At 46.6% G+C, this 288,358-nt stretch overlaps 1 protein-coding gene across 1 annotated transcript; it reads left to right on the top strand.

Moving 5' to 3' along the window:
* The first annotated feature begins 92,952 nt into the window (after window positions 1–92,952).
* Window positions 92,953–282,831, top strand: SLC25A10 (solute carrier family 25 member 10). The gene is made up of 11 exons (XM_078653836.1): window positions 92,953–93,179; window positions 224,795–224,914; window positions 229,167–229,281; window positions 230,003–230,051; window positions 235,777–235,818; window positions 236,934–236,977; window positions 249,152–249,222; window positions 249,596–249,688; window positions 266,520–266,597; window positions 279,103–279,159; window positions 281,055–282,831. The coding sequence occupies exons 1-11, from the start codon at window positions 93,090–93,092 to the stop codon at window positions 281,154–281,156; spliced, it is 861 nt and encodes a 286-aa protein (XP_078509962.1). The 5' UTR covers window positions 92,953–93,089; the 3' UTR covers window positions 281,157–282,831.
* Window positions 282,832–288,358: the final 5,527 nt, after the last annotated feature.

The following is a 288,358-nucleotide window of genomic DNA, read 5'->3' as shown; positions in this document are numbered from 1 at the left end:
CTTTCTATTGTTACTTGTCTTTTTCCCTTTGCAATTCTGTGACCAAGATATTTTACTTCTTGTTTGCAAAACTGTAGTTTTGCTGGGGACACTTTATGTCCTTCTTCTGCAAGGCGATTTAACAGAATTATTGTGTCTGTTACACAATTTTCTCTTGTCTTTGCAGCTATTAACAAATCATCAATATACTGCACTAGCGTAGACCTACCAGGTAAGTCTAGGTCTTCTAATGATCTTTTTAACAATTCGTTAAAGATTGAAGGACTTTCTGTATAGCCCTGAGGGATTCTTGACCATCCGAGGGTCTTACCTTGGAATCTGAAAGCAAAGATTTCATAACTGTCTGGATGTAATGGAACAGTAAAGAATGCATTGCAAAGGTCAATGACAGTATACCATTCAGCATCATGTGGAATCTGAAATAGAATTACTGCTGGATTTGGAACCACAGGACAACATGGAACGACAATTTGATTAACCTTTCTCAAATCTTGTACGATTCTAAATGTTCCGTTAGACTTTTTAACTCCCATAATTGGTGAATTACAAGAGCTACTCTCCATTTCTTTTAATACACCTTGCTTGATTAATTTTTCAATTATAGGTGTAATACCTTCAATTGTTTCTGTTTTCATTTTATATTGTGGAGTGTTTGGAAATTCTATTCCCTGTTTCAATGTAATTTTTACTGGATCTACGTTTTTCATTAGACCCATCTCATTTCCAGTAAAATCCCATATTTCAGATTTCACTGTTTCTTTGAGTTCTTCAGGTAAATCTTTTTCTTCAAAGGCAGGAAACAATTTTGTTTCTTCTGCTTCCATCATCATCATTGTCATTCTGTATAAACCATGTTCCTCCATTGTTTGTAACTCAACTCCATCAGGAGAACAATATATTCTACAATTCATTTTACATAGGATGTCTCTGCCCAATAAATTCACTGGACTACTATTACAAACCACAAATCTGTGTTTATCTCTGTAGTTTCCAATTTCAACTGGTACTGGATCAGTTAAGTCAGTTTTAATTTGTTGATTACTTACTCCGACAACTTGGATGGTATCCCCAGAGAGAGGTAGGTTTTCAATTTCCACTGATCTAACAGTAGAACGGGTAGCACCAGTGTCCACTAGAAAAGTGATGTCTACATCATTAACTTTCCCGTTTACAAAAGGACCAGACTGGTCAACCTCAAGAGTGGCTCCAACAACACACTCTTCCTCCTCTCTCGGGCACCGTCAACAATAATCATCAGAATCGCTGTCTTGACTTTCTGCTAATAAAATTTGTTGTGAAGCATTTTGCATTTGAACCCTTTGCTGCTTTTGCTGTTTTTGTGGTTTTATTACCTGTTCACTTCCCTGAAATCCCACGTTTGGATTATATTTTTGAACTCCCCCACAATTCGGAAAAGGTGGTTGTGGCAATTGGTCTTGACGATTATTCACCTGTTGTTGTTGCTGTTGCTGTAACTGTCGTTGAATATTTAATTCGTTTAACCCCTGTTGTATCTGTAGCTGTCGCTGTAGGTCAATACCATTCTGCATCTGTGGATTCAATAAGGGATTCTTTAAGTTTTTAGGAGGATGAGGACACTCGTCTCTCCAATGTCCAATTTCGCCACAATTAAAACAAGGTAATCTTTGCTTCAACTCCTCAATTTTTGGGCTAAATTTCTTTGGGAAATTATTATTTTTAAACTTTCCTTGTATCTGGTTTGTATTTCCAGTTTGAACGAAATTAGTGTTCTTATTACCCATGCTGGCAATCTGTTGCTCAGCCACTTTTACCTGAGCCCACATGGCTTTCTCCTTCAGCTTCTTCTGTTTTACTTCTATTTCATCGCTACAATACTTTGCTTTTCTTAGAATATCATCTACAGATAGTGATTGCCATCCGACAATACTATTTCTGATCATTTCTCCAATTTCAGGTTTTAATCCATAAACAAATCTATAGACAAAATGGCTCATGTCTTTTTCATCTAATTTTTCATAACCACTGTATTGTTTAAAGATTAACAGTAGTCTTTCATAAAAAGAATGAACTGATTCTTTTGTTTCCTGTTCTGTTCTTTCTATTTTAACCCAATCGACTTCTTTGGGTGGAATTTTGTTTTTCATCCAAACAATTACTTTTTCATAAAAATCCATTACAAGTGGATTTGGAGCACCTGTTTCTTTAATTCTCTCAGGTTCTGTTTTTGGCCAACTAATCGATATTTTACATTCTGTCCAAAGATCAGATGGAACGACAATATCAAAAAATCCATCTAAATCAATCCACAGAACTTTTGATACTTTGATAAATCTATCGACTTGCCTGTACCACTCAACTGGTTTCTCCCTCAATTTCGGAAAGTCATTTGTGAATAACAGAATGTCCTGTCTCGACCAAGGGACATGAACATATCCTCCACCTGCAATTTCTCTCATTGGAAATTGTTTTGACAATTTTTCCAATCTTTCATCTTCCTTCTTTTTCGTCCATTTTACTCTCCATTTGTTCAGTTCTCCTAGCTTTTTGATATAGACAATCAAATCTTTAATATGAACTATTCTTCCCATTGAGTTTAAACTCTCGATGTCACTTTCTGAAAAGTCTAATCTGTAATGCTTTGCAAAATTCTTTTGTTTACTCACATCGATTTCAAGTTCTGCTACTAGATCCTCTAGCTGATCATATTTGTTTTTCGTTTTCCACTGAATGCTTTTGCAAATGAACAGTAGTTCATCATCTCGATAGTAATTTAAACTATCTGGACCAATTGTTCCAATTATTAATTCTTCGATATTCGCTTTTAATTTGGCCACATCAAGTTTTGGTGTGGTTACCCTGACTTCAGGACTCCCTATATCTGATATAGCACCCATTGGTGTTTTTGGAGATAAATCCTCATTAAAGGTTAAATCAGGCATTCTCGATTTAGAAGAGTTTATTTCAGATAAGTCTGAATAAAATTTTTCAGCAGCCTTTTGAATTTCTGTATTTAAAGGAATAGTTAATCCAGTTTTGTTTGTTTCCTTTTGATCAAATACGGGCTGAACAGGACCAATTGTTACTGGAACTGTCACAGCTTCCATGCCTTTTGTCATTCTTTTTATTAATTCTTCTTTTGATCTTAAATATTCATTATAATCAACATCTTCAATATTTCTTGCCTCTCTTGTATAATCTTTTGGAGGTTCTCTTGCTCTTGGAGCCATTGTAAAATGTCTACCTTCATTTCGAGCATTCTCGAATTCTGGTCTTCTAGGAGTTTCAATGATTTCACAATTATTTGGATAAAGTTTAGGAGCTTCATTAATTGGAGGTGCACTCGGTGAAGTTTCAGTAGAAACCACCGGAGTAGACCATGATCTAGGAGGTCTCAAAGGCTGATTCTTTCTAGCAGTTGTATATATTTCTTCCATAACTGCATCCTCAGATTCACTTTCCATAGATTTCCCTGTAGGAGTACCCATTACCATTTCATGAATTAAATACAATCCTTCACTCATGTTTCCCTGTCTCCACATTCGCAATCTATCTTCATGAGTTTCTCTTCTCCAAGGTGGATTTTTAGAAGGTCTTTTAATTCCACTAGCTTCTCTTTGTAATTGATACATCTCGTCTTCCCACTCAACTAAAGCTTCAAATTGAGTTGGTCTCGGTTTCGGAACAAGAGCATTCATTTTCTCTCGTAAATTTCTTAAGACTTTTACATTAAATGAACCATCATCAGGCCAAGTTAAAACACCGTCGTTCTTAGTATATCGTTTCCAACTATCGAACCATAAGACAGTATGATATTCATATTCACCTTCCATATACGCTGCAGGTGTTTTATACTTATGAAGTAGTTTACCACCTCGCGTTTCGATTTTCTTGTCAGGTGAAAATAAATTCTTAAACTTCTGAAATAATGTTGGCTTTTTCTCAACATGTTTAAAATGATAACTCATTTTTAAGAGTTAAATCTAATTCACAAAATCGTTCGTAAAATATTTCCGGGATGTTCCGTAAAACAACCAATCCGTGCGCGAAACACACCAACAAGCCAATGACAGTTGAGCTACGTCACTTTTCTGCTCAACCAATAAGATTGGTGTTTTTCTGAAGGACCAATTAGCTCACAGGTCGTCAGAGACTCAAGAGCCAATCAGAATATAGCTTGTGACGTAGGTCACCCAATCCCAGCGCGGCTCTGTGACGTACACAGCAGCTGCGGTTTCTCGTTTCTCACTACTGGCGCTTACCCCTCCTTCACAAAATCTTTTCACAGCGCCATTTTAAGAACACTTATCAGTGTAAATTAATTCTTAACGATGACTATAAGGACAACATCTGTTCGTTTCACTATTTAGGATAGTTTACATACATTCAAGTATCCACACTTCGGAATAGACGGCGCTATTCACACTAAGGATAATATTCAATTGTCAGTAGAGTAACCCTTACCCCACCCTTCTAACACGTATAATTATGAACTCGCTTTGCTCTGAACCCACCGCGAAGTGAAAGTTCTAAGAGTTCCACTTGAACATAAAATACAATTCAAACTCGCACTTTCACACTGAAATTTCCCTAATTTTCAAACACACATGAAATCCGTACAGCACTCTCACCTGTTTATAGAAATCATGCACCGTTAGCAAAATAACGACGTTATCCGTACAGGGCTCTCACCTGTTTATAGATATGAAACATGTACCCGTACAGGACTCTAACCTGTTTATAGATAATCATGCACCGACGCTAATTTACCCTTCACTCAAGCTCGGATATAACTAATACTCTCATCACAGTGAGTTTTATGGAAGGCGCTTTGTCCCTATTCTCATGCTGCTTTAATTTCTTAGAAAACCCTCACTTTACAAGATTCAGACCTAGCCCTAAAACTGTGTTGCTCGGCGACAACACTATGGTACACGGCGATACCTCTTGTGATACTCGGCGATATCACTACAAACAGAACAGATGGCTTGCGTGACTAATTTCTCGCCACACAATCTATACCGGTATAGCTTACAGATAGCACGAAAAACGAACTCAACATGTGTTAAAACATCGATCCTATTTCCATACCATAACACTTTAGTAATCCTTAGCAACCAACATATTACCTTGGTTACCCTTAGCAACCATCAATTTCTGCTACCTGAGAATTGATCCAGCGGCCTATAGAAAATATATCATAAACAACGCTACCCAACTTCATAACCTATAAACAAAATTCTATACTAAATATGGACCCATTTATAAACCTGACATATTTTGGGCCTACTGAATCAGGTGGTCAGATTAAATCTATATACATATTATCTACAAACTATATACATTTTTATACATCTGCGAAAGGAATATTGTCATTAGAATAAAACTTAACCATTTAAATGACCACCATTTGGCGACGTGATCTAACTAATAGTAACCTACACTCCTGAATAACCAAGACCAGCTTGTTTGTCAAAAGTAAGATTTTATTTACTAAATTATGGTATATAAGTTGATAGTTTTATAAATGAATTTTATTAGCAATAAAGTAAGCATGATTGTAAAGAAATGTGAGAAAATACAATTTAAGTAAGTGAATCAAATTTAAAGTAAATATATAAAGTTTAACATTTCTAAAACCTAATTCCCTAACTGAGCTAAATAGATAGAATTTAAAGTAAAGTTCTTTGAGGATTCTTACGTGCTCCACGCAAAGTCCGCCAGCACTTCACCCTCATCGGAAAGTCAGAAAGCAGCAGCCAGCCCATCCCTAGGGGCATGACTTTTTATACCTTTCTACGCTAACTAAACTACGCAAAGGAAAGTTTTCAGAAATCTTCGACGTCCCATTGGCTGAGAGTGACAAGTGACATGTCACCCACTTTTCAAAACTTCCATTAAGTCACATTTCTTAGAGACCATTGTCCCTTCCGAGTGCAACCAGGAGCTTCCTTGTATTGCAACAATTGTATAAAGTCATTCTCGCAGCGTCCATTGACTTCCAATTGATTTCCGCGGATGCCAAGTTAAGGACTGACAAAATGTTCTTTTTCGACCTTGGCCATGTCCGACAGAATGACGATAGCACGTTAGTTTTTGCTTTGTGAACGCAGCTTTTGACGAATAATTTATTTCAGAATGGGCGTCTCAGCACTTTTGCAGAAGTAAAATTCAGCATATTGTAGTTCGGGCAGACAAGGCCCAAAAGCAGACAACTTAAGTTTTCTAATATAAAACAAACACAAGAAAAGTATTAATGTAAGAAATAATGTAGATTCTGTATCCACCCCAGGATTTACTAATTAATTAACCCACCCGATTAATCAAAATGTTACCTAGCCATTGCAAACAAATAAAGCAGCGTTTATATCTACCAGTCTCCGTTATTCCATGAGACTTAAATGCACCTAGAATAGTAGAAATGACATCACACAAACAAGGAAAAGCAAAACAAGCACATGCTTCTTTTAAGTTTGCAGCAGTTAGTTATGACAAAAACGAAAACAATAAATTATTTTACACGAACAAAAAGATGCAACAATTATGCACGTTTATGAGCACACATGTTAGTCCCCCCATGTGTAAAGTTTAATCTAAGTTGTATTAGCATGACAAATCACAAATCATTAATATTATTATTCATGTTATGGAAATGTGACTTCACGAGTTTAAACAAAATTTTGTTTTCTATCTCGCTCCATCACGGGCGGGGGGGGGGGTTGGAAATGGGGTGACACTCGCGACGAGATGAGGGGGGAGGCGGGAGGGGTTTGGACTGGAAACAACACATTACAAGATATATATTTAAAATAAAATAGTAAACTTACAGTCCGGAGACTCGTCCCGATTCCCGCCGTCCTCGTTTTGAAGTCCTGCAGCACGTCATCAGGAAGGCGGCGCGGCAGGCAGCCTCCCTCTCCACGCCGCGTTTTTCATTGGTGTGGCCGGCTGCCCCAGGCTACGTCATTTTCTCTCTGTATGCTGCAGCATACAGAGAGAACAGGGGAGAGTTACTCGAGGGCAGGGGGGAGTGGCTTGGGGGAGTGGCTTTTTCACTGTTGTTAATACTATCTGTTTGGGCGGCCTCAGGCTGTCCAAACAGTCAGTATTAACAACAATGGGCAAGCCACTCCCCCAAGCCACTCCCCCCTGCCCTCGAGTAACACCACCACTGTCTGTAAACCAGGAAGTTCTTCTTTCTCGTCGTGCGAGAAGGCAGAAACAATGGTAGTTAATAACTACCATTTGTTTCTGCCTTCTCGCACGGCGAGAAAGCAGGGGGGCGGCGCCCAAACGCCCCCATGGAGGAATCGCCACTGTTCCGTATCCCCCGGCTCGAGGATTGAGAGCTGTGCGTAAGGTACGCCTCGTACTGGCCTAAAGGCTAAAGACTGTCCCGCTTCCCTCTTCCCGAACCCTCAAAGACTTTGTGATCCCTCGATCGATTGTACATAGCATAGCTCCTTTCCCAGTCCTCGTAGACCATGTGACTACCTGCTAGACTGTCCTCAGCTGCCCAGTCCACTGAGGACCCTGGCAACTGCATTCAGTGCCTAGGCACTTAACTCATTTGCAGCTCAAGTACCTAACTGTTTTGTTTCAAGCAAAATATGAACTTTAAACCCTCCCCACTTGAAAGTGACCTAACCTTTTGCAGTGACCTTTATATCACACAGTACATGCATCATACCTGCCAACTCACACTGTGACACTGTGTGACACACAATATCTGCTCTCTTCACACAATCTCCCATTGAGGAGCCGATATCACATGGTGGCCGGGAAAACGAGCTTAAAACCACTGCTAAAGAGTGGATTTCATCTTGTTCTCCAAGGCTTTGAAGTGCCGACTGCCATTAAGGGGTGTGAAAATACCCCAGGACATCGGCACCAGCCTCAACAAGCTTCTTTTTTGGGAGGAGGGTCTTGGGGATGGGTGGGGTTCAAAGGAGCCTCGTATGTACTTCTCAGTACAAGGCCCTCCCCCTTCAAGGCCCCAACCCCTCCTCACGCGGTGAGATTGTTCTTCAAGTTGACAGGTATGATGCATATATTGTATTTTGAATTTGCAAGGCGCACAGCTACCCCAAGGGGTTTCCCGGCTCTGGCCCGATAGGAGAGCTGAGAAAACTGGCAGAAGAACTAAGAGTTGAACAGCCAAGTCTTCAACCTTTTCCAGAATAAGCCATAAACGGTTTCCTCACGAAGTGAGAACTGTAAAGAGTTCCACCATGTAGGTCTTAAATAAAACAAGCATTTACAATGCAATGGTCTCGGCATTATTAAAGGTAGCGCTATTGGCATTGCTCATGACATTTTTTTTTGTGTTTTTAAAAAAAATCATAAATAAATGGCATTGTCATTTACATCGCCAATAGCGAAATCGTTAAATAAATGGCATTGTCATTTACAATGCCAATAGCTTAATCGCTCGCAAATGCGTGACCTATTGCATTTACACCCACACAGAGCCACACACACAAAGCCACCCAAACACACATACAGAGCCACCCAAACACACATACAGAGCCACCCACACAATCTGCACTCTGCACTAACAATCTGCACTCTGAATCTGCACTCTGCACTCACAATCTGCACTCTGAATCTGCACTCACAATCGGCACTCTGCACTCTGAATCTGCACTCTGCACTCACAATCTGCACTCACAATCTGCACTCTGAATCTGCACTCTGAATCTGCACTCTGCATCTGCACTCTGCACTCTGAATCTGCACTCTGCACTCACAATCTGCACTCTGCACTCACAATCTGCATTCTGCACTCTGAATCTGCACTCTGAATCTGCACTCTGCACTCTGAATCTGCACTCTGAGTCTGTACTGAATCAGGGTGGACATACACATTAAAAAGCAGACGGCTAATCACCGACCCTTGAGGAACCCCATAAGGGGACAGATAGGAGCTGAAGTTAGCTGACGCAGAGAAAACCTGAAAAGTTCAATCAGCTAAAAAAGACGCGATCTACTGCAATGCTACTCCAGCTAAGCCCACCGCCTGCAAAGCTCTTAACAGGATAGAGTGAGACACCGTGTCAAAAGCGGTGCTGAGGTCCAATAATTTAAGGGCCAGGGTTTCACCCTCATCTAACCTGTGTCTTATCATTTCAGTCACTCCAAGAAGAGTACATTTGGTAGAGAAACCTGTTGTATCTTATATCTTCCTGCTGCTCAGCTTGATTGCATGTGATGTGGAATGTTGGATAAATGGAATCTTAGTGTGTTGTGAATGTCAGTTGGGTGAATGGCTGAGCAGCAGGACAGCTGCTCCTGATGGGGTTATCAAAACCCCCTCTAAAACCTGAGTGGGAGGGGTGGAGGGCATTCTGGGATTCCAGAAATGCGGTCAATTCAACATTTATGTGCTTTTCAAAGATTTTGGATGAGGCCGGGAGCAACCAAATGGGGTGGAAGTTAGATGGCATTATCGGCTCAGCATTGGCCTTCGTATATATGTGCACACATTAACATTTGTTACTTTCAGTTTCCACGTTCCAGTTTCCTAGTAATGTAGTTTAGTAGCAGTGCTGGTATGCGTTCTGCATATCACTGCAGCTAACTTGGAGGCTCTAGGTTCAAATCCTAATGTGATATATCAATGGCGCATAAGGTTGTTGTAGATTTCTTTTGTGTAATTTGCAGGTTACATGCTGCGATCCTGAAAAATAGTTCAGCGTTATGCGCTTGTTGCAAACACCAACAGCTTGGCATGAGTTTGAATTCTTGCAGTACTTCATCCTTTAAATGTTGATAAAAAAATAATGATTTATTGGGCTAGTAGGGATTATCCCTGCACTTATATTTAAGTCAGTCCTTCCACCCGCCCATGGTCCCCCTGAGCAGCCTCTCAGAGAAGTTCATTTCTCCTAAAATCCTCATTTGACACCAAGGAGTATTCTTAGTTGAGGGGAAGCACTATTTCTATATTCATTTTTTAAAATGTATTTGTGCAATCTTATAAAGAGTAGCAAACCGCAGAGGCTGTCAGTGAGCTGTTCAAGGAACTAGAAGATAAAACAAGCATTGAAAATGCAATAGGTCTCGCAATAGAAGAGTTTGACATTTTTCGTTTTGCAAATGGATGAGTGGCGTTGCGTGGATGAGTGGCGTTGCGTGGATGAGTGGCGTTGCGTGGATGAGTGGCGTTGCGTGGATGAGTGGCGTGTGTGAGTGGCGTTGCGTGTGTGAGTGGCGTTGCGTGTGTGAGTGGCGTTGCGTGTGTGAGTGGCGTTGCGTGTGTGAGTGGCGTTGCGTGTGTGAGTGGCGTTGCGTGTGTGAGTGGCGTTGCGTGGATGAGTGGGGTTGGAATGCAATAGGTCTCGCATTAGAAAAGTTGTAGTTATTGGTCTTGTAAATGACATATTTTATTTATTTTTCCGTTGTTAAAATTGCTAAATTGATGGCTTTGTCATTTACAATCCCAATAGTTATAACTTTCGCGAATGTGACACCTATAGCATTTGGAATGCAACATGTTTTGTATTTACGTGACTTATATGGCAGCTCTCGTCGTTATGCTACATCTCTAGAGAGCAGGAGAGTGCAGCAGGGGAGAGAAGCACAGCAATGCAATATGTCTCGTATTAGGAAAGTTTGAACTATTGGTATTGTAAAGGACACATTTTTTATGTATGTGCTTGTTTTTAAAATAGCGAAATAATAGCTTTGTTATTTACAATGCCAATAGTTTTATCTTTCGCAAATGTGACACCTATTGTAACACAATATGTGTTGTGAGGGTGAGTGAGGGTGAGGGGTTGAGGGTGAGGGGTTGAGGGTGAGGCGTTGAGGGTGAGTGAGGGTGATGGTGGGTGTGGGTGAGGGTGAGTGAGGGTGAGTGAGGGTGAGTGAGGGTGAGTGAGGGTGAGGGTGAGTGAGGGTGAGTGAGGGTGAGTGAGGGTGAGTGAGTGTGAGTGAGGGTGAGTGAGGGTGAGTGAGGGGTTGAGGGTGAGTGAGGGTGAGGGGTTGAGGGTGAGTGACGGTGGGGGTTTGAGGGTGAGTGAGGGTGAGGGTGAGGGTGAGTGAGGGTGAGGGTGAGGGGTTGAGGGTGAGGGTGATTAAGGGTGAGGGGTTGAGGGTGAGTGAGGGTGAGGGTGAGTGAGGGTGAGGGTGAGTGAGGGTGGGCGAGGGTGAGGGCTTGAGGCTTATTGAGAATGTGTGTGGGTGTGTGAGGATGTGTGAGAGTGTGTGAGGGCGGGTGTGTGTGAGGGTGGGGGTGTGTGAGGGTGGGGGCATGTGAGGGTGTGTGGTTGAGGTCATGAGGGTGAGTGAGGGTGTGTGAGGGTGTGAGGGTGAGTGAGGATGTGTGAGGTTGAGGGTGTGAAGGTGTGTGAGTGAGGGTGGTGGTGGGTGAGGGTGTGTGAGTGTGAGGGTGTGTGAGGGTGTGTGTGTGAGGGTTATTGAGGGTGAGTGTGTTGTAAGGGTGGGGGGCTGAGGGTGGGTGTGAGTGAGGGTGTGTGAGGGTGAGGGTGTGTGAGGGTGTTTGTGTGTTGTGTATTTGTGTGATTGTGGTGTGTGTGCTTGTGTGACTGTCCCATAATTATATTAACGTATTTAAGTTATTGCGTTCTAGTTTTTATTTGGAATCCCGTACTATTTTGATTGACGTCCGTGTCAGCCAATGAGATTTCGAAATCCTCTCACGTTGCGTAACAATTTACTCGCGTCTAATTGGAAATCCCCATATTGTTGAAAGCGGGTCCCGTGTAAGGAGTGTTGGCTTCGTTGTCTGTTCCGTGCATCGTTCGACAGGTAAGTTGTTATTTGTTGTTTGTTTTGTGTGTGTATAGTGTTATGAATTATTCGATTTGTTGTTTCCTATTAGTTTTATTGGCATAGTAGTGTCTTTGTTTTGCAACGAAGGATGTTTATTTTGAATTGTCGGCTCTTTATTTATGTAATGCATTGTATCCTATTGTTCAGATCTAATTGTTAAAATGGTTGCTTTTGGTTAGTAGTTGTGTTAATAATTAGAGCATTTTTTTTGTGTGTGTGTGTAATTGTGTAGTATGTTGTATATCTGCGTGAATAACTTATATTGTTTCATCTCTACGTTCTGTTATTTCAGTTATTATTAAATGTATGTTTGTATAGCTTTTTATTTTGATGTGTATGTAAATTTCGTGCTGTGGTTTGTGATACTTCCTCTTCTTTAATAATTAATGCAATGTCTCCGCTTTGTGTTACGATGTATTTTTAAAGCAATATTGTCTTGTTATATATGCTTTCTCCATGTTGCTATCAGAATTTTGACTTATGTCCACATTACTGTAGAGTAGGGAAATTTTTTTTTTTGTATATTGGATGTAATTTCGTGTGAATAAATGCTCGTGTTATATGCGTACGGCTTTTTGTGTAACTCTTGACAATTGTGTTTAATCCGTCCCATTCCCCGGGTGTATAATGCTTATTTATTCCCCCAATAAAAAGTAGGCTGTTTCACATTTGTGTTTGTACATCCTCGTCCTCGCTTCCTGCCAGATATTTCTTCGTTGTTTTGTTGGTGTTATATTGTCCGAATAATTTTTGTTTTGTGACCTGAAGCCTGATAAACATCATTGCATGCTGTAGCTCACATTTGTTTTGTGAAGCTAAGAGACCTATGTAATGTTTATTGATGCTGTTAGCGCTGAATCCAAGTTGCGTAATATGTTTCTTATATTTGATGTAATTCCGTGTGAATAACTGCTATTGTTATATGCGTACGGCTTTTTGTGTAACTCTTGACCATTGTGTTTAATCCGTCCCATTCCCCGGATGAATAGTGCTTGTTTATTGCCCCAATCAAAAGTTGGCTGTTTCACTTTTGTGTTTGTACATCCTCGTCCTCGCTTCCTGCCACATATTTTTCTTTGTTTTGTTGGTGTAATATTGTACGAATGATTTTTGCTTTTTGGCCTGAAGCCTGATCAACATCCTTGCATGCTGTAGCTCACTTTTGGGAAGTATATTTTGTGTGTAACGTATCTGATGCACTACTCCATAGACCCCCTTTTTTTTCCGTCCTAAAAGTTGTTTATGTCTATGAAAATGGCATAACATTCATCAATTTGCAGAGTGGGTGAATGATGCAGAGTGGGTGAATGATGCAGAGTGGGTGAATGATGCAGAGTGGGTGACTGAAGCAGAGTGGGTGACTGAAGCAGAGTGGGTGACTGAAGCAGAGTGGGTGACTGAAGCAGAGTGGGTGACTGAAGCAGAGTGGGTGACTGAAGCAGAGTGGGTGACTGATGCAGAGGGGGTGAAAGATGCAGAGTGGGTGAAAGATGCAGATTGCGTGAAAGATGCAGAGTGGGTGAAAGATGCAGAGTGGGCGAAAGATGCAGAGTGGGCAAAAGATGCAGAGTGAGTGAAAGATGCAGAGTGGGTGAAAGATGCAGAGTGGTTGACTGAAGCAGAGTGGTTGACTGAAGCAGAGTGGTTGACTGAAGCAGAGTGGGTGACTGAAGCAGAGTGGGTGACTGAAGCAGAGTGGGTGACTGAAGCTGAGTTTGTTCAATTAGCCATTAGAAATGTAAATTACTTTACTGTGTTAAGGTTTTATATTTTAATGGATGCATTTCTTTAACTTATTAACATGTAAATTTGATAAGTAAACACACTTGAGCTTCATATTGTTTCGAAATTTACCCCCATGGATTTTCAAATTCTGAAATAATTATGTCGACACATGGTATTCATCCATCTCCAAGATGCCCTCTGAATTAAATAAATTTCAAGAACAAGAAAATAATTGACACGTCATCAACCCTAAATTAAACACTTGTATAGTTTCACTACCAACTATAAAGCTCTTAATATGTTTAGAACAGATAGGGACACACATTGCTATATTTTTTATTCTTTGGTTTGGGCCTGGCATAATGATGGGTTGTTTGACTTTGGAAAGATAACATGTCGGAGGACGTCTCCACACAAAGAGTATAGTGCAGGCACACAATATAGACCCCATCAGATTTGGAACCACATGGCTTACTGCTTAAATCAAGGTCAATCATTGATCTGCTGTTGGTTGTTGGGTTGTGAGTGAGCCTATTAAAGACCATATTTTGCAGGTGCTTGAAGGAAGAAGAGGTTGTTGTTGGAGGCGGTGAAAGGGTAAACACATGTTGTTTTAGTACGAGTATAATAGTTTGATGAAGCAGAGGGAGCTGAAATCCATCAGCATCCAATCCGAACCTGTCCATACAGCCTTCCACTTATCCTTCCATTCAGCTCTATCTTTCTGAATACCTACCGTACCACCTGCGTGTCTGTCTGTCTGTCTGTCTATCTATCTATCTATCTATCTATCTATCTATCTATCTATCTATCTATCTATCTATCTATCTATCTATCTATCTATCTATCTATCTATCTATCTATCTATCTATCTATCTATCTATCTATCTATCTATCTATCTATCTATCTATCTATCTATATATATGTATATATTTATTTATCTGTCTGTCCATCCTATGTGAAGTGGCTCATTGAATTATAGCTGGCATGTTTACTCTATTGCAACAGATTGAAACCTAACATCTTTAAATGCTGATTTAACACGTCAGCTGCACTTGCTGCTTAATCATCCTTGGCAGCGTTTCATTGCCTCTGAAATACCCATTCAGCAGACATCATTGCTTAATTGCTGTATAAAGACATTATCTGACATCAACGTACTGTTCCGGGACTGGATCTTCGAGTGATGAATTACTAAATTAATAGCTGTGTTCCTACTTCAAGTGAAGCTACAATGCTCAGCGATTATCCACACATGTAGTGTCAATGTTCATCAATATACATGGAGAAAATTATATTAGCAGGGAAATTGACTTTTAGAAAATGCAATAGGTCTCGCAATAGAAGAGTTTGACATTTTTCGTTTTGCAAATGGATGAGTGGCGTTGCGTGGATGAGTGGCGTTGCGTGGATGAGTGGCGTTGCGTGGATGAGTGGCGTTGCGTGGATGAGTGGCGTTGCGTGGATGAGTGACATGTGTGAGTGGCGTTGCGTGTGTGAGTGGTGTTGCGTGTGTGAGTGGCGTTGCGTGTGTGAGTGGCGTTGCGTGTGTGAGTGGCGTTGCGTGTGTGAGTGGCGTTGCGTGTGTGAGTGGCGTTGCGTGTGTGAGTGGCGTTGCGTGGATGAGTGGGGTTGGAATGCAATAGGTCTCGCATTAGAAAAGTTGTAGTTATTGGTTTTGTAAATGACATATTTTATTTATTTTTTCGTTGTTAAAATTGCTAAATTGATGGCTTTGTCATTTACAATGCCAATAGTTATAACTTTCGCGAATGTGACACCTATAGCATTTGGAATGCAACATGTTTTGTATGTACGTGAATTATATGGCAGTTCTGGTCGTTATGCTACATCTCTAGAGAGCAGGAGAGTGCAGCAGGGGAGAGAAGCACAGCAATGCAATATGTCTCGCATTAGGAAAGTTTGAGCTATTGGTATTGTAAAGGACACATTTTTTATGTATGTGCTTGTTTTTAAAATTGCGAATTAATAGCTTTGTTATTTACAATGCCAATAGTTTTATCTTTCGCAAATGTGACACCTATTGTAACACAATATGTGTTGTGAGGGTGAGTGAGGGTGAGGGGTTGAGGGTGAGGGGTTGAGGGTGAGTGAGGGTGAGGGTGAGTGAGGGTGAGGTGTTGAGGGTGAGGGGTTGAGGGTGAGTGAGGGTGAGGGTGAGGTGTTGAGGGTGAGTGAGGGTGAGGTGTTGAGGGTGAGTGAGGGTGAGGGTGAGTGAGGGTGAGGTGTTGAGGGTGAGTGAGGGTGAGGGTGAGGGTGAGTGAGGGTGAGGGGTTGAGGGTGAGTGAGGGTGAGGGTGAGTGAGGGTGAGGCTGAGGGGTTGAGGGTGAGTGAGGGTGAGTGAGGGGTTGAGGGTGAAGGTTTGAGGGTGAGTGAGGGTGAGGGGTTGAGTGTGAGTGAGGGTGAGGGTGAGGGGTTGAGGGTGAGTGAGGGTGAGGCGTTGAGGGTGAGTGAGGGTGAGTGTGGGTGGGGGTGAGTGAGGGTGAGGGTGAGTGAGGGTGAGTGAGGGTGAGTGAGGGTGAGGGTGAGTGAGGGTGAGGGTGAGTGAGGGTGAGTGAGTGTGAGTGAGGGTGAGTGAGGGTGAGGGGTTGAGGGTGAGTGAGGGTGAGGGGTTGAGGGTGAGTGAGGGTGAGTGTGGGTGAGGGTGAGTGAGGGTGAGGGTGAGTGAGGGTGAGTGAGGGTGAGGGTGAGTGAGGGTGAGTGAGGGTGAGGGTGAGGGTGAGTGAGGGTGAGTGAGTGTGAGTGAGTGTGAGTGAGGGTGAGTGAGGGTGAGGCGTTGAGGGTGAGTGAGGGTGAGGGGTTGAGGGTGAGTGAGGGTGAGGGGTTGAGGGTGAGTGAGGGTGAGGGTGAGGGTGAGTGAGGGTGAGGGTGAGGGGTTGAGGGTGAGTGAGGGTGAGGGTGAGGGTGATTGAGGGTGAGGGGTTGAGGGTGAGTGAGGGTGAGGGTGAGTGAGGGTGAGTGAGGGTGGGCGAGGGTGAGGGTGTGAGGCTTATTGAGAATGTGTGTGGTTGTGTGAGGATGTGTGAGAGTGTGTGAGGGCGGGTGTGTGTGAGGGTGGGGGTGTGTGAGGGTGGGGGCATGTGAGTGTGTGTGGTTGAGGTCATGAGGGTGAGTGAGGGTGTGTGAGGGTGTTGGGGTGAGTGAGGATGTGTGATGTTGAGGGTGTGAAGGTGTGTGAGTGAGGGTGGTGGTGGGTGAGGGTGTGTGAGTGTGAGGGTGTGTGAGGGTGTGTGTGTGAGGGTTAGTGAGGGTGAGTGTGTTGTAAGGGTGGGGGGGTGAGGGTGGGTGTGAGTGAGGGTGTGTGAGGGTGAGGGTGTGTGAGGGTGTTTGTGTGTTGTGTATTTGTGTGATTGTGGTGTGTGTGCTTGTGTGACTGTCCCATAATTATATTAACGTATTTAAGTTATTGCGTTCTAGTTTTTATTTGGAATCCCGTACTATTTTGATTGACGTCCGTGTCAGCCAATGAGATTTCAAAATCCTCTCACGTTGCGTAACAATTTACTCGCGTCTAATTGGAAATCCCCATATTGTTGAAAGCGGGTCCCGTGTAAGGAGTGTTGTCTTCGTTGTCTGTTCCGTGCATCGTTCGACAGGTAAGTTGTTATTTGTTGTTTGTTTTGTGTGTGTATAGTGTTATGAATTATTCGATTTGTTGTTTCCTATTAGTTTTATTGGCATAGTAGTGTCTTTGTTTTGCAACGAAGGATGTTTATTTTGAATTGTCGGCTCTTTATGTATGTAATGCATTGTATCCTATTGTTCAGATCTAATTTTTAAAATGTTTGTTTTTTGTTAGTAGTTGTGTTAATAATTAGAGCAGTGTTTTTTTGGTGTAATTGTGTAGTATGTTGTATATCTGCGTGAATAATTTATATTGTTTCATCTCTACGTTCTGTTATTTCAGTTATTATTAAATGTATGTTTGTATAGCTTTTTATTTTGATGTGTATGTAAATTTCGTGCTGTTGTTTGTGATACTTCCTCTTCTTTAATAATCAATGAAATGTCTCCGCTTTGTGTTACGATGTATTTTTAAAGCAATATTGTCTTGTTATATATGCTTTCTCCATGTTGCTATCAGAATTTTGACTTATGTCCACATTACTGTAGAGTAGCGAATTTTTTTTTTTGTATATTTGATGTAATTTCGTGTGAATAAAAGCTCGTGTTATATGCGTACGGCTTTTTGTGTAACTCTTGACAATTGTGTTTAATCTGTCCCATTCCCCGGCTGAATAATGCTTATTTATTCCCCCAATAAAAAGTAGGCTGTTTCACATTTGTGTTTGTACATCCTCGTCCTCGCTTCCTGCCAGATATTTCTTCGTTGTTTTGTTGGTGTTATATTGTCCGAATAATTTTTGTTTTGTGACCTGAAGCCTGATAAACATCATTGCATGCTGTAGCTCACATTTGGGAAGTAGATTTTGTGTGTAACGTATCTGATGCACGACTCCGTTGACCCCCTTTGTTTTTAATTTCGTGCTAAAATTTGTTTATGTCTCAGAAAATGGCATAAAACTTATCTATCTGTTAAATGCACAATCATTTTTTTTAATAGGGTGGAATAGGAGGCTATTTTTTGAGTCTTTACTTATATTGTGTTTTGTTTAGTTTAATTTGATTGTTTATTTGGCTGGTGGATTAGGATGGCGTATTTTTCCTTTGGATTTTATTTTCTAGGATGTATTTCTGTTGCGTATCTTGAGGGTGTATTTGTAGGGTGAATTCGGCTGTTAGTTTATTAGGGTGGATTAGGACTCAGGATTTCTATCTTGGAGTTAGAGTGTGGATTAGGATGGTTTATTGCTATTCTTCCTTTGGATGCTGTATTTGTGTGTGTGTGTGTGTGTGTGTGTGTGTGTGTGAGGATGAGTGAGGGTGTGTGAAGCTGAGGGTGTGTGACGGTGTGTGAGGGTGTGTGAGCGTCAGTGAGTGTGTTTGCTGCATGTCTGATGCTTGTGGATGTCTGTTGCTTGTGGATGTCTGTTGCTTGTGTATGTCTGCAGCTTGTGATGCTTGTGGATGTATGACGCTTGTGGATGCCTGATGCTTGTGGATGTCTGATGCTTGTGATGCTTGTGGATGTCTGATGCTTGTAGATGTCTGATGCTTGTGATGCTTGTGGATGTCTGATGCTTGTGGATGTCTGTTGCTTGTGTATGTCTGATGCTTGTGGATGTCTGCTGCTTGTGATGCTTGTGGATGTCTGATGCTTGTGGATGTCTGCTGCTTGTGGATGTCTGTTGCTTGTGTATGTCTGCAGCTTGTGATGCTTGTGGATGTATGACGCTTGTGGATGCCTGATGCTTGTGGATGTCTGATGCTTGTGATGCTTGTGGATGTCTGATGCTTGTGGATGTCTGTTGCTTGTGTATGTCTGATGCTTGTGGATGTCTGCTGCTTGTGATGCTTGTGGATGTCTGATGCTTGTGGATGTCTGCTGCTTGTGATGCTTGTGGATGTCTGATGCTTGTGGATGTTTGTTGCTTGTGGATGTCTGTTGCTTGTGGATGTCTGTTGCTTGTGGATGTCTGTTGCTTGTGGATGTCTGTTGCTTGTGGATGTCTGCTGCTTGTGATGCTTGTGGATGTCTGACGCTTGTGGATGGGTGAGTGGGTGAAAGGTACAGAGTGGATGAAAGGTACAGAGTGGGTGAAAAGTACAGAGTGGGTGAAAGGTACAGAGTGGGTGAAAGGTACAGAGTGGGCGAAAGGTACAGAGTGGGTGAAAGGTACAGAGTGGGTGAAAGGTACAGAGTGGGTGAAAGGTACAGAGTGGGTGAAAGGAACAGAGTGTGTGAAAGGTACAGAGTGTGTGAAAGGTACAGAGTGGATGAAAGGTTCAGAGTGGGTGAAAGGTACAGAGTGGGTGAAAGGTAGAGAGTGGGTGAAAAGTGCAGAGTGGGTGAAAGGTACAGAGTGGGTGAAAGGTACAGAGTGGGTGAAAGGTACAGAGTGGGTGAAAGGTACAGAGAAGGTGAAAGGTACAGAGTGGGTGAAAGGTACAGAGTGGGTGAAAGGTACAGAGTGGGTGAAAGGTACAGAGTGGGTGAAAGGTACAGAGTGGGTGAAAGGTACAGAGTGGGTGAAAGGTGCAGAGTGGGTGAAAGATTTAGAGTGGGTGAAAGATTTAGAGTGGGTGAAAGATTTAGAGTGGGTGAAAGATTTAGAGTGGGTGAAAGATTTAGAGTGGGTGAAAGATGCAGAGTGGTTGACTGAAGCAGAGTGGTTGACTGAAGCAGAGTGGTTTACTGAAGCAGAGTGGTTTACTGAAGCAGAGTGGGTGACCGAAGCAGAGTGGGTGACTGAAGCAGAGTGGGTGACTGAAGCAGAGTGGGTGACTGAAGCAGAGTGGGCGAATGAAGCAGAGTGGGCGAAGGAAGCAGAGTGGGCGAATGAAGCAGAGTGGGCGAAAGATGCCGAGTGGGTGAAAGATGCCGAGTGGGTGAAAGGTACAGAGTGGGTGAAAGGTACAGAGTGTGCGAAAGGTACAGAGTGTGTGAAAGGTACAGAGTGGGTGAAAGGTACAGAGTGGGTGAAAGGTACAGAGTGGGTGAAAGGTACAGAGTGGGCGAAAGGTACAGAGTGGGCGAAAGGTACAGAGTGGGCGAAAGGTACAGAGTGGGTGAAAGGTACAGAGTGGGTGAAAGGTGCAGAGTGGGTGAAAGGTGCAGAGTGGGTGAAAGGTGCAGAGTGGGTGAAAGATTTAGAGTGGGTGAAAGATTTAGAGTGGGTGAAAGATTTAGAGTGGGTGAAAGGTGCAGAGTGGGTGAAAGATTTAGAGTGGGTGAAAGATTTAGAGTGGGTAAAAGATTTAGAGTGGGTGAAAGATTTAGAGTGGGTGGCTGAAGCAGAGTGGGTGAATGAAGCAGAGTGGGTGAATGAAGCAGAGTGGGTGAATGAAGCAGAGTGGGTGACTGAAGCAGAGTGGGTGACTGAAGCAGAGTGGGTGACTGAAGCAGAGTGGGTGACTGAAGCAGAGTGGGTGACTGAAGCAGAGTGGGTGACTGAAGCAGAGTGGGTGAATGAAGCAGAGTGGGTGAATATATATGTCTGATGCTTGTGGATGTCTGATGCTTGCATGTCTGCTGGGGTGACAGCGTCAGTACAAGTCAAGCTCTAAGTTGGTGTGTGTCAGAACTGGTTGCCTCGGGGAAAAATACAAGTTCTCCCTGTAAATAAAGAAAGAGGAGGTGAGAAAGGAGGGTCCGGCTTGGAGCTGGGAAAGAGGCTGAAAGGGAGGGGAGAATGCATGGAGCGCATTCCAATGAAGTCTGTTGCGAGGCGTGGGGGGCAGCCTTTGATGTGCGAGAGAGCTGCCGTGAAAGAAGTAAACAGCAGGCATGTAATTAGGGGGGAGGAGAAGTCGCGCTGGGGTGAATACCTGAGGCCAAGCTGCCCGCGGGAGGGAGGCTGATGGCTGTGATGTGGACGTGCGTCGTGAACTAGCCTCTTGTTGCCTGTGGGAGGGAAGACGGAGGGAAGGCAGAGAAGGGGAGGGGGGATGAATGCGACACGGCGGGCAGGGGAGGGGCGGAGCGGGGAGAGCGGCATGAGGGTGTGAAAGCAGCAGGGGCCTGGAGTGCGGCTAAGGGAACTGAAGAAATGCGACACGGCAGGCAGGGGAGGGGGCAAAGCGGGGGTGTGGGAGGAGTGCGGCTGAGGGAAAATACATGCAAGCAGGCGGCTGGGGGCATGTGCACGCGCTTTTAAGCTCAATGCACATGCGCATTAAGCTTGAATTTCACGGGCACTGCAAGGAATCGCCACGATTCCTTGCAAGTTGGTTAAAGACTGTTTAAGCCCCCATAGTCTCGCAAGCTCGATGCGCATGCGCATCGACAGGCGAGACCTAAAAACTGAATGTACCCATAACATATATGGCATATGTGTTTAGGAATCAGCCCATTTTCTTGCAATGCTTCAAAAAGTACGAGATTGAAGGACAGAAGACATTAAAGGAAATCTTGATGAATAAACCATCCTTATTTATTAGACGAAAATAAACTTGATTTACATAATGTGTGCCTTTATATCTTAATTAACATTTACATTTACTGTCTATATATTTGAGGAGTAACGAAACCATCCAACATTATGAAGTTTCATTTGCATTAGAAACATATTTGATTTATGTAATGTGCACAATAATGTTTCATATATTGCATTTGAATGTAGTCCTGTAGGCTGAATGTAGTCCTGTAGGCTGAAACATTTTTTGATGTCGCCTTAATAGGTTTTGGGCCCTTGCCTGTCGCGGGTACTTGGGTCTCCCACAGGAGTGCAGCACCATTTTTATAGGGAGACCTGGGGGAACGCTGGGTGATAGGAAATTTGTGTCAGCCAGTTGATGCTACAACTTTCCCACAAAAAAATGTGTGGAAAAGTGATTTTTTCAGCTAAAATTGAGGTTTGCAGGGGATTCTGGTAAGAAAACGCTGGGGGATCCACGCAAGCCATACCTCCCTGGAATCCCCTGGGTGTCTAGCTTTCAGAACTGTGTGGGTTTGATAGGTTTCCCTAGATGGCCGCCAAGCACAAGGCCAAAAACCCCCCTTGCAAAACCAGGTCGTTTTGTGATGGGCAATTTTGATGTTGCCTCAATACGTTTTGGGCCTGTGCCTGTCGCGGGTACTTGGGCCTCCCACACGAGTGAGGCACCATTTTTATCGGGGGACCTGAGGAAAAGCTGGGTGGTAAGAAATTTGTGTCAGCCTGGTGATCCCACAACTTTCCCACAAAAAAATGTTTGGAAAAAGTGATTTTTTCCAGCTATATTTGAGGTTTGCAGGGCGTTCTGGGTAAGAAAACGTTGGGGGATCCATGCAAGCTATACCTGTGGGTTTGGTAGGTTTCCCTAGATGACCGCCGAGGCCGGGGCCAAAAAACTCATGGGACCCTCCTTGAAAACCAGGTTGGTTTGTGATAGGTAATTTTGATGTCGCTTCACTAGGTTTTGGGCCCTTGCCTGTCGCGGGTCCTTGACCCACCCATGCGAGTGAGATACCATTTCTATTGGGATACTTGGAGAAAGGCGGGGAGGAGGAAATGTGTTGTTTCTTTCTGCAGCCTGAAAGGTTTGGAAAATAATGCAAGGAAAATGTGACAGACACATTTTGAGGTTTGCAGGACATTTTGGGTAAGATAACTTGTTGGGATCCACAAGAGAGACATCACCATGTACTCCTATGGGTGTTTAGTTTAAGACAATATCTACAGTTGGTAGGTTATTTTTAGATGGAATGTACACCTTGGCAGAGAGACAAATAAGACAAATATTACTGCACAGCCATCTTTTCCTCAAGCACACACACATACTGGTTGGATTTGGCATGAGGGCGAGCGATGGTTCAGTATATAAAATGTTATTAACAAGAGATTTCACAAAAATGAAATGCACTGTCAATAATTGAAAGGACAAAAAACAGAACCAGTGACTCGCAGCTCGTGAGCTGTAAAGCCACGTCATGGCCCCAACCGCTTTACAGGCCATTCACACACCTTTCATACGTGATACACACAAGAACAATCACACCACCAGGCACGAAACAAAAACATTACAACATTCACAAAAAGGGACAAGGTACACCCTGCTGCAGAAAGACAGAAAATACAAATATTTCTGCACAACCACCTATTCCTCAAGCACACAGACATACTGGTTGGATTTGGCACGAGGGTGAGTGATGGTTCAGTATATACAGTTGTATTAACCAGAAATTTCACAAAAATGAAATGCACTGTTAATAATTGAAAGGACGAGAAACGGAACCATTGACTCACAGCTTGTGAACTGGAAAGCCACGACAAGGCACCAACCTCTTTACAGGCCATTCATACACCTTTCATAAGTGTGCCACATACAAAATCATTCATACCGCCAGCTGCGGGCCCTCACATTACAACACTCACATCAGCAGACAGCGCCATTGAAGGACCCATCACTTTCACACGCCCACATTCCTGAGACAGCAACCACACCAGCTGATGAATTGCTTGGAGTGGCGTTTGGCTAGCAGTGTGTGTAGTGACCATCAGCAAGTCACTACTCACTCACTGCCAGCCAAGGGCCAGTTCACGCACACCACCAGCCAAGCGCCAGTCCACGCACACCGCCAGCCAAGCACCAGTCCACGCACACAGCAAGCCAAGCGCCAGTCAATGCACACTGCCAGCCAAGCACCAGTCCACGCACACCACCAGCGAAGCACCAGTCCACGCACACCGCCAGCCATGTGCCAGTCCGCGCACACCGCCAGCCAAGCGCCAGTCTGCGCACACAGCCAGCCTAGCGCCAGTCAAAGCACCCCCCCAGCCAAGCACCAGTCCACGCACACCGCCAGCCAAGCACCAGTCTACGCACACCGCCAGCCAAGCGCCAGTCCACACACACCGCCAACCAAGCGCCAGTCCACGCACACCGCCAGCCAAGTGCCAGTCCACACACACCGCCATCACATATTTTATGCAACAAAAAAAACATAAACCAATTGGCAATAGATACAAACCTTTAACTACAAGCACAACATCTCTAACTAAATACATCACACTTTTGCCAACCATGAAATCTGAACAAAAATATAAAACTTTACAGACCTGTCACTTTACTTTTATGCTCACGGTTGTAACCAAAAACTCTGTTGTGTGTGGTACAATTTAAAACATGTGGGCACACAGCCCAGGATTGGAAGGGCAATAGGGGCAGTACATATGACTCTCTTTCTGCACACCTCTTTGCGTACACACTCTACATTTTTTAGCGGGAGAGTCTTTTTTAGCCGTGGGAGGAAGGTGATCAGGAAAGTGGCAATCTTTCAATCTAGCCAAATCCTCCACCCCTGCTTCTCTCAGAACTCCTGCCTGTTCTACTAAAACAAGGCTGCCTATCAAAGACTGCTGAAACTGAACAAACGTCATCTTTGACTCTGGAGAGCAAACGTTAAATACAACAAAGGCATTGTAGCTTGCTAAATGGAATAAATGGATAGCCAACTTCTAATACCAAACGTACGCCTTACGAACAGCAGTTTAAGGTTCCAACCTCTGATCTACTCGATCTACACCACTCATGTGCTTATTGTAGTCTAAAATGCACACGGGTTTGTGCACTTCAGCAACCTGACCCCAAACAGTCACAGGTGAAGTACTTTCATCATGGATAATAGTCAGCATATAGACATCTCTCCTGTCAGAAAATTTCAGAGCTAGAAGCTCATCACTACGCAAGGCACTGCACTGTCCCTTCACAAGTTTTTTTACAAACGAACTCTTTTGGGTAACGTTTATGGTTAGAGTGGATTGTGCCACAAGCAACAGTGTCCACTTTGAACAATTCCTTGGACAATGGTACAGCAGCAGTGTAAAAGTTATCTACATATATATGATGAAAAGTCCGCTGCTCAGTTCCCACACAATTTTCTCTGCAACTCCAAAAGCGGATGCAGGGGGGTCAATACTGAAATTCCTACCAGTGTAGACCCTGAAATTATAGACATATCCAGTACTACTCTCAGACAGCATAGACATCTTAATTCCATAGCGTGGCCTCTTGCTAGGAATGTACTGCCTAAAAACCAATCGACCCTTGAAAAGGACCAAAGACTCATCCACAGCTATTTCTTTCCCGGGCACATAGATCTCTGAAAATCGATCAACTAAGTGATCAAGGACAGGCCGAACCTTAAAAAGACGGTCACAATCAGGGTGATCGCGGGGCAATGCAAAAGCATTATCAACAAAATGCAACATCCGAAGAAAAAGCAAATACCGATTACGACTCATGGTTGCAGGAAATATAGCTGTTGCCCTCAAGGGATTAGTAGACCAATATGAAGACAGAGATGGCTTCCTAATCAGGCCCATCAAAAAAGTTAAACCCAAGAACTTCTTCAGCTCATCCAGATTTGTGGGAGTCCACCGGGTAACTCTAGAGTGGAGCCTAAGCCTGGCACAGTTGTCCCTCAAACACTGTTCAGCTTACAAATTAGTCTGCTCAACAATCTCAGCCAAAAATACGTCATCCAAAAACAACTGAAAGAAATTTATAGGCAACATTTTTTCACAATTCACTCTACATCCTGCAACACCATTAAAGACAGACAGCACCAGCTGCACCATGTTTGGGTCAACCCATAGTCCGGCACTTCCAATGGGAAGCTTCGCAGACTCAGGCTGCAATCCAGATGCCTCTTGCTGCACTATCGGCCCATCAATGTCCTCCTCTAAAACAGGCACCTCATCCGCACTGAGAGTAGCTTCATCTGCACTTAGAGTAACTTCATCATCATCAGATGATTCCATGTGGAGAGAAAACTCACAGTCTGAATCTTCCCCTCCCTCCTCTGCCTCAGATGCAGCGTCAGTCTCATAAGCATGGTCAGAAGAAGACTCGAAAAGCATCCAAACAACCTACTGAGCGGTCATCCTGCGGCTAGCCATAATCCTTACTTGACAAATAAGTCAACAGTACCCAAAGTGTATAAAAAAGTAATAAACATAGTGTGGATTCATAAAACTAAAAGAAAAACTACAAGCATATAGCAGTAGCAAGGCAAAGTCTATAAAAAACAAAGCACACAAAGAGCTATATACTGTAAAACAATACCACTCACTTGCCAGAGGCAGCTAGTCTCACCAGCACCTACTCTGCACTGACACAGCAAGCACCAATATCCCACTAAAAAAGAAAACACAAAATAGATTACACAAAAAGCAACACAATACACATGGTGCACAAATACAAGGAAAATGGCGCAGACACTCAAACAAAGGCTAAATAGGCTTCTAATATTAAATTTTTTCCAAAAAAACACATTCATGAAGGTCACATTTGTTGTAAACAATATAAAAAAAATGTTTCCTTACCAAACACTTGCAACTAAACTACCAGCTCTACCAGTGCCGAAACCGCAAACACAATTTAAAACAAAGCTTTGCCCTAAAATGAAAAGGAGAAAACTAAATGTTACAATCACAAATAATGGCACACAGACCATCAGCTGAACACACAAAATTTCCCCGGGGGCACATGGGCTTAAAAATACAAGGCCTATAAGGCCTATGGGGGCATAAACAACCAGAATATTCACCAAAACATTTTGCACCATAAACAATAAAATCCCTGCTGATCTAGCAGCTTTTGCCCCTTTTGGGCCCTTAAAATATATGGCCGATCTGCCCCCAAGGGGGCAGAAAAGGCAAAACAGTCATCCCCAAACGGTGTGACCCTTGCCCAAGGAGCCACTCCTCAAAACATGTGTATATACATATGTATATACTTACATTAAAAAACATTCCTGGTAGTCTAGAGGCTTCTACCCCCCCTTGTGGGCAGATGGGCCTAAATTACCAAAACATTCATCCCCAAAAGGGGAGCAATCCTTGACCTAGGGATCGCTCCCCATAATTACTAAAAATGAATCCCTGGCACCTAGTGGGTTTCAACCCCCCCCCCCGCCCCCTCCCGGGCTAGATCAGCAGGAAAAATGGCTGATCTAGCCCCAGGGGGGCCGAAACAAGGATAAAAAATATCACCCCCATGGGAGCGGCCCTTGCCCAAGGGGTCACTCCCAAAATGTGCAAATTTAAAGGGAGGCTGACTGGCCTAAAATAGGCCAAATCGGCCACCAGAGGGGGCCGAAACATAGATACATATGCTCCCCGGGGAGAGGCCCTTGCCTAAGGGGCGCTCCCCCAACAAACCCCAAAAAATCCCTTTTGGTCCAGTGGATGGATTCCTGCTCCACGATCGCGGGCCTCACCTGCGATCGTGGAGCAGGAATCCATTAGAAAATGGACACAGGGGGAAAGGAAAAACTCTTTCCTTTCCCCCTGTGTCCATTTTCCCCCCAAACCCCCCCCCCCCGAGAGAAGGACTTAAATTTAGGCGTCCTCTCTCTAGACGCGCTGGTAACAAATGGCTTCCAGCATGTCCCCGTCAACCTATGATGACGTTGACGCGCCGTGAGCGCGCCGACGCCATCAGATTGCTGAGGGAGGTGTTGGGGGAGGTAGCCTTCCCCAGTGGGGCATGTAGGGGGTCAGCCCACGGGGAAAGCGCCAGCATTTTCCCCCGTGAGCCAGTGCCAGGACGTAATGGTTACATCCTCGGCACAGCTCCACCGTTGCCGAGGACGTAACCATTACATCCTCGGGACCGAAGGGGTCAACATACACATAAAGTGTTTTCCCTTCTTTGCATTTAACTTATACTGTGAATACAAAAGACTGACTCCACTCTTTCAGTCCTTTTACATCAGACACATTAGAATAGGGGTCTACAACAGGTTGATCGTGAGCTACCAGTTCCTCGCTGCGTCCCTCTCATTCGCTCACAGATCATTGCCTGTGAGCTGGTTTGAAAATATGCAGCTGTCCTTTGCAGAGGCAGCACTTTGAAACCTTGTACACCCTATTCTGCGAGGCCTGAGAATATTCTTTATTTCTCTTTCTTGTCCTACTTCTTTCTTTTTCTCATTTCCTCTCTACTCTCCTTACTCTTTCTTTTCTTTTTAGACTTTTTTCCATCTTCATTCACTTTTTCTCCCCTCTTTCTTGCTTTCTCTCATTTCTTATTCTTTCTCTCTTTCTGCCAATGTCTTTAATTCTTTACTTTTCCTTCTGTCTTGCTTTTCTTTCTTTCTATTGTTTTTTTTCCTACTTTTTTCTTTCCGCCATTTTCCTTCTACATTGTTCATTTTTCTTTATTCCTTATTTCAGTTTCTTTCTACTTTCTTTTTCTTTCACTTTACTTTCTCATTCCTTCTTTCTTTACTTATTCTTCTTTGTTTTCTTTTCTTCTTCCTTGCCTTTCTTTCACTCCATTTTGTTTTTCCTTCTTTTTTAGGTCTTGCCTGCAGGCAGCGTGCATGTGCTGTCGCTTTTGAGGATCTACTGTTTCTAAAAATAAAAAAACTCTTGCAATTTACTTACCATTCAATGGTTTAATTGTCACTCTCATTTCCTTGCTTCTCATTGGTAGGTATGTGTAAACTTCATGTCCACTTCATGTATTCATTCATTCGTTTGAGCATGGACCAAGTCTCAATCAATCAATCAATCAAGAAATTATAAGTGTGCTACTCACCCGTGAGGGTCTCAAGGTGCTGGGGGTGGGGGATACGCAACTCCGTTCAGCCGAAGAGCCAGGTCTTGAGAATTTTCCTGAAGGTGTTCAGGGAAGGGGCGAATTTGATGTCTGCAGGTAGCTCGTTCCAGGTCTTGGCTGCAATGCGAGGGAACGATCTTCCGCCTGCTCTGGCTCTGTGGATGCGTGGGGTTTCCACCAGTGCGAGGTTGGCCGATCGCAGGTTTCTTTTGGGTGCGTGGAAGTTTATTCTGTCGTTGAGGTATTTGGTTCTGTTGTTGTGTAGGCATTTGTAGGCGCGAGTGAGGATCTTGAAGGTGACTCTCTTTTCCACGGGGAGCCAGTGGAGTCGCCAAAGGTGATGGCTGATGTGTTCGCCCCGGGGGATGCCAAGGACTAGTCTGGCCGCGGTGTTCTGTATGGTTTGGAGTTTGCGGAGTAGGGAATTGTTGATGCCGGCGTAGAGAGCATTGCCATAGTCCAGTCTGCTGGTGCATGGGTGACAGTTTTCTTGACTCAAGGGAGATCCATTTGAAGGTCTTGCGGAGGATGCGGAGGGTGTTGAAGCAGCTGGAGGTGACGGTGTTGACCTGACGGTTCATGGCGAGGGATGAATCAAATACGATGCTGAGGTTTTTGGCGTGGTCTGTGGGAGTTGGTGGGCTTACGAGGGCGGTGGGCCACCAGGTGTTGTCCCACGCTGAAGGGCTGGTTCCAAAGACGAGGACTTCTGTCTTCTCGGCGTTGAGTTTGAGGCAGCTGCTGGTCATCCAGACTGCGACTTCTTGCATTCCTCTCTGGAAGTTAAGTTTTGCGGTGGTGGGGTCTTTGGTGAGGGAGAGGATGAGCTGGGTGTCGTCGGTATAGGATATGATGTTAAGGCCATGTTGTCGGACAATGTGTGCGAGGGGGGCCATGTAGATGATGAAGAGGGTTGGGTTCAGAGACGATCCCTGAGGGACTCCGCAGGTGATTTCCGTGGCGGCGGAGAGAAATGGCAGTAATCTGATCCTCTGGGTTCTTCCTGTGAGGAACGAGCGGATCTTGTTCGGGGCAGTTCCTTGTATGCCCGCGTCGTGTAGTCTGGCGATCAGTGTGCGGTTGGAGACGGTGTCGAATGCTGCAGACAGGTCGAGGAGAATGAGGGCTGCAGAGTGGCTTTGGTCGAGGAGAGTGCGTATGTCGTCCGTGGCTGCTAGTAGGGCGGTGTCGGTGCTGTGGTTGGCTTGGAATCCGGATTGGGTTGGGTTGGGTCGAGGACGGCGTGCTCTTCGATGAATCGCGTCAGTTCCCTGTTGACTGTTTTCTCTGCCATTTTAGCTGCGAAGGAGGGAGCGAGGTGGGCCGCTAGTTTTTTAGGTCGGTGGGGTCGGCTGTGGCCTTCTTGAGCAGGCGCCTGACTTCGGCGTGTTTCCTCTCGTCTGGGAAGGCACCTGTTTTGAAGGGGGTGTGTTGAAGTTCGGGTGCAATTGTGTCTGTCGCTCTGTGGTAGATGTGCGGGGTAGGAGTCGGTGGGGGCCCCCGAGGGGATGCCTTTCATGACCTCTGCTGTGTCCTCGGGCGTGATTGGTGTCCAGTTGGAGATGGTGGGCTGGCTGGTGTCTTGAGCAGGCGGTGGGCTGGTTGTGGTTTCGACAAAGTTGTCGTAGAGAGTTAGTTCTGATCTTGGGGTAGAAGTAGGTTCCCAGCTTGTCGCAGAGGTCTTGGGACGGGGTGATGTCTGTGGCTTCGCAGTGTGGGTTGGTGAATTGCTGAATGACACTGAAGAGTTCCTTGGCATTGTGGAGTTGGCGAGGAATTTTTTGTGGATGAAGTTCCTTTTGGTCATTCTGATCAGGTTGTGGTAGTCCGTCATGGCCTTCTTGTAGGGTGAGTAGTTGTCGGTTGTCTTCGAGTGTCTCCAGTTCCTCTCCAGTCGTCTGCAGGTGCGCCTGGCTTCTTGGAGGTCGGTGGTGAGCCAGGTGGCTTTTCTGGGGCGTTGTCTGCTGGGGTTGCGTAGCGGGGCGGGTTTGTCTGCGCAGTTGAAGATCCACATGTGGAGTCCTCTGGCTGCGGTGTTGGCGTCGGATGTCCGGGTGTGATAGCCTCTGGAGAGGTTGGAGTTCAGTTGTTCGTCGGTGACCTTGCTCCAGTTTCTTTGTGGCGGGCGGGGTGCTGGTTTGGGTGTCTTGGGTTTGTCGACGGTGAAGTGGACGCAGTGGTGGTCAGTCCGTAGTGGTTGTGTTGTGTGGCTGAAATGGACACTCTTGCCTGCAGCGAAGATGGGGTTGAGGGTGTGCCCTGCTCTGTGTGTCGGTGTGGTGATGAGTTGGTTGAGTCAGATGTTGGAGAGGTTGTCACAAAGGGTGGTGGAATTGAGGTCGCTGGGGTTATCGAGGTGAAAGTTGAGGTCTCCAATGAGTATGTAGTTCATTGATGTGATGGCGTGGGGTGCGATGAACTTGGTGATGGTCGTGGCGAAGGTTGTCCAGGGTGGTCTGTACAGGAGTGTTCCCTGGAGAGTGGTATTCGGGCTGGTCTGGATCTGGAAATGCAGGTGTTTGGCGGTGTGGAAGGTTTTGCTGGAGGTGGTGAGGTGGAGGGAGCTTTTGTGGGCAATGGCGAGGCCTCTTCCTGGGTGGCTGGGGCGGTCCTTCCTCTGGATCTTGTATTCGTCCGGGATTGTAGAGTTAATGTTATGTTGGTCCAGGTCTCATTGAAGAAGGCAATGTCTGCCGAGAGAGAGGCGAGTAGGTTCCATATTTCTATGGTGTGTTTGTGTACAGAGCGTACATTGAGGAAGATGATCCGAGGGTGTAGTTGGTGCTGGCATCTGTGGCGTTGAGAGTCGTTGTGGTGGTGAAGGTCTGGCGGCAGCAGAGGCAGGAGAACTGGCCGTGGGTCGTGCTAGGGGAGGCCTGTTGGCAGTTTGTGGGCCTTTGGGGTTTGAGTGCGAGAAGGGCGGTGGAATCGTAGCAATGGATGGTCGTTGGACCAGGGTTCCTGGCGCTGGTCGCGATCGGGCGCAGACGGGCTTGCCTCGCAGCTGCCGCCATTATGTAGGGCAGCGGGGAGGGAGGAGCAGCGGGGAGGCGGGAGTGGTTGTGTGCAAGGGGGCGGGGCAGCAGAGGCAGCAGAGGCAGGAGGCAGAAGCGGGAAAGCAGTGCAAAAGGGCACACACGTGAATGACAGTGAACAGTGGACAAAATACAATAAAATACAATACAGTACAGGGAATGAAAAACAATACCAGGAAAAGAAGTCATCCCACACGATAACACCCGATTTTACGAGGTCCCGGGGGCAGTCTCAGTCAGGCGGAGTCAGGCCGGACAGCAGGAAGAGGTACAAGGGGAGCACTGGCAGGCAGGGGTCTCAAACACATCCCAGGAGGCTCGAGGTTCAGGGCAGGTCCTAGGAGCAGAGCTGCTGGGGAGTATGCCTTCGACCACCGAGGACAGAGGTCTTGTACTTATTAATGCCTTTATTGGTGTCCTTTCGCTGCTCGCGCTCAGATGGAGGTACATTTTTTAGGTCTCGCGACCTATCGATGCGCGCATGCGCATCGAGCGGAGCGAGAATTCAAGCGGCGAAAACATCATGAAACCACCAGCTTTTTGCTGGCGTTTTCATGGCGTTTTCCTGCAGTTCATGTGAACCATGTGTTCAAACATGAACGCGCATCAGCCTCCCTCCATTTGCCGCACAGCACATCAAAGGGCTTCGCCCAGCGTGCGCTCTGCGGCTTCTCCTCCCCTAATTAGTCATTTTCGCCGCTCCCCTGCCCGCCGTCTCGCATTTCTCCTCCCCCTCCCCTTCTCTGCCTTCCTTTCACGCTCTGTAGCTTCCATGCCACTCACTGGCCTGATTTGTAGGTTTCTGCCTCTTCATTCAGATATTCAGATACGAATCTTCGTGCTTTCTGAACACTAACGCACACGTTTATTTCCTTACATTACAAACAAGCATGTAATCCCAAGACTTCAGGGCCTGCTTATGGCTTCCCGCCTCCTTCCTTCCATCTATGCTTGCTCCGTCTACAAATCACCCCCGACCCTTTCACTGCTTTAGGTTCAGCTAAATGTGAGGATGCTGATGCCACGCTGTCTCTTGTGTTTTAATTTGTGATCAGTCCACTCCCAGCACCACCCCGCCTCTGCCCTCCCCTCTGGTCGCCTTAGTTTCTTCATTGCTTCAATATGTACGTCTTGTGTGGAAAGGCCTGAATGACTGCCAGTTGCCACGCCGATTGACACTGATGTCCCGCGATTCACAGTCATCAGTGTTTTGAACTACCTGGGCCGTGGGATCCCGTTCAGTGTCTTTGTGCAGACACGTTCAGAGTCGAAGCGGTTTGATGTTTTTCCCGCTCACTCGGCATGTCAAGGCGTAGCTGTGGGAACTATAACGGGCTTCATGTTGAAGATCCTAAAAGTGAATGTTGTTCTACTGCAACAAACACTTACCGTAGTTATTTTATGCTACCAAATACGACAATATCTTATAGTATCAAATCCATTTTAGGTCTTTGGCTGTTGTTATTGCACAGATAGTGGCTTCAAAATACATAAATCATGGGACCTATCTCACTCAGCAGGGAGAGACTACACCAATGCCTTAGTCTGCTCTTTACAAGTATATCACATCACATACCATACAGAGTAAAAAGGACATTACTCCCCTATAAAAAAAAATATTTCAACTAATGTTTTCTGGAAAAAACCACACATTTCATATGTAATTTTTTTCACGTAATTTTTTATTTTAATTGCGAGTGAAGAGCATTTTATGGTCCATTATTGCTGTTTCGGGGTTCTTGTGACATGTACAAGTCACATGTCCTTCTTATGCATGGTTTGTCTTCAGCAGAGGTATGGATCACATTGAACAGTTACCCTGTTGTGTGTCTTTTATGTAAATAAGCACCAAGTAAAATCAAATGCACATGACGTCACAGATCATGTTTTCATAACACTGCGCAGTAGTACGACACTCTTGGGCTGGTATCTAATCTGTTTCACTAATTAAAAAAATACAAATTAAGTAAAACACTTGTATCATTCCCCCCAGGTATGCATTGGTATCATTACGAACAATAGCTCAATGGGTAGTGCGCTTGTTGACCTCTTCGTGTGACCTAACAGTACCATCTAGTATTAAAGCGCAACGAAAATATTCAGTTTGTCGGATTTTTAAACATGACCAAATACATGTTTTAATTATATCTTAAACAAATCTATCAGTTTTGGAACATAGGAGCAAAGCTGAAACAAGCATTGGCTTAGCCAATAGGTCTCGCCTTTGGGACCTTATAAGTGTTTAGTCAAACAGCTGATGTTGTTGCACCAAGGATATTGTGCTGCATAACTAAATGCTTATAAGGTCCCAAAAGCGAGACCTATTGGCTATGCCAATGCTTGTTTGCTTCTCTGTTGCCTTGCTTCCTCCTTCCTTCTTATTGCTTCTTCGCTCCTGCGGCTCGCCCACTTCTTACCCTGTTGTTGCTGCCACCACCACTCTTGCCCCTCCCCCTCCGTTGCTTGTTGCCCCCGTTACTTGATGCCCCCGTTCCTCATCCCGCTCACCACGTTACTTGTTTTAAAGCTCCAAGAGGAGACAGGGACATCTTAAGGATTTTGGGGGCCCTGGGCCAAACATATTTTGGGGGCCCCTGTTCAGAACAGCTTTGAATTTATGATCCAATTTGAGACCCTGTTTTCCACGTAGTTTCCACTTCCTCAGCTGTGTTAGCAATCCAGTTAGCATCATAGGCATTAGCCTATATATTCCTGAGGTAAATTGACGCGTGCAGCTGACAGCTGTAGGATTTAGTGTTTCCTGCCCTGTTACTAGGTTTTAAATACTTTTCAAATTGTATATGTGTGGATGAATTACTCTGTGCTTTTTAACAATTTCTCCTACCTACGCGCACTTGCACATTACTTGATTCTGCTTGCCTATACCTCCTTAGCTGCTTCAATTCACATCTCGCTTTTCCTCCAGTCCTGGTCCGCCGTGGCGGATACACTGATTGGGGCTACTATCGGGCTCCTCACTTCCGGCCATGCAGTTTCCACTTCCTCAGCTGCGCTAGCGATCAAGTTTGCATCCTAGGCATTAGCCTATATATTTCTGATGCAAACGGACGTGCACAGCGGGCGTGCCGATGGCGCACCAAAGGTAAGCCCTTCTGCATAAGGAGGCGTCCTGGAGGCGTCCGGAGCCGGCCATGCTGCCCAGTTCCCCTCCAGTGAGTTTCTTCCACTATATTACAATAGGGTAAAACTGCTTAGCCTTAGGCGGTTACCATTATGCCAGTGTACAGCGGCTGATCCAAGCTTCGAGGTAGATTTTCGATGCAATAAGTGCAACTGGTCTCTCCTCCAGCCCAGGAATCTCGCACTCAAGATTCTCACATGCAACAATAAGTGTAAAAACAATAAGAAAACAGAGGAATTAAAGTCCACCCTTTTAAATTGTCGCTCTATGCAAAAGCATGAACTTCACATTAATGGCCTACCTTTAGATGAACAGCCTGATTTTTTATTTCTCACCGAGACCTGGCTGTCTGAAGCCTCCAACCCTACTATCACCTCGTCCAACCCTACGGGTTGTAAAATCCTTAGGAGGGACCGACCGAGTGGGAAGTGGGGGCGATGTCGCCATAATTTACAATAAAAAACTAGACTGCTCTCACATTCCGATGGAAAACATCAAGGGTGGAGAGTCCTTAGGCTTCCGCTGTACCTTATCCCCCAATCATAGCATAGCTGTTTTTCTGATTTACAGACCTCCCAGTGCAATTCTAAATGTTATTACTATGCTTAATACAGCCACCACCTCCCTGGCCTTAAAAAACAACTGCCTTATTCTGGGAGATTTCAATATACATATGGATAATGAAAAAGACCCTCAAACAATTTCCTTGTTGGAGACGCTGCAGGCCTGCAACATGTTTTAATCTATTTCTTCCGCCACCCATGAGAAGGGCCATACCCTAGACCAAATCTTCCACAACTTTGACATATCAGAACCCTACCCATTATCTGGTCTGACCACCTCCTAATAAAATTAGTCATTCCCAACTCTGCCACAGCCCCTAGGGCTAACGCAGGGCAGAGGGTCCCTAATTTCAGGACATTACATAAATTATTCATCCCGAAGTTAGCAAACACCCTTGGTAAATCCTCTCCGGAGCTGTCTTGCTGCCTCTCGATAGATTCATGTCTTCCAACCAACAGTGACGCAATAGTACTGGTTGTTTCCCGCTTCTCAAAAAGTTTGGCCCCACCAGCGCCTTGGTTTAACGATTCCCTTAGAGCTAGCAAAAGAAATTGTATAAAAATGCAACCAAAATGGTGTAAATCCCATCCACCTGAGGACAAGAAGGTGTATAAAGACAACTTAAAAACTCATTACATTCATGCGAGGCAGCCAAGAAAAACTTCATTCAAACCAAGAAAATGCCCAAAATAAGAGTAAGGAAATCTTTAGCACAGTTAAATCCTTTACCGCCCCAAAAGCTGGCACAAAGGAAGGGACATGCACGGAAGAATGGTCTAAGCAAATAGCTCAATTCTTCTACAAAAAGATCTCTGTGATCCAACCAGCCTTCACTAACATCTCAGAGAAAGAACTGACCGTCTACCTAGGTTCCAATAGCATATTCCACCCCTTGGATCCTCCAGCTTTACTTGATTTCCCTGAGTTTCAGCTTGAAGAGTCACTGACCATTCTCCAAAGCATTAAGTCTGGCTCTCCTACCGACCCATGTCCACTGAATATCCTGAACCTATTAGCTCCCACCACAACACTCACGGTAAACCAGCTCTTTAATGTGTCCCTCTCCTCAGGCAACATGCCGAAATTATGGAAGAATGCTAAGATTCTTCCACTGATAAAAAAGGCAAAGCCAAACCGACGGACCCTGCCAACTACAGGGCAATCTCCCCTCTTCCGACCCTCTCCAAAGTATTACAGCATGTAAACAAGGCCCTCCAAAAACACATTGAAGATGGGAAGCTCCTTCATAAGTTGCAATCCAGTTTTAGGGCTAACTACAGTACGGAGTCCGCTCTGCTCGAAGTGACTGAATTTCTCAAGGGTAAGCTGAACCAGGGAGGCAAGGCTGTTCTGATACTGCTCAATCTGTCGGTGGCCTTCGATACGGTCCCACATGAGAGGCTCCTGGAGAGACTTGCTAACATCGGCCTGGGGGGGGGACTGCCTTAACATGGATGTCATCATTCTTGGCAAATAGATCTCAGGACATCTGGCTTCCCCTTTCTCCTCCCCGGTTCCGGCCATGAATGTTTGTGTCCCTCAGGGCTCCATTCTCAGTCCTACCCTTTTTAATATATATATATATATATATATATATATCGAACACAATTCTGGCTCAATTTCTCGTGGTCCCCTGGCGCTCTCTCCACCGGTGTCGGGCTACTAAGCAGAGCCCCGCTTTCCAAATATTGCCACAAATCCCTCAGAGAGGGAATTAGTCCGCACTCACAACGAGATTCTTCCCAAGTTACCTTTATTTGTCAAGGTTATTCAGCAAATTCGGGTTACAACACACCAACGCGTTTCACAACACACAGTTGCTTGTTCACGGTAAGGTAACCTTTACACCAGCTCCTCCTATATTCTTTACAGGGCGCGCCAAAAACAAACAAATTAATGCTGACCTCACTTCCTGTTACCTATTACAGGAAGTAGGCTGGGAAATGTAGTTTTTGATAACTTTTGCGTTTTCAATAATCACCCATGAAACTTTATAAATTTGTAGCCAACAGCGTTCTTATCAGCCATGATTATGTACATATTTACAAATATATTTAATCATATATTAGTGTTTGTCTGTTTGTCAGTATTCGGTTACTTTTTTTCACGCTAGTTTATATATTTGGTATACACTGGCGACATCATGGTATTTTTAGTAGTGCCCTCCGGTGGGCAATTTCATTAATGCATAAGGTGTCCAGATTACAAAAATCATTTACAAACATCTTTGCCCTTTAGTGGGCTTAATAACCATCTTAATGCATATTGTGTCCCTGTGTATCTGTATAAAAACTTAGTCCATTTCTTATCATTGCTGATTAAGCTACGAATTACACTGACAATATCTCATTGTTTCCTACTCAATATGGCCATATCTCATCATTATTTACTGTTATATTATTCATGAGTCAAAAAAAGGGGTCATTTCTCTTATTACTACATTAAAAAATACATTTTTCTTAAAAAACGATTTTCTCTCTCTGTCGCTCTCATGTCTTTGTTCAAAAGGTTATACTACTCATATCTTCAATTATACCCACCCACCTGGGGGGGAGGAATTCAAAGTTAGGTTTATAAATGTACATAAAGTTCTTCGCTCTGATTCAAACCCCATGGGGTCATTGTTCGAAAGTTCAGTATTTGCCTCGATTCTCTGCATCTCAATTGCTTTTCCTGGTCTCCACCCCTTTCATGTGGCAGGATGCATTCTAGAGCATATGTTTTTAGAAGTTTCCAGTCGCTGTTATGAGCCAACTCCATATGTTTTGCGACGGCATTACCTCTGTCTTTATTCGTGGTCGCCCTGATGTGCTCAAAAATGCATTTTTTGAACTCATTTTTGGTGCTACCAATGTACTTTAGTGAGCACGGGCACTCAATCACATAAATCACATGGGTGCTCGTACAGTCAATTAATTGTCTTATTTGCCACATTTTTTTGTTGGGTAGCATTACTTCTTTTTTGTTTATCGCAATTTGGCACACTTTGCAATGTTGACATTTTATAAATCCTTTCGTATTCAACCATTGAATTCCTTTTTTCTTTTTTGTGTGGTCATAAAAATGGCTTTGTATCAATCTGTCTTTTAGACTCCTGGCTCTGCGGAATGTGACTAAGGGATGATTACCCATTATTCTCCTAGTTGTTTGGTCCAATTGTAATATTCTCCAGTTCTTCCTTATTGTGTTTACAATTTGTTTTGATTCTCTGGTATAGTCAAGAATCAATCTCACCTTTCTTTCATCAGATTGTTGGGTACTACTGTTCTTTTTTGCATCTTGTTTAGTCGTCAATGCCTCTTTCCGATTTTTGTTGTTGTAAAATACCATGATGTCGCCAGTGTATACCAAATATATAAACTAGCGTGAAAAAAAGTAACCGAATACTGACAAACAGACAAACACTAATATATGATTAAATATATTTGTAAATATGTACATAATCATGGCTGATAAGAACGCTGTTGGCTACAAATGTATAAAGTTTCATGGGTGATTATTGAAAACGCAAAAGTTAGCAAAAACTACATTTCCCAACCTACTTCCTGTAATAGGTAACAGGAAGTGAGGTCAGCATTAATTTGTTTGTTTTTGGCGCGCCCTGTAAAGAATATAGGAGGAGCTGGTGTAAAGGTTACCTTACCGTGAACAAGCAACTGTGTGTTGTGAAACGCGTTGGTGTGTTGTAACCCGAATTTGCTGAATAACCTTGACAAATAAAGGTAACTTGGGAAGAATCTCGTTGTGAGTGCGGACTAATTCCCTCTCTGAGGGATTTGTGGCAATATTTGGAAAGCGGGGCTCTGCTTAGTAGCCCGACACCGGTGGAGAGAGCGCCAGGGGACCACGAGAAATTGAGCCAGAATTGTGTTCGATATTAAACTGCGGTCCTGGTGAACGTCAACCCTGGAACAAGCGGCTGATTCAAAAGAGGACGCCGTATTGGATAAACGCCCACGCCCCAGCGGATCAACATCGGAAGATGGAGATAAGCATGGGAGGAGTGGAGCGTGTAACAATAACGGAGGTTCTTTGAAATACTAGCTGGGCGAAGAGAGAAATTAAGGGTTGATTTCATTGCGGAGTTTGAAACGATCGGAAGTACAGAAGTGAAAAAAAACCGCAATTTTGTTGCACTGCACATGGAGCGGTAAAAAGTATCCTTACAGTAACTTCATTGTATCGTTTTTCCGCACAAAGAGACTCCCACGAAAACGAACCTGTTTTTGAAAGTTAGCAGGTTGGCAAATAATAATCCTATGTCCGAAGGTAAAAAATAATTCAGCAAATCAGGAAACAAGTACAAATAGAAGGAAATGGATAAACGTGATGCCGAGAGAACAGAACTGTTAGACTCTCGTTTCTTTGAACAAAAGACTGCTACAAGTGAAAAAAGCAAAAATGGTAATGAGAATTTAAAAACGGATACAAGAAGTAAGCTTAAGTCATGGGAAAAACTGAGTAAGAAAGAGATAAATAAATGGTGGGAGCTGATTACCTTGAAAAAATATGTAGAAGTACAAAGAGTCCCGAGGGGATTGAGGATTTCACTAATGCCAAGCCAACAGGATGTGACCGATGAATTACTGCAAGAATGGGGTGAATTTGTATTGGATTCATCATTAGGTTTAATAAAAATTTTGATAAAACACTTGGATATTGCCCTAGCCAAGATTAAAGATAAACTGGCAGAATTGGAAAGAGAGTTAGCGACTTTGGAATTAAATCCGGAACAAACGAAACTAAAAGAGGACTTGGAAAAATATGTGAGTAAACATGAGGAGGTAGTCAGGAATAGAAAACAGTCCAAATTCCAACGCGACGAGGAGGATTATGCAAATGGTTGCATCTTTACATACGCGAAAAAGTATGACTTCTTCAAAAACCAAGGAAGCAAGGGGGCAACTTATCAAAGTGCATCTAGTGCGACATCATTAACATCCACTGGTACAAGTGAGGAAGGAGCAGAAAATATTAATCAAGCAAGCAGGGATTTTTTAGGGGATATGAGACTGGTTCTTCAACAACGAACGTGGGAGTTCAATCAGAATCAGGGGACAAGAGGAAGAGGCCGAGGACGCAGATGGGTAGCAAAATCAGGAACATCTCAACAACAAAAAAAACAACCCGAAGGGGACAAAGGAAAAAATGGCTCAGAAAAAGTGGGAACCGAAACAAGGGCCATGCGTCAGAGGAAACAGAAATAACGGACACAATGGAGGGAGAATTAGTAGTCCTTAACTTATCTAGTAGAAACATCGATGAAAATGAAATATCTCTATTGAAAAAGGGAATAACTTTCTGCCCAACGGAATCAATGAACATAGCACAAACCAGAATCGATATATATAAATATATCAGGAAAATCAAGTTGGCCAAAACCTTTGAAGATAATGAGAAAATGGCTAATTATGCCAAACAAAGAAAAAAGACACGTATGGATCTTGCAAGTAGGGGAGATGAATTAACAACAGGGGACCTCCCAGCGTTGATAGTATTAACTAATTTGGACACTGACAATGATAATGAAATGATTACTTAATCTGGAGTAATATCACAAAAAGGAGCTGGCCTAAGTGGAATGAAGGTACCATCAAAATTCTATCCACAACTGCCACAGGGTAATAAGATAGACCTATTCCAGGAGGCGGTCATTAAAGATATCTACAAAATCAAAGGCACCAAATATAAGGACAACCTATCGAAAGAAGAAAGAGTTGCATTGAGAAACCTAACAAATGACAAAACAATAACAATAAAGGTCGCCGACAAAGGCGGAAACATTGTTATTTTAAATACAAAAGATTACGTGACTGAGGCACATCTACAACTGAACAACTCCAAATACTATAGAAAGTTGGAAACAAATCCATCAAAAGTGTTCAAAGAAAAACTTGATCAGAAACTGAATATTTGGAGTGAATTAAATCTAATTGACTTGGATGAAAAGAAATTCTTAACTACAGAACATCCAAAAATGGCGACGATATATTTCCTCCCCAAGGTACACAAGAATCCCCTTAGACCACCAGGGAGACCGATCGTGTCCTCAAAAGGATCTCTAATGGAACCGGTGGCCAACTATCTAGATTTCTTTCTAATGCCTTTTGTGACCAACTTAAGCTCATATCTAAGAGATACAACGGACCTCCTCAAACATCTGGAGGACTTACCATGGCAACCTAATTTCCTATTGGTCACAATGGACGTTGTATCTCTATATACAAACATTGATAATCAGATCGGCTTAAATGCATGTGCATTTTTTCTCAAGGAGCGTGATATTCAATTCAATCGTCATAATCAAATGTTGATTGATATGATAGAGCTTTGTTTAACCCAAAATGTTTTCTTATTTGGCGAAGAAATATACCAACAGACCCAGGGGTGTGCCATGGGTTTTTCTTTCAGTCCTGCCTATGCCTGCATCACCATGGGTTGGTGGGAACAACAAATTGCATGGCATACGGACAATGACGTCTATGTGGAAAAAATTGCCAAATGGACAAGATACATAGACGATCTTCTAATAATATGGGAAGGAACAAAAGAGGAATTTGAAGCTTACTTCCAAATCTTGAACTCTTCAACATCAAACATAAGGTTCACTTACCAGATCAGCAAGGAGAGAGCAATTTTCCTGGATACGGAGATCTATATTCGAGATAATAAGGTTCAAACAACCCTCCATAGGAAAAAAACAGCTACTAATTCAACTCTACACTTTTGAAAGTTTTCACAAACCATCGGTGAAAGAAAATATACCTTATGGAGAATTCCTAAGACTGAGACGAATATGTTCAGAAGAGGAGGAATGGATTAAAACAAGCAAATCAATGGCCCATAGATTCAAGAATAGAGGATATAACAACAAAGTCATAATGAAAGGATGGCAAAGAGCCAACAACAAAAATCGGAAAGAGGCGTTGACGACTAAACTAGATGCAAAAAAGAACAGTAGTACCCAACAATCTGATGAAAGAAAGGTGAGATTGATTCTTGACTATACCAGAGAATCAAAACAAATTGTAAACACAATAAGGAAGAACTGGAGAATATTACAATTGGACCAAACAACTAGGAGAATAATGGGTAATCATCCCTTAGTCACATTCCGCAGAGCCAGGAGTCTAAAAGACAGATTGATACAAAGCCATTTTTATGACCACACAAAAAAGAAAAAAGGAATTCAATGGTTGAATACGAAAGGATTTATAAAATGTCAACTTTGCAAAGTGTGCCAAATTGCGATAAACAAAAAAGAAGTAATGCTACCCAACAAAAAAATGTGGCAAATAAGACAATTAATTGACTGTACGAGCACCCATGTGATTTATGTGATTGAGTGCCCGTGCTCACTAAAGTACATTGGTAGCACCAAAAATGAGTTCAAAAAACGTATTCTTGAGCACATCAGGGCGACCACGAATAAAGACAGAGGTAATGCCGTCACAAAACATATGGAGTTGGCTCATAACAGCGACTGGAAACTTCTAAAAACATATGCTCTAGAATGCATCCTGCCACATGAAAGGGGTGGAGACCAGGAAAAGCAATTGAGATGCAGAGAATCGAGGGAAATACTGAACTTTCGAACAATGACCCCATGGGGTTTGAATCAGAGCGAAGAACTTTATGTACATTTATAAACCTAACTTTGAATTCCTCCCCACCAGGTGGGTGGGTATAATTTGAACAAAGACATGAGAGCGACAGAGAGAGAAAATCGGTTTTTAAGAAAAATGTATTTTTGAATGTAGTAATAAGAGAAATGACCCCTTTTTTTTGACTCATGAATAATATAACAGTAAATAATGATGAGATATGGGCATATTGAGTAGGAAACAATGAGATATTGTCAGTGTAATTAGTAGCTTAATCAGCAATGATAAGAAATGGACTACGTTTTTATACAGATACACAGGGACACAATATGCATTAAGATGGTTATTAAGCCCACTAAAGGGCAAAGATGTTTGTAAATGATTTTCGTAATCTGGACACCTTATGCATTAATGAAATTGCCCACCGGAGGGCACTACTAAAAATACCATGATGTCGCCAGTGTATACCAAATATATAAACTAGCGTGAAAAAAAGTAACCGAATACTGACAAACAGACAAACACTAATATATGATTAAATATATTTGTAAATATGTACATAATCATGGCTGATAAGAACGCTGTTGGCTACAAATGTATAAAGTTTCATGGGTGATTATTGAAAACGCAAAAGTTAGCAAAAACTACATTTCCCAGCCTACTTCCTGTAATAGGTAACAGGAAGTGAGGTCAGCATTAATTTGTTTGTTTTTGGCGCGCCCTGTAAAGAATATAGGAGGAGCTGGTGTAAAGGTTACCTTACCGTGAACAAGCAACTGTGTGTTGTGAAACGCGTTGGTGTGTTGTAACCCGAATTTGCTGAATAACCTTGACAAATAAAGGTAACTTGGGAAGAATCTCGTTGTGAGTGCGGACTAATTCCCTCTCTGAGGGATTTGTGTCAATATATATATATATATATATATATATATATATATATATCCCTTGCATTTTGATAGAGGAAGAGGGCGCCAAAATTGTTTCCTATGCTAATAACCCTCAGCTGATTTTTACGTGTGAAAAAGGAAACTATTTTGACGGGGCAATGATTAGGTCTTGCCTCACAAAGGTTTTTAACTGGCTTATGATCAATCAGCTAAAGTGCAATCCTGACAAAACTGAAGTTGTTTTCTTTGGTAATCCAGAAACACCTGACTGGAGCTCTTGGTGGCGGAAAAAGAGAAAGTAAAAAACTTAGGAATTGTCATAGACAAGACACTCTCCATGCGCTTTCAAATCCAAAATATAACAGGCGCTTGCTTTGGCATACTCTGGATGCTAAAAGAATTCCTGCCACTGGTTGTATGTCAATACAACGCGGTGCTTACACCGCACTATCATTACAATGTTACCACGACCTGCGTTGTAGGGTGCTGGACTTAGGAATAGTAAGATTTACTATTCCAACACCAGCCTACGTACAGTAGGGAAGGTGTTGGAATAGTAAATCCACTATTCCTCAGCCTAGAGCGCCCTCCAGCACAAGTCGTGGTAACGACTTGCGTTGTAAAATCATCGTTGTAATGGTAGTGCGGTGTAAACACCGCGTCGTACTGGATGTTCCCCCTCCCACTGTCACCGCTTGAGAGCAGGAAGATCGTGGTGCAGGTTCTGGTGACATCAAAGCTTGACTATGTCAACAGCTTGTACCTCGGTCTTCCTAATTCCCTTATTCAGTGCCTACAAGTGGTACAAAACGCGGCAGCCAGAGCCATCCTGAGACCTAAACCCAGATCTAGTATGACCCCTATTCTTAAGTCTCTACACTAGCTCCGCATAAAAGAACGGATCGACTTCAAAGCGATGGCCATCTTCTTTAAAGCTTTTCCTGGCTTAGGAGCTGGCTACCTAAATAAGCGCATTAATCGCTACAAAACATCTAGACCCCTAAGATCTTCCAAGGTCAACCTGGCCATCGTGCCTAAAATATTCCGTGCCCCCACTGGAGGCAGATCCCTCGGCTTTCAAGGTGCCTGAGTCTCTAAGACTAACCACAGACTTACTCTCTTTCAGGAAAAACTTAAAAACCTGGCTTTTTAACAACTGATTTGTCTTTTACGCATGTTTACCTCCCACTGACACGTGCCAGGACACCATAGTTTGTGTAGCTGCGCGCTCTATTAAATACAATATTTCATTAGGGCCCTGACAGTGCAAAGGAACACTTATTCAAATTTTAAGGGCCCTATTTATGAGGCCTTGCTTCACTTTTATGCCGTTGGTGCGTCACTTTTTGTGACGCACCAGCAGCGTAAAAAATTTGCCATGTTGCATCCTATTTAGAAAGTGACACATCTAGGCAAATGGGTCACTTTGTAAACCCCTGCACCACATTATACCTGCGCCAGGTAAAATATATGTAGGGTTGGTGTTGCCCCACAAAAAGCCTAGAAGAAGTGGCGCATCTATCTATGAGAACTCAGTGCGCCCCTTCTAGGACGCCATTGTGTCGATATCTTACACCTGCCTTACACCTGCCTCACGGCAGGCGTAAGACTGATGTAGGCCCTTTCACATAGGATTTGCCCCATGTGCTGGAGTTGCGTCTATTTTCAAACACACCCCAGGAATGCATAACTTTTGCGCCGACAGACACATAAGAAATACTGACGTATCTGTAACTCCTTGCGACATGATGCGTCATACAGTAAATATGACACATTCATCATGTTACAAGGAGAGTGCACTAAGAAGTGACGCATCCCTGATTTCACACAGCGATGCATCACTTCTCATAAATAAGGCCCTAAATGTGTTTACATCTCATATTCAGGGATAGTTATGTGTGTTTTCAATATTGTGACACAGCGGCAGCTCACCAATATTACTGGAAATAATCTCTGTGATGCCCTCCTATTTCTTATATGTTAGGCCTTGTTTTGATCTAAAAGAATCTTTTTATATGTAAATTGCATGAATCATAAACTCAGCGGGGCAGATTTACAAGCCCCCTGCGCCACCAGCACGTCACTTTTCATGACGTACTAGTGGCCAAGGGGGCTCCTCCATATTTACAAGAACAGGAATAGCCACCATGCATTACTTTTCCTCTCCTTGTAAATACGGCCCTTTCGCACACAGCACTTTGCGTTGAAGGGGCGTTCCATGGGTGTTTCTATGGGTGTTCCCACGCAACACCCATGGAACAAGACACATCTTCAGATATACGAGAAATCGTAAATCTAGAGATGCGTCTGAATGCTACGCTACCCTAGAGATGGCGTAGCGAGGTGAAATGAGGGAACATTTTTTCATTACTCCTCGTTTTTCCCTCTTTTAATGCGTGCTGCATTGTACAGCATGCATTGAAAGAGGAAAAGACTGTAGTGATTGTTTTTGTGAAGGGAGGTGCCCCTTCCTGCACAAAAACAATCTCCCCACGACGCAGGCATCCTTGCACCATGGTGCAAGGGTGCCTGCGCATGGCTGCCGTTTGTGCACCAGCGCAGGGGGAAGCACAGAGATGCAACATATTCTTGTAAATATGTTGCATCCCTGTGCTTCGGAAGTGCCACAGCGTGGCGCAGCCAATGGGCTTGCAGTGCCACGCTGAGGCACTTCCTTGTATATCTGCCCCAAAATTTCTCTGCAAAATGGCTGTACTAGACTCTCACACATCAGATACATCAAAAATAAGTTAAAGGAAAACTGTATTTAAAACGATCTGTTTAAGCAATAGTCAAGGTCATTAGGGCAAAACTCTGGAGAACGGAGCTGACTCTGTCAGGGGGCCCCCTGGAAGGCTGGGGCCCTGGGCCAGAGCCCACTTTGCCCATGCATTAAAACGTCTCTGAGAGGAGACATGAAAACGAGCGCTTTCCGCCCGCTTGTAAAGTGCTGCATTCGTGCTGGTTTACAGTTGGTTATTCTGAAATAACAAAACATCTGAAGCACTCTGCTTTGAGAGTACTCTCAAGCTGCAAAAGTAAAATGCAAGCAAGTCTGAAGCCCTCTGTTGACTCTCAGCCATAGGCAACCTTCATAGCTCTCATTGTACCCAGCAGGATTAAAGCTTATGTACTCTACAAAAAACATAGTTTCAAGTCATTTACATATCAAATTGGTTTATTTCCCTGAAGACAAAGGGGTTGTTGAATACTTATCCAGGAGGGGAGGAACCAGCGTTAGAAGTGGGTGAACAAGGGAGTAGCTATTACCAGTGCAATAGGTGCAGTAACACCGGTATCCAGTGCACGCCAATTATAACTCTTTTATAATATTAAACCATTAAGAGCCATGGCACTTTTGTGAACCAGAGGTGTAGCTTGGCTCCAACAGCCAAATCATGAGCCTAGTCCTCAAAAGAACACCATGTCAATCCAGAAAATAGTTTGTAAAGCACAGAAATAAGTCATTGTACTTTGAGGGTGCCTACCCTGTTGATCATTCACTAAACAATGCACGACTGAAACCAAGTATATTATGCAGCTTCCACTTGGAGATCATGCAGAGTGAGGACGGAGAGTAGACAGGTGATGTAGAAGAAAGTCCTCAAGCAAGGAACGTGCTGATACACCATTTACCTTCATGTGTGATCCTGGACAAAAAACAGCACACTGCAGGAAAACAACTATGTTCCCCAAAGCCTGAACAGTAGCGTGCTACTCGCCGAAAAAGTGTGTTGATGGGGCGTGGCCAAGATGGCGGCGGAGTAGGACGTGTTGTGTGTCCCCTCCGGCGCCTGGCCCTGCTTAGCATTGTGTAGCGGCGGCACCTGGGGTCTCTCTGGCCAGGAAATTGCTCACTGGACTTCCCGGAGTGGGGATCAGCGCTGGACTGACTCTTGGGCACCCCGGTCCCGGGAGACGCGTCCCCGAAGCGGCGGAGCTGCCTGGCCCCCGGCCCTGCACGGCGCCCCGGCCTGGACGTCTCGCTTGAGGCGGGAGACGGCTCGGCGCACTCCGACGGCTGGAGAGAGGGGTGAGAGCCTGCGCTGCCCGGCGGAAACCTTCTGGTCCCTCGAGTCGCAGGCGGACGCCTGTCTGGCGCCCAGTCTGGAGCCTCGGGAGGAGGCGGGACTTGTGGCCGCGGCGGCCTGAGTGAGGGCGGCCGGCGGTCTACTCGAGGCCGGGGATCGAGGCCTGGACCGGAGGCGGTTGGTGCTGGGCCTGGGACCCGGTCTTCGCTCTGAGGCCGATTCACTACTGCGGCTGGGGCGACCTGCCCCCCCCCCCCCGGTGAGAGGCGTGCTGTGGGCGGCTGCGGAGCGGGGGTCAGCCTCACTGTGTATCCGCCGGTGGCGGATCGGAGAAGGGACCACGTGTGTGTGCAGCTACGGGGAGAGTCGCGGTTGGGCTGCCTGCCCGGCGACCGCTGCGTTCTTCGGCCTCCATGGTACTCGTCTGGCGCTGAGCCTCCCTGTCGGCCGGACCCCCGGAGGAGTAGCGGACCCGGTGTGTAGCTTGTGGAGGGCAGCCGGCCCTACGAGCGGTGCGGGGCGCCTTGGGTGACGGACTGCCCGGAGGGGTCGTGGACCTCACGGACCTACATTGCTGGGTACAGGCTCCCCTGGCGCCGCCGCCCACCTCCCTCCTGTGGACGCCTTGGGGCACTGAGCACTGCGACCGCCTCTGGACATTGGGGCATTGCGAGGCGCCTGGTGTCCCTGTGGGTTCCATTGCCTGCCCTCCCTTCCTCTGAGGAGCGCTCTCCCGGCCCCTGGGTGCAGTGATGGCCAACAACTCTCGCAAGGGGAAGGTGGTGAAAGAGGGGGCTGTCAGGAACTCCCAGGCCCCGGCCTCCCCGGGCCAGAGTTCGTCATCGGGGAGGTCGGATGATGAGGCCCCGGCAACTAAGGCCTTCATGAAGGAGCTCTTTTCGTCCATCAAGGAGGATATATCGGAGCTTCGCTCCCAGCTTACGTCGGATCTCCGCGAGGTGCGGCGAGATGTCGACGGCATCGGAGAAAGGGTTGCCACCCTAGAGGATCACGATCTCACCATGGCCAACGATGTGCACTTGCTGCAGCAGGACGTGCTCCGCCTGATGGAACAGAATATTGACCTGCAGGCCCATGCTGAGGACCTGGAGAACCGCTCCCGCCGGAACAACATCCGCATTCGGGCGGTCCCCTGGGACGGTGAGGCGGGGGATCTCCGAGGCTATGTGCAGGCTCTCTTCTTACAGGTTTTGGGCGAGGAAGACGTAACGGAGATTCGAATGGATCGGGTTCATCGGGTGGGCTTGCCCAGGCGGATCGGGGGTCCCCCTCCGGACATCCTGGTGTGTGTCCACGACTTCCAGGTCAAGGAGAGGATTTTGAGGAAGGCGCGTGATATTCCCTCCCTGCAATTCAGGGATCATCGACCTCAGCTTTACCAGGACCTGGCCGCAACGACGCTCCAGAAGAGGCGCGAGTTCCGTCCCGTCACTGCTTACCTCCGAGAGCACAATATCTCCTACTCCTGGGGCCACCCTTTCAGGATTATCTTCCGCTGGCAGAACAGGTTGGCCCAGATTCGCTCCCTCCGAGAAGCGAAAGAATTGTTGGGGATTGGGGATGAGACTCCGCCTCCCGACCGTCGGAGCCCCTCACCGCGGAGACGGCGCCGTTCCTCTTCCTGGCATAGGGTGGGCCCGGAGAATCACAGGAGGCCCGACCGCACTACTAGCCTTCAGGAGCGGGGCAACGCAGTGGCCTCTGTGGCGTCGGCCACGCTCACGCCGTCACAACAGAGCTCTGGGGCGGCCTGATCTTCGAGCCGCTTGCTGTGGTGCCGGAGGGGCACGCCCTTGCAGGTAACGGGGATATGTATGTACTTTCTGAGAAGACACCCCGTCCTCTGGCCCTAGGGGACTCGTTCTTGGGTCTCCAACTATGCCCCTTGGGGAACTCTCTCCGGGTTTTGGCCACTTTGGGCCTTACTGTGTTTGTGTTTTGGGTTGTTGGGGGGTTGGTGGGTAGATGTGGAACAGGTTGGGGAGGGATGGGGGGCTGTTGGGCAGGGGGGGGAGGGGTGGTGGCGACGAATGTTCGTTTGTGTGGGTGTGGATTGATCTGCTGGGCCGCTCCTATCGGCTGTGGTTGGCGCTGGTCCCTTTGGGTCGGCCCTTGTGGGCTGGTTGCTGGTCTGGGAACGTGAGCCGGGTGTGGCGCGGGTGGGGCGGGTGCTGTGAGGGGGGGAGACTCTTCCCGAGCTTGGGAGTTGACTGGGGGGGGGGCTCTGGGGAGGGGCGGTCCTGCTGGGTTTCGCTGCTGGTGAGCTGGGGGGCTTGATCTGCTCCAATGCCTGTTAGCCTGGGTACTTGGAATGTAAAGGGCCTTAACTCCCCGCAGAAGCGCCTGAAATTGTGGAAATACGTTTTGGATCACCACTTAGATGTGGTGGGCCTCCAGGAGACCCACCTGGCCCGTAGGGATGAGCTCCGGCTCCGGCACAGGCAGTTTCCCCTCATATACAGGTCCTCCGCTTCTACCAAGCACAGAGGGGTGGCGCTTTTGTTTAGGTCTTCCGTTCAATTCCAGCCTCTGGGAGTGAACAGTGATAAGGAGGGTAGATGGTTGATGGTTAAAGGAATGCTTCATGGGCGCTTGTGTACGTTTGTGGTAGTGTATGTGCCGAATGCTCAGCAGAATAATTTTCTTCAGGGGCTGTTGGATGCGGTGGGGGCCTTCGTTGAGGGTCACCTGGTGGTCATGGGGGACTTTAACATGGTATGGGATCAGGCTCTGGACAGCTCCCGTTCCCAAAGGACAGACTCTGGTGTCTTCTCCGCTGTCACTAAACAAAGGATGGAGGAGCTGGGCCTCATAGATGGTTGGCGTGCTGTGAACACACACACCAGGGACTATACGTTTTTTTCCCATGTGCACCTCACCTATTCCCGCATAGACTATGTGTTTGTGAGTCAGGCCCTTAGGGGAGATGTCCGGGCTTCTGCGATTTTTCCTCTCTCCGTCTCAGATCATGGCCTCATGACGCTCCAGCTTCAGTGGTCGGTGGGGGGGGATGGGTATCGGAAGTGGTATTTTCCGGCGGCTTTGGTACGTGATGAGGCCTCTTGTAAGGAGCTCAGGAAAGCTATCAGGGAGTTCTTCCTGCTTAACCCGACCTCGGACACCTCGGTGTTTAACACCTGGGATGCATGTAAGGCCTCGCTGAGGGGCACCTGCATTGGGCTCAATGCAGCTCTTAATCGCCTACGTAGGGTTGAACGGGAGTCCTTGGAGGCCGAGCTTGAAAAACTCGAGCGGGCCCACAAGCTGAACCCTTCGCGCATGACACTTCGACCTCTTTCGGCGGTCAGGGGAAAGTTAAAGGCACACTATTCCAACCGCTCTGAACTTACCCTCCTACGTTTGCGTCGGGGGTCGTATGCTCAGGGGAACAAAGTGGGCCGCCATTTGGCCCGCCAGCTCCGAGAAAAGAGGGAGAAGGAATATATAGGGGGGATCCGAGACCCGGGCGGTACAATTCATCATCGGGATGGGGACAAGGCGGATGTTTTTGGACGGTTTTACGAGACTCTTTATAAAAGTGACTCCCTAGATGCGGAGGCGCAAGACACCTTTTTGTCTGGCCTCCCCCTCCCACAGGTCTCTGCCCCTAGCAATGACCAGCTTACTGCCCCCTTTACAAGGGAGGAGGTTCTGATGGCAATCAAGGCCCTGAAACCCAATAAAGCCCCCGGGCCTGATGGGTACACCGCCTATTTTTATCAGTCGTTTGCCTCGGAACTTGTCGATTGCCTGGTCTCCCTTTTCAATAGTATGGCGACGGCCGGAGAAACCACGGGCACTATGGCTGAGGCCCTGATCTCTGTGCTCCCCAAACAGGGGAAGGATCCCTCCAGCTGTACTTCGTACCGCCCTATAGCATTATTAAACGTGGATGCTAAGCTGTATTTCTCTCTCCTCGCCCGCCGGTTGCAAGACTTGATGCCGGCCATCATACACCCAGACCAGTCCGGCTTCATTAAGGGACGTCAGACTCACGACAACTTGCGGAGGGTGATTCACCTGATCGAGAAGGCTTCTAGATTCCGGTTACCTGCTGTACTGGTGGGTCTAGATGCGGAGAAGGCCTTCGACCGAGTCGATTGGGGCTTTTTATTCCGCACCCTGACTGCTTTTGGATTCTCCCACCAATTCCTTACGATGCTTCGGGCAAATTTCCATCAACCAACCTCGAGGGTGGTGGTTAACGGGCATCGGTCAGCAGCGTTCCTCCATTCGCGAGGTACGAGACAGGGGTGCCCTCTCTCCCCTCTTCTCTTTGCTTTGAGCATTGAACCTCTGGCACTGGCGATTCGGGAGAATGACCGCATCAAGGGCATACCCTTCACGGGGGAGCAACATAAAATATCTCTCTTTGCGGACGATGTCCTGCTGTCTTTAGGTGACCCCGCTCATTCCCTACCACCTGTTCACGAGGAGCTCTCTCGGTTCGAGGCAGTGGCAGGCTTCCGAGTTAACTTGGACAAGTCGCAGGTTTTGAACTTGACCCTTTCGTCAGCTGAGGTGGATCGGCTGCGCTTGCTGACGGCCTTGTCCTGGGCTCCCTCATCCTTATTGTACCTGGGGGTACGCCTCACACCATCAGTGGGCTCCCTCTTTGCTGCGAATTTCCCCCCTTTGCTGGCTTCGGTGCGCACTGACCTTGATCGGTGGAAACCGAAATATCTTTCGTGGCTCGGTCGGATTCATGCGCTTAAAATGGTCCTCCTCCCCAAGTTCCTTTACCTTTTTCAGGCCCTACCTATTCCCTTAGACCTGGACTTTTTCCGCCGCCTGAAGACGATGGTGCTGAAGTTTGTTTGGCAGGGTGGCCGGGCTCGGATACCCTTCACGACACTTCGTCGGCCGCGGGGGGAGGGGGGAGTCGGGCTTCCGGACATGTTGTTGTATTACAAGGCCGCACAGTTGCGGGTGATCGTGGAGTGGACGCAATAGCTTTCGGAGAAGCACTGGCTCCATATGGACCGGGCGGTGGCAAGTAGGTCGATCTGGGACCTAGTCTGGAAGCCTAAGATCGACCGGCCAAAGAATGCCTACATCAGCACTCCCACTAGCACGGTCCTGAAGGTCTGGGACACGGTCTCTGGTGACGATCGCTGGACCACCTTCCCGTCTCCCTTCACCCCCATTCACTTTAATCCGGCCTTCCCGCCAGCTGCCCAGGAGGGTCCCTACCGACAGTGGCGAGAGGGGGGATGTCGGGCACTTACGCACTTGTTTCATGGGAGCGTGCCCCTCACCTTTCAAAATTGTATGCGTGATTATGATCTTTTGCCTACTGAGTGCTACCGCCATGCCCAGCTCCTTCATTGGGCAACATCGGAGGGGGTCCGTGAAGCTGCCACTCGTCCACTCTCTCTCTTCGAGGCCTTCTTGCTTCACACTTCGACGATGAGAGGGGTGATTTCTTTTTTGTATAAACTGCTCTTGCGCACGGCAGTTGCCCCTCGCCCTCGATACATGGAGCGGTGGGAGAACATTGTGGGACGGGACATTTCTGACACGGAATGGAAGCATCTCTGGAGGGATGTGGCGGCGCTCAACCATTCCGTTAGCCTTCGGGAGGCTCACCTGAAAACAATGTATGATTGGTACCTGTATCCCTCCAGGCTCCATCGCATCTTCCCTGCGTCGTCGGACCGATGTTGGAGAGGGTGTGGCCTGCTGGGCGACTTCCACCATATTTGGTGGGATTGCCCGATCATTCGCCCCTTCTGGTCGGAGATACTCTCCCACATCAAAGAGATCTTGGGGTACCCGATCTCGGACTCGGTGGCTCATGTTCTACTGGGTCTTCGTGATCCATTGTTGGAACACCAGACTAAAGCTGATAAGCGTATTCAGTGGCTGTGTCTTGGTGCGGCAAAGCTTACCCTGGCAGCGGCGTGGAAACAGCCGCAAGCGCCGGCTATTTCGCTGTGGCACTCGAGGTTATGGGGCCTTCTGAGCATGGAGAGAATGTCGGACATCTTCCTGGGAGACTTTAAGAATTTCCACTTTCGTTGGGGCCCACTGGTCCGATTTTTGTCATCTGGCCTTCCATCGGCGGTATGTCCGCCCACGCTCCGTGCCTTGCACTTATTTCAAGTATGATTGCTGTGTGTGTCCTCCCTCCGGATATGGTGGGAGGGTGGCTGTGTCGTCACCACCGGGGTGGGGTGGGGGGTGGGGAGGGTCCTAGTTGGGGTTTTGTTCTTCTGCACTGTTGCGACTCTGCTTAGCTTGGGGCCTGGGTCTTATGATGGCTTCATACGCCCTTTCTTTATTGCCCCAGGACATTTTTTCTTTACGTGGACACTTGAGAAGGCACGTGTATGGTGTCTGCCCTTATCCGATAAGCGTGTAATACTGTAGATTGCCAACAGCAATTTTATTTGCAGCATGTTATACTCCCCTGTGTGGGATCTGTGGCGGGGATGTCGCCTTTTCTTCTTTGTTTCTCCCACTTCTCCCCTTCCCTTTTTTCCTTTGAACAAACAATAAACATTTATTTTACAAAAAAAAGAAAAAGTGCGTTGATGGCTCGTCAAGGGTAGTAAGCGCTATATAAATGCAATTACATACCATACTTTACAAATATAGGGAGTGATGCCGGACACCCCCAATCCTATAGGGTCATTCGGAAGTTGAGACAATATCTTTACTGACCTCATTTGCCGTTTCTTCTACAGTCAAGAAGCTCATGCTGCTAAGAACAAACGCCAAACAAAAAGCATGCTCTAATTAGAGTGTGCTCTGTTTGCACTCTGCCCAACACTTTCCTAGCAATTTGCTCCTAAGTACTCTTTTCTGCAAAAAGAGTTTTACTCACTTTTTCCCATGACCTATTCCAAGTTTGGCATCCTCAATCTTTTTTTATTTTATTTTTATTGAGCAGAGTATAAAGTGGGAATGCTGATACAAATAGCCAAATTCATACTTATACAATCATTTCCATTTGAAATTATTCTCACAACAGACATTATTGCGTTATCAAAAACTATTACTTAAATAGGAAACTGCAGGTGCTAAAGTGCCAATTTTTCCCAAACTTCCTCTCCACTAAATTGTCCATATATACTTTCCGTTACATTCATCTATAAATTTGATTAATCTTCTATCCAGTACTATTACCAAAGTGCAAATATGCTTACATAGATTGCTGTAAAGTCAGCTGATTGAGTTTACACTTGAAGATCTTTTTCCATCTGATCGAAATATTTTCATATTGAGATACATTTTTTAGTAGCTCCCACCCTTTACGCATAAGCTTCTTCATACTTTTTTACTCGACTAATTTTTTTAAACCATTCTAAAAAAAATCGGTACTTTGGTTGTTTTCCAATTCTGGAGGATCAGCGAACGTGCCCCCAAGGAAGAAATTGATAAAAGCATTTCTCCCCATCTGGTTTGTAACTGGGTGTGACTCTGTTGTAATAAACCAAAAAGTACAAACTCAGGCTCGGGTTCTACCCTACTCGAGAGGGCACGGCTAAGTTCCACACAAATTTTCTCCCAGAACTGACTTAGCCTTGGGCATATAAAAAAAAACATGCAGCCAACAACCCTCTGCCAGCTGTTGACACCGGAAACATTTATTCTCCACCTCAGGATACATCTTGAGGAGTGCCTTAGGGGTGTAATAAGCCATCCAGCGAGATATAAACGCCATTCTTTTAAAATGTGCTGCTCTCAGTGCCTTACTACCGCATTGTGAAATGGTTTGCCACTCCCCATATGAAAATTCACAATGTACTTCTTGTTTTATCTTTTCAAGAAAATTGGTAACCAAAAGGGGCTCACCCTGATTTCGAAACAATCGGTACCAATTCCCTATACCTCGCAGTTTAGTTCTAAACAGAGAGGGTAAAACCAAAAGGGTACCTGCATTGACTAGAAGTAGAACTGTATTTACTAGTAGTCTAATCTGGAGGAAGCTTAAAAAAAACATACTCTGATTTCCACATCTAGCTTGAGCCTCCTCCCAATTAATACATCTACCTCCTATTAAAAAGTGGTCTAATTCCTTAAACCCCTTTGTTTCCCAGAATTTTTACATGACTATTCTGAATATGAAGGCCCAAAATTCTGCATTCTGTAAGCCGAAGATATTCATATCCTGAAGACTGAGCCTTTAAAGAATAAATATTCTGGAGTCTACTAGTAAACACCTGGAGCGTCTTGTATCTCGCTTTTTTGGGAAGTTTTGATGTTTTAATAAAAACAGGAAGCTGTGATCCAGCTTCCTGTATCATCTTGTTCAGGAAAAAGCTATCCAAGAATCCCTTCCTATCAATTAATCGATCAATTATGTCAAAAAATGCTGCTACATAGTAGGTACGAATATAAGGAAGTGAAAGCCCACCCCAGCTAGTATCAAGTTGAAGTATAGATAATTTCACTCTTGACGCTTTTTTATTCCAAATAAATTGACCAAAGATTTTTTCCAGTTGTTTAAAATATATTGTATTGATTTTTTTTTAAATTGTTTTTATTTTTCAGTTTACACAACATATGCAATAACACCCAACTGGCATCTTATCAGTGTATGCAAGCCGATCGACAACCTCATTATCAGCACTTAGGACTACAGGCGACATCATGAAGGGAACGGACTCATGGGGAAGGAACACAATAGCATACAATTAAAGCATCTTGAGGAAGGAACCAGGCGTGGCACCACTGCAGGCGGCGAATATCCCTAGGGTCCACCCCTTCGCTCTCCATCGGGACCCAACCCAACCGGCGTAGTCAGCCCACTGCCCCCACTAACAGACGTGTCATGTGAGGAAAGCTCCTGTTCTGCTAGCCCCGATGCACACATGGCACGCCAGGCCAGCAGATCGTCCTGCAGCTTCTCATCTCTCCGAGTGAATTGCATGTGAGTTTCCTCAGCCAGGGACCACTCCCGTACATCTCTAAGCCAAATGGGCACCTCCGGGGCCCTCTGCCCCATCCAAGTAATCGCCACCCTGCGCCTGGCTAGCACTAACATTAGCTGTAATAATTTATATGAAAGTTTATTTTTCTTAGGTTTCCGGACTAACGCAAGCAGACAATGCAGGCGGTCGAGCACCATCCGAAGGCCTGTAGCTGCGACTATTCGCTCCACCACCCCCACCCAGAATCGCTGGACCAAAGGGCAGTCCCAGGCTAAGTGTAAGAAACCCGCATACTCTGTGTTACATCTAGGACATCCGTCTCCTCTATCCCCAGAGATACGCCTCAGGGCAACCGGGGTTAGGTAGGTGCGGTGTAAAAAATTGAAGTGCGTCATTTTAAACCTTGCGTTGCATGAGACATTGCGCATTAGGGAGCCTATGCGCACCCATTGCCCCTGTTCCAGGGAGGTGCCGAGATCTGCCTCCCAGACCGCCCTAGACAGTGGCACCGGTGGGGTGGAATCTTGTTTCATAGCCTTATATAGGAGAGAAACCAATTTACGCCCCTTGCCGCAGGAGAGAAGGATATGTAAGGTGTGTGTCAACGGTGGAGCATCTGGGTACTGGGGCCAGGTGACCTTCACCACATCTTGGAGTCCCCGGAAGTGTAGATATTGTCCCCGCCCAATGCCAAAGCCCTCCTCCGCTTGCTCATAAGTTAGGAAGGACTCGTTAGGGTAAAGATCGGCCAGAACCTCGCATCCGCCCTCCCTCCAGTAGTGAAAGGACATATACTGTCCGATGTTGATGAATGGGCCAGTATCCAAATCGGGAGCTCCCTGTGAAAGGTGCCCTCCGTAAGATCCTCTCGACATACCGCTGCCATATGTCAGCCGTGTGACGCACAACATAAGGAAGGGACGCATCCGCCCCTCTACCCTGCATCATGGCGACCTGCAGCGTCGGAGTGTCCGCCCTACCAGAGAGGAGACGCGTCTCCCAATTGTCCGCGTCTGTAAACTAACGGGCCGCATATTGTAACTGAGCCGCATAGTAATACAAGTCAAAGCGTGGCGCTTCCAGGCCCCCCTCCTCGTAGCTACGGACAACAGTGTGGAGAGCTACCCTACTGCGTCGTCCCGCCCACAGCAGGGACGTGAGCAGCATATTGAGAGTGCGAAAAACTCGTGGCAGGAGCGGACATAGCAAGTTCTGGAGGACATATAACATCCTAGGAAGCATTACCATCTTGGCGACGGCCAGCCGTCCCATTAACGAGAGTGTCAAAGAATTCCAAAAGGACACCGACTGCTGCAAGGACGTGAGTATACGATCCAATTGTGTTGATTTTAATCGGAACGTTAAAAAAGAGAAAAATTAATAGTGGTAATATCGACATCTTTATGAGTGCGAAACGGCCAATCAAAGTAAGGGGAACTAGTATCCATCTATCCAATAAATCTCTAATTTTTCTCAATATGGTTTCATAATTTAACCTAAATAGATCCACAAATTGATTTAAAACATAAATCCACGGATATCGTATCGGTTCCAGAGAAAGAGCTTGTTGTTTTAGATCATCTGGGAGAAAATTGCTACAGACGTTTAGGGCCAGGACTTCAGTTTTTTAGTGATTCATTTTGTATCCTCCTATTGCCTCAAACTCTGCGAATTCTCTCAAAATAGTTTTGATGTACTGCCTTGCAGGTTTAAGGTGCTGGGGATGCCCAGACGTGGGTCCCAGGCACTCCACACCACTTGGAGTCAAGCTAGCCGGGCTGAAGAGAGGTGTTACCTCGAAACCGGTCCGGTCCTCGGATGCTTGATTCCGGTCTGGGAAAGATATGGCTGTTGTAGTTCGGACTGGACTGTTCCCATGGGGCAACAGGGTCAGAGCTGATTTGCATAAAGCCATTATCTGACCCAGGGTGGTGTGGAGTGCAAAAAAACGATGGATTTGGGCCCAGATCTTTTGACTGGGGGAGTGTGTGACATTGATCCACATTCAGTCCATCACTTGTTCTTTTTTGCAATTGCCGCCCTAAGTGCGCTGGGGATGCCCAGACGTGGGTCCCAGGCACTCCACACCACTTGGAGTCAAGCTAGCCGGGCTGAAGAGAGGTGTTACCTCGAAACCGGTCCGGTCCTCGGATGCTTGATTCCGGTCTGGGAAAGATATGGCTGTTGTAGTTCGGACTGGACTGTTCCCATGGGGCAACAGGGTCAGAGCTGATTTGCATAAAGCCATTATCTGACCCAGGGTGGTGTGGAGTGCAAAAAAACGATGGATTTGGGCCCAGATCTTTTGACTGGGGGAGTGTGTGACATTGATCCACATTCAGTCCATCACTTGTTCTTTTTTGCAATTGCAGGTTTAAGGTGGCATCATCAATCTTAAAGTGGTAATTTAAAAAATAATGGCTGTCTTGCTGTAGGTCATCACACTAAGGTGGTCTTAGTGTCATGACTGGTAGATGTGCATGTATGCACTTACAGCATCACTCTGGGGGCCAGACATTAAACAACAACTGCAAAACCACTAGTAAATCCAAAAGGCCAGACCTACTGGCTTTGCAAATGCTTCTTTTACTTCTTTATTTTCTTTCTCTTTTTTCTGATGCTTTCTTTCTTTTTACTTCTGTATTCTTCCTTTCCTTCAATTCCCATTTTCTTTCTTTAGACTTCTTTTTTCTTTACTTCATTCTATCGTCCTTCCTTTTTCTATTTTTCTGCTTCTTTTTTCAACTTTCTTCATTTCTCTTTCTTCATTCCTATTTCTTTATTTTCTTTTATCTGCTCCTTTCCTTTTCTTTATTTTTTTGTTACTCCTGTCTCCCCTTTTGTGATACGGCTAGTGGGACAATGCTGTAATGCTTACTGGAGCACAAATGGGGAACCTCAAATCACGATTTTTAAGTTCTGTACCCTTTAGTAATCCTTATGTTGGGCAATGTCTCTGGAACATTTTCAATGATCAAAAATAGCTCTCACTATAGAAAAGATTGGAGGTTCCTGCTTGAATTCTTTCCTTCTGCCTTGCTTTTTGTCATTTTCTTCTTCTCTTTCTCTTTCATGGTTATATTTCTTTCTCGATTTTTAGGGCTCGCCTGCTGATGCGCATGCGCATAGCTGGCGAGCTCTATTGTGGCTTAAACAGAGCTTAACCATCTCGGCGATTTGTTGCAGTGCCCGAGAAAAAGCTCGTGCACATCAAAGCCACCAGCACATCAAAGCCCCCCTCCCACAGGCATCTCTGCTTCCCCCAGCCGGCATTTCTCCTCCCCTAATTATTCACTGCACGGCCGGCGGCAACATCAAAGGCTGCTGCTGCCCTGACTCGCATTTCTCCTCCCTCCTCCCCTTTTACTGGCCAGGCCGGCCGTACTTTCACTTTACACGGCACCCAGGCCCTGTCTGCTGTTTATTTTAACATGGCAGCTTTTATGTTTGCGGCATAGGGTTGTGCTAAGACCTGGGTCCTTGCACAGGTTCACTTTTTTCAAACTTTTCCCAAGGCATAGGGTTGTGCTAAGACCTGGGTCCTTGCACAGGTTCACTTTTTTCAAACTTTTCCCAACATGGTGATTCTGAAAGCACAATTATTTTTATTTCATTAAATGCGGCATCATTACGTTTAAAGGGACACTATTTCAGACTTTATCTAGATTTGGTCACCAGGAGACGCTGTTTGACTGATGATGCACGTGAAAGATGCTGCAGGTATTCTTTGTGATCTGATGAAGCTGCTCAACAGTGAGCTTTAAAGCCTGAGTCCGAGCTAGTTAACGCTGTAAAATTGTGCAGACTAATGCTATTTGAATATTTATTTGTGTTGTCCTGTTTTACTCATCCTATTTATTGTAACATATGGCATTGATGCTGTACGCTTAGATACTCTTTCCCTATCTCGATTCCTACTTTGTGGTGTGTTTGCGTGATTAACATTCTTAATAAAAACAAATGCCTAAAACAGCTGATTTCATCTAATGAATAATAGCAGGTCTGCAAACATTATAATAGTTTAGTGAGCTTTTCTCTTCCGTTGTCTGCCTTCCCTTTTGCGTAATTGTTATTTGTTGATTCATGACTTCTTAGGCAGTTGACTGAGTGACTTTAAATAGTGTACTAGTTAAACACCTAATTGGTTCAAAGCGCTTTCTGTCTCACGCGCGAAGGGTAAACAGGCTCCAGCGGTATCACTTCACATGTGCTCTGAAAAGAGCTCTACAGTTTTTTTGCCTTAACTCATTGCACGGAAAGTGGGACAGTTCACAGTTAGCGAATTTGCGCTCTTGAACCTGAACAGCCCCCCCCCCCCATTGCGGACCTTTTTATTAATCAATTTTGAAAAACGTCAACACCGAAATTCTTTTTTTTTTTATGTATTGAAGTTTCTGTTTTTATTTCATATTTCCTTACCCTGCTCAGAGTTTTAATATTGGGATTGTAAAATGTTCTCTGGCTTTATGTATGTTTACATCTTAGTTGAAAATGTTCATATTTTGACCCTTTAAACCTATCATTCGACGTAGCATTTACCATTTCCTTGTCTTTTGGATGCAGCAAATGTTCATTTAGGAAATCCTCCATTGCCTTCAATTTGCGCTTTCTGTTTTATCAAGCGTGATGTTGCTTCTTATCCTGTGAATTGATGTGGTGCGCCCACCCCCATATCGACTCCTGTCCAGTAAGGTCTACATTCCAGAGCGGTGTCAGTCTTGCCTTCCTTCACCCTCTGTCAATTCGGGTTCTCTGCCCACAGTTGGCATGGATCAGACACATTTTTATTTAAAGGATTGTTTGTGCCCCGTCTATCTTTTATCATTTTAACTGCTTTGTCTCCTTGCCTTGTTCTTTCTCCAATCCTCTCTGTCAGTGTTTCACACATTTCCACTCTCTTATCTTTCATTGTCTAGCTGAATCGCCCTCTCACTTTATCTCTGCACTATCTCCAATATTTCCACCTAGCCTTCCTTCCCCGGCTCGTGTCTTCCCCCTGCCCTCTCTTTCATATCTCCCGCTCTGTTTCACTCTCCTCCATTTACCTCACGGTCTCCCGCTCTCTACCTCTCCCTCTCTTGACAGCTCGTTCTGTTACGCTCTTTTTCTTTCTCTTCTTCACTGTCGCTGTCGGCCTTTCCTCCTGTTTACTTTTAATTCAATTGTGCATCTCGGGCCGTTTCATCCTTGCTTCTGTGTCCCGCCACATCCCTCCTCACTCACTTTCTCGTTTTTTTTTCTTTTTTCACCCACCCATTCTCACCTGCCCTCCGCAGCACACAGCATGTTTCCTTTCATCAACTGGGCGCCTGCTGTGTTTTATCTTTTCAAATGGCAGCCGCGCATTTTCTCACAGCTCTCGCCAGTGCAGGAGTGGATTTGTGCCCTTCACCCTCCTAGCTGTGTCTGTTTCGGGAACCCAACTGCCTCGCGGTGCACCGCAGCTCCCCTTCCCACTTGCTTTTTAAAGTTTCTTGTTTGTTGCACGGGCATTAAATATGTAGGCACAAAGAAAATTCAACGCTGCCTATGTGGAGCTTACACCAGGAAGGCTTTGGCAAGGGGCTGGGAAGATGGTAAAACTCACTTTCATGCCGGACAAACATGGGGGCTCCATAACAGGGAAGTTTCCAGCAACTGATAAAAGACGCAATAACATGGCTATCAAGTCAAGCACAAATACCTCATAAATCATATGCTTGTCTCTGGGAAGTGCATACCTTAGCTGCCCTCAAACCAAGAACTGGTTAAAAAGGTGCAAATAAAAAAAAGGTTGAGAGATTTTTTTAAAAGGCTTTTAAAAAGTGAAAAATAACTCTCCCCCCTCTTTTCTCACTCTCCTCAACCTCCCTTCCCCCCTCTCTTCTCACTCACCCCTCATTCTCTCCCCTTTCTCCCCTCGCCTCTCCCCTCTCCTCACTCACCCCTCTCCTCACCCACCCCTCTCCCCATCTCACCTCTCACCACTCACCACTACACTCCCTCTCCAATCCCTCTCTGTCTCCTCACTCACCCCTCTCTCGCCTCTCTCCCCTCTCCTCACTCTCTCCAGGCCTGACTCTCTCCTCCACTCTCACCACTCTCCCCTCTCACCACCACTCTCCCCTCTCACCACCACTCTCCCCTCTCACCACCACTCTCCCCTCTCACCACCACTCTCCCCTCTCACCACCACTCTGCCCTCTCACCACTCTGCCCTCTCACCACTCTGCCCTCTCACCACTCTGCCCTATACAACTATCTTCTCTCATCCCACCTCACCAGTATGCACTCTCACCACTCTCCCCTCTCACCATCACTCTCCCCTCCCTTCTCTTTTTCCCCTCACTCCTCACTCTCCCCTCCCCCTCTATCCCCACTCTACCCTCCCTCTCACCACTCTCCTCCCTCTCACCACTCTCCACCCTCTCACCACTCTCCCCTGTCTCCTTTCTCTCCCCTCCCCACACTCTTCCTTCTCTCTCCTCTACCCTCTCTGCTCTCTCTCCACACTCTCATCCCTTTCTCCCCTCTTTCCTCACTCTCCCTTCCCCTCTCCCATCTCTCCTCAAGGTACACACGATTGTCAATGAGCACTAACACATCATCATTTATACCATTTCGGCATTAGTCAACACCACTAGTTTTTCCCTGTTGTTCTCATCTTCATCTCCCCCATGGTTACTCCTTTCCCAGGTCTATCTCCATTGCTCTGCTTTCCACCTCTCATGCCTCTCTCCCAAACTCATCTTCTCCCTTTCTATACTCTCAGACTCCCTCTCCTGCTTCTCTCTCTTGGGCTCCCTGTCCGTACTTCTCGCCCCTGATACACTCTGTCTCCCTCTCCATGCTTCTGTCCTCTGCTGCACTCTCAGGCTCCCTGTCCGTGCATCTCACCCTTGCTTCACTCTTGGGCTCCCTCCCCGTGCTTCTCCTCCTTGCTGCACTCTCTGCTCCCTCTCTGTGCTTCTCTCCCCTGCTGCACTCTCGTGCTCTCTAGAGATGTGGCCTAACGACCAGAGCTGCCATCTAAGTCACAAAAATACAAAACATGTTGCATTCCAAATGCTATAGGTGTCACATTCGCGAAAGTTATAACTATTGGCATTGTAAATGACAAAGCTATCCATTTAGCTATTTTAAAAACCAACACATAAATAAAATATTAGTCATTTACAAGACCAATAGCTCCAACTTTTCTAATGCGAGACCTATTGCATTTCCAATGCTTGTTTCTTTCTTCCTCTGCTTTTATCATTACTCCGTATTCCTTTTTTGAGTTTCTCTCTACTTACTCTTTATTTTTCCCTGCTCATTCCTTCTTTACTTATTCTTCTTCCTCACCTTTCATTCACTCCATTTAGTTTTTTTCTTCTTTTTTCACTTTCTTTTTTTTGCTGCAGTCAATCTTTTCCAACATAAGAGAAGTGCCACAAGCAAGGAACGTGCCGATCCACCATTTACTTCTATATGGGATTCTGGGCAAAAAAGCAGCACACTCAAGAAACAGCTCTGCTCTCTAAACCCTGAACACTGTCAAATATACTTAGGGTCCTATTGCGAGTTTGATGGTGCGATCACGGGACCGCCCTGGTGCCGCACCGCCAAACCCGTGTGCAGACCACCTGCACTATTATGACTTTTTAAGTAATTGGCGGGCTTTTCCTTTGGTGTTCCCATGGCGATGCCTATAAAATAGACCCCACAATGGGAACGGCAATGGAAGTTCCAGAATGGCAAGGCCTGAAAAGTCCATGCTGTGCTGGAACTTCTATGCATGCATACAGGGGGCACATTTGTGCCCCCTGTGAGCATCCAGAAGGCATGAGTCACAAGAGGGCCGTGCAGGGCCCCCTCTCTTTCCTCACTGCCAGTGTTTTCATGGAGCAAAGACCTACATGAAAACAGTGGTGGTTATGAAAGTCGTAATATGCTTGGCGGGACCGTGGCGGTCCAACAGCTCAAACATACTCATAGATAGAGTGACGGAGCTCTCTGAATTTTAAAGGCCACAGCTCAAACATTACTCATATATAGAGTGAAGGAACTATCTAAGTTTAAAAGCCACAACTCAAGCAATACTGAGATTAAATCAGTAGGTATGAACGCTAAGATTTAGTTTGGGAATACAAAGGTTTGCTGTGGGAGCAACAATTGTATTACAGAAGAAGTGCACCTAGTAACAGTTTCTTCCACGTATCTCCCTCACAGCAATACCATCTCTAATTCCCTTCCCGTCATCTGGCCACACTGAAACTCTGGAATTCTCAATCGCTGAGCCGGTGCTGCCAGAGGTGGGCATTTTGGGGTATTGCTCGCAAGGAATGTGACAAGTCTGACACCTAGGGTATGAATGTCCACTCATATTATAAGGCCAACCCCAGGTCAGCACCAATCCTTGTAGAGTCCCTTCTGAAGGATGGAAACAGGGTGTCTGTGCACAATTACCAGATTGTGCATGACGGTAGTCTCACATGCGCACCCCACACGTGTGGACTTGTGTTCATGTGTAACCAGCTCAGAATCTCTTACTCTAGCTGTGCTGTGGTGTCCTTATCTTAAAAGGCAGACGTTGCTAGTAAACCTGCTCAGTCCAATTTCAGTGAATTTCCAGTCAGTAAGATTCCTTCAAAGTAAAGTTCCAAAAATCGGGTAGTCATAAGCGATAAATCCTGGTGGGCTAAATGGGCGGAAACCATTTGCTACAAAAAGCTAAACATTTCTCAAATGTTAGCTGACAGAATTGAGCTATCTTTTAGTTGACAGATCTCACAAGCTCAGACAGTAGAGGTGTGGCGCTGAGGCCAGAGCAGCTAACTCCGGAGCACTGGGATCACGGTCAGCTCAGTGTCATGTGACTCTGGGTAATAGCTCTCTTAATCTCGCCGATGCCCCTCAGGGCAGTGAAACCTTAAGGGGTGATATGTACGCACTTTACAAATATGGATTATTATTATTCTTATTATTAGTAGCAGTAGAGCTAAAGGGCAGATGACAGAGAACCTTACAGTTTTAGACGGCAGACCGTTCCATAAATTCACTTCAATCTTACAGGCCCTACCATCAGACAGCAGTTGGGATGATTTTATCATAAACATTCTCAATACAGATGATGAAAAGCCTCCCCGTGACTTGTTAACCAGCAGCAAGTGTGCTCTGCCACATAAGAAATATCATCAGCAATATGTTTCTACAACTCGGCTTGAATTATCACGCAAACATAAGCTTTAAATATATTATAGAAGTGCAGTAATCTGTCCTCAAATATCAGCTTGACATTTTCTCAAACTGAACACATTTTGCTCCCAAATGCCATCTTTCCGCTTTACCCCAAAAATAAAAAAATAATATAAATGTTTATGGCTTTATGCCCTTCTGCTACAAAATAGCATTTCATTTTTAGAAAACCCACAAGTCCTTCCCATATTAGTACTGTCATTTCATGATGTATTCCTATGAGCGACTGCCTGTCAAGGACATAACTGCTATATGTCACTATGCTACTCAGTCATGTGTCAGAAATGATCATCGTATGCTTGATGTCCATTGTTGGGGACAGGAATATTTCCTGCAATGTAGATGGAAGTGCACCCCTGCCCTGGGTTACCCAACTGTGAGTCAATTTGGTATCCTGACATTCTTTTGGCACAGCATCCACGAAATCCAGTGAGCGCACTGAGGCCTTGTATTGAATTTGACCATGAGACCCAGAGCCTGGCTCTGAGATCAAGAGGAGAACACCAGTAGCTTACCCTTTAACTGACAAGAGCCTACTGTCTGTGTCGCAGGGACATGTACAGTGTGCTGTGGTGACAACATACTGTTTTTGAAACCATAATGTTTGGATAGGTTTTTTCCCCAGTTCTAAAAAAGAGTGCAATGCCCGCAGGCCTTGGTATAAAGTTCGACTTGTGAGTCATGCCCCGACCCTGTGTTGACATCTCTATGGGTACGTCAGTGGATGCTGGATGTATGCTGGCTGCCTGCTAGTAGTACCCGGTGTTTTAGTCCTTTGTGAGTCCTGCCATGTGTATGATGTTAGGGGAATGGAGGTGACTCAACAGTTACTGTTGTTAGAGGGAGAACAGTTTCTAGATAGCTTCTGGGCCTTTGTCTTTCTTTGAGTGACCCACCCAGCAAGGATGATGACACCCCGATGCAGAGTTTCAAACATACTGTGCTTCGGTTATAGGTCAGCCTCCGATCGGGGAGATGAAATTGCTTCACTGCTGCATGTCATTCTGGAGAACCTGTGGGTGTGCCTGAGATGTGGGAGCATCATGCCACCCGCGTGGGGCAAAGGGAGTGCATTGTCCTACCAGTCTGCCTAAGGAAGAAAAACCAGTGCTTGAGTCTGGGGAGAGTGGCAGCCCAAAAAAAAAAGGTTGGCAATGGAGTGTGTCCAGAGCCTCTGTCTGTGAACCCAATGGTCTTCCAGCCTCACTGCCCGACCAAGAAACAAAGCTCATAAGTGATGATCCACCAAAGTGTCCACTCCAGCAACAGCCACACAGGAACACGGAGGACCTCTGGTGACTTTACCTTGCTCCATCACCATGACCCTGCAGGAGAGGATTCCCCCCCTCGAGGGCTGGAACTGCTTATCCGAAGTGTCTTCGCTGAGCCAATGTATACTTTACTGTTCAACAGGGATAGAAGGACGCAGGGCCACTGAAACAATTTCCGGTGAAAGAGAGCCTGACTGCTTCCCCTCTCTGGGTACCAGCTGCACACCTGTACTTGGAAGTTAAAAGTATGCATAATAATCAGATAAAATAACGCCTGAGAGACAGTGACTTTGATTTGGCTAAACTACTTTTGGTGGAACTATGGAGCTCCATACAAGAACTGCCTAGACAGGGATTACTGACTGACCCACGAGGCACAGGTTAGAAAAAATCTGCTCCACTTTGCCTTAGTGATCCTGCACCCTTCACCTATGTCTGACATTTTCTGATTCTCCAGTAGTGCTACTTCATTATGTATCTTATTACATTTATGTGTGATTAAACTACTTATATTTTCTTAAATGACAAGCCACTGGTCTGGACATCTGTTTACTGTGTCTATTGTTTGGTGGCTAGCGTTCTGGATCTCTATCCCCTACTCCACCTCCCTGAGATGCCTTGGATTAGTTACCCTTGCTACCCTGAGAGTCAGTTGCAGTAGAGGTCCACTTTGCCCAGTTTGTAGTACCAAAGTAGGGTGGATCCCACAATACTCTTGATAAATGGCCCCAGCTACAAAGGTTGAGGCTTAGTGACCCTTGTGTCAGAATGCCTTTCAGAGGGCCACAGTGCAAGCAGGAGTTACTGGGCCCGACCACGGTGGGTGAGGCCTTTACCTCATGATATCCCGGGACCCGGCCTACTACGGCCAGGTCCTGGGATTACTGGGTCAAAAACCTTCAGCACCTCTCAGTGATGGAGCAGGCTGATCAGTCCAATGCTTCTCTGTAAGGAGGTAGGTGTAAGGTGAGCCGAGACTCACAACTCAAAATACACCCAGCAACCTCAATAAATGATTGTCCAGTCAAATACTTGCTTTTATGTAAAAATGTGTATTAATCTACTGACACGGAGTACAATATGACTGTGAGCGTGGAGTGGGAGCGGACCGGAAGAACAGGCGTGGAGGCCGTATGTAGTGGGCTATCCCGTAGCCGGTTTTATTAAAGTACAGAGTTTAAGGGTGGATGTACAAAAGAGAAGATGGTTCTGGGTTGCGGCTGTTCCGGCTCCGTCGTGATGGTTCCTCGCTAGGGGCCGGTCAGGTCATCAGCTGGGTTGGCGGGTCCGCCGAGGTGATATCTGGTCCAGTCGCGGGACGGTGGCTCCTCGGAGGTATGGCAATGAGAGAGAGAAAAGTGGCCGTTAGTTCTTCTGGTCAGAACTATTGTTCAGACTTTTACCATCACCAGGCGTGTGGGGCGAAAGCGAACGTGAGGCGGAGGGGGGGGGGGAGGAAAGGTACGAGAGGGGAAGAGGCAGCACGGGTTAGGAGGAGGGTGACTCTGTGCCGGGAGGTGAGGGGTACTTTGTACAAACGTGAAAGTGACACACTCGGATATTTATACTACTTTACAGTGCTAGGTGGATGGTGAGGGGGGAAGAAAGCAAGCGGCAATATAGATGCAGTATTTACAGGCGGGGTACGATATTTACAATGGGGGGGAACAGGTACTCACTTGGCCCGCCGCAACTCGGTCCTCGAGTCGAGTTGCGGCCGCTCTCCAGCGTCCTCCTCTGGCCTCCACCAGTCCTCCGTCCAGACGTCGTCTCCTGCTTCTAGCTCCTCGCTCTGCTCCCGGGGTTCTTCGCACGCCGTCTCCTGTCACGAGTCTTCCTGCTTGAACGCGTTGTTGTCCGCTGTTCCGGCTTTTCTGTGGTCCGCCTCCGGACAGGGGGATGGACTTCCGGGGTTACGGGGATGCGCTTCCGGTCTCTCCTTCGTCGGGACTGGTTCCTGTAGGGAAGAAGAAAGGGGTGGAGTCCCGTTTGTTATGGACGCCCGTACACCGGAGGATTGCCGCCAGGACCGGGAGGGGAGGCGCGGCATTGGCGAGGTAGGGATCGCGGCCCCATCACAATGACATACTGCAAATAATATATACAGTTTTCCTAAGGCAAGCCTGCTAGCATTACCCGGATCTGCTTTCCAGTCTCACTTCCCCATCTGTGGATGACAGTTATTTTCCATTCACATGTGGGGACATCCAAGTTAGGTTCTGCTGGTGAGTTCCCTTGGGGCTCAACGGCCTGGTGAATAGCTTCTTTTTTTAAATCTTGTTATTGAAAATAAGCATTAAAGAACAAAAGGACAATACAAAGTTAGCAGAGTCTGGTGAATATATCAATCAGTGTTACAGGCCATATTAATCATTCTAAAGAGTAGGAAATCAGCTGCGATGCCCCACCATAGCAAGACAGTGAAACAATAAAAAAGAGGGATAAGATGGGGAGGAGGAAAGAACGAAACAAAAGAAAGCAAAGAGTAGTAGGAAGGGGACTCAGCCAGGACGCACCAAGGAAAATACAACAAAAAGTGAATGTGGACTGTAAGTTAAGGCAACAACGCATGAGGGCAGGACATTGATGAAAATAAAAATGCACAAGATAACCTCGCCAGGAATTGTCGATGTTTCTGCTTCATTTTCACTCAAGTAGAGGGGTCCATATGTCTCGCGGACGGGAACCCGCCGGCATTAACTCCTAATATGCCTGTAATTGCTCCCGGCAGAAAGCTGCATCCCTCAGCCATCAGTAATTAGTTTTACCAACACTCGTTGGGATAGTTGTTCGGAGTCCCCAGGCATCCATTCATGGCCCGGCTTTGAGTAACACTCTGGAATCTGATGGGGCAGACGTACGCAGTTCTCCTCTCATACAGCAGATATGTCTTCTTCGTCTGGGAGTGAGTTTTGTGTGCTCCCAGACTCAGGCTGGTGAAACTTGATTTCAACTCCAACTCTGCAGGTCACAACCTACTAGCCAATTATGACTGCACACTGTCCTAGGTAAATGGCCCTCTTCCTGCACTATGGCTTCATAATGATGTGCAGAGAGTCTTCACAGCGCACACAGGCCCTTAGTCTTCTTTGCAATCCCCCCCTTGCACAACGGGATCGCTAAGCAGCATCAGTAAGGTAACGGCCCTCTTCAGGTCGCAGCACTAATAGGGGTAATGGCACTCCTTTCGTTGCAGCATGGCACCAGAGCAGTGACCTTTTCTCTCAGCAGCTGACCCAACTTGCAATTAGGGGAGTCACACAATGCACACAGGCTTGTGGCCACATCGGTACGACAAACCAGTCTTCTTGTGGCCCCCACCTGGCATATTGGGGGTCTTTCAGCTCACAATGGCAGACAATCTGATGAGCATGCTGTTCTAAATGGACAAGAAACGTATACTCTGCATGCAGGATCCTCTCACTGGACCTCGCTCCCTCCAGGTAATCTCCTTCTCCTCACAGGGCCCACTGCTCTTGGGTCAGGCAGAAGGTGCCACTCCAGGCACCAAGACAAATGTTATTGTTTGTCCTGGGTGATGTCCCCATACCCAGCATGGGAGACTGTCAGACCCGTAGTTCCCAGTCCTGGTCACAACAGGCAGAACTTGTAGTGAGCTTCTCCACGCTGATCTACAGCTTCCGTTTGACAAGTTGGGAGTCTCAAGCTGCCTTTTGTATAATCCATTTCCAGACACATTTGTGACTTAGTGTTTTTGTCTTTCAAGTTTATGTTCTGGGGTTTGCCCTCTTCGAAGGCCCCATTCCTTTGATGCACTCTTCCTCCATAGAGCAGTCGTTCACAGTAGCACAGTCTCCAATCTTGATAGCGCTAAACACAAGCCATGGGAGTGACTACACGTTCATATTTGGATGTAAGCCTCAGTAATATGTGCATCAAAAGGTTACCACATGGCCAAGTCCTCCTCTTTATGATTCCCTTATCAGCCCCATCTCCTTCCTCAGATGCGCTTAGGTCCCTTTGACCATAAACCTCTGGCAGAACCAAGAGTCCCTTTTTTATTTTCAAATCTGTTTATTGAAATTTTGGGAGAAAACAGAGGTCAACACAAACAGCGTAAAACACTGGATAAGCATTATGTCGTTGAAAGGGTTCCTACAATAGCGAAAGGGTTGAGCAGTGAGTAGGAATCATACATTAGCAGGTACATTTTAAATAGGAGGGAGTGCCGTATAATAGCTGTATCACTTTCAAGTGTTTTTTATAATTCTATTACAGGACCGGAGGCTTCAGATTATGCTTCTTATTTCTTTACTGCAATAACACAGCAGCCAATGAAAATGGAAATTTTCATAAATAACAGGGAAACAACTACATTTCCCATGATAACACATGAGTATAGGCACGCCCCCATAGTCCATAAGAACCCCTTGCGTGCTCCGATCATCCTCTTTCTTTGCTGCTCACAGCAAGAGTTAAGTGCACCTATTTCTGCCCCTTCACTTTGCTGTAGCATGGGGTTGTTTGTTGTATCTATTGAGTGATTTCTTATGACTTTATTGTATTGCTTGATTAATGGCCCTGTTGTAATCAGAGTATTTACATCGCTAATCTTGTGAAAGTTTGTGGCTTACGTGCACTTTTTCCACTTATTGGTTGTTGTCGGGCTGCTCGCGCTCTGAAGCGCTCAGGGACTCGGGACCGGCGTCGCCTGCTGTGCACCGGCTTCCGACCAGGGCCGGACTGGGAACTGAAAGCAGCCCTGGCAAATTTTGACAGACCAGCCCCTGTCCGGCGAGTAGCGCGCGAGCGCAGCGAGCGAGCCCGACCACCACTAGGGGGGTTTGGGGGGGTTCTCCCCCCACGAAAATTTTGGAAAAAGACAGTCCAAAATAGTGAATTTTACAGCACGTTTTTCATTACATATTCAATTGTATCACCTTTCAAAGCATAGTAAATAGTATATGATGACCTTAAAGAGCACCAGGTTACCCACCCAGTCATATGTACCCATAGTCATTTTTCAGAGAGCACCAAAAATAGACACAAGTAGTGAATCAGAGAGAATAAAGTAAAAGTGAGACCAGTCCCCACACGGTGTGTAGCGCGCAAGCGCAGTGAGCAACCACTACTAGGGGGAGTTTGGGGGGTTGTCCCCCAAGAAAACTTTAGAGATAGAAAGGCCAAAACAAAGCATTTTTCAACACATTTTTCATTATGTATTAGCTTTTAAAGCATAGTAAATGATTACCTTATGGAGCACCAGGATACCCAGTTATAAGTCACAAACATTCCTACAGAGCCTCCAGGTCACTGAGGCCAGAAACTTTGGAAATAGCACACATACGCACCCAGGCCAGAAAGCATGAACAATTCACACAAAGGCACCCAGGCCAGTGGCACTGGAGCACTTTTCAGAGTGTGGGTGCTGCCATCAATGCTGCCTGTACATGACTGAAGTCGTGGGATTTTGAAAAATTCAAGAATTACACAAATAACAAGGGTAGCAATTCAGCCTTGCCTATTCCTGGACGTATACAACTTAAAAGTATATGCCAAACCATTTAAATACACTGCACGCAGCACTCTGCCTTATGGAAAGGGCTTGCACTAGTGGTGACATCCTGGTGACATATGTAGTAAAAGGGAATATTTTTAGGCCTGGCAAAAGGTTCCGTTAGCCAGGTCAAAATGGCAGTTTTACATCTGCACAGGCAGACTGCAATGACAGGCCCTGGCCTTGACACATGTTTAAATAGGCTACTTACGTGGGTGGCACAATAAGTGTTGCACGCCCACTAGCAGCATTTAATTTACAATCCCTGGGTACATGTAGAGCCACATTTCTAGGGACTTACAAGTAAATTAAATGTTTCCATTGGGTGTTAGCCAATTTTACCATGTTTAAAGGAAAGAGCACAAGCACTTTAGCACTGATTAGCGGTGGTAAAGTTCACGGAGCCCTAAGAGCCAACAAAAATGGCCTCTTTTGATGTAATAAAGCAGATCAAACATGAATTTAATTTCACACACACCAGGCTGCATGGGACTTTACACATCGATTCATCCATGGTAATTGGTAAATCAGTCGTGAAGTGACTTCACAACTGATTTACCAATTACCATGGATTGATGTGTTTTGTCTTGTGTACACCCTGTATGAGTTGCGCTAATTTGATGCCCTATTTAACAGGGGCTCTGACAGGTGACATTGTGCACCACTTACCTGCTCTGAAAATTAGCCGCAATGTCATGGTATAAATTTGAGGCGGGTCCCGCCTCACAGAGGAGCTGCAGCGACAGCCCAGGATTTCCCACAGTCCGTGCGCTCCACCAGTGATGCCCCACAAAGCCTTCAGCACCATGAGCAATGGGCCAGCTCCCTGCGGGCCGGCCGCCACCCACAGACCAGGCCGGCCGCACTGTGGCTGACAGACATCTACCAGCCAGCGGTTAAATCCACGTCAGGGATCACACCCACGGCGAGTGAGAGGGCTCACAAGACCACATGGGGAGGCCATTGTCTGCCCACCAATGTGGCCTAGAGAGGAGGAGATAGACAGAGATGTAGATAAAAGGGTGGGCGCAAAGGTGAAAGGGAGGGATGGGTGTTTGTATTGAGGTAGGGATGGATGGGTGGCTTGATTGATAGATGGATTAGGTAGGTAGTCATGTAGGAAGATAGACAGACAGATGAAGAGACTCCGGCACCACCAATGAAATGTAACTTTAAATGTCGATAGACACTAACGTTTACATTTAAATGTAGATAGACAGACAGAAAGACAGGCTGACTGACTCCGTATAATACATAGCATGGAAATGACCTTTATGCATATATGCATGCAACAGAGTATTTCGAAGAAAGAATGTGTGAAATCAATATTAAGGTAGAATCAAAAAAAGAGTGAGTAAACAAAGTTAAACGGAGTAAAATAAGGTCTCGACAAATCAATGCATAGTAGTGTTACTAGGGAGACAACACAGATCACACGAACAGAGAGGGAGGCACGCAGGATTTCTTATGGAGGTAACTGGGAAAAGATGCGCTCCTAAACAGTCAGACCCCTGCGTTTAAAAACAGACTAACTGGTGTTTACCCTGAGCACATCTTCAAAGCTGTGAGTGTGACTCAAGCAAGACACATCATCACATTTAATTAAGGTCAACAAACATATGCTCTTAAAACTACAACTAGAGTAGTCCTCCTTGTGGCCTGCTTGGCGTGAACGCACGTGCCTTGAGCACCCGCACCACCCCCAGGGTTTTAAAGCGCTATGTTTTGGTAACACGATAAGAAATGGTGTTATTGGCATTTTGCTCCATTTTATCCCTTTTGTTCTCACTTCTCAGGCCCCGTTCAAAGTGCGGATAATGGACTCTGATTCCTTTGCCCTCACGAAACAACTTAAGCTGTATCTGCTGTGCGTGCCACTCACCTGGTGATCATCAGACCCAGGTTCTGAGCAGTGTACAGACATGGATGGGCGCAGACAGCCTTGCCTTTGGCGCCCCTTCAGTACTTCAAAACAGGAAGAAATTGGTGCAAGATAAGAGGCTATCTTCCAACTGACTTCCAATTGCCACTCACTCCAAATTCTCTCCCCATTCTAAATTCCCAAAATCAACCCATATTAATTCTCACTTTTCCCTTTCCAGTTAGGCAACATTCCAGGGCAACTCAACTCAAACCTACAATACTCATCATAAAAATGAAGTGCTTTGGCTCTTGGTTATGCACAAATCTAGATTTAGAGCTCAGGCAGGGATGGACTGGAAAATGTTTAAACCAGCTCCAAACTACAGGGGGTCACAACTGTAATTGGGATATGCGGCTATGTGCAGGCCATAGGAGCCCATCCTACTCTGAAAGCAGCCATCTAGCCTATAGTCTATTTGGAAAATGACAGTGGTTCTGTGTTCAGCTCAGCCCGGTCAGTTCCCTCTAATCTGAGGGTGTGAGTGGTCACCTATACTGTGCTTTTAATCTGCGCAGTGAGCCTGGGGAAGCGCAAACCACACTGGATGCTCTGACTGACAGCCATAAATTACTTCATTAGACCCTATGTAGTGCAGAGCGGTGAAAAAAAATCTGATAGTATCTTTTTTATCAGCTAAGTAGTGCACAAGGCCTACAAAGTTGATTGGGGAAATAGAGAAGTGGCTGCTAGGGACCGTTTGTTTGTAGGGATGTGACCAGAGGGGGAAGCTACGGCATATATGTACTGCAAGGGCAGCTTTAGTTGGTGATTCTACATTTAGACATGCAAATAGGGTGAACGTGAACACCTGGAGTGAAATACAGTCCTGATTCAGCAGGAAAGCATCCCCAAATGCCTTTAATGGAGTCCAAGCTAGATGCCAGTTTTCAATTAGTAATGAATACAGTATGGCAACAATCCAAGCCCAAGCCTCATTAGAATGCGCGAATATGCCGCTGCGTCCTGCTCCAAGTCCGACCTCATACCCTAGAGCCAGGTGGCCAGGCTAGCCAGTGCAGCCACCACTTCCCCGAACAGTCGCCGGTAGCTTTCTATTGGCAGCCTCTAACTCAAGAGGGTAGCTTGCATCTGTGGATGTGCCTGGAGTCCACAAGAGATAAAAAAGAGGCACTCTTTGGTGAAAAGGATGAGGATTTTGGACTGAAATGACTTACTAAAACCCCACAGTAAGGCAGTGTAAGGTGCAGGGCGCTCTGAAACATGTACAACACCTTTTACCATAGATTCCCAATGGGAGTTTAATTCAAAGGTAGCCATAATGTCGTTTATTTGGGAGCAAAAAATGCTAATTTGCCATTGCTTGTGGTTCAATTTGCAGAGTGCCCGTGTTTGTCCAGAGAACGGAGGGTTGGGGGGAGGGATTTAGGAGTCAAGTGGCCCGTCTAATGCTGTCTTAAAGACACAGTCCGACACCCTAAGATCATCTTCACAACCCCGATATGCAGACAGTCCGGTCTCAGTCAGTGGGTCCCACACCCTTCTGCCGTGAACTGTCATCATATTACAGACATAAACATGCTGTAAAACGCGTCCCATCGTTTTACTAGTAAAGTGAGATAGCTCAGTGTGTTGAGCGTCTGAGGCAGGAATCTGTGCCTAACCTGCGGATTTCCGACGAGGCCGGCCTTCATTCCCCCAAAATGAGCCCCTGCACTGAGTTCTCCAAGTTCACCCTGTTGCAAACCTTTATAAAGATCATGTCACTGGCCTCACAGACAGATTAAAAAACAAATGAGAGCATGTTGTTTGAGCATGTGGGGACAGGTTCCCTCGGATTCCGGTTTAGATTACTTTAATTTAAGGTGTTTCAGTAGAGATTAATTTGACCAATTCTAAAGAGTTCAAATGGGCATGGCTCTGTTCAGAAGATGGGTAATAGAAAGCAATGACTGCATGTGAAACAAGACCCTGACCGCGTGAATCTTCAATTTTACCAACTAAGAATAGTTTATATTCTCAAAGCTCTTTGGAGAGCATACCACTGTTTTCCAAGAGGACACTATGCTATCACCAAACTGTGCAATTGGTGATAACAAAACCTGAGGGTTTCTGCCAGAGACGCTAAAGTTACTGGAACAGGTTTTCATTGAGCACAAAGGGTGGGAAAACTATGGCATAGAAACCAGACCAAAATAGACTCTGTACCCTGATACTTATAAAATCTGTTCGCAAACTGGTCGGTAGCAATGCAAGACCATGAATTAAATTGGATCACTGAACCGTGGCAGCAGATTTTCCCTACTCTTAGCAGGGCTCAGTCCCATTATCGGGAATTTATTACAAACATTTATACACCGGCAAGAGCTGAGCCATTTTTCAAGCTAATGTTTACCCCAACAAAAACGCAGAATGGAACACGCGGTTAGAAATCACACTTTTAAAGGGATTCAATATCTTATTAGAGGAGACAGTGCCCTCCAAGCAAACATGTCAAAAACAAAATGGCACAAACTAGATAACTCATTAGTACGATCTGGTATGTGCGTATAAATGTTGGTATCTATTGTTATGTTCAATGCAATACGCACAAGAAAAAATAGAAAAACAAGCATCGAACCGTCCTGCTATGTGGGCAAAGTCAAGAAATATACATACGGGTAGTCAATCATCAAAGAGCATCTCAACAGTACCGATAATGCTCACTGTGTTCCTAAGCACTGGAAAGTGCATGATTTCTCTTTGACTCGACAGAGATTGGCTTGAGCTTGAACCAAAAGAATTTAAAATATTGCATGTCCGGTCATGGAGGTATCACCGAGCCTCCGCCGTCCGCCCTAAGCCTGGTTACCATAGCTGCCAAGGTTTTAGATTGCTATGCGTGACATTTTCATAAATTCAGTGTAACTATGAGTGACATTTCAACGACTAGGAGTGACACTTTCTCGCAAGCTTAAGTCAAGTAATAATGATGATGGAAGCATATAAATATCAGAAATTACACCCATTTCACCAAAGAGAAACTTTAAGAAGATCTTAATATTACTGCAAAGCGCCGGGTATGGAAGGGCACTATCCTAGTCAGTGGTGGCTGTTGACATTTGGAAGTGGTGAGACGATTCGGCAGCAGCAGGGGTCATGGCTAACTCTTACATGCCAATAAACCTGATTCGGGAGGGGCACCCCATTTTTTCAAGCCAAAAATGACTATTTTAGGAACAGAGACAATATCAGATGCTGAGTTTACAGTAGGCCGGCCAATTGTCTTTTGATGGGCCCTGGTAGTTACACCTACAAGCATATATGCATTCTCTGAATATTGTCAGTATTATGAAATGTCAGGTTGTTCCTAAAAGCATCAAACATGGCCCAAATGGTGGTGCATGCGAGACACCACTTTGCATCAGCTGGCAAAAATCATTCCACAATTGCGCCTTCCAACACCATTAAGGAGCAAAATAATTCTGCAAATAGATATACACGTGGAAATATTTCATTCAAAAGCAAACAATTAGCCCCAGTATAATATATAGCAGTAAGAAATTGGTTGAAACAAATAAAGATGTTGGAGTGTGAGGTACATGTCTTACACAGGAGATGATTTATGTTTGTCCAGTCACACGAAGTAAGAAACCTAATTTTCTCTGTTTGTCTGTTGGTGAATATATTTGTGAATCAGTTCAAAACAGAAATGTGAGCACTGGGAGGTTTAGTTATTGTAGAAACAGAAATGCTACTTGCAGTGTTAACCAGGCGCCCAACCTTTTATTTGAGCAGCGCAACAATCATTTTAACTAAATGCTCAGCACATTGGCCCAGCAGCAAATGACAGGCCACATGCAAGAACACAGGATCTACAAAGAATAGTTTTTTTGCTCGGGGAGACTGGGGCTGCATTTAAGCTCTTTTTTTGGCAATAATTGTCACAAATGTGTACCCAAACACGCTTAACTCTAATTTCAATGTACCTTCCCCTCCTATATGCAGGCTACCTCACGTTTTTTCCCCTGTAGCATGCTGCATACACAAGCACCCAAGAGTAGCAAGCGCCAAAGATAGCCACCTTCCACGCAGTAATCCTGCCATGTTTTACATCTTCAGTCGTTTCCATCACCTAGCCAATTCTTCTGTTAATGTAGTAACAGAAACAAAGAAATGTAAACAACTGTCTATTGAATGATCTTTAAAGCCAGCGTGACTGGCACGTCAGCAACTCATTCTGCAAAGAAGCAATCCACCTTAGACTTCGGTTCAGGCTGCCGGCTTTCTCAATGAGTCCTGGCAGGCTGACTCTCAGATGGATTCCGTTACTACTTTTAGGCCCCGGCCCGGTTTCGTGACCGCAGCGCAGTGGATTTATTCAGGATTTATTGTGTTACCACTGCACTGCCCTCACTCAGGAAATCCACTGTGCTGCGGCCGCGCAACCAGGCGGGCGGGGCCTAAGTAACCACCACCAACCAGGCTTTTACTTTTTTTAAATTCCGGTCTGGGTCGCTATGCCCCCAGCCCAGTCCCAGGACCCTGCAGTGCCTCACCTGCCGGCGCCGGGTGGCAGACAGCACACGGGGAAATAATTAAAGGCAAGCCTCCATGCTCCGCTCCAGCCTCTCTTTCTCTGGAGTAGTGGCCGTGGCCCCGTCTCTCTGCCTCGCAGTCACGTGCACCAGACCCCACCCTATGAGTGAATCTTTACTGCGGCGCCTAAATGACATCACTGCGCACTGCTCATCAATCATGGTGCGTGCAGGCAGCCACTCAGCCAGTGGCAGTGCGTGCCGGTAGATTTTTAAAATAATTAATGTAGTTCTCCTCTTGGTAGTGCCTAGAAATAAAATTTGGGTGGCAGAACATGCAGCATCACGGACGGCACCAGCAGCTGCTGCATTTATGTAGATACATGTACTTGTTTGCTCGTCAGTCAGGCCTCCCTCAAGGTCGAAATCGGCCTCGTAAACAAAACCGGCCCCCTGTCATAAAACCAGCCCCCACACCATCCAGCCGACCGGGGGATTGCCCGGTGCCCGGCATTATCAGTCCGGCCCTGCTTCCGACGCCTATTATATCCCACGCGCTTCGAGCGCTTCAATATCGCTGTCTTTGACCGGCAGGGAGCCGGTCGCTTCTAGCAGTAGAGCCCGCTACCGGCAGCGCTTCGCACGCGTTGAGGCTTCCCTGGTACGCCCCTCGCGTACAGGCCGGGTGGCTCACGGCCGACGCGCGCGCCCAAACGCTGACCAAATTGGGCTTCTTTCTAGTTGGATTTGGTCGCGTTTGGGCGGCGCGCCTCGGCGTGATCCCCTAACATACAGAGGACGCATTTTCCACGCGTCCCACACACCGGCAGGCTCCCTGGTAGATCGCCTTTGGCATTGGGCATAAGGTTGTAAAATAAAGGGCCTTAGGAGTGAGCACACGCTCCAGGAAATTGTTGGCCAGGTCTCTGACCTAATTGAGTACAGCATTGCTGAGGGGGTTTGGGCAAAGTTCCGAGTGTGTCTGTGTGCAGTGGGCTGACCCCCCCCATTATCCCTCCTGTGTAGGGCACAGCTAAGTTCTGTCCCTGAAGTTGTATATTACAAGCAAGACCATGGAAGAGTGGGCTCAGGACCCTGAGGAATACTATGGTGGTGAGGAGGAAGTTGGTGAGAATCAGCATGAGGCTGTTTTGGAGGACAACATTGTGGAAGCCCTAGATGCTTCAGCCAGGCTTCGGTGAACAAGGCCATGGAAACCAAAGTTCCTCAAACAGTGCAGCAAGCACTTGCGGTAGCCCTTCCACCCATTAGAAAACAGTTGGAAGGGTTTGCCAAGAGACATGGGTACGATAAACCAAAGAAAAGAAAGGAGCAAGCCCCTTCCACAGCTACTACCTCAAAGCCACAGGATCAGTGGCCGCATTCGCAATCTCTGGCATCTCTGCCACCCTCAGGCGCAGCGGACCACGCTTATTCAGGTGGTAAGGCGAAAGGGAAACGCCCGATTCAGGTAGATACCGACACTACAACCACCGACACGGATACTGATACCGACACTTCGGAGGAACCCCCTCCCCCGAAAAAAGCTAAGGTGGCCCCTAAAGCTACAGAAGACAAGATTAAAACACCGTTCACATTTGATCCCTCAGACATTGTGCATCCCCGGTCCTCGGACTGGATCCCGCCTCCGGCGGTGTCTGAGTATCTGCATGAAAACTTACGAAAGAGCTTCTCTAGAGAAGTCCGTAGTCGATTGAAATCTGAATGTCCCCGTCCGGAAGTGCCAGACAATGTGGCTGAGACTCCGGAAATAGATGCCAGCATGCTGACCTTCCTAAAAAAGTTCTCGAAGGACCCCAAGCGTGGACTCGATCGGGCTTGGCGAGGGTGCCAAGACAAGATGCTGGACGTCGTGGGCCCCTTGGCAAAGATACTCGAAATGGCCCAAAAGGCCAAAGAAAGTGCGACTCCTGTCGACCCGGACATTTTAGCTGGTTGGACTCAACGTGCAATCTGCCTCATAGGGAACGCAAATTGCGCAATTTCTGCTGAGAGACGCAGGTCCTTAATCCTTCGGATGGACAGCAATCTAGCGGAGCTAGCGGAGGCAGAACCAGGCCCCCTGGCGGATGGTCACTTGTTTGGTGACAGATTTGTCAAGGACGTATCCAAATATGTAGGAACTTTCACGGCTTTGGACAAGGCCCAGAGCGGAATCAAGCGAGCCCTTAATCAGGGTGTTTTCAATAGGGCCGGGCGAGGCGGGGTTCGCTCGTCAGGCCGGGGCTACCAGCAAGGCTCCCAGAGAGGCGACTTTGGTCGCGGTAGAGGAGACTGGGACTCCACTCGTGGTGGGACCTTCTACCCGTCCCGCAGAGGCTTCAACAGAGGACGTTTCCAGTCGGGAAACAACAGAGCTAACTTCAAGTCCCAGCAGAAAACAGGTGAGAGTCACAGATTTATCTCAGTTTCCTCTGGGGGGTCGTACACGGCACTACCTCCCGCAGTGGCAGGCTTTGACTCAGGATGCTTGGGTTCTACAGACTGTACAAGGTTTTCACTTGGAATTCTATTCTCATCCGACGCAGGTGTATCCCCCCCTGCTCTCCATTTTTACCGACAAGATCAGAATTTTATAGAGGAAGAGATTGCAAGCTTGCTGCAGAAACACGCGATCACACGATTCCCAAAAGGCCCTCGCGGTTTCTGCAGCAACGTCTTTATTGTTCAGAAGAAAGGAGGTGGCAACAGGTTAGTGCTCAATCTCAACCAGTACCTTACTTACAACCATTTCAAAATGGAAGGTTTTCATCTATTGGCGGATTTGTTGCAGGAAAACGTTTGGATGGTCCGGTTGGACCTCAAGGACGCTTACCTGTCCATCCCCATTTTTCCTCCACACCGCAGGTTCCTGCAGTTCCTATGGAACGGCCAGTGGTACGAATATTCGGCTCTTCCTTTCGGGCTCTCCTCAGCTCCTTGGTGCTTCACCAAAGTGATGAAACCAGTGGTGGCTTATCTCAGGGAGAGAGGCGTCCGGCTGATTATTTATCTGGACGACATACTGATTCTGGCTCAGAATCAGGCCACGCTCCAGCAGCAATTAGACACAACGACGTCGCTGCTTCGGAGCTTGGGGTTTGTTATAAATCAGGGGAAGTCGGTGATGGTACCGACGCAAGTGATAGATTTCTTGGGGTTCACGATAGATTCCCAGATAGCGCAACTGTGCCTTCCGCAAGCAAATTTGAGAGACCTAAAGAAGGAGATTTGGAAACTACTGGACAACCAGACAGTTACACTCAGACCAATTGCCAGAGTAGTGGGAATATTGGCTTCGTCCATCCAAGCAATATTCCCGGGCCCTCTTCATTACAGGGCCCTTCAGCGTCTGAAGATCAGATATCTTCAGAGAGGTCTGTCGTACACGGACTCCATTCCATTGTCGGAGGAGGTCCGAACTGAGTTACAGTGGTGGCTCGGACATGTGGAAGCATGGAACGGCAGGGCGATCTTCGGAGATCAGAGGTAGTAATCGAGTCAGACGCCAGCAGATGGGGCTGGGGCGCGCGCTGCGGAGATATCTCCACAGGAGGCAGATGGTCAACGCAAGAGCTAGAGCTGCACATAAACTGCTTAGAACTGCTAGCAGGTTCGTTTGCGATTCGGACGTTATCCCCGAAGCAGACATCATGCTGTATCCTACTGCAACTGGACAATGTGTCCGCAGTGAGGTACATCAACAAGTTGGGCGGCACGAGATCATCCCTGCTTGTTCAAATGGCCAAGGACTTCTGGCATTACTGCCTCCAGAATCAGATCTCCGTGATTGCGGAGTACATTCCGGGGCAATCCAACCAGGTGGCGGTTTGGAATTCGAGGCATCTCAGGGATTACAGCAACTGGAAGCTGCTTCCCCAGGTCTTTCAATGGTTACAGACGATCTGGGGTCCGTTTCAGACGGACCTCTTCGCCTCCAGGCTGACCTATAAGATTCCCAGGTTTTTCAGCTGGAGGCCGGATCCGATGGCAACTGCGACCGATGCTTTTCTCCAGGATTGGTCGCAGGGGGTTCAGTATGCCTTTCCCCCGTTCTTGCTGATTCCCCGAGCAATGACGCAGGTGATCAGACAGCGGGCGGAAGTGGTCATGGTGACACCGTGGTGGACGTCTCAAGCTTGGTTCCCCAAGCTGTTGCAGTGGAGCTGCGATCATCCATGGTTGTTACCGGACTCAGAGTGGTTGTTGCAGGGTCCTCGTCAGGAGCAGCATCCTCTGCTGCTGGAGGGCAGACTGTCCCTGATGGCATGGAGGCTTTCAGGGAACAGTGGCATACGCCAGGAGTTTCGAGCGAAACTTCCAACTTCATCAAACAGGCATGGGCACCATCTACCAGAAAGCGTTATTCCGCGGCCTGGAAGAACTGGGTGGATTGGTGCGTGGGAAGACAGGTGGATCCCGTGGGGGCAGAGTTACCCCAAGTGTTAAACTTTTTGGCAAATAAGGCGGCTAGTGGCCTAGCCTATCGATCGGTTAACAATTTCCGTTCCGCCATCTCTGCAGGGCATGCCCAGATAGACGGTAAACCGGTGGGCATGCACCCGATGGTGTGTAAACTGTTAAAGGGAATTAGGGTGGCTAACCCCCCAAAACCAAAATACACAGGTTTATGGGACGTTTCACTGGTCCTTTCATTGTTCAATAGTTGGCCAGATAATGCACTTCTGTCTAGGAAACAATTATCCGCAAAACTGGCCATGTTACTTTGCTTATCAGCATGTCGGCGATCATTGGACGTGAGAGCACTCGACGTTACAGGTAGAGTGTTTACCCCGGAAGGGGTTTCTTTTACTATTACTGGTCGAACCAAAACAATGTCAAGACACATTGATTATAATGCATTCCCAGATAATGACAAAGTATGTGTAGTGAAATGTTTGAAAGCTTATGAAGATTGTACGATGGCCTATAGGCCGCAGGGTTGTTCACAGTTACTGATTGCGGTGCAGAAACCGTTTAGACCTGTGGCAGCCGCCACAATTGCCAGATGGCTTCGTTTCATAATGAAGGAAGCAGGTATTGATACGCAGATTTTCGGTGCTCATTCAGTGAGAGGCGCTATGGCGTCGAAGGCCTATGGTTTGGGGTCTAGTATCCAGGATATCATGAGATGTGCAGATTGGTCGTCTGAATCAACGTTTAAGACGTTTTATTACAAGCCGGGTGGAGATATTACTTCTGTGGTTTTCAGTGAGCGTTAAACTAGCATAATCTGAAGCCTCCGGTCCTGTAATAGAATCAAAAATTTGCTAGCATTCGCGCCAAGAATTTTCAATTCTATTAAGGACACGGAGGCGAGGATTATCCCACCTGGCTTAATTTTACAGTATATAAGCTTACCCACCCAGTTATGCAGTGATTACGGTGGTATGTTTCTTTTCTTTCAGGATCAGATAAGAAGTCTGATTGAGCGACGGAGGACGACAGGACGTTTGGCCTGAAACCTGGTTTCTTCCACGTTGGAGGAGTTATTCATTGTTCAAGTTTTTTGTTGGACTTAGTTCGCCTCAAAGAAAGAGGATGATGGGAGCACGCAAGGGGTTCTTATGGACTATGGGGGCGTGCCTATACTCATGTGTTATCATGGGAAATGTAGTTGTTTCACTGTTATTTATGAAAATCTCCATTTTCATTGGCTGCTGTGTTATTGCAGTAAAGAAATGAGAAGCATAATCCTCGCCTCCGTGTCCTTAATAGAATTGAAAATTCTTGGCGCGAATGCTAGCAAATTTTTGATCCCCTCCCGCTAATCACAGGGCTGAAATTTATCCGTGAGGGTTTTTGCTTGGAGGTTTAAATATCTAGTTTTGCTGCCGTTCCTCCTGAGTCTGAAGAACTACCCATAGTGAAGATTGTTTCTCAGAGGTCTAGGATCGAAGCTGTGGAACTTTAGAAGTGTGGTCCTGTCAGTGGGTTTGTGATACGTTTTCATGTGCAGTTTGCCCTCTTTGGCAAAAATAGTTACATCCAGAAGGCTTCTTTTCATGTGTTTGTTACATTCTATAGGGAAGTAAAGCAAGCCTTTACTCTTCTCGCTCTCTTTTTGTTATTGTCTATAGCAAAACATGCACAAACTTGTGCACAATAAAGTGAAACCCAGTTTTATTTCAAAAAGCACACTGCAGGATAGGGACGTCACTCATATTACATATATAGCCACACAATCCCATACTAGGATATGCCCATGGGATTGGGATATATGGTCACTAAAGTGCATGGGTTTTTATTCTTACCTAATTAAGGCTTTTTTTGGGCCCCATCTCCTCTGAGTAGGTACACGCTTCATATAGTCACACTCTTGGGAATAAATATGTAATTAAAAGTTAAATAATCTCCACCAAGTGCCTTTCTATGTTATAGCTGATAATTAACTACAGACATTGAGGTAATCTTATTACATATCGCTGATGGCTGCTTCTATTGTCTCCATAAAAGGGAGGGGGGTGCTATCCACTGTTGGAGAGGCTCAAATACAAATATCATATTGGCCAACTTGAAGAATAATCTTACTGTGTGAGCAGGGGCCTTGAAAGGGGCGGGCCCTTGTGCCGAGAAGTACCTACGAGTCACTGCTGAACCCCATCTGGCCCCCTCCCATCCCCCACCCCCCAAAAAAGCTCTCCGAGGCTGGTACTGATGTCTTGTGGTGTTTTCACCCCCGTAATGGAAGTCGTCAGTTCAAAGCCTTGAAAAATGAGCTTGGAAAAACACTATTTACAGTGGTTTTCAGCTCGTTTTCCCTCCCACCATGCGATATCGGCTCCTCACCAGGAGACCCAGTGTCGTAACATAGGCCTAGCTCTAGGGGGGCCCTTCAGCACAGTACCTTGGCCTGAGAGGTCCTTACTGACTCCAGAGGGCGGGTCCCTCCATGTACTTTACAGGGGGCGCCCTCGAGTTTTGATACGCCACTGGGGAGACAGTGTGATGGGAGCTGATACTGTGTGTCACACTAGGTATGAAATATCCTGGTGTATTGAACATCAAAATGACTCTCCTCCACACTCATGATAGTGATCAATTGCTACTTATTGATTCTGTGGGGCTTTTGAAACGCGTTAAGGGTACCGCGTTGTGTCAATGTGCCAGAATATAATCACATCGTAGGTATTTCGAATCTCAGACACTATGAATTTGTGTCAACACCCAGGTGCAGAAATACACAAGCACTGCCATAATGCAATGTTGTATGTTAATCACATAGAAAGTATTTCAAATCATTATATGTGATGCCCTCATCTCACTGGAGAAAAGACAACAAACAAATACGTGGCATCATCCCTCAAGGTGAAACTGACTAGCTGTATTTGTTTGCTACCATTGGTATGCACACTGAAAAGACACAAGACGAATATATATGCCTTTAGTATCTTTATGTTAAGCCATGAATACTCTTCAGTAAATATACTCTTAAAAAAAAACAACGATAACGCATGCCACCATATATATAGCGGGTGAGATGTTTTTTCTTAATATTTGAACATTCCTGTTGGATTTGGCATTAAATACACAGTTATAATCCTCGTGTTCACTGTTTAGATTCAGATAGAACGTGCAATTGACTCATTTTCCTCCATGAAGTAACCGAAAGGAAAATAGACAGCTGTATAGCTAAGTGATACTTAATTTTGGCATACGTGCCCCCCCCCCCCCATAAAAAACCAATGAATCCCCATGCGTTTACTACGTTAGCACTTGTTGGGTTTTCATGAGAACATAATACTGTATTTTCAAACATCGTATTAATCCAGAGGGCCATTTATTGCAGTACTATACCCCTACTTGTACTTTGTACGCTTGTGTAACCTTTGCTTTTGTAATTTGTTCACTTGTAATTATTTTCTCCTCATGTATCAGTTCTGTTCCTATTGTGAAGCGCTTACCTTCGGGTAAAGTCCGCGCTATATAGAAAACGCATTAAAAAAAAGTAATCAAATAAATAAATAAGGAGACCAGCCTCAGTGTTACATGAAGAAAGGGAAGTCCACAAAGTCACTACCACACTCAGTGAAGTAGGCCAGGACTGGGGCGGTTGTCGGTGCATGGGCTGGCAGTGCCAGTCAGAGCGAGGGGAGGGATGCAGTGTGGGTGGGGTTGCAGGAGTGGAGGTCATTTCAGCGCCGGGCTAACGCTAGGCCTTCCCCCTGTTAGTTCCTATACTTCTCATCTGCACCGCTCTCCTAGGTACACCAGTCTCATACCCTCCTAGCACTCTCTCTCACGTCCCCAACATGGCCACCTCTCGAGTTAAGGATGGAATTAACTGTTACAAAATCATCTATCCTCCTGGCCAAACTAAAGCTTCAGCTAAACGATTGAAGCATGAGACTATTGAACGTTTCCCTGATTCCCTTTTTGTTGACCTTTTTTACAATTGTAGTTCTGGGAGGCGCAAAAATGATTTCATTTTCTTCACTCACGACACCCCTTCTTGGTCCAACAGCTTATCTAATTCCCTTAACGTCACCTCCTCCTCCTCTATCCCTCATGGGAAACAACTAAAGAGTTCCCCTTCTGCGTATTTCAACGGCTTCCTCACCATCTCAATCTATAACAATGGTACTGTCTTGATCCACGGCAAAGACACCTCTCTCTCTCTTAGACCACCTCTTCCCCTCCCTACTCCCCTCCCCTGCGACCAGGTTTTCCCCCGACCCTCCATCCAACTCCACCCTTTACTCCCTTTCTCCTCCCCTGACCCCCCTACACTCCAATAGGCTGCACCCTCGGGAGGCTCAGGGCGGCCCTCTTCCCTCCCCCTCCCTTGTGCCCTCCTCTCCCTTTCCTCCCACTCCACAGTATGCCCCACCCTTCATCACGTCAGCCTTACCACTAGGCAATACGCTCCTCGTCCAGTCGGCACCGTCTCGGTACCCCAATCTCATCTCGTCCCCCCTATTCCTTCCTGCTACTCCCTTTTTTAGTCCACCCCTCCGCCAACCTCCCCACCTAGCTAACTTTCCTTATGCTCCCCTCATCCCTCCCTCTCCCCCTCTTCTCTACCCCCTCCTCTCCTCACCTCTTTCCCCGACTTCTTCACAATCCCATGGCATCTCTTTCTTTCCCCCCACTCCGCTAGCAATGCTGTGCTGCCCCCCCTTTACCCCCCTGGTTCCCCTTTCCACCCCCCCCCCCCTTCAGGCACAGCAGAACCATTTCCTGTCGTCAACTTCCCCTTCTCCCAACCCCCCCCACTCTACCAGATACCGGCTCCCTCACAGCCACCGCTCCTAGCCAACAGGACCTCTCCAACCACCTCCCCTTTTTTCCGCCCAAACCTCCTACACTCCTATGACTCCTCACAGTCCTCCCCTCTCCCTCCTCCCCACAGTCTTGTTCCACACCCATCCCCCCCTAAACATGTCCTTAATTCCTTCCCTTCGTGCAGCGCCATCAAATACAACCCCCCCTTCTCCTCTGATACCCCAACCCCCGCTCTCAACCTCCCCCTTTCCCCACCTATGAACCCTATACCTCAACTCTCCTCCTGTCCTCCTACCTCTCCCTGCCTCCCACCACCTATACCACCCCATACCTCTGCCATCGAGACACCCAACCATCCGTGTTCTGCCCTACTCTCTCTCGAAAATAAGATATGCTCTCTCATCACCTCCATCTCCCAGCTTGTAGCTTCATTTCATTTTTAAGCTCTAAGATTTCAACTTTCCCATTCTCCTCAACTCCTCTGGAAAACTCTCACCTTCCCACGAGATGCACCTCGACCCCTCACACCATTATAGCCAAGCATAACCTGTCGTCTGCAAACATTGCTCACTCACACAAGCCTTTGAACGCCACCCTTCTTCAACCAGCACCTCCGAGTAACCCAATTACCTACTCTATTCCAACCATCTCCTCTGTCAGAACCAAGCATCCACCTAGACACCCCCGTGCACCCCCATATAGGTATAATATCCCTATCACCCTTCTTTGCCCAAGTGCCCCCGTCACCAAAACAGTCTCGACAGAACTGCGCTGTATGCTCCACAACTGCAGATCTGCAATAAAACACAAACTCGAAATCTCTGATACCATCACCCTTCACAATATTGACCTGTTCTTCTTAACAGAGACCTGGTTCAACGATACCTCTCATTCCATGTTTGATCTCCTCCTACACACGGGCTACTCTATTTTCAGGAATGACAGACCTATCAAAGTTGGGGGAGGTGTTGCAGTTATCTTTAGAAACTCCCTTCAACTCAAGGCTTTTCCCATCAGCGCATTCCGCACTTTTTGAATGTCTATCTCTTGAGCTTCAACTACACCACCGCTCACCCCTTAGATTCCATGTCATATACCGCCCACCTGGCAGTGGCCCTTCGTTTATGGAGGAACTCACTGACTTCATCAGCGACCAATACGCACAAGGTGACAATAAGACCTTCGTGGGTGACTTCAATCTCCACTGGGGCTCCCTGCAAGACTCTTCCGCGAACCGGCTGGCCTCCTTCCTCTCTACAAACGATCTTACCCAACACTGCACAGAATCAACACACTCTAAGGGCTCTATCCTGGACCTTGTTATTTCTAAAGCAGGCATGCTTTCTATCGCTACCCCTATTCACGTAGACTGGTCTGACCACCTCCTCATTCCATTCTCTCTTCTCCTAGCACACTCTACCACTCTTGGCCAACCTAAGAGGGCTACCTCCTGGTTCCGTGACGCTAAGAATATTGACACTGTTTCCCTCTGTGAATCAGCTTTGCTGTCACTTCCAAGGCTAGACCCGAACCTAGATGTTGATGATCTCACCTCACAATGCCTCTCAGTCCTTGCAGTCGAAATCAATAGCGTTGCTCCTCTCCAAAGCAAAAAGAAAAGGCCGATTCCCTCAGCACCCTGGTTCAGCAAATCCCTATATGAAGAAAGGAAGCACCTAAGACGCCTGGAGAAACATTGGAGGCAAGCACCATCTACCGATAACTTGGCCACGCTTCGTTCAGCAAGATCCGAGTACCACAAGCACATCTTCCTTGGGAAAGCATCACACTTCAGAACCCTCCTTGACTCAGCCAAAAATAGACCCAAAAAACTATTTGATCTCATCAAGACCTCTAACTACTCTCCCCCAACCTCCAAATTGGAGGATTCTACAAAGAAAGCTGCGGATTTCGCTGTATTCTTTGACGAAAAAGTGAAATCACTTGTGGTTCAGGTCGCTCATCCTACCCCTCCAGAGGAGCGCAAATCACTAGCCATCTGGCAGAACTTCGACCCCATCTCTGAAGATGTCCTCCTCAAGTGCATCCTCGAAACAAAGCCCTCCAACCACTCGCTCGACCCCATCCCCAGTGCCATTGCCATTGACTTCTATACCCTTTCTCTTCCCTATTGGACCTCTCTAGTCAACCTCTCCCTCTGTCAAGGCTCCCTCCCTGTTCCCTTCAAATCTGGGCAGGTCACCCCTCTGCTTAAAAAACCCACTGCGGATGCGAATGACCTCAACAACTTCTGCCCCATCACTAACCTACCCTTTCTTGCGAAGATCACAGAAAGATGTGTTGCGAAACAGCTCTCACGTCATATCAAGGACAATGATCTTCTTGACAATTTTCAGTCCGGCTTCATCCAAAACTGCAGCACTGAAACTGCCCTGCTGCAAGTGATCGATGACGCGCTGAGAATACTAGACTCGGGGGGGGGTCTTGTCTTCTAATTCTCCTTGACCTTTCGGCAGCCTTTGACACTGTCAACCACAACACCCTCCTCAACACCCTTCAACAGAGAATGGGCATGGAGGGCACCGTGCTTAAATGGTTTGCTTCTTTCCTTTCTGATAGATCCCAAATGATCAAAATAGCGGACAGTCTTTCACCTCCTTTGGCGGTGGGTCAAGGTGTTCCCCAAGGCTCTATTCTTGCACCCACATTGTTCAATCTCTATTTGGAACCTCTGGGAAATCTCCTAAGTAAATCTGGGGTCAACTATCACCTCTACGCTGACGACACTCAAATCTACCTCAAGGTTGCCTCCACTCACGATCTCTCTGTCCTAAGCTCTACCCTCGACTCCATTCATAACTGGATGTCAACACATCAACTGATCCTGAACCCCTCCAAAACTGAGTTCCTCCTCCTCTCCTCCTCACTTTCTCCTCCCCCGGTGCAATCATGGATGGACCAGATGAATCTGCTGAACACTAATCCCATCACTGTCGACAGCGCAAAATCCCTTGGTGTCATACTCGACACAAAACTCAATCTACTCTCCCACATTAATTCAATTGCAAAGTCTGCCCGATACCAACTGCGCCTTCTTTGGGGGATTCGTCGCTTCTTCCCGGTGCATGACCTCAAAACCCTGGTCCAATCGCTGGTCCTCTCCAGACTGGACTACTGCAATTCTCTTCTGACTGGCCTCCCCAAATCCCACCTATCCCCCCATTCAGCAGCTCGTTTCATTTATGGGGCCAAAAGAAGCGACCACATCACTCCCATGTTATCCTCCCTCCGCTGGCTCCCCATCGAGGCTAGAGCTATCTACAAGACTGCCTGCATCCCCCATAAAGCCTTGCACTCCTCCTCTCCGCGCTACCTGGCGAATAAACTGAAACTCTCTGGAGGCTCTAGACCATCACGAAATGCGGAAAATCTACTGCTTGAACCTCCCACTTTCAAGAAGGAGAGATCGATGGCCCAATCCTTTTCAGGCAGCGCAGTGAGAATCTGGAACTCACTTCCGCCTCAGCTCCGGACCACCTCCTCCTCCCAAGCCTTCAAATCTGACCTCAAAGTTCTCCTTCTTCAAAGACATTTCCAAATGTAATTCATGCCCTCTCTGCTATCTGAAGGAAGCCCTTCAACTACTGAAAAATCTACTTTACTTGACTATGGAAGTGTCTTCCCAGTGTGTTCCTGTGGTAGTCTGCCTCTTATTGCAGTATTGTCCTTCTTCCTGTGTCTGGGACTCATGGGTGACTTGCACCCGTCACTTTCTCCTGTAACACACTGTTTTCTACCTCCTACATTTGTTTGTTTCGACACCTGCACAAGTGCCACCAGTGCCTACGTAACGTTTGTTCTTGTGCTGGAGTGTCCTCCATATATTGCAGTATTATACTTCTATATTTATTTTGTACGCTTTTTGTAACCTGCACACGTCACTTTTTCCTCCTGCAATGCACCGTTTGCTACCTCTTGTATTTTGTTGACTCACGATTGTCACTTTTGTAATGCACCGTTTGCTACCTCTTATATTTTGTTGGCGCACAATTGTCATTTTGCTTCATTTAATGTAACGTTTGCTTTTGTATTTTGCTCACTTGTAATGTTCTCATGTATCAGTTCTGTTCCTATTGTGAAGCGCTCTGACACCTTCGGGTAAAGTCCGCGCTATACAAAAATGCATAAATAAATAAATAAATAAATAAAGGGAAGTCCACAAAGTCACTACCACACTCAGTGAAGTAGGCCAGGACTGGGGCGGTTGTCGGTGCATGGGCTGGCAGTGCCAGTCAGAGCGAGGGGAGGGATGTTGTGTGGGTGGGGTTGCAGGAGTGGAGGTCATTTCAGCGCCGGGCTAACGGGCCTGGACTGGGGACGGAGGCGCAGGGACGGGTCCGAGAAGAGGGCTTCAGCGGCAATGACGCCCGGTCAAGGCTAACCTTCTGGCCGAGGGCTGCAAGTTCCGTGAGCCCGCCTCCCACGTGGTTACTATCCGCACCCTACAGGCCTATCTCCGGGCCGCAGGGCGTGTCCTGGCTCAGCCCCGCCCACCCCTCTGTCAGCCCCGCCCCCTCGCCCGGGCCTATACCCGCTGCTTCCACCGCCTCACGCTCGATTCCCCGCCCAGGCCAGCTCACAGCACCAGACCGAGCACGGCTGGCTCCCTGCCCCTGCCAGGCTCGCACGCTGACGGCTGCACTATGGCGGAACGCCGGGTCTCTCGCTGGTACTTCGGGGGTATCGCCTCCTGCGGGGCGGCCTGCTGCACCCACCCTCTGGACCTGCTCAAGGTGAGGAGACGCAGGAGGGTGCAGCCTGGGGACCCGGGAGGTGGCAGTGGTGGCACCCATGCGGCCAGGGATAGCTGGGGAGAATTCGTGCACAGGGGGTGGGCAGTTGTTCATGGGGCTGTAAGTCTTTACCCATGGTCATCGCTGGTGCAGCGGGAGGCACAAGGGTCGGTTCCACGAGGTGGGAGATAAGTGACCCGTACCCCAGGAGCTCAGTGACAGCTGTGGAATCTGGAAGGCAGGTGGGCTGGGAATTTTCTCTGAGAGGGTGGTGGATGGGCCATTGCCTATCTGTGGGCTTCAGGTGACTTGTCGAGAAACTTGCTGTGGCACGACTTGTGTGATGACCCAGTTTTGTAGGAGACTGACCTTTATGGTTGGCTGTATTCAGTTCCTCAACTGGCCTACCCAGCGATTTGTGATTTAGACCAGTTATGGAGGCGACTGGTTTGTATCCAACCATTGGTATTTTTGTGGATGGTGCGCAGCACAATTTTGCAAATGGAAGGCTTGCACAAAACTGTCACCGCTGCACATGGCCAGAACTGTTTATGACTGGCCTAGGTACATCTCTGGACATTGTGCAAGTAGTTCTAAAGCTCCCTTACCTTGCAGTGGGTTGTACGCATGCTGCGTTTTGCAAGGAACAGATCTCTGTCCCTGCTGTGGGCTTTGCCAGTTCTACTGCTGTGGGCTTTGCCAGTTCTGCCTGTGCTTAGCTGAGGGGATATCCAGGTTCGTAGGCAACTGATTATAATAAGTGTGGGATGTGCGCACTTTCAGCTTGATGTGTGTTTAGTTTTTACCCACCTATGACTTGAGGAGAAGCACTGTTCTGCAGGTGGCTGGTCTGTACTCAGCCGTAGGGTGTGTGATTGCACACACTGGTCAAGGTAAGATTTTGAAGTGATAATAGTTTCCCCCTTGCTTTTGCAATTCGAGAGTGAATTGATCCCTTAAGGGGGTAACTGTTTAATTCCCATTTCTAACGTGAGTATCTGAAGCCGGTAAAATATTATATATAGTGATTTCAAATCAGATGTATTTGTGTTACAATACAAGCATTCTTTGTAGCTCGAAATTCACCAAATACTGCATTTCCATTGTAAATATCACTCTTTAGATAAAGCAACAACAGTAGTGGAACTTCGTCTTGTGGCATATCAGTACCAGTACTACTCGTATGAACGTATCTCTAGGTGGAAGCCTCGGCTGTGAATCCATCATTGCGTATTTAGTTCCTAAGGTAGTATTTGCCTAATGGCAGATTAAAACAGACCACTAAGTTGCTTATCTTTTTGGGCACCATACACAGTTCGCTTTGTGACCATCCTGTTCCGTTACCTACCAGAATGGCCATCTGTACGTTTAATTTTGTTTGTGACTAGACTGGCAATTAACCCAGCCATAGTTGCAGGCCCTATACTGTTTGGCTGTTTAGTTATGGTTTCTGCGCAAGTCAGTGCTGCTGCTAACTAGTATGTACCCAGTAATTGGTTGGTTACACACTCCGTTATCTAGGTGACTAGGTTGTACACACCTGTGAGGGCTTCCACCTATATTAGTCTTTATGTGACTGCCCTGTATCCAGCTACAGGTTCTGTGGCTGCCAAGCCAAGGTATTTAGGTATGATGCAGGTGAGGAGACCGTGCTTACAGCCTGCGTACACATTTAGGGGCCGATTAGGATGGAGGATTTTCCGCCTCCTCCGGGCCGGCGGAAGCCACCTCCGGCCCGGAGGAGGCGGAAAATCCTCTGCGGAGTCACCAAAGACCCACCGCCGCATTACGATGGCTGGTGGGTCTTGGTTTCTGTCCGCTACTTTTCCGCCGCGGTCGGATTACAACCGCGGCGGAAAAGCTCTCATTTGGCTGGCAGTGTCTATCAGACACCGCCAGCCAAATTAGGAAACATTTGTAAACATGCTTTTCCGCGGCGGTTTTTCCGCCATGGAAAAGCATGTGTACTTTTGATTTTGGGGGCCCGTTGCGGGCCCCCAGGGTGTAGGCGGGTGGGGGGTGCACATGGGGGGGTACCTATGGTACCCCCCAGCATTTACATGCACAAAGCGGCAGGCACCGCTTTTCTGTTTCTTGTCAAAACAAGCAGGCCAGCTGGCTGCTCTTCTGACTCTTGTCCATCACAAATCTTCAAGAACATTCTTTTAACTACCTCTTCTGCTACACCAGTAAGAATCATCATCAATAATGAACAACATGAATCTTTCCAGAAGACTTTAAAAAGGCATACATAATCCCATTACAAAGAAAACAAACTTGGACCCACACAACCCCAACAACTACAGACCAATTACAAATTTGGCTTTCTGAGCAAACTAACAGAAAGAACACTATTCACCCAGATATCACAATTAATTGAAGATAACCATACTTTCCTACTTCCAAACAGGATTCCACCCAGGAAGAGGCACACAATCTGCCCTCATCACTATCTGGACGACCTTAAAAACACAGTAGACCGGAACAGGATTGCAGCACTACTTCTCTAGGCCCTCTCACCTGCCTTCAACCTAGTTGACCATGACACTGTAATCCAAAGATCTATGAAGCCAGCATAGAGGGGCTGCACTCGACTGGATCACATTCTTCCCTCAAAACAGAGCACGTCAGCCATACTCCGCCTATCTCATCCAAAATCTACTTTAAAAAGCAGGGATTCCTCAAGGCTCTATTATCTCACCCCTGCTTTTCAATATCTACATGAGGTCATTACCGGCAACGATCACTTAATTTCAGCTCACATGCTATAACTATGCAGATTACACACAAATACTCCTTAAACTGGAAAGCCACAAAGACATCGAAAACTCAAAAAATCTTCAGTTGCAAAGAGTCTTTGATCAGTGGATGACAGAGCCATCTCATACTGAATGTTTCCAAAACTGAAATACTCGCATGTGGGTGGCACCCCAAGTATTGCTTTAAGTAAACTACACTGGGGTGTTTATGACGGTGGGATGGCCATCCCAGATATAAAGAAATACTATTGAGTGGCGGAATTGCTAGCGTTAAAGAAATACTATTGAGTGGCGGAATTGCTAGCGTTTAAGGACTGGGCCTTTTTGGATAGGCAAGAGCTGGCATATTGAGTTGATCAAGATGCCAGGTCATGGAGGACACAAGGTGATTCTCTGAAGCAAGAAAAGAGAACAGGTCTTGCCAAAGCAAGGGGTCAAAGTGTGACGAGAGGTGCAGAGCAATTTGACCTGGACTGGCAGACTCACCTACCCGACGCCTCTGTGGCATAGTGACATGTTTCATGAGATTGGGGAATTGGGGGGCTTCTCCGGGTGGGCATGGATTGTGATAGAACATATGAGCTAAATTTGGAGGAGCCAGGTCATGATACGATTCGAGACCCTTCGCCAGGAATTCAGGATGGCGGAGTCAGAGTACAATCGATTCCTCTGGCTGGGACACACCCGAAGATTTGGTTAGCGCTGGCGGCAGGGTTGCAAAGCGCAATATAGCAAGGTCATGGGGTCAAAGTATTCCCCCCAGCATTGAAGATTGTGAATCGGGCGTCGACTGAAGTCAGAGAGCAGAATCGATGGTTTATCAAAGTCGGGATACCCTAAAAAGTGAGAAAAGGTGTGGAGTGCTTTCAAGGGTTACTAATCAGAGGGTGTGCTACTGGAAGCAGCAGGGGAGTTTCTCTGTTTTGTGCCTGACAATGATGTCCATTTTCCAAATTGTGCACTGGCCGTGCAAGCACCATCCTGAAGATAACTCAAATGTGATTTAGGCCGGTTGTAATTTTCATTGCTAAAAGGTGACATGTAAAGCTGTATTTACCTCCTGTATAAGCGGTCTACTGAGAAACATTTTCAAGACATTTTTTTTTTAACTCACATGTGGCGACTGGAAAAAAATGTTGGCTGCACCTGGCCTGACAATCTGGGACCACCACCTATCTAAGGCAGTAAGAAACCTTGGAATTACTACGGACTCCAAGTCATCAATGAATGCTTAAAGTGGACAGATTAGGAAGATCGTGATTCATTACTATAAAAACTGCATTGCAACTTTCCCCACCTAGGAATTGAACACAAGGTCCAGGCTACTATCTATTATGTACTGTCTAAAGTTAATTACTCCAGAGGCCTCTATCACGAATCATCATTTATCAACTATTAAAAGACTACAATGGATTCAGAACTTTGCCGCCAGACTTTTCCTACATTTAAAGCCACAAGCCCACACACCCCCGCCTTTAGTGGCTCTACGTTAGTTACCGGTTTCCAGAAGATCCACATTCAAGCTGCTATGTATCTCCCACAAAGCAGTACATGGAACAAAAATGCTTTTCATCAGGAATGAAATCACCAAATGCATTCAACAAAAGAACCTCCGCTCCAGATTGGTGCTTCGCCTCAAAACCCCAACATATAAGAAAAAAAAATGGGTGGTACATCTTTCTCTGTTCAAGCAGCTAAGCTATGGAAATCATTGCCCTCAAACATGGCTCTTTTCTATATAACCACCGTACTTGAACGTACAGCATATTCCTGTGTATTTAAACATGTATAATTTGATTACATGTATTTAGATATGTGCATTTCTTTGTACAAATATATATATTACTTGTGGTTAAACAATATATAGATATTCTTTAGGTCTGCTTAACTAATGTATATATTATGTATAAAATATACAAATGTATTAGTTTATGCTTAAGATGTATATAGATTAACCACACCACATGTGAAAAGTGTTCCCTCAATGATTCTTGCTTAAGATGTATATAGATTAACCACACCACATGTGAAAAGTGTTCCCTCAATGATTCTCAATTCCTCAAAGTAGCCGGTGTGCTGTGTCTTTCAGCAGTGCAGGTGCGTGCATTTATTACACCAATATCTTCTGTAAATTATAACCCGCTAACCCAGATACCATGGATAATAACTGATGTTCTCCATTCATCTTTAAGGATTTTCAACACTGCATTTAATACAAGAATTCAAAGGGTTTCTTGTATTAAAAATAACCTTGTCCTGGTTATTCCGCGACACTAATAACAGCAATACTAGAAATGAAATCTCTCCCTGAATTTTACACACATGACTTCCTGTCTACTGTACAGTCACTTTCTTGTAGCAGACTGCCTACTTGTTGGGGTCTATTACAACTACTGAGCTCGCTGCTTTTCAGCAGGTTTTGGTATTAGAATGCTATCATATCTCAATTATTGGACTGCTTCCAGTTCTACTACATATACAATTGTGTATGCAGGCTTAATCAGTTAAGCTTTGTGGCACTCTTCTAATGTCGGTGCATGAAGAAACACTCTGCCTTTTAAATGTTACAAATCAGTATCAAACGTCAGCCATCGGGATCATCAATGCTCGCTGTAGGACTGAGCCGTGACTAGATACAGATCAATCACCTGCAGAACTGGACGTCTGCACAACCAACTGCACAACCACCGCGGTGCCTGCCGCTTTGTGCATGTAAATGTTAAACATGCACTTTTAACATTGCGGCGGGTGCTGCTTGAAGCAGCACCCGCCGCAATGTTAAATATCCAGGATGTGACCGCCAGGGTGGCGGTCACATCCTAATTTGCACGGAGGGACCGCCGCAGCCCATGCGGATGGTCCCTCCACCTCTGGGATGGCGGACGGACGCAAGTCCGTCCGCCATCCTAATCGGCCCCTTAGTTTGGTTAGACTGACCTGTGGCCAGCAGTTGGTTGTGCAGACGTCCAGTTCTGCAGGTGATTGATCTGTATCTAGTCACGGCTCAGTCCTACAGCGAGCATTGATGATCCCGATGGCTGACGTTTGATACTGATTTGAAACATTTAAAAGGCAGAGTGTTTCTTCATGCACCGACATTAGAAGAGTGCCACAAAGCTTAACTGATTAAGCCTGCATACACAATTGTATATGTAGTAGAACTGGAAGCAGTCCAATAATTGAGATATGATAGCATTCTAATACCAAAACCTGCTGAAAAGCAGCGAGCTCAGTAGTTGTAATAGACCCCAACAAGTAGGCAGTCTGCTACAAGAAAGTGACTGTACAGTAGACAGGAAGTAGTGTGTAAAATTCAGGTAGAGATTTCATTTCTAGTATTGCTGTTATTAGCGTCGCGGAATAACCAGGACAAGGTTATTTTTAATACAAGAAACCCTTTGAATTCTTGTATTAAATGCAGTGTTGAAAATCCTTAAAGATGAATGGAGAACATCAGTTATTATCCATGGTATCTGGGTTAGCGGGTTATAATTTACAGAAGATATTGGTGTAATAAATGCACGCACCTGCACTGCTGAAAGACACAGCACACCGGCTACTTTGAGGAATTGAGAATCATTGAGGGAACACTTTTCACATGTGGTGTGGTTAATCTATATACATCTTAAGCATAAACTAATAAATTTGTATATTTTATACATAATATATACATTAGTTAAGCAGACCTAAAGAATATCTATATATTGTTTAACCACAAGTAATATATATATTTGTACAAAGAAATGCACATATCTAAATACATGTAATCAAATTATACATGTTTAAATACACAGGAATATGCTGTACGTTCAAGTACGGTGGTTATATAGAAAAGAGCCATGTTTGAGGGCAATGATTTCCATAGCTTAGCTGCTTGAACAGAGAAAGATGTACCACCCATTTTTTTTCCTTATATGTTGGGGTTTTGAGGCGAAGCACCAATCTGGGGCGGAGGTTCTTTTGTTGAATGCATTTGGTGATTTCATTCCTGATGAAAAGCATTTTTGTTCCATGTACTGCTTTGTGGGAGATACATAGCAGCTTGAATGTGGATCTTCTGGAAACCGGTAACTAACGTAGAGCCACTAAAGGCGGGGGTGTGTGGGCTTGTGGCTTTAAATGTAGGAAAAGTCTGGCGGCAAAGTTCTGAATCCATTGTAGTCTTTTAATAGTTGATAAATGATGATTCGTGATAGAGGCCTCTGGAGTAATTAACTTTAGACAGTACATAATAGATAGTAGCCTGGACCTTGTGTTCAATTCCTAGGTGGGGAAAGTTGCAATGCAGTTTTTATAGTAATGAATCACGATCTTCCTAATCTGTCCACTTTAAGCATTTATTGATGACTTGGAGTCCGTAGTAATTCCAAGGTTTCTTACTGCCTTAGATAGGTGGTGGTCCCAGATTGTCAGGCCAGGTGCAGCCAACATTTTTTTCCAGTCGCCACATGTGAGTTAAAAAAATGTTTTTCTTGAAAATGTTTCTCAGTAGACCGCTTATACAGGAGGTAAATACAGCTTTACATGTCACCTTTTAGCAATGAAAATTACAACCGGTCTAAATCACATTTGAGTTATCTTCAGGATGGTGCTTGCACGGCCAGTGCACAATTTGGAAAATGGACATCATTGTCAGGCACAAAACAGAGGAACTCCCCTGCTGCTTCCAGTAGCACACCCTCTGATTAGTAACCCTTGAAAGCACTCCACACCTTTTCTCACTTTTTAGGGTATCCCGACTTTGATAAACCATCGATTCTGCTCTCTGACTTCAGTCGACGCCCGATTCACAATCTTCAATGCTGGGGGGAATACTTTGACCCCATGACCTTGCTATATTGCGCTTTGCAACCCTGCCGCCAGCGCTAACCAAATCTTCGGGTGTGTCGACCAGGTTTCCTCACCTGACACCATCCGGAGGAGCCCTTTTGCATCTAGGGGCATAGGTAAAGACAGAACACTGGACATTTCCGGCACAACCTTACGCAAAAGTCTTGTATCAGCGGAAACTCCCATAGGATTTGAAAAAAGGTGCCCTCTTGGTTACATCCCTGGAGGCATAGTAGCGTGTCCGCTCTACCTATTTTGTGCAAGAGGGTTCTTGAAAAGTAAGACCAATGTACAATCCTAAAATGGACCAGTCGGAATCTTGTTCTAATGACTATCTCAAGTGCTCTGGATAGCCTCTACCCATTCTTTGTCATCAATGTCGCCCAAGTCATCTGTCCATGTTTCTCTCAGTGCTCCCAATATGTTGAGAGATTTTAATCAGTTTTTTATAGATAGTGGATATTGCTTTTTCAGTGATGGGCTCCGTGACCAAACGGTCCTCCAGAGCTGATACTTCTGGGAACTGTTCTCCCTTGAGAATGTGGCTCCGCAGGGTGTGTCCCAGCCAGAGGAATCGATTGTACTCTGACTCCGCCATCCTGAATTCCTGGCGAAGGGTCTCGAATCATATCGTGACCTGGCTCCTCCAAATTTAGCTCATATGTTCTATCACAATCCATGCCCACCCGGAGAAGCCCCCCAATTCCCCAATCTCATGAAACATGTCACTATGCCACAGAGGCGTCGGGTAGGTGAGTCTGCCAGTCCAGGCCAAATTGCTCTGCACCTCTCGTGCAGAGCAATTTGGCAGCTAAAACCTGGAACTCACTTCCCACTTACCTTCGCCTTACCCAGAACCACCTAGCATTCAGAAAGCAACTTAAAACGTGGATATTCGACAAGTAATTCCCCACCCCCCCTCAAGCGCCTTGAGACCCTCTGGGTATGTAGTGCGCTATACAAATTCTCTGACTTGACTTGACTTGACTCTCGTCACACTTTGACCCCTTGCTTTGGCAAGACCCGTTCTCTTTTCTTGCTTCAGAGAATCACCTTGTGTCCTCCATACCTGGCATCTTGATCAACTCAATATGCCAGCTCTTGCCTATCCAAAAAGGCCCAGTCCTTAAACGCTAGCAATTCCGCCACTCAATAGTATTTCTTTAACGCTAGCAATTCCGCCACTCAATAGTATTTCTTTATATCTGGGATGGCCATCCCACCGTCATAAACACCCCAGTGTAGTTTACTTAAAGCAATACTTGGGGTGCCACCCACATGCGAGTATTTCAGTTTTGGAAACATTCAGTATGAGATGGCTCTGTCATCCACTGATCAAAGACTCTTTGCAACTGAAGATTTTTTGAGTTTTCAATGTCTTTGTGGCTTTCCAGTTTAAGGAGTATTTGCGTGTAATCTGCATAGTTATAGCATGTGAGCTGAAATTAAGTGATCGTTGCCGGTAATGACCTCATGTAGATATTGAAAAGCAGGGGTGAGATAATAGAGCCTTGAGGAATCCCTGCTTTTTAAAGTAGATTTTGGATGAGATAGGCGGAGTATGGCTGACGTGCTCTGTTTTGAGGGAAGAATGTGATCCAGTCGAGTGCAGCCCCTCTATGCTGGCTTCATAGATCTTTGGATTACAGTGTCATGGTCAACTAGGTTGAAGGCAGGTGAGAGGGCCTAGAGAAGTAGTGCTGCAATCCTGTTCCGGTCTACTGTGTTTTTAAGGTCGTCCAGATAGTGATGAGGGCAGATTGTGTGCCTCTTCCTGGGTGGAATCCTGTTTGGAAGTAGGAAAGTATGGTTATCTTCAATTAATTGTGATATCTGGGTGAATAGTGTTCTTTCTGTTAGTTTGCTCAGAAAGCCAAATTTGTAATTGGTCTGTAGTTGTTGGGGTTGTGTGGGTCCAAGTTTGTTTTCTTTCTAATGGGATTATGTATGCCTTTTTAAAGTCTTCTGGAAAGATTCATGTTGTTCATTATTGATGATGATTCTTACTGGTGTAGCAGAAGAGGTAGTTAAAAGAATGTTCTTGAAGATTTGTGATGGAGAATAGTCAGAAGAGCAGCCAGCTGGCCTGCTTGTTTTGAGAAGAAACAGAAATGTACTTTGTGATAGTTGTTTGAAGGAACACAGAGGTTTGGCTAGCCTGCTCTTGGAGGGGAGGGGCTGGGTTGGTGCTAGTGGTTTTCCTTTGTTTTGAAGTAGAAGTCCAACATGACTGTTTTGGTTCTGTAATGATTTTCCAGTTAGTCAGTAAATTCCTGAGCAATGAGAAGTTCCTTCTGAGCATTTAGATTTGCGAAATTCTGTGAGAATTGTATACGATTCTTTATTTGCATATTTAACATTTTGAATGTTGTCTGAATAAAACCTCTTTAGTTTTTTTGATTGTTGACTTGTATATTCTATTGCGTTTGTGTAGGGGAAGTTTGTCATGATTGCTATTTGTTTTGAGCCAGATGCATTCAGCTTTGCAATTTATTGTTGTATCTCTTTTAATTCTGCATTTCTTCAAGATGCTTGTTTGCTTTTGTCATGTTTATTGTTCTTAGTGGTATTAGGATATCAAAACCTTCCTGGAGCACTTCCTAAAGTTTTTTAACTGAATTTGTGTCTAGATCAGTGTTGAATGTTAGTTGTGTTTCTAAGTACTCAAAATTGAGTTTGGTCAATGGGTGGATGCATGCAAGGTGGCATTGGGTGTGTTGATTTGCGGTGTGCTGTGTTGGAAAATTACAAAATCTGACCATGTGACTTGAGTAATCCTTTCAAAGGTTTTGGATTTGCAAAAATGACATTTAGGATTTGTCTAGAGATTTGTGGACGATCTGATTTAGGTTCAGTGTGTCTTTGCCAGGGATAATAGTTTTTGGATGTGGCATATTGGGTTTGTCTAACCATATATTTTTTTCAATTCCCTGAATTTAACAGGATTACTATTCAATATGGAATGTGCCACTTATTTGAAAAAGGATTGTGAAATCGCAAGCACTCAGTTTTATTGTCTCATTTATTGTGGCGCCCAACGCACTCTCCCTTTCAATTCAGTCTGCTGTTACCACTAAAACAAAAACAGTAATAAACACAAATATTTCAATTATTGTGTCCACACATCAATTTTATTATAGCAGCCGTGGTAAAAAAAAATATTACAAAGTGCCCCCAACCCCCTCAACAAGAAGGCAAGTTTTTCTTTCGTGTGCTGTCGCTTTAAAACCAGATGAAGAGAGGTTTCAGGAAGTAGAGCCTGGGCTTTTGCAGATAAGAAACAAAACTTCCGCGCCCTTGTTGATGTCAATGGACGAAGAAAAGAAGAGAACTGACTGCTACGCTCAGTAAGTTTTTCCGTATTTGAAAGATTGATCACAGAGAGAAACATTGCTGGCATATTGTCACCCCGAGCGGGATGGGTATGCTCAGACGTGAGTCCCATGCTCTCCACACCACTTGAGTCAAGCTATCCAGGCTGATGAAGGCTGATAGCCAGAAACTGGTCCTTGGATGCTTGATTCCGGTCCAGGAAAGACATGGCTTGGCAGTTCGGGCTGGACTGTTCCCATGAAGCATAGGGTCAAGGCTGATGTGCATATGGCCATGTCTGACCTGGGGTGGTGTGGAGTGCAAAAAAACGATGGATTTAGGCCCAGATTTCTGTACTGGGTGAATGTATGACACTGTTCTGCATTCTGTCCATCAAATTTGTTGTTTTTGCACCTGGTTTTAAACAATACACAGTCCACAGGCTGCAGCTTGAGTTTGCTTGTAGGTAATGCGGCTGCACTCCGTGTGACACTAAAACCTGCGTTGCGTGTACATGCATCTTTTCAGGTCTACAACATTGTGCACAGATGAATTAGTCTAAATGTCAACATAAGATTTTTGGGAAATACTCCATGCGGCAGCGGGCGGTGAAGAACTCTGGGCCACTGACAAGATGCTTCATGTGTGTAAACGCAGCATCGACCACCACTTGTAACTCAAAAGTAGCCAATTACGCACCCCATCTCTAAGCAGCAATAGAAAACATGACCGGAGGGGTGAGGAAGAGCAGGAGTAATGTCAACACCGCCTCCCTATGACTGAGGAGTGGAAGAAGATCTGAGGGAGAGTGTGTGATTCTGCTCTTGAACTGTGACCAGGATACTCCTATAAACAAGCATTGGCTGCGCGCCCATGAAAGTAACACGGCCGCGCTACCATAAAAGCGAAAGTGATGGCAGGGACACGCTCTGTGGTGGGGGAGGGGCCGAGCGAGGCTCTTGGAAGAGCAAGGCATAATGAGCCATTAAAGCCACATGGCGGCTGCGCACGTGCTCGTGAACGCAATCGATAGGCCAGCCAAACTTTGTGGTAGCACTATTTAAAGCCCCTACTAAATGTTTCTCAGAGCAGTGCATGCGCTGGCTCAGCGAGACCTAAAAATTACAGGTCCTCTGTTAGCTGTGGTTTGCTGTATTCAGGCATCTAAATAGATGACGATTTTTCCCATTTATGACTCGATTCTGAGTTAGCTGGTTGCATTGTGTACAAAAAACACTCCAGGACTAATCATTTGTGCACAGTATCTGGTGCACTTTCACGCCATGATAACGTTTGCAAAAGTATTGAGAAGAACTGTAGAAAAGTATTTTTTGACAACTTTTGAGCACGATATTACCTGTAACACACACTTATGCTTGAGCAATCTTCTCCAGGTGGGACTTGGAAGATATTACCTCCGCGAAAATATCTGTGCTCATCCTGTAAATTGGCACTCGTTCAAACTTCTCGCAGAAAGTGTTGGGCGTTCCGCAGATTTCAAAAACTTTGAGGACCTGTGTGTAATTCCATGAAGTGGAAATAATCATGCCTCTTTGTCATTAAACGGCCTTGCTTAACTGTTTACACAACTGTTCTAAAAGCAGCAGTTGTTTCGAGAGAGCTCAGATTTCAGAAGAATCTCGAATGTCCTGTAATATGAACACAGGTAAACTTTAGCTCAACTAAAACCACTATTATAATATAAACGGGAATAAATGAGAATGATCTTTTTCCTGCAAAAAGTGTATACAGTAGGCCTTGTTTCTACAGAGTCCAATATTGGATGTGTTCCACTCAAACTAGTCTTGCGTGCTTCCATGCGAAACAAAAGTATTATTTGGTGACTATCCTTAAATAGGGTCTGAATTTATGTAATGTACTTTCTTATGAAATCACTGTACCGTTCAAAGCGCTGGACTTGGTATTTGATGAATGTTAAAATGTCAACATAGATAATGGTGGCCCAGAATGTGGTGATGCATAATTTGCCCCATGCTGCACAGTGTGCCTCACCTTCAAGGCGGCATACTTTTGACCATTTGCAGAATAGTGGTTGCAATTTGCACACTGACGTTTTGTGTTGTGGCCTGCAAGTGATAGCAGACCACCATTCTTGTGATTGCATTCTCTAAAGGGCAAGTTTTTTCATTTTTTTTTTAAAGCGGCCCTAGTTTTTTAACGAACTGGTGCGTCTTTAAAAAAAACAAGTTCCCATTTTGGAAAGCAGGTGGGGGTGGTAGCAGGCGGTGGTCCAAAGTACCACTGCCTACTGCTCCCCCTGATGCTGCAACATGATTCTCATAGTAGGACGAGCGACGAGTCCCAAGAGGCCGCTTTGTGAATCAGTAACCACCTCCTTTGAGGAATCGGTAACTGTTTGCGTCCAGACATGCTGTTGCAGACCATTGACTAATACCATTACAAGTCGCAATTTGTAAGGAATACCCTTGCCAGGCCCCACACAAATTATAATTCTGTATGGATCACAAAACCTATTTTATGAGTACAAGCCTTAAAACTTTACAGACCCGTAAAATGAGTTCGGTACATTGGGAATGGACGTTTTGCCCTCACAAACCCTGTGTGATTTGCCAATCTTAGGCTATGCGATCGCAGAATTTTTAGTACCTCTGGACTTTTTCCTTAATCGCTGTCTAGCTATATATAAATTTAACTACAATACCAAATAAGATAGGTGGACCTGCGAATAAACATAGTGTTTGCATTTACACCTTCCAAGCCATAGTTCTGGTCCACAATCTAATCTACTTTTATGAGCCTTTGTGCGTATCATGTGAGAGGACAGGCCTGGGTGTGTTATTTCAACACTCGGCCCTGTCGCCGCCCACGCCACGGGCGATAACGTCAGCATGTGGTGCAATGCTAAACCAGAGCAAGCGCGGCTTGCAGATGTGTTAATGTGTAACGTGACCACGTACGAGAAGCATCCGAGAGTTGCATTGGCTATACCTTTAATGGGGCAATTGATCTGTCAACTCATGAGTACATTCAGGGCTTTAAATGGGATGAAAAAACGTGGGGGCTCTGCGGCCGAAGTAATTTAGGGCGTGGCTTAAAAACACCAAAACTGAAAACCTGGACTAGGCATAGTTTGCCGCCCGACTGGTATTTTGCAGATTCTGTCATTGCATCCAGATATATGATACAACATGACAGGACTATGGGCTTTGTCAGTGGTTGTTAGTTGCATACAAATAAGCAACAACAATAGCTTCATTGTATATAATATTGAAAACGCTTCCGTTCTGAACTGATGAGACTATGAAAGAACTAAACGAGTCTCTGAGATTGCATCAAAGGCTCCGAGCAGTGGTACTGCTGCAGAGTTAAGATTTTCCCCCACTGTGAGGTTAAGGGCAACAATGGAGAGCTAGATAGGGACCTGTCTCGGCTCCTGCTTTTAAGGACACTGCCCAGTGCCCACTTAAAACCTTCTCAACATGACGATGTCGTAAGAGCGCACAGGAGAGGCAGTGATTACGAAAACAAAGACAACGGATAATAGCATTTCAGCAATGACGCGTGTAACGGAGATCCGGAATTCAGCGATAAGATTATATTCAGACTTTTTTTGACCTAAGCATCAAACGTTGACCTCCCAGAATTGTTGTTAAAATTATAGTTGTGTGCTGTCCTATGGGTAACGCATATTTGTCACATCGAGGTGGACTTGGTTGTGAGCCAGACCGTCTGTGCACGTGCAGGAGGGAATTAAAGCTGGATATATCACATACGTGAGATAGCTCAGAGGCTGACTTTGATACTAGGTGTTGGCTGCTTTTCCGTTCATTTGCTCACACTTGCGACATCTTCCTTTTAGTGCAACCCTCTGGTAACATTAAGTGTCTGTTAGAGCAGCCCCAGGGCTTAATTTGCCCTGGTGGGTGCCACCAACACCATGTTTGGGGACTGGCACTGATTTTGCCTCTTCAACATTTCAGTTCCCAAGGGCAACAGAGGAAAACACTCAGAATAGAGAAAGAAGCAAGAAGAGAAAGACGGAAACCCAGGCACAAAGTAAGAAAGAAGGAAAGCAACAAGGCTGAGATAAAGGGGCAAGTGGTGGATTAAAGAGGGTCTGACACCCCACCTTCGATTCATGTTCGGCGCTTGGACATTTACTAGCACGGGCCTCGGGCTTCTGAGCAGAACTTTGGTTACCAGCATTGCATCTTTTACAAATGAAGCACTGCAGCTCTCTGGAAACATTTCGTCACTCTTTTTGAACTAATTGTTGGAATTTTTTGCTTCCAATGACTATGGGCCCGATTACGATGCCCGTAGGATGAGCGTCCGACCAGCATCGCTGGGGTAAAGGGACTGGCCGAAAGGTAGTCTACAATCCCGACCCCCAAATTAGGCTCCACTCGCTGTAGAGGCGGTCGTAAACATGCCTTTTTGCATTGAGGCTTGTGCTGCGGCCCTTTTCCAGGCCGCCGCACAAGTCCCAATGCTAAAAAGCATGTTTATAAACATCCTTGCACCCTGTGGCAGGCACCATGCAATGCCTGCCACACAATTCAGGGATAGTTAGGGGGTACCACTGCGGAGGGCCACGGGGGACAGGGGCCCTGCTGGGGGCCCCAATACAGCCTTTCCGCCAGTCTTTTCATGTCAGAAGAACCAACATGACTGGTGGAAAGGTGGATCGTAATACCCACGGTGGTGCCTGAGAAGACACTACCTCCATTGTGGAGAATGTGATCCGACAGACGGTTTCAGACAGGCTCAAGGAACACGTCGGGCAGTCGGTCGGTCCCTGGAGCAATGCGGTCCGACTGATTGCATCGTAATATGGCGGTCTGGCCGCAGATATATATGTAGATGGGACCGACACTGATGGCACGTCGGAGTTTGTCTCACCGACATCGTAATAGGCCCCTGTTTGTTTGGATCAAGGTGGTCTTGTAAACACTTGGTTTTGCGAAGTGGATGGGCATCAAGCAGGTCATTACTAACAGGAGAATGCGCATGAGTAGATTGTCTGGTTGCTTTGGTTACCTGTACAGACTCTCAAGTATCTGTTTATCAGCATGACATGAGTCCTTCAAGTGCCTGCTGGTCCTTGAGAAGGAGTCTGTTTGTACCTCAGCCTCAACCTCAGGTGGTTGTTACATAGCTGCTAGTATCCGCCGGCCGTCTGCTGTGACCGGCCGATGAGAGGGAACTTAGGCTACGTTGCCGTATCAGAGAACACAAAGAATTCTATCGGAGGACGGAAGGCACATCAACAACTACCGCCCCATTTCACTGCTCCCCAAGCCCGCAAAAGTGCTGGAGAAAGCGGTACAGGAGCAGCTGTCTGAATACCTAGAAGTTAACCATCTCCTCCATGATACACAGTCGGGATTTAGACCGGATTTTAGCACGGAATCAGCACTGCTGGAGGTGTCAATCTATTCGCGAGTGTATGGATAGGGGCGAGGAGGCCATGTTGGTCCTCCTCGACCTATCCGCAGCATTCAACACCATCTCACATGACACTCTACTGATTCGCCTACAGGAGGTGGGTGTAGGAGGAACTCCCCTGGCTTGGGTGAAATCTTTCTTGTCTGACAGATTTCAACAGGTCTCCCTTGGACCCTTTGTCTCCTCCAAGAAACCACTGAGATGGGGAGTACCACAGGGATCTGCCCTCAGTCCCCTTTTATTTAATGTATACCTGAGGCCATTGGCGGAGTTAGTTGAGGCATGGGGCGTCAGAGTGATCTCCTATGCTGATGATACTCAGCTTGTGTTTTCTTTTAGGGATCACTCTGACAGCGCCATGGCTCACTTCCGCCACTGTCTGGTTAACATCGCCTCATGGATGTCCACCAACAATTTAAAATTGAACACCGACAAAACTGAGGTGCTATTTTTTAATCAAAAATCTCCTATCCCCTCCAACATTTGGTGGCCCTCTCAACTCAATCCTCCCCCTGTACCTGTGCAAGCTGCTCGTAACTTGGGTTTCCAATTTGACACAGCACTGTCCTGTAAAACCCAAATTACTAAGGTTTCATCAGCCTGTTTTGGTAAACTCCGAATGATTAAAAAAATCATTCCTTTCATACCTCTCGAGTCCCGCAGAGCTGTTGTACATGCTCTAATTACATCCCACCTGGATTACTCCAACAGCCTTTATGTTGGCGCCCCTGCATATCTTATTAATCGGCTGCAACTTGTGCAGAATTCAGCAGCCCGGCTGATATGCAACATCCCTTATCGCCACTCGATTTCACCCTACTTAGCCAAACTCCACTGGCTACCTGTGAGATATCGCATTCAGTTTAAGGCTTTAGTTCTTGCCTTTAGAGCTCTTAATGACCGTGGCCCGGCATTTTTAAGGCATAGAATCAGACGATCTCTTGCCACGAGGGACTTAAGATCCAACCATCTTGGACTTATGTTCTGCCCTCGCTTTCGTCTGACCCGTACAGGCGGTAGAGCATTCGTCGTGGCCACTTCTAGATTGTGGAATGCCCTTCCAGTAGAACTCAGACTTCTTTCATCCGAGGCTGCTTTTCGCAGGAAACTCAAAACCTGGTTTTTCTCTCAGATTTAGCCTGCAGGAACTCTCTACTGTACCCTTTGGGACCTCACATGCTGTTAGCGCCGGGACACCCCCGTTGGGGGTAGCTGTATGCGCTTTACAAATGACTAAATAAATAAATAAAGGCACATAAAACTTTCCTCTCGAATGCGGACCGTGATTTACGATACCTTGTTTGCCTTTCATCTCACGATTGACTGAAACCCGAAGCCGCCATCCGTGTGAGACCGACTCTTAATTGTGGAAGTAACATATGTTCGCATCAGATGCGCATCTTTAGACTGACTGGAATCCGAAATCCCTTCCGTGTGAGACCGATCCTTAATTCTGAGAGGAACTGTCGTTCACAGCAGACTCCGAGTGTTTCAAGGCCTATCAGCACGGACTAGTGACCACCTGAACTACATCCTGGTGGATCCATAAACGTCGGCCTAGATTGGTCACTGGTATATATTGCCCATTTGTGTTGTCTTCCCCCCACCTCGGCGTGAGAGCCCTGACGATGGTGCGCCCGTAGATCTGGGCCTTGCACTGAAACGCGCGTCGGCGTTACTTGAACGTGGGATCCTGTGTTATCAATCTGGAATTTCCTGGCTGTGTGCCACGGAGATCCTACAGGGTCCCTTTCTCATATCACTCTGAGGATTGTATTGAGGAATGCATCCAGAACGCCTCCGCCCGACTCATCCTGGACATCCCCCGACGCAGCCACATCTCCGGCCATCTGAGGGACCTGCACTGGCTCCCCGTCAACAAGAGGATCACGTTCAGGCTCCTCACCCACGCACACAAGTCTCTCCACGACCTGGGCCCCAAGTACCTCAACGACCGCCTGACATTCTACACGCCCACCCGCCAGCTACGATCCACCAGCCTCGCCCTCGCCGCCGTACCACGCATCCGAAGAGCTACCGCTGGAGGCAGATCCTTCTCCTACCTGGCGGCCAAGACCTGGAACTCCCTCCCCACCCACCTTCGGCTGACCCAGGACCATCTCGCCTTCAGGAGACAACTCAAGACCTGACTGTTCGAGCAGTAACGGACCCCCCCCCCCAAGCGCCTTGAGACCCTTCCGGGTGAGTAGTGCGCTATACAAGTGTTATGATTGATTGATTGATTGATTGATTGATTGAATGTGTATGAGGTTTGGTATATCTGTGGATGTATGTTTGTGACTGAACGAGCTTTGAGTATGTATCCGAGAGGTTGGTGTGGGGATACGATTTGATGTATATTTATTGATGTTATGTCCTTGTAATTATTTATTTTGTATGATGCTATTTAATGTTTTGAACAAAAAACATATAAACTAAATAAGGAAAAGAAAAAAATGATGGTTGTTATTCTTCTCCCTCTGTGACCCCTCTGTCACCCCTTGGTGAGCTCCTGGTTGTACTTTAAAGTAAGTGGACTCTCCTAGAGCCATTGTCTAATTCATTTGGGTGGACTTTTTTCTTTACAGTAGTGTACCTCAGCCTCAGACAGTTAAATATTTCAGTCGCCTCAGGATTATTTAGTGGTGAAGTGGAATGGGAACCAGACTGTGATGTCCCTGCTCAACTCCCTGTTAGAGCCCGTATAGGGGCTTGTGAAAACTGAATACGCCCCATACGTGCATAAACAACAAACCCACAGAATGCTGTGTTTGCACTAGGAACATTTGAAGACTAGTGCTGATTCAGGAAGAGAGAGAAAGCAATTCAGATGACTGCAAAAAATATTTTACTTTCTAAATTGAGAGAGAATGAGAAGGAATCTTCCATTGCAGGTTCCAATCTCCCTGGCGCCCCCGACCTGACTTGGCATGGGCTATGTATGCCCTTCTCTAGGGGGCCAAAGTAAAGTATCCATTTAATGAGACTGCACTGGTAGGGAGGGCGTCAAGAGAAATTGAGGCCGTGCCTATCACAATCAAACTAAATGGACAAGTTAGGGTGTTGGTTTGTGTGAATCAAACTAAATGGACAAGTTAGGGTGTTGGTTTGTGTGGCTGTAATATGTCATGTGGGGCTGTGCATTTTGATGGCTACTGCCGGACATATGGTGGCTACATCTTGAAAGGTGGGCCAGCCACTGGGCAAATGATAGCTATTTCTTGGTCAATGAAGCCATTACTGGGCATATGGTAAGATTTTTTTTTTGTAAAGAGATGCAATTCTGTCTTCCTTAGATAGCATATGATTGCCTTTTTGTATAACATGGCAATACATCAGTTTAGGAGCCAGTGCCACGTGTATGATGGCTAGGCAATATAATATAGTCACAGTGTGTGACTTTGTCAGTGCTTATTTATGCAGGCTGCACTGTCAGTCTTGTTGTCTGTGGTTTTGGAAGGATTCCCATGATTTAGTTTTTGCCGCTGGACATTTGAGCCTGTCACAGGGCTTGCAGTGAAGTTAACTGAAATATGAGGGGAGTGCCTGTAATGTGATGGCTAAACACAAAGCATACCCAAGCACACCATTGATATTATTTTTAAGCAGGAGGGCGTAAAGGTATTTCTTCAGACTGATATACAATCTCTTTCTCCCGCCCTGTATCCTATGCACATATAGGTATCTTGATGAAGTTCACAATAGAAAACAGATAGTCCAATCAAATCTTCTGTCTTGAGGTCTGTTTAATTTCCACAATTCACAAGAAGAACCATAACAGCCGACGCGCATTTCGCCCTCAGGGCTTTTTCAAGGCTTCGCGTGGTCACTCCAAGACCAATTGGTAGTAGAATCCGCACAGAACTGTATCTCCTGAATGTAACCAGCAATTCGACTGTGTCAAAAAAACGTACTTCTAGTTCAACAATAGCTGTTCATCCCTTTAAATACGGTCATGAAAATATCATCTCTTCACTAGGCGAAATGTTCGAGGTGTAACATAATTTTTCGTTATTAACTTGATAGTAAAGCCTCATCATGTGTGGCATCAAGTTCACGTTGGATTTTGATTGATCCCCACCGTCTTCTTGTCTTAATGACCGTTATCCATAGCTTCACCGCCAAGTCGGCGCTGCAAGTTTTGTTTGTACCTAATGTGATGGCTGTACTGGGCAGTGCAAGGCTGTGCCTCGCACATTAGAATGTACCCAGCATTTGATGGCTATGTCTTGTCATATGAGACTGTACCTTGGCAAATTATGTTTAGGTCATATTGTTACTGTGATTGGGTACATGGGCTGCACCTGGCAAAAAAATAAACTCTAAACGATTGACTTAGTCATTGCTTTTACACATAGCTCCTTTGCCAGAGACTGGCTGCTTTGTATTGCTGTGCTGCAGTAAACCGCAAACTTAATTTCCTTTATTGTGCTGTTTGCGGAAGGGCAGCGTGTATGGATGTTATTCGAGTCGGTGGCCTGCAGTTTTCAAAGTCTTTCCCACAGCAGTTGCATTGATCCCCTTTGCAATTTTATCAGCTGCATAGGCCAGGAAAGTAGCAGAAGGAATGTGCTTTGTCACTTCCTGTTTTTTGTTTTAAGGAAGCATTGGCCATTTATCTGCAGTCATTGGAAGCAAAGTAGTTGCTGATGAGGACAGCAAGAGGATGAAGACTCTTTGATACAGATGTTTGGTTTTTGTATTGTTTTGTATTCATGCCTGTTCTGCTGTTTGAGCAAGCGCACCCCATTTAGGGGTTTATGAGGTTAGACCGGGGGGGGGGGGGGCATGGATCCCTATTCCTTCTATGCTCTTGTGACTCTATGTCTGAAGGCTGTTGTTTGTGGAATCACACAGGTGCCCGGCTGAGTACTTCCTGACCTCTTGATGTGTGCAAGAGTTCACTAGGCGCTGGGGGCAGGGAAGACAGGAAGTTGGTGGCTTGAACTTTGCATCAAGGTTGGCTGACATCGCGGGAAGGAAGGGGTTATTTAGACAGGGATCATCTTGTTCTTTGCATTTTCCTTCCCGATATATCGCAGACCAGAAGGCCTGTCATGACTTACTCCCCACCCTCCCAGTCCCCAGGCATGTGAGTGAATTGCGCAGTGGTGGTTGGGAGTTGCAAGTGTATCTTATTGTGGGATATAGGCCAATAGCAGCAGGCAATTACAAAATAATCCTATCTACAGTGATGGAACGCTCTCAATTCGATTAAGGAAAAGGAGGCTAGGATTATGCTTTAAACTTTCTTCTTAATTAGCGCAGCAACCCAACATATATGATAGAGCAAAACATTAGACACAAGGGACTTCAAATCCTGTGAGTCCAAGCAAAAGTTTGTAAAAGTCAACCAATCTGGTAAGTCGGGCACCAAAGAACAACGTCCCACCCAAGGAACAGCCCTTGATCATTCTTTGTGTGATAAAGTCCGCTATGGGATTTTCTGCAATGAAATTGTTGCTTCTGGCAGTGCCTGTCAAAAATTAAAAAAATAATCAACACTCGTTCCACTACAATTAATCCATTCAATTCAATTTGCCATAATCATCAGAATAAAAGGAACCAAAAGTACAGGCACATCTCTTCTACTCTTCGTAAGTGTACACTTGTACAAAAAAAGATATCTTACCCAACGAATAATTCAACCCTGGTACGTAGGGAAAGGATTAACTGGCAAACGTATTTTAGGTGAAATAATCTTCGCCTATGTGTCCTTAGTAGAATTGGAACTTTCCTTCATGGTAGCAAGGAAATTTGTATTGTATGTCTGGAACGGAGGTTCAGATTATGATTGTTTAAATCTTACTTACCACCACTAAAGGCATTTGCATAACCGGCTTAAAATAGAACTTCTTAAAAGTGGAGTTGTGTGACCAGTCTGCCACCTTCAAAATGTCCTCCAAAGTTCCACCCACAGAAAAGCCCGTAACCCTTTCGGTGCTCATGACAGAATGGTTCCGTCATGAGCACCAGTGCTCCTGTGCTCATGATGGGACAATTCTGCCATGATAACTGGGGCACTAAATCCCTCTGCAGCAGGCAGCGGAGGGATTTCCTTTTTTTTTGTTGGCCTCAGAAGGTTGGGGAAGAGCTTCCACATCCTCCTGAGGCGGTTTTGCATTTCCACTAAAATGACAATTGCGTGCTGATGTCATTGCATTGAAAATTAAACTGAAACTTAGTTTCAGATTCACTGTTTGATTGCTTGTGGGACTGTCTCAGCACCGAAATACTTGGGAGAGATATCATTGGAAAGGGGAGAAGCTCCCCTTTCCATTGGTACCCTCCCCTAGTGGATTCCTGCTTGGGGATCGCCCCTAGAGGGTGATCCCCCGCCCAACAAGCAGGGATCTACCCACTAGCCACCAGGGAGGGGGGAGCAGCCCCTTGGGCAAGGGCCTTTGCTCCCCCTATAAAATTTGCCATGTCCAGTCTTTCTGCCCCCCGGGGGGGCAGTTGGGGCAGAAAGCACCCTAGATGCCAGGGATTCTTTTTTATTGGCATAGGGTGGGGGCTGCCCAGAAAGGGCATCCCAATGCTCTCACCCTACCCCCCCCCCCAAAGTAGGTAAAAGACGTTTTACCCACCACAGGAGACAGATGGGGGCAATAGCCCCTTATCTGGCTTCGGGGGGGGGGTGGGGGGCGCAGAAAGCCCACAAGTCACCAGGGATTTTTTCTCCAAGTTCTGGGTGGGGGCTTCCCAGAATGGGCATGCCAGTGCCCCCTCCCTTTAAAAAAATGCCAGTCTTTCCGCCCCACCACCCCCAGGAGGCAGATAGGGGTTGTAGCCTCCGAACTGCCTCAGTACTTCTGCCCGCCCCCCCGGAGGCAGATGGGGCAATAGCCCCTTATCTGCCCCATCGGGGGGGGGGGCAGAAAGCCCACTAGGCACCTGGGGTACTTATGTTTCAAAATTCAGGGATGGGGTTTGCCCAGAATGGGTATAATGCCCCACCTCCCAAAAACAATGCCACAATCTTTCTGATCCCAGGAGGCAGATGGGGGTAGTGGTCCCTGAACTGGGGGGGGGGGGGGGCAGAGAGCCCACTAGGCGCCATTAATTAAGCTGGCTTTTTTTATACGTAGGGGTGGGGGCTGCTCAGAATGGGCATCCCAATGTCCTCACCCCCATCCCCAAAAAATAGCCACAGTCTTTCTGCCCCCCCCCTCCGGGGGCATATTGGGCCAATAGCCTCCCGATTCCCCTCCCTCCCCAGGGCGATAGAAAGCCCACTAGGTACCAACTTTTTTTCAGAATGTGCCTACCTGTGGATTTCGGGTTCTTGTGCAGCTGGCACTTAAGGAAAGCTAGAAAACCTATGCATTTTTGAAAAGTAGACACCCAGGGGTAACCAGGATGTGGTGACCTGTGTGGCTCTCACTAGGTTCTGTTACCCAGAATCGCTTGCGAACCTCAGACTTGTAAAATATACAATACATTTTTGCCACATTTCTGTGATGGAAAGCCCTGGAATCTGCTTGGATCCACAAAATTCCACCAACCCCACATTCCCCAAAGTCTTTTGATAAAATTAGATACCTCACTTGTGTGGGTAGGTCTAGTGCCTTTGACAGGAAATGGCCCAAAACGCGACATGGACACACCACATTTTTAGATTGAAAACTGACCCTCTTGTTGGGAAAGTGCCTAGCTGTAGATTTTGAAGCCTAGCTCTGCCGGCACCTAGGGAAACCTAGCAAACCTATACATTTTTGAAATCTAGATACACAGGGGAATTCAGGATGGGGTGACATGTGTGGCTCTCACCAGGTTTTGTTATCCAGAATCCCTTGCAAACTTCAACCTTTGTAAAAAAAAAAAAAACACATTTGTGTGATGGAAAGTTCTGGGATCTGCGTTGGTTCGCAAACTTCCACCCACCCCGCATTCTCCAAAGTCTCCCGATAAAAATGGTACCTCACTCGTATGGGTAGGCCAAGTACCCGTGACAGACAATGGCCCAAAATGTATTGTGGAGACATCAAAATTACCTATCACAAAACGACCTGGCTTTGCAAGTGTGGGGGCACATGGGATTTTGGCCCCGGGCTCGGCAGCCATCTTGGGAAACATACCAACCCACACACTTTTGAAAACTAAACAGAACCTGGTGAGAGCCAGACCATCCACCCCATCCTGGATTCCCCTGGGTGTCTGTCTAGTTTTCAAAAATGTATAGGTTTGCTAGGTTTTCCTAGGGTTCAAAATCTACAGCTAGGCACTTAGCATAACAAGCATTTACAATGCAACGGTCTCGCTTTTGCAAAAGTTAGAGCTATTGGCATTGTAAAGGACAATTTTTATTTATGTGTTGGTTTTGAAAACAGCTAAATAAATGTCATTGTTATTTACAATGCCAATAGCTTAATCTTGCAAATGCGAGAATGTATTGTGCACTGAGAGGGACAGTAAGGAGGCATTTGCGCGGAGAGGGGCAGTGAGGAAGTATTGTGCACTGAGGGGGGCAGTGAGGAGGTATTGTGCGTTGAGGGGGTAGTAAGGAGGTATTGTGCACTGAAGGGGGCAGTGAGGAGGTGTGGTGCAAGCACCTTTTAAATCACAAAACTCTAAAGAAAGTTAATATTACTTGTGTTACCCAAAAGGTGCATGACTGCTTGAACTGCTAATGATAACCAGCACTGGAGAGTGAGTAGTAGAGAGTAGTAGAGAGAAGTAGAGCGGGAGTAGTACAGAGTAGAGAGTAGTAGAGAGAGTAGGAGAGAGTGAGTAGTAGAGAGTAGTAGAGAGCAGTAGTGAGTAGAGAGTGAGTAGTGGAGAGTAGTAGAGAGTAAGTAATAGAGTAGTAGAGAGAAGTAGAGCTTGAGTAGTATATAGTCGAGAGTACTGGAGTTAGATTGACCTCTTTGAGCCCTCCTTCACAGTCCTAATATTTTATCAATTGATTATGCATACTGAACATTTGGGTGCTTTAATAAGTAACGTTCACATGCATATGTGTTGTCTTACTTCAATTACCACTGCACGTGGATGAGTAAACCATTCAGACCCCCAGAAAAAAATCAAATCACCGTAGGACATTATTTTTTACAAATTAACTCATACCTCATATTAAACAACGGACTAAAAGGCAGGCAGGCCAGACATATCAGGACAAGGAACCATAGAGATAGGGTCACTGGAACTATGCGACAGGGGAGGACCAAAGTATTCAGCATGGTTGACTAAATTATGTTGGAACAAAATGCAAATTATGTGGCATAAAGTGGCACAGTTTGTGTTTGTATTACTTCATTATCATTATTTTGTCATTTTTACACATGGTAACAACCGAACTTAGGTGTAGTTTAACTCCAGACTTGTAACGCCCGCCCTCTCACACACCGGGCACAGGGGGCGGGGCTTCACATATAGCTGCACCGGCTTCACAAATACTCCCGTTGGTATTTATTCATGTTGCGAATAGCCCCCAGCCAAGTGCCTCCTCGCCTCACAGCTGTCCCTCCCAAGGGCACTCTTCTAAGCGCTTGAGGGACACGTGTTCATTGCCTGGGCTGCAGAACGTGCCATGCTGTGTTTGAGAGACCCGTGCATGCCTGGTGTGTCTGCCCGGCCTGCGTGGCTGTAGCTTTGGTACAACGCAAAGGATGCAGGGTAAGTCGTTCACATCACAATGTGTGTGAAGTCTATTATACCAACAACAACAACAACAAATCGCTGAAGGCAATCCACTGAAGGAGTTTTGTGTTGGGAACACCTCCCACCTACGTTTCCTGCGTGGATATGAATTATTGGGTTAGTGACATGTTCAACACATCTCTGTAGAGCTTTTTTGGCACTAATACTCCTTCTTGAGAGCATGTCATAACTTTAAATGGTGTGTTTTTTATTTAACCAGGTCACTGACACTTCTTACCACCCGCTCTCCAGCGATTAAGCCCGATGACTTCAAAAGCCCAACAGTAAATGCGAAAACTTCTTATTTCACTAACAATATTTTGGGCGCAGAACCTTCTGTCACAACAATAAAACTAAAGTAACATCGAGGACACGCAAAACAGACAACTCCAGCCCTTCTTCTGCGTGAGCCTGTGCACTTGTGTATGGGGTTGTTACACTGGAGGAAAACGCACCAAGAACCGGGATAGCCGAGAAAGGTTAAAAAAGTACACACACACAATTACTCCTAAGGACTCCACAGACAAGACCGCACTATTTATTCTTTCAAGGTTAACAACCACTTTCTCTCGACAGAACTCACATGGAACAAGGTGCAGCAGGGACTGGCTCACTACAGCCGCCCTACCTCCCCCACAGCCTGAGAACTTCGGTGCCCCACCACACACACACACACGATACCTACCCACGTCACCAGGGGGCACTCCAGAAAGGAGCCCATGAGCTCCGAGATGGTTACATCCATGTTGTTGGATTCCGGGTGGTAGTTTAACGGGGCTGGTCTCATTCCAAGCACAAAGGAGAGAGGACCGAGCAGCCCATGCTTCACGGATCGGGAATCCCCTTTCTTGAGAAGTGGTGCTGCCCTCTCTAATGGGTGAGGTGGCCCATCTCTGCTCCTGGAGGGGTGGGCACCTTAGCTGCTGCTGGTTCCTGTAGCTCACACCTCGGCGGGTGGTAGGAGGCCTTCCCTAGGGGGAAAAGTGATGGGGAGGCGGTACAACGCTTCCCAACAAATCCTCTGAAGATAAAAACGCCAGAAAAAAACACCACAGACAAAAAAAGCTTTACAAATCCAAGGAAAGTTGCCGTTCATCCAAACCCAGCAGCAGAACCGACACTTCTTTTATGATAATCCTTGAAAATAAAGTAGCGAGACAAGTCTTGAATTTGGGAACCCCCTTTCAGAGCTCTAAACGTGGAAACGATTCACAAGTCGGTAGTTGCGAGTTGTGTTTGCGAAGTTGTAGCTGTGACCCGCAGAGAGGCGGCGCTGGGTACAGCTCGGAGTAACACATGGAACGCGCTCCCCTGAAGCGCAGCAGACTACCTCGGCAACGTGCACCGCCTCGGGGGATGGACACCGAAACTGCCCAATTGGAGAGGGGGAGGGCTCGGGTCTGCCAATAGGAGCGTGCCTTTACAGGCTTGGTCTGCGCCTCTGTGAACAAAGCCCCCAAGACCAGGAGTGGCGGCGCTAGTGAGTTAGGGTGCGAGAGGCTGCGTCTTGTTGTCCACTAATGGACGAAGAGAGGCTATTGTGTGAGGTGGGAGGAGGCTCGGAGTGAGTCTGTTTTCAGGTCTGTCCCCGGCCTCACGTGCCGCCTACAGGTTGTTCCAAACTCTCCTGCCCGCTGAAAGCCTGACAAACAGAGGGCTCTCTTTCAGTGAGCTGGCTTATTTACCTGTCGATCTCGGGGCCCACTTTCTGCATTCTGTACCGCCCTTGGTATTCCCGCGACCTTCCCCTACAAGCGCTGGCCGTGACGTGTCATTTTCTCTTTTAGCCCCGTCCCACGACGGCCTCTGGTTGACTTGCTGCTGGCGTAAAAGTTTTCTTATCTTTTTTATGGGGCCATCTGGACCCATAAAGAAGATAAGAAAGCTTTTACCACAAACGTAAGGCAAGGAACCCAGTTTGAAAAGGACGGGGTTTAAGAGAAAGAAATAAGTCATAGCGACCTCTTCTCTAATGGCTGGCCACCGTTTAGGATGTCAGCCAATGGAGAAGAGGGGCGGGGCTTAACCCTTGCTAGAGAAACTCACCCTAAAACATAAAATCTCGCGAGCTCGATTGCGCATGGGTGCAGTACGCCACGCGAGACCTAAAAAGGGTCAGTGTTCACTTTAAAAATGTAGTGTGTCCACTTTGCATTTTGTGCCTGTAACAATGTGTAAATTACATTATGATGTCATTAGTGTGTCAACAGCTTGAAGAAGCTGGATTAACTCTAAATGAAAAAAAAGTGAAATAAATAAGAATGAATTAACATTTTTTGGTCACATATTTTCAGAAAAGGGGATGAGACCAGATCCTATCAAAATAATAGCATTGAATGCAATGCACAGACCGAAAGATGTAGCTGAACTGAGATCTTTTCTTGGAATAGCAAGTTACTGCGCAAGATATATAAAACATTTTGCAACCTTAGGTTCACCTTTAAGAGAATTAACAAAGAAAGGAAAAAATGTCAATGGAATATTGACTGTGAACAAGCATTTGAAAAAATAAAGATGGAAATAACAAATGCAGCAAATTTAAAATACTTTGGCCCACATCCATGTACACAATTAATAGTGGATGCCAGTCCTGTAGGCTTAGGTGCAATTTTAGTACAGCATAAACCTGGAAGAGAAACTCCAAGATATATAGTTTCACATGCTAGTAAAAGCCTGTCTGAAATAGAACAAAGATATTCGCAGCCCGAGAAAGAAAGTTTCGCTGTTGTTTGGGCATTTGAACATTTTCATGATTTTATTTATGGAAAATCATTTGTGATTTTCATTGATCATCAGGCACTAGTTCCTATTTTTGGAAATCCTAAAACAAAAATGCCACCAAGAATTGAAAGATGGTGAATGAGACTCATGGGTTATGATTTTAAAATTATCCATAAACCAGGAAAAGAACATAATCCAGCAGATTATTTATCCAGGCATCCATCTAAAGCAGTAGATGAGCAACAGCTAGAGGTGGAAGAATACATACATTTTATAGTAAGATCAGCAGTGCCAGGAATTGTTAAAGAAAGTGAACTAATTGAGGAAACAGAAAAAGACAATACTCTTCAACAGGTAAAGAAAATCTTATATGAAAATAAGTGGAGATTGATAACTAATGGAAGTAAATTTCAAAGGAATGTAAAAAAAAATCATATACTAGTGTTCAAAAACATAAGTTCAGAGCTATCTGTAACTTCATCAGGAATACTACTCGGAGGAACTAAAATAATAATACCAGAGTCTTCAACGTCGTGTGATTGATTTGGCTCACAAAAGTCATCGAGGTGTCTCAGCAACAAAAACATTTCTAAGAGAAAAATTATGGTTTCCAAGGCTGAATAAACAAGTAGGAGAAACTGTTCAATCCTGTTATGTCTGTCAATGCACCGTAAAAGAAAAAGGAGTTGAGTATTTACATATGTCAGATCTACCAGATGCTGTATGGTCCAATGTAGCAGCAGATTTTTATGGGCCATTAGACTCTGGACATTATTTGCTAGCAATATTAGATGAATATTCTCGTTTTCCGATTGTAAAATTTAATATCTTCTACATCCACTTCAAGGGTACTTCCAGTATTGGATGAAATATTCTCGACATGGGGAATATATTGAAGGCAGACAATGGACCACCGTTTAGTGGAGAAGAATTTGGAACATTTATGAACTATTTGCGAATAATGCATGGGAAGGTAACGCCAATGTGGCCTAGAGCAAATGGAATGGTAGAAAGATTGATGACCACAATTAAAAAAGCAGTACAAAGAGCGAAACTTTCACAAATTTCAATAAATCAAGCGGTATGTCAAGTTTTGAGAGATTATAGAAATACTCCACATGTATCAACTGGAAAAGTGCCCTTCAGATTTAATGTTTGGACAATCAAGGCGCATTAGTCTACCACAGTTGCCCTCAATTCCTCCAAAGGCACACAAGGAAGTGCTGGAAAAGGACAAAGAAGCATTCCTGCTTACCAAATGTAAAATCACGTGTATAAAAAAGAAGTCACTTTGAAAAATATCCTATTATTCAAATGCTAGTATAGGTACCCACAATTTCAGGGATGTGCAAATGGCTACTGTTTCTAAACTCTATATCTTGTTCCCATTTCAGAAATGCATAGGTCTCTTTCATTCCTTTTTTTCACTATTTTTATTCTCCCAAATGAATTGCTATATACCCGCTACACAATAAAAAAAAGATTGCAAGACACTGCTCAGTTATTGGCTCTGGGTTTTTCGGGTTCTTGGTGAACCTACAAGTCCTATATATCCCCACAACCAGAAGGGTCCAGCGGATGTAACGGTATATTGCTTTCAAATATCTGTCATACTTGGAAGATGTTACAGGGGAAAACGTTGGCACAAATGGCTGTTTTTTTCAACTCCTTTTCTATTTGTACCTATATTCAGCTGTTCGCTTCTATAAAAAAGATTGAAGAATCTACACAAATGACCCCTAGCTGAATTCAGAATGTTGTCTGCTTTTTTGAAATGTTTAGCTCGCCAGGATCCATTATTGCTTTCATACCCGTTTCTACTATTAACTGGAAGGAGGTTGGAACACAAAAAATAGCAGAAAATAGGCTATGTCCCAGTAAAACGCGAAAACTGTCTAAAAAGTTTGGTTCCCTGAAAGCTGGGAAGATGGTGATTTCAGCACCGCAAACCCTTTGTTGATGCCATTTGCAGTGAAAAGAAATAGAAGCTTTCTTCTGCAGCATTTTTTTCCCATTAAAAAAAACAACAAAATGTAGCTGTATTTTGCCTAATTTCTTGGTCTCCTCCACGGGAATCCACAAACCCTGGGCACCTTTAAAATCTCCATGATGTTGGAAGAAAAGGACACAACTTTGGCGTGGATACCTTATGTGGTCAAAAACTTAGAAGGGCCTAAGCACGAACTACCCCAAATAGCAAAAACGAAAGGCTTAGCACAGGGGGAGAAAAGACCCAGCAGCGAAGGGGTTAAAGGCCATTGTTCCACAGGTTGAAAGTGCACTAAAGATGTAGGGATCGATGCCCGCTTCAGTCATCACCCAACAGGCCCATCTGGCTATCGTGAAGATAGAGGCAGGCTGTAAAGGTTTTTCAGTGCAATCAATAAATGATTCACCCCAGCCTGTCGTAAATCTGTGGTGAGCGCTTCATGAGCCCTAATACACAACACTTCTTACAATTTTGGGAGATCTGGAGCAGCTGGTTAATCCTCTGTTCTTATACTGGTCTTCGTGTTAGGTCCTACTGTCAAGGTGATGACTTCTGAGGTAAAACGTCGCGCAGACACATCTAAGGCCCTTACACAGGACACACATTTGCATGAAACCAAACCTAGAAGCATGGCTAGCTTACCTGCAAGTTCTTTCCTTAAAAGGTATGCATTTACCTGCCAGGAATCAAAAGGCATAGTACCGTATTGACGTCCCATAGTTGAGAATACCTTCATTGATGAGTATTGGGCAGTTTAAATAGTTTTACCATACCATGACTCAAAGCCTGTGCAAATCGATGAATGGACTGCATTGATCCTCCTGTAGGTCAGACTTGCCGAAGCACCTTCAACAAGAAATTCAGGATGTGGACTACATCTGACCCCATGGGATCCAGATCCCATTCCATACACCAACGGGACCATCTGCGTCAAGCTGCACAATACTGCGGAGGGCGAATCTGCCCATTCTCTTCTGATTATATTTGCAGCCTGTCTCAAAAGTCCTGGGATGTCCCAACGTACCCTGAAATCGTCAACGCCATCAGCATAAGTGACCCGTCCACGATCAACAGATGCAAGTTTTCCACAGGTTCCTATAGCATATTCAGACTTTGGGGATGTAGGGTTGGAAAATCTGTAGAAAGTTCTAGAAGAACTGGAAACCACACTTGTGACTCTCAAATCAGAGTTACCAGGAACACAGAGGCTTGTTGACCTCTGACCTGAGCCGTCAGCCTGGTGATCATAGAGAAGGGGGAAAGGTATAACCCTGTATCCGGCTTCAGTCCTGTAAAAATGTGTCTGTCACTACAGCATCTAGTCTCCAAATGAAGAATTGTGGAATCTGATGATCTATATGAGGCACCAACGGGTCTACCTGGCAAGGGCGCCATCTGTCCATGTCCAAAAGGAGACTTTGATCGAGCTTCCACAAGCTGAAATCCAACAGGTGTCACAAGTGCCAACCTGCAATGTGATTAGCTTCCCTGGGATGTGCTCCACCTTGATCAAGATCCTTTTGTCCAGGCAGAAATGCTAAAACTCCTTGGTGTGATCAGCCAGCACCTTTGATCTCGTCCCTCTGAAATAATTGATGTATCGACTGCCGATACGTTGTCCATCTTTTACAGATTAGAACACAACACCCTGTCTTTTGTGAGAGACAGAACCGTGAAGGACCCTGCGAGCAGTTAAAAGCAGTTGACATGCAACTCTTTCCTGCTCATTCCACACACCTCATGTGGTAATGTCTCACAACGAGCTCTCCAGCCTGATCACCACATCTGGGAACGACCTGAAATTTGCACTTCCATTCCAGACCATCATATGGTCCATCCACCATTGCATTTCCAACTTGGCCTCCGAGGACAGTATCGCCAAGGCTGTGTAGGAAAACCCTTTCCCGAGATAAACAGCTTTCAATCTCTGAAGAACACTGTAGTAATGGGAAACTGGGAAAATTGCCTGTATCGATGATTCAAAGAGACCGACAATCCTTGCCAGATAGCACAAAGATATGCAAACCTTCTAAAAGGTGTGTCTCAAACTTTTATTATTAGGGATAACTTCTTGTGGGGAAGTTTCAGTTTGTTGGACCGATTCTGTGATGAAACCTAGCAAAAGCATCCACTGGGAGGGAGTGAATTTCGACTTATGCTTGTTGATAATGAAACCCAAATTTTGCAATAGTGATGGGCTAAGGGTAAGTATTGAAGAAGTGCTGACTGATCCTAATGCAACAATAGACTGTTGTCCCGGTACATAATTAGCTGGACCCATCTGGAGCACAGAGGCAGTATGCGAGTGCAGTGAATAGAGGAGTTGGCCTAACGGCTAGGGCGGTTGACCTCGAATCTGGGGAACTGGGTTCGAGTCTCGGTAATGACGCTGAACAGCCTGTGATTCTGGACAAATCACTTAATCCCCCTGTGCCTAACAAAAATGAATGTGTCCTCATGTAATGCAACTTGTGCTATGTAAGGTGCTCTGATACCTGATTCGGGTCAAGTTCGCAATATAAAATGCTGTTAAAAAATACGTCAACCTAGCTGTTTCACACAAACTGCAAAATTAGCAATGCTGAGGAAAGATTGGGATGGTGAAGTGAGCGTCCCGAAGGTCCAATCTTACCATCCAGTCATTTCGTAAGAGAATATCTCTTAAAAGATGAAGGTCTTCCATCTTGAAGGGGCTATACACCAGCCATTGGCTGAATTCTTTCAGATTGATTGATTACCAGGCGGAAACCCTTGTCTGTCTTCTCTTTGAGAAATAGTTTGCTGTAAAACCCTCTCAAGTGTATGACTGAAAAACAATTGCCCCCTTGTGTAGAAGAGAGTCCGCCTCCCAGAAAATAAGAAACATGTCCTTGAACTGACAAATATATGAGGTTGGGCCTTCTGGTTCGGGATACGGGTGTCGTAGAACTCTGTGAAAAACTGAAATTGTTTGTAAGACCCAAGCGTCCCCTGTGATGTCCCTCCACTTGTGGAGAAAAAGAGCCACTCGACCCCCTATCCTTCGTGGAGTAGAAGGGATATGCCTTACCTGAGGATCCACCTGGGTGTTTGCAGTTCCTCGGAAGCCTTCTGTGCCGCCGCAGACACAGGTCAGAAAAAAACACCTGTTAAAGCGCTGTTGGTCCTTGAATTGTTAGTTGAACTGCAAATTACTCCGCGACCACTGGGAGACCGGGGGGAGTAGAGGTAGCCAAAAGGGCGTCCCCCTGCGGGCCCCTCAAAAGCCCATTTGCGGAAAAGGTTTTTCATGAATTGCTGGGCTTTGTCCAGCAAGGAGATGGTTGTTACGACTTTTTTTCAGTTCCTATATGAACGACTCCCCAAAGATGCCGCCATCTGCAACTGACACCTCCAACTTCATGTCGATAAGTAGGGAACATCTCTCAGTAAAGAGTGCACAGTTAGTGTTCCAGAGGAAACATATTGCTCTCTGTGACCAGTCCAACAGTATTTCCAGGGAGTGTACGTTGCCAGGCTCCTTAGCTTCCTAGGCCATGTCTAAAATTTTTGTTAAGGGTCTGAGAATCTCTAACAACTTGTCCTGGCAGGCCTTCCAGGAACTATCAATGCATTTTTAGGGTCTTTAATAAACTTTGTTATGAAAGTGCCCATTTAGCCATCTATCTCCGGTGTCCGAGCAACTTTCCTGTCAAGGCATGGTGTGGACACTTCGCCCTAAGGTGGCCTCTAACTTCCTTGTCCAAGGGTGTCTGGACTTAGTTACCACATACTGGGCCCCTTAAACCACTGGAGCCCACACAACAGAACACGGGCGCTAGAAAACATCCGTGTGTAGCATGTCTTCTATTTCCATTGCTGCCATCTTACTCACGCAAGGGGACGGCTCCAACCTGGGGAATTCTGAAGTGTCCTCTGGTCTCTAAGGTCTGCAAGGCCCACGTTCATTATCTGAATCCTTCTGGTCAGGGTCACTGTATTCTTTCCCATCATCCTGGTCCCCACATAAAGTATGCTCTTCATTCTCGATGGGTGTCAATCTAGGTCAGAGGGGATCCAAAGGTTCCACTGAGGTCTTGGCTCTGAATTTCATAAACGCCAATCTGAGTTTCTAGATTGGTGACCGAAGGAGAGGAGGAAAACATTTTAGACTGAGCCCTTCTTTGTGGTGTTGTGGCGAGTAGTTGAGGTGCCTCTTGAGGTACAAGTGACGTCTAGGGACTTATAGCTGCCACCAGAGGGAGGGTTCATGCTGTACTCGCAACCACCATCAAAAGTTTTCCCCTCGTGGGCTGTAGTGCTAGTGTCGGGGCTCTCTGAAAGGTTGCATTTACTGCATCTACAAATTCCTCATCCAGAGGGAAGGGAATCTGGAGAGATATGCGAGACAAACTCCCCCCTCTCTGTGTTCCTGCCATTGATTGCTCTGGAACTAATCTATTTATTCAGGCCAAGGTGAGAAAATGATATTAATAGCCTGAACACATCCACGTAGATGTAGTGGGAAAATGAAGGGTATGACTGGGCCCGATAAGACCCCACCAGTATACAATATCTCCTGGGTCGTTCAAACCGAGTTACAGAGAAAGAAGGGCCCAAAGCAAAAGCGTGTAGCCCTATCTAATAAAATGCCTGTGGGTAGGGAAAGAAAAACCTGAATCGTTGTGAGGCCTTGGCAGACATGAGATCGCGCAGCTCGTTTCACTCATACTGGATAGCAATGAGACGCAACTCAAGTGAGTGTCTCCTAGTGAGTAGTGTCCCTAGCTGCCAAAACTGGGCACTGCACCCTGCAGTCTCTACCCACTCTGCCAACTCGCTTGGTAGACACGGCACAGAAAGCGGGAAGCCTTAGTGAGGCTCCGACACCACGCAGACCCCAATGGCAGCCTCTGGCTTGCCACGATGCGTAATAGGCAACCTAATAGAAAGGCCTAGCTAGTATAGGAAAAAACCCCGCATTGGGTATCCCTCTCATTAGACACAGTGCACTTGAATGAGTGCCAGTAAAAGCAAGTGCAATTAAAGCAAACAGGCCATTAACTGGAGAACATACGCACTAACGTTATGAAAACAAACATAATCAAAACTTGTAAATATCCTTAAACGTTTCCAAGAAAGAGCACTTATCTGGCTGTTGAGCAGCGAAGAATGAGTAAGTGCTGCTCATTGGGGAAGTTATGTGGTGCCTGACTTAGCGGATTGATTGATTGGTTGACCTTTGCAAGTGTTTGCTTCTACTCATGAAACCTGAAGTCTCTAGTGTTTGATGCTTTGCTCTGGATGCAGGTGGTTTCACTTGTGCGTGTTTTTTTTTAATTAACTTTGTACCAGAGTGCAGTATTATTCAAACATGCAACCAGCAAGTGTAGATAGGAGAGGGGGAACTGTGAATTAAGATGTGTTGAGTTGTTTTTGTGTTTTGGTGTGTAGTGTGTGGGTTGGCTTTCAGGTGATGTCTTTGTTGGATTTACTGCTACCTGGATTTTACCTGGTGGTTCCCGCTTGGTTTCACTCACTTTCCTCCTGGAGTTTTGATTCTGCCTTCTTGCTTTGGGTTTTGTGCCACCTCCAACCTTTTTATGCTTTAATGTTGGGGGGTGTCGGGGGGGGGGGGGGTCCTTTCCCTCTCCCTTTGCAGCGTCATCAAAGGAATTACCTTTTTTGCTCTAGTCTGCCATCTTCATCTCTGGTTTCCTTGTGCCTTTCTGTTCTCCTGTGGGTATGCCTCTCTTACTCCCTTTTGGATTTAGACCTTGTGGTTATGTGTACCTTTTTGCCGTTTCCCACGCTTCTGCCCAGGTTTTGTTGCTTCCTCACTGCTGTAGAAATTGGAGAAATGTGGCCCGTAGACTTGCTATTTAACTCTTCTGTTGCTGTTGTGATCTCTTGTTTTTCTTTAGTGGTTTTTGCCCTATCCCACTTGTCTGGGGTTTGGGCTATCCTGTGTGCTTCTTGTTAAAACGTGACCTTATCAATGGGTGGGGTGTTTTTGTACTTTTAGTGGTGCTCCCTTCGCTACCTTATGGGGACACTGGTCCTGTGTTCTGTAGGAGTTATTCTCGCTGGAATGTTGGCTTTGCCACACCTTCCTCCCACCTTATGTCCTCAGTAGGGGTTGATAATGCCTAAATGTGTGACCCTGTCTGCCTTAATTAGCATTGCCTGGCTTTCGACTGTGGAGGAAGTGCCTGGTCACACTACTTATCAGGTCTCGCAGACCTGCGTTGCAGTGCGCATGCACTGCTCGCTCTGCGAGGCTTCTTGTAATCGGGATACTTCAGAAGTGACGTTTAAGCCCCGCCCATCTTTTTGATTGGCTGGCTTCATTGTCCATGCTAAACTCTAGCTTCCAATTGAAAAGGAGGCTTATTAGTCCCTCCTTGTTACCGCCCTGTCTCCTTTTGGGACGTCTCATCCGGACTGGATCTTTTACTTGCGGTGTTACACAGTCTCCTTCATTAGTCTGTAAGCACGCACTATTTGGGAAATGGACACTGATGGGCACCACGGCGGCCGCAGCGCTATGCGCTTTAAAGTGTATATTTTGTATTACTTTAATGAGCGTTTGCCCGCTAGGGACACCTCGCTCACTTTATTTATTTATATTTGACATTTATGTTGAGCGTGCCGCCCGCTTCAGGGACACCGCGCTCGTTTATATAGTCAATACTGTGATAATGTTGTTTTCTGTGCTGCATGTGTGAAGAGAAGAAGATAAAGAGGTGGAAGATTAATATAAACATCTTACTACATAAAACCCAACGCTGTTAGCCTTGCCTGTTTTGTTTTCCCTTGCTCCTCTTACGTGAAGTGCATTTTCTCTTGTGTTCTTCCTTTATCGTTCTCTGCTGTAACCTAAACCTGCGCGTCTCCTTAATCTCGGCGCTTATATGCAAAATTGCTTTGGGAGTAAACTCTTTAAAATGAAATAAGTAAACGCGTTCCTCCTGACTGATTGCAGACGGTTGTAGAGAGGAGTGGCGCAACCACAGCTCAGCACCAGTACGAATTGTTTTGTGCAAGAGGTGCAAAACCACCAAGTGTAAAGTTCGAGATGAGAAAATGTCTGTTTTATATTCATTGTGATCATTTTGAGTGTTTCCGTTGGTGATTCTCACTTAGAACCTCTGTCCTCCCAGCGTGTGCTGAAACACATTAATTGCTTTCTCACTTTAGAGCAGTGACCAAATTAATTAGGTATTTTAAGAATTAGTTGATGTCCGCGTTGTATGAACTTAGCAGAACGTCCTCACAATTACAGCCAGCAATGGTATTCGCAGGAAGGCCATTGTTTGGGCTTGGCCCTACTTAACAGAAAAATACAGACTCGTCAGTGGGAGGCCTCCCTGTCCGTCGCCCGACAAATAAAGCAAGCATTTGCAATGCAATAGGTTTCGCATTTATGCAAGTTTAAGCTATTGACATTGTAAATGACAATACCTTTTATTTTTGTTTTAAAAACGAAAACAAAAATTAAATGCATTATTATTTGCATTGTCAATAGCTCAAACTCGCGTAAACGTGAGACTTATTGCATTGCAAATGCTTGTTCTCTTTGGCCCTGCGCCTGGGTTTCCTCATTCTTGGGATTGGGACTCTGTTTTTTGTGTGATTGATCCTTGCACCTATTGTTCCATGCTGGGCTTGGAGTTTTGATTGGCGTTCTCTTTGGACTCACTGTTTTTTTCTCTCTTCTTGCTTACCCGCTCTCCTTCTCCCACTGCTGTTTGCCTTTAGGTGTGTGAGGTTGATTGAGATTGCCGTGGCGAAACATTTTTTCTTTTTGCTTCTGTGACCTCGCACCACCTTTTGTCTTTCGGGTGGGGCATGCAACTACAGCTGTGGGTTTCCACATGCTTGTGCTGTTTGTGTGCCCCCCTTCTTCTGTGTTGTTGACACTGTTTGCAATACTTTCTTGCCCTTCCTACTCTTCTCATCTCTGCTTGCTTGGCCTTTGCTTTAAAGGGTGGCTTCCTCTGCTGTTCCAGTACATTAATCCTCAGGTTTTGGTGATGACTCAAATCGGGCCTCAGATCACTGCAGTGGCTGATCTTGCAGGAGGGTAAGGCTGTTTAGTTGTTTGCTTCTGGTCCTCTTTTATTTGTCTACCTATTCTTGTTTTTTTGGAGGTCCTGCACTTGGCTGGCCTCGTTGTGCTGTGGTGTGGGTAAATGTGCTTTGGTGCATGGCATGCATGTCTGTTTCCATATCAGCTTAATTTCTTCATTATAATGCTGGGACCTGGCCTTTGTGTAAGGCGCGCCTCCCTGTGGTTGTTCTTGTTTTTTTTTCCTGTCACGCTTTGTTCCTCTGGGATGGGTCTTTCCTTTCTGTGTGTTTGACACTGTTCAGCTGCGTTTGGTTGACTGTGGCCCTGCTTCTGACTTAACACTGTGATTGGCTGATGTGCTCTTGTGTCTTGCTTCAGGTGTGTATAGTGTTTGTTTTTGGTCATGCCTCTGTAATTATGGAAGTTGGATTTGTTTTGTGGGGCTCGGTCTCCTGTCCTGCATCTGGGCTTTTGGCTTGGCATTCCTATCCACCCTGTTGGTGGGTTTTGGTGTGTCAATTGGGCTCTGGTTTCTGCTTGTGCTAGGGCATGGTTCCTCTACTGGAGAGTCTTTGTGCTGTTGCATTTTTGCCCTGTCTGTTTCTTTCTAGTGTTGCTAACTGGGTTTGTTGACTGGCCGCTGTGTTTAGTTTCCTTGGCTCTCTTGTTCCCTCTTGTGGATCGCGATTGCGGATATCTCAGCGGCCTGCTCCTCTAGGGGCATTGGTTATGCCTTATACTTTTTAGCTTATAGTGTTTTTTGGCTTGCTTGTGCACCAGCTCCTATCCTATGACCTTATTAGTATTCGGTCCCTCCTCTGGTGATTGTATCTGGTGATTGACCTTACAGATTGGCCATCTTTGTGGGCATTCGTACCTGCTGTGGTTGATCTTTAGGATCTAAAGATTTGGATGAAGAAGTGAGTAGGAGATCGTGCTTTGATTATGTTAACCTAATGTTATGTTAAGTAAATCCTGTTACTCAGATTCTACATCATCATCCCATTCCTTACAACTCTCCCACCTTCTCTACTGTGTGACCAGCTTTGATTGTGGTTTGTTGGGCCTCCTTTTAAGTGAACTCAAGCGTTTTCTGGGATAGGTAGTCCTCAGTTGGCGAACCAGTGTGGGAGGTGCAGGAGTTTGATTTTTTTGGATAGGCACCCTGTCTCAAGATGTGGACATATATCATGACTTCCCGCACCAGCTCGCCCGCGGCCGCACAAACTACCGTTTGCTCCCATCTTCCTGTGATTTTGCTTGCTTTGTCCTGTTTTTCACTGCTTAGCTGTAACTGTGATATTTACCCCATGTGACATTTACATAAAATGTCTTTATTTTTGTTGTAATAAGTGTACTCTTCTATTAGCCACTTAAATTAGCATCTTTGTAAACACTGTAACTGTTACATTGTGTCATTGCTGCCTCAGTTACGCTTACGCTGCATTCGCACCATTTTTCTAACTGCCGCTCATCGCCTACTGCCTCAGTGCCCCTCCCTCTTCACAACCTTCTTAAGGGAGGCTGCAGCATGGGTGTGCTAAAGGCAAGCTCGTCTGCAACCCGTTGCGCCAGGATCGCGACCAGCGCCAGGAACCCTGGCTAGCCCACCACCCGAAGATCTACCACAACCGTACTCTGAGCCCTGTACTTCGCAACAACTGCTGTCACACCTCACCTTGATCCACAATAGGATTGTTCACCTGTCGGCACTGCCTCTTCTCCTGAAACACTGAAGCAACCACATGCACGGCGACCACCACCACTCCAAATCAACTGCACTGCCTCCTTCTCAATACTCACTCTATCTGCAAGCAAGCCACAGAGATCTAGGACACCATCCCTTCCCTCACCCTGATGGCATCTTCTCACCGAAATCTGTCTCAAGCTCGCATCCGTGCCAGACATCGCCTCCGCAACATCAAACCCAGAACAAGATTGCACCCTGAGACCACATCAACAAACACAGAGGTGGAATTGCTGTCATCCACAAAGAGACCATCCTCTGCACCACCGTGGTTGACGCATCCCGATCATAAAACACCTCAAATCACCATGAGAGGTACCCTCACCTACAGACATCCAGAACCTTGCCTCGGCTTCTGCCTGCGACGCCATTCCCGAATTAATCGCCCTGCTCTCCATTGACTCCAAGCACTACATCTTCCTCTGAGACCTCAACTTTCACCTCAATGACACCAACACCGCAAACCTACTACAAAGCATGAACAACATGGGCCTCTCCCAGCTATTCACCAACACCACACACATCGCAGGACACACGCTTGACACCCATCTTAACAGCCAGTGACAGTCGGTTACAGCCACATCACCAAGCTCAATTGAACAGACCACTCAATTGTCTATTTCACAATTACAGGTTCCTCTGGCTTTTGCCACAAAGCTGTCCAGCACCCATCACCGCAGCTGAAACAAAGTATCTAAGAGTCAGTGGACCGACATCCTCAACACCTCACGCCTCGAACCTAAAACAAGCTGTCAAGAACCTCCCCAACTGGATCACCGACTGTGCTGACAAAGCCGCCCCATCAAACCCAGCATATTATTATTATTATCATTATTATTATTATTATGCGTTCTTATATAGCGCTCGATTACCCGTAGGCATCTCGGCGCTTGCCTTGGGAACCCGTCCTGGCTTTTCCCTGTGAGATACCCGTACTGGGCATCCCCAAGGTGAAAGCCAGGCATCCCGCCGCGGGGGGCCGTAGTGGAGATTAAGCAGGCTGATGCCCAGAGCTGCAGAGTGTGTACCGGTGATTCGAGTAGGCACCGAAACGAGAATTATCGAGTCCGTGGATATTTTGGGCTCAAGACCCTGCCGCGTCGGGAATTGAACCCTGGTCCCGGGTCTGGCCTCTGCTTCAGGGTCTACCTCCTCTAACCAGTGAGCCACCCTTCTCCGCAACTCAAGCATACGCAAGAGACCCTCTAAAAAAGCTGGCTGGTACACTGCAGAACTGAGAGCCACCAAACAGAAATGCAAACGGTTTGAAAGGAGATGGCACACTAGCAAGGAGCTCACGGACCAAGCCAAAGAAAGCCCTTGCCGACCGCATCGAAACCCGTTCCAACCACAGCAAAGAACTCTTCAACATAAAGAGTTCATCAACCCCTCAGCCACTGAAAACATCATCACCCCCTCACAAGGAACTCTGGGACTCCTACATGACCCCTTGGCCAAACTCGTTAGAACACACAAACTTAACATCATATCCTACACCGTCAACACCCAGCTCATCTTCTCGCTATCTGAAGATCCCTCTACCACCATGGCCAGCTTCCACAGATGCATGACTAGCATCGCCAAAAGGATGAAAAACAACTGTCTAAAACTCAATATAGACAAAACAGAAGTGCTGATCTTTGGGAATAATGCCTTGTTGTGAACCTACTCCTGGTGGCCTTCCTAACGGATGTATGACATTACAACGCATGCTTTTACTACGCATGCCTTTACATCGCAGGTTTTACAATGCATGCTGTTACAACGCATAGCGTTAAGGGGTGCTGGATAGTGAATAGTTTAATTTACTATTCCAACTCCAGTCCCCGTGGATAGTAGGGAAGGTGTTGGATAGTAAATTAAATCCATTCCCTATCCTAGAGCGCCCCGAGCGCAATGCGTTGTAATGACATGCGTTGTAATAGTTGCGTCGTAAAGGCACTGCGTTGTAAAAGTTGCGTTGAAAAGGATGTTTCCCTTCCTAACTAGGACCCACACCAACTCTGACAGACCACACCTGCAACCGAGGCATTTTACTGGACAGCAAGCTCACCATGAAAAACCAGATCAATGTAGTTTACCCGCCTGCTTCTTCACCCTTCGTGTGCTCTGTGAGATCTTCAAATGGCTCTGCGTCAAAACAAAAACGGTCACTCAAGCCTTTGTCACCAGCCGGTTGGACTACGCAATGCCTCTACTTAGGAAGCACTGCACACCTCCTGAAAAGAATACAGACCATACAGAACTTAGTGGCCAGACTCATCCTCGACCGTCCCAGATGTACCCACATCACCCCCCACCTCAGGAAGCTACACTGGCTTCCCATTCAGAATATATGTCAATTCAAGATACTGACTCACACCTACAAAGCCCTACACATCCAAGAACCACCAAACCTCAACCATCACCTGAGCTTCCACTAACCCACCAGACATCTTGGCTTCGCCTCCCTTGCTCACACCACTACCCCAATCTACCAAAACAACAGTGAAGGACAGTCCTCCTACCTCGCTGCCAAGTCTTGGAAGGACCTCGACCTTCACCTCCGAACTTCATTCTCATTCAAGAAAGAACTCGAGACAGCTGTTCAACAGAACCCCTCCTCCTCCCACACCGCCTCAGGGTTCAGAGCGTCTGGATACCCTTATGGCTGATTAACCACACTTTTTAATTCCTGTTTAATTGATGAATGGGACAATGAAGTAGAATTAGAGTAATGGGATCAACAGGTGGTCAGCCGCAGCCGGTAGTAGGTGTAACTGCAGGGTGGTGACGTGGGGAGGGGGAGGGGCAGGGTGGGGGGTAATAATGTATGGATTACGGACTTTAACAGGTAAGTCTACATATAAATAAATAAAACGAATTTCGTTGTGTGCACTGCATCACCAAATGCGATTCATTGCGCGCAACGAAATTCGTTTTATTTATTTATATGTTTACTTACCTGTTAAAGTCCGTAATCCATACATTACTACCCCCCACCCTGCCCCTCCCCTTCCCCACGTCACCGCCCTGCAGTTACACCTACTACCGGCCGTGGCTGCAGGCGGTCCTCAAAGAATTACTAAGTAATAACAAACGCATAGTCTATAGATCACTGGGAATCCCAGAACCATAATAGGTGGCCAGACTCAGAAAACATGAAAGAACTATACTGATAGTAGAAACACTGCGCAAATGTTTGTAAGTACTTAACACAGCGGTGGCCAAGCAGCATGGCCGACAGGACGTGAGCTCCTCCAGCTCCGTCCCGAAGACCGACGAAATCCTGTATTTAATCCTGCCCGGGCTGTCCTGCTTGCTGCGAGCTGTGTCGGAACCCGCCCTGACCCGACTGAGCCCGTTGAGACGGAGTAGCGGCCCCGGAGCCCCTTGTAGTTGGGGACAAGCAATCTGCCGGGGGAGGCGCCCGGCGTCCGGTCCTACGTGACGCCGAGGACTGGGCCTGTGCGGCGGAGCCGGACGGTGGGCGGCCCGCTTGATCCTGACGGGCTGCCTGAGCCCCTGGAGGGTCCCGCCGCCCTGTCTGGGCTCTCCGGAGGTGCCCTGGACCAGAGAGGAGTGGCGGCTCTGCACCTTGGAATCGGAGTGCAGGGGACGACGTCGTGGAGCCGCCGTCCATTTTGGCTGAGACCCTGAAGCGGGGCTCTACCCCTGAGGCTGCTGTGGACCAGGGTAGCCCGGTGCGTCGCTGGGGAGCTGGATGTCGGTGGCGAAGGACGTGAGTACTGCTGCCCCCACTGTTGCCAGTGCCCCCTGTTGGAGAGGGGATCCTGTATGTCTAGTGCCTGACCTGGCCTGACCCTCTCACGGCACCCTACGACAATTGAGTACCGGCTTCTACCGGCCCCCCCCCCGCTTTGTGTCCAGCTCTCGCCAGCGCACTATCCTCGGGGGAGACACAGACGCTGGTGTTCCTCTGTCTCTGGTGGCTTCTCGCCCCCTCCCCTCCCCCACGCGGCCGCCATCTTGACTGCTCCTCGGGGAAGTGGTGCTGAGTTGCGCCTGTCCCCCAGCCTGGCCTGCGTTTGTGGACCCCTTCGGGGGGAGGGGGGGGGCGAGCCCTGAGGCTTCTACCACCCGACTCCTGGCTGGGTGTGCTTGTAGTGCGTGGGAGTGAGCGGGACCGCCCTGCTGCCGATCTCGCTCCTTGCTGTCTCGGGGGGTGCCGGGGCCCTGGACTCTTCTGCACTGCTGGGGTCGTGAGGAGTTGGCTCCCTCCTCGTAGGTGCCGCCCATGCTGGGTTGCCTGTGGACCCGGCGGTGGATTCATACTTCCTCTGGAGTTTGTCCCGGATTTGCTTCGGTGGTTCCTCCTGGGCCCCTGGGGCAGGCTTAACCGCATTGGAAGTTGCTGCTGGGTGCTCCAGTCTCCGGCATGGCGGCCCGTTCAGGCCGTTCTTCAAAGGCCTCCCAGCCCAACATGATCGTCCAGTATACCACCCCACGCCTCCCGCCACAGAGAATCACACGGCAGTCGGGGGCAGAGGATGGCGGTGAGGGGGCCGCGGAGCCGTCCAGGGCTGAAATCCTCAAGGCCATCCAGGGATCCCACTCTGTCTCTATCTGGCGCTCCAGAGCAGTCTCCATCGACGTCAATTTGCTACGGACGGACCTCCGCAAAGTGGCGGACAAGGTGTCGGATGCGGAGGGCAACATCACTCAGTTGCAAGGAGAGGTTGCATCTTTACAGAAGTCGCTTGCCCAACTTACCTCTACTACCCGCGCGTTGGAACGACGAGCTGAAGACGCAGAAGGGAGGGCCCGCCGGAGTAATATCAGAGTCCTTGGGGTCCCGGAGCGACTCGAGGCGGGGAACCCCGAGCGCTTCCTGGAAACGTGGATCCGGGAAAGCCTGTGTCCGCATTGCCTGTCCAGTGTGTTCGTGGTGGAGAGAGCGCATCGGGCCTTGGCCCCCCCCCACGAGCGGGTGAGTCTCCTAGGGCCCTTATCGCCAAGATCCTCAATTATAAAGACCGCGACTGCATCCTGAAGGCTGCTAGAGAATCGGAGTCCCTTATGATTGAGAACAGTCGAATATCGATCTATCCTGACTATACCCAACAAGTGCAGGAACAGAGAAAATCCTACTTGGGGGTGAAACAAAAGCTACGTGACATGCAGCTTCAGTATATGCTATTGTACCCTGCCAAGCTTAAAGTGCTCTCTCAAGGCCGTGCGCACTTCTTTGAGACGCCAGCGGAGGTCTGGGAGTGGTTAGAGATCAGAGGAGATGATTTGCCCCCGGGTGAACGAGGGGGCCCCCGTGAGACTTGGGGGACCAGGCCACAGAGGAGACGTCGTGGTAGGCGAGGGCGCCGTTCTAGGTCCCGGGGTTCTCCTGAATCTCGACCCACGGTGGGAGCGGATGGGGCTATACACATGGCATCCTCGCAGGGAGGAGCGGAATCGGGGTTGCCCGAGGCTCCCGCTCCTGGTGATATTTTGGTACCGGACACTTTGCTGGAACGGTCCCTGGAAGCGGACCCTGAGACTCCAGAGGTCCCGGAGACGGCCTTAACTGCATCGAGGTTGGAATAACTTTTCCCTTCTATTGGTCTGGTCTCCTCTGCCTATCCGTTTTGCCCTTAAAGTGCCTGGGTGTAAGACTGTCCTCGGGCTGGGTGCCACCTGTACGGGGTTCCCGCTCACCGTGCTGGCTGCTGGAACTTTCCTGGTTGCTGGATCATGTCATGTACCTGAAGCCCTGCTGCTCTGGGGTGGGGGGGCGGGGTGTGGGGACCACACTATTGGCCTGTGAGTTGCTGTACCCCCACTGCTGGCAGACTTGAGTAGACATGCCTGGGTATTTCTTTCTTGGGTTTGTTGGGTCTTTCGGGGAGCTGGGTGGGAGGGTGGTGGGGGGGGTTGCATTGGTGTGTGTGAGTGTGGGTTGGGTTGTATGGGGTGGCTGTGCACGTCCTGGCACTGGCGGGGGAAGGGCGGGGTGGCGTTGTTCTGTGTTGCTATCCTTTTGCTCGTGGGTGGGGGTGGATGTGGGGTATGTGCAAAAGTTTTGTGTTTTGGGGATGTTGGGGGGTGGAGTGGGGTTCGTGGCAACAGTTGTAATGGCATCATGTACACACTGATTCAAACTTATGGGGGGCTTGATTTCTGGGCTACACCCCCGGATGTACACGTGGTGGGGGTCGGGGGGGGGGTGTCAGGTTTGCGTTGTATCCACAATATAGCCCGGTTGGGCGTACTTCTCTGCCATGGGTTTCAAGTTTTTGACCTGGAATGTGCGTGGCCTGGGCACCTGCACTAAAAGACACAGGGTCCTCACCTTTCTTAAACGCCATGGGGTATCAGTGGCATGCTTACAGGAGACCCATCTAGATGATGAAGGCGCACAGCGGTTGTCTAGGAAATGGAGAGGCCAGTTCTTTCATTCCTCTTACTCTACGTACGCTAGGGGGGTCCTTATTTGGGTGGCCCCGGGGATTCCGTGCGCCGTACAATACATAGAGGCGGATGTTGAAGGCAGGTATTTATTGGTGAGGCTTAGACTGGATGGTGAGGAATTCCTGCTACTTAACACATATGCCCCAAATACCGATGAACCGACCTTTTTCTCTCGGATTCAGGATCTTGTGGTTCCAAGTTTAGATGCGCCCCTCCCCTGGTTTGGGGATTTCAATTGCATCCTGAACCACGAACTAGACCGTCATCCGCCTAGGGTGGGCACTAAACCCCGTATGACAGCGCGTCTGCGGGACGTGATGCACAATCTGGGGGCGAGTGACGTGTGGCGAACTTGCCACCCCACCCAGAAGCTCTATACGTGCTACACCCCGACCCACGGTACACATAGTAGACTGGACCGCATACTCGCAGCAAACTTACCCGCCTCCCTTACCCTGTCGGTCACTCATCAGGCTCGATACTTGTCGGATCACGCCCCGGTGACGTGTGTGGCCGAGTGGCCTGATCTTGCTGTGCGCCCGCGTACGTGGAGGTTACCAGTTGACTTGTTACTGGATCCAGTGGCTAAGGAACATGTGGCGGAATCGCTGTCCGGCTACTTGGACCTCAATTGGGGGGGGGATGATTTATCCTACTCCACCAAATGGGAAGCGTTGAAGGCGGTGGTACGTGGCGCATGTATGGGCCTCACGTATGGGGTCCGGAAACAATTATTGTCTGATTTGCGGGACCCGGGACTGGCGCTTCAATGCGCCCAGTCCGGTGCTAATCCTGATGACCTGGGGCATCAGGTGGAAGGGGAGGCCTTGGCATCGGTCCATGACATACTTACACGGCTCGATAAATTTACGTTGGGCCAGTACAGGCAACGCCTCCATCGGGAGGGCGATAAGTCGGGTCGCTTGTTGGCCTGGATTCTGCGGCGAGAGTTTGCGCCTGAGAGGATCGTGGCCTTACGAAACTCCGCGGGTGCTGTGGTCCACTCTGAGGCACAGATCCTTGAAGTTCTCCGTGACCATTTACGAACTGTCTATGAGGCTGACCCATTGATATCGGAGGCGGCCGGTCAGTCGTATCTTGAGGGCCTTCATCTTCAGACCTTGCCGGAGGCTGCGGCGAAGGAACTCGACGCGAATCTGACGCTCGGAGAAATTACGGCAGCGATCGCTGCCCTCCCCTGCGTCAAGACCCCTGGGAGTGATGGCTACCCGGCTGAGTTCTATCAGTCCTTTGGGAACGTCCTGGCCCCCCTCCTCTTGCAGGTTTACAATGAGGCTCTGCATGTTGGCACCCTTCCACCTACCATGAATCAAGGAGAAGTGTGCATGATCCTGAAGCCTGGCGGGGACAACACTGATCCCGCGGCGTATCGCCCTATCACATTGCTAAATACGGATGCGAAAATCCTTACCAAGTTACTTGCCACGCGCCTTGCGCCACTCATGACAAGCCTAGTCCAACCTGACCAGTGTGGATTCATCCCGGGTCGTAACACGGCGATGGATCTGCGTCGTCTCAATTATATACTGCATGAGGTGCAGGGACGGGAGGGTCCTCACGTGTTGGTCGCCATTGACTTGGCCAAGGCATTTGATACGGTGCACTGGGGATTTCTGTTGCAGGTTCTCCAGAAAATGGGGTTCGGACCTCGCTTCCGGGACTGGATTCGGGTGCTCTACCAGGCGCCACGCGCCAGAGTACGGCTGGGATCGGCCCGCTCAGAGGAGTGGTCCCTGGGGAGAGGCACCCGCGAGGGTTGTCCTCTCTCCCCTCTCCTATTTGCACTTGCAATTGAGCCGCTTGCCGTCTCTGCTCGCGCTGACCTGCGGGCTTGGGGTATAGAGGTGCATGATACCCTCTATGCGGATGATGCGCTTTTTTATTTGTCCTCCCCTGTTGAGGCTCTCCCTGAACTACTACGACTCTTGGATCGTTTTGGCGCGGCCTCTGGGTTGCGTATAAACATTACCAAATCCCTAGTTTTCCCGCTGACAGATTCAGTCCCGGATCTGGGCGTGGAGCTTCAGCACTTGGGTCTCCGGTACGAGAGCACGGCGTTCCGGTACTTGGCCATCCAGTTGGCCACCTCTGCGGAGGCCCTACTGGCTTGTAACATCGACAGGATACTTACGGCCCTCCGCAAATCCATTGTCTTTTGGAATACGCTTCCCCTCTCTCTCATGGGGCGATTGGCAATTGCCAAAATGGTGATGCTTCCTAGGGTCTTATATGTCCTGCAGAACTCTCTATGTCCGCTACCTCCCCGAGTATTCCGCACGTTGAATTCCCTCCTCCCCTCGCTCCTTTGGGCAGGTGGCCGCAGTAGGGTCGCCCTGCGCACAGTGACAAGATGTTGGGAAGAGGGTGGTCTCGAGGCCCCGCGATTTGACCTATACTATTACGCGGCGCAGCTTCTCCCTGCCGCCAGATGGTTTGCCGCGGGTGAGAACTGGGAACTGGCATTGCTGGCCGGTGCCGTGACTGACACGACCTTGCAGGAGGCACTGATGCAAGGGCGCGGAGCCGACACCACTTTACCTTTTGTGGTGCGTCATACGGCTAATATTTGGCAGCGCTTTGTTGAAAGGGTGCTGCGGCGGTCTGGTGGTTGTACGACTCTTGCAGACCTCTACCCGAACTACTCATTCGTGACCTTTGAGGGTGCCAGGGAGTCGTTTGGACTAACTGAGGGACAATATCTTCATTACGGTAGCCTACAAGAAGTGGCCAGGATCACGTGGCCCCAATTCCCTGAGGCACCTCCGCTCACCAATACCCTTGACGTCATCATGTCCTGTGGGAGAGGTAAACGCCTGATTTCCCTCCTTTACTCCGCTATACGTCGGGACTCGGTTCCCCCGATAGCCCTAGCATGGGGGGCATGGGAGGCAGACCTGGGGGTGGAGTTAGAGCCTGCACAAAGGACGAGGATTGGTCTCTTGACCCATAAGGTCTCCTGTAATGCTCGATTTAAACTTATTCACTTTAACTTCGTTCACCGCACATACATGACACCAGTCTCCTTCCACCGCTTCTCGGCGGATAGAAGTCACAACTGTCCTAGATGTGGAGTGGGGCGGGCGGGCTTCCTGCATTTGGCGTGGGAGTGTCCTCTTGTTCAGGATTTTTGGCGACAGGTGGTGAGATACGTCGTTCGGGCTACGCACCTCAGACTTCTGCTGGACCCTCTCCATGCCTTCTGGCGTTGGTGCCCAGACCTAAAAAAAAGAAACTATTGTATAAGTTACTGCAACTCCTATTGGTTTTGGCGAGGAGACGAGTGGCTATTACTTGGATGGGTCAAAGGGCCCCTGATGTTCTTATGTGGTTGAGGGATGCGAGGGAGTGGGCCTTGGCAGAGGAGACTCACATGCAGCGCTCCCGCAAAGACGACAAATTGCAAGAGGACTTACTTGCCTGGAGATCACTTTGCATGGAGGGGTTGGCGGAGGATGACTCGGACGCCAACAGTGCTGAGTTGTTTTCCTCTGATGCCTCGGAATCTGAGTGTGGAGGGGAGGGGGCTGGTGGGGAGAGCCAGGGGACGGTGTAGGTGTCCCACATTGCCATGTTACGTACCCTTGATATGTATGTATGTTTGTTGATCTGATTCCCATGGGTAGATGCTGTTGTCAATTGCACGGACCAACCCTGGCCCTTACACAAATGTCCTACATTATTGAGTCAGTACTGTTGATGCAGTTCGAGGGGTTGCTAGTTGTTGTTGAATTGTTTGGTATTATAATTGAGTGTAATGGTAATAATTGCGAAGACACTGCTGGGTATCGTATTATTGGAGCGTGACCGCAATATCCTCTGCTTAAGACCACGTTTTGATCTGACGCCGCCCAGCCTCCGGGATGTGGGCCATCTATGGCTGTGTAGTGCTGTTAGTATTGCATACTATTATTGCTCGTCTATTGCTGGTGACGACACCGTTATGCTCTGTGTCCTACTTCCTGTGACTTCGCTATAATAAAAAGATGTTTAAAAAAAAAAGTACTTAACACAGCATAGTATCTAACTTATTTCCGAAGATCCAATATATTGCCGGTACTACTCTTTCTTGCTTTTCAACGTCTCCCTAACCTGCTTATCAAATTTTAACTTAAGTTTTAAAATAGTTGTGCAGGTGCAACGAGTTTAATGCGCTCAGAGTCCCAGTGCCAACAGTATACCTGGATTTGCACTTCTTCAGCTTTCAAGTATGACGTCTGCTGGTTTTCCTTTAATCCTTTCCTGAAAGCGGTCCATTAGGTCTTCAGTTTCCTTTATTTTTGTTGCTTTGGAGAATAGTAGGTTTGTGTGTGGGATTCACGATCACGCAGATAGTGGGAGCACCGCGCAGGTGTTTCATGTTGAGGCTCCGTGAGCTGTGCAGAATTTGATCGTTGCACATTTTCGTCGTAAGGTCTTCATGCATGCTGTTAACGTGGTAGAGCACGTAACTGCTTACTAAGTCTGCTGTGTGGTTTTGACAAGTCCGCAGGGGCGCGGTGGAAGTGAGCGCGTGCGTGCGTGCGCGCCGGCACGACGTTCACTTGTGGAATGAAGGAGGCCGGTAAGTCAAACAGGGCCTTTTGATTTCTGACATTAGTTGCCGTTGTCCCAGTGACCCTCTTGCACCCATGTCACTGTAAATACTTGTAGCTTGGAGTAACCTTGCGGCACGAGATTTGGCGAATGTTTGCGTCAGGCTGGTGAAGAGGTCGTACCCTCTGCGGATCGGCGCGCGCGCGCTCGCTGCACGTGAGCCAGCGAAGCAGGAGGGACTCGAAGGTCACTGTGGAACGGCGTGAGTTTGAGTTGCTTAGTGAATAGTTATAGCACTCGTAAATTTCACATGTATTTGTGTCCTGCCAGCACAGAGTTCGATTTTCTCTTGTGATGTCTGCTTTTCGGAACTATTCTTTTGTGAACCATTTAGGGTAATTTACTCTGTGTCCACGTGGTTCTTTGGTGTTGATACGTTTGCATAATGTTACCAATAGAGCTCACATTTTAATATGAAGACCATCGAAAACAACATTAGGAGAAAATCCATGCTTTCACGTTGAAGCCAAACACTAAAATAACCGGAAAAAGCACTTCAGGATTGTGTGCCCCGACTGAAGCAACGTTCAAGGCAAGGAATGTGTCTGTATTGGGGATGTCAAACTTCTAACAGGGAGGTGATTGACTCGGGGTTCTTATAACCTGCCTTGCTCTGAAGATAAGAAATCTTTGACCTGACGGAGATGGTCTTGGAGTTCTTGGAAACCTGGGAGTTTTGGATGTCGTGTGCTACTGTAGATGCTTTGGGCTGCCTGAGAAGCTCCACTCTGTTTCCTTTTCGTAGAGTTTCCTTGCTGAAACGAGTGTGGATTAGCAGGGTATGTATCCGCCAGCCCCCTCAAAAGGATGTCCTCAGTTTACAGCAAAGATCTTAATATGCTGTGTAAATCAGCTCACGGAACACTAGTCAGTGGAATGTTGTCCGTGTTTTTCTGCGCTATCTTCCATACTTGCTTGAAAACCCATCTGTTCTTTGTTTCTTACTGTTGCTGTCCGAGCCCAGATAGTTGTGTGGACTTCTCCACCTTTGCTGAATCGTAATCCATCTGCTCCATAGAATTCTAATGAAAGGTAATCGAGATGATCTGACTTTTTTCCCGCCCTCCCTTCTAGTTTTTGCCCAGCAAAGGTGGGAAGGTGTCCACCTGCTTCCTCTTTAACAGAGTGTTGCGGTGGTGCTCTTGCATATAAATCGTGACGGATCTGATATTCCTCATCAGCATTTGCTGAGAGGGCGTTCGCCTCCCCCCACTGGCGGGTTAGTGATTCTCTGACCACATGTATCCCATAACAGCAAGGGATAGAGACCAGCCCCTCACAAAGATTACAGTAGAGCTCTCCTGTTTACTGACTCTCTTGAATGAAGCTACCTGAGCTCTCAACCCACTGCAGAGACAAAACCACCACTCTCAGACCCGAGATAGCTAGAGAACAGTGAATACCAATCAATAAAGGATAAAAAGTGAGGTCTGTACACCTGGGCACTACCAGACTGTGCTGAAAGAAACACTGACACAGTTAGAGTTGGGTCTTCAGGTATGGAAATATAATCCAGGTTGAACTCTTTCACATGTTGGAAGCAAACTAAAATAGCAGAACCGTTCCTGCCTTAATTTGAAAAAGTCTAAATTGCACCCCAAAGGCCCGAATCCCAACGAAAGCCTTGTGACCAGTTATCAGAACCTAATCAAATAGGATACGGTACCCTAATCGGAATTGGAACGATTAGAGATATTAGGGTACGTAACACTGCTAGGATAAACCATTCGAATTATAAAGGGACCCGCACTCCCCGGATGCCTTATGGCATGCTTCAACATTGGGTCCCTTACCTAGAATGATGGTACATAGGGAGCTCTTGATATTGTAAGGGTAAGGTATATGTTAAAAATTATCTATGGGGTAACCCTACTTTGCCATTTAATAAGTGTCACCCTGATGAGATTAAAAACAAATGAGTACTTCCTTAGTACTGAACCTGAACATTGGAGGCTGTCTACTGCATTCATGGGTCTACATGTTACGCCCATCAATAGTTTGCCCTTGTAGGCCAGGTTACCTTTGTCCGTACTAGAATATTGCTAAACAGTATTCATTGAATCTTGTTGTGATTCACATTTTGTAGTTAAAAAATATAAATTAAAAACATACATGCACACACTTTTGGACGCTTACATATGATTTGCAGGAGACTCACTGGTCATTCTTGGTAAAGTCACACAAAAGCCTATAGAGTGCGTCATGGGACAGGCTCTTTAGTCACACTTGAAAGAGGACCTTGACATTGCATAGTGTCAGCCATGGTTGTGCTTGCACTTGTTGTACAGCCAGTAGTTCAGGGATCAGTTCAAATAGCCAATCCTCTCTGGGTTCACTATGAATGGTCTATTTTTGATTTTCTGAATGAATAGCCATAATACACCCAAAACCACATGTATTTGTGTTATGTTGCTTATGGGTCTTCCTCCGTATACCTTAGAGATCCTCTCTCTTGTGATTTATGGTAGTCTGAACAGTTTTTGAATGAGAACGTTAAAAGAATTCCTCGCAGCATCTATGCAATTTTTAGTGCTCCTAACTGGCTGCAATTTTACTGACGGAGCTCTCATTTTTATGTGAGGCCTATTGATAATTAACAGATTCAAGCACATTTCTGGGTGGTGGATGCCACACGATTACAGTAGCACTTCTTGTGCTGCGACTCTTCTTGTCAAAGATTTTGTTTATGTTCCACTGATTTATAAAGCTCTTGTGGGGGAGGCATCAGATCTGATCTACTACGACTACTGATCTGCTACAACCGAGATACCTCATAACAGAAACAGATATATGCTGCAAACAGCCGCAGGTCTTCAGCTGCTTTCTAAAGCTTAGGTGATTGGAAGTTTTCTATAGATTTAAAGGCAAGTTGTTACACTGTGTTGCTATTGCTCGGAAAGCGCGTCCTCCCTGCCTGACCAGATTGATGCTGGGTATCTCCACCAAATTCGAGACTGCCGAATGTAGAGACCCGGTAAGCTTGTGGGGCAGAAGCAAGGACTAAAAACTTGACACACCCTGCTTATTCATAATCTGGGGACCACAGAGTTTTCAACTGAATGCTTTTCTCTTTTTGGAGCTAGTGCAACTTGCAAAGTAGCTTAGAGGCTGAGCTGATGTTTGGCAGGTGGAAAAAATAATCTCACCACCGTGTCCTGAACAGTCTGCAGCCTGTTTGTTACATATCTGGTGGCACCCAAATTCAGGATTTTGCAGTTGTCAAGGCGGGAGGTGATTCAGGACTGAATGACCATCCTCTGGGCCTCGGGGTGGAAGATGCCAATGATGGTATTTAAGGCTTCTAAGGATATCAAAACAGGCAGCACACAGTTCCTTAACTTGTTGCTCGCAACACAATGCTTCATCAAAGCAGACACCCAGATTATTTACAACTGGTTTTGGCTGGGGAGGTGGGGGTATAGCAAACTAGGCCACCAAAGATGTCCCCATTCATGCTTGTTTGCCCAACAAGGGGATCTCCGTTTTATTGACATTCGACTTAGGCAGTTAGAGTGCATCCAGTCAGCAACATCATACCCATATGAAAATTAACCACGCACTCTGTAGACCCCACCGACTGTGAACTGTGTGTTGTCTGCATAGAGGCACTAAGGAAATACCAAAAGATTTCAGTACGTCAGCCAACTACTTTACATAAATGTTAAAGAGGACGGGACTTAAGGCAGAGCTCTGAGGGACTGCATATTCTAGAGTTCGCTGGGTGGATGAAAATGGAGGCGCATGAAAATGGAGGCGCAATCCCCTGAAAGGATCGATCTCTTAAGAAAGGAGCACACCAGGCCCAAGCCTTGCCCCGAACTCTAATCTCTTGTAATCGCTGTAGTGTGGTAAATAAATAAATAATACCCTATTTTTGAATGAATGAATGAATAACAGATAGCTCAATAAATAAGAGTCAAGATTCGAGGTAGTGGGAGTTTCGCAGGTTTAATACAGCATAAAGGACAGGAACAGGACAACCTGCACGGGAACAGAATAGCAAGGCCCGGCAGCTGCCGGGGGCAGAATCTGGAATGGCTAGCTCTCGAACAGGACAGGACTGCTTTGTAATAACAATACATGAGCATATATACATAACGCAAACACATAGCATTACATTGCAATAGGCGTAGCAGTGGGTGGAGCAATAGGTGTGACGCGTAGCAGTCGCGAAAGATAAGGGTGAGAAGAGGGTGTAACAGGGCGTATACATAGACATGTGATGCAAACGTAACAGAAGATGTCATGAATGGGGCGGAAACCATGGAGGGGGCTACCCGAGGAGCCGGGACCTCTAACCTGATGGTGCGCGCAAACTGGCAATGACGTATCACTAGGAGAAGCTGGGGGCTATGAACTCTGTGCTAGGAGCAGAGACTGAAGTCTGGAGGGTCGGAGCGACATGTACCTAAACACTATCTAGTATCTGATGTTTAGAGAACATGTTGATATAAACTAGAAGTCAAGAGGGGAAAGGCTAACAGACTCTAAGACTGGTGCATGCATTATTCTACATGTAGTGCGTGATGAAGAATATTAAATGACCATTAAATGCAGTATTTCTCTTACATGGAGCCCTAAAGGCTAGACAATGACGGAAACTATTGATGCGATTCAGTAGCTTAGGAATGCAGGGAAAGAGGGCTGAACTGATAACTGGATTCATAACATAGTCTTGGCAGACTCAGAGGCAGAGCCAGGCTGCACCGGGCACTGAGAGGCAGGAAGTAAGTGAAGGGTCGAGGATACAGGTGGGGGCCGTGTCGCTCCTCAGTGAGGGCTTCAGGAGACAGGAGCTGAATCTGGTGTCCGGGCCCTTTTGAGGCCTAGAAACGGGGACTTTCAATGCATTAACGTGCACACTGAGAAACGTGGCAACATAACTTTACATAGGCCTAATACTCGTATTATTCACGAGAACTGGAAACTGGCATACTAGAGGTGGACACAATTGTAATTGCGTCTTTAATTGAACATGGGGAATAACATATGCATATTAATCATGCACACATAACATATGATGGAGCACGCGTAGGGACACAGAACATGGCAAAATTTACTTTTCCACATTCCCTCCTTGTCACTACGTTTCCATCAGGAAACATCAATATTCATGATACCATCTATCATTTCATACAGTATCATTTGCTCATCTCGAATTCTCTTGGAACGGGACTTAGAACGGGACTTGGGACTAGGAGTTAAACTAGGAATACAGGATGTAGCACAAATGCCGCAAATCGCAGGGCCACATTGTATACAGAGGCAGCAACTGAATATGATCGCTACTGCAATACCTAGAAAGGACAAGACTTTCCAACCCCAGGCGGAAACTATACCCCAGAGCCAACCGGACCATGTCCAGGTGCCTGGATTTTGGTGTATCAGATGGGCAATTTTATGAAGTCTGGTTATAGCTGAATAAACAGACGGCGCGTTATTTGGAATGAAAATGCAGCAACTAGATCCGATGACTCTACAAGCCCCGCCCCTATCGGCCAGTATGACGTCAAGGACGAGACGATTTTGCAAAACTACAAATCTCATAGCAGATTGCTCTTCGGTTAAGTTACCTAGGGCAGAGGCAGTCTCATTTACTACAGCTTCAAGGGTTCTGGTTAATCTACGGATTAACTTACTATTCTGGACGGGGCCTAAAAAGAAGAAGAAACCTTTATTGAAGTCTGTATACTGTTCTAGAGTAGTTTCAGTATAATCGACAATTGGGGACTCGATCTCCCTTCTATGCCTACTGTGTACTAGATGTGTGTTTCTATGATAATCAGATGGGGCTAGAAAAACTGGTGGCAGTAGGAAGGCAATGTAACAGGTTCCCTCCCAATTGAGGGGCAGACGAACATATGCGGTCTGACCACAAATAAAATATGAATGACGTGAAGCTTTGAAAATAGATTTCCCACTGTCACTATACTTGACAATAGTAGTACAATCACTATGTCCTACATGTACGGAACCATTATTTCGGACACATAATTCGCCTTTGACTGGTAGTACTGAAATAGCAGGTAAGTCTGGAGTAGTATCAGACTGAACATTCAGGACCATGAAATTCGAAGAATAATTACCTAAATTATAGACTTCATTCTCCAGATCTAACCCGGTTCTGTGGGGAAGACCTTGCTTGTCTGGGAAACATGTACTGTTAAGAAAAGACATATCTGTTGAGGATGACGTCAACGTGGACCATGCTCCACACGAACCATTATGTGAAAAAGGATAAGGAAAGAGTGGCAGAACTCCCTTCGGTGTCTGGAAAGGGGGGAGTCGACCACATACCCAACAATTAGTGGCATTGCTGGTCTGGTGTGAATAATGTAACATGCGGATAAAGGAATTATTTCGCATAGCGAGGCGGTAAGAGAGTTCGTGAGGAGGCAGATCACTAAACGTGTGCTCTGCTGTAATATTAGAAGACATATTTACATGAGAAACTGGAAAACACAGGTAAAATGCATAACTGGTGCAGGAAATCATAATGCTGAAAAATAATATGAAACTTAGAAAAACGATACATCGGATTGAGTTTTGACTAACTCTCTCACTATGGGGGTCTATTTTATACATGTCAGAAACAGTCTAACCGTTTCACCTAGGGGAGGACTTAGACAATCAAACTGGCTGACTTATTTTACTAGACCGGAGTTTCTGTTTATACTCCTGCTGCGGAGTTTTCTCTAACAGGGGGGGTGTAGTAACATTGTTCTTTGCGGGACAGTCCTTGAGAACAGTACTTTGGCAGTCCTTCAAATCCTGGGAAATGTTCTTTGAAATGGGCTTCAATCCATAAAACTTCTTAACATGAGAAAGGTGCACCCAGCCTTTGCGACCTTCCAACTTCACGGCTGTACGGGTGGTGAGGAGGACCTGTCGGGGCTCCTTCCAGCGTGGCTCCAGCGGACTTGAGCGGTCGAAATTGCGAACTAAAACCATGGATCCTGGAACGATTTCATGCGGTGCCACCTCGGTATTGTCTGGAAATGCGGCGGCAACCTGTGAACGACAAGAGTTGAGGGCAGACATCAAGGAAGCTAGGTAATCTGTCAGCATATTACTGGAAACATCGGTAATACTTCGGTGTCTAGGTGTACCCCACATATTAGGGGGGCGGCCGAACACGACCTCGTACGGGGACAGACCTGATCTGGAATGTGCGACCATGCGCATGTAAAACAAGGCGACTGGCAGAGCTACTAGCCAGTCCACACCTTTTTCTTGACAAACTTTGGCGATGCGAATTTTCAGGGTCTGATTATGTCTCTCTACGAGACCAGCTGCTTCAGGATGGCGTACACAATGGAACTTCCACTGGTATCCTAACAAAAGGGCAACGTGCTTCATTAACTCTGATGAGAATGGCTGGCCGTTATCAGAATATACGACCCTAGGGAGTCCATAACGAGGGAAGAATTCACGAACCAGCTGCTTGGCAGTGGTCGCGGCTGTGTAATCTGGGACTGGATATGCTTCTGTCCACCTGGACAAAGCGCACACAACTACAAGAACATACTTGAAACCTCGACATCGCTCCATCTGAATATAATCCATCTGGAGGACTTCAAAAGGGTGGTCAGGGGGCTGGAATCCACCTTGTTCCACCGGGACACTTTTACCTGGATTAAACTGACAACATATCATACAGGTACGGACTTTCTGCTTGGCTGCAGCTCGTAAATGCTTGTTGAACCAAATGTTCTGGATACTGTCTAACATAGCTTTTTCCCCTAAATGTGCTGGACTATGTGCGGTATTGATAATGACTTGAACCATAGAGTCGGGGAGAAACCATGCGGCTCTACCCTTCGTCACCCATCCTTGATCTGTCTGGACCCCTCCTTGTTCGGACCATTTCTTGATTTCATCGGGAGTAGCATGTAACTGGATATCTATGACATCTTGAATAGGGTCCTTAACTGTCATACATGTAGTCGGATCTGGAGTGTGTGTCATGTTAACTGGAATGTCTGGAGTCTGGGCTGTAAGCTTGGCTGTGCGATCTGCTAGATCGTTACCCTGGGAAATAATGTCAGTAACTTTCGTATGTGCCTTGCATTTCATGATAGCAATGGATGTCGGTAAATGTATTGCATCTAACAGAGCTTGAATAAGGAGACCATGCTGAATCTTGGTTCCATGAGAAGTCATGAAACCTCTCTCCTGCCAGAGCACTCCAAAGTCGTGTACGACTCCAAATGCGTAACGTGAATCTGTGTAAACATTAACTTTCAGGTTCTTGGCGTGTATGCAGGCTTGTGTCAGAGCAACTAGCTCTGCTGCTTGAGCAGACAGGGTGTCAATACGGTGTGTCTCAATAACTTCAGTGTCAGTAGTCACTGCATACGCGGCGACTAGGTCTCCTGTACTAGTTCTCATGCATGAACCATCCACATAAAGTGTCAGGTCGGGGTCTGGTAACGGAATATCTGTCAGATCTTGTCTTGGCTTGGTCGTAATGTTAACTACTTCCACACAGTCGTGTGTGTCAGGATTTGAATTAACTGATGGTAACAGTGTAGCAGGGTTCAGGATGTTGCAGCGTCTGATTTCTATGTGTGGCTGAAACAGTGTCAATTCATAACCTGTTAAACGTGCAATTGTCAAGTGCTGAGTTTGTGTTCGGTTTAAAAGAACTTCCACGGAGTGTGGAACATGTACTGTCAGGGAGTGTCCTAATACTATGGAATCACTTTGCCTGATAGCTAGTGCTGTGGCTGCAACTGACTTGAGGCACACAGGTAAAGCCTGGGCTACGGGATCTAATGTGCTCGAAAAATAAGCACAGGGCTTGTATTGTCCTGCTTGATCTTGTGTGAGGACAGATAATGCTGTACCTTCACGTTCTGTGACGAAAAGTGTAAAAGGCTTACTGTAGTTCGGTGTAGCTAGAACTGGAGCTTGGCATAAAGCTTTCTTTAACTCATTAAAACTAAGTGTATGTTCAGATGTCCAAGGGAGAACAGTCGATACGGCTGCCTCCTGTGTCGTTAACTGTATCAGTGGCTTGGCTAGAAATGCATACTGAGGAATCCATTGTCTACAATAAGAAGTAAGGCCGATAAAAGCACGTACCTCCTTCTGGGTCTTGGGCTGAGGAAGACTCGCTATTAACTGGATGCGGTCTGGTGTCAACTGCCTACCCCTCTTGGACAGTAAGTGTCCTAAGTATAACACTTGCTGGACACAGAATTGAAGCTTCGAAGGGGACACCTTGTGCCCCATCTCGGCCAGGAAATACAGAACCGTCAGTGACGCTCGCTCGCAGTCACGTTCAGAACGGGCTGTAATCAGTAGATCATCGACATACTGGAGCAGGGCAGTGTCAGTTGGCATGTGAACATTATCAAGTTGTCTCTTAAGTGCTTGACTGTAAATACTAGGACTTTCTGTGAAACCTTGAGGAGCGCGTGTGAACATATAGCTCCTTCCATTTAAACAGAATCCGAAAAGAAACTGGCTGTCTGGATGAATCGGAACACTGAAAAATGCGTTCTTGAGATCAATTACAGTAAAGAACGTGGCTTCGGAATCAATGGCTGTCAATAGGGAAGAAATGTCTGGGACAACTGGGTACTGAGGAATAATACATTTGTTAAGTTCTCGTAGGTCAATCACTAATCGATATACTGGGGGTGCATTTGGATCAGTACGTTTCATGACTGGAATGATCGGTGAATTGCATACATTGGAGTCAGTTTCTACAACTACTCCTTGAGCGATGAGCTCATCAATAATTTTGGATAAGGCTGCTACAGCCTCAGGTGGCAATCTGTACTGTCTGATTCGTGGTAACACTACACCTGGTTTGAGAGTCACACGATGGGGTGTGATTTGCATGTACCCTACATCAGTTGGACCTTGCGCCCATAAATGCTGCGGAACATTAGACAATCTGGGATCAAAATCACGTAATACATTGTGACCCTTAAAGTCACGTAGGAATAGACGTATTCCCTCTGGGGAACAACATATAACTGCACCTAACTCTTTCAGTGTTTTAATGCCTAATAGATTTTCTGGACAAGACTTAGTAAGTAACAGATCAGTAGTACGGGACAATGGACCTACTTCTAGAGTAACTGGCTTTGATATTTCATTTACAATGGGTTTTCCTGAAAATCCAAGGGAAACATTTCTAGAGCCTGAGAGCGGAGCCCCTGGAACTTCGGCGTGACTAATTGTGGTCCTACTTGCCCCTGTATCAATCAAAAACTTTCTATCTTTCCCTAATACTTGACTGTGAACATAGGGACCTTCTTGATCTACAGGTATCTCGATGAGAGGCAAGCCTACCTCCCTCTCTAGGCTGTTTCATGAATATGGCTGATACTCTGGATACTCAGACTGTGCATACTGGTACATCTGCTGTGTAACATGCTGTGTTGCAGCAATAGGCTGGGGCACTGTAACTGTCTGTGGTGCATTCTGTGGCTGAGGAATCTGTGAAACTTGTTCTTGTCTAGGCGGACGTGGTCTTTCTTTTGTTTTACCGGTAGCTATGTTGTGTTTCAGAACTGCACACTCGTTTATAAAATGACCTGGCTGTTTACAATAATTGCAGTTCCCTTTGACGGGAGCTGCAGGATGACTGGCTTGATTAGGACCCCTCTTCTGGCTGTCTTGAGGAACGGACTGTGCAACTAGCACTTTCATTTTCGTGTCTTTCATACGTTTTCTCTCGTGTTCTTGTTCTTCCCTGATTCTATTCTGGTGATATTGGAGCATCTGGAGCATTTGGGACGGGGTATTAGCTTGCCAGGTACTTTCGACTTTTAAAACTCGATTTTTAACTTGTGGACTTGAATTCTCGACTAATTTAGTAACAAAGAGATGAGGGTATGACTCACTACTGGTCTTGAGGCCACTGTTGATGCTAAAACATTTTTCAAATCTAGAATAAAAATCACTAATATCCTCCTCTTGCTTCTGTTTACAGGCTGAGATTGCATCCCAGTCTTCCTTTTTCGTTGTTAACAATCTGGGTAAAACTTGAATCAATAATTCAGGCAATTCTTTACATTTATCTCCTAGACCGGTACCTGGTACACGTGACTTATCTTCAGCTTCTAGAACTGCCCAATCGATCTTTTTCTCTCCCACCTCCCATTCTTTTTCCTTGAGCTTTTCATACATCCCTGCGGGTAACAGAACTTTTAACATTTTAATTATATCGGGATACGTGTATTCTCCCATACGGAGCATGTCTTTTAATTCTCTATGGAACCCTGCTGGATCTTTATCATGACAGGGAATTAATTTTTTCATCTCTAACAATTCCATCTTTGTAATCGGAGTGTAAACAAACACTCGTTGCATTTCACCATCCTCTGTCTTAACTGGATGCACTTCTCGTAACGGGTTCTGTCTTTCTATGTAAAATGGTTTACTTTCTTGGGGTGAGACATGAACAAAATGCGGGTTCAGAAACGTTCTATATTTGTGGCGCTGTTCTAGAATGACACTAATTAAATCGGTACCTAGACCTTTCCATCTATACTGGAGTAGCTCGTTCAGGATATCATGTAACGGACCTGGATCAGAGTGTTGACCCTCATACAGAGTAATGAGGTGCTGGATCATATACATACCCACCAGTCGCTGCTCGGCTGGGGGCAGTTTCAGAAACATTTGTGCCACTATTTCGTCTGGAAAAGTGGTAGAATCAGTAATCCATCGGACTGCTGAACGTGCTAGTTCTTGTTCATGCATGGTACTTAATTCACTGTAACCGATTCGTGATTTCAGAATGTGATCGGTAGCTTGAAACACTTGTTCTAGAGAATCTCGTTCTGGTGCTGGATGATGGAAAGTAGACTTGTGTTCTAGACGTAAATGGTGATCTGGGAACCTAGATTTTCCTACATACGCTATTCTGGCGGAATTCTCGTCATTTACCTCTTCAGTATCAGAGTTACTTTCTTTCTCGCTTACTTGTGCTGCTTTACGTTGTTCGTGTATCTTTATTATTTCTTTACGGATTCTCTTGTACATCGTCTCCATAGCACTGATGGTATTGTGCTTACCCTCGGCTATATTATCACTCCACTTTGTCAGAGTTCTCATTTCGATCGGATCTTTGGACGGGTAATCTTGTTCTCTTATTAGACAGTTAATTAAAAACTTTAATATCATGCGCTGGATCTCAGCTTTCCTTTGAGACATAGCCTCGCTAATACTTTCTGGATCATCCCCTGTACGGATGAAATGATATATTCTGTCTAGATCTTGTTTCATATTCGGTAGGGTGACTAGATACTCGGCCACCCTTCTTACGCGTAATGAATATAAAACCATATTATCCTCGCCTGGAACTGGATCATAGCCGCATTCATCAAGGGATTTTCTGATTTCTGCAACAGACTGGTGTCTGGGCGTACGCTGTGACGCTTGAGCATGTAACTCGACTGCCGTTAAACGCTTGTGTGGCGGCGGGGTTCGAGGAGGACCTCCTCCTGCGGCCCCTAAACTAGAATCGTCGACTGATACTCTTCGTACTAGTGTGGCGGGAAATTGAAATGCGGGCTGAACAGGCATGGCGGGCTGAACCGGGGGTGCCGTAGCAGGTACTGCAAGGGGTGCCCCGGTGTCTGGAGGAGCAGGAAGTGCCTGATTTACAGGGACTGGCGGAGCGCGAACAGGATTTGCATATTCTGGGACTGTGTCGTCCAAATAGGACGAAATAAAAATATCAGCTGCGGTCGGTTTGTGACGTAGCTTGGTCGGAACTAATGGTGGCGGGAAATTACTGGATGCCTCAGGGGTCGCTTTTGGCAAGCCCTCGGCAAGAAGAGGGTACATACCCTTAATAAGGGCATTCCTCTGTCTGTCTTTCTGTTCGGTTTTAACTTGTTCACCTATCTCGATTAGTTCTTTTTCTTGGGCTCGCTCTTGGGATTCTCTACTTAATTCTGACTTTCTGATTTCTTTTTCGGTTCTTTTATGAGCTTCTTTGCGCCATAACTCGATGGCATCTTTCTGTGATTGTCTGGCTTTCTTTTTCCATAATGCCTCTTCTACTCTCATGATGCACTCGGCATCCCACGTACCTGATACGGGCCATCTATACTTTTCTTCCAACTCCTTGGTATACTCTACCCATAAATCTAGATATAATATGGCACTTATGCCATGTTTCTGATACATAAAGTGACCTGGACTGTCCCTGGGCGGGACGGGAACTGCTGCTTCCAGCAGACCCTTTCTAGTTTTTAACTGACGTAACTTGGAAAATATGGGCATGACTGAACCGTAATCTAGACACAATACAATACACAATGAACACGATACTTATTTCCCATTCATACCACGACATTAAAATACATGAAGAACATTTAAAATAACAGTTCAAACAGAATACTACCTGGAATACTGAGAACAGAACACATGAATTTTCTCGAGAACTGAACTGACTTAGAACAGAAACTAGATGCACTGCTGAAACAGTACGAAACTTACCGGTCTCGTAAAGAGACACGTCAGGACCCGCATCCACCGAAGTGGACACTTCGTTTGTGAGTCTGTGTACCACCAACCCACAGACCAGAGACAATTAGATTGACCCTGTCTAGATACCACCCCAGTAACGGTACTCACCGGGCAGCAAGAACGGAAGGCCTCGGACTGGACTGGACTGCTACGACGACGGACGACGAACTTCGGACTTCAGTTACGGGTGGACCTCCGGATACCTCGGACCTTGGACTCTCGGCTTGGGCTCTGGTCGGGACTCGCCGCGTTCCTCCACCGTCTCGTCTGGATGCTGGACCGCCTCCTCCGTGGGCCTGAGGGATACTTGAAGCAGAAATATCTGCCGGTGCGCAGAAGAGTTCCGTCACGACTGCAGAGGGTCAGGGGGTCGGCGTGGCTTCACCGACGCGTGGGGAAAGGGCAAGTCCCTATTCGGGCGCCATTATGTGGTAAATAAATAAATAATACCCTATTTTTGAATGAATGAATGAATAACAGATAGCTCAATAAATAAGAGTCAAGATTCGAGGTAGTGGGAGTTTCGCAGGTTTAATACAGCATAAAGGACAGGAACAGGACAACCTGCACGGGAACAGAATAGCAAGGCCCGGCAGCTGCCGGGGGCAGAATCTGGAATGGCTAGCTCTCGAACAGGACAGGACTGCTTTGTAATAACAATACGTGAGCATATATACATAACGCAAACACATAGCATTACATTGCAATAGGCGTAGCAGTGGGTGGAGCAATAGGTGTGACGCGTAGCAGTCGCGAAAGATAAGGGTGAGAAGGGGGTGTAACAGGGCGTATACATAGACATGTGATGCAAACGTAACAGAAGATGTCATGAATGGGGCGGAAACCATGGAGGGGGCTACCCGAGGAGCCGGGACCTCTAACCTGATGGTGCGTGCAAACTGGCAATGACGTATCACTAGGAGAAGCTGGGGGCTATGAACTCTGTGCTAGGAGCAGAGACTGAAGTCTGGAGGGTCGGAGCGACATGTACCTAAACACTATCTAGTATCTGATGTTTAGAGAACATGTTGATATAAACTAGAAGTCAAGAGGGGAAAGGCTAACAGACTCTAAGACTGGTGCATGCATTATTCTACATGTAGTGCGTGATGAAGAATATTAAATGACCATTAAATGCAGTATTTCTCTTACATGGAGCCCTAAAGGCTAGACAATGACGGAAACTATTGATGCGATTCAGTAGCTTAGGAATGCAGGGAAAGAGGGCTGAACTGATAACTGGATTCATAACATAGTCTTGGCAGACTCAGAGGCAGAGCCAGGCTGCACCGGGCACTGAGAGGCAGGAAGTAAGTGAAGGGTCGAGGATACAGGTGGGGGCCGTGTCGCTCCTCAGTGAGGGCTTCAGGAGACAGGAGCTGAATCTGGTGTCCGGGCCCTTTTGAGGCCTAGAAACGGGGACTTTCAATGCATTAACGTGCACACTGAGAAACGTGGCAACATAACTTTACATAGGCCTAATACTCGTATTATTCACGAGAACTGGAAACTGGCATACTAGAGGTGGACACAATTGTAATTGCGTCTTTAATTGAACATGGGGAATAACATATGCATATTAATCATGCACACATAACATATGATGGAGCACGCGTAGGGACACAGAACATGGCAAAATTTACTTTTCCACAGTAGGAGCACCTCAAGGGTCACTCTATCAAAAGTGGCGCTCAAGTCTAATAGCAGAAGCACTGCAGAACCTCCCTCTTCAGCAGATTGTGGCAGAGACTCCGTCACTGTGAGAAGAGCGGATCCAGTACTGTGGTTAGTTGATACTTCACTAAGAAGTCAGCTAGAAGATTATTCACATTTTCCCCAGTACTTTAGCCCAAAAAAAAAATAGTAGAGAGATGGGTTGATAGGATGGGTCTTTTAACAAAAAAAAAAAAAACATCAGCGCATTTCCGCGCAGTAGGTTCACCAGCCGTAGCAGAGATTTGCTAGATTTACAAATCTAGGAATAAGGATCTCCTGCACTTTAAGCATTAATTCTGATTTGATTTGATAGGCTCATGAGGGGAGCTAAACTTAACTTTACGCACAAGATATTTAAAAGATGGGGCGTCCCGCAACTCAAACTCCCTCAGCCCATCCTCCTGCATCTTACTCCCAGCCTTAGAAAAAGAGCATCTAGCAACAGATTTGAGGATGTCACCAAGAAAAAGGCATAAATGTTGTTGACATTTTTTATTAAATAGTCCGTAAACCTGTCACATTTCTCATTGGATGCTTCCACGGAGTACAAGTTTGCAGGAGTCTTAAGCGAACTATGGCATACATTTATTTTGTGGGATTGCTACTTTTTTCAAGTTTGTCTGCGTACAAATCAGCACAGTCCTTATTGCCCATTTTATTATAAACTTTGATGGCTCTCGTATAATTTTTGTTTGCTGTGGCATCGTAAGATTTCGTCAAGATGCATTCAAGCACCTTACAGCTCTTTATTTCCTCAATCAGTTTTGCATCAAACCAGGAAGCAAAAGACCGGTTACTGGTACATACCGGAATGGGTGATTCATAGTGGATACTAACCAGGAGTTCCTCTGCAGTACAGCTGACTCGATATTTGAGTCATGCTTAGGAATACGTTCCTGATAATGTTCCAAAACATCCTAATATTTAAATTGTGCCATTGCCTTACAATAACAATTTTAGGCTTCTGCCAAACCTGAAGCGCTTGCGAATCTCAGTTCAATATGAACCATAAAGTGGTCTAACCAGGCCACCGGGAAAGGTGTAGGCCATCGGAAGTTAGGTAAGTTAGAAAAAATAGAGTCAACAAATTCCCCGCCTCATGCTTAGGGCCTGTCACTAATTGTGTTAGTTGTATAGCTTCACTAGTAAGATTGTGTGCTTGACTGCAGTTTTTCTGCTCGAAATGTAAATTGAGGTCATTAATGATATTCAAATTAGCAATTTTCTACACTAGAGGAGAAATTTAATCCACCAGAGTTTCTCTAAAGCATTTCACTGGCAGATGAGTTTTTTAGGCTAATAGGCCAGAAAAAGTGAACATTTTATTGAATGGAATCCAGAACAGCACACGTTTGCAGTTCTTTAGATTGAAGGCATCTAGTCTGCAAATGAGTCACTATAAATAATAGCAATGCCACCCCCTGCCAACTGTTCTATAACACCTTTCTATTCACTAGCTAGTGGGAAGAGCTAGTACTGTCTCTGCATGTGTGGACTGATTAAGCAGAGTTTCAGTAAGGAACATGACATCCAGTAAGTACTCGTAGATGAAGTCAGACGTCAGCGTGATGACTATCCAGTGAGCCGCAGTAAATACTATAGATTCTGAAACTTGTTGATCTCCTTCCCCGACCCCCCTCGTTAGCGACCCATTGCCAGTGGCAGGGCCAATAGTAAAGCTGCAGTTCTTACAGCTGGAATGCCCCTATCCCCAGGTCTATGGAATAGGTGTACTTAGACTGCAGCACGGGGCAATGAGCCATCAACTGTCTGACAGGAAGCATACTCCTGTGCACAGCAAAAATAGAGGAATAACAGAAAAAACTGAAACTACACAACAAATTCCCCAAAACAGTAAAAAAAATTACACAATTTATAGAAAGCACACTGAAACAGACAGAGAAGTTCTGTGGTAGAGAATTCACCAGTAACTGGGCACGTTTGCGCTTCAGCCCGCTTTTTATAGCTCGTAGTACACCTTGGGACTGACATATGCCAGACCACTAAAACGCTAACTTCAAGGTGGCACTTAAACAAGTGGTTAAACAATGTCACCATCTGGAGAACATCCAGGAGATGGCTTCCATGTGTGCCCACCTTTCGCATTCCCTGGCATATTTGGACCTCCCCATTGTACCCCAATTGCCATCAAGTAAGCAAAGCTGGACCCTGCCCGTTGCTCTCCTGAAGCTGTTCGACTCTCGTACCTGAGGAAGAGCCATGTAAACCAGGGGCTTAGAAGAGCTGGTCTGGAGCCTGACAACACACCAGGTAACACTCACAGGTCTCTTTACTGAGCTACGGGACACATCGTTTCAACAAACACTGACACCAGGTTGCAGTTGCATGCTTTTATTTTAAACCGCATGGACTTGGGGGAAAGTATAGCAATTATGACATTCTTTATGTAGGCTGTAGGAGCAAGAGCTCTTTAGAATGTATATTTACCTGTTGGTTGCAAGCATTGGTCAACTGACCTCTGTCCCTTCACTCTGGGTTTACATGTTGTGGCAAGTGCACATGGGAAATGGTGATTCTACAACCCCACCAAACCCCATAGTTACTAGGGACCGGGATATTATTCCATTATGGTGCTGAGTCTTTCACAGGGGCCTGATGGTGCGGTGGCCCCAACAGTCATGGGACTGAGAAACAAAGCAAAGAGCGGGTGGCACAACATGACTACCTGTTCATCTAGAAAAGGAGTCCATACCTTTTGCCTCAGCAGTGTTGTGGTAGTCACTTTATTATGGTGACATTTGTGTGCTATGTCAACATCTTGTTTCCACATGGCCATAGGAATGACCAGTTGAGTTGGGAAAATATGATTGCAATGTTTATATCCACAATGTTTTTTCTGGTAATCAGTCAATAGAATCAAATTTCACATAGCTCGCCATCTTCCATCACTAAATCTGACAGAACTGCAAACCACTTTATTAATCAGCATTGCTCCCTCAAACTTGACATTTTATTTCCACTATATTTTCCCGTTTGTAACATAACTCAAGGACCTCATTTCCTATCATGGTACGTTTTTGTCAAGCTCTGTTTTACAGAAACTCGTTTTCTAACATTATCCAAATGTATAACTTTCCCTACTTTGGGGATTATTTCCTGAGCCAGTTGGACAATAAGTTTGATTCAAGCCTCCCTACTTCTCATCAATATAAATTGTATTTCTCCTGTGTTTGAATGATGAGGTGTTATGATATGCCAATATTTTCCTCCTCACAAAAACATCTACGTCATTTGCACGTCATTGCTGTTTACATGACTTCCTTTAATAAACTGTTGACCTTTTCTGCTGCATCATTGAATTGTGGGCTGCACATGGAAACCGTATAATGATTGCATACTCTACTCTTAAAAAAGGAAACCATTTTTTCCAAAATTGTGCACCTTTGTCCAATACAACTTCCTTAGGCAGTCAGTTTAAGTAAAAACATTAGCTAAAAAGCATATGCTACCTCAGTATACATATAACCTACAAAATAATTGTAGACCCACTTTAAGAAGTAAACCATTACAGGGGTGTGGAATTTAATAAAATATCTACTTGCCCATGGGGCAGGTTGCTTCATAAATCTACTTGTCCTGTAACAAAATCCATTTGTCCCTTTGTGCCATGTAATACGGCGACACATTATGGCAACAATCTCATTATATAAGAGCTCTGAAATAGCCTCTCTGATTATGCCAGTGCTATTTCCATAGTCGGTTTGAATATTAGCAATTCCCTTATGTTGCCATGTTTCCGCAGATCTACATACTGGGGCTGAAGGTAATAGTAAGCAACAGTCCCAGGGTTGGAGTGCCCTTTTGAGTCCGTGCAAACCTACTAACTTGCATGTTATAAGGGTTTTCACCAACTCTTCTATAATCTTTTCTCATACTAAGAAAGGTTGGAAATTTACTCCAGACAATGGCAGACATAAATCGTCTTCCAGGGTTGGGAAAAAAGAGGTTGGAGGGAAAGTGAACTTGCCAACACCCAGATTTTAACATGAGCAAATCTACAACTGCATATTTGCTCATGCTAAAATGCAGTTCACAAATATTTTCTAGGAGTACTATTTCTTGGCCTACTTCTGTAAAGTCTTGTGAATTCACAAAAGGCGTATATCTGCACTTAATGCAAGGACATGGGTGCACTTTTGAGACTTTATTTAATAACGGGCTCCTAATCAGGTCTGACGTTAACCATGACCTTTTGTGTTTATTAAAATTCTGTTTCTCTATCTGTCTATCGGCTAGCTTCACTGTGAGTGACCGCATTCTGTTCTTTCACAAGGAGCATATCGACAGTCATTTTGTTCCGTGTCAGGAACTACTGTGGCAATGTGTTCTTTTTGAGATAAAAACTATTTTTGCTTTTGCCAATGTTTGTTATAATGGTGAGGGCATGGCAGCTCCCAAACCAATATAGTTTTACAAAAACCATGCCAAAACAAGTCAAGCATTGGCAAACCCAAAAGGCTGACATTTTCAGACCTACTGGCTTTACCAATGCTTTTTTATTTTTATGTTTCCCATAATATTATTAAAACTAGTTACACTGATTTACCATTATGAATACTTTTGGAAAATACTATCATACATCAACATATTTTACAAAATGATGCTGTGAAGAAATGGTACCTAAAATTTTACAGTAGTTTAGTGAAATGTTTTTGCATTTTTTGTGAACATTTTATTTTGAAAGCAAAGAATCATCAATCTTGCTTTCAAGCTTTTGCAAATATTTGCATCTAATCAGAGAGCATTCTGGGAACATGATACACAGCCTCATGTTGCTAAACGTTGAACCTCACAGCCCTGAAGGCTGTGATGTCAGCAGCTTGGCAAAGACCTAGCTTCAGGGCCCAGTCTCCACCCCCTGATGGCGTGCAGGGAAAGTTAGCCCTGGCGTTTTAAGTCCAAGCCCGGTATCGTTAACGCTCCACGACAATCAGAGTTGGGAAAAAAGAGGTTGGAGGGAAAGTGAACTTGCCAACACCCAGATTTTAACATGAGCAAATCTACAACTGCATATTTGCTCATGCTAAAATGCAGTTCACAAATATTTTCTAGGAGTACTATTTCTTGGCCTACTTCTGTAAAGTCTTGTGAATTCACAAAAGGCGTATATCTGCACTTAATGCAAGGACAAGGGTGCACTTTTGAGACTTTATTTAATAACGGGCTCCTAATCAGGTCTGACGTTAACCATGACCTTTTGTGTTTATTAAAATTCTGTTTCTCTATCTGTCTATCAGCTAGCTTCACTGTGAGTGATGCAGAATTCTGCGGCTCGAGCCATCTTCGGGCTCCCGAGACGGGCCAGTGCCGCTGAGTTACTCAAAGCTTTGCATTGGCTGCCCATCTCTAAGAGAATCCTATTTAAAAGCCTAACCTTGGTTTTTAAAGCCCTTCATGGTATTGGTCCTAAGTAATTTGGGAAACGCTTCTCTTTTTATCTGCCTAGCAGGGCTCTGCGATCTGCTTCTTTGGCTAAAGTGGCTGTGCCTGCCATCAAGAGTTCCAGAACTGGAGGCCGGGCTTTCCGGTATCTGGCTTCGCGGGGCTGGAATGAGCTACCTTTGTTTCTACGAAGGGCAAATAGCCTTCTCGCTTTTAGGAAGGAATTAAAAACTTGGCTTTTTTCTGCATAGGGGTTTTCTTTGGTTTTTCTTCAGTTTGTAGTTGTTGTGTTGTCACTCTGTACCCAGTTCTCTTCGCCAAAGCGCCGGGATGCTCTTCGGAGTAGCCGTGCGCTATAGAAGAAAATAAATAACATAACATAATATAACAGTGACCGCATTCTGTTCTTTCACAAGGAGCATATCGACAGTCATTTTGTTCAGTGTCAGGAACTACTGTGGCAATGTGTTCTTTTTGAGATAAAAACTATTTTTGCTTTTGCCAATGTTTGTTATAATGGTGAGGGCATGGCAGCTCCCAAACCAATATAGTTTTACAAAAACCATGCCAAAACAAGTCAAGCATTGGCAAAACCAAAAGGCTGACATTTTCAGACCTACTGGCTTTACCAATGCTTGTTTATTTTTATGTTTCCCATAATATTATTAAAACTAGTTACACTGATTTACCATTATGAATACTTTTGGAAAATACTATCATACATCAACATTTTTTACAAAATGATGCTGCGAAGAAATGGTACCTAAAATTTTACAGTAGTTTAGTGAAATGTTTTTGCATTTTTTGTGAACATTTTATTTTGAAAGCAAAGAATCATCAATCTTGCTTTCAAGCTTTTGCAAATATTTGCATCTAATCAGAGAGCATTCTGGGAACATGATACACAGCCTCATGTTGCTAAACCTTGAACCTCATAGCTCTGAAGGCTGTGATGTCAGCAGCTTGGCAAAGACCTAGCTTCAGGGCCCAGTCTCCACCCCCTGATGGCGTGCAGGGAAAGTTAGCCCTGGCGTTTTAAGTCCAAGCCCGGTATCGCTAACGCTCCATGACAATCAGAGAGTGGAGAGCCCTTTCCCAACTCATTACTGAGCATGGTGGGACCCACCCTGTAACGAGTTAGGAAAGAGGTGTGGCAGGCGGGAAGCCGCGCAGACTCGTCCTCAGACTGGTGGTGGAACTTTCTGGAAGGAAGCCACTGCATCACGGACACAGACTGCAGTCCCCTGAGACAGTCCAGTGAACTCAGGAGTCACCAGTAGCCCAGGTAAGGCCCAGGCGGGCAAGATTTTTCACAGTTTAGAGCCGCAGTGGGGAAGCAGACTCGAGTCTCACCAGGGTGGGTGCTGGGTGGGTACGTTTTTTGACCCAATTCCCAAGGTCCTTAATGGTGTGGGCCGAGTCCCATGATTGTGTACTGGTAACACGGACAGGTCATCACGGCGTTGGCACTGGCCGCAGCTACTGAAACTTCTCCTCTTTGCCCAGCTGTGGAGGCGCTATCGGGGGCCCAGGATATGCTAACTGACACTCCTCCTTCCAAAAAAGGCAAATCCTTACCGATGTTCTGTGCGGAAATGTCATGCGAAATTCATGGTTCCATTTAGTGCTGGAATTCCACACAAAGCCAGCTCGCGCTACTTTTGATGATCTGGATTATTTGCCTGGAATTCTAGGAGCTTTTGGGCTGTTCCTGCCTCATAACCCACCTATGACAGATTATCAGGGGTTTCTTTCCAGAAAATGTACGTCTGATTTAGCACTGGGCTTGCGTTAAGCTTTGCCACAAAATCCTTTTGTGCATGAAAGTTGACAGGTGCTGTCCTTTACTCCTGAATGTGTTACTTGCGCTGCACGAGCGCATACACCAAAGTTTAGTAAGTCTGGGCTTTGTCTTGTATATGGCTTTAAGCTTCATAGGAGCGTCCACACAGAAAATGATGCCCGACTGTTTTCTGGCAATTCTCTCCATCTACTTCCGGGAGATCCGCAGAGGCCTCGTAAGCCCAAATTGCTCGTTAATAATTGATTACGGGCCAGATGTAGGTAATTTTTTTTTTTCCGACTCCTAAATACCGACTCATACCGAATCGGTATTTCAGAATCGGAAACCGTGATGTAGGTAAAAAATCGGTAAAATTTACCGATTCGGTATCACTCGGAATTCAAAATCGCTATTTACCGATTCAGTATTTACCGAATCGGTAAATACCGATTCGGTAAATCCCATCCATTCCTATGGTCCTCCTGGGCCATAGGAATGAATGGGTTTCACCGAATCTGTATTTACCGAATCGGAAATTTGAAAACAACAAACATGTGAGCCTGTGAACCAATCAGGAACACTCACCACACCCCATAACAAAGGTACAGAGGAACCAACCAATCAGAATCAAGCACCCCTCCCCAGTACCTGGGAGTGGCCACACCCATGCAGGTGCAGCCCAACTGAACTGTTTGGAGAGCAGGAGGAAAGACCGAGGAGCAGGCTTCCCTGAGCATTCCTGAGCAGCATTCATGGAGACCCAGGATGGCCAGAAGGATGCAGCAGAGCGCAGGAGGAAAATTAAATTCAACCCTGCAGAACTGCAGGTGCTGGTTGAGGAGGAGGTGGTGAAACACCACAGCAAAATTTTGGGAAAACAGTCTCTGCATGTTGCAGAGTCTGTGAAACGCACTACCTGGCTTGACATCCAAGCCAAGGTCAATGCCATTGGGGTCACCCACAGGGAAATAGATTACCTCAAAAAAAGTGGTACGATCTGCGTATCATTACAAAGAAAAAAATAGCTGCACACAGAAAAGAAGCCGCAGCAACAGTTGGAGGAAAAAACAGAGCACTACGACTCACAGACCCTGAGGAGCTTGTGGAATCCACCCTGGAGCCGGAAAGCATCCATGGCATTGGGGACGCTGACCGCTCTGCCAGAGCTGCAAAGAAACAAGGTAAGAAGCATGGACAATAATCCCTACCCATTTCCCTGTCCCCCTTCCCCACTGTGTGTGCCTGCATCACACTCCAGAACAGGTTTCACTAATGTCCAGCAATGCATCATGGGAGACGTAGTCATAGGTAGATACATCAATGCAGTCACCATAGAATACAGCAAGGCTTGCGACACACTACTTCCAGAAGCAGATGAGGACCAGGCAAATGTGTGATAGTAATGTGATTTAATCATGACACACAGGTGAACTACTCCACTGACACAATGTCCATGTCTGTCCACAGGAGAGTCCTCGCGCAGCACAGCACAGGAGAGGGAGGAGAGGGCACAGACAACAGAGAGGAGGGAGAAGAGAAGGAGCAGGTCCCAGCGCAGTTCAGCAAGGGAAATCCACTGCGCAGGCAGCCAAGACACCTGAGCGAACAAGCACACCACAGCCTCAGTCACCTCTGTTGTTTGGGACTCAAGACTCAAGTCAAGTCAAGAGTTCTTTATTCGATGATTAAAAATCACCATAAAAGCACATATATATACAGATAATTAAAAATCTTATTAAATCATTATCAGAACCCAATTTGTTCTATAAATGATTTCAAAAAGAGGGAGAGAACCAATATAATTAATTATAAATCTTATCAATCAGTCCCCCCCTCTAGTTGCCCTCAATCTAACCGCCACTCTAATAAAATTCATAATACAGCATAATGTAAAAGGGTCAGTCGCTTGTTGTAAATAAATTATAGCAGCTCCAGCAGATTTCAGATTAGCTTGTTTTAAGATATCTACCAGGAATCTACGCCTAGGCATTGAATAAAAAGAACACAATAATACAAAATGAAGGGAATCCTTCTGCTCAATTGTAGTTAAAAACCCAGACGGGGATGCTAATAAATAGGGTAATAAATTGAGCCTAAAACGCCACATTAAAAACCTATCCTGGGCATTGTTCATAAGGTATAGGTATGGCTCCATTCCCTCAGTGCTTTTGACCAGACTATGGGCACTCACAGTTTTTTTAGACCCTTCAACCTCTGCTCTTTGTTTTATTTTCTGAGCTAAAAAGCCTCTCTTTACGATCACTTTATCCTGAGGTACAATTGTAGCTGGATCGACAAAGAGATTCTTATGGCCCAGATTTTCTAGGGTGGCCTTTACATAATTGAACCATGGGATGCTCATACATTTATCTCTTCCTAGGCAGTCACTTAAAATTTCCCTACTTAGGGGCGCCTCAGGATTTGGCCAAATCTTCAGCCAAGCCAAGATGGGTCTGAGCTTCAGCAAATCTTCAAGGTATGGCCTCCCTAATTCCCTAAGTGCTATAACAGCGGGGACACTTTGTGGGATTTTTAGAATAGATCGTAAATGGATGTATGACGTTACAACGCATACTTTTACAACGCCTACCTTTACATTGCAAGTTTTACAACGCATACCATTACAACGCATAATGCTTTTGGGCGCTGGATAGTGAATAGTTTAATTTACTATTCCAACTCCAGTCCCCGTGGATAGTAGGGAAGGTGTTGGATAGTACATTAAACCTATTCCCTATCCTAGAGCGCCCCCCAGCGCTATGCGTTGTAATGGTTTGCGTTGTAAAAGTTGCGTTGTAATGGTAGTGCGTTGTAAAAGTTTCGTTGTAAAGGCTGTATACCATCGTAAATATTTATTTTCTTCCCGCTGAAGTTGCGTAATCTTAGCAAAGCCCCATACCTCTGCCCCATAAATAACTCTGGAGCAGCACATAGAGCCATAAAGGTTCATCACCTGTTCGGGGCACCATCTGCCTACCCTCCGCCCATAGTTTGCAATAGCACCATTGGTGGCAATCATTTTACAGCCACGCTCCTCCACCAGGGAATTAAATTGTAAAGACCCATCAAATAGTAAGCCTAGGTAAGAGAATGTTTTAACCTTTTCAATTTTGTGGCTTCCTATCATGAAGGAGGATTTGGTGCAAGGTTTATTGCCTGCCAGGAGCACGGAAGACTTGCCTAGGTTGACGGACAGTTCTAAGGATTCCATAAATTTAACAAATCCGTCAATTAAAATGTATAGACTCTTTGGCGTGTGCGCGAGCAGGACCGCGTCATCTGCGTAAAGTAACACAGGGATGTATCGAGACCCTACACTTGGACAGTCTGCCTTCAAATTTAACAAGACTCAGAAGCAGCAGCTCTTTCCCCCACACCAACATCACAGTCACCTGTGCAGGGAAGGGCAAGGCGGCTTGATGTGCCCCCTCTCCAGATTCTCGAATCATCAGAGGAGGAACATCAGGAGGGTGACATGCCAAACAATCCACCTGTGTCAGACAACGCTGTGCAGCAGCCTACTCCACGGGCTGTGCGGGACAGTGTGTGAGGCCGAAGGGTACGGGAGAGAGGTGAAGGCCAGGATGTTGAGGGGGTCTTCTTCGGTCTGGAGGCCACCATGGTCCAGGTACAGCGCCGGCAGGCAAAGGCAATGATGGCAGTTCACAGGCAGATGCGCAGTATGAACAGCAAGATGGCAAACATAGACCAGGGCATAGGGAACATTTCAGACAGCATGCAGTCGCTGGCAAATGGGATGACAGACATGACCCAGTGCATGACTGTCCTGTGCGACAAATTAGATAGGGACCACTTGGAGAGGCGCAGGGATCGTCTGGGTATGCGGCAACAGACCAAAGCATTTTTCCGCTTTGCCACTGCAACCTCCCTGCTGTGCCGACGTTCTGTTGCTATGCAGGATGCAATTGTGCACTGTTGCACCGATTTGTCTAGGGGGATGGGTAGAATCACCTCTGCCATGGAGCTGATGCTCACGCAACAGGCAGCCACTGCTGGAGACGCAGGTGTGGGGGAAACTGATGAATCCACCAGCAGGAGTGGCTCGAGCACTCCTGTTCCTGAAATGCTTAGGGGCAGCAGTCGACAATATGCAGAGCCAGGCACCACCGAAAGCCTTCAGACCCAGACTCGTCCATCCCGCACTGTACTGCGTGGACGCAAACGTTAAAATGCCCTCAACCCACAGGACAGGTCACGTGGGGTTAACTGTGTCCACCCAGTCATGATAATTGACATTGTAATACCATGGTGTGGTATGATTTGAATGCCGTAGTGCCAATTAAACTACGTACTTCATACAGCAAGCCTGTCTGTGTCTCATTACTTACTTAGAAATATTGGCGTGTGATCTCTGCCCGTCTGTCTACCTTCTGGTGCTGGTGCTGCTCCTGTTGCATAGGGCTCTGCCTGTTCTGTGTCGTCATCAATGTCCTCATGATGTGTAATCTCCACCTCTGTGCCTTCCTTGGTGGCAAGATTGTGCAACATGGCACAGGTCGCTATTATTTTGCAGCACAGGATTGGAGTATACTGGCGTGCACCTCTTGTGGAGGCAGCGGAACCTGCTCTTGAGGAGTCCAAATGTCAAGTCATTTACCTAGCAGGTGTCCGTCCCCAAATTCTCCAGCGACTAGGCGTGTGTAAATCCCACTGTTCTGGAATATGTACGAGTCATGGGTACTCCCAGGGAATTTAGCCACAATGTCTGTAATGATGTTGCCAGCGTTGCATATCACCTGCACATTGATGGAGTGCGTTGACTTCCGGTTCCTGTATATGTGTTCTGTGGCTGCAGGTGGGCAGAGTGGCATGTGGGTGCCATCTATGCAGCCTATCACGTGTGGGAAGTGTGGCAGTTGATATAAATCTGTCTTGGTCTTTGCAAGTTCCGCAGGTGTGTCAGGGAAACCAATATAATGATGCATCCTCTGCATCATGGCCTCAAGGAACTCCCTAAAGAAACGGGACAGGCAGCTCTGAGACACACCACCTACTACAGCAATCACACTTTGGTATCTCCCAGAGGCAAGCAGGTGTAGGCTACACAGCACCTGCACATGGGGTGCGATGGCGTGCGCCCTTGGTGTTGGGTGCTCCAGGAGTGGGTGCAGGTCCCTGATCAGGTCCAGGATGGTTTGGGGGTGTAGCCTGTACCTTTGCAGTATCTCTGGCTCAGTCAGTTGGAAGAGTGTTATCCTCTGCCTGTACACTTGCTCCTCCCTTATCCATTCCCTCTCTCCTGCTGCCTGTAGCCGTAGCCGCCTTGCTATGAAGTAGAAAGCCGCCATTCTGGTTACACTGTTGCATTTTGGGGCCTTTTTTTATAGCCTGCACCTGGTTACCACCTGCTTTCAATCCATGGTAAATACCGACTCTTAAATACCGAATTTCATTGGATTCGGTATTTTTTTGGTTTCCTACATCTCCATTGGCATTTTTTACCATTTCCTATTTACCGATTCAGTAAATAAGAATTCGGTAACTGAGGTTCGGTATATTCCGATTCGGGAAAATACTGACTCATATTTTCCGAATCGGTAAAATTTTGACTCCTACATCTCATTTTCTACATACTTGTCGGTAACGGCCGAAATTACCGATTTTTGGCCTACCTACATCTGGCCCTAAGTGTTGTAGTGGTGTTTATTAGTGAAATGGCCAACATGAACAGGCCTGCAAGAAAGCAATTCATCAGGGAGAGGTTTTCATAATGAAATCAAATGTCCAGTGAACTCAAGTCAGAAGTCACTAGCAGCCATGGTAAGGCCCAGGCTGAGGCGGGCATGATTTTTCAAACTATAGAGCTGCGGCGGGGAAGCAGACTGGAGTCTCGCCAGGGTGGGTGCTGGGTGGGTACGTTTTTGAACCCAACTCCCTAGGTCTTTAATGGCGCGGGCCGAGTCCTATGATTGTGATAACACGGGCAGGTCATCAAGGCGTTGGCACTGGGCAAAGAGGAGAATGTGCAGCAGCTGCGGAGGAGCTAGCTGGGGCCCAGCATATGCACACTGACACTCCCCCTCCTTCCAAAATAGCCAAATGTGAGGTCTCATTAACCCTACGGTTTTTAATCGATTTAAAACAGTACAGCTGCCTTCTGGCATGCTGTGCCCACTACTTCTAGGCCCCATTTTACCAAGTCATAACCTGTGCACCTAGAACTATTGTTGTTGCATGACTCTGTTTCTGTGCGCTGTTCACAGCCAACCCTATGGTTTTGTCAATGCTTGTTTATATTTAACGCTTATAGAGTGAACGAAAATATACATAAAGTTGCTACACATGCAAGCTGTGTTGAGTTGCAGTGCTCGTGTGAATCGTGTGCATCTCGGTGTCTGCTTTTCTTACATGGGATTCCAGACATTGCATGACGGTTCCCCTGGTATCGTTTACGTTATTGTCATTTATTTTTTACAAGTAGAACTTTATTGATATTTTCGATATCCATACAACATTGACGAAGTATGTAAGCAATAATTAGCAATCAGGTATTCAGGTTGTACAAGAAGACATGGATGATACAATATTAGGAACAGTATTCTGTATTATGCTCGCCCCATCTATGCTGACAGCCTCATGTGTCTCGCTGCTCTCCATGTTGGACCCTGCGCTCCTTTCCATCTTTCCCATCTGCCTTCTACCACATTGCCCCTCTGTTCCACCTTTCGCCATAGGTTCCGCAGTGCCCTGCTCCTCCTTTTCTCTCTGCTCTTCTCACCCTCCACCCTGCATTGTTCCACCCTGTATTCTGTACTGCACCCCCTTTGACCATACGTTGCTCCTCATTGCTCCTTTCACTGGTCAACCTATTATTCACTGTGAGTCTCGCCATCCCCCGTACAGCTCTCCCTTGGACCTGTATTGCCCCCGTATGTGATCCCTTTGCATGCTGTATGGACCCCACTTGCAGCAGACGCCGCTCCTCTCTGCACCAGATCTAAACTGGTCGAATTGTGATGTATGAAAGCAGATTAGAGAACTGAATCCATAACCCTCCCAGATGTGCGAGCGATCGCCATTCCTCTTGCAGCCATCCCTATGTACCCCATCCTCCTTGCTTTTGTAACCACAGTGGGGAGCCACTGTTGGTGCATAACAGCCACAGTTTATTTATGTCACATAACACGTGGATGATCACATCGCAATTTTGTACACCCTTATGGTGGCTTATCCACATTATTGTCTTCATATTGTTCATAGTGTGGAAAGATCAGCCAGAGAATTAGTAAACACATGTAGCTAAGCTGTACAGCAGATGTCACTAAATTAGCATGCAGGAAGTTCAAATTAGCACAGAACACATTATAGATTCTAGAATTGAGCATAATATGCATAGGGGTAATTAGGGTGAGGATGTAGCCTTAGGGCTAGAGCGGTAGACCTCGAAGCTGGGGAACCGGGTTTGAGTCTCGGCAACGACACTAAACATCCTATGATTCTGGGCAAATCACTTAATCTCTCCGTGCCTCACCAAAATAAATGTGTCCTCATGTAACGAAACTGGTTCTTGTGTAAAGCACTTTGATACCCGATGTCTCTGATCTAGTATGCACTACATAAAGAAACTTTTTTGTTATTCATAGGTGTACTAATATTCGCACACCACGTATGCACATATATGCGTCATGTTACCTTGGTGGGTGTATTTTTTAACTTTTACATTAAGGTTCCTAAATGGCAGGTGCTCATCTTGTAGCGGTAAATTAAATGAGAAAATAAAAGTGGAACAGCACGTTATACATTATAAAGATGTATCCCATTAGCACATTGCAGTTTCCAGGACGTCCAAAAAAATGAAAAACAAACCGGACAGGAAGAGGCAGGGGTGCAACGGAGGAGCATGGAAATTGCTGTGTAGAAAATAAAACAAGCAGTAGCAAAGGCAATATGTCTCGGGAATGAGAGCGCTATTAGCTTTGTTAATGTCTTTTTTCAGCGCTGCGTAATAGTGCTTTTTTGCAACACAACACGGGAGGGGGTTGTGAGAAGGTACAAGAAAGGCGCTATGATACTGCTGCCAGCCGTGTCTGCTCCATAGCGCCTTGGAACTGATGATAGTTAGAGTGGAGGCAGTGGCCTGTTTCTGTTTATCACAGTGGCTTCCGAAAGTCTTGAAAATACACCATTTCCCCACTCATTAAAAAAAAAAAATTCTCGGGGGAGAACCCTCCCGAACCCCACTTAGGTAATTTGGGCTCACTCGCTACGCCAGCTCGCTGTGGTGTGCTCCGCAACTACTTTTACGCCGCAGCACTTTCAAATGTCACCAGCCACCACTGCTATACATTTAGATTCGCTGTGCTCGGAGCACTTTGTTCAAAAGAGGAGACCAAGTCATTGTCAGACAGAAACGAAAACACCAGTCTTATGACCCATTTGATGCTGACCCTCTGTGCGTTGTGACTAACCCATTCGCCGCGTGGCAAATTCCGCTGCGGTGCAAGAGGGGGCTGGCTGGGCGTGGCGCTGCCATACTGAGGACGGCTCCCGGCCGTCATGAGTCACAGTAGGTGTGTGCGCTCATGACGGCCGCCCACCAATTAATTTGTCCGCACAGGCTGGGAATTAACCGCGCATGGGCAGAGCGGCAATGGTCGGACGGCTCCCGGCTGTCATGAGCACACGACTACCGTGACTGAAAGTCCGTTATGCAAGATTCTTCATATTCCAAGCACCTGCCTCGACATTCGTCAACTTCAAATGTCGGAAGTGAGACCTATCAACCTGAGAATCCAGAGAGCCCAAATTATTGGACCAATGTCTGTCGCCAGTCCCAGACACTTGTCCGATATCGCCTCAGGTGACAAGATCTGGGTGATTGATTTGAGCACCGAAATGACTTATTGAAGAGTTGTGATGTGTGTGTGTGTATATATGTGTTATTTGTACTTTTTATTTAACAAATGGGGGGATGTTGTGTCTTGTGAGTTAGACATGACTGGATCCTTTTGGTTCCTGATGGACTCCGTAGAACAGTGACTTGTGCGTGAATTACTGAGGAATAAAGTCAAGTCAAGTCAAATGATCTTTATTCGGATTGTAAAACATCCATAAAGGTACACATAAAAACCAACAGAATAAAGTGCATGTATAACACTTGGTTACAAATTCATAGCAATACATCGTTTTTCATGTGCAAAAATACAGTCGTTTGTGCAAAATATGCAATGTGCAAAAGCAAAGTGCAAAATGTGCATTATGCCAATTACTCAGTCGGTTAGCATAGAGGCACGGGACCGAACAGCAGCTTTAAAAAAAGCAGCTCATTCTAAAGATGGCCTCGTCCGTTTTCAACAATGACAGTTCTTTAAAAGCTAATTTAAAATCCGTCAAAGCATATTTTCGGCAGTGCGGCATTATAAAGTGCAAAGTAAGCGTTCTGTAAAAACCACAGAAAAAGACAAAATGAAGCAGACTTTGTTTGCCGCCTGTGTTGCAAGGGCAATTTAATTTTTCCACATTTTTGTTAAAACCTAGGGGAAAGCTGAGTAAGTTTATAATGCTTCCATCCCTAAACCGGAATAGTAAGCTCCTATTCCACCTGCCAAGCTTTAAACGAAGATAGCCCTGGGGCAAAGCAGATGGTTTATCGCATTGCTCCATAAGGGAAATATATCGAACTGTGGACGGCTTGGCCCGATCACACATTAACCTCTCCTTGCGATAACGATCGTAAAGGGCCTTTTTTAATATGTTCTTATGTGTAGGGTTAATCGATTGCGGTGATGTAAAAAGATGGCCCAGCCCCACACTTGATAAGCTACTATCCACAGCCTTAAGCCAGGGTATAAGTTTAGCCCTTTCACAATTTAAGCAGTCATTGATAATGTCACGTGACAGGGAGGCAGCCGGGTTACACCAGATTTTTGTCCAAAATAGTGGAGGTCGAGATCTTATAAAGTCCTCAATGTAATGGAGGTTAATTTCTCTATGACAAATGTGGGTTGGTGCACTAATTACCCCCCCAGGATCTTCCGACAGAATCTATTTTCTTCAGACTGTAGTTGGGTACAGTTGGAATAACCCCATACCTCGGCCCCATATGAGCCGACCGGAAGGCATTGTGTTTTGTAAATTTGCAACAGTGACATAATCACGTCTGCCTGATGGGGTTGGCGAAGGGAAACTAAAGAATTTATGGCCTTGCTCATCTTGTTCCTTCCTAGTGCTACATGTGGTTGCCAGGAGCCAGTGTTCGAAAATAGCAACCCCAGGTAAGGGAAAGTGCAAGTGCTTTTTAGGGTATTGCCCCCTGATTGGATATGCCTTATTTTATAGCTTTTAAGCCCACAGGACATTATAAAAGATTTTTTAAAATTGGTACATAGTCCCAAATCTGCCATGTATTTGACAAAACCCAAAATTAAAATTCGCAGAGCATTAGGTGTGCGGCCCATAAGGACCACATCGTCCGCATAAAAAAATGCGGGGACAGGTTTACCTTGCACTTGCGGAACATCATTAGTTATTTTGGCCAAGGAAACGCTCAAATCATTTATGTACAAAATAAAAAGCAGGGGGGCCAAGACACAACCCTGTCTGACCCCCCTGCCAATTAAAATATCATTTGAAACTTCACCATCATTGTTAATGCGGACTCGGGCTTTCAAGTTGCTATGAAGATGTGCCAGAAAATAAACTAAAGTTTCGTCTAAACCATAATCCAGCAAGACAGACCATAAGCGGGAACGATTAACAAAATCAAAAGCAGAACTTAAATCCATGAAACCAAAATATAGGGGGGATCTTTTGGCAATCGTGTATTTGGCCATGAGTAAATTTAAGTTCAAACACTGCTCCACCGTGCCAACTTTACTTCTAAAGCCTAGTTGGCAAGAGTGTACGATGGAGTTTTCTTCCGCCCAAGTGCTGATTCTGTTAAAAAGGACCCTACCTAAGACTTTTAATGTGTTGTCAATTAGTGATATAGGTCGATAGCATCCGGGGTCGAGTCTATCGCCTTTTTTAAATATAGGGACGATGGTGCTGCAGGACCAAGTTTCCGGGACAGTGGTGGCAGATAAGTTATTAAAGACGTTGCATAGCAGGGGAGCCCAAAAATCCGGTAAGGATTTAATTTGGTCAATAGATAGCGCGGGGAACAAAGCCCCTGGCCCTGATGGCCTATCTGCAATAGCGTCCTCCACCTCCGTCAGCAAGATGTTTAAGGGCTTAATGGCTGGAGTAGGTTCAAACAGCTCCCCCGCCGCTGGCGCATCGTAAATCTTAGAGAAGTGCTCAGTCCACACATCCCCAGTTATATTACAATTAATGGGGGAGATGTTGGAGCCCAGTGATCTAAGATTCCTGACTTCCCTCCAAAACCCTGCGGTGTCTCGTAGGGTGGCTGTACGAACAAGCGATTCCCAATGTTCTTTTACAAGCTCTTCGATCTAACTTTCAGACAGTGTTTATATCTGGATCTCAAAATCCTTACTATGGACGGATCACGGGGGGCAGCAGTTAAAGCAGCCCTGAGATCCCGGTTAGCTTTGGAACATGAGGTGTCAAACCACCTGGGGTTAATATTTTTTAGAACTGGAACAGGTTTAGAGATTTCACTTTTTATGGCCTTACAGAGCTCACAGAATGAATTTACGATGTCGAGCCCCAGGCTGGTGGTAAACCGAGACAGGAGTAGGATGTTATTTGATCACTCTGGCCAAAACATCCTGGTTGTCAATCCCCTTCCAGGCTACCCTTAACCTGTCCGTTGATGCTGTTAAATTTTTTGCCCCAATTTCGGTTTTCGTCCTCTGGGTTTTAATTGTTTTAAAGCAAATATAAATGGGATAATGGTTGCTGTATGTTGACCTAATAACCTTAGATTTTAGTAAGAGATCCTCAAGAAGAGATGAAATAAACACATAATCTATAGTTGTGGAGTTCCCTCGCCCTATGTAGGTGGGTACAGGTAAATTAATTGCAACTGTGTCTAGATTCTCCATTACATTAACTAGATCACGAGATGCCAACAAATCACGTAATTCATCCCCTCTCCTACATGGTGGGAATCTAGGATGGATATGAGCATTAAAATCACCTCCCAGACATATGCCGTCGAATTTGCCGTATTTTTGACCCTCCTCAATTTCATCAATGAAGTTAAACAAATTCAAAAAGTTAACATTAGGGTGGGTTGTGAAGTCATTGTTATAAAAGTTGATAAGACATAGCTTTAACCGGCCCATGTATTTCAACGCCATGAAACTATTGTTGTTAGTTGGCAATAGTTCCAAGTTGGCTCCATCTGTAATTTTGACCCAGATTGATAAACCCCCACTGGGGCGGCCAATGGGAGGGGAGGGAACGATCAGATTATGACAGCTATAGCCCTCAAGAAGTAAGGGTCTTGTGCACCAGGTTTCCTGCAGCAATAAAACATCAAAGCTAGTAACCCAGTCCGTCCAAGACTTGATGTTCATTTTGGCATTAAGGCCAGCAATGTTCCAACTCAGGATTGAGAATTCATCAAAGGATGTAATTGGGCCATGGCCCTTAGCACCACTGGGAGAAACCGATGGCGACCTATGCCTACCCAAAGAATTAGGCGGTGTTACAATAGGACAGATGGATGGAACATCAGCCGGAGTTACCTTACTAGTGCAGTTAACAGCTGAAGTGTGGGATGAGTTCACTGATGGTCAGTCCAAACTACAGGTGTCTGCAAGTGCACTGAATCTGTTGAAAAGTGGAAAAGGCGGTGGTGCTGGGAAGATAGGAAAGGGTGGGGCGGAAAGGAGTTGCCTAGGTGGAGGCCTATAAAAATAGGCCAAAGGCAAGGGGGTAACAACAGTGGATAGGGCAGGGTAAATGCAATTACGGTTAAGTATGTGTTTGGCAGTGCCAGGGTACCTGAAATTTAGAACGATGCAGTCCCCGTTGAAATCTTTGCGTAAGGGCCCAACCCAGCTAACACGGCGGGCAGACAAAATTTCACGTGAGATATCATGGCCAACCCCCTTATGTTTGGTTAGCCAGTCAATACACTTGTTGTTTAACTGGACCCATGACTCCCCTTGTCCCTCCTTAAGAGGTGGGACGCCTGCCAGTACTAAAACGTATGGGCAGGTGGTAAGTGGAGGGCAGATTCATGAAGTTGTCTGGGTCTGCTGGCTGCTGGTTGTTCCTTCCTAGCATTATTGCTAATTTGAGTCACAGATTTCACCGGGACTGTGTTAGAGCCCTCCTGTCGTGTGCCATTAGATGTAGTGGTGGTAATGGAAGAAGCGGCAACAACGACAGGAGTAGGCTTGGGTTTAGGGACCGGTTTAGTTTGCCCTATATTGGTGTGACTATGTGTATTGTCAGCCATGGGGGTACTGCTGGCAAGTTTAGGGACTTCCATCGTGCTGCTACTAGGACTAGGCGCGCCACACAAAAAAACCTTGCCCGCTGACTCCAGGTCTTTCAGAAGGCGATCGCCCCTCCGCTGATCAAGACTGATCGCCCCTTTCCTTTTTACCTCTTCCTTTTTTACTAAGTTTTCTAATTTATCTAATCTTTTAAAAACAGCATTAAATTGTTTGATCATTTGACATTCTAGTTGTTTAAAAATAGAGTCCACAATTGTCTCAATAAAATTCCCATTAGGTTTGGGTTGAATAATGCTCTCAGTCAAGAACTCTGTCTGGGTACCCAAAGAGTTGGAATCATCAGTGGAAAGAGTTATAGGGGTAGCTATAGGGGTGACAGAGTCGATGATCAGGGGCAGTTCAGTATTAGCGGTATTTGCCTCGGATTGTTGTTGTTTCCCTCTAGTCCACATGCTCTGAGGGGTAGGTTGATTTTTATTGCGCACCGGTTGCTTCCTTTTATTGACAGTCAATTTCAGGGGGCCCCTTTTTCTTTTGCCTTCTCCGGTTTTATTGCCAATTGACAGGGGTGATGTTACAGACTGTATAGTGCAGTCAGGCTGAGAGGCGATGGTTATAGCCTGACTGCTGTCCCCAAGCGGCATTATCAACTATGGTACCAGGATAGATGATTTTGTGATGGTAATTGTCGGAGATAGAGGGCAAATGTTTGAGGGACTACTTTGTGATGACTGTATATCAATGGCGCTGCAGCCCAGTGACATCCTTCTTTCGGTGTTAGCAATTTCCTCCTGCACCAATGTTAAGGCATTTTCTAGTAAACATTCAAAGGAGGGTGGTGGTAAGGGGGGGCTGGCAGGTGCAGATGTTAAGGACGTGTTGTTATTCCGCTTTCCCATGATGTATTGGACCCAGCTCACCTCTTGTCGTGGATGTCAGAGCTGTGGCCCAGCCCGGCCTCCTCTGGCCTCTGAGGGCCGTAGAGGGCCCGCCCTTTGCCCGGGCTTAGCCCGGCGCTGGTCCGCGCGCGATCTCGCGACGCGGGAACTGTGTGGCGTTTAAGTGCCTCCTGGCGCTGTGGTTGCGGGCGGTGACCGCTTCCTGGTTCCTGCCGCTGTGCAGGCTGGGTGTTGTAGTTTTCCTGGCTCCCCTCCGCTCGGCGGCCGCTGTAGCTGGAGATGCGGCGGCGGGAGGGAGAGCAGCTGCAGGCTGGGCAGGTGCTGGCAAGAAGTGTGGGACCCAACAAGTAAGTCCGGCGTGTTCTGACTGAGGAATAAAGATGTGCAATACTAAAGTCTGTGTGTGGCGTGATCATTTAGCTATACGCAGGCTGGGAGGACTCTACATTGTGTATTTTTTGATGGTGTCTATGCAACCCAAGTAGAGTGAATGCAACCCATCCTTTGCATAGCAACCTGAAGAACTGTGATTGCCTTACCTTTATATTTATTTGTGCTCATTAACTTTTTTATATAGCGCAAACACACCCCAGGGGCTTTATAGTGCTGTAGAAGAGAATAAAACCCAACAACTACCAAAAACACACACACACACGCACTCACTCACTCACTCACTCACTCTCTGAGAGTGTAGAGGTGGGCATGCCACTGAACACTTGAGCCAGAAGCCTGGTTCTGGCTCAGCTTGAGGTCCTGTGGAACCTCATTCCCAAAACAAGCCAAGCTTTCATGTGGATTTTTCCTGACACCCTGCCTGTCCCAGGAGATGGTGTTCCAGCCAGAGCTGCTGACTTTGAAACTGGGGAACCAGGTTTGAGTCTGTGCGTCAGCTCATCATCCTTCAATTTTAGGCTAATCACTTAATATCCCGTGCCTAGAAACAATGATTGTGACATTGTGTAATCTAACTGGTGCTAATGTAAAGCACTCGGGTACCTTCGGGTTGATCATGCACTATAAAAAAACTGCAAAACAAATGCCCACAGAGGTAGAAACAAAGCTTTACTTTAAGGAAAGACAGGGTGGTTTGTACAAAGTGAACCCAGAAAACCTGGATAAATTGCGGCTTCCACCTTTAAATTGTGTGGTCTTGGGTAAATAATGTACTTCACCAAAACTCCTTGTTCTTCATTAGAACTTATGAAAACACTTTAAAATATGTACATTCGGAATATCAGTTGTACAAAGCCCTATTGTGTTTGAATAAAAAGATTATAATTTTGTTATATAATAATCTTGAGTGTTTACATGTCAACTGTTATGCCTCTTAGTTCACTAATGGTTCATGTTCAAAAACTCACTTTTAATAAGTGCTTCTCAGTGCAGTTCTATAATGTGACGTATTAATGTCAAAGCTTTCACTTGTTAAATACATTTTTTGAATTTTGAAGAGGCTTTGTCATATTTTACATTATGTTTGCTGTATGATATACATTTCAAAGTGGTACAAAAGGGGGTGGTGATGGACGGAGCATCTGAACCAATCAAACACTCACACCCAGTCAACAGATCTGGGTTTAATCCATCACCGTTTTTTAGCCCACTCTGCCACCCCAGTTCAGACATGGCCATATGCAAATCAGTCTGACCCTGTGCCTCATGGGAACAGTCCAGCCTGAACTGCCAAGCCACGCCTTCCCTGGACCGGAAACAAGCTTCCGAGGACTGGTTACTGGCATTTCAGCCGTCTTCAGCCCGGCTTGCTTGAATCCAGTGGCAAAGTGAGCAAGGGACTCACGTCTGAGCATACCCTGCCAATTTATGGCGAACAAAGTGGTACAAAAGGGGGTGGTGATGGACGGAGCATCTGAACCAATCAAACACTCACACCCAGTCAACAGATCTGGGTTTAATCCATCACCGGGCTGAAGACGGCTGAAATGCCAGAAACCTGTCCTCGGAAGCTTGTTTCCGCTCCAGGGAAGGCATGGCTTGGCAGTTCGGGCTGGACTGTTCCCAGGGTCAGACTGATTTGCATATTGCCATGTCTGAACTGGGATGGCAGAGTGGGCTAAAGAACGGTGATGGATTAAACCCAGATCTGTTGACTGGGTGTGAGTGTTTGATTGGTTCAGATGCTCCGTACATCACCACCCCCTTTTGTACCACTTTGATATACATTTCAAACATCTTCAGGCTTGGCTTGTGCATGAGCTCAAAGAGCCGAGCCAGAACCGTGGCTCAGCTCTCCTTGTCCGTTTGTTGGCTTGACCACCTTTATGAGCAAGCAATAAAAAAAATCAGAAATGGGGCCAGGAGAATTTTAAGTAACTGAGTGATCTTAATCCCTTCAGAGGCAGTCCAGCTTTGTCAGCAACAGAGAAATTTCAGCAGCAAGCTAACATCCCACAGTGTGAGCTTCCGTCCGTTATGGAAGGTCTCACCCAAATCATGCTTGATTCCAATAGGGATGGTCCCTCAGGAAATAGGATAATTTGGGCGGGGGATTTCAATTGTTTGCTATGTCCGAATAGCCAAACTAATATATGCGGGGTAACAAATATTAGAGGGGAGTCCTGTACCCATTTCTCCCATACCAACTCGGGAAACATCCTAAATAACCTGATGACTGACATGGACTTGGTCTTTTGTAACGAACTGTGTGACCCCCAGGTGAATTTTAATCCAACATATAATGGTAGAGGCTGCAATACACTTATCGATTTAGTCTTAGCTTCTAGCAGCCTCGCAGAATATCTGCTGGACTTTAAAACAGGCGAAATTGTGATCAGCGATCACTACCCACTTAGCCTCTCACTAGAATTAATGAAGGGCAATGGCCTTGGCGAGGGAGAGGTAAATAATCTCTACTCCCATAAGTTAGCTCTAGCAAAGAAAAATGGGTATGTCATACGTTGGAGTAAAATTGAGCCCGCCCTTTTCCTCCAGAAGCTAATCTCTAAGAGAGCAGTCGAATTTTCGACATGTTTATTGGAAATAAGTAAGCCCGAAGCTGTGCTGTTGGCTTTTTCTAAAATCTCTGAGGAGATGTCAATCCCTGGTTGGTACAGACAACAAAAGACAAATTATTAAGAAGAAGGGGTGGTTTAATTCAGATTGCTCTAAAGCCCATGCTGCCCTAAAAAAAAGCACTAAAGATTTGCCTCATAAACGTGGAGGATATACGATCCAAGAGGAGCGCTTATCACACCGCGGTTAAGCAACGGAAAAAGTCCTTAAAGCAGGAGGCTTGGGAGGCTTTACACAAAGCAAGCCTCCAGAAGGATAATATCAGCTTCTGGAAGGCAGCGAATGCCCCCTTCTTCAAAGAGAGGAAGGGTGACTGTATCGACCTAGTGATTGAGGAAGAAACGTGGGTAAATCACTTTAGTGCCCTCTACGATAAAGACCCCCCACTAGGGGCTGTCGCCAGGGGGGGGGGGGGGAGGAGACGAGGAAGAAAGTAACTCTTAAGGGTTATTCCCCTTAGATTTAAATTTCGAACTGGTAGAGATTGAAGTGGCTATAGCGGAGTGTTCAGGAGGTAAAGCCCCAGGACCAGATGGGGTACCGGCTGACATTTTCAAATCCAACAAGGTATTATGGGCCCCTCTCCTGACCAACGTGTTAAACTGCTGTAATAATTGTGGCTTTTTAAAAACCTGGCAGGAGGCAATAGTAATCCCCGTATTTAAAAAGGGTGACCGTCAAGATCCCAAATGCTATAGGCCCATATCGTTATTCGATTCACTAATGAAATTGGCAGGCAGAGTGATTCTAAATAGGTTACACTTATGGGCAGCTGATACTGGTGCGCTCTCCATTTATCAATATGTATTTAAAGAAGGCCTGGGTACGGTAGAGCAGGGCCTAAACCTAGCTATTTTAATTGGCAAACATGTGGTGGCTAAAGGGGTTAAACTTTTCACGACTTTTGTCGATCTAAGCTCTGCCTTCGATTGCGTCAGTCGTGAAAGGTTATGGGAAACACTTGCACATTTAAAAATTGACCCCACTGTCATAGGTTTTATAAGGGAACTTTATCGCGGGGCGGGTGCAAGAGTCCGTTTCGTTCTGAAAGGTGAATGCATCGCAAAATTCCCAATTAAAAAGGGCTCACGACAAGGATGCATATTGGCACCATTTTTATTTAATTTATACATCAACAATATAGCATCCCACTTGCTAGAAATTAGACAGGACTACCCACAAGTCAAAGCGCGGCCAGTCCCAATCCTCCTTTATGCGGATGACGCGGTCATTATGTCGCGCACGCAATTGGGACTTCAGAGAGAGTTAGATTCCTTTGCTGAGTTTATGGGGGTGAGGGGTCTAAAAATCAATAGTAGTAAAACCTTTCGTATGCCCTGTCCAAGAAAAAGTATGGTTAACTGCAATATATTCCTTGGGGGGAGAAAAGATCGCCTCTACTTGGGCATCGTTTTTTATAACAATGGGAAGTGGGCTTCAATTGCAAATACTAGGAAATTAGCCTTCGCCCGAGCTATCGGTGCCGTAAGGAATTTTGCAATAAAATTAGGAGGCAGACCCATAGCTGTCCTCATGGACATATGTAAAGCCAAATGCGTGTCCACAGCAATTTACGGAGCAGGCATATGGGGTATCACAGATACCAGCAAGATCCAGGCTTGTGAAAATGCCTTTCTACGGTATCTGCTGGCTGTGCCAAAGTCAACTGCCACTTATGTTTCTCACAAAGAGTTGGGCATAGTATACTGTCTGATCTTATTAAGGTGAGCCCTGTACTGCTGTGGCACAGGGTCTGGGTCTCTCATGAGACAGGGCTGAACAGGGACATTATTAGGGATTGCATGAGCCATCGGGGGCATTTGAGTGTAGAATGGCTAAATTACGTTAGACGTTTTCTAACAGCCATTGGACATCGGGATTACTTCGACAACCCAGGTAATATGGTGGGTGTGTCTAGAAGGAAACTTAAGGAGATGTGTCTTTCATACCTGGAAGATTCTAGGTGGCAAATGGAGAGCAAGAAAAAAATCTGTTGTGCACAACCATATGTTGTTAATGGGCAATGGCCTCCAGAATTACCTATCCGTCACCTTAAACTGCTTTACTCGGATGCTCCTAACTCGTTTCAGGGTGGGCAGCTTTTTTAGATTGGTGACTTTCCCTGAGACGAACACCTGGATAGATCCCTTGCCTTTTTGTCCCTGTGACGATGTATCACAACAATCAAATATACATTGTATTATGTTTTGTAAATTCTATGCCGCAATTAGGAAAAGGTATATGCTTGGCTTGCTTAGACACTGGGGCCTAAGACAGTGCAGACCAGCTTTGTTGCGACTGCAAATGATGGAGGATGAGCTTACTCTCTTTAGTATTTCAGTGTTTCTTAAATCTCTTATGAGATGCAGACTATCTATGAATCATAGTTTTTAATGTCAGTCATATTTAAGTGGCATTTCGTTTTTTTTAGAACTGCTTCGTTTTTATTATGTTTTATCCATATCACAGATGTCTACATGAATTTTAGCATAATGATGAATTTTGTAATTGTATTTTTAAAATGTGCTTTTATGGTGTTTTAAAATTGATACCGAATAAAGCTACTTTTGACTTGACTTGACTAACTGAGTGATCTTAATCCCTTCAGAGGCAGTCCAGCTTTGTCAGCAACAGAGAAATTTCAGCAGCAAACTCAAACACACATTCATAAACCCCCCTCTTTCCCCTTCTTTCTCAACCCCACACTGTGTCTGCAGCACTCCCTGGGATGCCCCCCCCTCCACACCCCAACATTCAGTTTGGGGCCGTTGTGATCGAAATCTTAAAGGCCCCAGCCTCCTTTATGCTTCAAAAGGTACAGGGAGCCTATCTGCTCTAATGTATTTTTGTCCCACTTGTCTCCCTGTTATTAATATTCACACCCAGAGCCCCGAAGGGTCCATCGAACTTGCATGCAAACTGCAAGAGGTGGGTTTAGAACCTTATTGTTTTTTTCTCAATTTGGTATTATAAGGCAGCTCCCTACCCCCCCCCCCCCTCCCCCATCTGCTTCACAGCAAAGAGCCCCTCACCCTTAGTGAGTGACCACTGGCCTGAGTTATGGCTACCTTACTATGAAAAGGAACTTGGGGGTGCATTTTCTTTGCTAGCATTAACTCCCATGTCACCATTACTGCTCATGGAACCGGGTCCAAGCAACAGACCTTGGAGGAATAGAATTTTTTTTTTCACAAAGCAGCAAAAATACTCTGATGGCCCAGTGGAGTGGGACAGCCTGCTTCGTGGAGCTTTAGGCTAGTTGCTGCGGAGTTAAAGCTGTTTTATTCTCTTTCCTTGCTTGCAATAGATGCCCAGGGCCAGGGCGTACTTCTTGGGCCGGTGTCGCGGGCAACCTCGGGGCAATGGCCCAAGTGATGAGAAAAATGAAGCAGACGAGGCGAGGGACACAAAATATCACTATTATGAATGTTTTACTTTAGAAAGTGGGCATGGGGAATCATGTTCCTTGCTAGCATTATGGCAGATGGCACCCATGCTAGAAAAAGGAAGGGGGCAGCATGTGAGAGCTCACTTTTTTTTCTTCAGAAAGGGTCTTATTTCAAGATTGAAGTGATTGTCAGGCATGACGGAGAAGGAATGAATAAGAAGAGGAGAAAGCCTGCTTCTCAGGACTGCAGCCGTCTTTAGGTGCTGTTGCATTGCACCCACTGCACCCCAATTATGGGGAGTAGTGTTTCTGCTTTTGTTTGATGCCAAGGCACTTTTATTGGTCTCACGTTCCGTGTGGATTACGAGCTACAGAAAAGCCCCCCTGAAACGATCTGAAAATCCCTTCCTCCTGCAACGAGCCCTGCTCCGCCTTTTCCCCCCAAATCCGACCCATATCGTTTTAGAGGGGGGCCAAGCTCAAAAGATTTTGCTTTGCGGGGGGCTCAGAGCAAAACAAATTGAAGTGCCGTGTTCTATAATTTGCAGTGGGTAGATATTTGGGGAGGAATGCGGCGAGTAGGAGTGAAGTTCACACTTGACAGTCTAGACTTGCACCGTCGGTTCCACCCTCGGTGCTCTCAGCCGGCACTGCTGCGCGCAGCCTGTTCGACCTGCTCGGGAGCCGCAGTGAAGCCAGCGTCAGGATGAGATGGCGTATTCTGCACGGAGGGCTGGAGGGAAGAGCGCCTGGCTGTTCCCATGTACCACGAGATTGCATCCCGCAGGCAGGGCACCCTGACGCCCAGCACGAAGCACGTTATTGGCACACGTGCACACGCTTGGGTTTGCCAATCTAAATACAGCCCGGAGGCTGGGAGCGAGGGTGCAGGCGCGGACACGCACGTGCAGTGGGTACAGAGAGTCTGTAACTAAACTGCTTCCGCCCCAAGGAACGTCTGCTGATTGTGTCATTCCTTCCCTGCACTCTCACTGATCCGCCTTGAACAGTTTCCTTTTTATCCTTCCAACATCTCTGGCGTTATTTTATTTCCCTTCGAATTCCAAGGGCTGTAGGGCCATCTTCAGCCGGTCGGGGGTTAGGGTGAGTGCTTATTGGCGACTATGAGACAAACTGGTTTACTAGTAGCTTTTTTGGTAGCTGGGTGAAATATACAAATAAAAAACGATTCAATGCTAGACGTGTATTAATTAAAAATAAGTGTACATGTATAACGCTGTAAGTAACCGTGGCAAGAGAGTGAGCACTACCTGTCTTAATAGGGCCGCGCGGGGACGAGCGAGGGATGACTAAAAACATATAGAATTCAGCTGAACCGTCAAAGCATGAAGGAAGCGCCGTTTGGGGCACACCAGTAGGTGAGGGGGGGGGGGGGGGGGAAGCACGGACACAGACACCAGAAGTGTGTGAAAAAGGCCGCTTTTATTGGAATCAGGTGCACATATAAAAACATCCCCCTTGGCCTGTGCCGCACAAAACTACTGCTCACTAATTAACAACTGCCTAACAGCCCCCCACCCCCACCCCTAAATGCAAGCCCGAACATTGCAACAGTAATACAACAACATACGCTCATCAACCTGCCCCTCTACTAGATGCCCCTAATGACCTCCATGACCCCAAACCCCCGCTACCATGCAGTCCCAGGCCTCCAGCCAACCACCCTATTTCCTTAGGACAGCGCCCCCAACGCACCTGTTCCAGCGACAAAAAACACAACCTCAAACCTAAATAGTGCACCCTCAACCAAAAAAGCCCCTCGGGACAAATCCTCGACCACCCCCCCCCCCCCCACCCCGCAAGGGGAAAACAGCTTGGGCCTAACACAAAAACCCGAAGAAACCCTGCAAAAAGGGAGGGAGGGTGGGACAAAATTTTTCCCCGACCTGGCTGCTGTGTCACCGCACCACAAACGTGCGCGGTGACACAAAATGGCCGCCTATTTACCCCCACGTCCCTGGGCAGCCCAAAAGGAGCCCAAACCGCCCAACCAGCCCAAAAAGCGCCGCTACGGCGCACCCATAGGGTCAAACTTCCCCCTCCCCCCCCCCCCCCCTCCTCCGGTGCCCCAAACTTCCCCGGGGGGGCGAGCCTCCCGTTGGTCGGCCACCCCCCCAAATCCCCATTGGGGCACACCAGTAGGTGAGGGGGGGGGGGGGGGAAGCACGGACACAGACACCAGAAGTGTGTGAAAAAGGCCGCTTTTATTGGAATCAGGTGCACATATAAAAACATCCCCCTTGGCCTGTGCCGCACAAAACTACTGCTCACTAATTAACAACTGCCTAACAGCCCCCCACCCCCACCCCTAAATGCAAGCCCGAACATTGCAACAGTAATACAACAACATACGCTCATCAACCTGCCCCTCTACTAGATGCCCCTAATGACCTCCATGACCCCAAACCCCCGCTACCATGCAGTCCCAGGCCTCCAGCCAACCACCCTATTTCCTTAGGACAGCGCCACTCGAAAGTCGCTTACGACTTTCGACCCCCCCACTAGGACTCCTGTCTCCTGGGATACCGAACCACCCCCAGGGCCCCATCTATAGCCTCCTTTAACTGCACTATATACAGCTCCATGCCGTACCTGGACAGGTGGACCCCATCCTCCAAGAAGAAATAGTTAGCACCATAGCACAACTCCGGGTGCTCCATCCTCCCCACCCCTTCCTTGGCGCAGAAAACGCGCATCTCACGATTGATCTTCCTACGAGCCCTGTCTATGGCCCCTGGGCGCTCAGCTCCCCTCCACACCCGCCTGGGAATAAATTCCGACCATATGACATGGCAGCCCGCCCATTGCCTCCCGATTTCCTGCAGGTCCTGTCTCATTTGCTTGAGCAGCGCCAAACCCTTGCACTGCACCAAGTCGTTCTCGCCCAGGTGAATTACCACCACGTCCGGGCACACCCCCCCTTTTACCAACGTGTTTAACAATGGCAATAACTCATGCCAACGCCTACCCCCTTTTCCCCTCCAATGACATCTATACAACCCCGGATCCAATCCCAAATTGAGCGCCTGATGTCTGTCCCACTCCGCTCGTTCAGCCCGCCTGACGAACGAATGTCCCACCATATACAAATTCAGGACAGCCACATCCGGCCCCGCCACAGCACCTGCAAAGACACATATATTAACATCGGGAATCATTGCGACAAAGCACCATCCGCCTCCCTCAACCTCACATACGTCCTGTAAGCGTCCGATTTCCACCTACCCAGCCTCTGAATCTCTTCCTTACCCCAACCCCTCCGTGCCGCCTCCGTCGCTGCCCCAATCCTAAAAGAATGCGTCCCGAACGCCAGGGGATCCTCCCCCAGGACCCGCAGCGCCCGCCGCAAGACCCACAACGCTTGCGACGCCGTCACCCCTCCCCCCCACCCCGCCCAAAAACCTCCCCCTCCGACACGCCACTTTCAGCCATCAACCTCCTGCCCCAAACCGCCGGGCACACCCCCTCCGTGTCGCCCGGCCCCAGCACCACCCAAGTACCAACCCCCCGCTGGTCAGTCTTCGAGCGTCTCAAACACACCGCCACTTCCCGGGCCCGCACCTCCACCTCTCCCCACAGCACCCCCCGCCGCCCCCTTGCGCCCAGCAGCTCCGACACTCGAAACGCCCCAAAGAAAAGCCATGACATCAACGTAGAGAAACGCACCGACTCGCCCACATCCCTGCACACCTCCGGCAGCGCGCCAATCACTCCTGCCAGCAAAACCGCCGAAATGGGACGGCGCCGCCGCACCGTCGCCCCACTCTCCCTCGCCCACCCCTCCAGCAGCCTGGTTCCCAACTCCCCCGCCGACGGAGGGTAACCCCACCACATCTTCCCCATGAAGGCCACCGCCGACAACTTTCCCGCAATTGACACCCGCGACAAACCCCTGTCCATAAGCGCCAACATGAATCTTACCACCTGTTCCTCGCGCTGCCACCTGTCCCCACACCGCACCGCACCTGACTGCAGAAATTCCTCCCACGCTAGCTCGTAAGCCTTCCATGTCGACACAGCCACAGACGTCCTCACCAACTGAAAGACCCGGCCTCGCCTACCGACCACAGTTCTTCCGGCACCGGCGTCCTGACTTCCTCCGCCGCCGTGGCTAGCCCATGGAACCTCTCCCACTGTGAACGAGACAAGGCATCCGCAATGTCATTGTCCACACCGGGAACGTGGCGCGCCTGAAACAGTATGTCATTGTCCAAGCACCGCAAGACAAACACCCGCATCAATTTCAGCACCTGAGGATCCCGAGCCGACTGCCTGTTCACCACCTGCACGACGGCCATGTTGTCCACTCGAAAAAGCACCCTCTTGTGTGCCAACGCCCCTGCCCACACCGTGACTGCCACCACCAAGGGGAACAACTCCAGGAACGCAATGCTCCTCCCCCCCGCCTGCCAGTGGTCCGGCCACTGCTCCGCACACCATTTTCCCTCCCAGTACAGGCCGAAACCACCGACGCCCGCCGCATCCGAGTACATGGTGACCTCCCACTCCCAGTCCTCCGCCGGTGCCATCGGCACCCCATTGAAACGCTCCAAGAAAGCCCGCCACATGCGCAGGTCCTCCTTCATCCCCGCCGAGAGGCGCACATGGTGATGCGGCAATGGCAAACCCGACAACGCCAGCCCCAAACGCCGGCAAAACGTCCGTCCGGCCCGCACCACGCGGCACGCAAAATTCAAATGTCCCAACAACACCTGCACGTCCCGCACCGTCACCTTCCGCCTCGCCAACATGTCATCCACCAGACCCAACATCGCCACCCGTTTGTCTTCTGGCAGGCGTGCTTCCATGGCGACCGAGTCGAGCTCGATACCGAGAAAGGACAACACCGTACTGGGACCGCACGTCTTCTCTGGCGCCAGGGGAACCCCAAATTCCCCCATCAACCCGGCCAAACCATCCAGCAGCCGCTGACAATCCGCCGCACCGGGCCGCCCCACCAGGAAGAAATCATCCAGATAGTGCGTCACTGACTCCGAGCCTGTGCGCCTGGAAAAAACCCACTGAATGAAGGAGCTGAACCGTTCAAATAGTGCGCACGAAATGGAACACCCCATCGGCAGCGCCTTATCCACAAAGTAGTGACCTTGAAACTGGATCCCTAGCAGCTGGTAATCCGCCGGGTGCACCGGAAGGAGTCGGAAAGCCGACTTGATGTCGCATTTCGCCAACAGCGCACCCTGCCCCGCCGCCGCAACCAGACGTCGCGCCACGTCCACCGACGAATACGTCACCGACGCCAAGTCCGCCGAAATGTACGCATTGACCGACTCCCCCTCCGGCCACGACAAGTGCTGTATCAGTCGGAACTGCCCTTCCTCCTTCTTAGGCACCACCCCGATGGGGGAAACGATCAAACCTGGCAGCGGCGGCGCCGTGAAGGGGCCCGCCATCCGCCCTTCCCTGACCTCCTTGAACAGTTTCTCTCGCACTATGCCCTTGTGCGCGTTCACCGATTTCAGGTTTTCCGCCCAGCGAGCAATCCGGGGACCTTCGTACCCCAACCGAAAACCCTCCCGAAAACCCCTGCGCAGCACTGCAGCATCCTCCGCCCGCGGATACGCCGCCAACCAGGGCTCCATCCGCTCGATCCTAACCGGCGTACGAGCCCTTTCCCAGAGCCCCTGCTCCCCCCCCTCTACCCCCACCCCTCCCCCCGCCTGAACCCCCTCTGGCAAATCCACCCCCCTGCGGGGGCAGCTGGCCTGGGGGGCCCCCGGAGCCCCAACACCGCAGCGCCGGATGGTTCCGTCCGCACGAAGAGCACTCATGCCGGAAACGGCACGCCGCCCGCCCGCAGGCACCCCTATTGAAATCCCAGCAGGCCCCGACTGTGGCCTGGCTGCCGGAGGCGCCCTGACCCACCCCCCCACGGGTGGGGCGCGCCGCAAAGGGGGGGGACGCCAGCGGCAAACCGCTGGCCGTGTAGATGGTGCGGCCAAACTTGGCCCCCCCCATCGTCTGCTGGTACAAATCAGAATCCAGCTCCCCCCACTGGGCCTCGGGGTCCCCCGCCAAGCGAGCCCGAAACTCCTCGTCGTAGTGCGACCAAGCGTACCCGCCGTATGTCACCTGCGCCCGCCGGACCACATCCATGTATTTAAAGAGCGCGACGCACCTGTCCGGGAATTTCTCGCAATACACGCTCGCGTAAATTAGGAACGCCGCCGACCAATTGTCCAGCGTCAGGGGTACCTTTGGGCGCCTAGCCAACTCCTGCTCCTCCTCTTTTGACCCCTCCTTCGATGTCAACTCCCTATGCAGCAGCTTCAAAATATCGATGTATTCCCCCTTCCAAATCTTCTCCTTCGTAGCCGCGGAAAGGTGCGCCCCCAGCGGCTTGGTCAGCCCCATGTACGGAAGCCTCCGCACCGGGATTACACAACTCTCCTTACTTCCCCCCGCCGCCTCCTTTCCGCCCGGCGCCGCGTCGCCCGCCGCCTCAACCCCGCTTCCTCCGCCCGGCGCAGCCCCGCCCGACCCCACGCCTTCGGTACCGACTCCCGCGTCCTGCACATACCGACCCCGCACCAGCCGCCACCCATCCTCCCCATCGCCCCCAGACCCCACGGACACCTGCACACAACGCCTCTTAGCGCTCCCCGCGCCGTCACCTGTCTTACCTGGCGTCAAGGTCGGCGTCCTCGCTGGGTCCCGCCGCCTAACCAGTGGAGCCGAGGGGGCCGTCACTCTGGGAGCTTCCTGCCGTGCCGGCACCTGAAATACACTTCCAACACCATTACCAGCCCCCCCATCTTCCCGAATCTCTCCCTCCTCCTCAGACTCACCATCCGCCGGCCCCACACCACCTTGGCCCCCCAACTGGAGTTCCACCCGGCTCAAACCCGCCCGCTCACGACACACCCGCATTAAATCCATCAAGTCCACACTCCCCCTCCTAGGCACCACACTCGCAGGCAAACCAGAAATAGTCGTGTCCATCCTTACTCCCCCAACCCCGGCGGCCGTAGAGACCCATCGGGGAGGGGCCGTCGGAGACGCGTCTCGCCTCCATTCGCCCAGTCCCTGAGCCAGGTCCCTCGCTGGAGCTCGGCCGTCCGCACCAAACAGAGCCGGCCCATCCACTCGGTGGGTGGGAGCCGCATGCTGCTCCCCCGAGCGCCTTACCAACAGCTCCTGCCAAGGAAAAAAGGTGGAGTCCAGCATGCCAGGGTAAAAACCACCCCCCTCGCCCCCCCACGCGCTGCCCCCACCGCCAAACCCCCACCCCATCGCCGCACCCCTCCCCCATCCCGCCGAATGGCCACCGCGCCGCGCCGGGACACTCCCTCCCCCCAGCTCCCAAGCCCCTTCCCCCGCCCAACCCCCCGGCCCGCCCCACCCCCCGAAACCCCAACTCGGCCCCACCCCCCTTCCACGCCCCACTCCCCCTGCCTCCCCCCAGGCCACGCCACTGCCCCCCGCACCCCACCCAAAACTCGCCACCCGCCCGCCCGTGCCCCCATCCCCCCCTCAAAACCGCCCCTCCCAAACGCCCCCCCCGACCCACCCCCCTCGCCGGTCAAGCCGCCGCCTCCCCTCCCGCCACCCAGCGCCTCCGACCCACCCCGCCCCCTCACCCCCGCCCGGCCCCTCTCCCCCCCCCAGGCCCCCTGCCCCAGCGCCAACCGCCCCCTCGCCCCCCCTCCCCCCTCCTCCTCCGATGACTCACCCCAGTCCAGCTCCGTGTCCTCCCCCCCCCCACCCCCCACCTCCTCCTCCTCCACATCTGTCTCCTCTATGAGAAGAGGCGAAGCAGCCCCCCCCAGCCCCACCCCCACCAACTCCCCGCGCTCCCCACCGCCACTCGTGCCCTCCCCCCCCGCAGGCCCCTCCGCACTGTCACCCCCCCGCCCCCCCCCACCATTGCTCGCGCCCTCCCCATCCACAACTATCCGAGCCCCACCCCCCTCCCCCACACCTCCCAGGCCCCCCGGCCGCGCATCCACCGCTTCACTCCCCTCCTCCCGCCCTCCCCCCACCCCCCCCTCCCCACCGGTCACGAAAACGAGCGGCCTCTTCCGCCCCGCCTGCCGGGCCTTCCGCGCCCCCCCCTTAGATTTGGCCGTGGCCTTCGCAGGAGCCTTGGTCACCGCCCGGCCTCCCCCTTCCGCCCCCCCGCCCCCCCTCCCCCCCCGCCGAGCAACCCGCGACCTCGGAGGGTCGCACGCCGCCACAGCTGCCGCGGCGCCGATGGCAGCGCGCCGCGGCGGCCTCACCTGCACGTCGGGCCGCATTAAGTCCATGCGGCCCGCCTCTGCTAACAGCCTCAGCGCCTCCACAACACGCGGGTCCGTCGCCGCCATCTCCGTCCACACGCCCCCTACCGCCGACGCGGATCACCGCACCACAAACCGCCGGAGCGCCGCACACTCCTCTGCTGCTACCACGGTTCGGACAAGCCGCGCACCGCCGCCACACAAACCGCCGGGCCCGAAATCCCCACTATAGCTGCACAAAATTTTTTTTTCCCCGACCTGGCTGCTGTGTCACCGCACCACAAACGTGCGCGGTGACACAAAATGGCCGCCTATATACCCCCACGTCCCTGGGCAGCCCAAAAGGAGCCCAAACCGCCCAACCAGCCCAAAAAGCGCCGCTACGGCGCACCCATAGGGTCAAACTTCCCCCTCCCCCCCCCCCCCCCCCCCCTCCTCCGGTGCCCCAAACTTCCCCGGGGGGGCGAGCCTCCCGTTGGTCGGCCACCCCCCAAATCCCCATTGGGCCAGGTCCCATATTATATATGACGTGAGAATGCAGCCTAAGTTGTAAAACACTGTTTGGGAGCCCCACAATAAATTAATGGCCGAAGAAGCCTGTTGCATCATGATTTGACAGACTGCGCCATATAAATCGAAGTCTGGAAACCCTCAGCAGGTGCCAGTCTTCTATATAATACTTCTAATCCTTACCTGGCTAGCGGCGAGGAGAGGAGCAGGTGATAGTGTGCATATCGGGGCAAGACACAGACGGGTCTTGTGGATTTCGTGTCCCCTGCTAGTAAGATCAAAGGGGACAAGCCTGCCTCACCCATATTGATGCGAGAACCTTAGTTGTACAACACTGAAGTAAAGTTAGACAGCAGACCATTTAAGTTGATTCCTTCATAAGGTGGATATACTTTTTTAAATCGTAAAACTCAGTGGGACGGCCCCTGAAGCCAGTGGGCAAAGCAAGCAACTTGTTCTTGATGTTTTGGCCTCTAGGAAACATTCCAACAACTGTTGAACTTGGTGATGAAGTTTGCCCATTATCTGTTTAACAGCAATAAAGTTGGAAAGTTTTAATGAAGCGACCTCGTGATTTCAATGTTTTTGATCAGGTCATGTCTGTGCTATTATATAGTTAATTATTACTGGGTCTCCTTCAGGATGGTTTGTGTAATCCACAGGCTGAAGAATTGTATCGTGTTCTCGCATCTGCAGGGAGCCTGGCACCGGTCTCTACAGATTGCTACCAATCGCAGCTGTAGGCGGCATGTGCAGTAGACATGCATGATGTGACAGAGTTAAAAAAAATCTCCTTACAGAAATATTGGCCTGCGCATGAACCATCAATGCACATTTTCCCTTAAATATGGAGGTGGAGTTAGTAAAATGACCCAGTTGAACATCCGGTGGAAAATGTGCTTGGCTGAATTTAAGAATTTAATGCAGGTCAAATTTAATGTAGGGAGGTACTTCTATTTTGAAAAATGTTGAAGGTAGGTGTTTTTAGACTGTTTTTGCAGGTTGTGTTGCGGTCTGTGTTTTCACATTGAATTGATGTTTTCTGTGATAAGAACAGGATGTTGCCTGCTCCCAGTTCTCTGTCCCTGTGGTGAGGGCTTTAAGTGGGCCGGGTACTGACGGTGCTGAGCACAGGCAGTTTTTAAAGGGGGACCTCGAAACGAGTCGCTATCGGTCTCTGTTTTGTGCCCTGGCGCAGGCGGACCGTTTTAATCCGGACTCCTGTGACAACAGGCACATCCATGTGCGCTGCTCACACTGCTCACTTCTCACTAGTGGAGAAGTAATTACATGACGTCATGCCAGGTGAGCGTTGTAGGGGAAGGGAAAGAGTAATTTTCTCTCTGGATTTCCCTTTCCTTTTTTAAACTCTGGAGCAGCAACACTGTCGTGGTGTCACCAGGGCTTTAAGTGGAAGCTTTTTCAATATTATATGCAAGCCATAGTTGCTGCTTAGTTATCTTATGCAACCAACAACCACTGACAAAGCCAATAGTCCTGACTTGTTGTGCGTATGATGTTACTTGTATCATATATCTGGATGCAATGACAGAAACAGCAAAATACAAGTTGGGCAGCACACTATGCTAAGCAGAGATTTTTAGCTTACGTGTTTTTAAGCCTCACCCTTAATTACATTGGCCACACCCCTTTGAGAGACTCCCCCCTCCGCCCCAGTTTTTTCATCCCACTTTAAGTCCTGCCTGTGGTTTTTTACATTTATTTTATTTTATTTAATGTGATTTTTATATTACACAAACTTTACCCGAAGGTGTCAGAGCGCTTTACATAAGAACCAGTTTCAATACATAAGGATTTAGGATTAGGTGCGTTACATAAAAGATATAAACAGAAAAAATTGAAAATGTACAAGTTGTAAAGTCACACAAGGATGAGAGTCACTCAAGGACGCGATACAAATGGATAAACTCTAAGCGTCACATAGGAATGGTAGAGAGTACAATGGTCTACAGCATATTCTAGTGATTAGAGTTCTCTAAATCTATATATATACAAATAGTAGATTTGGGTGGGAGTAGGGAGGGTGGGAGGGATACAGGGGTAAGGAGAACAGCCAAATCAGAAACATTGGAGGAGCATCAAGGGGGAAACTAGGGAGAAGGGTAAAGGCCGAGGGAACGGACAAGATGGCGGGCCAGGGTCAGGAGAAAGAAGCGGCCGAGAGCAGCAGCAAAATGGCGGCCAGGACAAAAGGAAAAAAAGTAAAGAAGTCCATGAGAGTAACCCAGTGAGTATGACCCAAAGTGCCAGGAGAAGTCCGGGGGGGTACATAGTTAAAGCAAATCAAAGTCTGGAAGGGAGACGAGGTGTGTGGGCTCCGGTCCATTGGATCAACGCCGAAGACCATCAGCGGGTTGTGGCTCCCGCGCCCCCATACCAGGGAGAAGTTCATTGGGGTCCCCAAAGTCGATGAAGAGGCAAGGTAAAATCCAGGAAGATAGCCTGCATGGGAAGGCAGCAGGGTGGCAGGCAGCCAGTGGGGGCACATCAACAAAGACGTCTCGCTGTCCCGGGAGGAGGGGAGAACACGCCTCAAAGCCGTCCCACATCATCCTGAGCCATATGGAGGAGCCGGAGCAATGCCGAAGCTGGATGGGCACAGGAGGAGGGCAAGCTCTTCAGGCGATGCTTTGGCAGCAGCCGATCGCGGGCTTGTAAGTCCGCCCGGGAAGTCGTTGGCGCCGAGGTCCCTAAGGTGCCGCCATTTTGGAGTCAGGCAAGCGAGCCGCAGGGCAGAGCAGACTGGAGCGCATCTCTGAGGAGAGCAGCGAGGGCGCACCCGTACATCGCAGTGGGGCTCGGCTCACCTTTAGTGTTGATATAAAGAGGGAGGCCAGTCCAAGGTCTTCAGGTGGCATCATCCGCTGGCACCAAAGGATCTAGTGATCAAGGCCGCCAGGCAGCCGCCATTTTGCCTCTCGGGTACGAGATCCTTCCAAGGTTGCGCCAGGGACGACCCCGCGTCTAATGGAGCAAGTAGGCGCTCTCCAGCGGTGCACTACACCTTCCGCTGCCGAAAGGCGCTGGATTCAGCCCCCGGGACTCTGGGGGACCGCAAAATTAAGCTCCCGCACAGCACAGGAACCGGGAGCCGAGACGGATTATGACCGCTCGGCTCCCGACTGCCAGGGATACTCTGCATGGGGCCTGCAGCATGCTATAGAGTTGCGGCATAAAGCAGACCACACAATGCCGCTGCTGATAGATCTGATTTCGGAGGGACGTGTGCTGGACGCTTTTGAATTCTGCGTACCTCCAATTGTACTCCTACTGCCAAGTTTTGGGGATGGTGGCGGTCGCTGCTGAATTCACAAGTGCCATAAAATCTTAAGTGAGTCTGAGCTTACGGTGGCAAGGGGGAAGCAAGCCTCCCAGCCCTAGGCGAGACCTAACAACGTCTAAAAACGTTCTTGCATTCCAAAACTGTTGCTTGTGCGCCCTCCTCAACCAAACTGTTCGTCACGCAGTCGTTCTTCAATAGGGGTATATATGGAAGACAAATAACAGCCCTCAGTAAAACCGATACGTTTGCTATACAGGACCTTCTTAAACTAAAATTATGTTTTTATGCTGTGTGGGCGTTTTGTAGCTTTCTTTTACCCTTTTTCTGAAGGACAACATACCTAATTCTTACTCCTCGCTTACAATTGGGTTTTACTTTTTAAGTTAGTGATGGCATTTATATAGATTCACGCATTTAAAGTTCCGCCTGCTTGATGATTTAATGAGCGCTGAAAGTGGGTTGACTGGCATTGGACAGGGACTTCCCATAACTGGCAGCATAAATAGACGATTTTCGGCACATGCGCACTACTGTGTCCTAGATGTAAGCGATCTGAAGGTATGCTTCCTGGCTGACTGGAAACTTTTTGCCACAGGATATTTTTTTATTCCGCTAACCCGAAGAACATCCGCACTGGTTGATGATTGTGACGCGGGAGACCAGGTACAAGAGGGGCATATAACAGTGTCAGGGAAGCTATTAATAAGGACACAGACACTCTGCACTGCAGCTTGGCCGGAAGTCCCGAGCGACCTCCAGACCCTTTATTTATGCTCTCTGGCCAGTGATACATAGTATGTTAGATGTTCCGGGGCATGCAGGGTCTTCAGGGATAACATCTAGACCGCTACATCTCATTCCAACTTGGTTATCAAACAAACAAATTATAATACTTGATGTCCCCATGCAAAATCAGCCAGTCTCTTACTTGGTTGAGGGTTCCGCCTGAGGTCATAGCGATGCTGGCCATCTCTCAGATCTCGTTGAGGACTTTGCCAACTTGGTACCTCAGTGGGGTAGTCCAGTCTCGGGGTCTCCTGTGTTGACTCTCTTCTTATACATGGGGGCGAGGCCTCGACATTCCCACCTTCTGGTGCTTCCAGCATCTCTCCATCTGACCTCAGCAACTCTTCTCCCGGCGATGTCGCAATAGGAGCTGGAACTTTTTTGAACCACGATATGTTTCTTGTTACAGTCTCTCCTTCTCGTTCAACGGTGACAGCTGTTCCATTTGTCGATTGTACTGTCCATAGGCCGGGCTCATATGGAGTTCTGAACTTTCCTCCACTCCATCGATTCCGAATCAACACCTTACAACCAGGCTCTAGTGCCCTGACTTTGGCCCCCCGCCGTTGGCTGGCTTGATCATTGGTTTCCTTCCTCTTGGACTGGGTCTCTTCCGAGTGATAAGGTTCGGGCGCCCATCCATCTGCTATCGGCAGCCAGCCTCGCCTTGGTCCTGTGAGCATAAGCGACCACGGAGACCGCCTGGTGGTGCTATGGGGGTACAGAGATATTCTCTCATGGATTGATGTAGCACAACTTCCGGATCCTTGCCTTCTGCTACGGCTATCCGCAGTGTCTTGTTCAGAGTGCGCATGAACCTTTCCACTTCGCCGTTCGCCTGGGGCCACTGTGGAGTGATCTTGTGGTGCGTGATCCCTAGGCACGCCATCCAGTCTCAGAACTCACCCCCTTGAAACGGAGGTCCATTGTCGGTCTTGAGCACCTGTGGTAGGCCAAACAAATCAAACGATTTTTCCAGCACGGGTCGCAGATGTGTGAATGCAGAGAATGGTAGGACCTCGACAGTAGGGTATTTGGTGTAACTATCGACAAGCACCGCCGTGACTCTCCCATCAGGGAATCTGCCAAAATTTAAGCTCACCCATGACCATGGTGATGGTGCGGGATCCTCGGTAATCACTGGTGCTGATGCTTCTGCCGCACTTGTGAGCTGGCACACTGAACAATTCTTTACTAGTGTGTCGACATTTTCCTCCAGGTCAAGGAACCACACTTTCTCCCTCATTCTCGACTTCATTTTTCCTGTGCCTTGGTGCCCTCGTGGGCAAGTGTGGTTGCCCGTCCTTGCAACCATTGGGGTATTACGATCCGTCTGCCTCGTAGCACTATTCCATTTTCTGCCACGCGTAGCTTCCAAAACTTCCCTAGTCTATTCCGCTCTTGTTCTCTCCATTCTTGAGTGTCTTTAAGGAATCCATCCCAAGTACCGCTCTGCAAGGATTCAACCACTCTCTGGAGGGCCGTATCCGTGCCCATCTGGCTTTTGATTTCTTCAATTGTCAGCGCTTTCGGGCAGGCTCATTGAGTCACCATATTAATGAACTCTTCTGTCTGCGTCTCCTGTTCACCACTGTCGTCTGACTCCGGTGCTGGATGGCGTTTTTGGCACCTGGCCTGTATACGAGATCCATCTGATAGTGCTGCAGCTGAACAGCCCACCTCTCAATTCTCGGAGGCGGACGGGGCGCTGTTCCTTTGAATAGCGGCACCAGTGGTTGGTGATCAGTGACGACTCGGAACGGGTGTCCGCTGACATAGAGGTGAAAATGGTTGCAGGCCCATTTTATCGCCAGCGCCTCTCTTTCGATCTGGGAGTATCTGGCTTCTGTGGCTGTCAGTGACTTACTGGCAAAAGCCAGGGGGACCCACGTCCCTGGGGCAGTTTCTTAGGTGAGCAGGGCTCCCAACCCAACTGGACTTGCACCCACCAGTACCTCTGTGTTGTGGGACATGTCGAAATAAGCCATTGTGGTGCTATCTAGCAGGGCGGACTTCACTAGTTTGAAGGCCTTGTCTTCCTCTGTAGACCATTTCCAGGGGGCGTCTTTCTTTGTGAGACTCCGTAACGGCTCTGCGATGGTCGCCAGGTTAGGGATGAATCTCCCACAGTATGTTGCCATCCCTAAGAAACTTCTGACTTCCGAGGCACTCTTGAGTGCAGGGGCTAACTGGATCGCTTTGGACTTTCTGGAATCTACTCTCACTCCTTCTGAACTGAAAACATACCCAAAGAATTAAATTGTCTTTTGGAAAAATTGACATTTGTCTTTGTGAAGGGTCGCTCCTACTTCCTCTAGTCGTTGCAGCGTTGCACATAGTCTACTGTGGTGCTCCTCAAGGGTCTTGGAATGTATTAGGATATCATCGCTGACATTCAATACTCCTTGGAGGCCTGACAATGCTTCTCTCACCGTATTTTGAAAACTTTCTGCAGCCGAGGATATGCCAAAGTTCAACCTCTTATACCTGCGGAGTCCCAGGTGCGTTGAAAAAGTGGTTGAATATGCTCTACTGGAAGGTTGTGAAGGCCGGTGGAGGTTCACTCTATACAGTCTTTGTAGATCTTCGCGCAGCTTTCGACCTAGTCCCACGCCGGAAGCTGTGGACTGTATTGGGTGAACTAGGGATCCCGCCCTCACTTTTGAACATTTTGATCCGCCTCCATGCAGGAAACTATGCCCAGGTTAGATGTGGTAGTGCTGGGTCTCTAACATCTCGATTCCCCGTTGGCAGGGGGGTAAGACAGGGTTGTGTCTTGGCACCAACCCTGTTCTGCCTCTATGTCAACGGGCTAATCGCACACCTGGAGTCCGTAGCGGATACCGATGCCCCAAGGCTTGCAGGGTCCAGGATTCCCGCAATTATGTTTGCGGATGATACCCTGTTATTATCAAAAACGCCGATGGGGGGGGTGCGTGGCTAGCTACCGGCCAAGATGGCAGCAGCATAGCGGAGCTCTGTAGCTAAAGAGCCGTCTCCAGAGTAATCCGTTCACTTATCCAACACATTGCAGTGGCAGTACGACACCATCGAAATCTCCTACGCCTCCGGTGCACGGGGAACTGCCTGGAGTCCCGGGGCGCCTGACGACCGTGGAGCTGCACCGTAAATAACTTGGAGGCCTGGTTTGGCGCCGAAAGCCGGGGACTCCCGTGGAACTCTGCACCGGGACCCAGGACCAGAGACGGAGACCGGCGCCGACCGCTAAAAGGTACATCTGACGGCGCCGCTTCACGCGCTGTCGGAGCGAACTTGGCACAGATTTCCCTCACTACCGCCAAGCGGATCCACCGGTAACGGCGGCGGGTTAATAGAGTTGTGGATGTCGGTGGCAGCTGGACGCCAGGCCAGTACGGGCGCGCAGTAAGGGGGCGGACGGGACTCGGCGGCGAGCGCCATTACAGGTGCAGGAGGCAGGAGAGGCGCTCCACAGCTTATATGGGGGACACACATTGGCACTAACTGCGCTGTAACTCTCTGAGCGCCGTAACTAAATAAATAAATACATGAAGGGAAGTGCACTTAGCAGCCTCTAACGCTACAGAGACTTTGGCGAGGCCGCCATTCCGGGCATAGAGGCGCAAAGTCGGCAAATCCCCGTTCGCACCCCCAACTCAACACCACTTCAACTGGTGGGCAATCTATATACCCATTGCACGATCTACTTTCCTCTCAACTGCCCAGATACTGGGACACCCGCCATGGCTGGCAGAGGGACCAGAGGCCAGCAGACTTCAAAGCTGGACAAGTTTGCCTACCAAAAAGATCCGCCAGACCACACCACAACAAAAGGGGACCCACAGCGCTCGCCGCCCCAACACGGGGGAACGCAAAGTCGGCAAATCCCCGTTCGCACCCCCAACTCAACACCACTTCAACTGGTGGGCAATCTATATACCCATTGCACGATCTACTTTCCTCTCAACTGCGCAGATACTGGGACACCCGCCATGGCTGGCAGAGGGACCAGAGGCCAGCAGACTTCAAAGCTGGACAAGTTTGCCTACCAAAAAGATCCACCAGACCACACCACAACAAAAGGGGCCCACAGCGCTCGCCGCCCCAACACGGGGGAACGCAAAATGACACAGACAAGGTCACCCTACTGGACATAATGTCCACGCTGAAGGCGATGCAATCGTCGATGGGCACAATCTCGACAGAAGTCTCCTTAATAAGGGCGGGCCTCACAAAGATGTCGGACCGACTCGGGGAAGTAGAAAAGACGACCACCGGATTGGTAAAGGACACATCTGAACTCCAGCGCAGAGTCTTACAGTTAGAAGACGACAACGCCACACTGAAATTAAAACTGGACGACCAGGAAGGCCGCTCAAGACGCAATAACATACGCCTGGTTGGTGTGCCGGAGACGGAAGGCGGCCATGCCCTGGACCTCTATGTTGAGGATTTAATCAAAAACCAGCTCCAACCCAAGGGTCTATCTAACTTTTTCTCCATTGAGCGCGCCCACAGGGTACCTGGAGGGAAAGCAAAAACAGGGGCTACACCTCGTCCCATCCTCATGAGAGTATTCAACTTCAGGGACCGGCGCCATTTTACAAACAGCCCGCGCACGCCCGCCGATACGAATCGACAACGTAGAAATGAACTTCTACCCTGACTACACGGCCGCGGTGGCTCAACAACGACGAGGCTTCACGGACGTAAAGAAGGAGCTGAGAGCACGTGAACTCAAATATTCTATGCTTTTCCCAGGAAAACTGCGCGTCGAATCAGAAGGGAAGACATGGTTCTTTGAATCGCCGCGGGACGCCCGTGAATGGCTGGAGGGATGGAGACCTGCCAAAGGACCCAGGAATCGCGGCCCACAGCGTGGAAGGGGGCAACGGAAGCCCGCGGATCACCGAAGAAACGGAATAACCAAGGATCAATCCCAACAGTACTAGAGGACTCATCCAGGCACTGACCGGGCGGCACTATATATCTGTCTGGACCACCTGAGAACACCCCCAGTTAAGAGAACAGTGACGCCACAATGACGACCAGAGAGGTAAACGTTTACCCTCGGCAGAAAGGGGCCAGCAGTGGTAAGAAACGGATCATAGGACTACCAGCCCTTGGAGGTAAGACATTCTGATCTGAAATGGCACTGCATGATTTTGTCGGAGAAGAGACTCGGCAGCAGACGCAGAAGTCTCACCCCCACGAACTATAACTATAACTAACTGTTAATTGGGACTTTAAGCACTCTGCTCAGTTGGGGAGGTGGAGGGTTTCTTTTCCACCGGGTAGGGAGGCAGGGAGGGGGGTAAGGGATCTACACATTTTAAGTTTGACTTGTTCATGTTCTTTGCTACTGGCTTTGATAACTCCAACATGCATACATGCAGCACGGGCTCGAGCACTCCCGACTCGTGTGAGGCAGTCAGCACCGCGATTACAACACTACGACACGCACCATGACGGACAATGCTACACCGGGATCTGATCCCCCAGGAAGCAAACTGCTCGCTCCGCCACTTACGATCATTTCCTGGAATGTGAATGGATTGGGCCATAAAATTAAAAGGGGTCTGGTTTTACAATACTTAAAACGTAAGGCACCAACGCTGGCACTGCTGCATGAAATGCATTTGACAGACACTGCGTCTAAGGCACTAAACAGGTGGGGCTTCAAAATGATCGTACATTCGGACTTCTCCTCGGGCTCACGCGGAGTAGGCATACTGGTCAACAAAAGCTCCCCGCTGATAGTCAGGAACACACGGACAGACGACCAGGGGCGGTTTGCTGCAGTTACGTGCCAATGGGAGGGACGGACCTATAACGTCATATCAGTATATGTTCCCCCAACACTCCACCAAGGGGCTCTCCAAGACCTAGGGAAATTCCTACTCGAACTCCCAGAAGGGGAAATGATTGTGGGGGGGGATTTCAACGCTGTACTTAACATGGCGATAGATCGCCAACCTCCGCGACCCTCAGCGAGACCCAACCAACTATTTAGCGACTTTCAGGACGCAATGGGGCTGGTGGACATATGGAGACTGCAACACCCACGCGACCATCACTACACATTCCGGTCGGGAGCACATAATAGCCTCTCCCGTATAGACTACATATTCACATTAGCCGTACCTCCTGAACGAGTCACGGCGATAGAGCACCTACCGAGGGGAATATCGGACCACTCACCGGTGTCACTCACCTACACCACACATCCCACGAGGCGACAAAGAATATACCCCATATACCCGGGCTACTTAAAAAACCACAAAATCTCAAAAACATTAGACACTGCGACCACACACTACTTCGCAGAAAACCATGCGTCAGTTGACTCACCTTCGATCCTGTGGGAGGCATTCAAGACAGTCATTAGGGGGCAGGCCATCGCCGCCATAACTAGCCATAAAAAGGACCAGAGGCAAGCAATAGAAGCGCTAGAATCAACAGTCATGGCAGCAGAAATAGCCCATGCAACCAACCCCACAGATGATACGGCACACACGCTCACTATGGCGTCGAGCGAATACAAAACATATGCAGAAGAACTGGCCAAAATCAGACACACAGATACACTACACAGGATCTATGAACTGGGCGACAAGACAGGGAAAATGTTAGCGTGGCTCGAAAGGAAGGAAAGAACGAACAGATGGATAGCACAGCTAACCTTACTAGATGGCACGCACACCTCGTCCCCCCAGCAAATAGTGGAAGAACTGGCCTCCTACTATGAACGCGTATACACTCCACGGGGTAGCATGACAGAAGAAGACTGCGTTGCTTTCCTGCACGACATACCACTCACTACCCTCTCACAAGACGACGCGCGAGAGCTCGAACGGGATCTTGGTGCGGACGAATTGGGGAAGGCACTGGCAGCAGTACACACGGACAAGGCAATGGGACCGAACGGTCTACCGGTAGAATTATATAAAGCACTGGCACAACAGCTCATCCCTAACATTCTTTCCATGTACACTGACTGCCTAACGAAGGGTTCACTAACGGCGGATCAACGATCGGCCACCATAGTGGCAATACGTAAACCCAATAAACCCCCCGAACAAACGTCCTCCTATCGTCCGATCTCACTCATAAATGCGGACGCGAAAATACTGGCAAAACTGCTAGCGCTACGATTACAACCCCACCTCACCACCCTGATCCACCCGGACCAATCGGGCTTCATGCCCGGGCGAAACACCTCGCTTAACTTGAGACGATTGAATGGGATACTCCACCGCATCCCAACCCTTCGCGAGGAGGCGGCCGTCCTCTCCCTGGACGCCACCATGGCGTTCGACCTTATTGAGTGGCCATTTCTTTTTGCAGTGCTTAAAAAGATGGGCTTCAGCCCCAAATTTTGTGGTTGGATAAAACTACTCTATACGGCTCCTCTAGCACAGGTAGTGGCCAATGGCCACACCTCCCGGACGATCGCCTTGGGACGTGGCACGCGGCAGGGGTGCCCCTTGTCCCCTCTCTTGTTTGCCCTGGTTTTGGAACCGCTGGCGGTTCTAATAAGAACAGACCAGGTGATCCGCGGGATCACGTGGGAAACGGGTTGGGAAGATCGCATATCCTTATATGCCGACGACGTATTGATCTACCTTATGTCCCCGACATCATCAATAGCTACCCTATTAAACATACTCAAGACCTATGGGGAAGCCTCCGGATACACAATAAATTGGACTAAATCGCTCATGTATGTATTACACGGCCCCACGCCCGTGCTCCCCCCCCCCCCACCTGCCCACTACAGATAGTAACCAGGGGATTCAAATATCTAGGCATTTAAGTCACCCCACAAGCCACTGTCTTTACGGAAGAGAACCTGCAGAAACCCTTGCAGAGGCTCAGATCGGATGTGGCACATTGGCGCTCCCTCCCACTGACGCTGTTGGGGAGAGCGGCGCTCTTTAAGATGCTCTCACTCCCACGATTCCTCTATGCACTACAGAACACCCCGTTCCCGGTCCCTCTTGCCTACTTCAAAGCAATAGATGCAGAAATCTCTTCCCTGCTCTGGGACGGGAAACCGGCCCGTATAGCGAACTCCAAATTGATCCGCAGCTGGTATGACGGGGGGATAGCGCTGCCAAGTGTCAAACTCTACTACTGGGCGGCACAATTGACAGTAGTCAACCAATGGCTTCACGCCCCTCATAATGATCCCGCATACAGTTTAGATAGAACACTACTCCCCACAGACCAACTGATATACACCAATAAACAGCGCCACACACTTACTGGCCCTACGGCCCACACAATCAAAATCTGGCATACAGCCCAGAGAACCTTGGGCTGGGAGGGGGTGCTCACATTGGCCACCCCGCTTTGGGACACACGTCGCCTGGGTACCCTGGCTAACACCAAGGGTTTCCGGCAATGGGACCTTTCGATCACATTCGAAGCTCTGCAAGAAAAATATGGCATGGCAAACACAGAACGGTATCGTTACACGCAAATTAGACACGCCATAAAGGGCGCCATCCCTACGGGTACGACCCTGGTTGACTCCTCTCCACTGGAGGACCGGCTCCTCACCGACCATCTCGAGACCAAAGCGATTTCGTTAACTTACCGCAAGCTGATGAACAACCTTCCAGACCCCACAGTAGTCCTCCGCAGTAAGTGGGAAGTGGAATTAGGGGACATAGAAGACGAAGACTGGCTTTATGCCCTTGCCTCAGCCAGAGACGCCTCCATACCGTCCCGACTCAAACTCATACAATTAAAAATTCTACACCGGATCTATTATTCCCGCACCCTACTACACAAATTAGGGCACGTCCCGGGACCTGACTGCATGAGGGGTTGCGGCAACCCGGGAACATACTTCCATACTCTGTGGGACTGCCCCAGGATACAAACATACTGGACAGGAGTAATTTCGGAACTTTCGGCCGCAAGTGGGGTGGAAATACAACTTGACCCACGGTGCTGTTTTTTTAAATATATGGCCGCCCACAGATCTCAATAGGGGGCTACAGACATGGGCAACACTGGGAATGACATTGGCGAAGCGAAACATAGCTAGAAAATGGGGATCCGGGACCACTCCCACGAGATCGCAATGGGGGAATGACATTGACACGGCAATGGTGGCAGAGAAGGCGGTCTTCATACACAGGGGGTGCCCAAGAAAATGGTCCACTATATGGGGCAAATGGAATACATACCGAGGGGATATATGCGAACCACCACAGGAGATGTCGGAACTGACAGCGAGCCCATAGGAAGGGGACATGGAGAAGACGCAGGGTAGCAAGCACAGATACCCTCCCAAAGTCAATAACTGTACACAGGGTTAACCAGCATAACTCATTTCTGACAGGAAAGCTAGATAGTGAAGGTCCCCCACACACACAACAGGCGGACTAGGCCAGGGAGTACGATACCTGAGGATTGCCGTAATGCTGCTGAAATGAACATAATGGGCTGATTTTAACTGTTCAAGGCTTGCCAAAGGTAATCTTATGGTGCAGTAGTACTGATACCAAGATGTATTGTTCCTCGCATACGCATCGGGCGGGTTCGGCCCAGAGGGTTTACACCCAAGGATCACCTTGCTACTGTTGACACAGAATTTGATGTGCTGATTGTACAGGTTCGTGGATTACTAAATGTACTATTAATGTTGTAAAATGAAGATCCCACAGCCCAATGCCTGCATGTACAACAACGAACTCCACGGGTACTGTTACACTAAAAAAGCCAATAAAGTTGTTTTAAAAAAATAAATAAAAATGTAAGCATAAATTGATGAGTGATGTGAAATTAGATTTCGACGTATAGAATTTACATGTCATTTTTCAGATATATGGAGAATTATTAAACATACAGAGGCAAGTTTAGTTGTTAAGCTGTCTATGAGGTTGTTAAACAGTCTGTAAGGTTGTTATTCTTTTAAAATAAAATCATTTTCAAAATCATACAACCAGGTATGCAAATGAAAAAAATAAAAACGCCGATGGGTATCCAGCGTGTCCTGGACGGGTTTGTTTCTTTTTTTCAGGACCGGGGCCTTGAAATCAACACCGCAAAAACCAAATTTATGATTTTCAACCCGCCTGCTAAAACCCACCCAAACCCTGTCATAGAGGGAGTACGGCTTGAAAGGGTTTATACCTTTGACTACCTCGGCCTGACCCTCAATGAATCATTTAACTGGGTTCATCACCAAGTAAGATCACAACTTAAGTTGACCCAGATAGCCGGGGGCATTTTGAAACTGTGAACAAATCATCAAGTAAGCCGCTTGGCCCCCCTCTTGAAATATACAAACTGAGAGCACGGGGGCTATGTTTTATGGGGCGGAGTTGTGGGGATTTAAGGTTGCCCCGGGAATTGTAATTGCTGAAAAAGGATTCCTTAGGCAGCTGGTACCTCTACCTCCAAGCACGCCTTTGGTCCCATTAAGACTTGACCTGGGCCTACGGCCCATAGAAGAAGAGCTGGCCTTAAGACGAGGCGGCTCTGGGTCTCTCCGGAGTTGTGTATACAGGGGAGAGTTGACCGAGATTTTGCGATTAACAAATGTTGCTAAATTACCCTGGTTTAAGCATGTTAGAGGGGAACATAGGAATCTAGGCCTTGAGGCAATGTGGTCCGACACGGAGCAAGCATGTGCAGGGATCTCGAGATTGAAGCTGGTCCAGCTGTACGGGAAACTAAAAGGACGCGTCTACTGTCCAACATCCAAACGGGAACATTAACAGCTACGTTCCTAGCAATAAAGGACAGCTATTTCTATGAGCAAGTTTTGGATGACATGGGTCCAACCTCGGCGAGGAAGCTTTTCCTACAATGGCGGCACGGCTCTCTCCCAATTAGAGCGCTGACTTCAAAGTGGAGCACTTCATTCCCTGGAAATTGCCCAGGTTGCAGCACCAACCTAGAAAGTGAGGTCCATGTTGTCTTTTTCTGCCCTGCCTACGTTGGTCCAAGGAGGAGGTGGATTGCCCCGTTAAGCAAAAACCTATGGTTAACCCACTGTGTCCAAGCATACAGGATTCTTAAGTCCGATCTCTCGTCGGTTGTGGTCTTTGCTGTAACTAAGTACTTAGCAGCAATGTGGAACATGAGGAGGTCACTGTTAAATACCCTCTGAGATTTGAATTGGACTACTTGACTGGACCACAGGGGGTTGCCCCCTTTTATCTCTGTTGGGGGACGAAGGACTACGTATATTGCACTTCTCTACTGTCTACTGTATATGGATTTGTCGAAATGTTTTAACCTTTTAATCGTTTTAAATATTTTTAGATGTAACAAATGTCTGTAATTTCTCTTTTATGACAAACAAACTGTCGAAATAAAGAAATAAAGTAAAGGTTTTATACGTGCTTTCCTCCGCCAGGGTCAATTGATGGTACGCTGCATTGAGGTCCAAGTTTGAAAACCATTGGGCGCCATTAAGGTCTGCTAAAATGTCATCTACTGTCGGCGTTAAGTGTCGCTCCCGCCTTATGGCCCGATTGGGCATCCTCATGTCAATGCAAATCCTGATCTTCCCAGGCTGCTTCGGTTTTTCTGCAATCACCATGGGGGACACCCACGGGGTTGGCCCTTTCACTTTCTCTATTACTCCTTGTTGTTCTAGTTCCTTAGGCTCCCGCACTGCCGAAGGCGAAACGGAATTCTGCGATGCCTCCGCACAATTGGTTGGATTGCTGGGTTGATGTGCAGCTTCACAGGGGCTCGCTTAATGTTGCCTAGTCCATGAAAGAGTTGTGGGAACATCTTCAGGATATCTTCCATCTGCAGCAGAACAGCATTCGCAAAGCAATTCGGTTTAGATCTTCCACCGTGTGGCTTCCTACTAGTTTATCCGCTTTGCGGTCTACCACGTGGAATGTTGTCACTACTTCTTGACTCTCTGATTGTACTGTGACTGTCATCTTCCCTTTCAAGGGAAGCGGTGTCTGGCTTCCATATGTGAGGATTCGTATTTTGGAAGGTGCCAGTGTTGAATTCGGGCTTAGTCGTTTGTAATGTTGCAGTCCCATCACATTTACGGTCGCTCCAGTATCGATCAATCCTGTTACCGGGCACCCATCAATCAGGATGTTGCACTTAGGCTGAGGGCGTCTTCTCTTCTTGAGATCCCCTACAAATGATACAAAATAGCACTCCTCTACGTCCTCGGTGGAGGAATCTTCGAGGCGGGGTATCTGCTGGGACGTTGCTTTGCCCGAGTGCGATGTCGTTGGTTCATCCAACGTTAGGTGTCTTACTGCTCTGGTCATAGTGCGCCTTCTTGTGTAGTTTCGTCCACGTGCACCCCCTCTGTGAACACTTGAGAAGTGATTAGGGATGCCACACTTTGTACACATTTTTCCTCTCGCCGGACAGCTCTCCGGTGGATGTTCTTCTTTACCACAGTATCCACATTGCGATCTCCTCTGTGTTCGAGCAGGCCATCGTCCTCTTTCTCCACGCCTTGTCGACCGCACTGCATCTGCACGTTCAATCTTGACGCTACTTGGCTGTTCTGGTTGGTGACTAAACGCGGCTTCCATCACTGACGCTCGCACATCTGAGAGCTCGTGTGACCGTGCGAGGACTAATATTTCTTCCAAGGTTATGCGGGGTTGACGCAATATTAATGTTCGCAGTGTTTTGTTCCGGCAACCTTGTATGAGTTGAGCTGTTACCTCTTTCGCTTGGTCATTTTCATCGCAGGTGCTCACTAGCTCTCTGAGACGCGCGTGGAAGGCATCCATAGTTTCTCCATCTCGTTGTCTTGCTTGCCTGAACTTAAATCGCTCAGTGTGGATTGAGTTGAGGGTCGAAATGAGCATCTGGAGCTCTCACGGCTGCGTCATAATCAGTATCCGCTCCGGTATTTGGAAGGTGCTTAAATAATTTATATATCTCATCACCCGCAAAATGTAGTAATAATGACCTTTTCACTGCTCCATCCGTCTCACTGGTGGCTATGAAGTAGTTATTGAGACGACTGACGCACACTTTCCACCTGGGTGACGCAGTTGCTGGTTCAATCAGCTCACTGAATGGAGGTAACGCTGCAATTTGAGTGTGTACTGGGTAGTCAGGTGCCGGTACTGCCACTACTTGTTGTCCCGCTGGTGCGGCTTGCTGTTGATTTACCTGGTTCCCTGTGTTTGACATGTTGCGTCCTTAGCTGCCCTTCACTGGTCTTATTGGACCCTGCCAGGGTATTGGTCCTGTCTCCTTGAAGATTGGCAATGCTTGTTGTGGGCTCTGGCACTCTTACTTTGTTATCGCTGTTTTCTGTGCTTATTTGTCTATTTTGCTCACTATTATCAACTTTTTTTTTCTTCAAGTTCTTACCCTTGTTGCTGTTGCCATTGCTTGTTTATGCTGGGTTTATGGTGATATGCTCCGTTACCTCCGCGCTGGGTGAGTGTCTGTCTTCCATCGTCTTTTGTAAGCTGTGAAGGCTGCACGCTGCCCTTTTGTTTCCTTCGCAGGATTTTCTCTTTCTCTGCCTCCTCCCGCGCTCCTCTGCGCATGCGCGCCAGCTCCCGGGATGCCGGGGACTCTTCAGGCCTTCTCGCCGACTGAGACGCTCGGCGGCTATGCGCACTGCATGCGGGACGTCTGGGGTGATTCTCTCTTGCTGCCACGCCTTGGGGCCGCTCACACCTCGGGCACAGTTGCGTGGCGACTCGATGAGCCAGCAGTGACCCAGCCACGACGTGCTTCGTGCCGCTAACCTCTCCAGCCGCGCTTCCTCTGTCCGAGCCACGCTTCTCTCGGTGAGCACCGCAGGTGCTGTCAGTCGCGATGAGAGGGGTTGGGGGGGGGGGAGAATCTAGGGTTTGTGACATCCCACCCTCGTCGCCAGTGTGACGCGGGAGACCAGGTACAAGAGGGGCATAGAACAGTGTCAGGGAAGCTATTAATAAGGACACAGACACTCTGCACTGCAGCTTGGCCGGAAGTCCCGAGCGACCTCCAGACCCTTTATTTATGCTCTCTGGCCACGTCTGGCCAGAGAGTGATACATAGTATGTTAGATGTCCCGTTGCATGCCGGGTCTTCAGGGATAACTGGCACATTTACATTTCTGACTGTTGCAACACCCATTTGTACGGAAATGGAGTGGCTTAATAGTGGAGCGTTTAAAAAGTAACAAGTAATGACTGGGGGGTGGAGCAAGAGGGATGGACGGGGGTGGGGGCGATGGGTAAAGCAGAAACAAGGGAGTGGGCGGGGGATGAAAACCGCAACGTGAAAACGCAAGGGAGGTGAATTTGGGGGCAAGTAAAACGGGTTGTAATACATGCCAACCGGGAAGTAAAAGTGCAACACGCTGTGAGGCTACAGACTAAAAAATACTTGTTTTACTCTAACTCTCAGCAAGAAGCTGCCGATTAATGCCAATCCGAGTAAAACCATGGATGGAAGAGTTCCAATATGCTCAGCTGAATACACACAATCCCAAGAAAAATGTTCTCTCTCTCTCCCTCACCCACACGCACTTTTGTCACTGAAGCAGCTCAGGAGCTCTGCACCAACAAGAGGCAGGAGCTGGATGTGCGAAATTCAGTGTGAAGCTGCTTTACAGATGACAAGACACTCTAATAAAGCTGCAATCAAATGCAAAATTAATTGTAGATTCTGGGTCATAACTCCTTGCCTTCATGGTCCATTTTACAAAGAGCTCGCAGCCCTCGTAGCAACCCAGCGGTAGGGCTCGAGAAGTGGTCAATATGTAAAAATAAATAAATAACTGGCGGGCCCAAGATATTTCTCAGAAGCCCACTAAAATTGCCGCCATCCACTATCCTCAGTAGCGCTGTAAAATACCAGTGCTGACGCTACCTGCACAACTGGCAGTTTGGCCTATTCCAGGTCACCCAAACCTATAAGAATAGCCTGGCTGGTGTGGTACTGCTTTTTTTTAAAAAGGTATATTAATTTGTTAAAGCTGCTGCGGTTGTACTGCGTTTAAAATTAGAGGGACAGTGGTACTATTTGGTGGATTGCCATAAAAATATACCTTTGCTTAGAAATAAGTATTCGTGCCGAGCGCCGACAAACGCCTGCTCAAATTAAGTATTGCCATTGAGAGGCTGCAGGAAGTGCTGCTTGGTATGTCAGGGAATAAGAACACACTTAGTAGACACAAGTAACACTGTGTGACCCAGACAATCGTGATACACTTTCATGTAATTAAAAGGCCAAAACCCCAAGCTGGCACTCGGACCACCATTAGGTCTGAGAGTGATTACATTCAGGTATGTAACTGTACTGGATGTTCATGGACGAGTGTAATTATGATGGATTGTTCCATTCTTCTTCTGTTTCAGCCAAACTACTTTCCCCAAAGATCATCAGCAATAAACACACCCTGGAGCCTGTGCTTCCTCCTCCCTTGTTTCACTTCAGCCAATGTTCTGAAAATAGAGTATAGAATCGCGTCCTGCCCATAGTGATGGACAAGAAGATCAGAGCTGACGGAAGGGGCGGCCACCATTAAAGGAGGAGCACCGTGTGGGGCCCCAAGCTAGAGACAGCCAACTCAAGAACTGACTTGAGACCGAATTCTTTGAGTAGAGATAAACATCTTAGGCCCTATTTATGATCAAAAAATATATTTTTGCAATAGGTAAAATAACAATAATATTGTCAAGACTTGCAATTCATTGTTTGTTTCCCATGCAGTGTACGATAGACCTCATCATCCTAAACATCTGACCATCCTGATGCACAATCTGTTGAGAACTTATAGACTGACTCCTCCCCAGGTCCTCTCGACATCCTCCGGAACCAATCCGAGCCCTTATCCACCTCACACCTGCCAGACTGCCATGATACCTTCTCGGGTGATTAGTGCGCTATACAAATCAACATAATATAACTACCAGTAGTATGAAAGCCCAACAAAATTTGATTCCTCAGCTCCCCTAGAACGGTTACTATTCAATTCTCTGTACCTGGGCCTGCCTAATCAGACACTCCAGAATTTCGTGATTTGCTAAAGAATCGCAAAATCAGCAGTTTTGTAAAAAGGCTGTGCTTTTTTACAAAAGTGCGAGCTAAATTTGGAGAATTTGCAGATTTATTCGCCTCACAATTCCCAATTTTTTGGAAACGAGGACATCTTGTGGCCAGGGATGTAAAGTGATTTTTTTTTTGTTCCCATCACTCTTTCAACCTTCGGTTGTGCGCAGCTTAAAAGGAGGAAATCTCATGCAGGGAAGTCTGCTCCATGACTGGTGCCAGATCCAGTGAATCATGGGGGCCATCAAAAAGCACCTGACTATTTCTGGGCTGATTTGGTGCAAACTATCTGTACAGCAAAAATATGCTTCATACTATGAGACTAGCCAGAGGAAGGTGAAATAGCAGTCAACACTGCTTCATCCGGTCCTCCGAGTAGACAAGAAATGTATTTTCAATCTTGTCCGCCGGTAAACATCATTTTAATGTCGCTCTGCACAGATAGGAGACTAATTAAATATATGCACCCGTGTATGGATTTGTACTACATTGTGACTAAGCATCTGAGTGACTTAATCCGGACAAGACTAAACTCATTGTAATAGGAGGCACTCAGAACCCTTGGAGCTCCCATTTGTGGCCAACTGAGGTGGGCTCCCCCACTATCCCATCCCCATCGGCCAAGAACCTTGGGGTGATCATCAACAGCGACCAAACTATGAAAACTCAAATTGGTTCCGTTACCTCGACTTGCTTTCTTCCAGTTAATAAAAATAAGGAAGATCAGTAGACTCCTTCCTAGGGAGGCATTTATACAGGCTGTCCTAGCTATGGTCATATCACACATAGATCATGCCAACTCTCTTTACTTTGGCATTCCACTATATCTTATGAAAAGACTGCAACTGGTGAAGTACCAGGCAGCAAGACTGATTTTCCAACAGCCTTAATGGCAACAAGTCTCCCCTCTTATGAGGAAGCTGCACTGGCTCCCCATCCCACAACGATCAGCATTCAAAGTCGGCTGCCTTATCTTTAAGACCTTGCAGAGCACAAGCCCAAAATTGATCTCCAGCCTCATTCAAAGGCACATATCTACTCGCAATCTGCGCTCATCCTATATGAACCTTTTGGCCATACCCTTCTACAAACTCAAGCGCCAAGGTGGATGCAGGTTTTCTGTGCTTGCACCTAGATTCTGGAACTCCCTTCCAGCTGATATTAGAGCTTGCACTGATCTTCTGAGATTCCGAAAGCTCCTTAAGACATGGGTATTCATCCAAGCCTATGACTGAAACTTGGCACATGATAAACTAACAGGGCTCCAGCAGATCCTATAATAAAACGCCAAGAAACCAATTGGTGTAGGTGCGCTATATAAAATCATTTAACCTAACAGTACAAAGCATTGAAATACTTTTTTTCTTTTTGGTGACAGTATTAGTATTTTGTGAAAGCATTTAGGATTAATGGGCTTCAGCAGTCATCCTTTGTGTGTTTTTGTCTTGATCTACAGAGAGATTCCCTGGGCCCCCAAAGTTTCTTTTTGTTGTATGCAGATTATTGTACCAGTATACTTGCAAAAGCACAGGAAATACCAGGAACTAGCAATCTGTTAAGGTTCTATGGGACATTTCAAATGCCATTTTTTTCTCTCAAAAATATATTTTCAAAAAGTGAACTGAAAGAAATGATGAAAGAATGGGGAAGGGAGGGCGACTTCACTGTCTGAACATAGATGAGAATCAAAAAGGGAGTAACCAACATGAGATTGTGTTTGGACAACTTTTATTGCGGTATCGAGATCACATTATGGACGAGGACACTTTGTAGCCTGGGATGGAAAGTGATTTCAAATGGTCTCCTTTATAAAGATCAAAGGTGAGCAGTAGATTGTACTTTTTAAATAGGAATGAAATGGAGGTACAGCAGTTCAGGAGTGCAATTTATGCAGAATAGCACAAAAAAGTGCTGCAAAATTAACCTAAAATTTGTGCCTCAAAATGTGCTAATCCATGCCGCAAAATGTGCTAATCCATGCCGCAAAATCCTAGGGGTTCTGCCTAATAAACGAATTCAGAAATGTCAGCTGATCCAAAATTCGGTGGCCTGGCAGCTCTTAAACCTCCTTAAACGTTGCCTTATCTCCCCTAAGCTTAGGGATCTTCATTCGCGATCGGCTGCAAGCATTGGACTGCTTGAAAGGTAAAGTCACAGATGCAAGCCTTTGCTGGAAACTACTCCCTCGGAAAACCCTAACGCTGCCTGCTGTGGTCCAGAATTTTTATTGGGGATTATTGTGAGAGCATGCCTCTACACCAGGCGGTTCCAGAGCTCATCACAAAAGCGAGGCACTAGCAGGGGGGGTGCGTTTGGTGTGCATTAGGAAACGCATTGTGCAAACTTCTGCGAATAGTCATTCAAAAGCAGGTATCATTTGAAGGCAAGACATACTTTTTTTGAAAAGGGCACCTGCATGTCAAGCTGTCTCCACGTGTTGACTGGGATAACTTGGGAGTGTGGGGGAGGGAAGAAATACATATCTGGATTGGTATATTGAAGGGCACCCAGGTGTTCATTCCCCATTTATTTATTTATTTAGTTATTTATTCATGCAAAACCTAAACAAATATAGTTACGCCTGTGCCCAGCATTCTCTGAATGCCATTGCAACAGATGGCACCAGGTACAGTACCATAGTGGCATTGTGCACCTGAGAATGTTTAATCTCGGTTTCAACTGCAGTACAGGAGTGATCGTAGAGTGGCCCATCTAGGCCCATGATATGCATGTTGATTTAGAACACATCATGAAGTACCCAAGTCGCGAGCTGGCCTATCGTAATCCGGTAGGTCTTTTTTCTCCTGGGGGGACCCTTGTTCAGTTTTTTGGTTCTTTTGCATACCATTTATTCTAGCTCTGTAATTTTCAACAGAAGCGGGTCATTAAAGCCCTGATTAAATTTTATGCCACTGCTTAATTCAGCTGGTCGACCGATCCATTAATGATTTAGGACCATTCCTCATCTACAGTGTGAGTTGATTTAACTCTTGTTGGAGTTACTTTCTGATGCTATCTGTATGCCCTCTTCATGTGCTTCTCCCTTATTGTAGGGCACCCCAGGATGCCCTAGAATCTTCTCCTTCACGCTGCAGGGATCACTTGCTTTGGGATTGACTCCCGCCCCTTCTGTTGCCCCTGGAAATTCTCCCCCTTTTTAAATAATATTTGTACCTTAGACATGCCCCATCATGCTCCTTTCAGAGCCTTAACTGTACGTTTTATTTCCAGATACTGGGTGGTCATGCCCGTCCTGATGATGACCTCATATTGGGAGAGGTCGAAACGCCATCGACAATAGACGTGTTTAGACTCCGTTCCTCAAATTGCAATAATAGCAAAAAGGAGTTGTATGTATTTTTATATGTGATGCACGTTTTCTTATATCACTTATCACTGCACGTTTGTTCACTTGTGTTTGAGCACTGGATCTCTTTACAAAAAAATGAAAATGCATAATAATAACATGAATGCTGTTACTGAATAAACGCTTGTACAGCATTTACTGCCTCCCTTTCCCCTTGTTTTGTCTTGCCTTGGGTACTTCAGTATGTGTCTTAAATCAATGAAGACCGTATTCTTTCATTTTGATTGCTATGTGTGGTAAATGATTTCTATATCTTTTCCCTCTCTACCACTTCAGCAGAATGTCCTGTGACATCATGGAATGTTTGAGTGTCTTACTGTGGTGAGATTGTCAGTTGGTCATCTCAGGCTGAGGAGCTGGTAGCTCGCTCCTGGTGGGGTTTCTCCTTTGTATCTTCTTACCTTCTAACTTGTCACCTATCTACCTGCTAATAAAGAGAGATCTACTACTACACCTGGACTGCGGATCATCATTTATGTACCACAGTTTGGCGACGTTTCTTGGACTAACCTACGCTGCAAGGAAAGAGGATTGAAACTCAGCATTAAGGAAACCAAGGACTGTTCAAGGAATCGGAGAAACGCCCAGTAAACCCCACCAGTGTCCTTTTCACCTTGGACAGCCTGCACCCTGGGCGTTTGTTTTGTGAAGGAGCCAACTGCCATCTTGCTGTCATCTGGAGATTGTCTTCCTCCAGCCATTAAAGCGAGTGAGACCCAGCTGGCCTGATCACCCTACTGCGTCTCTGTTGCTTTTGCACCTTGACAGTTCGCCCTCGCTAAAATTACTGTGGGACTGGTGAGACAGCTGTGTACTCCGACAGTGTGGGCACGTTTTTTTCTGTGAGTGGTTCCTGTTTTTGCTTTCATGGATGTGCCCCGGCGCAAGCAGTACTCCCTCACAACAGCCACCACTATCCGTAGTATCCTCAGTGACCTGACATGCATTTATGGAAAAACGTGTTTAACCTGGGTTTTGAGGCATTTTTCTTTGTCTACTTTTGTGCTCAACATGGCGCCACGCGTTAATGACAGTTTAACTGCCAACTTTCGAACATCCCAACACACAGTGAATTTGAGGCTGATATTTCTCCCACTCGAACGATTGTTGTCAGCATCAATGAAGACGTAAGGAAACTGACTACAAGATGGTGAGAGATTAAATCTTTATTATTAAAAGTGACTGTGCGGAAGATTTGGGTGTTTTAACTCTTCAGCATCTCCTATCGTGAGTGAAGGGTCACAAAATGTATTATGCTGTTTGGACCCTACCTGCTTGGTTTGATAGTCGCAAGGTGTTTCACTGCTTCCAGCACTCCAAAGTTGACTGTGGTTTACCTGTTTGGTGTGAAACTCGCGAGACCGCTCATTTATTTCCTACGTCATTTTTGTTCTCATCCGTTCTCCACTCCCTGCTCTTCTCTGACCTTCTGATGACGTTGTGGAATGTGTAAGGGAGTTGGTGGAAGGAATCGATGACGCCTACTCAAGCCTCCAATCAAGTGTCACTATGTGACTCTTTCTTTCTTGTTGAGGTCACACGCTTGGTTACGTGACTTCTACCAATCTCTCTTCTTCACTGCGCACACGTCACGAGGGAAGCCATTTTGGTTACCATAGTAACCTGCTCGTCTAATCAGTCTTCAGCTAAACTTAAACGCCGATCGGTCTCCTCAGTAGCGGACTCCAGTTTACATGGCGCATCTGTTCTTCGGAATTGTTGTGGAAAGTAGAGAAACAACAACAGCACACGATCTTTACTTCAGCGAAATATACACACTGCTCGTGTGTATGTTAATAAGAACCACATAGTATCCAGTACTTGCCTGCACGTCACCCACTTAGTTTCCTGTTGTGTAGTCACTCATCGGAACTTATGGACAATTCTGGCTAAGAAGACCTCGGGTGAGAAATCGCTCACCGGAGCTGAACTCTCCTTGTTTATTCCTATGCTTATGTTTCAACTTATTTGAATCTCAGTGTATGTTGTGGGCTGGTGTGTGTGTTGGGCATAATGGATTGTTCCATTTATCTTTGGGAGGTTGTTAGAGTGTTTTCCCATTTGTGTATTCTTGTCAGTGGTTATATTATGCTCTACCCTACCATCAGGAGTCCGGGTTGGGTTCCTAAGGCAACGTCTTAACCCTACGGTGTACCCTTATTTAGGGGAGGGTGTGTGGCTAGTCAATGCCATATTTTGAAACTAGGGCGAAGTTGTACCTTATGGTGTGTATATATATATATATATATATATATATATATATATATATATATATATATATATATATGATGTTGTAGTCTTGGTCTCACAGGGTGTGTATCCTGTGTTTCACCCTGCTTGGGCAGCTAGGGTGTTTGTGTCTAACCAATGCCCCATTCATGTACTAAGGGTTAGTACCCTATGGTGTACCCTTTTGTTAGGGGAGGTTGTGGGGAGGTTGTGGTGCCAGACAGTACCAAAGTTTTGTTTCCTAGGGTCATGTTGTTACCCTTTGAAGAAGTTGCGTCACACATTGTTAATGTGGTGTACCCTTTCATTAGGGGAGGTTGTTTGCATGTAACTACTATTCTTAGAAGTTTCAAGTATCCTTTGGTGTTCCCTTTTCTGGAGAAGGTGGTGTGCGTGGTCAGCGCCACCAGTAGGTGATGTTGCGTTGAACAATTTTTACATTGTTCCATGGTGTACCCTTTTATTAGGGGAGGTTGTCGTGATGCACTAGTCTGTTTTGCAAGGCATTCCTTTTTCTGTGAAGGTTGCTACATTTATGGCACAGTTGCCTAAGTACTTACTTATTGTACTTATAGGTGCACCCTCTTTCTTGAAGGGTGTTTGTCTATCTTGTTTTTTTTGCTACAAGTTGTACCTTTCATTAAGGGACGTGGTTGTAGCCTCGTTGCTCATAGCTACTTTTCCCTTGGACATCTGGACCTGGCGTACATCTTATTGTGCTTACTTCCATCTGCACACATTTTGTCTTTTGGTTGTTACACCCTATTTGGCTTACCAGGATCGCTACCTTGTTTTATTAAGGAGGGTGGATGGGCATGTAATGTCATTTGCATTCTTGTGTTTTGACCAACCATGACCATTGGTGCATTATATGAATATCTTTCTACATGCCTCTTTTAATTTTCTTTGTTTCTGCTTCCACGCTTAAGTTTCCTGCTTTTCAAATTATTTCTTTGACTTGCTCTTGTGTCTACAGTTTCCTCTGAATCCTTCTGCTCCGTCTTAACTTCTTACTTGCTGTTGTTCGCTAACGGAAGAGGATGTGTGGTAAATTATTTCTATATCTTTTCCCTCTCTACTACTTCATCAGAATGTCCTGTGACATCATGGAATGTTTGAGTGTCTTACTGTGGTGAGATTGTCAGTTGGTCATCCCAGGCTGAGGAGCTGGTAGCTCGCTCCTGGTGGGGTCTCCTTTGTATCTTCTTACCTTCTACTTGCCACCTATCTACCTGCTAATAAAGAGAGATCTACTACTACACCTGGACTACGGTTCATCTTGGGTTTACCCTTTGTTTATAGCACCATCCTATGCACATGACTGCATTCTAACTCACTTCCCAATGTTAGTTTCTTTTTCTGTCCGTCCCAGTGGTCTGAAGTGGCTTAGATTACACGTGGCGCTATATAAAACATTTCAGAAGATACTAAAAAAAAAAAGGATGTGTGTTGGAAAGTATGAAGCGAAGACCTGTGCACTGTTTTCATTCTGTGGATATTCTTTCGTGATGAAACATCCAAGGTTTCTTGAGAATACCCCATGAAAACATGAGTTGGAAAAAAAAAGTGTAAAATCTCAAAAAAGGAGGTGGTGGTATTGGATTGTGGATTGATGGATCTGTGGCACATCCTTTGTTAGACTTGGCTACGAACGAGGAATTTTATGCAGCCCATAACAGGAAAGCTGACCCATCTTTCGAACAGGGGCGAGGAGCATGGGATTAGGGAAATGGGGTGTTAAGGAAGCTGACCCCAATCTTCCAGTCATCATGAAACCCACAGAGTAGTGTGAAAGGAAAACAATTCAGGACATCGGGTATGAGGGTCCTTCAAATAGCGGCATAGCATGGGGCAAATGGAAATGTCTCCGTATAGGATGGACTGAAGAGTCATCGCACAGCTGTAGTCGAGCATAGGATCTAGAAGAGTTCTTAAAAGGTCCTGAGCCCAGGGAAAGCACGCTGGGAGAAGCATCTGATCAGCATAGACACAGCTTGAACTAAACTAAAAAAACAGCATTGGCTAAGCCCATAAACACCTGGTACGACGTGCTTCTCTTCTTTGCTCCTAGTCCCTTACAGTAACACAAGATTTTATTTTTGGTTGTGATAAGTATTTTGTTTACGGATTCCTCACCTATCTGAGCCGCCATTGCACGGTCCATCACCTGTGTCATTCTGATAGTGTTTTGTTATATCTGCTTAATGAAAAGAATGTCACAAAGTACTTCAAAGTGTGAGTTAATGTAAAATAAATATCTCCTTTTTTAAAACTACCCATCTGCTTCCACCGTGTTTATTTGCCTTGGGCATGCTCAAGTCCATGAGATAAGGGCCACCTGAACTCTGTGCTGAAGATTTCAGTTCATCTCATGTGCTTTAGGCTCAAGAGGAAGACCTAGCGCGGGCTTACATAGACTGTGCACTGATGGGACAAAGTGCACTGAGAGGGTGAGTGCTGACCAGATCCGGACATACTGACTGATTAGAGTAGGTCATTCAAAGGGTCTAGCAGGGCTGCAGAGGTACACTGCACGTCATATACTTGGGGCATAGAGCACACTGAGGAATTTCAGAGGTGGGCTCTAGGCTACACTATTTCACCTGTTCTGTTTTTTTCTGTTCCAGGTTCATCTTCAGACACAGCAGGAAGTGAAGCTTCGGATGACGGGCATGGCGCTCTCTGTAATACGCAACGATGGGTTCCTGGCTCTCTATAACGGTCTCAGTGCCTCTCTCTTCAGGCAGGTGAGTGAGCACTGGGTTTGTGGGTATGACTTCATAATGTGCAGCAAAAGTGGTAGCTGAGGTGTTTGCCTTGTACAAACAAGTGACAAAAAAGTCTCCTAAAGGATTCATTAGCAAATCATATACCAATTCAATTTTATATGGAAGAGAAGGTGAGCAAATCAATTGCACTTCTCTTGATTTCCTAATGGTTGCTATTCTAATGTGATATGAACCAAAGACGTACATTATGTGTCAAACAAAGGTAACTATAAATGATTCCCATTAGCAATCTAATGAGAGCGTATGCCCTTGAAAGAGAATCTCAAAACTTGCTACCATTTGCCCTTTTATTGCCTATGAGAACAAAGCTGGAAAAAAACAGACATTTTCTAAATTTGTTTTTAATGGGGCTGTTTGTTTCACACAAAATCTAAGGTAAACTTTACAGCTGCCAAATAGTTCCATAACTTGGTACATATTAAGCCGGTTCAAGATATTTAGCAAGAATGCTTTGCATTCTGGAATTTGTAGTTTGGTTTTTTTCTTTATACACATGGATGTAGAAATCCCAACATGCAAAATGTTGCTAGCTAAAAACCTATTACTGGCTGAATGTGAATGAGAGATCAGTATCATCTAGGTTATCCTAGATCTCTGCAGCAAGTGCTTAATCCACCGAGAATGTGGGGCGGACAGGTTTATGAATGACTGTGTGAATACTGCTGACAATCTCTTCCTGTTATTCCCTGCCAATCTACCTTTTAACTTCTTTTGTACTCCTGTTTTCACTTGCTATGAGGTCAGTGATTGAGAACATGAAAGGGTTAGAGGAAAATGACTTGACTTGAAGGAATATAATGAGGCAAAGGGCAGGAACCCACCTGCATGTTATGCACTTTTTAAAATAGGCAACTGACTTAAATACTAGTGTGTGTGCAGGTCAAAATCGGGGTGCAACATGGGAACCCTGTAAATGTATCTGTAATAAGATATCCGTGTTTGATGCCAGTCAAGTCCCACGACTTTCCCAGTACTTGGATAGAAGTGCACTTTGCAGATCACAAAAGAGATGCCTCGAGTGACTCTCAATGTCTTAGGAGAGAGGTAGCCATCCATGCTTCCGGTCAAGATTTGCACTCGTTATGCGCATGACCAAAATGAGGAAAGCCGACAAGCTCAGGAAACGCTCCGAAGGATGCCCCAAAATAAGGGCAAAATTGCTGCACCTAAAAATCCAATAGGTGTAGTACAAAACTGCTAGGAAGATAAACTACTGTTGCTGTCATTAAATATAATTTGGATGACCTTCAAAATGGAAGAGAGCCCAGGAGCCAAAACACAAATCAAAAAGCCAGTAAGAAAGACGATAGCAATTTACAGCTAGGACAGGAACGGGATAGTGCCTAGGCCTTCCTTAAATGTCCACGCTGGCTGTCATACACTTGCGGAAATTTGAATACTAAAACAGGAGGGTTCAGGCAGACCTGTCTGTAATCAGTTGAAGTGTCTGTTTACTGCTAAAACAGGCCCTTTGTGCGGCGTTTGGAGTTAATGTGAAGGCAGTGGCATTTCTCAGTAAGTGAGACTTATAGTGGGTATGAGATTTCTAAAAAGGCAGAGATTAGGTGGCAAGGGGATTAGGAGAGTAGAGAGTTTGGCATACCAGTGGAGAGTGTTTTCCATGCCAATGTTAGCGAGTACAACATTCTGAAAAGTTATTCAAATTTACTCAAGCATTGAGGTCTTTCTTGCATTAAAGCAATGTCACGGCAGGTTACAAGCTGTAAACCATATGGAATAACTCACCCAGCAGGTTACGTGTCCGCTTCATTGATCTGTGTTGTACTTATAGGCCAGAGGTTCCAGTAGCGCAAGTTGGCGTAAGATAGCTTGACTGATTAATTCACACGTATGTTTATGACCTCAAGGTTGTTTTTATTGTATTTTTTGATGTAATGTGTACTTAAGTCAAAGAAACAACAGAGTGTGTTAGATGTAGCATTTTTATGCCCTGCTGCTACATGTAGCATTTTTATAACCTGCTACTACACTGGTAAAAGTGGTTCAAGTGTTCTCACACATCCCATATGAAACATTTTGTTTTGTTTGTCAGAGCACCATAAGTCAATCAAGAATGGTTAATTGAGCTCCTTGATTCCTCAGGTACCAGAATATGTTTTGGGGCAACAGCCCACCGCTTCTTAAAGTCTGAATTATAAAGAGTTGGCAGCACACCACAATATGTTATTGCTGCAAAATTGTCAAAATGAAGAATCAAAAGAAAATAATTATTTTGTAGTGTCATATTTATTCTATTACGTGTTGTAAAGTCAGCAGTTGAAGCTGAAAGTAACCTAATCATGTGGTGCAGTTGGGTAGCAGATACTTGCTTCATTCTTTCTAGTGAGACCTCACGGTACATTATGATCTTTAAATGTAGAAGGTCACAGGTGGAAAAAGTTAAGAATCAATGCTGTGGAGTTTAATTGTTGTATCAAAAATGCATTTATTCCCTGAGTAACAAATATTAATTTTATCAGTATCAAATGAATGCAGAGGTAAAAATCAGAAGTAGTGCTGGTGTAGAGATGAATCTGCAGTTAAAGACAGTAAAAAGAACAGGCCAGGTTTGCTTCCAAGTTTTGGGTAAGGGCCGTGGAAATGCAGCTTTGAGAGGAGTTGGCGAATGCCTGTAGCGCCTCAAAAGTAGGTCCTGGTGGATCAGTTTTGACTTATAAAATGTCCATGATACGACATAAAAGTGTTACTTTGATGCTTTTTGATGAATACCATTGTCTATAGACATCCATTTATGTCTGCAGATCATCTTAAGCTTGAGGTGTTTTACAGAGAACAGGAATGTATTTGTGTCTGGCTGACACCAAAACCAGAATAAGATAAGGACATGTGAGATAGCAATATCTTATTGAGGCGTTTCTAATGGGCGCATATTACAATTATTTGTTATATATTTGTATAGTTTAAATTTGAACAACAGAGATACACGGATGTGCCTACAATTGCACAATTTTTGGTCAAGTGTTAAAACAGGAATTGGAACCCAGGTGTTCAGGCTTGTGGATCAAAATGTGTGCATTTGAATGTGCTAATAGAACTGATTCTCTTATTGGGATGTAGGAGTCTTCTGATAGTTAACATGCTTCTTGGTCTAGCAGTTCATTGTCCAACAATAGATAAACACCTTAAAACCTTGGGAGAATGAGTTTTTAAGATTAAAATGGAGTATAATATTTTCTCCCTTACTAAATAGAGGTATGAAATTTAGGATTGTCCTTCTAGGAAGGGTGAACAGATATTAACAGATACTTGTAGGGCTACTCCTATGGTTCTCGTGGTAAATTCATATCTACCATCTTTAAAAGGAGAAAATAGAAGGGATGTCAGTTACTTCAACACTGCTATTTCTCGCTCCCCCAACCTCCCTACTGCCAAAAAGTAAAGTGGATGCTGAAGTACTATTGGCATTTCTGCTGCCCCTGTACCTACTGTCCTTCACAGTAAAAATATTTAACGCAGTGTGTCTGTGAAGCTGGTTGAAAACTAAATGTGTGAAAACAAATTATCCGGGCAGAAAGGGCAGGTATCATAGTTTAAAAACTGAAACATTTTTGTGGACTAGTGTTTTAATGCGCCCTCCGGTCTCCGTTTCATCCGTTGTTTTCCTCTCCTTGGTTTGTGTGAAAGAGGTAGGAGGCAATGGTCTAAACAATTTTGGTTGGGGTATGCATGCGTCTATGCGTCTATGCCTCTATTGTTGTTGATAGATGAAATCTAACATGAACACTCCTAAATCAGAGTCCCTGGGTCCCTGGATCAACCTCAGAAAGCATTTCTTGTGTGGTTTGATGCTCCCTGACACCAAGGTAGGCTCATGATTCCAGTATAGAATCGTCTTTTGACCTTAACCCTTAAAGGCATCCCATTTGAAGTTTAGTATTGCTAAGTCAATTTGTAATTCTAAGCAGCTGGGCAGTTCTAATTCTAGGACTGGATTTTCTTCCTGGAATACTTCACCTAGTTTCATGTTCACTCTAGCAGGCCTAATGAAGAACATGGCATGCTGAGATTTAACCTATTTGCCACACACTGACCTACATACCTGCTTGGTGGTAGTGATATCCGATTCCGATACTCTCATGGTGATGCTCTATCCATCCACTCAACCTCACCTGCTCTTCTTCCTACTTGTAAAGCTGCCCTCTCTCCCCAAGAGCACCCACGATAACTCCCTTCCTCTTCCATTCCTCAGTTGACGTACTCCATGACAAGATTTGCCATTTACGAAACTGTGAGGGACAGACTGTCCAAAAACAACAATGGCCCCCTCCCATTCTACCAGAAGGTGATGCTGGGAGCCTTTGGAGGTGAGAAGACTTCACAGGGGAGGGGAAGAGAGTGGCTGTAGGAGAGAGGAGAACGCGAGAGAAGGCAATCGGTAGAAGGACCAATGGGAATGTTGGGGAAGGGCTTTGGGTACGAGCTGAGGTTATAATTGGTTAGAACACAGGATATATGAGGCAAAGCATGGGTTCAGGAAAGTGTATCAGAAGAAGAGGAAAAGGAAAAGGGCTAATCAAAGTAATGGAGATGAATGTGCATGTGATGGGGGGGGCTTTGGTGCTAGTAGTGTCTCAGATTTCTTTGAACGTATTAGAGGTGTGAATGTGTTAAGGTGAAATATGTTTTAGAGGCAGATTGGTGGTTTGATTTAGTATATTTCTGTAAGGTCTGCATAGATTCCTTTTATAAGTGGTGGTGAACAGCCATAACCTAGTACGCAAGAACAAATCAGATGGTTATGCTGGGAGTTCCATAATTTGGCCCAGAGATGAGCTTGAAGGAGGTGTCTGAGTCGATTTTGTGAAGTAGAAAGGTTAGAGGTGAATGGGAGGTGACCAGGGCCTAACAGGGCACAGGTGCTGGAAGCAAGCATTTGGTACAAAGGTTGGCGGTGAGCATTCGAGACTAGGAGTAGAGTTGGGTGTACGCAACTGGTTTATAAGGGTATTCAGGAGGCACTGGTTAAGGGTTGGAGTTGGGTGTCGGATCGGAGATGAGTTATTCAATCTTTTTCTTGTGTTTCAGGATTCACAGGTGGCTTTGTTGGGACTCCCGCAGACATGGTGAATGTCAGGTCAGTTTCTCGTGCTGTGTTCCTATTATCTTCCCTCTACATACTAGTCTCCATTTCCGCATGTTCTCTGCACCTTTGCTCACAGCTCTTCCATCTTTTTTCTTCATCGTTTCTCCCATCCTGGTATCTCATCATCCCCAAGTGCTAAGGCTTCAGACCATATAATTCTTGCTTGAAAAGTGGCACTCAGCTAAGCACTAGCATCTGATATCTATTGTGATTTGTAGGTCGTTAGTTTGAATCGCATCAGGGCCATCCCATCTCCCCCCCCCCCCCCCCCCCCCCTCACCCCCCAGATTGATAAATGTAATATAATTGAGTTTCTTAATAGGTTAACTAGACCTTAGAGGCCTCTCCTGCAAGATATGTTAAAGGAGCTGTCTTCATACCCCTTGGCATTCTTGTCACCAAGCTCTTACTTATTGAAAGCCACACAAGCTGAAGCTATCCCACATTCTTGTCCACCACATCTCTTCTATCGTTCCCTTTCCTTTATGCTCTTGTCCCTCTCCATTATTCCTCTGTTCTAAGTTTTCTCATCTGTTATCTGTCACCTAAGTCTGCTCATCCTAGCTATTTTCTATATCGGTTGTCTCCCCTTTCTCATTTGTCTTTTTCTCACTTGTAGTGGACTCTTTGTCACCTCACCTATCTCTGGTGTCTGTAAGCTATATCTCTCTCCTTTGTTTATCACCTCTCTGGCCTGTTTCTCCCTCTTCCGCTCAGATGCAGCATCTCGCCTTTATCTGCCTCTCTGTAATGTCACTCTCTCCTACCTCTCTCTCTCTGTGCTTTCTTTCTTACCTATCTGTCAGTCAAATCTCTAATCTCTCTGCCCTTTCTCTCAGTTCTCTATCTTTATCATTTTTCCATCTCTTCCTTATCACCCCTGTCTCAGTTGTCTTTCTAACTTGTTTCTGTCTATTTATTGCATTGCTTACCTGTCTTTCTCTCTCTCTCTGTTTCTTTCTCATTTAGTGTTGTCCCTTTATCACACCTCACAGGCCTGTCCCCTGCCATCTCTTCTGTCTGTTTTGCTCACCTGCCTCCACCACCCTTTTCTCTCAGCTGTCTCTTTGTAACCTCTCTCTCTCCTTATTACTCTCCCTCCAGGCATATCTCTTTCTCTCTCTCTCTCTCTCTCTGTCTCTCTCTCTCTGTCTCTCTGTCTCTGTCTCTCTGTCTCTCTCTCTCTCTCTCTCTCTCAGTCTCAGTCTCTCTCTCTCTCTCTGTCTCTCTCTCTGTCTCTCTCTCTGTCTCTCTCTCTCTGTGTCTCTCTGTCTCTCTCTCTCTCTCTCTCTGTCTCTCTCTCTCTGTCTCTGTCTCTCTCTCTGTCTCTCTCTCTGTCTCTCTCTCTGTCTCTCTCTCTGTCTCTCTCTCTGTCTCTCTCTCTGTCTCTCTCTCTCTGTCTCTCTCTCTCTGTCTCTCTCTCTCTGTCTCTCTCTCTCTGTCTCTCTGTCTCTCTCTGTCTCTCTGTCTCTCTGTCTCTCTGTCTCTCTGTCTCTCTGTCTCTCTGTCTCTCTGTCTCTCTGTCTCTCTCTGTCTCTCTGTCTCTCTGTCTCTCTGTCTCTCTGTCTCTCTGTCTCTCTCTCTCTCTGTCTCTCTCTCTCTCTCTGTCTCTCTCTCTCTCTGTCTCTCTGTCTCTGTCTCTCTCTCTCTCTCTCTCTCTCTCTGTCTCTCTGTCTCTGTCTCTCTCTCTCTCTCTCTCTCTCTCTCTCTCTCTCTCTCTCTCTCTCTCTCTCTCTCATATCAACGCTGTCTTTGGCAACCTCTGTCTTAATACATTCTCTCATCTGCATCTCTTGCTTTCTCTCTGTTGCCCCCTCGTCACATATCTTGTTGTTTCTCCCCTGTCAGTTTCTCAGTTCCTTACCGGTCTCTTTACCATCTGTTCTATCTTTCACCACTCTCTCCTCTGTCCATTTTTACCTATCTATTGCTCTGTCTATCACACTTTTCTCCTCTCTCCTTGTTTTCTCACCATCCACTCTCTTGATATCCTTCCTCACCTATTTTCCTTTTTGAATGGATTTGTAAGAGTGCCATGGATAGTCCAAGGAGTGTCCCGGATCTATCCAAAAGGCACAGAATCCAGTCGCCAACTCTGATTAATCCGCAGCAAATAGTGCTATTTTCAGAAGTTCCGAAACAGTCTCTCACTGCTGGTGCAGCACAAGTACAAAGGGGGCATGTTCTACTCCTGAGCAGCCAAAATAGAAAATGAGCAGCCCCCAGATCTGTTATGATTGAACCTGGGCATCAGAGGATGCGAGATCTGATGGGCCTGCATTGCAGGATGCGATCTGAAAGATATTTGAGCTCCGACCTGTAAAAACGCAACATGGACCACAAATGGCTGCCGCACTAGCAACGAACGATCCTTCATGTTGTGACCATGGATAGCCAATCAAGATGCTGCGAGACAGAGTCCCCTTTCGGGATCTTCAAAATGAGATGCACAGCAGCATTGTGAACTGTCTGTAGCCTGCTGATCAACCTATATGAGGCCCAGGTAGAAAATGTTGACACAGTCCTAGTTGTGATCAAGGCGTAGACCACAGTTTTACGTGATTATGTAGACAGGAATACAGAAATGTTTTTAAGGGTCGCAGCCCTGCCAAATATGTGGCAACCTCCGACATCACTAGAGGCTGAAAAGACAGGTTAGAATCCAATTCTACTCCCTGGTTTCTGGCCACCGTTCTGGGCAGCGGTTGACTGGGAAAGATGTTCAGGCCAAAGTTCTCAAACCAGTTCTTTTTGTTCTGACCAAAAAGTAAGCTCTGTGTATTACTAGGTTTGGACTACTAATAATTTATTCTCCTCCACTCAAAGATCCTGGATAAACCGAATTTAAATGCGGTCTGTGTACAGGCTGGCAATCGATTATTGGAGGGAACCAGCTGAGTGTTGTCGGCAAAAGAAACAACCTTAAAGCCAAAAGACTCGAACATGACCGCTAATGGGGCCATATATAAATGTTGAACAGGGTCGGGTCTAAGGAAGAACCCTGTGGCACCCCAAGTGAAGTAGTTTGGTGCTTGATGAGTAAAGGGCCTTCAAAGTGCAAGCTGTTTGGTTCTCAAGGAACGTCTTAATCCAGCCAAGACCAGAACCACTTACCACAATGTCAGCCACTGTTTCAGAAAAATGGAATGGGATTCTCTATCAGGTGTCTCTTTTTCACCTGTCTTGTTGTCGCCTCTGTCCAGTCCCCACTCTGTCTCCCTCACCTATCACCTGCTCCCCTGTATGTCTCCTTATCACTTGTTTCTTTCTCTCTCATACCTTTCCTGCAATTTTTCAGATTTTTCAAATGTGAAGTAGGAGTTCCTGGAGATGGGCAGGCCAACCAGTTAATACGGAGAGCTGTGCCAAAGGTCAGGCTTGGCTCTGAGAACCAGTGTGGTCTGGTTTGGCTCTGAGAACCAGTGTAGTGTGTACAAGCAGATCGCTCAAAATATCTGAGGTGTAAACCGTGCCGCAAACGTCCTGTATAAATATGATCGACTATAAAATTCAAGAAAGTGCATTCCTTTCGTGTGCGGAAGCTTTTAATTTCAATACATTACATTGTATCATTGCATTGAGTGGCATTTATTAAAAGTAATAGTTTCTAGACATAGACTTAAAAACATTAATGAACCGCTCGCCACCGCCCTCACTACTATGCCATGAGTTAACCAAGTGACAAGTCAGTTGTCGCGTGCTCCCTTAAGATGACCATTATTGTTATTATTGATGGAGCAACATAATGTTTAGATATATACAAGAATTGTTTTTTGTACAGAGATCATCCAGAACTGAATTATTTGTAGGAACTCTCAAATGTGATTACAAGGAAAAGGATTACTGTGTAGTAACTTAATTTTTAGGATCACACAATTTGGTCAAGCCGGGAGTGGACTCTGGTTTCTCATTACAGTGTGTGCAGTTCATCTACTGCATGAATATCTCAGCCTTTTCCCCATTTAATACCAAAGGACAGGGCTCTGTGTTTAATTTTTGAAGTGCTGAATCAATACATTGTGTTGAATACCATTTATCGTAGCTTCAAGCAAGCGGACACAAGAAGTCTTTCTAGAAGAAGGTAAAGAGTTGAAGGCAGGACACTCATTTTTATGCTCGCATCACGTTTCTGCTTAATATTGACACACATTATAGATGTAACTTAATAAGGCTTACTTATTACGTCCTTGTGTTGGTGGCTGTTCTCACATGACTTTCAGTTGCAGTTAATCAAATGAGGGTGGTGAATATTAAACCTCACCTAACCACAGGAAACCAACCCTCATTTAGTTGTAAGATTCCAACAATTTAAGTATTTAGCAACCGAGTGAGCAAAGGCTCTGCTCTTGAAAGAAAGAAATTGACAAGTATAAGTAAAGCGAAGTTTGGGCTGTTTGTGGGACAGTGAGAATTAGTTCCAATAAACGACTTTCGTAAGAATATAACCGGAAAAGAAAGGTCAAAACAGGAATTCTCGAAAGTATAACCCATTGTATGAAGAAGAACAAAGAAACCGCAAGATTACCAACCGCCCCCCCCCCCCTCTAAAAAACAAAACCCAAGTAGCAGTTGGGACTTTACGGAAAGGATTCCTCGCAGCACACCGCCCCTGGGCAGATGTGACGTTTGTAACCGGTAACCACACATGCATAGCTCACATGTCCGTTTTCAAAGTAAAGTGTCTCACTGCACGCTGACTCCAAGTGTTTGCTTAATATACACTCTCAATTTAGCAAATAGATTAAAATAACTTGTTCAAAGGAAAAGCTGGTATTTTGCTCATCAAAGTTTCTGTCATCATTTAGTGTTTTGGATAAAACTGTGTGGCAAGGAACCTACAGGTATGCCTCAGCAGCCGTTTTCATTGGCAGAGTGAGCTGAACTGCTGCAGAGCCCTCACACTGAAGGGCATGGCCTACCTGAGGCGCATCCTAGAACAAACTCGCTCAGTCAGCGGACGAAGCCATCATTGTTTTAAATCACCATCTGGGTGGAGGTGTCCCACAGGGCTTTGTCACTAAATGGACACATTGCACCTATGGAGGCTCCGTGCAGTCATTGCATTCGCTTTAACCCAAGTCTCACAGGTGTGGAGCATCAGACATGTAGTTCAGCAGTTATCTCTCCAAACAGTGTGGTACACTGTGCTCTGACACTGCACCTCCAGAAGGATAAATAATCACAACAGGCCTGAATGCTTAGCTGCTGGAAGGCATTTCCTGAAGTTCAACACAGATTTCTAAAAACATCTAGGGTAGAGTATGTTCCTTCAGGATAAAAAACAAAATTGCAGTCATTATTGCAAATTAATTTGTCTGCTACCTGTAATTAATTACAGCGCTGAAACTGGGTTACTGTCACAGTTGTGGCTTTGGAGTCTAAAAGGAATCCATAATGCTAGCCTGCCAGTGACCATTGAGGATCACTGTTGGGTATCCTCAAGCACCCCCCATGTGGGTGAGTATCAGCGTCCCCCCCCGTCCCCCCCCCACCTAACACTAAGGATCCATGGTCACACATGAAGTATCCTTCGTTGCTAGTGGGGCGGCCATTGTTGGTTTTTGGGAGTGTAAATGCATGCTCAGGAGATGGGTCAGTCGACTCTGGGTGTGCCCTTTCCCACGGTTGTCGGGGTGCCCACTGATAATGGGTTATTCTGGAGAGGTGGAGTGCCTCTTTCGTGCTGACTGATTAATTTTTTCTGTTTTGTTTTCAGGATGCAGAATGATATGAAGCTGCCGGCGCACCTGCGGCGCAAGTAAGGAGTGACTGTGTGCAACTGTGGTGAGGAGGGCAGGTTCCTGCATAGAAAGAGTCTGATTCCGTCCCACCCACAGTAGCGGGAATGATCAGTGCCAAGAAGACCCACTTATCCCTTTCCCACTCATCCCTTTCCCACTCACAAGGGGTATTTTTGGCATTACCAGGAATCTCAAACCCCAAAATGTGTTGCTTCTGTACTTTCTGTGTTTGGACTGCTTTGTATTTTTGTACACACGTTCTGAGTTATATATACAATATTTGTAAAGTGCGAACTACTCACCCCTACGGCTCTCAAGGCTCTGGGGGCCGTCGTGGAAATTAAGTGAGCTATTGCTCAGAGTCACATGGGGCTGAGTTGATCTGCCGCGGGAGCCGGGGATCGAACCGTGAGCCCTGTGCTCCGAAGTCAGCTGCCCTGGCCGCTGCACCACACTTCTCCATATGTGTGTGTGTATATATGTATATTTTCTGTGTACGTATATTTTCTGTATATATATATATATATACAGAAAAGGATTGCTGTTTAAATTCTTCACCCCACGTACCTCCGTATGAGGCCCCTGTTCATGAGTGCATTGCTGAGAATGTGTCTTGTTGGTGTGGGTGAAGTGTTGTGGTCACCGTGTGTTTAAGCCATGGTTAATAGTCCAGCTCACAAGCATTTAGGTTTAAAATCCATCCCGCTGACTGTTTTATGTGATGGCACTACCTGTAAACGTATTCTGGTGGGATAGTACACACAGGGGCCTTTAATATTGTAGCCCCAGATCGAGGCAGCCTGACAGTAGAATTACCTACCCTATGTGTGCCACCTCCCCTTATGCCCACCCTCAATCAAAATGTGTTCTGAAGCCAATTATTAGTGAAAGTAATTCTGGTCAGTTTAGCACACCGAGCAAACGTGTATACATTACATACATGAATCCCCTTTTGTTATGCAACACCATCTTTCTCGATTCAACATTTTGACTGCTTGTCTTCTGCACTCTTCCCAGGAAACCTTTTGACTGCCTAAAGTCGAGGTGGGGGTTGGAATAGTTTGCCACGTTAGTTCATAAATTGCTTGTATTACCAGTACCACTAACCCGTTTTTCAATTTGTGCCCTTCAGTTACGCCCATGCACTGGATGGAATGTACCAGGTGCTGCGCAATGGTAAGGAAGTAGTACAGAACTTAAAACAAGCGAGATTAAAGGAGACTTGAAAGGGGAAAGCGGACATGTGAAAAGTCTTGTGTGGGTTACAGCAGAATGAGTAAATAATACAGCATTCAGGATCTCCAGTGGTAAAATATGGTGCCCATTGGTGGCAGGGAGTTCTACTGGATAGTTAAGATTTTCGTAGGTCTTGATCCTTCCTTTTGATCTGGCTATTCAGTCGTCATTCAGGCCCATGTAGTAGAATTTCCGCAGTGACCTGTGGCCCTTTAGTGAATGTATTTGCTCGCTGGTCGGAAGGTCTCTTTAGTTAGAGGGTTCCTCAGATTGGAGGGAAATCTTGTAGATGATCTGTTACTTGCGTACAGTCTCCCTGATGTAGGATGGAGTAGATATTCTTGGAGGTTTGGGAAGGAGGTCCCTGGTGGATTGTGGTCACTCGTGGTGGTTTGTGTCTACAGTTCATGTTTGGGTCCCTATTGATTGGTAGGGGAAGTCTCCAGTGGGCAGGAGATGCCTCTGGTGATTCACGTTACTGATATGCGGCTGTGGCTTTTCTCTTGTAGGTAGTCATCTCTAATGGATCATGAGTGATTAGGTAGTTGGAGAATCTGTCTTGTAAACAGGCTATATCACTGGATCTGTTTTGTGGTTTGGAAGGCATCTCTTTTTTTGTTGTTTGTTTGAGTTCACATGGTGCCTGGTTGTGTCTTTGTACTGGCTTTGGTTATACCAGTACTTGGGCCAGTGAGTCGGGGATCTCTGGAAATATATCTGAACATCTCGCATTAGCCATAAAGAAAGCCATACGTATGAAAAACAAATCTGTGATTTTACACTTGAGGTGAATACTTAATCATGTGGCAAAGCCACATTAAAACTATAAATAAATGTGTGTTACTGTCTGACCCCCACACTTTGGGCCATAGGGTAAGTAGTGGCTACCAGGCTTCAACCATGAGGGTTGAGGTACTTTGCCTCTGATGTCCTGGGATCCGTGTGACTGTGGCTGTGAAACATGGTCCAAGTATCATCCTGTTTACACTTAAACCTCAGGATAGCAAGGGCAAACAGTCACCGCCTTCTCCGAGAGGTAGTGAGGGAGTGCTTGAGCTCAGAGCTCAAAACTCAATCAACAATCCAATAATGTGAATGTGCCACAGCTTGTCTTTACAAGCAAGAAAATGCTTTATTACACACTGGTTATTTAATACTACATACTTAATACTACAAGCAGCAAATTACAAGTTCGTGTTTCTGTGAGCTGTTTAAGCAGGTGCGGTTTCCTCCATGCTCCTTTACGGTCCCTAGGTTCTCTCTCCCCGGGTCGAGGTGGCAACCCCTCGCCATTTGCAAGGGCAATGGAGTAGTGTGAATCAGGCACAGATGCAGATTATCCCTGTACCCTGGACAATGGTTAGCACTAGTCTAACAGGCTATTCATAATTTATTGGAAAACAATCCATTTAATCATTTGGATCCAATAGCTCACCCCCTCTATCTATAGTAGGGTGTGTTCTGTTTTTGCCTTACCGTCCAAAACCAAACACTTGTTTGTGAAAAAAGGAGGACAAGGAGGTTTCATATAAAATTCAACTCGACAATTCCTGTAATGTCTGTTCCCTACAGAACAGTACAACCAATCACACTTGACAGACAATTAAACGTAAAAAATGTGTGGTGAGAGAGAATGGCACCTCACGGGCGCACAACCCTCGGGTCCTTGGCAGATGTTTACCAGATTAAAACCCCTTTCTCATCATCGGTTACCATTCCTTCTCAAAGAAAAATCGAGTGTCCAAAGGAAACAACCCAAAATAATTGGTGAAGGACAAAACAGGTGCACAACAATTGGTTCCTGGGATGATTTATGGTCGCAGGCAACGTACTTGTACGGTTGATGTAACAACCGACAGTTGGCTAAAGAGCAAGCCTTGAACAGCTGGTACGAGTGGACGTGGCTGTGCAAGGTTTCTGTACGGATGGTGTCCAACTTCGGTGCAGTGACAGAATGGTGAGCCCTGATGAATCTGCCATAAAGCGTAACAGGCAGTGAAACATGTCGGCCACAGGTAGTGGTATGCGAGTTTAAGCTACCAGCCTTTTTATTTCACCAGTCTACACCAGACCTATGAATAAAGTTGCATTATTGGTGTAGCTGTTGATTTTAATCCCATTCTGTGTCACATCAGGGAGATTTTCCTTGATTTTTTGTTGTGCACCTGTTTTGTCCTTCACCAATTATTTTGGGTTGTTTCCTTTGGACACTCGATTTTTCTTTGAGAAGGAATGGTAACCGATGATGAGAAAGGGGTTTTAATCTGGTAAACATCTGCCAAGGACCCGAGGGTTGTGCGCCCGTGAGGTGCCATTCTCTCTCACCACACATTTTTTACGTTTAATTGTCTGTCAAGTGTGATTGGTTGTACTGTTCTGTAGGGAACAGACATTACAGGAATTGTCGAGTTGAATTTTATATGAAACCTCCTTGTCCTCCTTTTTTCACAAACAAGTGTTTGGTTTTGGATGGTCAGGCAAAAACAGAACACACCCTACTATAGATCGAGGGGGTGGGCTATTGGATCCAAATGATTAAATGGATTGTTTTCCAATAAATTATGAATAGCCTGTTAGACTAGTGCTAACCATTGTCCAGGGTACAGGGATTTGTTGCTATTGAGTGGAGGGCTATCCTGTGAGTATCCTTACATCCCTCTGGGCTCCTTTTTGAATTACAGATGCAGATTAAACAAGTCAAAACAGTTTGTGTGCTTAGTCATTCAGTTCTAACCTGCTTGCAGGTAATTATCAGTTTATCCAAAGGAAACCCGCCATACCTGGTACGTTAAGCAGCAGTCGGTTTGGTGGCAACGTACCAGCAGGCAGTCCGAAAGTTTGTACTGTCTTGGTGCTGAACTATATTTAGCTGCACACCAGCTTTGGCTCTTCAGGTGTGCAGGGGCAGGGTGGAAGCAGTCCGGATATGTCTCTGTCCCACTGGACCAATGATGAGTGTCTGGGGCCTCTGGGTCTTGGCAACGGGCCCATGCAGGGACCAGGTGGTCCTCTGTAGAAAAACCCCCAAAGTCACAGGAGATATACAAACCAACTTTGGGTGATCACGAATTCGGAAGTAGCAGCAGGGAATATGCTGCTCCACACGAGCCAACACAACTTGAGCAATTGCTGTCCCACATGGGTGAAACTCTGGGCAATTGTAAATTTGTGGTTCCCATTGGATCATTGGGAGACTCTTGGAGGCCCTTGGGTGTCTGGATCCTCCCGGATCCCTCTCCAGCAGTCTGCTCTTCTGGGTACCTCACAGCCCCCTGGAATGCACTGTACCTCCTTCTTCCTGGATTGTCTCTCCTCTTGCAGGGGAGGCATACTAATTTCCTCTCTCAGCAAGCGGGCAGGCCTTTAAGCCCTTTAGGACTGGTAAACCGCTTGTTCAGCAAGAGATGCAGACTTCAAGTGATGTCCCCTCATCTCCAGGTGACTGGTAGTCTGGCAGACATCAATCCTGGTTCACAACAGCTCTCTCAGTGCTCTGCGAAATGATGCCTTCCTTGGCCATAGAGTACTTGCAGCTAGAATCAGGTGTGAGATCGTAGGACCCCAACTTTATATGCAACAAGCAGACAGGGAATGTAGATCTACTATCTGAAATGGTGGAACTGGTTTAATGTTTACCTTTCAAGTGTCCTTTTCAGAATGTTCCATACTAGACACAGCCGTTTTGTGCACTGATGCCTTGCACAACAGGGTAGTCTCAAACTTGGAGCACCCACAACAGAGGCAGAACGAGGTGTGAGGTTTCTGCAACTAGTGGCCATCAGCCCAACTGAAGGAGTATTTGGAGAAAGACGAAAGAGCAGGCCTCACCTAAAAGCTTCTTCATCTTTCACTACAAACCCATACCATCCACTAAATGGCTGCCTTCATGGAGGCTAATCAGCATATTATTTATAACCAAAATGCTTCATAGAATAACTAGAGGAGTGCTTTCTCCTCACTTCAGTTAAGCCTCCTTTCTTCTTCCAGCTTCAGGCATGTGAGCAATTCATTTACATTGTCCAGGAGCACAGTTTTCACCTCCATTTTGTGTAAGGGCAGGTCAGGAGCATTCAAACTGGATTCCACCGCCTCCATTACACTGGTTTGTTTTCACGCCATGCAGGCTACATACAAGACCTGCATTTTGAATGTTAGCATAAACAACTGTGTAATCGTATAGAAGCGGTGTAAATTTACATGAGTGCCCCGTAGGCCTTCACTCCAGTGACTCAGAAAACCAAGTTCTTGTCACAATTTTAATTTTCAAACCACTATTTCCTGTTCCCCCCCACTCTAAGTAATAACCACATTAACATATGCAGGAGCTGACAGTCATCAGTTGACAGCACACTTGTTGGACCCCTCCATGTCACAGGATGAGTCCATGACCTACTCATGCCAAGAGCAGACCTAGGCCTTTGCGCACATGCTAGTTTAGCGTGGTACCAGAGCAAAAATCAAGTGCGGATACTCGATACATGCAGTCGGGCCGTTCGAGCAGGGGAATACTTCTGTATGCCGTCCAGGGAACATGTGTTATTCAACAATTACTAATAATAACATTTAAAATGTACAGAAACCAGAATAATTGGAGAAATGTATGTTACACATTTTAAAGGGTCCCAACACTGGAAAAAGAGGCAAGGAAAAGAAGCCCCAGGGGGGTGATAAGGAATCGGCGAATGTTACTTGATGGGTTTCCCCACAGAGGCAAAAATATAGAAAGGTTTGAAAAAAAATTGTCACGGCCGCCTTTATTCTTTTTTTTTTTTTGTTCATTTCATATTAAAACGTATGGGGTAATGAGTTCTACATTTTGGAGTCATGTTAATGGTCTTCTAGATGCTATCAATTTTTATTATCCCGTTTGGGTTGGGGAGCTCTGTGGTATTTTCAGGCTCATGGCCTTTTTGGTGAGTGGTTCCAAGGTTTGTCTGCTAGGTATAGTGAGGGCATGGTTTCTGGTACTAGTTGTGCATTAGTTTACTTGAAGTTGGTCTGGTGGTTGGAAGATCTCTGAGGGTTTGTGTCTGTTGAGACACCAAAGTCCCTCGCATGATGATGGATGTATACTCCTGCCCTGAGTGCCCCAAAGTGTAATGATGTGATCCTGGTGCTGATTTTTTTGTTATGGGTAAACAAGGATCATGCATGTGCGCGATGACATAGGCCTGTCTCGTGGAAAGTAATCTTTATTGACCATGAGGGGCGCTTAGAGCATTTCTCTCACATTACTAAAAGGCTACTACCTTTCCCAGGAGTTAAGCAGCATGAGTGCCGTGGTTGCAGATTTGTGGATTGCGGCATTCCTGTGACCTGGGTGGGATATACTGGGGGAAGGGAGAGCCAGGCTCTTAAGTATACTTCAAAGGGTGCTCTTTGATTCAGAGAGAGGTCACTGGAAAGGGGCCTGGCACATCTCAAAAAGGAGATGGGGCTGATGGGAGAATCATTACGAGTCGGGCTGAGACCCTGGAGTAACCTTTTGTTACACATATCACTGTGGCCGACAACCAGGTATAAACCTCTACTCACTCCCATGGCCTGCATTATGGTGTTTTAGGAGTCCCTTCTGCTGTGTGACACTGCTTCCTGGAGGAAGGGCAAATGCAGAGAAAAAGGCACTTCAAAAGAAGGCAGACTACAACATAAACTTCAACGATTCAGACCTTAAATCATGTTTGGTGTCTGGAAATGTACTATAAGAAGGGGAGCTCGAGGCCACCAACATTGTCAGCTGTCAAGCAGGCAGTCGGACTGTGCAAGAAGCTTTGCAAGACTTTTGCCTGTGACCAGAAAGTCTAAGGCCTGCCAGGCTCTCAACTGGGTGAGGGGACATCACCCAGGGAATTCAAGACCAACTGTCCCTGGAGCATGGAACACAGTGCCTGCCTGCCTGCCTGCTTGCTAAGACCAGTGCGCACTGTGAGGAAGAGGAGAGCGCTAGAGGGTGCGAGTCCCAGTGGAAAAGCCTGATGATTGTGTCTCTGAAGTGGAGTGTGAGGAGATAGATTCTGCTTAAGTCTTTGCCTTTGTGCAGAGGGAAGTCGTTGAAGATTGCTACAGTGTCGATCGGGCCGTAGCCTGTATGCGGAGTAAGAATGGTGACTCTGTATGCCAGATGAGGTCACCGGGAAAAAGGCAAAGAGCCTGGGCTTGTTGAGACTGTCGTCAAGAGGAAGAGGCTGCCGTGGTAACCCATGGGGCCCGAACAGCGAGTGAGAATCTGCAGCAGGGTGTTGTATTCCTCCCCCAGCCTCACCTGTAGGGAGGATCCAACAAAACTTACTGGCATTGGAGGAGCTTCAAGAACACTTGGCTGCTGTCCCTGCAGAACCCTTTGTGAAGAACTCCTGTCTCCTTTCCCTGCAGGGATGCATGTTCATTACTCACAAGAGAACGCAGTTACAGCTTTAGTGCCCACAAGGGGGTGCAGTCAAAGACTCCGGTCGTGCAGGTAAGACTGATTAATAGGCCAGAAGACCCAGATGAACTTGTCTGCCATTTAGCGCTTCAGCGCTGGAAGACTTTTTACTTTTATTGGAGTTGGAGTGGGACTTCTGAAACTCTGACTACTTGTAGGGCTTAATCTGAATGTCCCCTATAGTAAATGGAAAAATAACCATTACTGTTAGCGTTAGGTGAGTGGGACTCCGGTGCTGCCGATGGAAACACTAGAGCTCTGACCTCGGGGTACTGTGTATTACTTGTGAATGCCATATTTTTCTTTGTGTTGGTATACAGATTTAGTATTTGACCGGACAATCATTCATCGCTGCCATTGAACGTATTTTGAGTTGTGAGCCTTGTGTCTACCCCCCACCCCTTTCCTGAGAAGCCTTGGACTGCTCAACCTGCACTAGCACTGAAAGTCAAGTGTTGACCTTTGCCCCTGCCTGCAGGGCCGGTCGCTCCACACACCGCGCAGCTCCCTCCGTGACTGCTGGGACCCTTGACCCCCCGCTGCTGCCTCGCACAGCCGTGTGCCTGCTTTGCCGTTCCGCCAGCTCTCTGCCGGTTTGTGCCCCGTTTTTGTATTCTGTTACTGTGCCTGTGCCCCTGATTGTAAATTGTTGTGCCTTACTGTGCCTGTGCCCCTGATATTGTATTTCGTTGTGCCACTGTGCCCTTGTATTTTCGCCGCCCCAGTGTCCATTTCCGCCGCTTTCCCCGTCCCCGCCGCTGCTCCCCTGCGGCCCGCCCCCTTTTTTCCTTGTAACCCGCCCATTGGCCACCCCGCTCCCGCCTCCCAGCTGCTCCTCCCTCCCACTTGGCCATTTATGGTGGTCGCCGCGCGGTGGTGAGCTGTGACCTTTGCCCCTGCCTGCAGGGTCTGTCGCTCCACACACCGCGCAGCTCCCTCCGTGACTGCCGGGACCCTTGACCCCCCGCTGCTGCCTCGCACAGCCGTGTGCCTGCTTTGCCGTTCCGCCAGCTCTCTGCCGGTTTGTGCCCCGTTTTTGTATTCTGTTACTGTGCCTGTGCCCCTGATTGTAAATTGTTGTGCCTTACTGTGCCTGTGCCCCTGATATTGTATTTCGTTGTGCCACTGTGCCCTTGTATTTTCGCCGCCCCAGTGTCCTTTTCCGCCGTTTTTCCCGTCCCCGCTCCATGCCGCTGCTCCCCTGCGGCCCGCACCCTTTTTTCCTTGTAACCCGCCCATTGGCCACCCGGCTCCCGCCTCCTCCTCCCTCTCACTTCGCCATTTATAGAGGGCACCGCGCGGGAGCGCAGCGGATGTGCAAATGGTGCGCCGAAGGCGCGCCAAAGGCAAGCCCGTCTGTGCCCGTCCGCCGCCTGGCCTGCGCCCAGTGCCAGGACCCCTGGCCCCCGACGATTCCAGCCCACCCGCCGGACCTACGACGCGGCAACCATCTACGCACTCAACACCGGCCGTATCACCGGCTGCCACCGAGCAGCCCCAGGACGCACCCACCCTTCACCTGCCAATCCTGCAAGTTCTCCTGCATCCGGACCTGCACCGCATCCGCCAAGCCGAGGACCAGCAGCAACCACCTGAAGTGCATCCTGCTCAACACCCGCTCCGTCCACAGACACGCTGTGGAACTCTGGAAACTCCTCGACACCACATCACCTGACGTCGCCTTCCTCACGGAAACCTGGATGAACGCCTCCTCAGTGCCCGACATCGCCATCGCCATCCCGGATGGATACAAGATCACCCGGAGGGATCGCGTCAACCAGACAGGAGGAGGCATCGCCATCGTCCACAAGGACACCATCCGCATCACGACCAGCTCCGACGACACCCTCACAGCCGCCGAACACCTACACTTCCAGATACACACCGACCCCAGGACCACCCTCAGAGGCACACTCATCTAAAGACACCCGGGACCACGCACACAATTCAGCGAAGACATCGCCGATTTCATCAGCCCGCACGCCCTCCCCTCCGCTGACTACATCCTCTTCGGGGACCTCAACTTCCACCTGGAGAACAACAACGACCGCAACACCACCACCCTGCTGGACAACCTCACCAACCTCGGACTCAAGCAACTGGTGACCACCCCCACCCACTACGCCGGCCACACGCTCGACCCCATCTTCTCCTCCAGCAAGGACATCGCCTTCAGCCACGCCACCGGACTACACTGGACGGACCACAGCTGCGTCCACTTCCGCTTCAGAAGGACCACGATCCACCACCGCCCACAACAGGTCCCTCGCAGATGCTGGAACAAGATCACAGCCGACCAGCTCGCCACATCCCTGAGCCAGAACCCTCCAGCCAGCTCAACGAACCCCAACCAAGCCGCCAACAATCTCACGAGGTGGATCAGCAACAGCGCAGACGACCTCGCCCCACTGAAGACCCCCCACGCCAGACTCGGCACCAAAAAAGCATCATGGTTTACCGACGAACTCAAGAGCTCCAAGAAGAACTGACGAGCCCTCGAGAAAGCCTGGCGCAGAGACCCAACTACAGACAACATGACCACCCTCAAGCTCGCCACTCGAAAATACCACCAGCTGATCCACACCACCAAGAAAAAGGCATTCAAGGAACGACTTGACGACAACGCCCACAGCAGCAAGGAACTCTTCAACATCGTCAAAGAGCTCTCGAACCCCAGCGCCGGAGACAACGACATCACCCCATCGCAAGAACTCTGCAACTCGCTCGCCTCAGTCTTCCACAGCAAGATCGCAGACATACACAACAGCTTCAGCACACAACCGACGCACCCTACGACCGCACCTACGCCCCCCACCACCACCATCCGCGCCTGGACCCCGGTCAACACCGAAGACACCATCCGCACGATGAACTCCATCCACTCCGGATCTCCAACCGACCCCTGCCCTCACCACGTCTTCAACAAGGCCGACTCCGTCATCGCACCACACCTGCGGGACATCATCAACGCCTCCTTCGACACCGCCACCTTCCCAGAGAGCTGGAAGCACGCCGAACTCAGCGCCCTACTGAAGAAACCATCAGCGGACCCCACCGAACTCAAAAACTACAGACCCATCTCGCTCCTTCCTTTCCCTGCCAAAGTCATTGAGAAGACCGTCAACAGACAGCTGGCCGCCTTCCTCGAGACGAATGGATCCCTCGACCACTCAGTCTGGCTTCCGGGCCAACCACAGCACTGAGACCGCCCTCATCGCAGCCACCGACGACATCAGATCCCTGCTCGACCACGGAGAAACAGCGGCCCTCATCCTCCTAGACCTCTCCACGGCATTCGACACGGTCTGCCACCGCACCCTAGTACAACGCCTCAGCAACATCGGGATCCGAGAGAAGGCACTGGAGTGGATCATCTCCTTCCTCGCCGGAAGAACCCAGAGAGTCCGCCTCCCCCCGTTCAGTTCCGAGGCCACCGAAGTCATCTGCGGCGTACCCCAAGGATCATCACTCAGCCCCACGCTGTTCAACATCTACATGAGCCCCCTTGCAGCCATCGCACGACAACACAACCTCAACATCATCTCCTACGCCGACGACACCCAGCTGATCCTCTCCCTCACCAACGACCCCGCCACCGCCAGAACCAACCTACACGAAGGGATGAAAGACGTAGCCGAGTGGATGAGGAACAGCCGCCTGAAACTGAACTCAGATAAGACGGAAGCCCTCATCCTGGGATCTTCGCCCTCCGCCTGGGACGACTCCTGGTGGCCCCCTGCACTGGGCAGCGCACCCTAAACAGACCACGCACGCAACCTGGGCTTCATCCTGGACTCCTCCCTCTCCATGACCAGACAAGTCAACGCCGTCTCCTCGTCATGCTTCAATATCCTCCGCATGCTACGTAAGATCTTCCGGTGGATCCCCACCGAAACCAGGAAGACGGTCACCCAGGCCCTCGTCACCAGCCGTCTGGACTACGGCAACTCCCTCTATGCCGGAACCACAGCCAAACTTCAGAAGAGACTCCAACGCATCCAGAACGCCTCGGCACGCCTCATCCTGGACATCCCCTGACACAGCCACATCCCCAAACACCTGAGAAACCTGCACTGGCTCCCCGTCAGCAAGAGAATCACGTTCCGACTCTTCACCCACGCACACAAAGCTCTCCACAAACAAGGCCCAAGATACCTCAACGACCGCCTGACCTTCTACACCCCCACCCGCCAGCTACGATCGACCAGCCACGCCCTTGCCGCCGTACCCCGCATCCGAAGAGCCACAACGGGAGGAAGATCCTTCTCCTACCTGGCTGCCAAGACGTGGAACTCCCTCCCCATCCACCTCCGCCTGACCCAAGACCACCTCTCCTTCAGGAAGCAACTCAAGACCTGGCTGTTCGAGCGGTAGCGGACACCCTTCCCCCAGCGCATTGAGACCCTACGGGTGAGTAGCGCGCTATACAAATGTTTTGATTGATTGATTGAAGGGGCACTTGGGCCATTTGTTCAGGATCTACATTAAGTCAAGCTCAGAGAAATCGAAAGTATAAGATCTCAACCCCCAAGGTTAGGCCCAGTAACTCCTACTTGCGCTGTGACCCTCGGAACAGGGTTCTGACAGCATCCATGCTAGTTGGGCTTGGGTGTGGTAACACTGTTGGTTAGGGGAATCTCCAAGGGGACTGGAGTATGGCTATGTAACCTCTCTAGTTGTTGGGGGTTGTCTTATGGTTTGTAGTCTGTGATGTTAGTCAAGCTCTGGTAGTTTGCAGTGTCTCTGTGATGATTTTGATTATCCAAGTATGCCCAGATCTCTCTCTGGTGAATTAGCTGTCTCTCTCTGGTGGGTAAGAAGTGCCTCTCTAGTTTGTTGGGGTTGGAACTGTCTCTCTAGTTTGCTGGGGATCTCTCTGGTAGTTGTGTGGTTTCTCATGTTGTTCTGTGATGGTTATCGTGAGAAATTCCCATGGTAGTTGTGGTTATTGCTAATTAGTCTGGGGTGTCTCCAGTTGTTTTGGAGGGGCTGTCTCTCTGCTTGTTGAGGGTCACTTGGAATTTGAGCACCTTGCTAGAAATTACTCTAGTCTCTTGGAATTTGAGCGCCTTGCTAGAAATTACTTTGATAGTTGGAGTGTCTTTCTAGGGCTGAGTAGTCTGTCTGGGATCTGAGGCTAGATGTCTCTCTGGGGTCTACTGAGTCTTTCTTGGAGTTGCCGGTTCATCTGGAGCTTGCAGGATCTCTGAGGCCCTCGATGGGTGGAAGTGAAGTCATTGTGACATTGTGATATCTAGGTGGCTGAGGTAGTTGTTGGGGGAGAGGGGGTCTCCGGTTTGTGATTGGCTTTAGTCGTATAGAGGTGTGGTTCTAGTTGCCGGGTGGTTGTTCAGGAGAGCTTTTAATTTTATTGTGGGGTCTTTGTGTCTAAGTCATGTGGTTAGGAAAGTTACTCTTTTGATTGCAATGTTGTTCTCATGGCTTGGAGTATAATTGTAACTCGAGAATTCTCTGGTGGTTGTGGAGGTAGTTTTGGTGTATGGGGTCAGGTCTCATAAGCTCTTTTTGTGAGAGGCATCATATCGAAGTCTGTAGAAGTCTGCAGAGCTAAACCGAGGCAAATAAACATGTGGCTCATGATATGAGAGGTATGGTTTAAGGAGCTTAATGCAGGGCTTTGCGTTCTGGCAGCTGTAATAAAATACACGCCTTCTCATGTTTCTCCTCAGAGGGCCTTAAGAAGTTATTCTCTGGTGGAAGCATGGCGTCCAGCCGTGGAGCCCTGGTCACTGTGGGACAGGTGAGGGTCTCTTCTTGAATACCCATCTACATTTGCTTGCACCCTGTCTGCCACTTGGCATGATTGCTTCTCCTTACAGTTTAAATCGTTTCACCTGGTCCCCTTTACTCTCCATCATCTCCTTTATTTACGCTTCATCTGCTTCATTCTTTCCTTATTTATTGTATTTTCCTTTCCTTTGCATTATTCCTCTTAATTACTGTTTCTGATTGATTTATATTTTCATTCTTCCCTTTAATGTTTCTTCCTTTCCTATCAAAACTCCTCTAAATTCTTCCTGATAACCCTCCCTCTCAGTTACCCTGTTCCTCTATCTCCTGTACTCCAGTGTGCTTTCTCACTCCACCTAAACCTCTTCCTTATCTCCTTATAGCTGGCATGCTATGACCAGGCTAAACAGCTTGTGTTGACCACAGGAATTATGTCAGACAACATATTCACTCATTTCCTGGCCAGCTTCATCGCTGTAAGTATAAGGCTTGCCTTTTTAACTGACATTTGTATGACATGAGATTTGTAGCTCCCTTTTTTTAAAGTAACCTTCTCGTGAGTTGTCAGGGAATGCCTGACTTTAAGAGAGTTGTGCAAGACCTAGTGTTGAATTTGGTAGTAGTGTTATCTTTCTATTCTGACAGGTTACATTCTAAATTGAGGTTTAAAAATAATTTGATCCTGAACTCTTCGAAATGTTCTTCAGCCTCAGGCTGCCTTCAAGTTCTAAGTTACAAATGTTCCTCCTGTTCCCATGGAAAAATGAGGATGACCTATTTATGTAGTAAGGAAAAGGAGAGCGGCACACCTGCACTGCAAGCCTTTCCTACATCTCTAATGCCGCTCTCGTTATGGGCGATGAGTCCCCAAGCTCTGTTTGTTTTCCACCCATGAACGTTTCTTAATATTTGTCCCTGTAATCAGTTGGTTCACAACGCACCACGCTGTGGCCTTTTCCCCTCCACTACAAACTGAAGTTGGATCTCCTTTGAGAATCTTGCACTGTTGGTAAGTACCAAGTCTCTTTCTTTGGGTGTACAGTGCAATAAGCGTCTAGCCTACCTCCTTTTTTGACCGTGCCCAAATGTTCTGTTGCTCCTTGATGGGTTGTAAGCTGTGCATTCAGAACCGGAAGTAGAAGAGTTTGTAACAGAAAAAGAATTTTGGGCAGCGTTGTTATTTTGAAGCTGCAAGGCTGGCCAGAAAGATCATCCAAATGCGAAGATGACAGATCCTGTCCATCTCTTTTACAAGCAGGGTAGAGGCAGCCTGCAATCTGCTTTACGATGGGTACTATATAATCCAAGATATGCCATAGTTGCGATACTCCACTGGAAAGGGAACCACGCCATCGTCAATGCCAACTAATTTTGTGAGACCGAGGTGTTTAGGAGCTAGGATTTTTTAATGTGATTTTCATTCCATAGACCCTAAAGCAGTCTTCTAACTTTTCAATGCAGTGCATTAGTAATTCATCAGCCAAACATTTTTTCCTTATAATTATTCTATAAACTTTGCCTTTCTGAATATAATTAATAATATAAACATCGCCATTATGTTCAGTTATCCCTTATACAAATGCAATCAAATACATGACTGCCAACATGCCAGTGGCAGCCTGGACTCCCTAAAAGTGACGGATATCCATAGTTTTACCCTTTATCTGAAACTTTGGGATGATCTTTGAGGGTTATTTGGAGCGCTCCAACACACACATTGACACCTATCCCACAGGACATCGTTTTCTTTCACTAAAAACACCTGTTTAAAGCATGCTGGTTGTCTCTGTTCTCATGGGACATAATCAATGCGCCTCCTTGGTGCCCTTCCTGAGATCGTCAAGCCCCAACTCCCAGGGGACCATGCCCCCGGTGTTTATTCAACTCTTTCACCAAGGCCAAAACGGAGTCAATAAGTGCAACCAATATACAGGGCCGGACTGACTACCGGGCGTTTTGGCATGCTGCTGAGCTGGGGGCTGATTTCACTGCGGTGGGGGCTGATTTTGTTGATGGAGACCTGCGTGTGCGTCGCAATAATTAAAGCAAAACGAATTTCGTTCAGTACACGCAGGTCCCCATCAACGAAATCAGCCCCCAGCTCAGCAGCATTCCGAAACGCCCGCTAGCCAGTCCGGCCCTGACCATATATCCTTCGCCAACATGGTGAGAAAGGGAGTTTCCCTGTCTAGCTTAACCTCCATATGTCTCCATTGATGTGCATTTTACCTTCCAGTGATTCCATAGTGAGTGACGATGAGAGGGGAAAATGGACACACCTGCTTTGTCCCTGTTTGGATGACTAGTTGTGATGAGGAACCTCAATTGATTCTGACCGTTGCTGTAAAATCCTTTCATCCATATCAAATCCATTCCAGAAAATACGGCCTGGGCTGAATGCTTTGAGGGCCCTACCTAAGAACTGCCAGTGCACATGATAAGTTCTTTTTCAGCATGGAATGAAAGCAGCAAGGCATTGTTTCGAGTTCTCTTTATGTTATCTATCATACATAGTATTTTTTTTGTTTCATCTACACTGTACCCCTGAAGCAAAGCCCAGCCACCCGACTCCGCACGATTGACTCCCACCCGGCTGTGAGGACGTCCGTAAATACCTTTTCTTTCACATATAGTAAAGATATTACTTAAGAGCTGTTCAGAGATGATACTTTGTCAGATCGGGGAATATGGCCCATAACATAGGACATGGATCAGGTCTCCGAGAAACATTTGAACGAGTTAAAATAGGGGCAACAATGGGGCTAGTTGTTCTATAAAACTGTTGCGTAAGACTGTAACAGCCTGTCATCTTACCTGTCTGAAGTTTTGCTATTCCAGATAGAACGCCTGCCAGTTTCGTATATTCTTGTAAAAGAATCTTTATATACCTGTCAAACCTTAGAACAAAGCTTTTACCATTAAAAGCTAAAAACACTTGACTATGCCTTTAGTTTTCTCCATGTCATTATGTTGCGAAATGGTATTATATACAGCACTTAACATCGGAAAGAAGATGTATTTGAACCAATTTGTGACCTGTATAACACCCAGTGTCATGTTATTAAAATACCATGGCGGGAAAATATGTTGGCGAGACTTCAAGGACTATGAAACTAATGGAGCATAATTCTGATATTAGAAACAAATATGTCAAATCAACTGTGGCGAAACAGTATATGGCAATGAAACAATGTTAGCCAAATTAGATTTTAAGTGTTGGAAGTGGTCAGCAAGTCCAGAAAACGAAGCGATTTTCACAAAAACAATTTACAATGAGAGCTGAGTGGATAGAATTTCTACAATCATATGTTCTAAAAGGGTTAAATGAATGCGTTTCTCATAGTAGCTTCCTTTAAATAGTATTTACAAATGATTAGGAGGTTGAAAAAATCTCTTGGTTCGGAAACTGAGACAATGGGGCATTATAGGAAGACTTTCCAAATTCCAGTGAACATGAAGGAAAGACTATATGGCCTAAAATTGGGTCATAACTGTTTCATTGTTTTTATATCACTTTTCAGCGTTTAATATTGTAGATTGAGATTGAATATATAATCGGTAGTTGTCATTGGTGCTGATTGATTGCTGAATAAAATAAGAGTTTTGTGACAGTGACGTGCCCGACATTATTAGGATGCCGCAGTACAACCATGTCTTCAAAGAGAAACGTTAAGGAAACGTGGGGAAAGTTGAACTTAGAGCAATGTTAATTAAAGATGCTGGGTACGTTAAGGTTACTAAATTCATGGTTGCTGCATGAATTGCTATGTCGAAAGAAGGAGGAGGCCCCATGACCGATCATTACGCGATATCTTGGTTGTTGTTTATTTTTGGTTTTATTGTCTTCAGTGAAATGCCGCTTCCTGGAAGATGGAACATCTATCCTGAAACATGCCAGGAGGTACATAAAAGATAGCGCTGTAAATATATGCAAAATTTAAGATCCAGAATTGCAAAATTTAAGGAAATCAGTGAATATTTTGTAGATGAAAGCTTAAATTCTCCTCTCTTCACCCTCCTCGTGTACAGCAAGTTTAATACTGGTATTCTTTTCTTTGAGGAATTGAGGCAGCTGGCATTGAAGCTTACAGTTTTAACCATTGCAAAGTGTACTAATATTGCTGTGCCTAGAGCTATATGGGCAGCCTGCGCACCCCAGATCTGTTTTTCTTTGCGTTAATAACTCTTCTGCAATTCCCTCCTTTTGCTGTGCAGTAAGCCTATGAAACCCCAAAATAAAATTCTACCACAGTCTATCCCACAGAACAAAACAACTTTACCTTGAAAACACCTTTCCATTCCTCGTGGAGTATACCAATATAAACTTCACAAATTCTGACTCACGACATGCATCTCTTGTTTTTACCCCAGGCATTCATAACACTTAATGTTCACATTACTCATAAGCATGATTATGGGTCTCTTTCTTCTTGTAAATATATCACAGAGTCCTCTGCTGTAGATCTGAGTTCTGTTTCTGGCTCAAATCCTTTAGACTTATCACCACATCTACCTTGACTGCTACTACTGACTTTGGGGACAATCTTGTCTTCTTATCAGCTGCTCTCACTACCACTGCCTTATCGCTTCTGGAGTAACTTACTGTTATAACCCTTAGAGTCAGGATCTTTCAGTCCCAGGATTTTCCCAACGTCTAATTTTCTGGCGATGGTGCGTCTCCGGTTCCATCGTACAGTGATACAGATGGGGCTCCACGACTTAAAAGAAAGTCTCTATTATCTGAGATAGCCTGTGATCTGTTTAAACTTCTCCTTCGCAGAGTTTATCTTGCCGATTCGTGACACAATTGGAGTTTGACTTTGTAATATTAGCTCTCTTTAGCTCCGACTAGATTCATCAACTCTTCCTTCTTGAATATGTGGTTGCTTCTTAAGGCGCATGGATGGGCACCATTCTTGGTTCTTTGGAAGCCACTTTGTGAATACACTCTACTCATAATGGAGGGTTTTGGGGCCTGTCTTTAACAGAATGCAGCATGTCACGGATGAAGCTATGAGTTTCTGATGGATACTTATAACTGCAGATTCCCCACCTTTTGAATATTCACCAGGCATTACACTGGATCCGGAACCTTTGAAGCACTATCCCTGTGCACCGATAGATGGCATCATGCACCAACATTGTTCTGCTTCAGGAGTTACATGCGGAACCTCATATAGGTACCACTCGCAAGCGTTGACTTTTAGTTCCTTTCTATCTGCGCCACCAAATGGGGATCCGGAGCTACCCAATATCTTAGAGGTGTTTTTTCTCAGAAATTCTATTAAAACTCCAGCGTGCAAGGGAAAATTTAACTCCTAAGACTTCAGGGTTTAAACTTTGTAAGGAGTGTTTCAAACAAATGTCTGTGACCGACATCTGTGGTTAGGGCCACAGCACGACTCCAAGGCCTGGAGTGACTGCGCCCTGCTGAATATTAAGGCCACACAGAACTATGAGGCGAAGCTCTATGCTGTCCAATACCAAAAGATTCCATGCCATAATCAGTCGTAGTTGATGGGAAGGACCCTTTCCTTCTCCTTTAGTCATTCCTGTGACCAGTCATAGTCATTGGGTAAGTCAAAGAAAAAGCAAATAAAGATCAAGTGGGGCTCTGCCTTTTCCCTCCAATTGCAAACAAAAGTGGGTGTGAATGTGTCACCTGGTATCGCTTCTGGAGCAGTTCCTCTTTGGAGCCGATTTAAGCCAGGCTACATGGGATGGGTATGCGAGACGTGGGTACCTTGCTCACTGTGCCACTGGATTCAAGTTAGCCTGGCTGATGAAGGGTAATACCCAGAAACCGGTCCCTGGATGCTTGATTCCGGTCCAGGAAGGACCTAGCTTGGCAGCTTGGTCTGGACTGTTCCCATGAGATACAGGGTCAACTGATTTGCATATGGATGGGTCTAAACTGGGATGTCATGGTGAGCAAAAAAACAATGGATTTAACCGAGATCTCTTGACTGGGGGGGTGAATGTAAGATTTATTCAGCAGTCCGTCCATCAATTGTTTGCGTAGCACTTTTCACCCTAAGTGGGATGGGTAGTCGCAGACGTGGATCCCTTGCTCACTGGATTCAAGCTAGCCTGGCTGCTGAAGGGTCATACCCAGAAACCAGTCCCAGGACGCTTGTTTCCGGTCCAGGGAGGACCTAGCTTGGCAGTTTGGTCTGGACTGTTCCATGAGGCACAGGGTCAAGAATGATTTCCGTATGGCTGGGTCTAAACTGGGGTGGCATGTTGAGCAAAAAAACGATAGATTTAACCCAGATCTCTTGACTGGGGGTGAAGGTATGATATATTCAGCATTCCGTCCATCGTTTGTTTGCGTAGCACTCTTTTTATGCCATAGCAGGACCTCAATTTGGTTCTTATGTTCTTGATGTACGCAGCTGTTCTTTGAGGTTGCTGGCTCTTAAGACTGCGCCTTTTCCATTGCTATTACTTCTGCACACTGTCAGCCAACTGCAGACGTTGTTTGTACAACCACCATATGCCACCTGTTTTCCATTCTGGCTGGTGCTTGGGACTCTGGCTCCCTTTCTGCCAAAGGTGGTGGTGCCTTTCCCTGTGGCGCAGTTCATCACACTGCTGCCTGTTTCTCTCCACCTCATCCCTTTAAAGAGGAGTGCTTCACCTGCTGCACCCCAAGATAGTCTTTAGCTTCTCCATCAGTCAGACGAAAGAGCACCGGGTGGACATCCAATTTGTTATTGGATTTGCTGGTTCAGAAATGAACCCTTTCAAGATGTGTTGTCCTCTGCACCAATTTGTCCTGGCAGAGAAAACACTGCTAAGAGCTTTTGGGCTTATTCCACCGGAGCCAAAGTCACCACTAGTGTTCCAGTGCTGCACCTCTACCTGGGTGTCCATCAACATCTTCATTAAGCAGGCTACTGTGTTGCAGGGAGGGCAATTTTGCGAGTTCTGCCCTGCTTGACTTTCTTATGCAAAGTTAACTCCTCAGTTTTACCACCTTTCAGGAGGTATTCATTTAATATCTATTCAAAAAGTGATGAATTTGCAGTTAGAAGTGTCCATCAGAAGAACACACACGTAACTTATCTTTGATAGTGCTTCTTCTGGTGGATACGTTATTATCTAACCACATATTCCTCATCACTTCCCCTCCCTGTCCTGTTGAGTGGACTGCTAGGTGTTAATAATGTTCCATGTTAGTTCTGCACACTGTTAGTGTTGGAATTCAGATTTAAACTGACCTCCATGCATAGGTGGGACGAGGCTGCAGCACAGTCCAATGGTGCCACCTACTGGCATGGTAGAGCAATTGCTGGAAAAAGTTCTGGATCCATTTTGGCTTCTCGAGGGAATTCAGGTGTGGAACCTATGGTTTGATTGTGTATCCATCAAAAAGAGCAGTACCAAAGGGAAGTTACTTGTTCACCTGTTCTCTCCGGTCAGCATCTAAACATATTTATTTAAACAAAGCTACAGTTTTTCTAAAACACCTAGGACTTTATAGAAATTACCTTTTTCAGCCTCAGTTTAGAATAGTCATATGCTCTGCGTAATCCCGCGTTCTAGTGGTTGGTCAGGCTACATGCATAAAAAGTAACAATTCACTGTGGTAGTCGGCCTTGATGGTATATATGAAACGCTTCATGACTTCAAGTGTAGCCCATCAATGCCCTCGGTCCGACCAGTATCTCATTCCGTTTGGGATGTTTTCAACTTGGAGACATTTCTGCACAGATAAATCAACAGGAGTCTCCAGTTCGGCCATGAACTGGCCCCTTTTCGGACCTGGATCTTGACTGTTCCTTTTCTGCTGAGAGTCGCACCGGATCAGCATATGTGTTCTTTAAGGCTCCTTGTCTTCACCAAACATCTTCTGTACCTTTTGTTTAGCCTTTTGATCTCCTAATATGCCCATGTCTTCCAGTTGTATTACTTTGCTGATGATACCCAGGTCAAGGTATGGCCCTTACACCAGTTACTTTTAGAGATTCCTTGATTTCAGGGTAGAGTGGATGAGAATGAACTCTTAAGTAAGTACCAACAAAAACAAGTTTTGGTGCTTAGGGCCGGCGTAGATCTCTGAAACACCACAGTCTGGCCTTTACCACATGTTGATTCCCCTTTGACTATTGCGCTGATAAAAAAAAAAAAAATAGTCAGTGATTCCAACTGGACAAAGACCTCATCCTTGATACGTAACTAAATGGTAGAATTAACCAACTTCTGTTAGCTAAAGCTGTTCACATAGCTCCTGCTCATTATTCCCCTTGACTAACAGGGGCTTACTATAGCAGCACCCTTCATCTTTGGTTTCCAGTTACCAAGATCCATAGGCGGTGTGACGTCAAGAAATTTGATCACGTCTTTGGTGCACAACACAGCTTTCATAGTTGTCTGGTCAAACAACTCCTCTAATTTAAGACTCTCTTTCTCTCTCTCTGTCATTTTATCAATGTGACCCCGCTTTTTCAGAGGACAAATTCGGACCCTATAAGATTGTGTTAGGCATCTATATTTCTTCTGTCATTTACCCATTTTACGAGGCTTAGTTCCTTCATTATTAATGTCATTGGAATTCCTTCCGTGACGGTACAGATCACCAGCCCTTAATAAAGTCCATCTTTAGCTTTTTCTCTTGGTTGTCGGCCTCTGCCTAAGCAGTTTCTCTAGCCATGCTTTATTGTCAAGAAGCCTTGGGTGCATGAGTACTTCACAGCTTCAGACTCCTACTCATAGCCATGCATTGTTTTTTTACATATGGTATCTCACAAACGCAGGAAGAAGATAAGGGCATTGCAGTTGATTATGGCAGCAAAGCTCTGAGCCTTTCCTTCTTGGGCGATGGCTTTATAATTATTCCTTGATGATCGCACTTTCCTGTCGTAGATAAAAATGGAAAATCTTCCTTTTCTCAAGTGCATCATATTTGCATGTTATTGGGGGAAGTTTGTTTGTAAAGCCCTCCTTGTTCAAAGCATGGAACGTATAGCAATTAGAAGGATTACAATTTTTTATAATTGGCTCTTGGAGAATTAAAATTTGTATGTCTAGCTTACCAATTCTCCTCAATATTCTCCGGAGTTATTTGCAGGCTACTGTGTTTACTTTTGGTGCTAGGCTTCCTACTTCTGGGTTCAGTAGGAGTTCTTAGTCTTCTTGCTGTACATTTTTTTCAAGAGTTCCCTTGGTGGGCCTTTGGCTGGGGTACATTTTAAGTCCCAAGCTAGTGGTTTGTGCTCCTTGCGTTCAGGGGCTTTCTACCAGGTTATCAGGGGTCAGTGGTTCCTTCATGCTTTTAGACACTGTATCTTTCTCCTTTGTATCAGTCAAGGTCTGTGTATTTTCTTGGCCCCCTCTGTGTTCGGGGACTTGTGGGTTTTTTTCTGTCTGTTTTTCTCCTGATCCCTCCAGACTGTGGTGTTGCGGTTTGGCCTGGTCTTAGCTTGAATTTGTATCCCCGTTCTTCTTGGAACGTGACATTCTTCTGCCAGAATATTGTTTCTGGTCTTCCTTGTTTCCTGGGAGAGTCGCTTGTCTTAACTTGGTGAAGTGTTGCTTGCTAATTCCTCTAACACATGCTGGGTCCTTTAGCTCCTGGTATTCATTTATTTTATTTATTTAAGAGGTTTTATATAGCGCTGGCGTCCCCCTGACATATCAGAGCACTTTACGTTGGAATGACGATAGTACATGGATTGCAAAACAAATGGTAACAAAATGTAACATTAAGATATGGTAGACTTAAGGTACAAAATGAGTAACATATCTTGATAATGATCAAAGTGAAAGGATGACGTTATTTACAAAAAAACATATGAATGAAATAATTACAAATTGATAAACAATAAAAATAGCTAGACTCCTTTTTGACAAGGACAGGTGGTGAAGTGTTAGGAGAGAGTTGAAAGGGGGGACGCAAGAGGTGAGGATGGGTACTGTGGGGGAGGGTAGGTGGTGGTAGAGTACAAGAAGGGGGAGCGAGAGAGGAAAGGTAGGAGATTGAAAAAAGGAAGAGATTGTGCGGCAGGTATGGAAATAGAGTGATTATGGACCCCAATATTTGTTGAGCAGGTGCATTTTAAGGTCTTTTTTTGAAACTGATGTATGAGGGGTTAAGTCATAGGTCCTTAAGGAGGGCATTCCATATGCTGGGGGCCTTACTAGAGAAGGAGTGAGATTGTGCAGCTTTCTTTTTTAGCAGAGGGGGGACAAGGAGGAGAGAGTTTGTGCTTCTCATCAGACGGACACTGCCAGCTTTTCTGAGTTCGTGTCAAAGGCGGAGTGGGGTCTTTTGATGGAGGGCTTTGTGAGTAATTCATGCTATTTTATTGGAGGATCTGCCTTCAATAGGAAGCCATTTAAGGGTCTTTAGAGCGGGCAAGATGTGGTCAAAACGTTTGCAGTCCATTGTAAGCCTAGCCGCTAGGTTTAGAACAGATTTGAGGGGGGTCAGGTGAACCTTGGGAGAACCGGAGAGAAGGGCATTACCATAGTCGATTTTCGAGAGGACTAGGGATTGTACAACTGATTTGAAATCTACGGCTGGAATGAAGGGTTTGATTTTTTTGAGATGTTGGAGTGTAAACAGTGTTCCTTTTGCCGAGTTTTTTATGTGGGTGGTGAGCGTAAACTTAGTGTCGAAGGTGATGTCGATGGATTATACTGATTCGGAGAGGGACAGTTGACAGTTTAGGGCATTAAGGTCAGTGATCCATGTTTGGATGGGTAGAGGGTTGTTTTTAGGAGAGAAAAGAAAAAAATCAGTTTTATTAGGAACAAGTTTGAGATCATTGGAAGAGAACCAGGTTTGAATATTGGTCAGGACAGTGTTGAGGTGCATTACATCAGAGTGGGATTTAATTTTATAGTATCTTTAGTGGTAGTTTAAGTGCTGAAATGGTGCATATAAAATCTTCCACTGTGACCTTTCTTAGGCTGGTTGTGTTGCCTCTCCATGCCACCTTTGGAGTTGTGAGGCTGGCGGTGGCCTTGGGTGTTGTTTGCTATTACCACAGGTGATGGCTGTGTTTTAGACCAATGCTAGGAGGTTGACAATATTCGTATTCTGGGAAGTTGGCTGCTTTCTATCTCTGTGCGATGCAACAATTTACTCCACATCTCTCCTCGTCCTAATAGGTTTTTTGATGATGTTTTACCTCTGTCACTGTGGACCGCAGCCTTGTTGTGTCCACTGCTTGTTCTGTCATTCAGAATTTCATTTATTTGGTTATTTGTTGCTTTTCAGTCCGCAGACTTTGATGTGCTTGGTATATTCTTATGTGGTAAAGACTGTGACGAGGAAGACTGGACAAGATGTCAATACCACATTTACCATCACTCCAAGTCTGCCTCAACCTTGCCGCAGTCCCTCTTCTCCCAGTCTGCTTCCAGCTGGACTTGGTAATTTTAGACCTTTCTGGTGGCTGATAGAGCTTCATGGGAAGTGAGGAGTAGCAGCCATGGGCAGCAAAACAGTAAAATAACTTTCCTAAGATTTTAGAATTAAGGATTTATAAAATGCTTGTCTTGTGATTGAGGACTCAGCCTCAGGTGTTGAGGACTGATGGCTTCAATTGTAAGTAATTGGGGCTCAATAGGGTGCTGAGCCAGACCACAAAAAAAAAGTTTATTCCACCCTATCCAGGTTGCGTTGTTCGAAGTTGCACAAAATTGGCCTAACCGCCGTCTAAATAGAAAGATATTTCATACAGCTACACAAGATGTACTCCGTACTGACTAATCTGTTGAGTTTTGTTCACCAGTGGAACTTGACACAAGATTTGATACTGACATTTTCAGTCAGAATAAAGTTCCTTTCATATAAAAAAAACACTGGACACAGACCTCTGTCTTCACCCTAAAAGACAGTGGAGGACTTGAAACAGAGTTTAAAAAAAGATATTAGGAATGATGCTCTGGCCAAGGATGGTGCCTGTAGCTTAGAATGGCAAACTTGATGGTATTCCTGACTTGGTATCACATAGAGGTTCCAAGAGCAGGAGGGGAGACAGAGGTACAGTCTGAGGAGAAAGCTGTCCCAACTGCATCTGGACAGCACTGGGTGCATGTAATTATATCCAAAGATAACAAACCTCGATACTACTGTCTCTTCTAAACATAAAGCTTGTGATCTGTGTCTGTAACATGCCTTTTATTGACAACACACTCTTCTAGATTAATGTGACAATGCCATGGTGACAGCATTGCCACATGTGATGTACAATAACTGATGGGAGTTGTTGGGTAAAACAGTACTTTCCAGGGAAAACTGCTCTCTTCGACACAAAGGGCAAAGTTCTAAAAGATATCGTACCCCTTCCCATCTCCTAGCCCTTTTGGAAGCCGTAAGAAAGATCATATTTTGCATCACTAGGCATGTATGGGACGAGGTATATCTGCAAGAGAAGTAACCATGAGAAAGGTCAGACTTAGCCATGGAAACTCACATACAGAGCATCCTACTTTAAGGAAGATGTTACAACCTCACACTGCATTGCAAGGCATAAAGAGGGAAATGAGATCTGGGCAAAGTCACTGGTGGTTTCAGGGTCCAGTTTGACATTTGACCCCTAAAGCAGTGGACCATGAAAAAGAAGTTTCATATAGCCACACTGCATGGGTTGTATGACAGAATCTTGTAGTCAGAAATATATGCTGACAGATATTGTTCCCTACTAATTGTGTATAAAATGTTGTCCAAATGGGTGTTGATTTCTTATTATAACTCCACTGGGGAGCTTTTATGTAAAATGCATTTAGGACACAATTTGTATGTTGGTTGATATTGCTACTGTGATGTTCTGGTACTATACCCACTGCCTGACATAATCCCCACCACTCAAGAAGGAAATGATCCTGACTCGTGTATATCACATACCCCCATACACGCAAAGGGCCAGAAGTGAGGAATGAAAGTGATGAGGTTTGTGTGGTATTGTTTGATCTAGCCAGTAGGTTTTCAGCTTTGATGTGAGTTTGTACATTAGGAGATGCATGGGAACTCATGCAGAGTTGACTTGTCTCACATTTCTTCATTTCAAGTCTAGCCCAAGGTGCATTTGCATCATGAGGTGCAGAATCCCCACTCAGTGTTCCGCTCCCTGTCAACTAGAATTTTGTGTATGCCCGATATCCAACTTCTGCTACTTAGCAGTTTACTTGCAAAGTTTTCCATGGGAGTTCGGTATCTTGTTGCCCCAGCCCTAATTTGCAGATGTAGAACCCAATGCCTTAAGTGCTGATATTGAAATCTGTCTTTTAGTGATGTAGGTGTAAATGATGGATTTTCAGGTATTGAGTCCTCTTGCTCCATGGGGCTTTCATGATTTTAGTAATGGCAAGTGCCTTTATACATACCCATATTAAAGATTGCAAATCTCTATGTAAATGTCAGTGCCATCCTCTGGTATGGCCACTGGCAATGTCTGGAACAGATATAGAAGGTGAGGTAAAACATTCATCTTCGTGACCTGATGTATGCCCTATTGGGAGATATACTGAGAGTACCATATTTTTAAGATCTATCTTGGTTTGACTCTTAAACTCCAACCAGTAAGCATTGGACCATTTCTCAAGTTTATTCGTTTTATTGAGACCTGGGTATTTAATCAATTTTTTTTTTAATAATTATTTTTTGAAAGAACATAGGCATGTTAACAATCAAAGCACAGCATTGCACAGATGTTCCATAGGCAGTATGTTTTAGAAAACATCAAAAGCTCATGGCACAGAATAAGAAAGTTGTCATTAGGATTTACATTTTACTCCATATCAACAGCATTTTCATCGGAGTTCCCAGGTGGTTTGCAGATGTCCCATCGGTATGAGTTCCAAGGCCCCCAAATGTGCGACCATTTCTTCGGACATCCCCTAGAGACATAAATGGGGACCTCCATCACCATACACCAGTCCATATCTCTGGCCCAGTCCGCGACGGTAGGGGGATTCGGGGCTCTCCACATGCGGGCAATATTTCGCTTGGCCACCATGTAGCCGAGGATAACCCAGATTCTCTCCTTTGTGGTGAGGTCCATGGGGCCCCATATGTTTAGTAAGATCAATTCGATGTTGTCATGTATCTGCTGCCCCAAGACCTCCTCCATCATAAGTGTCGCCCCTACAATTTTTCTGAATTGCAGCACATTCCCAAAGGGTATGAATAAAGGTGCCCTCCTGCCCACATTGTCGTGCGCAATCGCTAATCTTGGCTGTAGCACATGTGGGCCAGCGAGTGTCCGGACAGGTATGTTCTATGAAGGATTTTCAACTGGACCAGCCGCAATCTGGAGGAGATAGCTATTTCGCATGGAGATGCCACTGCCGCCTGTCATTCCTCATCATCCTGCCCAGCCACATCGTGGTCCCACTTACATCGTAGATGGGTCAGAGGATCTGGCGTATTATTCAGGAGCTTTTTATAAATGAGTGAGATGGCCTTTTTAGGCAAATCACTGTCGAGAATCCTGTCCTCTAGCGGCGACGATTCAGGGAGATCCGCGCCTCTAGGGAGGACTGCAAGCAGAGCATGCCTAATTTGAAGGTACCAGAATCGCTCAGAGAGGGCCATTTCGTAATCACGCTGCAAACGGGAGAATGGTAGGACCTCGCCCGATTTCCAAAGGTCCCCAATATTGGAGATCCCAATGACATCCCATTTATCAAAACCCAGGGAATGTGACAACCGACCCAGTTGATCACAGTGCCAGGGCTGCGTAGCGCGAGCGAGTTTACTTTCCCAACCCAGGCTCCTATTGGCGTCCTTCCATACTTGCACGGCGTGTTTAGTCGGACCAGAAAGGATGGGCGGCAAAGATTATTTTTTTTATAGAAGACCCCCTCGAAACCACCTCCAGGGAGAAGCCATCAGTCCATCCGAAAGGCCGGGTCGTTGTACCGACGATATCTGCATTGGTTGTAAGCTACGAGTTGCGAGGCCCAGTAATATTTTCTCATATCCGGGAGCCCAATGCTGCAGTCTAACCATCCCAGCATGAGTTTTCGTGTCGCGATGTGGGGAGGCTTACCTTCCCACAGCAAGTCCCGCACCGCCGACTCAAGTTCTTTGAAGTATGACACCGCAACCGGGAGGGGCATATTCTGCAGCGCATACAACAGCCGGGGGAGGGACATCATCTTAAATAATGCTGCTCGCCTAGAAGAGTTAAGGGAAGCGATCTCCAGTGATGGACGTCGGATTTCAGACGTGCAAGCGGTGGCCGCAGGTTAGCATCATGGAAGCGAGCTAGGTCCTTGGATACCGATATTCCCAAGTATTTAAACCAATCTTCGGCTTTCTTCAGCTGGCAGCCCCGGGGGAGTCTGGGCCATTGCCCGCTAATAACATATAGCACTGATTTGGACCAACTGATCCTATAGCCCGCTAACTTGCAGAATACGCGAAATATGTCCATTGCTACGTTTAGGGACTTTGCCGGGGAGGCCAGATAAATCAGGATATCGTCCGCAAACAACGATATGCGGTCGTCCCATCCATGAGTCCATCTCAGGCCCCTGATAGCTGGGTCTTGACGGATCCATGCCGCCAGGGGCTCCAGAGCCAAGGCAAAAAGGCGGTGAACGGGGACAGCCCTGGGTATTTAATCAATTTTGATGTGCATTAAACTTGTGCAATTTGTTCAGTTTGTGTCTCTGAAAAGATTACATTTAATATTTCAGATTTTAGTGCATTACTTTAAACACAGACACTTTTTCAAACTCTTAATATCTCTAACCGTGGGAGGAGAACTCTGCTCTGCCCACGGAGTTTGCGGACATTTGCCTACTCCGCGTTCCACAGGGGGCGTAGCAGAGCTACGCGGAGTTTCACGTAGTTTGTGCTCAACTCCGTGGCCCTCCGCGTAGCCCCGCTACGTCCACTACACCCAGGGTTAAATATCTCCACTATAGCGCCAGAGATGCATCGTGATCAGTTAATGTTAAAAGAATGTTGTCTGCATAGAGACATGTCTTATATTGATCTTGCCGACGGTATGCCTCTGCTCTCTTATGCGGTCATATTTGTATTGCACAGGGTTCATTTACCAGGTCATAGAGGCGGAGAGACTAGGGGGTTAGCCTGTCTGGTCTCCCTATGTAATGCAAATTGTTTTGACTGTACACTATTTACTCTTATTCTCACTTCTGGCTCTTTATAACCTTTATCTTGGCATCCACATTAATTTTGTGTAAGACTTTTTCTAAATATGCTTAGCTGACATGGTCGAAAGTCTTTTCCACCCCAAAACATAATAAGATTGCTTGTATTCAAGTACACTTCACATTTTCCATTAGATGCACCACCCGTTGTTCCTTCCTTGCCTCTCTTTAACAAATCCTAGCTGGTCTATGTCAATGAGGTAAAGCAATTTCTCTGCTAGTCTGTAGGCCATTATTTTGGCAAAGGGCAGTTGGTTAAAAGAAAAAAACATCTTCTTGGTTCCTCCTACGTTTGTGGCTCAAGGAGATATCAGCACATCTCATTGAGGTTGTGACACCAGTTTCATCATCAAAGGAGTTGGAAAAAAAAGAATAGGCTCTGCTAAGTTTGATAAAAATGTTTTAAAAAATATTAATGTGTAATGGTCTGGCCACACGACTTTCTTCACCTTCATGACTTTGAGTATCCTAAACAGTTCTGTTATATTTATAGGTTATTATAGCTCTTTCTTCATACCTGGAGGTAGAGTTAGCATCTCTCAGGTGGCCAAGAAGACCCTGATCTTCTCTACGAGTACAGTCCCTGAAAAACCTTCCAAAGGCATGTCTCTGCTTCTCTTCCCAAATTGGCCATATTACTTCAGATGTTTTAATATGTTCCGTAAGGCCCTTCATATCCTCAACTGTTTGAGGAAATAGAGATCATGCTTTGCTTCCCCTCTCAGAGATTGCATGACCTAAATTTAATAGCATATATTCTGCTTGTTCACCCGAATTATGTTCAGCCGGTGCTGTTCTCACTGTAGATGTCACTGAGGTCTGTCTCTCTGGCAGTGGCTGCGTATGATTTTAGTGTCTGGTAAAGGTGGATGTTCACTACGTATACTAATACCCCTGTCACAATCTGTGAGCACTATCTATGTAAATGCTATCTGTGCCACTGTGTTCATCATGAATGTTAATGTTGCATGTGCCAAGGTTATTGGTTCCCATCACAGTTGTTATGGGTGAAGGTTTCCACTCTGAATGTCACTAGTTTCTGTGTCATCTGTAATGGTGTGTGTGCCCTAGATGAATAGCATTGTTTTCTGTGTCACACAGCATTCCAGGACCACCTGTGCCTATTTCTTGTACCATCTGTCTCTTGATGATTTTTCCCTTCCTATTTAGGGTGGATGTGCCACATTCCTGTGCCAACCCATGGACGTGCTTAAGACTCGCCTGATGAATTCCAAGGGGGAGTACCGGGTAAGTGTGCGAACAGAGAGTTAATGCCACTTCACTATCTGCTCCCTCAAACACATACTATTACAGGAACTGTGAGTGCCTCCCCACCTTTGTCACTCTCACAGTGCTGTACAGACACTGCAAACACCACAGTAGCATTAGTTCCTACAAGCATGTGCAACACCCACACTGTAAGTGCAGTAAAACAATCCGCAAGCACACAATGTAATTACACCCCAGCTTCCCCACACTTGAACAATTGCAGAGACCCTGAGTGCAGCACAACCTCTAGCATTAACTCGCTCCTGCACAAATACCTCGAACATGGCAGTGCCTTCATTGCTCACAAGCACACTTACTTCTACGCACTTAACTGCTACAAAACTGCAAATGCAACCTCGCCAACCGTTCACATAGTGCTGCAACCCACTAGGAGCGCAATAACACATTTAGTATCCTCAATGTATGGAGCCAGAATGGATGACTACTGGTGGTTTAGAGCATGCTAGTGAATGTGGAAGTCTGACCTTTAAATTAAGCTCTCTGTTCACTGTATCTTCACTTCTGGCAGTTTTCTATCACAGCAAATCTTCCAGAACATTGTTATGAACAATCCATAGTATACGTTGTACTGGAACATCAGAAGATCTATTGATAAAGTAAAGCATCAATATAGAGTAAAACCTGCACACAGCGTTACAGGGATAGTGGCTCCAACCACTGTCCAAGAAAAACCTGGAATGTATTTGGAAGATAACATTTCAGACTGACAGCCAAGATCTTGCACATGTCTTGTGCTTGATACCTGCTCATTTCACATGTCCCTCACCTCCTCAAATGGTACATATGTGCTACCTCCCCTCACACACCCTTCCACTATAATAATCCTAACTTTAAAAGCTAAATGTGCCATTGTGTTATGCACACATCATTTTGTAACAATTTGTTTTTTAGCAGGTCTAACTGTAGTTCACATTCTTTGGAGAATCTTGCCACCTTGTGTTGGGCACAGCTGTTTCAAGTTGTTTTCCTTTTGAAGTTTAAGTTTCGGTTTCGAGGTGACTTGTGACTCCTCCCTAAAACCTACAATGCGCTAGACAAAGACTCTATCTCACACGTTCTCTCCCCCCCCCCCCCCCCCCCAAATCTGGTTCAGATGTGCATTCAAAGGTCTTGGGCCGTTGAGCTACGAAAGGACAGTTGTTCTTCTCAAACACTGGACTCTCCCCTTACGACTAGAGAAGACACCACCAGATAAAGTCTCAGAATCAAGTCTGGAGGTTTTCTCTTGGAGTCATGCCATATGATGATTCATTTGGGGAAAGAGTGGGGCGGTTATGGAGAACATCCCCTCACAGTTTTGTCCCAAGTGTGCATAGTATCTGTAACCTCTGGTTACCCAGAGACCACGACGAATGGAGCTATTTCACCTGCCAGGCCTTCAAAGATAAAGACTCTTCAATATTGGAGGGCATATCGATGAGTTCTTTATAAGATACAGCACCGAAGTTGTCCATCACCATTGATTTTCCTCTACGATGAAGGCTTCGTAGAAACCTACTCTGTTTGGGAGAGGCAAGGCCCAGCCGGTATCTCAGTGTGCCCAGTGAAATCTCCACCCAGGACACAGACTGCATTGTAAACCTCCACAGCATTTACGCCATCCGAGGATGATCCCTCCGAGCTTGACCCAGACAAGAGTCTTGAATCCAGGCTAAGCACCAGGGCTGCAAGCCCTGAGACTGCACTGAAGAGGCCTTGACTGCCACCCAACCACTGTCCCCAAGCCCTTTAGACACCACTAGCCCACCTCTGCTCCAGAGTGCAATGAGCTCACGGCCCAAAGCCTTAAAGCCTAACCAGGCCTTCTCGACCTGAGGCATCAATTTACCGGATTCGAAATTGAAATTGACTCGAAAGTCTACTTCTAAACAAGTTTCAGTGCAAACCTCAATGTTGAGTGGACCAATTCCTTCTGTCGAGCTGCCCGAACAGCCTTATGTTAGGTCACAAAAGATGTAACTCTATTCTCGGACAGGACAAATGCTTGTTCATCCATCACAGCAAGATGTAACCCTGGCACCTACAAAGAAGAGGAGATTAACTTTTGAGTAAGCCATATCTGAGAAACTCGTCATGTTTCCCATTCTTAAGTAACACACAAATATCACCCTAAGCACCCAATCCTGTACTTCTGCCAAACCATGTCCTCCCACCACCACACTCAGCAGCTCTCTTGACTTCACCACATCACTTACCTCACACTGACCCAGGCCAGGAGTATAAGCTAGATTCCCAAGACCCTTATTACGAGCCAGTACCCATTAAAAAGTGAGGGGGATCCTAGTAGGACTATGAGGTGGACCTCCAGGAGGTTCCACCTTCACTGTACCCAGTACAGACTTAATCAATGGATGACACAATAACTTACCATGCGGTCATCCAGAGGACTGAATTTCACCATAAAGCAAAAATGCATGTCATTGAAGAAGAGGAGGATTTATTGATGGAAAACTTGTCTTATGAAGAAGTGTCTGACCAGATCTTGCACCTGCTGAAGACCACGACCAAGTGTGCGGCAGACCATGTGACAACAATGCTGGTAAACTTTGGAATCGAACTAAATGTAAAGCTGATACCTGACAATCGGGTGTCAATGAGATTTTTATAATATATTGTGGCCCAACCCCCCAACCAATCACACAAGACCTGTCGTGGTGAAACTTAAAGAGTCCCTGCTAGGAGGAAAACACCTCAGGTCAGTGGGTCTTAGCAGTAGTCCAGTCGGGCTTTTACCCCGAATTTCAGCCCTGACCCCCAGAATACCACCCGCCATTAAATCCTTTGCCAAGGCAACGTCAAACTTCTTAAAGAGGAGATTCAAGTACTTCCACAAAAGGGTGCGATAGATGTTGTGCCCCAACTCCAATTGGACAGAGATATGTTCTCACTTTACTTCATCATTCCAAAGAAGAACGGATCCCTCCGGCCCATCCTAGATCTAAGGCCACTAACCCCCAGATTCATCAAAGTCCTGTTTTGCGAGTCCTTAATAGCGAATTTTAAGGAATCGCTATTAAAGACTTGCAAAACGGGATGCATGTAGGAATCGCAATATTTTTTGCGATTTCTACTGCTTCCTTATTTGCGATTCGCTAATTGCTAATCGCAAATAAGGAATGGCTTTCCCATTCATTCCTATGGGACCAAAGGCCCATAGGAATGAATGGGGAGTCATTCCTTATTTGCGATTAGCAATTAGCGAATCGCAAATAAGGAAGCGATTTTAAGGGTGCCAGGGTGTCCAAAGGACACCCTGTAGCACCCCTGAAATGGTAATGTACACTGGTGTTGCGCACACACATGTCCAAAGGACATGTGTGTGTGTAACATAAAACTTAGAAAAATGCACTAAAGTGCATTTTTCTAAGTTTTTGCTATTTACCACGTAGTTAGACTTCGCGGTAAATAGCGGCCCCAGATTGTGAATTCGCAATTTTAAAATGGTTCATGAATTGCATTTAAGGAATCTCAAATTGAGATTCCTTAAATGCAATTATTCGCAATTTAGCGATTTCTAGAATTGCGATTTTTGTATTTGGGATGATGAATCCCAAATGCAAAAATAGCTCTTGCAAAGGGCCAGATTCTCAGAATCTGGAATCTGGCCCTTTGCGAGCCGATTTTGGCTTGATGAATCTGGGTGTATGTCTTTACACCTTGTCGGAGCACTTCCATATGACAACCCTGCATGATGTCATCCTGGTGCTCTGGCAAGCAGACTTCATAGCGGAGCTAGAACTGAAGTACATCTACTGTCCTATCCCCAGCCACCCTGCCCACCACTGGTACCTTTGTTTCGTAGTAAGTGGACAGCACTACCATTTCATTGTATGCAGAGGCAGCATCCATGTCTTTCCATACCTCAAATACTGGCTAATCAAGAGCAACAGCAGACCACAACAACTAGGAGACACTCATACAGTGGTATACATGCTTCACAGCCTAGGGTTCACTTTAAACATAAAGACACTTAACCAATACTTCCACCAGATCCGGCTCTTTCTGGCTCTGTAATAAACACTATTACAGGTTAAGCATATCCCAATGAGCAGGGGTTTATAGCTCTTTTTCAGTCTGGTTGTCCTCTCACTGTAAGGACTGTGATCACTTCTTAGTCAGGGTGCACTAGCACCTCTTCCACTGTCTCACGGAGTACAAAGAGTATACTCCCTCATCCCAAAGTAATACAAAACACTAAGGCCAATACTAGAGCTCAGGCCTCTCAACCATTACACTGTGTCCGACCACTTAAGGATGACCCTGAATTATGTAATTCTGAAGGTCTGTATAGATCATATGGTGTCCTTTGATCTCAAGGAGGTTTACTTTCGCATCCTTTTCCATCCGCGCATCATTGTTACCTCAGGTAGGTTCTTGGTAAGAGGGCAACACTTCTATTTCAAAGTCCTACCCTTCGGAGTCACAACATCGCTGAGGATATTTACCAAATGCCCTGCAGTGGTTGCAGCTTATCTGCTGTGTAGAAACCTTCATGTCTTTCCATACCTGTAGATCGGCTGATTAGGAGCAGCAGTCATCAACAATAACTAGCTCACACTCAAGACTTTGTTCCTGCTTAAGCAGGTTAGGATTCACATTGAATGCCAAACAACTCTGCCTACAACAAATGGAAAAAAAAAATTGGGAGCAATATGGAGCAAAGTGTCAGGCAAAATCTATCCTAATCAAGAGAGCAATGGCATTTTAGAGACTGCTTCTCGTTCAGTAAGTGTGGCATCATCTAACAATGAAAACAATCGTGAAATTGTTCAGGATGATGATGTGTTGCATTGTCATAGTTCCAAGTGCTTGCCTCCACATGCGCCCGCTTCAGAACCATCTGTCTTGGAAATGGTTCGAATCGATGGGTCAGTAGGACGATGCAATGTTGTTGGAAACCATAGTTCATGTTGGACCTGGCCTTCTTGGCAGGGTCATCCCTAAACTTTTTGCCTTCCTCCAATACTCTCTCTGACCTGTTTTTGTTGGTTTAATGACTCTGGGCACTTTACCACTGCTGACCAGTGCTAAAGTGCATATGCTCTCCCAATGTAAAGTGTATAGGTGATTCATGTCCATGATTGGTTCATTGGATTTACTGTTAGTCCCCAGTAAAGTGCACCAGGAGTGCCAGGGCTTGTAAATGCCAATACTGCTAGTGGGCCTGCAGCGCTGGTTGCGCCACCCACAGAAGCAGCCTTTTAAAATATGTCTAGGGTCTGCCATTGAAGAACCTGCGTGCAGTCTGGTACTGTCATGCTGGCTGGGCAAGTGCACACACTTGCCAGCCCCTAAACCTTCCCTTAACTTCATATTAGTCACCCCTATGGTAGGCCCAAGGGCAGGGTGCATTGTAAGTGTAAGGTAGGACATGCTCTGATGTGTGTGGCATGTCCTAATAGTGAATTACTGCCAAATTCGTTTTTCACTATTGTAAGGCTACCTGTTCCCTTTAGGCCAGATGGGCTGCTGGAATTATTACACTCTATAATCCCAGCAGGCTCAGGGAACATGGTAGAAATTAATGTTTAGTATGCCTGAACTCAGAATAATAAAATACTTCTTTTAGTAAAGTTTATTTTAATATCCTGTGTTTGCAAATGCTACTTTTAGAAAGTTAGCCTTTGCTTGCCTAACCATTTCAGCCCGCCTCTGCTTGGATGTGTATCTGACTGTCTGGGTGGTGTGAGTGACAGGGCTGGGGGATGACAGGTGGTGAATGGGAGGATTACACCTTAGTGGGAGGTGGGAGTTTCCCTGGACTATGCATCAGGCTGTGCTCTGCCACCACAATGCTGTCTCCGCCCCCCTGGGGAGCGACTGATGACTCAGCCTGCACCTGGCCCAGGAAGGGCGAAGCCTGTCAACAAAGTACTCCTGGCTGCCCCTGTCCACACAATGCTGGCTCCGCCCCCCTGGGGAGCGGCTGATGTGCCTGCCCTCACACTGAATGCAGAAGCCAGAAGTACCCCCACAAGTGCTCAGAGGCTGAGAGCAGTTATGCAAAGGCCCCCCTGGCCTGTAAGAACTAAAGAAACTGTGTATAAAAGTAGGAGCCCTGCTCCTTGTAAATTAGAATCCTGTTTTACCACAAAGGACCTCTACCCGACTAGAAGGAGAAGAGACGCTGGGAGGACTGGCCTGCTGCTTGCCTTTCTGAGAGAGGAGAGGAGAAGACTTGAAGAGAAAAGACTTTGCTGCTTTGTGCTCTAAACATTCTCCAAGGGCTTGACTGAGCTTGCCCCCTGAGTTGAACCCCAGGACCAGTGGGTTCATTGTGCCTTCGCTCGCTTCGTGTGCTTCCCTGCTGGAGCTGAGACCTTGTGCCCCTTCACCCCCTCCTAGGGCCGTGACACCCAGGAGCCTGGCAGCCCGTGTCCTGTGAGAGCCTCGCTCTGTTCAGAGTCGCTCTCTTCTCCGTGGACCTGGCCGCCTGCTCCCCTGTTGCCGCCTGCTACTGGAGCATGTTGTGTGCTCCCTCTCGCCCCTCCCGCAGGAATCCCTAGGCTGAGGGTGATCTACGCCTCGGGCAGCCGCCGTGCGTTTACAGCGTACCCGGCCGCCTCGCTTTGCCCTTTGCCCTGTGCAGAGGCCGTGCCGCCCCCTGAAGTGCTCCCAGTACGTGTGGTACTGCCAGAGCCGGGCCGCACCTGCCTCCTGAAGCCGCCGCCGCCTAGAAGTCCGGAGGTGCCCCCGCCGCGCACTAGAAGAGTGCGGGCCGTCCCTGCGTCCCTGGGACATCAAAAGAAGGAAAACGTCTCGTCATCGGGCTCGGGGCCCGCAACGCCTTCTTTCCCCGTTCTGTGGCTGCCAACACACTAAGGTACTGTAAATCTCCCCCGCGGTGCGAGCCGTTCGTCAAACCCGACTCGCACCGCTCTGTGTGTCCCTGCAGCGCCCGCCTCTCGAGAGCGCCGCTCTGTCAGAGAGCAGCAGCGCGAGCCGTCCTGAGAGAGCCTCGCGCAGCTCTGTGCCCTCTGGCCCCCCTTTGCAGTTCCAAAGCCTGCGCTCCCCTCAGTGCGAGTCCCGCATAACCGGTGGGACCCGTCCGTATCTCCAGACCCGACGGGGCCGAACGCGCCTCACGCGGGAAGCGTGAGCTTGGGCAGGTCGGGCTCGCAGCTCGAATCCAGCGAGCCGAGATTATCGAGGAGGCCCTGGGCAATCTTAAGAGAAGGGGGAGAAAGCGGGAAGATACCCCCAGAGGGCCCCCAGAGGCTAGAAGGACTAGTGACTTTGAGACAAACGTAAAAGAACTATTGTTGGAACATTGAAGTTAAGAAATCCGCAGTAGAAGCAAATTAACAAAGAACTTTCCATTTTTGAACTGAAACTAAGAAAAGTGCCTATTTACAACCTGTGGTGCAACAAAAACGTTATTTGGTCTTGTGAATAAGTCTGACCTAAGAGATATATATATTTTTACATAAAGAAGCGTATTTTTATATATCCACAGCCTGGTGTCCATTTGTGGGGGGATTGGTATGTTTTACTGTGTGTGTGATTACAAATGCTTAACTGAATAACGCCTGAAGAATAGCCTTGGCTGCTCACGCCACGCACCTAGAGGGTGAGCAAGGGTAATTCTAAGGGGTCATCCTTTGCCCTGACTTAGAGGAGGGGGTCCCTGCTTGTCACAAGTGCATACTTGCACCAACCAGAGACCCCCAATTCTAACAGTTCAGCACAATCTGTAATGGTGGAACACCAAGAACATGTTTCTGGGCAGGTAATTTATTGTCCCTCAAATTCGGGTGACCATTAACACGGATGCCTCCCTCCTGAAGTTTGGAGGCACATGTGAGAACTTGTCCAACCAGGGTACTTAAACGACCCAACAAGAGAAAATGCACATCATTATCTTAGAGCTGACAGCAGTGCAGTTGTCACTCAAAGCGTTTTACACTCTAATGTGCAACATGATTTTACACATTAATTCGAACAGACAATGACTGCTGGGGCAACATTCAAAAGAGGTACAAACGATATGGCGTTGGTCCATGCGTTTTCCGTTTTTGCTCCAAGCAGAACATCTGCCGTGGATGGACCATTTTGTGGACCTGCTAAGCAGGACACATCAACAAACATATAAGTGGGAGATAAATCCCAAAGTACTTCAGAGTACTTTCAGAAGTGGGGGACACCGGCAGTCAATCTGTTCATCACGGTAGAAAACACAAAATGTCCAAGCTTAGCCTCTAGGTACTTGCATCCGCAGCCCCTGGGCAATGCTCTTCGGATGAACTAGTCGGTTATACTTGCTTTCACTATCTCAGATTTTATACTTGGTGAGAAACATTAAACAAACGTCCATGAGATGCAATCACATAATTACAGCATTGGTGATGCAACCATGACATTCAAGATCCACTGCTGTTCAAGAGGAAACTAAAAACTTTGTTTTTTTTAACCGGATTAGTGTGCATCTCTTTCTTTTTTTAAGTAAGCGCTGGGACACTTTTGAGTAGCTGCGCGCTCAATAAATTAAATATAACATAACCTAATATTCCGTGCTGCTGGACTGCTCATGAGAGCAAACATTCTAACTCCACATCACTGGCAACTAAGACATTCGATTCTCAGGACAATGAACCTTATGATTTTGCAATTGAGGTCTTGGAGTTTGGTTACCTTTAGCTTCCGGACAAGTGTATGCTCATTTTGCGAGAGGCTTGTAGACCTACCACATGGGTATATGCATCAAAATGGAAAATAATTGTACATTACCATTTCAGATTACACAAACCGCTTCTTCATAACTCTGTACAAGACATGGATTTCCATTCATGTACATAAATAAGGGCTAGCATACACTTCTGTTAGGCTCCATTTAGCAGCTGTGGCTTCTTATAAGCAGAATATATTTTTGGGGTCCCACTTTAAGAGCCTCCATGAATGCTGAAACTGGGATCTTTAATACGTTTTACTTCCTAAGACACCATCAGTGCCTTCATGCAACGTTAATATATTACTTCTATGATTCCTGGGTCCTCTGTTTGAACCCTTACATTCTTGCCAAGTGCACTTTTTTGTCATGGAAAGTGGCCTTCCTAGTGCCAATTGCTTCCTTCCATAGAGAATTGCAAGCATTAACCCTTTCGCTGTTAGCCCCCCACCCCTCCACAGAGCTAAACCTTAGATTTCCATAACCTTCTTCCCACATAGCCTATCCACTCCAAATTTGTATCCTTTTTTTCCAGCTTGGGGAATCCAGGGTTTGTAGATTCTCCTGGAGGGGACGGTGACATTAGCTGAAATATAGCAGCATTTTAGTTTTTTTGAGGACAACAGTGCTCCAGAAGAAAGTGTTTTTATCCCCCTCAAAAAGGCATCAACGAAAGGTTTACGGAGCTAAAATCACCATCTTCCCAGCTTTAGGAACAGGCAGACTTGATTCAGAAAACCACATTTTTCACAACAGTTTTGGCATTTTATTAGGAGATAGCCCATTTTTCCTATTTTTTGTGCTTTTAACCTCCTTCCAGTTTCTGGTGGAAACGAGTGAGCTTCTAGTCCTTGAGTATAGTATTGATGAATTTATACACACTTTTAATTTCTTGTGGCATACGATGTAATATGATAGGCCTTATTCATGTATATATTATCTTATTGTAATGTTTGCATTTTGTGCTTTTATGCCGCGGTAATGTGGCGAAATAAAGCTTATTTGATTGATTGAGTGTGAAACCTATGGTGGATCCTAGAAAGCTATACATTTATGAAAGCTAGACACAACTCTGAATTCAGCAAGGGGTCATTTGTGTTAATTCTTCAAAGTTTTCCTAAAGCAACTGTGTTGAAATAAACAAATATTGAAAATTGATAGGAATAAAACGTGCATTTGTAACAACGTTTTCATTTGTAACTTTTCATCACTATGGCAGATTTACAAAAGCAATATATAATTAGATCTGCTGGACCCTTCTGGTTGTGGAGATATATCGGGTTTGTGGGTTTTTCAAAAACTTGAGGTACCCAGAGCCAATAACTGAGCTGCAACTTGCAATGCTTTTTCATTGTGTACTGGGTATAGAGCAATTCATATAGTAAAATACCAAAAGTAAAAAATTAGGTATCAAGGAAACCTGTGTATTTCCGAAATGGGCACAAGATAAGGAGTTTAAAAGCATTGGTTACTTGCACATCTCTGAATTTCTCGGTAACCATACTAGCATGTGAATTAGAGGGCATTTCTCAAAATATCTTCTTTCTTACACACTGGCTTACAATTGGAAGGCACAAATGTAGAGAAATAAAATTGTTAATAACACTTGTTCTACTATTCTGTGTTCCCCCAAGTCTCCCGATAAAAATGATACTTCACTTGTGTGGGTAGGGCTAGTGGCTGTGACATGAAATGCGCCAAAATGCAAAATGAACACTTAGCATTTTCCAATGAAAGCTGTAGATTTTGGGCACTAGCTCAAGCAGCATCTTGAGAAACTGAGGAAACGTGCACATTTTTTAAACCAACACCTGAGGGAATCCAGGGTGGGTCTCACCAGGTTTTCCTACCCAGAAACCCTTGCAAACCTCAAATGTTTATTAAAAAAACAAATGTCCTCATTTCTGTGATGGAAAGTTCTGGAATCAGCAGGAATCCTCAACGTTGCTTCCATCCAGCTTTCTCCCAATAATGGGGAGCAAGCTTTGCCAAGGAGCCGCTCCCAGCAAGAAAACAAAATCCCTGGTGGCGAAGGGGTACAATCCTGCTGCGTGATTGCAGCCCCACCTGTGATCCTGCAGCAGGAAAGCACTGCAGAGAGACAGCGAAAGAAAGGAAAAACTCTTGCCTTCCCCTCAGTACTTTGCTGCCCTCCCCGATCCCACTCCAGGAGGAAAAACTTACCTTCCTCCTGGACGCACTGAAAGCAATTGCTTCCAGGGTGTCCCCACCGTGTTTTAATGACTTTGGCTTGCAGCATGCCGGCTGATGTCAACACATCATCGGGCGAGGGTTGGGGGTGGCTGCCATCCCTGGTTTGGGCATGTGGCAGGAGGGCCTGTGGGGACAGCGCCAATGCTCCCAACACCGGTGGGTGCCAAGATGGCTTGAAGCCCTCCTCTGCACACACCCACCATAGCGGAGGACTGCTCCATGTCATTCTGAGCACCCAAGGGGCCTCTCATTCAGGGAGGGTCAATCAAACCATTTACTTGGCAGTTTTCTTTCCACAGCCGTTGTCCGATGCAGCAAGAGCATTATGCATATTGGGTATAAGGAGGACACTAATGTATCGTATTGACTGTACCAAATTCATTTGTAAAATAGAACTGTTTGTGTCATTGGCCAAACCTCACATTGCTAACCCTAGTTTCAAATCTGACCTTGCAAGAGGACCATGAAGTATGTTACGCTAAAGCTGAGCGTATTCCTCTCACTATGCCTAGAGCACATCCCACTTGCAAAAAGTGAGCCACAATTTATTTTCGTGGAAACATTCTTGCAGACATTTGCAGAGCAGCTAAATTGTCTATACTGCTCACTTTCACAGAGTATTACATTGTGGACAATCATGTCCAACAAGAGGCACAGGTTGTGCAAACGGTCCTTAAAACATTATTGCAAACATCTGCTTTATCTGCTTGCAAACCTTGGTTTTAAGGGGGAGAGCACTCCTTTTCAGTCAATGAAAAAGCATGTGGACTACAGCTACAAACTGAAAATGTTACTTGCCTTTATCTATCGTTTTTTTTAGCTTGTAGTGCTGTAGATTCACATGTGCCCTCCCACCTCCTCAGATTTATTATATCTAATACGAAGTATTTCTCAGCTCACCTTTTACTTCCTGCTTTGCTTTTTTCCACTTACATTTGGGGGTTTAAAGCAATCTCAGGTCCAAACTTAGTGCTTGTGCATTGTAGAATTTGGTGAGAGATTGAGTCATCTGAAAACAAAAACTTATATTTCTTAGAAAAGCAACTTGCTACGAATGTACACAAAACTAAATGGCAGAATTGTGCAAAGCATGTGAATCTACACTACGAGCTACAAACCAATAGTTACAGATAAGTAACATTTTCCTGTCCTTGCCAGCCAGTGAGAAAATACCTAATGTGTATGTTCTGAAATGCACTTTTTGCATCTTCTACCAGCCCATTAATCTAGGAGGCATGTAAGCTTGTGCATTGATGTATAATATTTAAAGACACACATCTACGTCTTAGCTGTTTGACATAGACACACCTTCACAGCCAAATCTTCCCACCAACTGCAGCTTAGAATATGCAAGAACACAACAGCCAGTCTATATGACCTCCATGAAAGCACATGTGCACCTGTCAACTCTGCATCTGAGACAATGAGTGATTCGGCACTTACAGAAGTGACAGGTGCCGCATCATATTGGGCTCTTGTGCAGCACACCTCATCACATCTGTGCCTTTAGGATGGGCACACATGACTTACACAGGTGTACAGACAGCAGTGTTAATTTTCACACTGTGTTTGCTTTGCTTGCAGGGTGTTGGTCACTGTGCACTTGAGACTGCCAGGCTGGGCCCCATGGCGTTCTACAAGGTGAGAGCATCTACAGGGCCATTCCTGTCCTCTTGGGTGGAAGGCGACTCTTCGCTTTTTTTTCTGTGTATCTGGGCAGTGTGAGTGATGTGAGATCTGCTGCATTGATGTATTCTAAGAATGAAAACACCCCTACGGTAGTGTTAATAGAAAAATGGACACTCTTTAATGTACAACAAAGAACTTCTAAAGTAACCCTTGAACTCTCATGGGTTCCATGTAACACCTGTCTACATCTCTATGATATCTATGCATTTTACAGTTTAAGGCAAGAAGGGGGAGAGAAATAATATTAAATCCAAATATTTTTAAAGGGGTTGAGATAAGAAACTTTAAAGAAAATCTTAAAAAGGGTCAGAGATTGCATGACGACCCTAGCAATAATTTCCAGTCCCATACCTGATTCTCCAACCAAGTATACACACACACACACCTTTTAGACGTACCACTGTAGCTCTGTAGGTTTACGCGAGGGAGTTGGAACACTCGGGGGGCATTCCCGCTATAAAAGTTAATTAGTGAGTATTTATTCAAACATGCTGACAACAGTGCAAAGTTCTCTCACCGGTACATGACTACTGATAGGTTAGTCTTGTGTTAGAGCCCGCGAAATGGACTTGACTTGTCTGACGTTTCTGGGCCATTGAGTCTGGATAGGATGGTACCGCAAGCGGTGTCATGTTAGAGGAGAACAATTAGGTGATAATGAGGAAATTAGTCACTGGAATGACACAGGACCATAGCTGATCTGACTATAACAAATGTTCAGTGTTATTTTCAGTGTTATTCGGGCTTCCTGTTTCCTTAGCTAATGTGACTGACCGACAGAGAACTAAAAAAATCCCATTTCATGAGAGTTAATGGTAATTCGTAGCAGTACCCCACCACCAGTCAACCTAAGTTCCCTCCAAACAAGGCAAACGTGACATATCCAAGTCTAGTGGTAATCGGCCATGCAGCAGGCAGTGACCTACCCGTTATGGGATGTTGTTCTGGGTCCTAACCACCTGGGAATGATGAGCAGCGAGGCTCCTAGGAAGCAGGAGATTGGATGTTCAGTGCCACGGTCAAGAAGGTCGAAGAGCTGCCACAAAATGACTCCGCGTCTGAGGGGTATATGATGGAGTCTCAGCCATGGAAACCACTGCAGCAGCGGGGTGGTCATTCCCAGGCAAAGAAACAGTGCTTGGTAGGACCAGCCTTTTTCTTTCTTTTAGGTTTGTGTATGTGCAGGTAAACTCTTTTCTAATCTGACAGCAGTTGTACAATTAGAATGCATCCATCAGCCCCCATTGAAGCCCACTAATGTTGATAGGCATAGTTTGGCCATACACGCACGCATTACTATCCTATTTCCCTCTGCTGGATTTCCCAGACAAGGGGCGCTAAGAGCGCATTAAAACACTTGATTTACAGGCTAGTCCGAGCCTACGCTGCAGCTAATTCACACCTACAAGGAGACCCCACGTATCAGACCCCGACAGTTAGCACATGAACTCTTGCTCTCACGACACACCGAAGATGGAAATGGGCATTGATTCATATGAATACACTTTGCCTACTTGAAGCGGCCTCCCAAACAATAGTAACCGAACCCTTGTCTCAAGTATACGTTATTTAATCTGTAAAATGACCAGTGCAGCATCGTTTCTGTTTCCTCACCCACGCCTTTCTATTGGGTAGGACTGTAGGCAACCCTGGGGTTTCAAGACCCTGTTTTCATTGTACCTCTGAAATGTATGCTTGTGTTGTCTGGTTCTTCTACCCTGTGAACATCCAGTAGAGAAAAATGTGATTTCCAAATGTAGCAAAAGTTACTCTTAAAAAAACTATACTTCCTTCGAACATATAAGTCTTGTGTTTGACACTTCATGGTTTATTTTCTCTCTTTCCAGGGCTTTGTCCCAGCCGCCATCCGATTGGTTCCTCACACTGTTCTTACTTTCATCTTCCTGGAGCAACTGAGGAAGTATTTTGGCATTATAGTCCCGGCTTGATCGGGTCCGAGTTTGGACCAGTGTTGCCAAAAACCAAGAAGTGGACTCCAGAACTGCACTTGTGCCCAGTGTGCGTGTGCAAGGGCAGAGCATGTTTGCCAAAACACGTGTGCATCACACGTGGCAGAGAGTGCTTACCTGTGGTATACACACTTGCAGACAGGTGTATGTACATAGTGGTGTTCCACTAACGAATGGACGCTAGTGCTTCCAGTGTGTAAGAGTGTTGTGCACGTGAGATCTTTTAATTGTCAATTACTGAATGAGAGAGAGTGTATGTGAACGTGCTAAAGGATGTCTGTAGAACATTAAAAATGTGAAAGACCATAATTGAGCAGATGTGCTTGGAAGCCATCTTTGCTCAAGGAGCTATTGCAGGGCCTGACATTTCAAGATTTCCATATCCTGGTGAAAGGGTGTGGACTTCCATTTCTCCTTGTGAACTTAAAGACACGAGGATCCTTGTTCCTTTGCTTTCACCACCACCCCTCTTCATGCCTTAGGGGAGGCTCCCGACCATTCCAGCCACCATGCAGCCAGTATAGTTTGTGGAGCCTCGCCCGTCTCCCCCGCTGTATGTCTTACATGTTCCTCATCGTGATACTGGGATTCTTGTGTTTAATGGAGCATTGAAGAATGAACCATGCAGGACAGCCTCTGGAGCCCAAACACATGGGGACAGTTTCTTAATTGGAAAGGGATGAATTTCAGGGAGCTGTTATAGAGAGGCAGATTGGAGGGCAACAATGTAGGGATACTAGGGGCAGTTATTAAACACAGGGAGAGCAGGAATACATGGGGACTGGGGTCAGGGGTTGCTTCCAGACTGTGAAGCTGGGAATATTGGAAGGTGGGGGCAGAAGCATAGGAAGGCAAGAGTACAGGAAGAATGACGTCAGGCTACAAAGACTGAGGACACATAATAGAGGCTCGCATGGGAGGGCACGAATACAAAGATGCTGTGAACTGGTTTTAAAGCCGCGCAGGGCATGACAGGATGGTTAAATATACAGTCCGTGTGCACAGCAGTGAGCCCCTGTGTGCGAGCCTTGCACAGAACAGTGGCTGCGATGACGAGAGGCTGGATGCATTAAGGCTTTCCTCAAGCAAATGCTTGGTGATAATACATGGGATGTTACCTGGAGAAGCAGAGCACCTCATACACTCTTCCCTCCTCCCTTATTCACATCAGCCTAAGCCGCTTTCCACTGCAGCCCCTCGGTGTCCAGGCCACCCTGATTCTTGTCGACCTTTTTAGCTTCCTTTTGCAAAATGCTGGCTTAGCATTTTTTGCTGGAGTCATTTTCTGTTCATTATTGTCCAGTAAGACATCTGAAACACTTGACCTCCTTATCCTGGTCCTAGTTACCCCAGGAACCTTGCCTTAATTCTTCCTTGTTCTTCGTGATCTCTGGATCCCTAGACCTTCCTTATCCCTGCACTTCATCACTGCAACCTTTATCATCCCTGCTTTTTGTTGCCTCTTTTTTTTTTATATATACCTACCCCGCACTTTGTAAAGTACTGGACCTATCACTTCCTAGCTAGTCATTACCACTAAAGCCCTAATGTTTATATCTTGAAAGAAATCCATTTCTACGCACAATGTGTAATCAAGTTTTGGTCACTTAATTCGAAATTGTAAAAAACAAACTAATAAATCATGATGAACAAACTGTGTTTTTGCTTGTTTTGCTTTTGAAAACGAATCCTAACTTCATAAAAGTGTAGGATGAAAACACTTCCCATCATTTACTCTAGTGTGCGTGAGAAACCTGCAGATCTGAGTAAAAGGCTGTGAATTAACTCAAAATGACAAAGTCCCTGTAGAATGTGGTGGGACCCCCTTAAACCTTTGGGTTTCTAAAGATGCATTAGATATGACGAGATGGTCAACACTTGATAGGTTTCAAAAACTACTTGCAAAGTGATCAGGAGTAGGAAATGTCTTTATCAAAATTATGTTTAGAAATACGTTGTCCAGTAAGCTTTAGAACAACTTTATGTGATTTAAAAAACAATACATGTATACTGTCAGTCCTTGGGCAGTCGCACAGTTCCCCTTTGGCATTTGCATAAATAAGCTCTCTGCACTTACACTAAGCAAGGGTTGTACCCTTGATAATGACTGTGTAACAGTAGGGCTTTAAAAGACTATTCAAATGGTTCAACAATCAGGGAGACAGCCTTCAGGATGGAGTGGAAACGCCTTTCTGTCACTCTAGTGCTGTATTAGGGCAGATTGAGACTCGCCATGGATAGACAGCGGGTTTGGTGCTGTCTCGCCACACTTCCAGCCCTGGATTGCCTCTTTGCAGATCCTCAGTCTCTGACATAGATTATCACTTCTTGCATTGATTTTGCTGATCTTGGCTCCTCAGTACAGCCTTCTACATCAACAACCATCGAATGCAAGCATGCCAGATTTGTAGATAGGATAAAACTCTTCACCAATCCCATCACCATGTTTGGTGTCCAACAAACACATCAAATCCAACTCAGAAGAGACCAAAGAACCTTCAGTTCTTTTAGTAGTTTCTCCGTAGACAACCTAAAGCTCAATCTTAACTCTAGCTCTGCCATCTCTGTAGCGTTCATCAACACCCTTCTTAACACCTACGACGCAGTTCTAGAAAACCATATGAACATCTTCTCTCCAGCAAAAACACATTTGGGCAAGCCTAAACCTTCAGCAACCTGCTACTCCATAGCTCTTGCTGACCGCAAACTCTTCATCTGCGGATAGGCAAGAATAAGGACGAAAAACAACCCTGATAGCCTCATGCTACTGAAGCCCTTCTGCACACAGAGAACTCATCAAGGCAGCCAAATGCTATATCGCCACCATCCCAGAGGCGACAAGCAGAAACAGAACGTTGTTCATAACAATCCAGCACTGCATCAACTCCTGCCAGACCCTCCTTTTCCAAACTTCACACATAAGTGCAATGCTGTTAACCAATTCTTCAATGAAAAATACAGAGAATCCAAGAGCCTATCAACAACAGCCTTATTTCTCCTCTGATGCCCACTCCTTCGCACTGAATCGCACAGTGTTTATCCTTCAAACCCGCCATTCATAGTCCATGCTGACATCCTCAACTCCCTCAAAGCGACCACCAAGAAGACATCTTATACTTGTCCTTCATCAAAGCTCATTTTGGAGAAGCTCTTTCGCCCATGCTCACCATTGTCGACATGTCCCTCACTCAAGGCATCTTCTCCAGAGCTCTCAATACATGCTAGATCTTCCCAATCCAGAGGAATCTCTGACTAAACCCTTATATCCTTGTTAACTACCGGCTCATCGCGCATCCACCCTTTATCGGCAAGATTATCAAAAAAGCACACCTCAAAATCATATCGACACCAGTCCTCTCCTGCACGACTGTCTGGCTTTAGGTCACACTGAGATAGCTGCCTTTACAAATCCTACACGATGCCCTTCTGACCGAGATAAAAATGACCCGCCTCCTGATGTTACTGGATCTCTTTGCTATCTTTGACACTGTTGAACGTCCCGCCCTCATCAGTAACCGGAAGTCTCAAATGGGATTCACAGGAAACATCCTTCATTGGTTGTTCTCCTAATTATCGACTGACGGCAATTAGTTCACATGGGCACCTCGGAGTTCTTCGTGGTTCCCTCTTGTCAATTTCTGCAAGAAGCAACATGGGGCTTTACTCGCATTCACTAGTACACAGACCCAGATCTGTATTCAAACACTGATTATACCATATCCAGGCCTAGGTGTCCTTCATCTACTTGAAACATAACCCACCAGAATAGAAATCCTGAACAACATGCAACAACTAGTTCAAACCTGGCTCAGTGACATGACATAGATAGATGAAAGGGTTAGGGGGAATTTCAGATATTGTTGAAGGATTTTTGTTTTAGCAAGGGAACAGATTTATTGCCTCATTACACCAAACAGCTATAGTTTTGTGGCAGAGGCCAAGGAAAGAAAGTACATGAGCAACCACATCCACCGGAGTACAGAAGCATTTTGCAAGGTAATTACAATTTTTACTCGAACCGAAAAGGGAGGCAGCAAACGAACATGTAAATACAAAGTTTGATCCAAAGTAAAACTAGTAGATCCATTTCATGTACGTTTATCTTTATTCGAGTTTTTCATCTGAAAATACAAGCGCAGCCAATGCGTTTCACCTCAAAGGCTATTTCAGGGCTGCAAATATGAAAAAGACATACATGTAACAAAATGCAAAATAAGTGAATGACGCATATAAACATTAAACCAAGAACATATTATTAAATCAGAATTTTAAAAAATAGTTTAAAAACCCACACCCTATAGACCAATCCATAGACTATGTGAACAACCAGAAAAAATCACACACAAACATGTTGAAAGCAGAATGAAGTTGATCTAAAGACCTCAATATGCACATGTATGAAATTCACAGGACAATTGACCACGCTAACTACACAAACTGTATAAAAAAACAACAATAAAGACCCGGTGCACCAAAAGATTTTAAAAAAGAGCAATTCAAAAAAGGCCACCAACAAACCCTTGTCATTGTACGAAGTTACAAGTGCCACAAAGTGCAAAACATAGAAGAGAGAACAAAAAGACAAAGTAAATGCATAAAAGGAGAAAAAATAAAGTAAAGGACAATAAAGGCAGTGTAAAGGCATTCATAAAGCCTCACTTTGGTGCAACATGATTGGTGGGCTCCCTCTTAGCTAGTAAACCTAGAACCATACCAGTTTACTCCATCTGCTAATGTCAACCAACTGTACACGCAATGTCACAAAGCACTCTCAAACCTCCGGGTCACGATAAATGAACATGAATAACTTGAAATGAAACACACCAGCACATTACCGATGGCATAGCTTGATGAAATAGACTTTGTGGTGTCTGACTCCCTAGGGCAGTTATTGCAACCCACCCCAGCGACATCCGTGCCAATCTAAGAGTAAAATCCATTTCACGTTTGCATAGTGCTCCCACATTTAATGCCATACCCAAGTGCGGGTGTTCTATGTACCCAGACTTTCAAGGATCCAAGGGTAATACCTTGCAACAAAGTATGTATGTATCCCTCAATCCGTCCATTCCAAGAACATGTACTTCTTAACGTCATTAGGTAAGTCCTTCTAGCTAGTCCAACAAGAAGACGAGAACAGTTAAAATAACATCCATTCAGGGTCACTTGGCCCAATTCATAATGGAAATCTCCACACCTAATTCATTGTGCCACAATCGACCACGGCATCTATTATACTCTAACACGCGGAGAGCCTCACAGCTAGTAGGCTCACGCGCACACGCAAGTCAAGTAATCCATTTAAATATGTCATTTATTACATGGTACAGAAAAAAACACTTAATTTGGCTATGTAATAACGAGTCATCATTCAAGCAGTGGTATAAGCATAAGTGTTGACGACACTTACAAAAATCCTCCACAGGTTTTATTTCTAAAGACCGTTACGTTAGTGGTCTAAGCATATATGTTGCCTTAAACTCTGGACAGCCCATCCTCATATTGCTAGTGGGCACACGTGCCCATGCAAAGCATTTGATTTGTTTTGTTTCCCATTTGTTCTTTAGCAGCTAACTGGGGGATCGGGATTAACCCTCCATCTAAACTTCACACTGCAGCATTATCAACATCATCAGCACATATACAAAACACTTACCCTGCAAATAGGACAATCGGTTCCCGTGACAATCGGAGCTCAGCACACATATTCTAAAGGGATCCTCAGTCACCCTTCTGAATAGGGAAATAACTAATGTTGGAAAAGACACTGATCCTAATCAATTGGATCTAGATTTATCAACCAACCCACACAAAGAGCATGTGTTCTTCTAAGGTGGGGAGATACGTGCGAAAGGGCAGCCAAACATCTTTGGGGTGGGACGTGTGGGGTTGCAGATTGGCATAGTCCTTCTCTATACTCTAACATCAGCTCATATTCTCCAGGCATTCTGAAGGTGTGGTTCATCTGACACTTCCCTAATGTAAAGCTATATCCCTCTTACCCTGTAGCAACGCCATGGAAACAAGAGGGCGGGATGTGCGGGGTACATTTTGTGTATAGCCCATTAGGTCTTCGGTCATTACTTTTTTGATCATGCCGGATATGTGTGCATACAGCCAGTCCAGAGCATGTCCAAGTTAAATATGCAAAATCCACTCCAAGAGCATGGCATTTCAGACATCTGTCGGACCTGATGTGATCCAATGTATCTATATTTAATGGGGAAAGGTAGTATTGCTGTATGTATTTGAAATGTAGTAGTTTGTGCCTTTGGTTGATGGAGATGCGCTGTATTTTCTCACAGTAGTAATTCCATACCTGATCCGTGAGTGAGATCCCCAGCTCCACCTCACAGACCCCCACCCATGCATTGTGTCCGGCTTCAGAACATACATTAAGGATAAAGTCTAGATGTCATGTGTCCTCCATCCGCGGTCGTAACCACTATTGTCAGGGGCAGGAAATCATCTTGGGAGAGTGGGTAGCAGGGTAAAAGGGACCGTAAAGTATTCTGGAGTCTCCGAAAAAATCCATGTAGGGGATGTCCTGTGTCTGTGCGTTGTCTGTCAGGTGTAGGATGTGACTATCTGGAATCAGGTTGGCCATAGTGGATAAGGAGTATCGGTCAAGTGTGCGTTTGACCAGTGCTTCTCCTGTGAGTGGGCGTCACGGGTTATCATGAAGGGGAAGAGCATTAGAATACAGAGGTCCTAGCATGCCTGTAACCTGTGCTAGGCCCAGCACGTCATAGAGACTGTCTGAACATTCTGGATCTCCAGCGGTATGCCCTTGCGTAAGATCTGTGAGTGTAGTAGTCTGTCCAGTTGGGCGCTCTTGGAGGCGAGTAAATGGAATGCGGACGTCCGGATGATACCAGCTGTAGGTGTAGTAGCATTGGGCGGCCAGATAATAAAGACAGAAATCTGGAACTCCAAGGCTGCCACGTTCGTGAGGGAGAATCATGGTGTCCCAACTGACTCGTGTGCAGCCTCCCGCCCATACCAGACATAAAAGGATGCCATGTAGGGTGCGAAAGAAAGTCTGAGGCAGTGGGATATGGATGTTGCTGAAAAGATATAGAAAGCTGGGTTGGGTCCTTTCTGCTGTACTGCATAATAAATCTTAACTACACACCTTGTTCTCCATGGTGTCTACATACAACATAGTACAACCATCTTGA

Source organism: Lissotriton helveticus, chromosome 7 (genome assembly GCF_964261635.1).
Source record: "Lissotriton helveticus chromosome 7, aLisHel1.1, whole genome shotgun sequence".
NCBI classification, from domain to species: domain Eukaryota; kingdom Metazoa; phylum Chordata; class Amphibia; order Caudata; family Salamandridae; genus Lissotriton; species Lissotriton helveticus.
The sequence above is the reverse complement of the archived record's forward strand: the minus strand, read 5'-3'. Positions and strand labels throughout refer to the sequence as shown.

Bases quoted from the DNA above. Each gene is read 5' to 3' on its own strand.
- SLC25A10 (XM_078653836.1), top strand. From the start codon at position 93,090: ATGGCGGAACGCCGGGTCTCTCGCTGGTACTTCGGGGGTATCGCCTCC. The intron at 236,978-249,151 runs GTAAGGAAGTAG...GTTTCTCCTCAG, and splicing joins GTACCAGGTGCTGCGCAATG to AGGGCCTTAAGAAGTTATTC. The intron at 279,160-281,054 runs GTGAGAGCATCT...CTCTCTTTCCAG, and splicing joins GCCCCATGGCGTTCTACAAG to GGCTTTGTCCCAGCCGCCAT.